Source organism: Danio aesculapii, chromosome 23 (assembly GCF_903798145.1).
Source record: "Danio aesculapii chromosome 23, fDanAes4.1, whole genome shotgun sequence".
NCBI lineage: Eukaryota > Metazoa > Chordata > Actinopteri > Cypriniformes > Danionidae > Danio > Danio aesculapii.
Window position 1 is genome coordinate 45,382,371 of NC_079457.1, and position 270,000 is coordinate 45,652,370.

At 38.1% G+C, this 270,000-nt stretch overlaps 5 protein-coding genes across 7 annotated transcripts in view; 4 read left to right on the forward strand and 1 right to left on the reverse strand.

Moving 5' to 3' along the window:
• Positions 1 to 8,782: 8,782 nt before the first annotated feature.
• opn7b (opsin 7, group member b) lies at positions 8,783 to 139,577 on the forward strand. Its single transcript, XM_056450073.1, has 6 exons — positions 8,783 to 8,983; positions 76,659 to 76,746; positions 79,090 to 79,252; positions 92,299 to 92,426; positions 134,942 to 135,276; positions 138,662 to 139,577. The coding sequence occupies exons 2-6, from the start codon at positions 76,659 to 76,661 to the stop codon at positions 139,142 to 139,144; spliced, it is 1,197 nt and encodes a 398-aa protein (XP_056306048.1). The 5' UTR covers positions 8,783 to 8,983; the 3' UTR covers positions 139,145 to 139,577.
• A 29,634-nt stretch (positions 139,578 to 169,211) lies between these two features.
• On the forward strand, positions 169,212 to 177,016 carry hmga1a (high mobility group AT-hook 1a). Of its 3 annotated transcripts, none has more exons than XM_056450078.1 (5): positions 169,212 to 169,341; positions 170,233 to 170,339; positions 171,490 to 171,579; positions 172,360 to 172,419; positions 174,988 to 177,016. In XM_056450078.1, the coding sequence occupies exons 2-5, from the start codon at positions 170,250 to 170,252 to the stop codon at positions 175,048 to 175,050; spliced, it is 303 nt and encodes a 100-aa protein (XP_056306053.1). In that variant the 5' UTR covers positions 169,212 to 169,341; positions 170,233 to 170,249; the 3' UTR covers positions 175,051 to 177,016. The 3 variants fall into 3 exon arrangements, with proteins under 3 accessions (XP_056306053.1, XP_056306051.1, XP_056306052.1); XM_056450076.1 differs by having other exon boundaries at positions 169,216 to 169,341; positions 171,487 to 171,579; XM_056450077.1 differs by lacking the exon at positions 169,212 to 169,341 and adding an exon at positions 169,832 to 169,946 and having other exon boundaries at positions 171,487 to 171,579.
• Positions 177,017 to 186,878: 9,862 nt separating this feature from the next.
• Positions 186,879 to 201,137, reverse strand: smim29 (small integral membrane protein 29). Its single transcript, XM_056450075.1, has 6 exons — positions 200,867 to 201,137; positions 196,774 to 196,955; positions 193,846 to 193,871; positions 191,140 to 191,245; positions 187,183 to 187,256; positions 186,879 to 187,102 (listed from the first exon to the last, which is right to left on the reverse strand). Exons 2-5 carry the CDS (start codon positions 196,879 to 196,881, stop codon positions 187,188 to 187,190), a joined length of 309 nt encoding a protein of 102 aa, XP_056306050.1. The 5' UTR covers positions 196,882 to 196,955; positions 200,867 to 201,137; the 3' UTR covers positions 186,879 to 187,102; positions 187,183 to 187,187.
• Positions 201,138 to 204,437: 3,300 nt separating this feature from the next.
• nudt3a (nudix (nucleoside diphosphate linked moiety X)-type motif 3a) lies at positions 204,438 to 223,810 on the forward strand. Its single transcript, XM_056450074.1, has 5 exons — positions 204,438 to 204,691; positions 206,355 to 206,465; positions 217,673 to 217,717; positions 219,986 to 220,070; positions 220,407 to 223,810. The coding sequence occupies exons 1-5, from the start codon at positions 204,593 to 204,595 to the stop codon at positions 220,577 to 220,579; spliced, it is 513 nt and encodes a 170-aa protein (XP_056306049.1). The 5' UTR covers positions 204,438 to 204,592; the 3' UTR covers positions 220,580 to 223,810.
• A 6,830-nt stretch (positions 223,811 to 230,640) lies between these two features.
• pacsin1a (protein kinase C and casein kinase substrate in neurons 1a) overlaps positions 230,641 to 270,000 on the forward strand; it is an 81,663-nt gene continuing 42,303 nt past the window's right edge. The window contains exon 1 of the mRNA XM_056450070.1: positions 230,641 to 230,786. The gene's annotated coding sequence lies outside the window, so the exon portion shown is untranslated. The remainder of the gene's footprint in view (positions 230,787 to 270,000) is intronic.

A 270,000-nucleotide genomic window follows, 5' to 3' on the forward strand; every position in this document is an offset into this window, starting at 1 on the left:
TGTGAGGACGTCTTTCCTGCTGTTACCAGTTTGTCCAGTGGCTGGCTGCGTACATCAGCAGACCAAAGATGCAGAGAGGAGTTCGATTCTAGCGAAAAACGGTTCCAGTGAGCAGGTATGACAAAAACAAAAGCCAAGAACAGAAAAGCAAGTAAATAACAGGGTGAGAATGTGGTAAAATCTAAAAACGTGGTAAAAATCAGCCTGCCGCCAGGGTTTTTCTCTTGCTTTTTAAACTGTTGATTGGGTTTAGGGAAGTGGGTGGGTGGGTCGATCAGTGAAAATACTATTGGTTGAAAATACTATTGGTTGGGTTTAGGGAAGAAGGATGGTACTGGAAACCTTGTCAGAGTTAAACGTTGCATGGGTTCCACCCAGTATCAGCAGATTCTGAAGAGCAATGTACCAGTCAAGAGGCTGAAATTAAGGCAGGGTTGGATGTTTCAGCAGGACACTGACCAAAAGCACAGTTCCAGATCTACCAAGCAATTCATGCTCAGACATGATACAGTTCTAGAATGGTCATCCCAGTCCCTAGACTTGAACATGATAAAAATCTATGGATTGGTTTGAAAAAGCCTGTTCACACTCGGCACCCATCAAACCTGACTGAACGGGAGAAATTTTGCAAGGAAGAATGGCCAAAAATGCCTTCAGCAAGAATTCAGGGACTTATCCTTGGCTATAAGAAGCGTCTACAGGCTGCTATTTCAGCAAAAGGTAGCTGTACAAAAGATGGATGTCATTATTCTGTAGGAGTGCCCAAATCTTTGCACCTGTCTGTTTTTGTTAAGACTTAAATTGCATTGCATCTGTTGATTAACTACATTTTAAGTCATAACTGAAATGTAGCTTTTTTTTCAAGGGTATGAAAAATATCCAAATTAAGTTGCTGATTTGAAAGTCCAGTAGGCTATGGCTTGCAATTCTAAAAAATTAACAGGTGAGGCCAAACTTTTGCATAAAACTGTATATAGTATGTACTGTTCTAACAGTTGTAGTAAATTCAAATTCAAATGTAGTACCTACTGAGTAGTAGGCAATTTCGGTCCTGTAGAGTTTAGCTCCAACTCCAATCAGAGACACCTTGTAGCTTTCTTGTGATCTTGAAGACACTGGTTCCCATGTTCAGGTGTGCTTAGCGCTGAAGCAAAACTCTGCAGGGTATCGGCACTCCAGGACAGAGTTTGCCTATCCCTGCTATTTGTCAATGTCACTCATGTGACAGAACTAGCCTGATCTCACGGGAAAACGTAAGTATTTTACGTTTTGTCAGTTTAGTAGCTAATTCATACGAATTCAGACATACGAAATTATACGATTTTAAAAAGGAGGCATGGCACCTAACCCCACCCCTAAACCCAACCGTCATTGGGGGATGAGCAAATCGTACGAAAATGTACGAATTAGATCGTACGAATTAGTCACTAAATCAAAAAGTTACGAATTGCTGTGAGATTGTGTTGGACAGAACCCTTCATGAACAACAGTAAGAAAAATAAATATACTACACTTTCTGCCAGAGTGTCCCAACTGAAAAAAAACTGCTTAAACCAACCTAGGCTGGTTGGCTGGTTTTAGCTGGTCAACCAGCCTGGTTTTAGAGGGGTTTTGGCCATTTCCAGGCTGGTTTCCAGCTAAAACCAGCTTGACCAGCCTAGCCAGGCTGGGAGCCCAGCCAAAACCAGCTATGTCCAGCTTAAACCAGGCTGGTCAAGCTGGTTTTAGCTTGTCATTTTCTAGCCTGACCAGCTAAGACCAGGCTGTAAATGGCTAGAAACCAGCCTGGAAATGGCCAACACCCCTCTAAAACCAGGCTGGTCAACCAGCTAAAACCAGCCAACCAGCCTAGGCTGGTTTAAGCTGGATTTTTCAGCAGGGGTTGCTGACATGAAATCAGTTGTGGTGCCCTTGTAAGCTGAGAAAATATTATATACTATTTCTTCTATGCTAATGAGGGACTACTGAGACATTCCGAGCATGGGCTGGGTCCTCCTGGCGTGGCAGAGTTCATCACAGCTCCAATGCACATCTCTGCCAATTGCTTACAGTAGCCATGTGCTTTTCACCATACACAATTTGTCTACTTGTGATCGTCCCTTATATACCTTTGTCATGTTTGGTGTCATTTGACAGTTTATAACCTATTAGCGTTGTAGTGATGAAATCAACAGAGACATTGATTGATTGTATATCAATATACAATATATGTACTATTGTTGAGTCAGGGCCTAAGAACAGTATGTTAATGTTCTTCTCCCCAACTTTATCTCCTCAACTTTGTCCTTACGTTCAGTGGGTTTTGGGGATTGGTTTTCAATCATGTTTGACAATGCTTTGCTCAGGGTATAACAAAGAAGGGTAACTGTTGATCTGGGAGAAAGGCTTTTACTGTGCATCTCCCGCACACCGGTGCGTAGCCTCAAATGATAACAAAGGCAGTTTCACTGTCTTTGTTGCTCAGCAGTGCATATGTTACAGCTAATTTCTTTATACAGTATGTTAGTTTGTTGAGATTCTTTCTCTTTATCAATGATGATAACAACTTTAATGGAGTCAGATTAATCACAATGGAGTCAGATAAATAATTGATCAAATAATTGATACACGCCATCCATCAACTGCTTTCTGTTTCCGACTATTGGTTCAGAATAGCAGCGTAAGCTTCAAGCCTTACACCCTCGTGTAGACGCACTACATCAGAAGAAATGATTGAATCGTATGTCCTGATGCCTATTTGTCATTTATGAATCGAAGAAAACCCTACATTAAGCAAATTGTTGCCAAAATAAGGAAAAAATGATGTAATCTGAATGGGGCTTTAGTTGGCAGATGAAGAGCGAAATGTTTTAATAGTCGCTCGCTATAAGCTTCAATAGATTTTATCTGTCCATTTAAACCATATGATAGGCTAACAATGCACATTCAACAAAATGCTCTACTAAATGTGTTGTGACAGGTTACTCAAACACACCTTAACTGTATGCCAGGTTGGAGCACTCAAGTTCCAAACCATATTCTTGCACTGGTTTCATGAACTTTGAAAGCCTGCTCCTGTCTGTCAGAGGCACTAGCCCAAAGAAGATTATACCTGTATGTGTGGGTCAGCACAGACCAAAAAATGTTGCTTTGTTGGAGTACTTGATGCTGGACTCAGACTTGGATAAAAAGGGGATCTGGGGTCCTCACCATGTCTGGAATTCAGATTCAGTGCAGGTCATAGGTGTTGTCTGACCATCTCCAGAGGAAATGACAGTGTGAAAAAGTGTGCTTCCCTGTCAATATTAGTACAGGATTCCCTCTTAATTTGACCTACGTTAACACCAGCATGTTTTACCAAAGATGGGTTGTGCGGCTGGAAGGGCATACGCTGCGTAAAAACGTGCTGGATAAGTTGGCGGTTCATTCCGCTGTGGGGACCCCAGATTAATAAAGGGACTAAGCCGAAAAGAGAATGAATGAATGAATGAATGAACACCAGCATGTATACATGAAGGAAAGAGACCAGTGATCTGTAATGAACAGTGAAGGTTGGCTGGAAACATTTCAAGTTCCTCAATTTTACAAAATTTTAGTTCCATCTGCTTGCATTCTCCACAACTCCACTGAGACTAGAAAAAATGGCATAGGCCTATATTGATGCATGGTCTAAAATGAAGAGCACAGGTGCACTTAAGGCATGTCTAAATTCACTTTTGCTAATTTAACAATGGGAACAACAGTTTTTAAAAGGGTTGTCCTTATTCTATAAATGCGTCATTACTTTGTTTTGGGCATACCATGCAAGAAACCAATCAGAGTGTTATCTCCCTTTGAGTGGCAGTTGTCTTCACACCATAGCAGATTTGCTATATGCACTTAACAAAATATCCAAGAACAAACACAAAACACTTTTCCAAGTGGAAAACTCATTTTAACCTTGTGCACAAGCAGAGTATCTACAGGAACATGTACAGTGCAACATTTTAATTCCATTAATTCCAACATAACAAGTCCAAACATTTTTTAAATCTGGCATGTTTACAATTGAAGTCAGAATTATTAGCCCCTCTTTGATTTTTTTCTTCTTTTTTAAATATTTCCCAAATGATGTTTAACAGAGCAAGGAAATTTTCATAGTATGCTTGATAATATTTTTTCTTCTAGAGAAAGTCTTATTTGTTTTATTTGGGCTAGAATAAAAGCAGTTAAAAAAATTTTAACACCCTTTTAAGGTCAAAATTATTAGCCCCTTTAAGCTATATAGTCTACAGAACAAACCATCATTATACAATAACTTGCCTATTTACCCTAACCTGCCTAGTTAACCTAATTAACCTAGTTAAGCCTTTAAATGTCACTTTAAGCAGTATAGAAGTGTCTTGATGAATATCTAGTCTAATATTATTTACTGTCATCATGGCAAAGATAAAATAAATCAGTTATCAGAAATGAGTTATTAAAACTATTATGTTTAGAAATGTGTTGAAAAAAAATCTCACTGTTAAACAGAAATTGGGGAAAAATAAACAGGGGGGCAAATAATTCAGGGGGGCTCATAATTCTGACTTCACCTATATGTGCTGCTGTGCATCCATGTGTGTGTAATAAGCAAACTCTATGCACATTGCAGATCCATTTATAGGCACATATCACTGCATGATGCATATATGACTAAATGCATCACGAACTTCGACTTTAGACCATGTTTCAGTTGGTCAGTGGTGGAATACATGTGTTTTGACTGGAAATATAATGAGTCACATGTGTGATAGGTAGGGTTGGGTATAAAAAAAAAACTGGTTCCATTTTAGAACTGGTTGCAAATGGAGATTCAATGTGATGCTCACATTTTGATTCCATCAAGCATGTCTGGCTTTTTCAGTCATTCTCACATGCCAAACCTGACTATTATGCACATGCTCAGTTAATTACAATCAGCATTAGGACTGACAGCAGGAAATGTACACGCCAGCCTCTAGTGGATTTGTGAAAACAAAAACTGAACAAGATGTAGCCCCTGCTGCAAATTTTTTATCACTGGGCACATAATTCCAAAAATGAATGACTGAATGATTATAGCTCCCAGATCATATGGAATTTGCAGAATATATATATATATATATATATATATATATATATTCATTTCCCTTTGGCTTAGTCCCTTTTTTCATCAGGGGTCGCCACAGCGGAATGAACTGCCAACTTATCCAGCAAATGTTTTACACAGCGGATGCCCTTCCAGCTTTCCAGCTGCCACCTAGCACTAGGAAACATCCATCCACACTCAGTCATACTCATATACTATGGCCAATTTAGTATATTCAATTCACCTATAGTGCATGTGTTTGGACTGTGGGGTAAACCGGAGCACCCAGAGTAAACCCACGTGAACATGGGGAAAACATGCAAAGTCCACACAGAAATGGCAGTTGACTGGGACTCGAACCAGCGACCTTTTTGCTGTGAGGTGACAGTGCTAACCACTGAGCTACTGTATCGCCCTATATATGAGACGTCAGACCTTGGAGAAGCATTGATTTAATGTAAAACTATCCCCTCCTGTCCTGAATGAGGACACCAGTGTACACGCACAAATGAAAGAGACAGGTTTGCTGAGAAATGGGGCACTTGGCCATTAACAGCCAATAGGACAATGCTTTAATCAAGGTGTTTCTCATCACATTCTGCCACTCCTGTTTAGTACATTGCACCTCCTCTCTCACACCCACTCCAGCTGGGATCCAGATGAAAGGCGGTGATTCAGAAGTAGAGTGGTGCTAAAACTAGGTGGATGCAGTTTTGGAGGTGAAGCTTTCAGAGAGGCTCATTATAAAAGGACTAATCAGCTACTGTATAAGACTGAGGGGCTTTCGCTCTGCAAAACCAACCAAGTTAACCAAACACAGGCTAATTAGGAAAATGTGCCCAAGAATACAATTTTAGATTTGAGAAGTATGTGCTTTTTCTCTACTAGTTTGCTTTTAAAACACTATCGATTGGGTTTAGGGAAGGGGGTTGGTGTGTCAGTCAAGCCAACTGGCTTCTCTCAAGGACGAGAAGGACGTTAAGATACTTGTAGCCGAAACGGTGGATTTACAAGAAATGGCACGTATAAGAAAACGTGCTCCAGTAAAATATTTGCAATTGTCAAAAATGTACACGTCAGGCTTTGGTGGAAATAAAAACTGCAACAAGATGTTGCCCAAGGGCACATAATTCTAAAGAGCCTGGATTGAGCCCACAAAATTAAACATTGATACACATATTATTGATCTGGAATAATTCACTCTCTATAATTAAATGTAAAATTTGCTAATCTAATTATTATTATTATTCTAATAGCAAGATGGTGCCAAATAGTCAAGTACAGGAGAGTAACAGATAACCACAATTATATGTATGTATATTTACTAAAGTTCAAGACGATTTGTAGTACCCGGATGAGCCTTAGTTGTTAGTTTAATCATTGATTTCTGGCAATAACATGCCCTGGAATGTCACGATTGACCAATCAGAAGCAAGTATTCCAGAAACCCATGTAATAACCTTTAAAAAACAAAACACCAGTGCAATACCATTGATAACGCTTGTTATTTCAAATACATTTTGTGTTGACACACTCTCATAATACATATCTGAAATGTCAGTAATGACACAAGCATAGAAAAACATTTATGGATATAAGTCTATAGCAATTTAAAATAGACTGTAAATTGGGAATTATCAACAATGTACCAATATAAATACACTGTAGATACTTTGATGTTGTAAGTCTTAACTTAAAATATACAGATGAAGTCAGAATTATTGGCCCCTCTAAATTATTAGCCCCCCTGTTTATTTTTTGCCCCGTTTTCTGTTTAACAGAGCAGATTTTATTCAACACAGTTCTTAACATAATAGTTTTAATAACTCCTAATAACTGATTTATTTTATCTTTGCCATGATGACAGTAAATAATATTTGACTAGATATTTTTCAATACAGCTTAAAGTGACATTTAAAGGCTGAACTAGGTTAATTAGGTTAACTAGGCAGGTTAGGGTAATTAGGCAAGTTATTGTATAACGATGGTTTGTTCTGTAGACGCGGAAAAAAAAATTAATTAGCCTAAAGGGGCTAATAATTGTGTCCTTAAAAGGGTGTTGAAAAATTAAAAGCTGCTTTTATTCTATAAAATATTCTAAAATATTTTATTCTAAATAAAACAAATAAGACTTTCTCCAGAGGAAAAAATATTATCAGACACACTGTGAAAATTTCTTTGCTCTGTTAAACATCATTTGGCAAATATTTAAAAAAGAGAAAAAAATTAAAAGAGGGGCTAATAATTCTGACTTCAACTGTACTCAGACTCTATTTTCTAAAGACGTCTCTACCACAAATATTAAAGAAACTACCAACAAACTGCATTTTGCACCTACAAGAACCTTCAGTGCAATAGACAGAAAAATGTCTAAAATGTAAAATTTTCATGCAACCATACACATCAAAGCAGATCTATCCCCTTTTCATATAATTTACCTGCAGTTAAATGATCTGAGGCGATGCGGTGGCGCAGTAGGTAGTGCTGTCGCCTCACAGCAAGAAGGTCGCTGGTTCGAGCCTCAGTTGGCATTTCTGTGCATGTTTCCACAACCCATCTCTGGGAAACATCCATTCACACTCACTCACACACTACGGACAAATTAGCTTACTCAATTCACCTGTATCGCATGTCTTTGGACTGTGAGAAGAAGCGGAGCTCCCGGAGGAAACCCACACAGGGAGAACATGCAAACTCCACACAGAAACACCAACTGACCCAGCCGAGGCTCGAACCAGCGACTTTCTTGCTGTGAGGCGACAGAATTTCCTACTGCGCCACTGTGTCGCCCTTACGGTCATCATAGGAAAGATAAAATAAATCAGTTATTAGAAATAAGTTATTAAAACTATTATGTTTAGAAATGTGTTGAAGAAATCTTCTCTCCATAAACAGAAATTGGGGAAAAAGAATAAACAGGGGGGCTAATAATTCAGGGGGCTAATAATTCTGACTTTAACTGTACATCTAGACGTAAATAAAAACCCTGCTGGTTGATTGCAAGAAACCCATTTGGTGATTTTAGTGTTGATTGATTCTGGATCACATATTGGTTTTCCTCAAGAGGCAAGTTCATCTATCCACAAACCGCTGCCAGTGGTTGAAGCTGACAGCCTCGAGGGAAGAGATCAGACATTCAGCGCAGTTGTGCTGCGGTCAACCAGAGACTGAAAGCTTGCTTTTATTCCAGTGTTCCTATTGGCAATGCCCTTTATACTGTGTGTCTATGTAAAGACAAAAATGTTAAAAACGTAACTTAGTAGAAATGAAATGAACCCTCAAACAGTTCAATTAGAGATTTAAGACAAAGGACACACTTTGGATGATGGAAGCTATAAGAGCGTAGATAATGGAAAGATGTGCACTTCCGTTGTTCTCTTTGATGTCCTCTCTGCCGACTTGAAAGAGACTTCTGAAGCCGCCTGGCGTATTCGGACTCATTTACAAACCAGCAGCACCACCAGCTAATCGAGGACTTTTCTCTCAGACTGATCAAGAACAGAAATGAATAGCTAGCTTTTGTAGGAAGACAGAGAGTATCTGAGTGAGGGATGTGAGATGACAGTCGATGCAAAAAGCAGGATTAGTTACAAGTGGAGGAGGAGAGAAAAGAAGGACAGGAACAGAAAGAGGGTGGGGGTGAGCTGGGGAAAGTGAGGGAGAGAGTGAATCTTTCATAGCAGGCGTCTCGAAGCGCCACCGCTGTGATTTGTGTCTCTCAGTATGTTTCCCCGCTGCTGCAGCAGGCAGAGTAAATGTTCACTCGCGCACCATGACTTCTCGACCTCCTCTTTTCTTTTCATACTCTACTGGTTGCTTTCCCTCCAAAACCAAGCCGTTCACTCAAGGCTGATGGCTCACAGACTTCAGATTTTTCTGTGAACTGACATCGGACATAAGGACCGCCTCTAGAAGGTAAGAACAGCAGTTAACAATTTTATAACTAGACTGTTTGGTGTGCTGCCATGCTTGTGTACAATACAGCCCTATTTTTACGATTTATTTTGAACAACTGTATTTTGTTGTAGTTATTTTGTGAGATATGATGTGATTTATATGTATTTATGTCAAGGAATGACATTATTATTAATGCAGGAAAGCGGGAAAAGTTTTTCTTACAGTATTTATTCAATTAATTTATTTAAATGACAAAATTAATTATTATATATATATATATATATATATATATATATATATATATATATATATATATAAATTAATTTTGTCATATATAAATATATATATATATATATATATATATATATATATATATATATATGATTCAAATGTATGTATATATATATATATATATATATATATATATATATATATATATATATAAATTATTTTTCTGATCTCAGAAACTAGTGTAATGATATTTTATTCAACACAATCTGTGTGCTGCCATGCTTGTGTACAATACAGCACTATGTTTACGATTTATTTTGGACAACTGTATTTTATTGTAGTTATTTCGTAAGATATGATGTGATTTATATGTATTTTTGTCAAGGAATTATTAATTATTATTATTAATGTAGGAAAGCGGGAAAATTTTTTCTTACAGTATTTATTCAATTAATTTATTTAAATGACAAAAATAATTATATATATATATATATATATATATATATATATATATATATATATATATATATATATATATATATATATATATATATATATATTTATATATGATTCATTAATTTGTATGTATGTATGTATATATATGTGTGTGTATATATATATATATATATATATATATATATATATATATATATATATATATATATATATATATATATATATATATATATATATAATAAAAAATATATTTTTCTGATCTCAGAAACTAGTGTAATCATATTTTATTCAACACAATCTCGCAGGAATTCATAACTTTTTGATTTTGTGGCAAATCTGTATGTACGTTTTAGTATGAATTGCTCTTCCCCCATTGACGATGGGTTTTAGGGATGGGGTTTGGAGACTCCTTTGAATGTTTACGTTTTTGCATAAATTAAATGAATTCATTCCAATTAGCCACTTTTTCAGCAATATGTAAAATGGTTATGTTTCTCCAATGATCAGGCTAATTCTGATGTTTATTTGATATTATATATTGTGTTCTTTGTTTGTTCAAGTGCAAATATCATTAGTTAAGAAACAGATCAGCTGATTTGTGTAATGAACATGTGGCTGTCAGTTACTGTGTCCCAAGCCTCACTAACAGAGCCTACACATTGTGGATGTCGCCCTCATTTGACCAGCACATTTAATCTCTGTTAATGAGCCGATCTGGTGTGTTTGATTAGGAAAAGTTTAAACAGGGTTGTTTTGATTGTCCATCATTTCTAGTTACTATGTAAAGTCTGGCTATAAATAACCTCACTGAGCCATTCTATATATCCCATCGCATACACAGTACTCTATCTACACATGGCTCTGAGTGATAAAGCAAAGAGTGAGCATTTTAAGTGGTCTGGAGGAATAAACATAATGGTAAGAGACAACGTGGAAACTGAGATGAAAGAGTTCTCATATTCACGTGTATAGACACAAGAACCCTTTTATTCAAGCTTTCAGACGTCCTTTTTTTGTCTTAATTACATTCAACTCAGATTTGCGTCATCCTCGGTTCATTTAATTGTAGTCTGTCTAAGGTAAGTCTCATAAAAGTGACTCTTAAGTGAATTGAATTTAGCCATTTAACCAAACTCTCAACCTTAAATGGATCTACACCAGATCTGTTTGACTTCCTTCATGCATCGCCCAACCTCCATAAAACATCCACAATGTACTCCTTCTGAAATCATTTATAAGCTTTGTATGAGAAATAAACACATGGAAATGAATATGCAAATAGCTTTTCATTGACCCTTTGCTTCGGAGTTAAAATCGAAGTTATACCAGATCACGTAGATATTAAAATGCTCAGTGGCAACTTGCAAACAAACTTATGAAGTGATTTGGGATTGAGCCTTAACCATTTGCAAGAGGGCTGCACAATATATCGTTTTAACATCGATATCCTACATAGGCTCGTTCTGAAAATGTAGCCCTATTTACATTTTTAGAGACCGCAAATTATGTAGCCAGAGGTACGTATGGCTGCATTTCATTTTTAAATCGGACGCTGCGTATGACGCCATTCCTTATCGCGCTTAACAGCTGACCGCATATCTCCGGATGGACAGCTTTCCCGCTGTAACCAGCTTGTCCCGTTAGCTCGCCATGTACGTCGGCAGACTTGAGACACAGAGAGGAGTTGACCATGACGACGGGGTTCGAGTCTGGTGAAGAATGGTTCCACAATGCAGGTGAGACAAAAACAGAATCCAAAAAATAAAATAAGTAAATAAAAGGGTGAGAATGTGGTAAATTCTGAAAATGTGGTAAAAATCAAACTAGGGCTTTTCTTTTTCTGGATTGCTTTTGAAAATTGTTGGTCGGGTTTAGGGAAGTGGATGGGCCGGCCAATCAGAACAATTGGTTGAGTTTAGGGGTTACCTCCTGGGACATATTTCGCGGTGTCTAGAAATGTATCTAGAGGTTTGTTTTCAGAATGAAATCAAATCACTTTTATTGTCACATCATCGGCAGCACGTGTGCTGTGATGAGTGAAAAGCTTAGGTGCTGGCTCCAGACAGTGCAAAATACAGATATGCACATACAGATGCAGAGGCAGTGCAAATACAACGACAGTGCGAAATACAGACAGTGCAAATACAACGACAGTGCGAAATACAACGACAGTGCAAAATACAGACAGTGCAAATACAACGACAGTGCAAAATACAGACAGTGCAAATACAACAACATACAACAGCATACTCCTAAAAAAACAGGACAATGTGAAATTGGCAGTGTTGACAGTGATATGTACAATCAGCCTGATCTCATGAGAAAACGTAAGTATTTTACGTTTTGTCTGTTTAAAGGCTAAATCGTACGAGTTCAGTCGTACGAAATTCTACGATTTTAAAAAGGAGGCGTGGCACCTAACCCCACCCCTAAACCCAACCGTCATTGGGGGATGAGCAAATCGTACGAAAATGTACGAATTAGATCGTATGAATTCATACGAATTAGTCACTAAATCAAAAAGTTACGAATTGCCGTGAGATTGTGTTGGTACAATGAATAGGTGTACACATAAATGCAGGCAGTATTGTTTTAAGTGCAGTGCATGCTACATATTGATGAGCCTGGGTTGTCGATATCACAATGTGATCATTCGAAAGAGTCACATCGTGAGAATACGCAATGTTGAGTCTGGATTATAATTTATCTTTTCACACGTGTTTTTGAGGCCTGTGACTGTGTGAGGATTTTAAAAGCATTCAGGCATAAGAAAATGTATCGTTTGTAAATTTGAAAAATTAATAGCTATTTATTTTATTGAATTGTTTATAAAACGAAGACTATGCGGTATTATTTTACATTTGATTATTCAAATACTGTATACCTGAATACATTTCACCTCTTTGGAAAAAAAGCTGTTTATTTCATTTGTATCTTTTTCTTTATTGAATTTATCTATGCTCATAGATTGTTTGTTATATGTTACGCACCCTCTATGAATCACCCCAATCAATTTTTTAACTCATCTAGAGAAACTGTATTCATATCGCAATATATTGTATATCACAATGGGTAACTTTTCCAATATCGTGCAGTCCTTATTTGCAGTGTACTAAAACACAGTTTTCAAGCTCCATTCATTCTTGAAGTCATCTTTCCATACTAACATGTATTGTTTACATGTTTACACTCTGTTTACTTTCGGGAGTTGTGTAGGAAAATTCAAGCACATTCATTTCTGACCAATCGAAATGCAGTTTAGGAAATACTTTTAATGACAATATCTGGCCAGTGAATGATGTGGGTGTTGTCACATGACTGCATTTAAGTTGGTTTCACCTGGTTTTGACCAGAGTACTCAGTTTTGTGTGAAAAGAAACCAGAACTGCAGAAAAATGCTTCAATGTATCATGCGTTGTCTTTGGTCTGGACCAAATGAACTGAACCACAGGTGTGAAAACACCCTGAAAATGAAGAGAAACGCTGTCTAGCTGACTTTTCTGATTTACTGACTGGACACAAGCAGACAATGAGTGCTGTGAGAGAGGTGTGATAATATTATAATCTAGTTTACCTCCTTTTTATAAAAGCCTTATTTTGAAAAGGTCTGAACAAATTAGCAATACATACAATACCTGACTAATGTCTTGTCGTTAATTGAAGTTTTAGGAACAACAAATAATAATAACTTGACTTCAAGTTAATCATTTGCTATCAGAAGTGGCTTATATGAAAGGAAAGGGCCTCTAGATTACCCTTATTTAACCAAAATAATATATGATCATGCCTTGATTTTTAATGATTTAATTTGGATAGTAAGGTCTGACTTTGCTGAGACAAAAGTCTTGTCACTTAACAGAAGTTATAGTCATGGTGCAGTGGGAAAAAATGAATATTATGTCTGACTCCCATGAGCTTGGAGGACTGCATCCATACATCTCTGCAATGACTCAAATCACTTAATAATAAAGTCATCTGGAATGACAAAGAAAGCGTTCTTGCAGGACTCCCAGAGTTAATCAAGATTCTTTGGATTTATCTTCAATGCCTCCTCCTTCATCTTTCCCCAGACATGCTCAATGATGTTCATGTCTGGTGACTGGGCTGGCCAATCCTGGAGCAGCTTGACCTCCTTTGCTTTCAGGAACTTTGATGTGGAGGCTAAAGTATGAGAAGGAGCGCTATCCTGCTGAAGAATTTGCCCTCTCCTGTGGTTTGTAATGTAATGGGCAGCACTAATGTCTCGATACCTCAGGCTGTTGATGTTGCCATCCACTCTGCAGATCTCTCGCACAACCCATACTGAATGTAACCCCAAACCATGATTTTTCCTTCACCAAACTTGACTGATTTCTATGAGACTCTTGGGTCCATGCAGGTTCCAATAGGTCTTCTTCTATTTGTGATGATTGGGATGCGGTTCAACAGATGATTCATCAGAAAACTGCCACTTTTCCAAATGATCAACTAAAAGTTTATTATTAAGGTTATTATTATTTGTTGCTCTTACAATTGGGATCGATGACAAGACTTTTGTCAGGTAGTGTATATGTTAAAGTCTGCATGAAATCAAAATGTATAATGTTTATTTTGCTAGCTCGCATTGTTATTCTTAAAGTGAATTACTAATCCATACAACTTAATCCAATAAAATAAAATATGCTTCGGTAATCTTCGATCAAGGCTACATCTACACTAATCCGGATACATTTGAAAACGTATTGTTGTTGAAAACGTATTTCACACTATTGTTTTCAATTTTTTTCCATCATCCACACTTAAATGCATAGATGTAAGACGCTTTTACCTGTCTCATATCCACCTGCCATTATTTACTTTCCATCTCTTTGAAACGTCATGGCAAAATGTCATAACTGTGGTTTGCCTCTACCACTGAACAACATCTCTCAGTATACATTCTGTGTCCTTTGAAGAGAGGCAATACATGTACAAATTGACATTACTATTTAATAACGCTGTCAAAACGGACAGCATCCAAAACATCTGCTTTACAATGTCGTGCGCAATGTTAGCTTAATTGGTAACATGACTGCGCCACATGACTAAAATACGTCATCGGTTTTCGAAAGCCTGTGTTTTTACAGTCCACACTGCAGCACTTTCTAAAAGATATGTTTTTGTTTCCTAAAAATGGCATCTAATTGTGGACAGAAGGCCAAAACGGAGAGAAAAATATATGTTTTAAACAGAAATGTATTAGTGTGGCCAAAGTCTGACCTGTTCTGAATTTGTTTCCTCCATTGGAGTGTCTGTCCTTTTGTTGACGTCAATCTGAGGGCTTCCATTGGAACTGCATATTAAAATGCTTAACCACACCTCTCACACAATTAATTTGCTTTATGATCCCATTTAATGTATTACACAGTTGAAGTCAAAATAATTACCCCACCCCTGTTTACTTTTCTCCCAATTTCTGTTTAACGGAGAGATTTTTCAACACATTTCTAAACATAATAGTTTTCATAACTCATTTCTAATAACTGATTTATTTTATCTTTGCCATGATGACAGTAAATTATATTTGACTAGATATTTTTCAAGACATTTCTATACAACTTAAAGTGACATTTAAAGGCTTAACTAGGTTAATTAGGTTAACTAGGCAGGTTAGGGTAATTAGGCAAGTTATTGTATAATGATGGTTTGTTCTGTAGACAGTCCAAAAAAAATTAGCTTAAAGGGGCTAATAATTTTGTCCTTAAAATGGTTCATAAAAAATAAAAAACTGCTTTTATTCTAGCCGAAATAAATCAAATAAGACTTTCTCCAGAAGAAAAAATATTATCAGACATACTATGAAAATTTCTTTGCTCTGTTAAATATAATTTGTGAAATATTTTAAAAGGAAAAGAAATTCAAAGGAGGGCTAATAATTCTGACTTCAACTGTATTGTTAATTTCTATAGCTTCTGAGAATCCAAAAAGAGCCACATATCGATAAATAATGTTATGATAGCTGATTTAACATTAAGTTATGATTGAATTACCTCTTGTTACAATTATGAAATAGTTTGATAACAAGTAGGAAATCTTCATGGGTCAATTACAACATTGAAATGGTCTTTAAGAGAATGATGCACAAAAGAAAGCTCGCCCCCTACTCAATATTTTGTTTCACTTGAAAGTACATCAACATACTGAAATAAGTCTCACCAACTTCCTGTTCACATGGACTTTAATCCAATCTAAAGTTAGAGTAAACAACATCGTGCATTATACATGGGCTTAACTCAGTATGCTTGTGCTTCAATCTAATTAAATGATGTGGTTACATTAGCATCTGCAGGGCAGTTCACGGTGGGATTATTGTGCCATCTCATTTAAATAAACAATTGCTCAATTTATCTAATATATTTGCCTCTTTGTGTGGATCAAGATTACTATGCAGCGGTTGACTAGTTTTATTGGCAATAAATGTACTACAACCTGTGATAAAACAAATAAACAGCTGGTTCATGTGGTCCTTTTTATTGTAGCTTAATAAAAAAAGCCCTATCAAAGTAATGACACAGTGACATCTAAAACTCACAATAAATTAATTGTAGAAAATCCGGTCAGGGTACACATTTTCTTAATAAATTTAAAAAGTATATTGACATAAACTGAGGTGGCACAGTGGGTGGCGCTGTCACCTCACAGCAAGAAGGTTGCTGGTTCGAGCCTCAGCTGGGTCAGTTGCCGTTTCTGTGTGGAGTTTGCATGTTCTTTCCGTGTTGGTGTGGGTTTCCTCTGGGTTCCCCCACAAGTCCAAAGACATGTGCTATACCCAACCCAGGCTCATTCTGAAAACGTACCTCCACGGACGTTTCTGGAAACCGCGGAATGCAGCACGTTTTTCTGCAGTTTTTGTTTTCGCGAATCCGCCAGAGGTCGCCGTGTACGCTTTTTTAAGATCTCAAATTTCCCTCGCGAGTGCCATTCACGCCTGCTGTTCTCACTTAAACCCACCAGAGGCCGCTGTCGACTCACTTTTAGACAGACTTTCTGACTGACTGAGCGAATGATCGGCTGACCCACTCACCCACTTCCCTAAACCCAACCAACACGTTTCAAAAGCAATCCAAAAAAATAAAAGCCCTCGTCTGACTTTTTTTTTTTTACCACATCCTCACCCTGCTATTCACTTGTTTGTTTTATATTTTGGATTCTGTTTTTGTCTCATGTGCTTTCTGGAACCACTCTTCACCGGAATCGAACCCCCGTCTTCGTGGTCAACTCCTCTCTGCATCTCAAATCCCCTAACATACATGGCGCGCTAACGGGACAAACTGGTTGCATTCGGAATGCCGTCCATACGGAGGTAAGCGGTCAACTGGTAAGCGCGAAAAGGAACAGCGTCACATCGCCCCGTAGCGTTCATCTAAAGAAATTAAATGCAGCCATACGTACCTCTGCCTACATAATTCGCGGTCTCCAGAAACGTCCGCAGGGCTACGTTTTCACAATGAGCCTGTGCTGGCTATACCGTAGGTGAATTGGGTAAGCTAAATTGTCTGTAGTGTATGTGTGGGAATGAGAGTGTGGCTTTCACAGTGATGGGTTGCAGCTGGAAGGCATCCGCTGTGTTAAACATATGTTAATAATTAATAAAGGGACTAAACCGAAGGAAAATGAATAAATGAATAAATGAAAAACACCTTTCAATTTATATATTTTTTTGTTTTCAGGAAAAGGTCCAAAATTTTGAATAAAATCACTTGTAAAATATTTTCTTCATTTTGAAAACAACTGATTAGCCAACCCAGGCTCATTCTGAGAACGTAGTCCCGTGGACGTTTCTGGAGACTGCGAAATACGTAGCCGGGGGTACGTACGGCTGCATTTCATTTTTTTAAGCGAACGCTGCGGGGCGGTGTGACGGCGTTCCCTTCGGCGCTTGCCGGCTGGCCAGCCAGCCGCTCGCCTCCGTGTGGAGGGCTTTCTCGCTGCAACGAGTTTGTCCGGTTAGCTCTTTGTGTACTCTGGCGGACTCGAGGTGCAGAGAGGGGCTGACAATGATGACGACGACCGGGTTCAAGTCCGGGGAAGAGCGGTTCCAGAAATCAGGTTACAAAACAAAAACAAAATCCAAAAAATGAAGCGAACAAGTTCATCACAGGGTGAGAATGTGGTCAAAATCCGAAAACGTGGTAAAAATCAGACGAGGGCTTTTCTTTTTCTGGACAGCTTTTGTGAATCGTCGTTGGTTGGGTTTAGGGACGGAGGAGGGTGGGTCAGCCGATTGGCCGGTCGCACGGTCAAACATTCTGTCATCCAGGCAGACAGGGACTACGTTCTCAGAATGAGCCTGGGTTGTGATTAGCTGAAGTCACACTGAAGCGACAGCCAAAAGAGGATTCACTTAAAGCTTTTTTCGATAGATTGTTTTCACTATTTATGACGGCATAGCAGTCAAAATAGGACAAGTGAGCTCATGTATGGGACAAATTCTAGTCGTTTGTCAGTAAGGCATGGGTATTTTGAACCACCTGAACCCCTTTGGCCACGAGCCTGAAAGTTCAAACCAAAACTACACTTCTGTTCGACAGTAATATGTTATGATAGAGGGGAACATTTTCAATTAATAACTTCAATTTGACCCGATCCTCACAGAGAGCGATTACAGTCTTGAATGTGATATATTGACACACTTTCAAAACACCGCATGAAGTAAAGGTTTTTCAATTTATTTATGAGCTTGACAGTATAAATTATCATCCAGTTTCTTGCAAAATCAGCAGGGAACAGTTTGGACAGTGTTCATCAATAACTGAGATCTGAACCAGATAGGGAAATGACCTGAAGCAGATTCAAAACTCTGCCTCCTACGTGAACACCATGAATAAAATGATACATATTCACTTTATTTTTTTGCATGTTTTTGTTTATTCAGTCAGAGGAGAACAGATTGATTTATGTTAAACCGGCATGTTGAGCAGGCGGTTCCCTACAGAGCTCTCTTCAAACCATTACAGAGAGTCCTTGAATCATGTCAAACTTCACCTTATCGATTCCCTTCTGACTGTGAAGTGTGGCGTACACAGAAAACACTGTCAACTTTTTTATTTACTTCCTGTGCTGTTCGCTTGACCAATGTTAACTGTATATCATTCAGATATATATTAGGGTGTGGTTACACATTACTTTATCATCTAATTATCTGTTTCAATGTAATACTGATTATTAATAATGATCCATATTTACTTAAAGGGGACCTATTATGCAAAAATCACTTTTTAAACACAGTTCTGTAGCAACAGTCTGTGAATATATTAATAATAATTTATTCATTTTTATTTTTTATAATTATATATTTTTATAATTTTATATTATCTTTTTATATTTTATTTTTTTATAATCACACTTGATAAAAACAGTCTGCAGAAACACTTTGATTGACATTCTCCCTTTTTGTGATGTCACCAGCGGGGTAAAGCCCCACCCACTAGTGATGATCTCAAAATCATGAGCATTAGGAGTCATAGGAGTCCACTTTGTTGACACATAGGCATTTAAAGCTCCACCCTCTTTTGAAAAGAGCACAATCTCATTTGAATTTAAAGTGACAGTCACCAAAACGGCACAATTAGGATCAAAGCCTAAAAGGGTTAGTTTCAAAGATTTATAAACATTATTTGTGCGGTATATTGAGCTGAAACTTCACACACACACACTCTAGGGACATCAAAGACTTATTCTACATCTTGTAAAACAGGGGTGCTCAACCCTGTTCCTGGAGATCTACCTTCCTACAGAGTTCAGCTCCAACCCTGATCAAACACACATGAACCAATTAAAGCTACGGTCACACTGGGCTTTGTGTGTGCGAAATTCTGTGATGCGGCACTGCGAAAAGGGGCGGGATTAAACAAGATGATTAGACATTAAAAAAAGCCAGTGATTGCTCCATGTTTTAAATTTCTGCCCAGAGAGGTCATGTTTTGATCCTCGATTGGTCTCACGCAGTCAATTGATGCGATTTCGCAGGTCAGAGTTCACCAAGCTTGAACTTTGCACCGCAGCAACATGCGAAACTTGACGCATGACATTGCGTTTCCGGTCTGACGCATTCACGTGCGTATGAATGGAAGTCTATGGGAAGAAAAGTCAAGTGTGACCGCAGCTTAATTTGGAGCTGAACAGCACTTGATAATTACAGGCAGGTGTGTTTGATTTGGGTTGCAAGTGAAATCTGCAGAAAGGTAGATCTTCAGGAACAGGGTTCAGCACCCATGTTGTAAAAGGAGGCATAATAATCCTTTAAGGATTAGGACTAGCTTATATTCTTCATAATTTATTTCCAGTTTGGTCCCATTTTATATAAAGTGGTATAATTTTGGTACATGGCACTTGTGTACATACATGTTTTTAAATTTTATTGATATTTTTTTTATTATCCGCATGTGATTACATATTGTAATGACGTGGCCCACGGGTTTTTTATGTGTTATATTACTTAAATACTCAAGTTGTTTTGTTATAAACTTTATGTGTGTTTATGTTTAAGTTGGCCTCTGTGTTTTAAGCCCAATATTTCCTTGATTTATAAAATATTAGTCATTACCATAAACAAGGGTGGTGTGTATTGGAAGCACCCCAGCGGTATGGTCTTGTTAAGGGCTGTTGATGTTTGAAGCTCAGAATAAAAGGTGAACTGACAGTGTTGCCTCCTACCTGCTTATGCTGTCAGATTGCTGCTAACAGAAACACTCAATGTCGTGTGGTGTATGGGACATGATTGTTCTTCTCACTAACACGCTAGGAAACAAAGTTATGCATCATAAATGCTAGCACCCTGCTAGCTGTTTTAGATCAATTAAACGAATTAGCTAGGTTATCTTAGCTCCAGTTGCCCACGCACAGCAATTACTTCAATATATACTTTATTTCTGTTATTACAGTCATAAGTACACTGTAAATCATACCTTACACACTAACTAACCCTTAAACCTACCCATACCACCAAACCTTTTATTAACCTGAACTGTATCCCAGCTTAATCGGACCATGTGCACTACGATATGAACACAAAAAGTGTATTGTGTACACTGTATTTATTAAGTAGCTGGTAAAGGCCACTTAATATAAAGTGGGACCTATAAATTACGTTGTTGTTATTATTATAACAGTAAGTTCATGTAATAAGGACAGTGTAAAATAATGTTACTGTGCTGTGCACATAAACTGAACAATTTCTAAATTCATATGGTTTGCTGTGCTTTTACTTTTCTAAACGCACTGAAATAGTTGCATGATTGCCTAAATTGGCACCTGAAGTAAGGACCTCATCTGAGAAATTCTGCGGTTGCTCTTTACACAGCATTTATTATGTATACTGCACACATTATGCAAAGCATTTCCCAGACGCAGAAAACCTACTACAGACCTACTACATTTTTCAAACTGTGATACTGCATGCCTCAAAGTAACATGCGTGATTTAGACTTCTAGCTCAAGCATGAAAAACAAAAAGTAAGCTGTGGTCAAAAAGTGTTCATTTTATCATCTATATTCAGATTTTTCTTTCCAAAACAGTGAAATTATAAGTAATACAATTACTACAACTACCACTACTACTACCACTATAGTAATCATGTGTTTTATAAAATGATAAAGTGATGTTATATCACAACAAATTCATATGACATATATTATACCTTATATATACATATATATCATATAAATTTGTTGTGATATAACACCACTTTATCATCTTGAAAAACACACCAACCCTGTCCCTAACCGTGCTCGTTTCCAGTATTTTGAAATACATATATATATATATATATATATACACACATAGAATTAAAATGCTAAAGATAATATTTTTGATTTTTTATTTATGCTGAAAGCTGTATGCATGGTTTTCCATAGTTGTAAAAACAAATACTGTGCAAGTCAATGGTGACAGGTTTCCAGCTTTCTTCAAAATATATTTTTGTGTTCAACAGTAGAATGAAAGAAGGTTTGGAATAAGGAAAGGGTGGAATAAGGAGTTAAATAAAAAACTTTGGGGCGGTAAACTATCCCTTTAATGGTACAATATCATTTATTTTTCAGGAAAAACAACTACTAGAACAGTGTTATATATTTTGATGATTTATGTACTTACATTATCCCAAATGTTTGGAAGAATGTTCAAATTCAGAGATATAATTAACTAGTGAGATGGAGCGTTTATCATAGAAAACAAGGAACAGCAACAAGGCTTTAATACATATGTTTTATTAGACTGCACAGATCACCAATAAAACAGAAGCCTAAAATGTATTTAGTCTAATAAAGCATTGCTGCTTCTCCACGTGATCATGAATGGAAGAACTGGAAGCGGTGAACTATGGCATAATAAAAGCGCTACTGTTTTTGTGCTACACCACGTTTGTCTCTTATCAGTATCGACTTTAAACCTTACTCTTCTTCATTCTACAATATTAATAAGTGTTAAACACTTTCAACATGATTTCTGCAGGATTTCCGTAAGGATGATGAAGACCACAACTACCTTGATTCCACACTTAGTAACACTGTCATCAAAATACGGTATTGTTAGTTGTGAATACAGGCCCTCTAGTGGCCAGATTACATACTGTGCTCTTAAAGACATTGAAAGTTTTAACCCCCACATAACCCCATATTTATCCGATTTTGTTTTTCAATTTTACCAGTTATTATAATTAACAGTGAAGTGTTCCCTGTAATTAACTACATTTTATTTGTGCTGTAAATAATAGCATTAAACTTAATATTCGCAGTTATGTGCGTTTGTATTTTCTGCTGTAGTTAGCAATTGATGGCGTAGATGTGAAGGAGAGGAGAATTTACACGTGCGTCACGTTTAGTCAATAAAACACTTTCACAAAGGATCCACCTATGTATCTTTGCTCATGACTTCTCAAGACTCCTCGATCCTAGCGTCCTCACGGTGCAGTTAGAGAACTGAGATTGTTATGACGGTGGTGGACAACAAGGGTCATATCCAAATGCAGCTTTTATTAAGGAGGGTCAGGTAGGCAAGGTTCAGTACAGGAGCACAAGGTAGCATAAAGATGCTTAATTGTGGGACCCCTTGTAAATGACATGGTACATCTCAAAGGGGTTTATCCTAATGAATAAATAAGGTCACACTTTATTTTGATGGTCCGTTTGTTGAATTTAAGTTTCATTGCAACTAATTCCCATTAGATTATAACTTGACTGTTAAGTTGGGGTTGGGGTTAGTGTAAGCTGACATGTACTTGCTAAGTTTCTTATAGTCAGTTAAATGTCTGTTTAGCAGCAGTTTCAACAGATAATAAGCAGACAGTCTACTAATACTCAAATGGACCATCAAAATAAAGTGTTACCATAACTAACAATAAAGATAACCCAAGAGGTAATCTGTAAAATAGGCGAAGTGGTCAAGGCAGGAGGCAAAACAAACATAAACTGTAAAAACAAACAAAGGTCAAAAACACAGCTAAACAATACTGGAAAACCGGTGTGTGACTGCAGGGCATGATGGGATTTTAAGTTCAGGTAAATGACAGGGAGTCTTCTCCAGTGATCTGCAAGGGCTGGTGATCACAACAGAGATGTCCTACAAGATGGTTGAGCTTGATCGGTTACTGGGTCGTAGAACGGAGTATAAAGGAAAGAAGAAAGGATATTAAGATAGTATATCTTCTATAAATTGGGACTCAATTTTGCATGTTTAATCAGATAAAATAATCCATTGAAGGTAAATGCTTGCAGGTTGCCACTTTTAGGATAAGCTAGTAAGCTAGTACCTGAATTCCAAACATCACTAATTGTGTTTAAACCAGTCTGTGGTTTGATCAGTCAAAGGAAAAGCTGCACAGGGAATGAGCTCTGGAAGTTTTGGCATTAAAGGAACAAAAAAAAAAAAAATTCACAGCTTCCCTAGAGTTAAACAGTTAAGTTTTGCCATTTTTGAATCCATTTAGCTGATCTAAAGCACTTTTACCTTAGCTTAGCATAAGTCACACTCATTCTGGTGTAATAATCAAGGCCATACCATAATAGTGATATTATGAATGCCTAAAAGTAATCCCTAGCTAGATAAAAACACTACACAATATAATTGTGCTGTTGCAGCTATGGTAGCAAAGTCCCTTGATTATTATTCCAGAATAAGAATATAGTCCCTCTAGCCCAGGGGTGTCCAAACTTGGTTCTGGAGGGCCGGTGTCCTGCAAAGATTAGTTCCAACCTCAATCAGACACACCTGGGCTGAAACATCCTTGCAGGTGTGTCGAGGCAAGTTGGAGCTAAAATCTGCAGGACACTGGCCCTCCAGGACCCAGTTTGAACACCCCTGCTCTAGCCATATTGGCCTATAAAATAGCAGTGTTTCATTTTTCATCAGTCTTAGTAAATGATGTAACTACAGAAGAATGTTTTATCTTCTTGGAATTTTTTGAGATGTTGGTAGTCTAATCTGATTCAGTGATCTATGCCAGTGTTTCTCAACCACGTTCTTGGAGGCCCACCAGCTCTGCATTTTTCATGTCTCCTTAACCAAACACACCTGATTCAGATCATCAGCTCATTAGCAGAGACTGAAAGACCTGTAATGGGTTTGACAGACAAAGGAGACATCCAAAACATGCAGTGTTGGTGGCCGTCCAGGAACGTGGTCGAGAAACACTGATCTGTGCTAAGCTATAAGTGCTCCCGATGGACCTGGAGATTTGCTGTATGGATTGAAATGGTGAAACTTATTTTTAGGTGTAGGTGACTTGTAAAAAGGGCCTGTTTGCAATAAAGTGGAGTGTTACAATAACAAGGAGATGCAATCTAATATTCAGCATGCTCTGAATGTGAGCTGCTGACTTGTGCGGATGAATCTGAGAGAGATGGACAGAGTGGGGCGCGAAATGAGATTTGTGTGTCAGATTTCACCCAGGGCGTTCGCTGCGCTCTGCAACCGTACCTGTCACTTTGCTTTGATGTCAGCTTTCCGCAGCAACAACACAAGACATTTCCAAACCCTCGTTCGCTTTCATGTCAACTGGATCTGTTTCTCTGCCTCTCTCCTCCCTCTGTTTCTCCTCCAGATGTAATGTAGGGTATAAAGTTTGACAATATATCCTGAGAAGAGTTCAGCTGCGAAACATTATGTCCACTCTCCTTTACACACACATGTTTGTATTGGTGGTTTATGAGGGCTCTTAATATTGGTGTAAATGTGTTTTATACTGTAAAACATGCTTAGTATGATCCTTACCCAAGCCCTACCCCAAAAACCCAACCCTCCCAGGAAACATGTGAACGTGAAAAGACCCTTAAGTATGACTTTAAGCATTTTCAACTATAGGGACACAAGCCATGTCCTCATAAACCAGCTTAATAGAGTACATGTAGGCCTTACTCATGTCACTATTCAACGTTCTGTCTTTGTAAGGGACAGGACAGATCCAATTGACAGACCCAAACCAACTGTGTTTGTATCTAATGCCATTTGGATGAAATAACTCTGTACCCACAGGGGGGTGGGGGTGGGGGGTGGTAGAGTGGCGTTATTTCACAAAGGATAATTTTTCTTCACATGCTCTGATTCGTTGCTGAATAACCAATCACAGTGCTCGCTTGAGCTGATGAACCATGTTGATTCTACATGCTGAATTGGGCCAACTTGCTCTGAGGTTAAGCCTCTTGGGTCTGAGGTGATATTGGGACCCCTAAGATGTTTTGACATGCTCTGACATTTGTGCTTATTTCAGCTACTTATTACATAGTATTGGCCAACGTGTATTTCTTTTGTATTACAAACAAACTGTGCTACGATAATATGTGAGAAATATTGATGTACATGCTTGCATTTTTAATTAAAATAAATTATGTGTGGTTAGTAGAGTTTCGAGAAAAAAATAGCTGAAATAAGGTCTAAAAACACACTAAATGGGCCTGAATAAGACTTTTTAGTAACCAGTCTTGTAGGCTAGAATATTAACTTCACAGTTATGTGAAAATTATTCTGTTCTCTCATTACAATGATTTACATTTTGTAATGGCTGTTTTGGGTCAGCATACTGTATGCAAGGGAGTCACAATAGTTATAAATAATTTACAACTGGATAGACAAAAGACACTCCCCCACTGGCTAATGTTCACCCATCAAGAGCATTGTAAAACAATGTCCAGCTACAAAAGCTAGCCCAAACTAAATGCTCGCTGTCTTACTTGCTGTATTATGACCATGTAAACACTATGGGTGACAAGAGGTGACATGTTGAGCACACCTAGCACACTAATAGGACCTACGCTAACTGACGGCCTGACAAAGCCCAATTGCCGACTGTCAGCTTGGTGTGTTCCAGGCCTAAACCACCAAAACCGGTACACACACACACACACATAGTTATTTGTATCTATGAATATCTACCAGACAGTAAATAAATCCAGGCGACGCATGAGATTGTTCGTGTGTAGGAATTTTAATGACCGCATGGACTCATGGGTTGTAAATATGTTGGTTAGTTCATCTGTAATCAGCATGGGGTGTGTATGGTTGACCGATGACACACAGACACACATGTGATGTCACTCTCAGCTGTCAGACAATGTCTTTGCCACTTTGGTATTTTGTCAGCACAAATGAACAAGGATGAATGACAGCGTGTCTGTGTGACCAACAAAAATAGTTTAAAAGCACTGTTCAAAAGAGCAGATAGGATACTAGTCATCTGATTAAACATAGTATGCAGAGTTCATTATATTATTTAGTGATGGATAATATTTACTATATATAAAAAGCTTGTTTCATTCATATTTCACATTTATTTCTGACTGAAAAACTATAATGGCACAGGAATAATTGTTGAAATCACTTTCAGAACAGTTCATTTTCAGGGTCTGTTCTTCATTCGTGCACTACTCAGTTAGCTGATTTTGATTATTGTTGATAAGACATGACCCAGGAGTTGTTGTCTAGGACTTGTTTGTCTTTTCAAGCATAGGTGATACTGAAAGACAGGAGTACTTTAGTAAATTGGGGGAAATAGCAATATTGTAAAATTATGTTGTTGTTTTTATCCGAATTTATTTTTAAATTAAAGTGCTAAGTAATCTACTCTCTGAAACAAAGATACAAAAACTTTTACGAGTTGTAACTTTTAAAGGGGTTCAAAACCTTCTGGTAACAAGTCATGAACTCCTATGTTTAAAGGTAACAATTTTGCACATCCGTCAAGTGTGTTCTTACATTGAAAAACAATAGAAAAATGTTCTGTCTGCAGTACAATGAACAGTTTAAACAGAGGCGTTAATGAAATGTTAAGAATGAGTTAATAATAATGACCCCCTCTAAGTAAAGTCATGACATAATGATACATTTAAAAGTCATGATGAGTTCCTGGCTGTCAAGTTTCACTTTAAATTAATAATCTTTTTCACATATTGAGTTACGTTTAGCTTAAAGTCTTAATCATTTAATTAACAAACATGAACTAACAAGTAAAGCCCCATAGACTTCCATTAATTTGCATGCGAACGCGTCAGACCTGAAACGTAAGCTCATGCGACAAGTTTCACAGTGTTGAAAAGGTCAAGCTTGTTGACCTGCGAAATTGCATCACATGATTGCATAAGACCAATGAAAGATCAAAACATGACCAATCTGAACAGAATTTTAAAATATGGACCAATCGCTCGCTTTTTTTAATGTCTAACCATCTTCTTTAATCCCGCCCCTTTTCGCAGCGCCGTACAACAGAATTTCGCACGCACAAACTCTACCGTGACCGCAGCTTAATTAAGGTCGCCATTATTGAATTCCTGTGACTAATGTGTGACTTATTTTACACATTAATACATCAATATTTATGTAGTTTTATTGTAAAGTGTTTCCCATTGTTTTAGGGACTTATTTTAGTACTGAAACTAACTAGTTGAAATCGTATTAAAATGTATGAATGAGATTGTACAAATTAATGCAAATTAGCCACTAAAAGTGACGAATTGCCTTGAGATCACTTTGGCTGCTCTCCGCTTTGACAGCCTTGTTAAAGATTAATGCGAGTTTGTACGTACTTTACATTTCCTCATAGGACATGAAATGTTTATTCAGTTGTTTGGCAGCAGAACCCAAACACAGTTGCATTTCAGAATTTAAAATTTCCTATTTTCACTCGCAGTTGCAACTTTTTTTTCTCTTGCGTCACCTCCAGGAATAACTCCAACTTATTGTCTGGTCATTAAAAAAAAAAAAATCCACTTTCCTCAATATTCTCTCAGTGTTTCAAAGCGGCAAAAAGTAAATAATACATCTGACAGAAGTGGCACAGGTCGAAGCATCCTACGATATACTCATGCTTACTCAGGGATGCAGACATTTGATAAACAGCTTTTGAAAACTGTTTGAAAAGTCTAGTGTTTTCAGATGGAAATGCCATTTTTAAATGCATTCGAGTAGATGCAGCCTTAAAGATCTTTAACCTTTAGAGTGGCAGTGGATTAAAATGCAGTGTGCTCATAATGAATGTGATTGTGTGTTGGTAAGGGCTGTAACCGTTTACAGAGGTCCTGATTTTGTATATACCTTGCTTTTGGGGTCATGGTTCGTTACAGGTACAGGCTTTTTCTGTTTATTTTATGTTTATAACAGGCTGAAGTGTGTTGTGACAATCAGCTGCAGCACTAAAGAGCTACTTGTGATGCAAAAGTACAAAATAAGCAGAATCATGAAAAATAAAACTTTATAATTAGACAGCATATTAAAATTTCAAAGGTTGAGCCCAACCCTCTCCTAACAACAGCAAACATTAATCGTGCATAGATTCAGTGATATTCAAAAACTGAAATCTCTTTTAATGAAAATGCAGCACTGACTGGAGGTCTATTTATGACAATGGGTGCAATGGAAAACAACTGTTTAATCTCGTGTGCGTGTGTATAAAGGACTCAGATTTGCGTATGTACAAGATGAGACCAAGCAGCAACCTCCCACTCTCTCTCGTGAAGCAAATACAGAAATAACTGAAACTGCAATTCATCAAAATTCAGCTAATCCTGGCTCCATAATAGAGCAAATTTCTATTAAGTCCACTGTTAAAATGGCCAACTTTACAGCAGAAAAAAAGGGTGTTTACAGCCTGGTACAAAGAACGATTTTGGTTCATATAGCTAACATTACCCATCATGACAACTGTGAGGGGGTTGATTTTTTTAATAACTCATCCATTTCATTTATATTAGGTTATATTAAGTCTGCATAATTAAGGGCGTGGCCACTTGAGTGACAGCTAGGTGGTCGCCGTCACTTCACCTCAGCTGATTCCGGCTGATTAGCTGCTGAACTGGGCATATTCATCGTATTTTTGGTTTGTTTTTTGTGGCTTTACACAGTCAATTGCCTTTTGGAATTATGTCTTACAATAATCAGATGTATAACTATATACCATCTCTATAAATGTATTTGTTTTATTTAAGATCATTTATATTTTTCTTTAGACCTGTAACGCACTCCAGAATCTGCCAGATTGATTATCTGTAGGCTCTAGAACAGTCATCTGAAACGTTGCCACACAGTGTTTTTCCTGGATTTCATTAATAGCCTTGCATTTACTAACAGACTACATTTAAAGTGCTTGGATGTAATTCGCGTTTTCCTCCTGTAGAAAAACGTCATAAGAACAATCTTTGGTGGCTCAGTGTATTACTGTTAAAGGAAAGAGTTTATATTTGGAGAAATGGTTGGAACATGGGTTGGTATGTGTAAGTGTTTTATTTAATTCATCTTTAAGGATCTATTCATATGAATCATTTTTATCTAAGTTCAATTTTCTTGTTGAATTCAAAGAATTTTCAACAGTGATCAAAGCTATCCCCTCTGGACTCGTTAATTTAATGTGCAGCCATTTGACCTATTATAAGATGGAAAATAAAGAATGTAATTTCCTGATAAATGGTAAAAATATATTTGACTAAAAATGTACTAACAAAGACATTAGGCAAGTATTTAATGATAAAAATAGAGTTATTCCAAGAGGGAAATTTTATCGGAATTCATAATTATGGGAGGTTAATTGGAGAAAAGCATGGCTGCTACCATACAAATTTTGCATTTCAAATAAAGTAAGGGAAATTCTTGTGTTACTTTCCAAATCTTCAGATAGTAAGACAGAATGTTCATTTGTAAAAACAGTGAGGAATCCTTATGTCACTTATTTGTTGATTGTCAGAGTGTGCAATTATTTTGGAAAGACTGTTTTTCTGATTATTCTGCTAAAAATAATATGTTGAGAACACTGAATGCAAAAGAAATTATTTGTTATTTTGAAAATGGTGCTAAATAAATTACCAATTTTGCTCAATTCATTATTTTAAATGGTAAACTCTTCATCCATAAATGTAGACTTCAAAATCTCCTGCTTTATACAAGGTATTTGTCAATGAACTCATTCTGGTAATGAAGTCTCTCAAAGCTGTAAATAATGCAAAGCTCTGTTTATTGTGAGCTATTATGAATCTGTTTTTGGCATCTTGTAATTGTCTTTGGGGCGGCACAGTGTTTTAAGGAAAAACTGGCATATTATTTATTAAAACAAGACAATATATTTTGCTTGCCTAGAAAATGCTTCTTGATTTAAGAATGTTTAGGTATTTGGACTAGAAACAAGACAAATAATCAAAGTAAGACAAGCATTATTTGCAATGTATTTCATGTGTAATACTGTAAAATGTATATTTTTCAATATATATATATATATATATATATATATATATATATATATATTTTTATGCAAAATGTTGTCGCCACTGGCTTGCATGGTTCAGGATCTGTAGAGCTGCGCATCGATGGATTACTCTTCAGTGTTTGGACTCTCAGTAGTGAATATTAAACCACACTGAACTGAGCTAAACTGTACTTAAACACTGAAAACTGAACTACACTGTTCCAATTTACTATGATCGTCTATGTGAAGCTGCTTTGACACAATCTACATTGTAAAAGCGCTATACAAATAAAGCTGAATTGAATTGAACTGAACTGAATTTAATTGAACTGTCCATAAAAATAAAGTAACAAAAACTGTGTACAGCCTTCATGAAAACAGAAAATTATTTATTTATTTATTTTTAATTTTGAGGTAGTTTTAGAAAAAGTCACCAAAATTCAAGATAAAAATAAGACCCAGAAGTCAACAGGAGGGTTGACGGGAGGTTTGCTGTGTGTGGATTTATTGGTACATATATGCAATAAATAATTTCGATCTACAACAAAAATATTAATACAAGTCACTTTAAACTGCAAAGTTAAATTTTAACATCAACACTGGCTAAAGCTAAAGCTGGCTAAAGCTCTCGTAATGAAATTCCAATGTAAATAAACAGAAAAATAAACTGTGAATCCTAGGTGTTAGTACAGTAGCTAATGGTACCGTCTAAAATTCCCTTTTTTCTTGATCTTTCCAGTCGTGCTTATAGTGTCATTACTTCAGTAAATTGTAAGAAGTTAGACTTTATGTATCGTCCATATAGACTCTATATATCAAGCTTTCCCTAGCACTGCTTTGCTATGAGGCACTGATGGGATTTGGTCGACCACCGACTGATAAACACCCAGTGGGATTTGGTTGATCGCTGAAGGCGTAGCTTAAAATAACAGCATGAGTTTTTCTCATGCCACGGGTACCAACAGCTGAAGTTAGTCCTGCAGTCAGGGTCCATCACAATCCCCCAGCTCTCACGTGTAGAAGAGGCCAACTTTCTGCATTGAGAGTTTGGCTTTGTTTAGACACGTGTCCTCTGAACGAGCGCGGCTGACACTCATCATCAGATAAACAGCTAAAGCCCGAATCTCTAGGCTTCCATTAAAGAGTACTAATTGCTTGTGCAGTTCAAAGTATGTGTACAACTGTAATAGCTTTCTTTGCCTGTGGTACATGGACAAAATATTAGACACATTGGAATTTCAGCTCTCTCTGAACCTAATTTTCTTTGAAATACCGTATATTGAGTATCTCTTTATTATCACTGTCCCTTTTTGTTGACCACAAATTGACCCTTTTCAAATTTCCGGGTTTCTCACTCAACCCAGGCTCATTCTGATTACGTCCCTGCTAAAAAAACAGCTTAAACCAGCCTAGGCTGGTTAACTGGTTTTAGCTAGGTTGACCAGCCTGGTTTTAGAGGGGTTTTGGCCATTTCCAGGCTGGTTTCCAGCTATTTTCAGCCTGGTCTTAGCTGGTAAGGCTGGAAGTTGACCAGCTTAACCAGGCTGGGAGCCCAGCCAAAACCAGCTAGGTCCAGTATAAACCAGGCTGGTCAAGGTGGTTTTAGCTGGTTTTAGCTAGTCATTTTCCAGCCTGACCAGCTAAAACCAGGCTGGAAATGGCCAAAACCCCTCTAAAACCAGGCTGGTCAACCAGCTAAAACCAGCCAGCCAGCTTAGGCTGGTTTAAGCTGGTTTTTTCAGCAGGGGTACCTCTATATCTATTTCTGGTGAGCGCCAAATACATCCTAGAAGCTGTTTTTTTGCAGTTTTTGTTGCGACTCCACAAAAGGCCGCTATGTATGCTTTTTGAGACCTCAAATTTCTCTAGCAAGTGCCATTCGCACTCTCACGTAAATCCACCACTGACTGACTGACTGACAGATTGGCCCACCCTCCTTCCCTAAAGCCAACCGATAGTGTTTTAAAAAGCGTAGATTGACCAGTGAAGATATACATTCATTTATTTTGCTTCTGCTTCGTCCATATTTATCAGGTGTCACCACAGCGGAATGAACTGTCAACTATTCCAGCATATGTTTTACACAGCGAATGCCCTTCCAGTCGCAACCCAGCACTGGGAAACACCCATACACTCTCGCTTTCACACCCGTACATTATGGCCAATTTAGTTTATTCAATTCACCTATTGCGCATGTGTTTGGGCTGTGGGGGAAACCGGAGCACCCAGAGGAAACCCATACGAACACTGGGAGAACATGCAAAGTCCACACAGAAAAGGCAACTGACCCAACCGGGACTCGAACCAGCGACCTTCTTGCTGTGAGGCAACAGTGCTAACCACTGAGCCACCATGTTGTTACTTACCCAATTGGGTAACACTTTATAATAACTACACACTATAAATCATTTATTAAGCATTAGCAAGTAGTGAATTCATTATCTGTTAAGCATTAACTCTACATTAATAGGCGTTAGTAAGCAGTTTATAACTGCAGCTACAAATGATCTATTCTTGACTTACAAACATATTTATAATGTGCTTAATACTTGTACTTTCATACTTTGCTAATGATTTATTTTTCATTACTAAATTAAGTATTGCATTATTTACAAACCATTTGTATTTAAGAGTAGTTGAGGGTTTTTAGCAACATTCAGAATGAGTTAGTAAATGATTAATAAACTATATGTCTTATTATTCAGGCATATGTTAAGGGTTACTATGTATGTTAATAAATGCTTTATTAACTCAACTTCATCCAGTTTTGTGACCAAATCTAAAGTGAGGACTATTTATGCTTTATAAATCCATTATAAATGACAAATAAAGGCTCAGTTATATTCCAAACAGGAAAAACAAACATAAACAACATTATTCATGCCTTTTCATTTAAAGATACACAAATAAAACTGTACTTCAAATGAAAAATAAATCTTTGCAACCTAAAATAAAATAACTGTAGAGTTTAAACATTGCATCTTATTATATTGTTAAATTATTATATTGTTGTTGTTGTTTTATCCAGTTTTAATGTCGTATTTTGACACTCCTGTTATTTGGCAATGTTTAAACTTTACAGTAATTTTATTTTTTAGAAAAGATTATTGTTCATTTGATTCTGAGCCTTTATTTGTCATTTATAAAGGATTTATAAAGCATAAATAGTCCTCACTTTAGATCAGGTCACAAAACTGGATGAAGTTGAGTTAATAAAGCATTTATTAAAATATTAGTTAACTATTAGTATATGCCTGAATAATAAGACATATAAACGTTGATTTCAATAGTTTATTCATTTACTAACTCATTCTGAATGTTCCTAAAAACCCTCAACTATTCTTAAATACAAATGGTTTGTAAATAATGCAATACTTAATTTAGTAATGAAAAATAAATCATTAACTAAGTATGAAAGTACAAGTATTAAGCACATTATATTGGTGCTTATAAGTCAAGAATACAGCATTTGTAGCTGCAGTTATAAACTGCTTACTAACGTTTATTAATGCAGAGTTAATGCTTAACAAATAATGAATTCACTAGATGCTAATGCTTAGTAAATGATTCATTGTGTGTAGTTATTATAAAGTGTTACCCACAATGGTTGTGATCTTCACTCAAGTGAGAACTAACCCTTCTAAATATCCAGTCAGTAACAATGCTAATATTATGTACTCTCTGCTACTATTTGCCATTTTGTCTGAACAGTTAGAAGAGTTGGGAGATCTGTGAACTTGAAGTCAACAAATATTGAAACTCTTCTTGAATGAGACAAAGTGTAAGTTCAAAAGAATATACAAGGTCAGGGAATATACAAGTGTATGCCTACTCTTGTCATAAAAATTAGTTTCAGAATCGAGGCGCATGGAGACAGAGAGGGCAGAAAGTGCACTAGTCTTTTTTCTACAAAGCTCTGTTTTGTTTACAGCTTTAGGGCTCTATCACTCGGTGCAATAAGGTGCAAGACTGGTTTGCCCGACGTGTTGCCATTTGCAGACCATCGCAACTGTAATTTTCCCGTTTTCCACCACGTTGTTTGAATAGCAAATCCATTTGCACCACTTTGTGGACTCGTAGGTGTTCTGGTCTAGAAAAGACGTGTGTTAAGGTGCGTTGTTGGTGCGTTGCTATTTCGAGGAACTACAATAGACTGCGCCATTGACCATCTGAAAGCAGGTCGAAAGGCCAGCGCAGAGCACGTTAGTTGTGTGCCTCTCTTACACATTGCTTAACACACTCAGGATGTACAGTAATACACGAATATCTTTACAAATGAAAAAGAATTAAAGGAATAAAATATAAATATATAAATACATAAATATAAAAACCGCCGCCTCCAAGCCTTCTTCATCTCGGGGGGCTTTTTTAGTTTATTTATGACAACTTGTTTTTGTATAATGTTATTATTAATGCAACTGACTCTTAAAGAGAATGTGAGACGAGACTCTGATTGGTTTATTCTCAAAACACACCCATAACTCATTAGGAGAAAAACCAAAGTTCACCCAAATTTGTAAATGGACTCACTAGTTTCTCATCCTCAAGTGTGTTTAAACATTACACATTAAACATTTAAACATTTGTTAAAGTTCTGCTAGAGACGAAATGTATTTTGAAGAAAGGCAAAACCCTGTAATTATTGACTTCCATAGGAAAAACAAACACTATGAAAGTCAGTGTTTACAGGTTTTCAACATTTTTCAAAACATCTGTTTTTGTTTAACAGGAAACTTTTGAAGCAAGTCGTAGTAAATGATGACAGAATTGTAGTTTTTAATCTATCCCTTTAAAGGTCCCGTGAAGCGCTTTAAAATAAGCATTTTTATTCAATGTTTGAAGCAATCTCAACCGAAACACGATGAAGGGGTGGGACATAGGGTAGCTCCACCCTTTTTACAAAAAACAGCCAATAGTGTTGTGTTTTATCACAGCTCTGCCAGTGAGAGTGGGTTAGCTTAAATAAAAAAGCAAATAAAAAAGCTGCATCCAAAATCGCATACTTCCATACTACATGGCAGTGTTTCCCAACCCTGTTCCTGAAGGCACACCAACGGTTCACATTTTCAACCTCTCCCTAATCAAACACACCTGAATCAACTCATCAGAAGATTAGAAGAGACTCCAAAACCTGAAGTTAATGGGTCAGATAAGGGAGACATTCAAAATATGTACTGTTGGTGTGCCTCCAGGAACAGGGTTGGGAAACATTGCTATACAGTATGCTAAAAAAATATGCTAGTCGAGTAGTATGTCTGAACTCACTGAATTCGAAAATCAGTATGCGAGAATTACCCGGATGACTTACTACTTCCACCGAGATTTTGAAGTGAGCATCGAATGGACGCTACACTATCCCATGATGCACCACAAGAGAATTCATGAATGAATGCAACTGATGCGGGTAGGTCACGTGATGATGACAAAATGGCGGATGAAGTACACCCAAGATCCATTCATACTACTGACATTCATACTGTTTAGAACAGGGGTGGGCAAACTGCACAGTTTAGCTCCAATTCTAATCAAGATCACTAGAATTCTATAAGCAGGTGTGTTTGAAGACACTGACTAGCATGTTCAGGTGTGTTTGATTAGTGTTGGAGCTAAACTGTGCAGGACACTGGCCCTCCAGGACCGAGTTTGCCCGTCCCTGGTTTAGAACATACTTATCTAATGGCTGAGTAGTACTTTTCAAATTCAGTACCTACTGAGTAGTAGACAATTTTGGAGGCAGCCAAAGTGTCTTGTAGGGGGCGGGGCATGTCAGATACTAGAAAGCATTTGATTGGTTATGATGTGATGAGAAAATGTAGTGTAAAGTGACAGATTCATTTGGGTTGAAGTGACAAACTACAAGCTTTACATGTTTAAATCAGTTTCATATCTTCTAAATGCGAATTTGGTCACTGTTTTGGGGCACATTCGCTTATAGATATTCTAAAAATGAATAACTCTGATACTAACATCTGAAAAAAAAAAAATTATTTCATGGGACCTTAAATCAATATAGCTTTAAAACATCACAGAGATGGAAACGCTTATAAAAAGGCATTGCTTCTGGACTTTTACTGCTCTCTCTGTAAGCAGACATCCAACAAAGTTCACTCTAACGGGGTGAGGAAGAATCCAAGGATAAAAAAACCCTTTACATGCTCAGAAGAAGAACACAGAATAGGATTGTTCATTAGAAATCCCCTGCTGACAAGCAAATCACTGCAGGAAAAAGGTCACAGCAGACCAACTCCAAAACCTCATCTTAGCGGTGAATCACGGTGGAGGAGCATCTCACTTTAACGCTGTTTCAGGCTCTAAACATTCTGCAATCTGAAAGAACAATGAATTATAAATGTTTCAAGAGACTTTACAGGGGAATGTCAGGACAGAAGTTCAGGACGTCGAGCTGTAAAATCTCTGGGAGATGAAACAAGACAAAAAAATCCCTTAAGAATGCCAAAAGGTGGAAAAGGGGCTGAAAAATAAAAGTTCTGACCTTTTCGGCTGACCTGACACCAATTCAGCTGATGTGGCACCATTTGTAAAGGCTGTGCTATTAACATAACCCAGATAAAGTCTATATACGCAGTTATAGAAATAGTTTGGAGGAGGTTTTACCACTAAAGGAGGATCTGCAAGTTACTAAAGCTTTCACTTTACGCACTGTGATTATTATTACTTACTATTACCATGACAGCTAGTTTAGCTTGCTTATATGGCAATCTAAATGTAGGCACTGGTGCATGAACTGTTAATGTATAATTATGTCATGACTTTACTTGGAGGGGTCCATCACTTTAACTCATCCTTAACTCCTTATGAACTCCAGTGTTTAAACTGTTCCTGTTGATGTTGCCAAAACACATTTCTATTGTTATTCAGTGTAAACGTGCTAAATAGATGTGCATTAGGAGTAGTTAGGAATGGGTAATGATGATGTGTCCCTCTAAGTAAATAATTATAAATTAACAACTGATGAGTTTTTGATGGTTAAATTAAGCATAAACTAATGTGTTAATTAATACATTGATTAAAAAAAATCATGTACAAACAAGTAATTAAGGTAGCCGTTATTCACACATGAACTCATGTGACTTATGTTGTAGTTAAAGTTAGTTAATTTTTGGTGCATGCATTAACTCATCATTCATAATGAAATAATGTTTAGTTTACATATTAATTCATCATTATTAATGCACTGTTATCATAAAGTGTTACCCTTGATGTCAATAAATCTGCTGTGATTTTTCTATCTATGATTTGATTGAATGGAAATCACAGGACTGGTTATTCTACTTGGCGAACAGCAAGTACTGTAAAATTCAGTAACGACTGCAAGTTCGAGTAAAATAGTGCAGTAAAATACTGATACAGCACTAAAAATGTACTAGTAAAGTAAAAGTAAACATACACATTTTTAAACTGCTTATGCCGAGATTAGACTGCATGATTTTAGCCCCAATTTTGATTCGTGGACTTGGTAAATCGGTGCTGGTTCACGTGAATAACAATCACACAGTGTAAAATATCAAGGACAAGCTGAGAGAATCGTCGATGAGTCGCAGACACCTGTGAGATTTAGGGCATTTTAAATATCTGGAGCTGTCTGCGATTCAAATCATGTCATGTGAAATGTGTTTTGATTGAAAATAACTTCAGCGATCACCTACAGCCAATGAGAGAGCAGCATTCACTGGTATGGGAAGGTTAAAAGTGCTTCTTCTGAGTCTATTTGGACCCAAGAAATGGAGAAAAAAGCAGTGGAAATTTTGCAGGAGCACCTTTGTCTGTTTGACGTATCATCTGAGCAACCTCTGCAGGCACAGGACGTCAACATGACGTCAGAGTGACTTTGTACCCCAACGTCGTCAGGATTTTGGTTGGAAATGAAAATCAGGTTGACGTCAGAACCCAACGTCAGACAGCCTTCAATGTCCAACGTCAGCCAGACGTTGGAATTTGGTTGGAAATGAAAACCAGGTTGACATCACAACCCAACGTTAGATGAACATCTTCTTTCTCATTATGTAGTTAATAAAAGATATATTATGTTACCATCAGTGTTGAGCAGTAGCATCGCTACAAGTAGTGATGCTACTAGCTTAACTACATTTCTCAGTAGCATGGCGGTAGCAACGCTACTTTCTAAATCAAATAGCTTTTCAGTAGCAAAGCTATTTTATTAGTCAAGTAGCGCAGTAGCGTCCACACATGCTACATTTACCAATCGTGGACCAATAAGTGACGGCACCGACATTAAGGAGCTGTGAGGCCGATGAAAGCAAATCTATATGATGGCGAGAAGGACGATTTCTTCTTCTTCCTGTTTTACGGTGTTCGACAACAAAGTTTTTGGTGCATTACTGCCACCTCTGGTTGGCGACGTCACCAACCGAAACTTGCTTGATGGAAAGATGACTGAGGGAGAGATATATTTCTGAAGCAGGACTCCTCGTGACCATACCTCGAGAAGTACATGTTAAGATGCAATAGCTTAATTTCTGATGCTGTGCTCAAAAAATACTTTAGTATATATATATATATATATATATATATATATATATATATATATATATATATATATATATATACCACACACACACACACAATATAATGCTTATTCCAAAATATTTCCCTTGTTATTATTAGCATATTATTTACAGTAAATAACTGAACTGAACTATTCTGCCTCATATGTTTCATTGACAGTTTTTGCCATGTAGCTTTTAGCTTAGCTTGCTACATTTCCCAGGGGGTAGCTTTTAGTGTAGTTAAACTACATTTTAAGTAGAGTAGCTAATAGCTTAGCTCACTACATTTTTCAAGTAGCTTGCCCAACACTGGTTACCATGTCACTTCTTGCGTGTGTTTGGTTGTGAGAAACGGATATATATATATATATATATATATATATATATATATATATATATATATATATATATATATATATATATATATATACAATAAAAAACAAAGTTAAGGCTCGTACGCACCACCATGCTTTTCGTTTGCGTTTATCATTAGCGTTTTGAGACGTTTTTTCCGAATTCAAACCCAATCGATTTTCACTGGCGTCGAGCAGAAGAGTATATAAAATCGTTCCTTGACGTTAGATGGCGCTACACAACTTTAAGCTACTGACACCCGCTTGTAGCAGAGAAGAAGACAGAAATTTGACATGCTTGTTAAAGTTACTGGCGATTCGAACAAGCAGCTCCAGCTCTAGCGATGAAGAAAGGATTATTGTTCACCAGTGCAATAAGCAGTTCCACGTTCATATCGCCTCTGGGCATCTTCTTCAATGTGCGCTCGCATTGACAGTTTTGCGTTTGAGCGCCTCAAGTGTTGTTTACTGTAACTTCAGCAACTCCGTGCACGTGACGAAAAGTGCCAATCTGATTGGTGGAGAAGGTTTTGACACGGCGCGTCAAAAAAACTAAAATGAGCATGAGGCGTTTCTTTAAAAATGACGCTTTTACGCCTGGAATTTTGCATGTTGGTGTGCACGATCAAATTGCCGCCTTTTATGTAGTCACGAGGCGTTAAACGTGGACGAGAAAATCGCGAGCAAAAAGCGTCCCGGTGTGAACGGGCCTTAAAGCTGTACTTTTAACTAAACTATAATAAATACATATAAAGTTATTGTAACCCAGGTTACTGCAGTCCTTAGTAAGTCCTTTAAACCAAATAAATAAATAAATATGACAATAACTGTAATACATATGTAGTACATAATTTTATTTGTGTTTTGTAATAGTCACAATATTATTAAAAAGAAAAAAGAACATTATATAACTGTAGAATACAAAAAGAAACCCTGTCTTGTGTGATCATTTCCCTTGTCTGGCTGCAAAGTTGGCCCCAGAGCGAAGGTGAACTTCTGATAACTTGGTCCAAGGTTGATAGTATATTGTAATCTCCTTGGTTTCTATATTGTTCGGGTTACATTATGGTATTGATATGATATATGAAGTAAACTATCTGCTGGTGTTTTCAGTATGGCTATAAATGTCATACAAGATGGTAATCAAAATCACATTGGAAATGCATAAAGACTGAATAGCAGTACATTATTTTCATGTAGTCACATGGCATGAAACTGAAACTTTGAGGAAAAACGAATACTTTAAATTTGTCCTAGGGGGTTGTTTTTTTCATATATGTAAATTAATTAAAACAGGTACAACCCTGATTTTTCAATTAATCTGATATAAAAATGTACTTTGAATAAAAGATGTAGTTTCACTGTGTTTCAGCGCATGTATCTGTACATTCGTGCATTGTACCAAATGATTTATTTAAAAGTATGTAAATAGTAGTTAATGTGACTTAAAGGGCACATAGTTTACCTCTTTTTTATGATTTAATATTAATATTATGGTTCTTCTGAGTGTGCCAGTTTAGGTTCAGTTCAAAACACAATTCAGATTTTTTTATTATAATGTGTTAAAAAGTGTCATGTTGGGGGCGTGTCCACAGTTCGCTGATTTAGGGGTGTGTTGCTTCACATGTAGACTAGATTCGGCTTCCCGCCCAACGTAACAAGGGGGCGGAGCCATGACCTGCTCTGTGTTTGCAACACAGACAGGCAGACTTGAGAGGAGCAGGAGAGGATCAGCATTCAGTCGTACATGTACGACTCTGACACAGACCAAGCAGAGAGTACAAAATAATTTGTGTCTTTGTACAGTTTTACAGCCAACTGTGTGCTAGTTTCAAGTGCCGAGCTTCTACACCGAGACTAATAACCACGCACACTGAAATAACTTTGACTGAGGCACCGGATGCGCCACTCGAAGCCGCGACACGGCACACCAGACACTCTCTGTGGCGCGGCAGAAACATGAAGTGTCCCGAATCGTCGCGCCACGCATTTTTGAATTCTAAACATAGGTTTCTGCAGAGGTCCGCTGCGCCCAGCCGTCGACTTGAGTGTACCCTGATAGAAACCGATGTTTAGAATTGTAAAACGCATGCTTGTTAAGATCACAGGGAGCTTCTGGGATCGCGAGAAATGCAAACGGCTGAAGTATAAGGTAGACTCAATGAGAAGTACACATGTTTGCAAACCTACCTAAAGATACAACCAATAATTCCGATTAGAGCGATAATGTGGAGAATATTGCTCTTGTGTTGAGCCCAATGAGCCTTGCATCTAAAAATAGAGCTAGGGTGTTCCTTTAATGATATCGCTTAGACTCTCGCTGAAAATGGCGGACGTGAATCAACAAACTGAGTATATGATGACACGCCTGTCAATCAATATTGGTGGGCGGGGAGACCGCACTACGTAAAGTTGCGGTTGGTTTGAAAACCGCTCCAATTGGTCCACCGTTTTTTATGTTGTTAAAATGAAAAAAAAAAGCACTGGGTGTGTTTATATCACCCCAATATGACAGTCTATACACCATACATGCACATATGTCCGTCCAAACAGCTTGAAAAGTAGATTTTTTACCATAGGTGCCCTTTAAAATAAATTGTAAGTAAACTTTGTGTTAGTCTCCAATAACTTTGATAAGATGAAAACTTGTTCAGCAGTCAATAAACCCAATTTAAAGGTCTCTTTAACAGCCATCTCTTTCTTCCGCTTTCGCTCAGCCGATAGCTTATCTATATTTTGGTGGATTCTGGCTGTTTTTTTTTTTTTTTTTTGATATTATGTATTTTTGAAACAGATGGGCTCATTATAAAGACAGCTCAGGTCTGGAGCCGAGCGGCTGTTTCCTGCTGAAGTTAATTAAGAGTAGATATCACACCACACTAATTAAACTTCACCGCGGCTTAGAGCTGGTAAGCCTTTCTGAACACTGAAAAAAATGTTGGGAACCCCTGATGCCAGGGAGGAATTATTTCCCTGATGTCCGGGTGACTTTTGAATATGAGTGATGGCTCGGGCTGAAAGATATGAAGCATGCTGTGTGTCTGTGGAACGATTATGGGAATGATCACAGCTGAGATTGTGAGAGGAATTAAGATGTGTGTTTTTTGTAGTGGTGTAGTTTGATCTCACTTCTAAAGCGAGAGAACGAGACAGAATGTTGCTGATGCATACTGAGAGGAGATGGAGTCAGGAGGAGGTTTGACAAAGAGATATTGTTTGCGGTCTAAGAAAAAAAAAGTAGAGAGAGAGTAAAATAGAGAGAGAAGAGACTTCTTATTTCCATTTACTGGAAAGCACATCCAGCTACAGTGTGAATGAGTAAATGACATTATACTAAGTAAGATAAACTTTTTATTTATTAAGATGTGTATAAACTATGATGGAAACACTTTTACCAAACAAATTCCAGGATGCGCATTAAAAAAGATCATGTGCTGATGAAAATGTGTGTCAATGGACAAACCAGCAGGGTGAACACACTGTTAAACATCTGAAATGGTGTTGTTTTGGTCATTCTAAAATGCCATTACCATTTCAGTATTATTCGTTAATTTTATTTTCGGCTTAGTCCCTTTATTAACCGCCAACTTATCCAGCACGTTTTACGTAGCGGATGCCCTTCCAGCCGCAACCCATCTCTGGGAAACATCCATACACACTCACTCACACTCATGCACTACGGACAATTTAGCCTGTCCAATTCACCTGTACCGCATGTCTTTGGACTGTGGGGGAAACCGGAGCACCCGGAGGAAACCCACATGTACGCAGAGAGAACATGCAAATTCCACACAAAAACGCCAACTGACCCAGCTGAGGCTTGAACCAGCGATCTTCTTGCTGTGAGGTGACAGCACTACCTACTGCGCCACCCCATTTCATTATTAGTGTTATTATATTATTAATGACCTCCAGAACTGTCAAGAGTGTCTGTGCTCCGTGTCTCACACCTTCAAACGTAACCACGCGTTCATTATGTGTCGGCATGATTTCTGAGGCGCAAGTCATTTATTAAATAAAGATTATCACAAACTGTAGCTTCTCCTACCACAGTAAATTCCATCTTTACTGTTGATATTTGGCGCCAGTTAATCAGGAAGTGACCATTTTATTCTCTTTGACTCGTTGGATGGTAACGCTGCTTTATTCGCACATCTTTTAAGCAACATTCCAGTTTCTGCGCATACATTTAATTCGCATCTTTGGATGGAAACATAGTGTAAAGATTAAATGATCTAGAAATCACGGAACTAGAGAGACCTTTTCCTCTGTTGCCTTGACTGAAGTTTCATCTTGTGGTCTTCATCTGCTCATGCTGCTGTTGGAAGCTTTCGGTCATTTTAGAGTGTTTATTCTCAGTTTATTCTTGGCAGTCTGCATTTGTATACTGTTATTATTATTATTATTAATTATTATACACATATTTATATTTGTTTAAATAAAAACAGGTTTAGATTTGTCCACCTGTCAGAAATATGCATCACCATATGGGGCATAAGAATAGGATGTGTGTTTGGATATAAGGGCGTACTCACAGTACTGTATGTACAGTTGCCTTGAACTGGGTTGAAGCACGCTTGTCCGCCCTCCCGTCTCCTCCGACGGCCCGCACTCACATTGCATTCGCGCCTGAGCATGCTTACGTCATCGATGATGCACTGTTCAGTAAGCTCTCTCACTCAGCACAGTGGAGATTTCTTTAGTTATCGTTTTAGTCGTTTGGGGTGCCATGACACGCAGTCGAACAGATCAGCCACTTTTTTCAATTCAATTCACCTTTATTTGTATAGCGCTTTTACAATGTAGATTGTGTCAAAGCAGCTTCACATAAAAGGTCATAGTAAATTGGAACAGTGTAGTTCAGTTTGTAGTGTTTAAGTTCAGTTTAGCTCAGTTCAGTGTGGTTTAATAATCACTACTGAGAGTCCAAACACTGAAGAGCAAATCCAACGATGCGCAGCTCTACAGATCCCGAACCATGCAAGCCAGTGGCGACAGCGGAGAGGGAAAAAAACTTCACTAATTGGCGGAAGTGAAGAAAAAAAACCTTGAGAGAAACCAGACTCAGTTGGGCACGATCATTTTAATTTCTCCGCTGGCCAAACGTCTTGTGCAGAGCTGCAGTCTCAGCGGCGGAGGCTGGAAGCTGGCCTCAGCGAAGACTCGTCTGTCTCTGGAGCGTCACAGGAATCAGTCTCATGTTCTCCACTCCTCCATGACCACCATAGTAGCTGCTCAGGATACGGCCTGGTCCAGGATATGGAAACCTTGGGATCATCTCGTCGTTGGTCTTAGATCGAATCATAAACAATCATAAAGTCCTTGTGCTGCAGGAACTAGGAGGTTTGCTGAAGGTGCAGCTGTCGTGCAGTGAGGGGGTTGCGTCTTTAATAATCTACGGCAGTTTGCGTTCATTGACCAGTAAGAATGTTTAATAAATCCATATAAAACAGTCCCTTGAAAGTCACGTTTCGTCTTCAGTTTTGGGCTCAGGCGCGCTTTACACTCACACTAAAAGCGCAGCGTGCCAAAGCCCAAGTGAACCGCACACCTCTTCCAACAGGGCCAGGGCAGGCCAATTGAACCGTGCCTGAGCCCTCATTATTATTGTTCATTTTTGAAATTAGAACTGAATTTAGAAATAGTTTTGAAACAAATATTTGTGCTTAACAAACAAAATTAAATATGTAGGCTATAGGATGTCTTTAGTGGGGTTAGTACAACACTGTTTCCTTGTCCTCGAAAGTAGAGTAAAGTAAAGAGTAAAAGTAAAGTAAAGAGAAGTGGAGAGGGGCTCAAAATCACATGACAAGGTAAACCAATGAAACACAAGAGACAAGAGAGAACAAACCAATGAGAGCATGACACATACACACACTAGGAAGCACTTAACTAGACACATGACAAGGTTGACCAATCGGAACATGACACACACACCAAATACAAAATAAAGGACAGGACAACAAACACCTTACACTCAATCTTCCTCACTGCAGATGGTCTGTTTTCTCGCTAGTGAAGCGGTCACTTTTTTCACTTACAAAGTCCACCATGTAAATCAACTGACTCTTAAAGGGAATGGGAGATGAGACTCTGATTGGTTTAATGCAGGTTATGCTCAAAATACACCCAAGAGAATAAGCACAACCCATGCGCCAGGCCACAAACTGTACTTTTCCATCCTTAAAATAGCAAAAGTGGATTCGGACATGCTCTTATTGCTTTTGCGCCTTGGGCTTTAGACTTTGTGCTTAGATCTTTAAAATAGAGCCCTTAGTTACTTTATCAGTAAGAGTCTCTTTATTTGAATTTGCCACAACATAAGTTACATATGCATGTCAACAGTTGGATAGATCAGCCTGTCTTCTACGTTTTGTCAGTTTAGTGGCTAATTCGTACGAATTCAGTCATATGAATAAGTTCAGTCGTACGAAATTGTACGATTTTAAAAAGGAGGCGTGGCACCTAACCCCACCCCTAAACCCAACCGTCATTGGGGGATGAGCAAATCTTACTAAATTGTACGAATAAGCCACTAAATCAAAAAGTTACGAATTGCCGTGAGATTCGTGTTGGATAGATAGATATTTAGAGAGCCATTATACAATAACATAGGTTTTAAAAACCTATGGTTGTAAACCCCCCCCCCCCCCCCCCCCCCCCACACACACACACACACACACACACACACACAAATATTCAAACAAATTCTATGTCCTTGCAATCAATCAATAAATAATAATAATAAATAATGCACTAATAATAATAAATAATGCACTGTGCATTTAACCCATTCACTGTGCCAAAAACATTCAACCAAAACATTCAACTGTGCATTTAATTCCATTGTTACAATGCTCAAACACGTTTGCTCAAACATGGAAATGTCCATTGCTTTCTTACACAAAGCTTTAGTGTTGTTTCTACTCCAAATATCTTAAAAAGTCTTAAATCAAGAAGCTTTTTGTAGACAAGCAACACATAGTCTTCTTTCATAAAGTATTAAGTCAAAATTAAGTGAATTTTTAAATAATGATCTGCAAATAGGATTAGCTAAATATTCTCATTTCGAAGCAAAAAAATGATTTTATGACTTACCATGTTGGCAGATTGTTTTGCTTGTTTTAAGGAAAATTTTGACATTTCTGAAAACAAGAGTAATTAATTCTAATTAATTTAAGAATTTTTCGATATTTGGACAAGAAACAAGATAAAAACTATAAGTAAGAATATAATTTTTGCAGGGCATGATTGTTGATTGGTTCATTGTTGGATTGATTGATTTATTGATTGATTTTGCAGTGTGAGAACTGCTAGCATTAAAAAAATCATATATAGTTATGTGAAACACAAGCTATAGGGAAGGATGATGAACATGGAAAAGTACTGTAAGTGTTGGAGATGTAGCTTGAGGTTATTTTCAATGCAGATTCGTCTGGCTCAAATTGTGAAAGCCGAATTTATTTTCACACATGAAGTGTCCAGCGACTGACCTGAGCCCCTCTGGATGTTTTGGGGACGTGCAGGAGCTGTCCTCAGAGTGCTTTTCCTCAAGGTCAGAGAAGGAGCGTCTTTTGTTTTGAATACCGTCTGCATTCATCATCCCATTGTTTTAATAACCGCATGTAGTGGTCACAAAAAGTTTATTTCCATCAAGAGCTCATTGTTGAGTGTAAGCTGTCTGACCACGAGGCATCTGCTGTTTGCTCGAGCACATTTCAAAGACTTTCAATTTGGTTCCAGTCAAAGGATGGCTTATTTTCCCGCAATCGCCAAACCGACCTTGTTATTAGCTATGTTTCCATCCAAAACTGCGAATGAACTTTATGCGCAAAACTGGATTATCGCATTGAAGACGTGCGAATAAAGCAGAGTTTCTATCCAACGAGTCAAAGCGAACAAAATCGTCACTTCCTGATTAACTGGCGCCAAATATCAACAGTAAAAACTGAATTTACTGCGGTAGGAGAAGCTGCATCAATCTTTTTTTCATCTAATAAATGACTTGCGCCTCAGAAGGCAATCCTGACACGCAGTGAACACGCGGTGCCGTTTGAAGGAGTCAGACGCGGAGCACAGACGCTCTTGATTCTGGAGGTCATTAATATAATAACACTAATACTTAAACAGTAAGGTGTTTTAGAATGACCAAAACAACAGTTCAGATGGTTTACAGTGTGCTCAGCCTGCTGGTTTGACCATTTATGCACATTTTCATCATCACATGATCTCTCATAACAAAATCACATGACCTTTTTTAATGCGCATACTGAAATATGTGCGGTAAAAGTGTTTCCATCGTAGTTTATGCGCATCTTTTCTTATCGAATAAAAAGTTTATCCTACTTAGTTATGCTATCTCATCATGGCGTTTCCATTAACTGCAAAATGCGCATAAAAATAGGTGGATGGAAACAAAGCTATTGTCATTTAAACAGCAAGATAATTAAAGCTAAATAATGACATAGCAGCCTATTTTAACTGTTTTGCATTGATGCGGTAGGGTTTCAGGTTGATTTGTTTAATCAAGTCGTTTGACCACAGTGAGCAGCCAAAACCAGCTATGTCCAGCTTAAACCAGGCTAGTCAAGCTGGTTTTAGCTGGACTTAGCTGGTCATTTTCCAGCCTAACCAGCTAACCGACTGGCCCAGCTAGGACTTGAACCAGTGACTTTCTTGCTGTGAGACAACAGTGCTAACCACTGAGCCACAAATGTCACCCGATCTTGGATTAATCTAGAAAAAGAGAGGTGGATGAGGAAGGTCTTCAAAAATGACGATGAGGGAGTAAAGTTAGGCAGGAAATTTATGAGTTTGGAATGATCCGTTTGGCTAGCTAATGCTAATTGGAGACCAGTCGCGATCAATCATATCACGTGCTCCTCTCGAAATTAATTTGTGAAACTTTACTTAGCTATCAGTCCTTTAGCATAGTGCTTTCATTCATTTAAGGTGGGGCTATCAGGCCGTGTCTTGTTTCTTCCCTGCATTTTGTCCATTCATCAGTCTTCCTCCATTTTGTTAGCAACACCCGTCTTCCCACGTTCCAGTTTGTTTCCAAAGGTCAAAATCATGTGGCACCCTACTTTTTTTCTCATTTTAGGACATTTCAATTGTGTGTCGGTCACAATATGAGGCTAGGATTAGAGTTAAATACAATAGGGTTAAAGTTAAATACAAAAGGTGTTAGTTGTTAGAGTTAGAGTTAGGGTTAGAGTTAAATACAATAGGGTTAGGCTTAAATAACCTCCGTTTAATGCTGACTTTAAGTTGTAGTGCATTAAACTCTCTCGGCCACAATAATTTTAACATGAGTAGGCTGTAAGACATGACACTCATCCACACTGTTTTGATTTGCAGTGAGGATCCCCACCTTCACTCTTGCAGAGGGGCTATGTTGGAAATCACCTGCCTTTGCCTAATGGTTAAATCCACCCTTGATGTGCCCCCATAGTGCCTCCAACCACAAATCAATCTTTCTTTATGTCACTGTTTTAATCACTTATATATTGGAAAGATTTGATTAACCATCGTGTGAAGGCAAGCAAAGGTTGATATATACCTCATCAGCTGTCTTAACTGAATTCATTAGGTGCTAAATGATTCAAACCAATCTAAAAAAAAAACTAATGAGTCTTCAACAGAATTCACCATTGCATTGTAGAGAAAGCCAGATCTGTGAAGACAGATCCGATTCTCAGAAATCCTCGTGTCCTAAGGAAAGCAGGCATTGTGACTGGAACAGAACATTCATAAGCAGTGGCAGTAAACAAGCAGTGTCGCAGCGCACTTCTTCAAGAGCTTTATCAAATCTACAATCGGCTGCATTCAGGCCAGTGCCAAGTGTGACCCCATTAAAGCAAATGTTTGCATGCAGCCCGACCCCAAAATACACTGTAAAAATCGATTTGTTACTTGTGAGTACACTCGAAATGTGAGTAACTTGACTTTAGAATAATTAAAATATATCATTTTATAATTGCAGATCTCTCTTTTAAATTAATACCTATACAATAAAATATTTGTGTATATACATTTGATTAATTTAGCAAAATAAGTTACCATATTAATTAGTGCATTGATATATATATATATATATATATAAGATAATGATAATAAATAAGTACACCTCTATTATTTATTTGAGGTAAATATTAAATACAATTTTAATAAAGAGGAAAAATTAAGAGAAACACACTTTTAGACATTTTATTGTATTTTTGCCGTAACTTACTGTCATTGATTTGAATTTGAATTGAATTTAATTTTATTTGACAGATTTTAGACAAGCTGTACAAGTATCCTATCCATTTTGATATAAAAACTGTTGAGGATAAAAACACAATAAAGCCCTGGGATTGTTTCCATTGTGGTCCTCGCTGTTAAATAAAACAAAGTATGGCTGCAAAATACCGATGATGCATAAAACAAACAGTACCTCATACATTTTAAAACGGGAACAAAATAATTCACAAATACATTCCTTCATTCATTCTGTTGCCAGCAAGTTACCGCAACTGCTCCTTAACTCACCTACAAATGTGTTTTACAGTAGCAAGGTCTTACCACAATTTCACTTTACAGTAAAATAGCCTTAGCACAGCACGTTTTTGCGATAAAATGGCCTTTACCATTTCTACAGTATGACAATTTTACAGTACTTTAACTGTAATTTATTTACACTAGCAGGACAAAACCTTTAGTTTTAGTTTTTACTATTGAAGTATACTATTGAACAACTATTGAAACTACAGTAGCAGTACAAGATTACTTTGATTACAGTAAAACACAGCAAATTCCTAATATGCAGTAAGTTACTGTAAAAGTTTTACAATGACCCACAATGCAGTGCATAATACAGTAGTGAACTGTAAAGAATGTGTGGTATTTTACTGGCCGTTTTTGCAGTAAATAACTGTAAAATTGCAGCAAAGTCTAACAGTGCGTTAAACAAAACTTAAATTTATTTGTAATTTTGCAGATCATATTTAAGTTTTTTTGACAACACCTCATTTGAATTTGACGGTGACTCTTATTTTAATTATTAAAAAAACAGTTTAATAAAACTGTTTTGTTTTATACACCAAAAACACACCTGAAACTTGTCTATAGCACTTGTTCACTGCTGCTCTTATAGTTGTGTAAATTGCTTCCTTGTCCTTATTTGTAAGTCTCTTTGGATAAAAGCGTCTCCTAAATGACTAAATGTAAATGTAAAAATGTATTGTCAAGTCAAGTCAAGTCAACTTTTTCAAAAGGGGCTGTACTCATTTATGCTGAGCACTGTAGCTCATTTGCTTATAATTTAAGGCAATGGATTTACTCATTTTTATGTAAAGTTAACTAATCCCTTCAAAATCAACAGGTTTACTCATTTTTTAATCAACTAAATCGCTTAATACACTGTAAAAATACACTGTTCCACACAACTCCTTCATGTTGTCCCAACACAAGTGCATTAAGTTACCAAATAGTTTTGTTTTTTTACATTGTTAAGTCGATTGAACATAAAACAATTAAGTTGTCCCAAATAACTGTGTTGTTTCAGCTCATGTTAAATAAGTAGTCTGAACAAGCAGACTACTGAAGTGTACAGTGTACCAACATCTGCAACCAAAGCTCAATGTGGACTCAACATTCCTCCAAACCCCTGAGCTATTCATAAACCGCAATAATAGTTCTTCTGTATACACTTGCTGGTTGACAACAATTGTGGGATTTCTGTTTAATTATTTAAAAAAATAACCTCAACTAAAGACTTCAAAAAGGGCTACGAATGTTTCTGTGAGCTGTCGTCAGAGGTCACACTGGTTCACTTGTGGGCCGGGACGTCATGTGACACAGCGTTTTCAATGCATTTCATTTATTCATTTTCTAAAAGGGTTTCGAGGCAAATGTGTTAAGCCACTTGACAAATGATCTATCAGCACAAATACAGGTCAGATAAAGGACCATAGAAAAGTCAACAATTTCAGAAACAGTACAGTCATTCACAGCTCATTTCATGATGAAACCGGCAGAGTGCTGTTTTAAAGGGGATCTATCATGCCACTTTTTACAAGATGTAAAATAAGTCTTGGATGTCCCCAGAGCATGTTTGTGTGTGAAGTTTCAGCTCAAAATACCCCACAGATAAAGTTATATAACTCTTTAAAACTGACCCTTTCAGGCTTTAATCCTAATTGAGCCATTTGGTGACTGTCGCTTTAAATTCAAATGAGATTGTGCTCTTTTCAGAAAAGGGCAGAGCTACAAATGCCGGTGTGTTAAGCTACGGTCACACTGGGCTTTGTGTGTGCGAAATTCTGTCGTGCGGTGCTGCAAAAAGGGGCGGGATTAAACAGGATGATTAGACATTAAAAAAAGTGAGCGATTGCTCCATGTTTTAAATTTCTGTCCAGAGAGGTCCTGTTTTGATCCTCGATTGGTCTCACGCAGTCAAGTGATGCGGTTTCGCTGGTCAGAATTCACCAAGCTTGAACTTTGCACCGCAGCAACCTGCGAAACTTGACGCATGACCTTGCGTTTACGGTCTTACGCATTCGCGTGCGTATGAATGGAAGTCTATGGGAAGAAAAGTCAAGTGTGACCGCATCTTCAAACTCTAATGACGGATGGCTGCTTCTCACTCAGGGCTGTTTATGCTAATTAGGGAGACATCATCACTAGTGGGCGGGGCTTTTCCACTCTGATGAAACATACGAAGGGAGAATGTCAATCAAAGTGTTTCTGCAGACTGTTTTAGTCAAGTGTGATTATAAAAAAATCAAATTAAAAGTATTTTACCATTATAGGCTGGCTATATTCACACACTCTTACTACATAACTGTGTTTAAACCCCTTATGAAAGTGATTTTTGCATAATAGGTCCCCTTTAATGCATACTTAAACAAGCCTCTATTTTCAGCTTGCTCATTTGGATTATAAGTCTGACGTTTGCCCTCCATTTTATTAAAACCATTATCACAGAGATTTATTCAGGGCGCTTAAGTCTTACCTTTGTCAAAAAGACTTTTCCCATCTTTAAGCAGCAGACAGTCTTTCAAGCCCAAAGCTAACAAGAGATCAGAGGTCTTTACTGGGTAATTCATCATGCTGCGCTCCTGAAGGCTGCGGAGGATTGATTCTCTGTCTGCTAAAGCCAGCCTCAAATGTCACTCCAGTGCTCTCTTCGAAGTTGGAAAAAGAAAAATCGTATCCATTTTCATTTTACAAAGTTTTTTTGTTTTTAAAGATGATGACATAACTTGTAATTAATATTTGTTAATGCTATTTTAAGTATACAGTGAAAAAAATTATAATTTGTTTAAAAAAATCACACACACATAAAAAGACAGTTATACCAATATTTTCTCATACAAGCCTGAAACCCTTACATACACAGCCACTTTATTAGGTACACCTGTCCAACTGCTTGTTAATGCAAATTGGCAGCATCACATGGAAGCAACTCTATGCATTTAGTCATATAGACATGGTCAAGACGATCTGCTGCAGTTCAAACTGAGCATCAGAATAGGGAAGAAAGGTGATTTAAGTGACTCTAAACGTGGCATGGTTGTTTGTGCCAGACGGGCTGGTCTGAGTATTTCAGAAACTGCTGATCTACTGGGAATTTTACGCACAACCATCTCTAGGATTTACAGAGAATGGTCTGAAAAAGAGAAAATATCCAGTGAGTGGCAGTTCTGTGGGCGCATCAGGTCTGCATCTCTGAGCATCTCTGAACGCACAACACATCTAATGCTGAGGTGGATGGGCTACAGCAGCAGAAGACCACAGCGGGTGCCACTCCTGTCAGCTAAGAACAGGCCACTGAGGCTACAATTCACAAGTTGGATAGAAGATTGGAAAAACATTGCCTGATTTGATGAGTCTCGATTTCTCGATTTCTGCTGCGACATTCGGATGGGTCAGAAGGTCAGAATCTGCCGTCAACAACGTGAAAGCATGAATTCATCCTACCCTGTATCAAAGGTTCAGGCTGGTAGTGATGGTGGTGTAATGGTGTGGGGGATATTTTCTTGGCACACTTTGGTCCCATTAGTACCAGTTGAGCATCGTGTCAACGCCATAGTCTACTTGAGTATTGTTGCTGACCATGTCCATCCCTTCATGACCACAGTGTACTTTCAGCAGGAACACGCACCATGTCATCTCAGATTGGTTTCTTGAACATGACAATGAGTTCACTGTACTCAAATGGGTTCCACAGTCACCAGAACTCAATCCAATAGAGCACCTTTGAGATGTGGTGGAACGGGAGAATCACATCATGGATGTGTATCCGACAAATCTGCAACAACTGTGTCATGCTATTACGTCAATATGGGCCAAAATCTCTGAGGAATTTTCCAGTACCTTGTTGAATCTATGCCACGAAGGGTTAAGGCAGTTCTGAAGGCAAAAGGGGTTCAACCTGGTAATTGTGGCCGGTGAGTGTATATCTATATAGTGCTCAGCCTAAATGAGTACCTCATTTGAAAAATAATCATTTTTATCCATTTCTCAGTAAATGTTGTCAATATGTTTTGGTACATATAAAAGCATTGTGCAGTATTAAACTGTTATATTCATTAAAAAAATTGTAACCTAATATCTTTAGGAATAGGTTTTACATTTTTAACCATTTAAATAAAAAATAAAATAAAATTATTATTTTATATATATATATATATATATATATATATATATATATATATATATATATATATATATATATATATATATATATATATATATATATATCTTCTCTTGATTTTCCCTGTTTATTAAAATTATTTTATTTAATAATTCCCTTGGCATATTATTTTTTTGACTTTGACCTTAAAGTTTCTTTGTTAGATTAGTTCCAGTTTTGGCTTTGGGACTGACAAATCTAATATGAATGCACAAAAATATCATTGTAAAGCATCCTACAAAAATATTCATTTAAAACAGATCTGTGAAGGGTCTATCATTTATGCTGAGCACTGCCTAAAAATTAAGAAATAAGCCTAGGATTTGACAGCACCATTTTAATAAAATTCTGTGCATCATGATTTCCAATTAAAGCTGGAAAACAATGGACTCCTGCTTTACAGAACTCATAATTTAACAAATGCAACCTTGTTGACTCTGCTTGTGTTGACTGTGAAGCTTATTTTGTGTTTTATAGATAAAAAATTGATGTTAACATGTTCTGGTGTCACTTAGTGTGGTAATGGCAGTACTGGTGGTCAGCGCTGTGTTTGAACATCCGAGCACTTGGTTTGCCTAACAGGAGTGTTTAACAGTATTGATTTGCTAATGATTTCCTCACATTCAGGAAGAGTTTCAGAGAAATCTCTGCTCCGTAGCTTTAGTCTTAGGCTCTGTCCACACGTACATGATTATTTTCAAAATCGTACTTTATTCTATGTGGCTTTGCTGTTTGTCCACATAAAAATGCAGCGTCAGGTGACCAAAACCGAAACCTTTTCCAAAACCCCAGGGACAGTGTGGTCATGTGCACGCCACAACCAGAGCTTTTGCCTTATGATGGCAGCGTGCTGTTGGTCATTTGGTTCCCACAACGTCTGGAATACAAGGTACACACACATATGATGAACATACAGCACATTCTGTGTTTGTATTCAGCCGAGTTGTAAAGATTTGCAGTGTGTTTCTTTATTTGGTTGTATTGTGTATTTTTTTTACATTGCATTTCTCTATTTAAATGGTTTGAGAACATTTACAGTGTGTTACTGTAGTTGGTGGCATTGTAAATATTTGCATTGTGTCTGTATTTACAGTAGAGGTTTGTGCATATGCAGAATCCGTCTGTGTTTTGTTGTGAATATTTGAAGCACAGTCTGCCAAGAGATCTCCAAATCCACGACACTTGTTAAAACATCACCACCACCAAAAAAAGGATAAACCATCTCCCGAGTTGATTAAAGGACAGCAGCTCTGAGAAAACAAAACAAACACTGACACACACATGCAGAGACAGGATAACACAATACAGATTTTACTTGGTGGAAACTGGGTAACAATTTACTTGAAGGTGCTGTCGATAAGACGCATATATTGTCATAAATCTGTAATAAACATGATTGTCATGAGGCCATTATACAGTAATTGTCATGAATTTTACAACAGCATCATTATTAATAGTGATCTTGAGCTCAACTACAGTTGTACAAATTTAATTTGTCATTAAAATGGCATTAAATATTATTGACATTATTATAAAAGTCTTTGACAGACTATTTTAAAAGTCTCATGAAATTAAAATAAAGGTTTTTAAATGTTAGGGTGCTTTCACACTAGCACTTTTGGTCCCCACCTGGGTTCGTTTGACATCAGAGTACAGAACGTTTAACTAGTGTGACCGCAAATTCTGAACTCGGGTGTGCACCCACGAATTGTACCCAAGTCCGCCTGAAAGAGGTGGTCTGGGGTACGTATCACGCAAACTCTGGTCTGATTCACTTCTGGTATGAATGCAATTGTACCAAATAACAGAAGTGAACTGCCAACTGTACAACAAACTATCATTTTTAAAACGTTCATTTGTGTGTGTGTGTGTCAGTACCACGTATTGTACCTTGGTGACAAGCGGAACTGAGCCAGGCCAAGCACAGTGATAATGTCTGCTTGCTTCCTCCAAAAACAGCTTCTGCAGACATCGCGTTATGTTCTGAACGTTTATAATATTTTTGCGGCAGATAAATAGCAGAACGTCCACGATGTGCGTACGTCTTTCCATTTGGGTGCTTGGCTTTCGTGACCTAGCAACAGCCATGCACACAACAGCAGCTTGATGACGCATGCACAGATATCCCAAGTCTCCCGGAAGAGGGATGCGGTGGAGAGGGGTGCGTGACGTATTTAAGGACTGGGTGGGAGATGCGCGATTTCCGGGAGATCATCATTCGCCTGCGGGCATCCGGGAGTCTCTATGCATTTGCGGGAGACACCCGGATGCCCGCAAACGAATGATAATCTCCCAGAAATCGCGCATCTCCCACCCGTTCCTTAAATACGTCACACACCCCTCTTCACCGCATCCCTCTCAGCTCTTCAGGTCCCTGGAAACCTCCCTAGGTAGGCATTTGAAAAAGATGCCCGAGCCACCTCAGCTGACTTCTCTCGATGTGGAGGAGCAGCGGCTCTACTATGAGCTCCTCCCGGGTGACAGAGCTCTTCATCTATAAGGGTGCGCCCTGCCACCCTGCTAAGGAAACTCATTTCGGCCGCTTGTATACTAGATCTTGTCCTTTTGGTCATGACTCAAAGCTCATGACCATAGGTGAGAGTAGGAACATAGATTGACCTGTAAATCGAGAGTTTTGCCTTTCGGCTCAGCTCCTTCTTCACCACAACGGACCAGTATATCAACCGCATTACTGCTGCCGCTGCACCAATACACCTGTTAATCTCTTCCATCCTTCCCTCACGCGTGAACAAAACCTCAAGATACTTGAAATCCTCCACCTGGGGTAAGGACTTTCCTCCAACCAGCACCATGGCCAGTACAAGAACAAGACCGCATCATGTTTTATTTTCAAAAATTATAAGAGAAAATTAAGTGAATTTACCCTTTAAAACAAGCAATGGGGTAAGCAAAATAATCTTGTTTTCGGTTTAAAGGGCACATAGTTGACCTCTTTTTTATGATTTAATATTAATATTATGGTTCTTCTGAGTGTGCCAGTTTAGGTTCAGTTTAAAACACAATTCAGATTTTTTTATTATAATGTGTTAAAAAGTGTCATGCTGGGGGCGTGTCCACAGTTCGCTGATTTATGGGTGTGTTGCTTCACATGTAAATTGGTTTCGGCTTCCCTCCCAACGTAACAAGAGGGCGGGGCCATGAGCTCACCTGCTCTGTGTTTGCAACACAGACAGGCAGCCTAAGAGAAGGAGCGAGATTGAGAGGATCAGCATTCACTCGTGCATATACGACTCGGACACAGACCAAGCAGAGAGTACAAAATCATATGTGTCTTTGTACAGTTTTACAACCAACTGTGTGCTAGTTTCAAGTGCCGAGCTTGTACACAGAAACTAATAACCACGCACACTGAATTAACTTTGACCTAGGCACCGGATGCACCGCTCGAAGCCGCGACACGGCACACCAGACACTCTCTGTGGCGCGGCAGAAACATGAAGTGTCCCGAATCGTCGCGCCACGCATTTTTTAATTCTAAACATAGGTTTCTGCAGCGGTCCGTGGCGCCCAGCCGTCGACTTGAGTGTACCCTGATAGAAACCTATGTTTAGAATTCTAAAACGCATGCTAGTTAAGATCACAGGGAGCTTCTGGGATCACGAGAAATGCAAACGGCTGAAGTATAAGGTAGACTCAATGAGAAGTACACATGTTTGCAAACCTACCTAAAGATACAATCAATAATTCTGATTAGAGCGATAATGTGGAGAATATTGATCTTGTGTTGAGCTCAATGAGCCTTGCATCTAAAAATAGAGCGAGGGTGTTCCTTTAGTGATATCGCTTCGACTCACGCTGAAAATGGCGGACGTGAATCAACAAACTGAGGATATGATGAGGCGCCTGTCAATCAATATTGGTGGGTGGGGGGACCGCTCTCCTACGTAAAGTTGCGGTCGGTTTGAAAACCGCTCCAATTGGTCCACTGTTTTTATGTTGTTAAATTGAAAAAAAAGCACTGGGTGTGTTTATATTACCCCAATATGACAGTCTATACACCATACATGCACATATGTCTTTCCAAACAGCTTGAAAAGTAGATTTTTTACCATAGGTGCCCTTTAAAGTAAGTTTATTTTGCTTACCCAGTTCACAGACCATTTCACTTGTTTTAAGGAATAGCCTTAAATTGGATTACACGTTTATCTCGATTTGGTTATTTGAGATGATCCAGAAAATTCATCTGAGACTTGTCACAGCAACAGGTCTGGTAGCTCAAATGTTGACGTATTGTTTCTAAAAATAATAATAATAATAATGACACAACATGATTTTTAGCTTGTCTAGAATTGTTGGGTATTTGGACTAGAAACAAGACAAAAATTCTATGTAAAAAAGCATTTTTTTTTCAAGTGTAACCCCACCTACTGCAGCGTGGGTGTGTTAGATGGTTCAAAAACAGTATACTATCACTCAGCCTTTTCTACAATACTTTAGCCCTCAAATAAAGAAAAGAACTTCATTTGAAGAACACCAGGGCCTTAATGCTCTTCAGTAGCTTGCAGATTTAAAACTCTTAAACACAGCAGACAAGGCATCATTGTTTGACAATATAAGCATATTTAGAGCAAGTATAATAGCCTGGAATACGATACTAGTGACAGGAGAATACATATTCATAACAGGGCTCTTTGGTTCTGTCAGACATCTGTTTAAATGGTGCTCTTTAGAGCTGCTTCATATGAATCTGATGGCTTTCTGAAGCTGGATAAATGGAAAAACTCACCCTATTAATGCTTCTGAGTGTCGTGTTGTCAGCGATTCTGTGTTGTTGCACTTGTCATAAAAGGATTCTGCTGTTTGTTATGACTGTTTTCATGATGTGTCGTTCCTGCTCTGTCATGAGCATGAGGGTTTGTTCCTCCAGCAAATGCCCCAATGCATTTTTGTGAGATGAGAATAGTTCAGCTACAAAATAAAGAGGAGACCGGGTATAGTTGAAACACAGGGAGAGTTGTAACACTACCGATTCCACAAATCAGGGATAAGATATGGGTCATGTAACATTTTCAGTTTCCTCAGGTTAACTTAACAATCACACATGGTGATTTTCCAGTCAGTCTTGCAATCTCTTCTGAAGCTACAACAGAAAATCGAAGAAGGTAGTTCGTAGGAAGGTAGCTAGTTCGAGGTAAGATAAAAATAACAAGATAATATTTTGTTTTGTACCTCTGCCGTTGTAGATGATGTTCTATGAGTTACATCGGGTCAAATTGTAGTTTCTCTAGTAAAGAATGGTGTATCAACCATTTTAATATTTGTGTGGCAGAACAGTATATAACCAAAATTAATCTAAAATATATATATATATATATATATATATATATATATATATATATATATATATATATATATATATATATATATATATATAATTTACATGTCATCAACGGGATTCAAACTTGTATAGTCAAAAGATTCAACCATGCTAATACAGCTAGCTAAACAATAGGTGACAGTGACGGGGTAGGTTGAAACATGTTTTGAATGTATACAAACACACACACACATACAGACATGCACAAACAAATGCACTTGTGCATGCACAAACACACATGATATGTACATACACTTGCAAAATTCACATATATTTTATTGTTGCAGTCATTCATTTACAATAAAAGTGTTGTTGTGGCATATCACTTGTAGTATGCTTATTTTTTGTGCATTTTGCCTACCTGTTACAACTTCCCTCCCCTATAGTGGGGTAGGATGTAACAAATGACCACTTTGTATTTGTCATCATCTCACAAAGTCTGTGATATAGTTTAAGAAATTTAAACTGTTCACGTTTTTAGTAGACAAATGTGGGTACTTTGCCTAAAAGTTTCAGTCTTGTAGCTAAAAAAAGGTAGTTTTAGGTGCTAAAGAAAAATTGTGTTACAATCATCCCTGGTCTCCCCATACACAAGATCTGATCTGTGATGTTTCTCTTCTGCTCCTCTTCCCCCCGCTGTTCCACCTCTGTTTCTTTCTCCAAAATTAGCCCGCATTGCTGTCTAAACCAAGAGAAAAGTTTTAAAGCTTATTAAACCAATAGTTCACCCAAAACTGAACAACTTGTCATCATTTACTCGCTCTTTACTTTTCCCAAACATATTTAACTTTCTTTTGTTGAACAGAAATCAGATATTTTGAAGAAAGCTGGAAACATGTAACCGTTGACTTCCATAGTGGCCTATTTGTTTTTCCTACTTTGGAAATCAATGGTTGAAAGGTTTTAGCTTTTTTCAGAATCCCTCCTTTAGTATTCAAAATGATAACGAACCACACAATCACACATGACACCTTTCCGGAAAATTCTCCAGAAAGGGATCATGTGTGAACAGGTCCTTTTTGGAAATATCAGTAAATTAATTCCGGCAATTTTCCGGAAAGAGAAGTTGAACATTACTGGTAATTTGCTGGAATGCTGCTCTGTATGAAAACAGTGGGAAAATTGCCAGTGTTACGGTTTAACTGGTCACTCTTCCCAGATGTAAACTATTCACGTTGGTAGATTTGTCACTTTTTCACAGCAACAAAGCATGCCCATGCCAATTAAATATTCTTATTATTTAGTGCCGGTGTCATTGTAAATACTATTGATTTTAATATTTGGGTGGCAGAACAGTATATAACCAAAATAAATCTAAAATATATATATGTATAATTTACATGTCATCAATGGGATTCAAACTTGTATAGTCAGACCATACCTGTCAACCCTCCCGTTTTTCCTGGAATTCTCCCGTATTTTACAGTTCTATCCCACTATCATCCCGTAAAGTTATTTTCCCTTATTTCTCCCATTTTTTATTTATGTTTTGGTCTTTCTGAAGGGTGGCAATAAACATTAAAGAGCCGATGCTCCCAATAGGCAACCTATACCGCCGAACCACCAGGGGCCGCCCTTTGCTCTTAAATGTGAGTTTGTTCTGTCAATTCAATTCAATTCACCTTTATTTGTATAGCGCTTATACAATGTAGATTGTGTCAAAGCAGCTTCACATAAAAGGTCACAGTAAATAACTGTGCTTTCGTTTCACAGACGAAACCTAAATTTGTTGTCACCTCGTGTTGGCTCACTTCTGATTCTGTCTGGACAAAAAAAGCTGCATGTGATCACACAAACAAATGAAAGCTATTTGTTGGGGTGGTAGGACCATGCCTTGCAGATTGGATTGCATTGGATGCAATGCATCGGAATGGATTTGAAATACATTGTAAAGTAGATGTAGCAGTAACTATATCAGTGACTTTTATAAGCATTTTTATCAATCTTTTTTGCACAGTTAGCACAGAGAAACAACATCGGAGAGTTTTCTGGATAACAAGCAGTAGATAAATGTGTCTGGACAAATGATTCAAACCTGTACGTAGCATAGTGTGAACTTATCATCGACCTTAATGACTACAGTGAATCTCCGAGTTTATTGCGCTAAAAGTCAGTTAATGGTGTGTTAATAATGAGGAATGTACCATTAAATAAAGTGTGACAATGTTCTGAATGACAGTAGAGATCTGACATCGCGTTCTGAACTTGTACATGTTCATATCAGCAATTTTCCTGCATTCACACACAGCAGATTTCCACACACAGCAGATTTCCAGCAGTAAACTGGTAATTAAACTTCTCAGTATTATTAAAAGGGCCTTTTCATACATGATCTCATTTGGCAATTTACCGGTAATTTTCTCCAGAAAAGTCTGCATGTGTGAAAGGGGCTACTGAAGGTGCTTCAGTACAGTTTACAAGTTTTTGTCATTTCATTTTGGCATTCACTTTGTTTTAGGTCTACATATGTTCCCCCAAGGCTAGTATACCATATAACCGAATCATTTAGATTACAAATAGCACTTCATATTGACTTCATTGTTTTCCAACAGTTTTTTTTTCTCTGGTGATCTGGTAATCTATTCATGTGCTCAGATGCCGACCCGTGGCAATACAGCAGCAGATTCACAGAATGAATAGCAAAACAAACAGTGGTCTGGCTGAACACCAACACATGGAGCAGAGAGCCCGTGTCTGTGTCCACTGTAAGACAGTCGTCTGCTGAGCTGCAGCTTGACAGGAATAGATATCCGACATTTGCCCGAGAGTGCAACAGTGCTCAGATCCTGCTTAGATGTCAAGTTTCATCTCACATCAAACGTCTGTCCTCCATTCATCTCTGACTGATCAATGAGAGTCAGTTTATTCTATTGTTACATACTTGACTTCGAGTTGATCATTTGGAAAAGTGGTAGAAGGTCAATTTTTCTGATGAACAGCATCCCAACCATCACAAATAAAAAAAGCAAAGAAGGTCAAGCTGATACAGGATTGGCCAGCCCAGTCACCAAACATGAACATTATTGAGCATGTCTGGGGTAAGATGAAGGAGGAGGCATTGAAGATGAATTCCAAAGAATCTTGAGGAACTCTGGGAGTCCTTTCTTTGCCATTCCAGATGACTTAATTAATAAGTGATTTGAGTCATTACAGAGATGTATGGATGCAGTCCTCCAAGCTCATGGGAGTCATACACTATTACACTAGATTCCTCTAACAGTGCAAACGCAAATGTGGTTGAATCCGTAGCTCATTCAAAAACCCAGTGGCTGGACAGGCTGATATAATAGTAACTGTATATTTGGGGAAGTAAACTGTGCAGTCTCTAGCTTCTTTATCAGTGGTGGTCTTGTTAATTGGTTTTAAACCTTGAAGAGTGGTCCAGGTTAATTACGCATGCCACACTTTTGATTTCTTCAACCTCTAGTCTCTACGTTGAGCAGCTAATGAGGGTAGTGGTTTATCAGATATGTTTTATTAGTATTTAATGAAGTCCTGTACTCATATTATTTATAATTGGGAGGTGGAGAGGGTAAACAGAGTTTGATTTGCTGTAAATGACTCATAAAGCTGTTATATAACAGTTCTGTCCTTCACTAAACTTTACAGGAAAATGAATTTAGATGAAAGGAGACTCAGAGACGTGGATAGATATTCAGTGTTTTAGAGCTGATGGGTGGGATGTATGCATCTTCAGGTAATCCATTCAGCAGACTGAGAAATAACGTTGTTTTAAGTGGTCTTAAACCTTAAAGACAGCATCTACTTCTAAAGAAACAGAGCACTCGGTATGACGCAAGAGAACTATTGAATGAGCAAACCCATGTTGTGCAGCTTACGAGTGGACGAGAAAATGAAAAGGATGTGGATGACAAGATTCTGTTTGTAGTAGTGTTTTCATAATGAAGTATGAACATATTTCCAACACAGGCTCATTGGAAATGCATGCTTTAACATGCATTTTGGCCCCGTTTAGACTGCCAGTTAAATATGACCCAATTCCGATTGTTTGCTCATATGTGACACAGATCGGATCTGTTCTATGACCATGTAAACACAAAAAAAGATCGGTTTCAGGCCTCCATATGTGGAAATAAATCAGATATAAATCGGATATGTGACAATGCGACTATCACGTAAACCGGCAGATTGGATTACGTTTTGTACGACATTAAACTTGCAAGAATGTGATGCTTCTCCGCGGTTTAATGACATAGAAGGAAGAGCGTGTGTGGAAACGCCAAAGCGGTAAACAACAACAACAACAGAGGAAACATGGAGGATGAAAGTGGTCAGTCGCCACAATTTGCTCCCACCAGACCTGAGATCTCTCTCGTACACACAAATTCCCCTGAATGGTGGAGGACACCATACATAAACCATAGGCGCAAGCTGCGACGACGGCCATTTCCCTCCTTCTCCACTCCAATGTTGGGCGAACTTTGCATATTTTGCAGCGCCTAAAGCAAGACTGTTTTTTCCATCGTGGCTAGTGTGGCACAGATGCTAGAACTCGCCTTTATGCATGCGCGACGTAAATTGTATAGAAAGTGTAAACACATTAATCGGATATGTCACAATTAAAGGACGTATAAACGGACAGGCAAAAAAATCAGACACAGGCAACAAATCAGAATTGGGCATCAAGACCAGACAGTGTAAACGGGGTCTTAGTGAATCTGCAAATATGTACTTAAAAATATGTTTGACGGCAGTTAATATGTTAAAATTAACACTAGGGGGCAGTATGAGGTCAACAACTTGTGCTCCTTTTCACACTGATGATATTTACAGGGACATTTCATCAACAAATAAAGAATTATTTTCATGTCCCCTTCTGCACAACGCCAAACAAGCACTACAAAACACCAACACTTTTTGGGAATGGAGCATTTCTGCCTTTACCTAATTTGCATAATCCTTAAAGTGAAAAGGAAGCCAAAAACAATGCAGACAACATGTGCAAATAAGCACTGCCATCAGTGGGTGTAAGTCATTCCTGCTGAATCCCCCTTGTGTTTTGAAGGCAGGCTGTGATCAGGTTTTTGGCCGTAAATAATCCGTCAGTATGAAGAGGGCTTCGGTGAGAGAAAGCTGTACAAATGGAGCGTTTATTAATATAAACAGAGCAGCTGCTAAGGATAGGGCTTCTTCGGATCTCTGTATGTTCTTGTGGAGGATGCACTGGAGCTATAGGACATGGCAGTCTCTCCATATGCTCCTTCGGGGATGGAAAATAATCGCCTATGTCCTGTTTCAAGTTTACATAATCAGGCTTATTGTTCTAACTTTAGTCCCTTGTTTCATTGGCTCTAATTAAAATCGTCTGAATTTCCTTTCTCTATTTATTATTCATGGCAGCTCGTATCGGTCTTCATCTAACCTCATCTAGCCTTACATATTTCCAATTAATTTTCTTCATTTTCTCTCGCTCTTTGAAAGAGACTCTTTTGACTTTGTAGCTCATGTAGATCACTCACGGACCAAATTCATGAAAGCTTCATAATGATTCTCATAAAACAGAAAGCAAGAAGGCAGAAATCTGATCTAATTAAATCTATTTAATGGTTCAAATGTTGCTCGAGTGAGATTCAATAGATGGTTTTTAAATGTATTCTCCAACACAGTGATACGTCCTAAACTTCACATTCTTGAAAAAGTCCCAAAAATTTACCCAAGATTCCCCCATTTATCCAAAGTTTTACACAAACTCTACAATAAAGACTCTGAGCCTGTACACTCTCAGAAATAAAGGTACACGAGCTGTCACTGAAGTGGTACCTTTTCAAAATGTACACATTTTTACTTAAAGGGTCCATATTGGTACCTCAAAAGCATATATGAGTACCTAAAGATTTTAAGAGGAAGACTTCTGGGCAAAAATACCAGTGGAGACATGCAAAAGCAGGTCAGTAATTATAGGAAGCATTTGATTGCTGTAATAGCCAATAAGGGCTTTTCTGTTTATTATTGAAGAAGGTATGAATAATTTGGGAAATGCCACTTTTTGTTCATAAAAAGGTAAATAAAAGCTGAGAAATATATATTTTCCCACAATGATGGCTCTTGTACATCATATTATTATCTTTTGAGTAAAGACAGTGTCTTTTCTGGACAAAACAAAATTGTTGGTTGAATAAAAGTAATTTTTGGTCAGAATTAAATTATGGCCTGACTGATTTGAAAATACATATACCCTGAGGTATGAAGAATTTCAGCTTGACTTTACAGTATATATATACAGTTGAAGTCAGATATATTAGCCCCCCTGAATTATTAGCCCCCCTGTTTATTTTTCCCCAATTTGTGTTTAACGGATAGCAGATTTCTTCAACACATTTCTAATCATAATAGTTTTAATAACTCATTTCTAATAACTGATTTATTTTATCTTTGCCATGATGACAGTAAATAATATTTGAATATTTTTCAAGACACTTCTATACAGCTTAAAGTGACATTTAAAGGCTTAACTAGGTTAATTAGGTTAAAGTTAAAGAAATTTAATGTATTACGATGGTTTGTTCTGTAAACAGTCGAAAAAAATGAGCTTAAAGGGGCTAATAATTTTTACCTTAAAATGGTTTTAAAAAAATTAAAAACTGCTTTTATTCTAGCTGAAATAAAACAAATAAGACTTTCTCCATTTGAAAAAATATTATCAGACATACTGTGAAAATTTCCTTCCTCTGTTAAACATCATTTGGGAAATATTTAACAAAGAATAAAAAAATCTCTGGCTGGTAGGAGTCCAGGTACCGTGTCCCAAGAGCCAGTTTTTGTACCTGACGATCGGGTTGTCGTGGTCCTAACCTTCGACCACCACCCGTTCCACAATGCACCGGCCCCTTACGGCTCCCCCTGCAGGTGGTGGGCCTGCAGAAGTATGGTCCCACGTCGCTTCTTCGGGGTCTAAGCCCGGCCGGGCTCTGTGGGAAAAAACCCGGCCACCAGGCGCTCGCATACGAGCTCCAACCCCAGGATTGCCTTCAGGATGGGGTCCCAGCTGCTCCATACCAGGCGACTTCACGGTCCTCGATGTTACTAAACTCATAAGGGGTTTTTGAACCGCACTTAGTCTGACCTGTCACCTAAGTCTGTTTTGCCTTGGAAGGCATTAGCCCCCGACAACATAGCTCTTAGGATCATTCAGGCACTCAAACCCCTCCACCACGATAAGGTGGCGGTTCAAGGAGGAGCCCACCGTTTTGTCATTTAATATTCAGTTTCTTTGGGAGCTGCGTCACAATACGGAAGAAAAAAACTGTTGCAGCTTCTGGTTCATGCGGACCTTAATACTTTTAATAACTCATTTCTAATAACTGATTTATTTTATCTTTGTCATGATGACAGTAAATAATACTTGAATATTTTTCAAGACACTTCTATACAGCTTAAAGTGACATTTAAAGGGTTAACTAGGTTAACTAGGCAGATTAGGGTAATTAGGCATGTTATTGTATAACGATGGTTTGTTCTGTAGACAGTCGAAAAAAATATATAGCTGAAAGAAGCTAATAATTTTTACCTTAAAATGGTTTTTAAAAATGTTTTAATAATTCTGACTACACACCCAGGGGAATTAATAAATTTGGAATAAGTATTTATACAGTCAGGCCCAAAATTATTTACACCCTATTGTATGATGTTTTTACAAATCAATGTTCAACAGTGTATCAGTTGATATTGATACAGTTAGACAAATGTACAAGAAAACAAACCCTAAGTAACGTAAATCAGATTTGGTAAATGTAGACAGCATCCTCTATCCTCTTTGTAATCTGAAACATGGAATGAAAGGCACCCAGAGTCATATATTTTATGTTTCGCAAAATAAAATATTGTCTGAGGCACGTATTTGCAATGAGCCTGGGCTGTTTATGTTGTTAGAAGTTAGTTCCTAATGTTTTTGAGCCGTCACTTGCTCCTATGCAAGAAGAAGAAGGAAAACTGGAGGAGAATTTAAAAGAGGAAACGTGAAAACAAACCCTTTGAAAGCTCTTTAACATAAACCGTGTGCCAGGCTGCAAGCTGGGGAAAAAATAGTGCTTACACTAATGTAATTTCATGTAATTCACAGAAAAACTAATCAGGGGGAAAATGTCAAAACACATGGGTGCGTTTACATTCACTCATTTAGCTGTTGCATTCATTCAAAGGCTTTTGCTACAAAGGCTGTTCATTCTAAGATATAACATAAGAAATGCAATTAGAAGTTCTGAAGCTTCACTTGGATATGACTGAACAACAGTAAAACAGTGCACTGAGAGAAATTATTCAAAGATGATTCCTTGGATTTACTCAATTTTTTTACGTTAAGTGGTTGTAAACAATTTATTTGGGCTGAATTTAAACAAACAAATTAAGTTGAACATTGCTCAATTTAATTTGTTTGTTTAAATTCAACACAAATAAATTGTTTGCAACAGTTTTGCATGCAACACTTTTTTCAGTGTGTCTTCTTGTATTAAACAATCAAAAACTTCTAGTTCTCTTCTCTTCAACAGGTTAAAAGATCATTCATAATATGAATGATCTGCTATCAGCAGTTAACATTTAATTAAAAATGACTCTGTATCATTATTCAAAGGAAAAATTATTGTCTTCATTATATATTATCTGGGCCTGCTTCTGATAACCCTTAGCATCATTCATTTGTGTCATGTTACATGAAAAAAGCCCATTAAAAATTAAGTAAGGCATCATCAAAAAAAAAAAAAGAAAGAAAGAAAAAGAAATTCAAGCTGCTTATGTTCTTTAATCTTTTTGTTATTGTCCTTGACAGACATTCAGCTGACAGGAAAGAGACTGTAAATAAATGGATGCTTTCACTGAGAAATATAATGCAATTCACCCCCCCCCCCCCACACACACACACACAGTAAATATCATAACCCTCATTATCATCATCATCTTCAAAGTAATATGTCAGCGTGCCAAACGTTTCTTATTGTGCCTGTTTCTTATTTTCATGCGAGATGCACGCTGTAAAAGTAAATGGCAATACATTCATTTCATGCTTTGAATCTATGATACATTCATTTCCATTTAATGGTTATGTAAACACCTTGGAGGCTTCTCACACATACTTAGCTCATTAATTTCAATGAGGAGTGTTGTTGGGGCTAAATAATAGCCACGAGACGCGATTATGCGTGCAGTGTATGCTTCTTTATGGTTAGACAAACATTCAGGGAATTAGTCTGACTAAGCTACAAAGAAACTGACACTTCAGAAGAACAACGTAGTGCTTCAAAAACATTGAGAAGGAGCAAGACTAATGGTCCTGCGATCAGATCTGCCAGGAAATAATAATAAAGCATTGATAGATCAACCTTGATCATGTTAAATCCTGATATATTAGAGATTACATTGACAGACTGCTGCAGGCGTACCACAGCTCTAATTGAAAGGATTCCAATTTTGGCCTTTTAACAAGATGTAAAGTAAGTCTTTTGTGTCTCCAGAATGAGTCTGTGAATTTTAGGGTCAAAATACCCATCAGATCGTTTATTAAACCCTATTGAAAAATGTAGTGGCGGCACGGTGGCTCAGTGGTTAGTACTGTCACCTTACAGCAAGAAGGTTGCTGGTTCGAGTCCCAGCTGGGCCAGTTGGCATTTCTGTGTGGAGTTTGTTTGTTCTCCTTGTGTTTGCGTGTGTTTCCTCAGGTTGCTCCGGTTTCCCCTACAGTATTGAATAAACTAAATTGGCCATAGTGTATGAGTGTGTGTATGTGAATGTGTATGGGTGTTTCCCAATACTGGGTTGCAGCTGGAAGGGCATCCGCTGTGTAAAACATATGCTGGAATAGTTGTCGGTTTATTCCGCTGTGGTGACTTCTGAAATAGAAACTAAGCCGAAAGAAAATTAATAAATGAAAAATATAAATGCATGGGTCAGAGGGAATTGGGGCTGTTTTTGTGCCTGTGCCTTTAAATGCAAATGAGCTGGTTCTCCTTGCCCACTCTCGGGACATTTCACTTGCATAACCAGGGTCAAATAAACACACCAACATAACAGACAGCAACTGAACCTACAGTTACAAATACCACAGGAAGATGAATAAGATGAATGAACCACACACACATGCTGTTATAACATCAGCACATTTAACACGTTGTGCTGTTTTTTCTCATCTACTTGTGACAGATGTGACAGGATGTCCACCAAACAGGAACAGTAAACATGCTACTGTATAGAGATCCATTATAGATCCAATATCCATTATAACAGCAGGGGAGTCCAAACTCGGTCCTGGAGGGCTGGTGTCCTGCAAAGTTTAGTTCCAACCCCAATCAGACACACCTGGGGGCTAGCTGTTTAGGCAAATTGGAGCTAAAATCAGCAGGACACAGGCCCTCCAGGACTGAGGTTGGACACCCCAGTGTTACAGACACCAGCGATCTAGCTACTGCCACCAAACAGACTACAAATCACAGCATGCACCGCTCACACACACCGGTTCCTGATCTCATCTGATAGCACACACTCACAGCTAAAGCTGCTCAAGGACTCATTACACAGCCTATTTATACACCACATTTGCTCACAAACATTGCTGAGTGTTGTTTGTTTGTTTTGGTAGTTAAAATGAACCTGTAACTTTACGTAGCATTTTTATTTTCTTTCTCTAGCCGTGTTATTTGATTCTTGTGTTTTATATTATCTACTCCTAGCCTTGTTCCTAGTTTATCTTACCTTTCTCCGGTTTTGACTTCTGGATTATCTGTACCCGATTGCTCCTGTTGTTGACCCTTGCCTAATTAACGATCATTGTAGATAAATCTGCATTCGCATCTCTGTGAAAGCTTCCTTCAGTTACATCATGTTACTGTACAAAATAAACCTGATTGAATATCCACAAACCAGAACTCTTGTTGTATGATTGAAGCCTCTTCGTTTATAGTTGTGTTATGAGTTAAATAGCTCAAAAAAATGGTTCAAAATGCTATAAAAGATATAAAGTGTTGCACTTACTGCTTCTTGAAGTGCAGTTTGGATCACAGAGAGATGGAACGGATCTTTTAATCCCAGTTTCTTTGCACATCCTGTGATGTATACATAATTATACACGTTAATACTGAGACATGGTAATATGTCAATCAATATCAGTGGGAGGAGAAAACCGCAATGGCATAAAAAATTATAGGATTTGGACACACATTTCTGTCCATTTTGCATGATAGGTGCCCTTTATAGAGAAAATAGATATCATATTTTAACAGAAACTAAAACATTAATGAGAGTTTTTCAGTTTTCACCTGAACAGAATGAGAAACAGTTCAGATTTAGTTTTTGTTCTTGAATAGATGGTTGAACATCTCAGCAGACAGTGTTTGAAACATTTTGATTATTCAGCAAAAAAAAGCTACATTCTGTCATCATTTACTATCATTGTATATGCAGGATGTGTGATGTAGCATTACAATTACAGCTTATTAGTTCACTAGATAACCTAATGCTAAAAAGAAGAAAAATGTATTTGTTAATTAATGTTTTTTAATATTTAGATTAATTAGATTAAAATCTAATTAATATTTGTTTAATATTAGCCTATATATTGGCATTTTAATAACTAACGCTATAAAGAAGAAAAATGTTCTAATATTTGTTTAATAGTAGCCTAGATATTGGCATATAAATAACTTTTATAATATAGGCTCGAGGCTTTTTATCCTTTACTTTCGCTAATTGATGAAGTATTTTCCTTGCCGCTGTGGCCACTCTCTTGCATGGTTCTAGACTTGTAGAGCTGCGCATCGATGGATTTGCTCTTCAGTGTTTGGACTCTCAGCAGTGAATATTAAACCACACTGAACTGAACTAAACTGGACTGACACTGTTTCAATTTACTATAATCTTATGCCAGCTGTGTGCTAGTTTAAAGTTCCAAGCTTATGCTGAGGCTAATGCGCACGCACACTGAGTTAACTATAGCAGCGGCCATTCATATATTGCATCTTTTCCACACGAAGTTCATTATTTCCAATGGAGACGTCCGCATATTGGGAGCGATGCGCGCACGGCTCTCAAGCGGACCGACACACCTTCAGCCGCACACAGTAGAAATTATCTCACGCTGTAGCGGTGAGAGTTGTGCGTGGCTTTCAGTGCAATGTAAACAAAAGATATGCTAGACAATGTATTAAAATGATTATGAATGTATAAACGCAGATAATAAAAACCAACACAATCTCACGGCAATTCGTAACTTTTTGATTTAGTGGCTAATTCGTACGAATTCGTACAATCTAATTCGTACAATTTAGTACGATTTGCTCATCCCCCAATGACGGTTGGGTTTAGGGGTGGGGTTAGGTGCCACGCCTCCTTTTTAAAATCGTACAATTTCGTACGCATGAACTCGAACGAGTTCGTACAAATTAGCCACTAAAATGACAAAACGTAAAATACGTTTTCTCGTGAGATCAGGCTGATAAAAACAGTTCATTTAAATCCCTAGCTAACATATAGCTTAAATTAACATTAGACAAATACTATTTTTTATTCATTCTTATTTTTATTTATTTATTTATTCATTTATTTTCATTGTAAAATTATCACTCATGTTTAAATATAAAAAAATTCATTTATTTTTAAGTCCAGAGAGAGAAATGACCAACACGTGTGTGTGTGTGACCAACTATTGTTTGTTTTTTTTATTAATATTTTGTGCTGTATTTGGTTTCTGAGCATTAATAAACAACACTTTAAATATAAATTCATATATATTATTTAAATTTAAATATAAATTCATGCGATTTTCTAAACTAGTCGTGTTTTGAATTTAAATAAATGCATAATAATCGTGATAACCGTGAAACCATGATTATTCTTCAGACTATAATCGTACAACCAAAAATCTATGATCGTTGCATCCCTAATAGAGTATATGCCGGTGTATGCTAATAGAACTTCCAATTTGCCAGTAACCTGGCTTAAGCGTTACCTGGGCTACATTTTTCCCCGCCATGTCTTTATAATATGAACATTTATTTTACCCCAGTATATTCAATAGAGCTTCTGTGCTAGCCTGCCGATTCTGACAGGCGCGTGCGAGTAAACGGCTTTTTGTCTCGTTTTACGCTTGAGCAACTAAATAATTGGCATTTAACTGATTGTATTGTAATTACATTACAACATCAATGCTGTGAAAGGCATCACAATAAACTCACAATAACATGTCATCGAAGTTTATGAGTATGAGAACAACACTAGCTCGGCATATACCCTAATGTTACGCAGTTTAAAACATAACATATGAATGTGTTTGAATGTAGAAGAAGCCTACTTAAGCAATGCACTGACTTTGTTGTGCTTCGAAATACAACATTTGAATATGTTTGCAAAAAAAGCCACATTGTACAATGCAGTGATGTTACGTAGTTTCAAAATACAATATATTAACATTTTAATGCAGAAAAAGCCAACGTGGGTGTCTTCCGGAGCAAAAATACAGCATATGGGCTCTAATTTTGCTGTTGTGTCATCACTTATATTGCAAGTCATTTCTCTCCGGCCCCTCATTTGGAATGCTTTTCATTAACTGGCCCCCATGACAAACTAATTGAATAGCCCTGCTGAAGAGTAATGATATCATGAGATGCTGGATAACAGGCAGATGTTCAGTCATCTCATTTGTACTGCTTGTGGATGTGGAAAGTGACTTGAATGGCAGGACGCACCGCTGTCCTTCAGTGTGAAAGTCTTCAAGTGCATCACTCTGACAGCGCACCCGCACATCCATTAATCAAAGCAGGAATTGTTGGCATTTCAGAACAGGCATTGCTGATTTGTTGGTTGTAGGATGCATACAAACGCTCCTGATATCAAAAGTGATATTTTGTATAATAAAAGATGTTGCCGTGGGCTGAGAGGGCGGATGTGCAGCGCTGGAAGATTTGTTGTGTGTGATTTATTCCTCTGGGTCAGCAGCCGCAGGCTAAAGATGAAAGAGGAGGAAGGCAAATGTGTTGGTAATGAGAGCGCAGTGGAAGTGCTGCTGCTGCTTCTGAATATTCTCTGTCGTCCACTTAAACCACAGCAGAGGTAAAGGATTCAGCATCTGTGTGTAATTCTAGATTAGCCAAACCAACACACGATCGTGCTTTAGCGCTGGACTGGAACAAAAAAAAAATCAGCCTTGACATCTTGGGCCAGAGCAACTCACTACATACAATTAAAATGCTCCCCGTCTGTGCACGCCCTTGAATATGTTTACCAAGCCAAATATAGGAAATAATGAGAGCTGACAAATTAAAAAAAATTTTAAAATGGCATTTATTATTATAATAAACTTATAATCCACACTGGAAGTCCATCTTGTGTGTGCCTGTGTGTTTTGAGGAAGCCTATATTAAATAATGAACATAAGAAGTACTGCTTGCTGACGCACACATTTAATGTTCGTTCATTCATTTTGTTTTCGGCTTAGTCCCTTTATTAATCTGGGGTCGCCACAGCGGAATGAACCACCAATTATCCAGCATATGTTTTACACAGCGGATGCCCTTCCAGCCGCAACCCATCACTCGGAAACACACACTCATTCACACACACTACGGTCAATTTTAGCATACCCAATTCACCTGTACTGCATGTCTTTGGACTTGGGGAAACCAGAGCACCTGGAGAAAACTCACGCGAACGCGGGGAGAACATGCAAACTCCACACAGAAATGCCAACTGACCCAGCTGAGGCTCGAGCCAGCGACCTTGCTGTGAGGCGAACGTGCTACCCACTGCGCCACAATGTTGCCACAGTCAATGTTGATTAACCATTATAAAGCAATGTGTCAGAGACCATTAACATATTAAAATGTTTAACTCGACAGTGAAACATCAAAGCAGCCTAAATATTTAATATATTCAATCAAATGAACTTAAACAATTAAAAAAATGCAACAAATATTTATTTATTTACTACAAAATCACAATTTCAGTATTAGTTTTGCTTAAGTTCCACACTAGTTTGAAGTAGAAATATCATAATAACTATATTGTATAAATATTATTATAACTATAAGTACATGATGACAATCAAAAACAAAATGACATGATATCACAGGCGATTGTCTTCTGACATGGTGCACCTGAAAAGACATGGACGACACTCCTTATAGAGCGTGAGAAGCAAACAGTTCTTTAGGATCTATATCATTTGTAAAATAAAGACTTGCAGGTTAAGGAAACAGCTTGGGAGGAAATTGCTGCAGGCATTGGTGTAGATGGAAAGTAAAAATAAAAAGTGTTTTTACAGTTGAAGTCATAATTATGAGCCCCCCTGAATTAGTAGCCCCCCTGTTTATTTTCCCCCAATTTCTGTTTAACGGAGAGATTTTTTCAGCACATTTCTAAACATAATAGTTTTAATAACTCATTTCTGATAACTGATTTATTTTATCTTTGCCATGATGACAGTAAATAATATTTGACTAGATATTTTTCAAGACACTTCTATACAGCTTAAAGTGACATTTAAAGGCTTAACTAGTGTCATGATTACCAGCGATCTCGAACCACCAGAGGTCGCTGGTAAGCACTCACTTTCACATGGACTACATCTTATGGACTACATATTCAGTCATGCCACACACACACACACCTGCTCCAAGTCTCCACTGATTAGACTCCCACAGCTGATGCTGCTTCTGGACTGATTACACACACTACTTTAGCAGCACACATACTCACTTCCTTGCCGAGTCTTGTTTACCTGTAAAGTGACAATTCAACTAAGGTTTCCTTAGTCTTGGTTCTCCGTGTTTTGATCCTTGCCAAGTTTGTCTGTTTCTCCATGTTCACTGCCTGCCTTCCAACCTCTCGCCTGTTATAGTGACTACGATTCTGGATTTTTTCGATTCTGGTCTTTGTTCATCTGTTTGCACCTGTGTTGACCCTTGCTTGCCTGACTACCGAATAAACCTGCACTTGGATCCTAACGTTGTTTCTGTTACTCCACGTGTTACAACTAGGTTAATTAGGTTAACTAGGCAGGTGAGGGTATTTAGGCAAGTTATTGTACACCGATAATTTGTTCTGTAGACAATGAAAAAAAAAAAAAAAACAATTAGCTTAAAGGAGCTAATAATTTTGACCTTAAAATGGTTCCTAAAAAATTTCAAACTGCTTTTATTCTAGCCGAAATAAAACAAATAAGACTTTCTCTAGAAGAAAAAATATTATCAGACATACTGTGAAAATTTCCTTGCTCTGTTAAACATCATTTGGGAAATATAAAAAAAAATTAAAGGGGGGCTAATAATTCTGACTTCAACTGTATATAGATAGGTAACTAGATAGAATAGACAGAGATAGATTGATGTGCAACAGCCGCCAATCCGCTGCGCGCTGCAGACGCAGCCCATGCGAAAGGTAAACATCTGCGTGCTGCTTCTGTTCTCCATACGCGCTGCGCAAAATAGGACTTTGTGAACGAGTCAGCCCATTGTCAATAAAGAAAAAACGAATAGGCTGCAGATTATGTCACATGGGGGGGTCTGTCCAAATAAAAAAAAATCTTACTTTTAGAGCATCACAGATTACAGCATCGTCAGCTAATTAGACAGAAAAAAGCGATAGACTGCTAAGCGTTTTATGGCCCGGTCCAAAAAGTACGTTGGCCCAGCAAGAAACTGCACGGTCAGCCAGATGGCCAGTCCACCCCTGTATATATACATATATAAAGTGGGTAGAAGCAAGAAGGTCACTGGTTCGAGCACTGGCTGGGCCAGTTGGCATTTCTTTGTGGAGTTTGCATGTTCTCTCCGTGTTGGCCTGGGTTTCCTCTGGGTTCTCCAGCTTCCTTCACAGTCCAAAGACATGCGCTATAGGGGAATTTGGTAAGCTAAATTGTGCGTAGACTATGTGTGTGAATGTGAGAGTGTTTGGGTGTTTCCCAGTGATGGGTTGCAGCTGGAAGGGCATCTGCTGTGTAAAACATATGCTGGATAAGTTGGTGGTTCATTCCACTGTGGCGACCCCCTCTGTGTATGTGTGTGTGGAGTCCATGCATTTGTGTTCACGTTGTGTACACTGAGAGTCTGGTTTCCGGAGAGCGCCTCGTCTTTAGTCTGGAGCAGGTGCTAAGAGAGGGGTCTGGGTGCAGACCTGGTGCAGTGCAATCTGTGCTGCATCCAATGCTTTTTAATAGGCTCACCTAACCCCACTCCTAACCCTACCCCTCACAGTGACGTCACTCGCTCCATTGAGTGCATTGTGTCTGACATTGACATCTCTGAGTGATGCAATCTCAGTTTGCCTCATAAAGGCTGCATCCAGATACTATTGGGTGCTAATGACAATGCATTGATCAATTCTGGTGAAGAGCAGAACGTGACACCTTTAACATTTAAAAGAGGAAGGAAGATAAAAGAAATGTCTGAATCTGTGCTGCTCGACTGCTCATGTGTTGGTCTTCTTCTGTGCAGATGGAAAACTCCTCTGAAACTGACCTGTTTAAGTCCAAAATATCCAAAGAGAATGATTTGCTCCTGGGAATCATCTACTCCATCTTTGGTAAGTTTAAAATGAGTGTGAAAAAAACAGCTGAACACTTTATTAAATTTAAGTGAGGTTCTTTATAACCAAGTAAAGGCTAGTGCTTAAAGGGGACCTACTATATGTCTCTGATGTCCCTAGAGTGTTTGTGTGAAATTTCAGCTCATGCCTGTCGCTTTAAATGAGATTCTGCTCTTTTTTTAAAGAGGGTGGAGCTAGAAATAGTGGAAGATTCAAAAATAACACAGGCTCATTGTGGATACGTACCCCTGTCTATATTTCTAGAGAGCTTGAATTATGTAGCCAGAGGTACGTCTGGTTGCATTTCATTTTGAAAACAAATGCTATGGGGTGGTATGATGTAAATGGCTCACCTGCTTATGTCGGTGGAGTTGGGATGCAGAACAGAGTTGACCGCAATGATTGGGTTCGAGTCTGGTGAAGTATGGTTCCAGAGACCAGGTAAAACAAAAGCAAAATAAATAAATAAATAAACAACAGTCTGAAAATGTGGTGAAAACAGGTGGACACACTGCATTTTCTTGATTGCTTTTGGAAACACAGTTTACGGTAAATTTCTATAATTTAACAGCCGTTATTTTACGATAAATTTCTATAATTTAACAGTTGTTATTTTACGGTAAATTTCTGTAATTTAACAGCTGTTATTTCACGGTAAATTTCTATAATTTAACGGTCGTTATTTTACGGTAAATTTCTATAATTTAACGGTCGTTAATTTACGGTAAATTTCTATAATTTAACAGTCGTTATTTTACGGTAAATTTCTATAATTTAACGGTCGTTATTTTACGGTAAATTTCTATAATTTAATGGTCGTTATTTTACGGTAAATTTCTGTAATTTCTGTGAATTATGTAGCAAGAGGTATGTCTGGCTGCATTTCATTTTTAAAACAAATGCTATGGGGTGGTATGATGTAAATGGCTCACCTGCTTATGTCGGTGGAGTTGGGATGCAGAACAGAGTTGACCGCAATGATTGGGTTCAAGTCTGGTGAAGTATGGTTCCAGAGACCAGGTAAAACAACAGCAAAAATAAATAAATAAATAAACAACAGGCTGAAAATGTGGTGAAATCAGATGGACGCGACTGCATTTTCTAGATTGCTTTTGGAAACACAGTTGAGTTTATGGACGGGAGTGGGTGAGTCCCTCAGTAGGTCATCAGTAAGGCCAGAGGGAATCTGCGGATGTTTTTTTGCTATTTCTGCGTTTCTTTTTAAAAATTTGCAGATTTCTGCGGAATTATTTTGTGATTATCATAATTAAAACCTTAATATGTTAAGGTTAAAACCTTAACATATTATCTTTTTAACTTTTGTTTAGTGTTTAAAATGCAAATCCATTTAGATTCCCTTTTTTTATAAATTATTTTTAGGGGTTTTTCACCTTTATTATGATAGGAAAGTAGAGATTTCAGACAGGAAAGCATTGGGAGCCAAGAGAGGGGAAGGATCGGCAAAGGACCTCGAGCCGGGAATTGAACTCGGGTCACCGTGAGCACGTTGGTGCTACAGTATATGTCGGCGCACAATACCACTAGGCTATTACCATTTAGATTCACTTTATTTGGTAAACAAAGCAAGACTCTTATATAATATCTCGACTAAAAGACAGAAAATATTACTGTACAAACTGTATTGTACATAAATCAGATGAACACATTAGTCAGATTTTCACATTAGTCAATAATATTACTGTAATTAATTTAAAAACTGAATAAATGTAGATTTACACACATTTACTCAAGTAAATAAACAGAATTAATGATGGGCTAAAAATCGCGCGCAGATTCCGTGTGGGCCTAGTCATCAGCAAGCTGCCCTGGCCGAGAGTAGTGTATATTTCCGCAAGAAGAGGATCAAAAAGAGTAAACAGCGGCCTCTGGTGGATATACAAAAACTGCAGGCAGACTTACCTAAGGTCATGTATTTCGCTGTCCCCAAAAATGTAGACCTGGGTACGTATCCGCAATGAGCCTGGGTGGTTCAGAAAGCAAGACTAAAGTCCTATGCTTATGAGGGAGAGATCTTCGCTTTCCCCATCTGATGATGTGTACAAAGCGATAATGTCAATCAAAGTGTTTCTGCAGACTGATTTTATCAAGTGTGATTATAGAAAATAAAAATAAATTCATTTTTATCATAAGAAGCTGCTTATATTCACAGACTTTTACAACACAACTGTTTTAACCCCCTATTTATTATTATTATTATTAATTCTTGTTAACTTTATCATTATTACTCTTTTTATTATTATTTATTATTTCTTTGTCATTTTATTTTTATATTTTTATCTGTCTTTCTCTGTATTATTTTGTCTTGTTTTGTTTTTTTAGGTGTGCTTTCTCTGATGGGAAACTCCACTCTGCTGTTTGTCGCTTATCGTAAGAAATCATCTCTAAAGCCGGCGGAGCTTTTCATCATCAATCTCTCCATCAGCGATTTGGGCATGACAGTCTTCCTCTTTCCCTTCGCCATTCCCTCTGCCTTCGCTCACAGGTAAGATCTTTCAATGCAGTGTCAATAGGTTAAGTTGCTTCATTTTTTTCACCTCAAATACATTGCTCATATCTCCTCTACGTTTTCTTTTACAGTGGCAGAAAATTTTGATTTTGTCCCACATTGACTACTACAATGCTTTGCTTGTAGGCATTTCAAAATCTAATAAACCTAAATAAACTGCAGCATGTCCAAAAATCAGCTGAGAACAGTTTTGGAAATTCTACATTTGCTCCCTATTAGCCTTTGTGTTGATTTTAACCGCTTAACTGTCACCCCCACTCTTTGAACATAGACACATGAAAATTGCATGTTCACCTTAAACGAAAGCCAATCAAACACCTTGGAGCGCAGATTTAAGCTTGGTGTCATTTTAAAGAACACATACAAGTGATTTAAGGGACAATTTCTTTCATATAGCATGCAGCCAACGAGTTTTCACTATAATTTCCCTCAAATCACTTGTTGAAGTCCTTGAAGTCAATACATTCATTGACGAGCACATGCAAACAATTCATGTTTGCCGATCGCTTGCTAACAGGAAGTGATAACCTCATGAGCAGTCAGCCATTTTATACAACCTCAGAGATTTCAAATTAAAAGTCCCAAACAAAATAAATTCACAAATAATACATGTAACATTCTCAATAACAAGAAATTATCTTAGAAACCAAACAACTTATATACATAATTTACAAAGTAACAACAAACAGTTACATTCAGATTGTAGCTGAAGTGAAAAAACTATTACACGTACCGGCTACTATATTAGGTACACCTTACTAGTACCCGGTTGGACCCCCTTTTGCCTTCAGAACTGCCTTAATCCTTCGTGGCATAGATTCAACAATGTACTGGAAATATTCCTCTGAGATTTACGCCTATATTGACATGATTTGTCGGCTGCACATCCATGATGTGAATCTCCCGTTCCACCACATCCCAAATGTGCTCTATAGGATTGAGATCTGGTGACTGTGGAGGCCATTTGAGTACAGTGAACTCATTGTCATGTTTAAGAAACCAGTCTGAGATGATTAACGGTTTATGACATGGTGCGTTATCCTGCTGGAAGTAGCCATCAGAAGATGGGTACACTGTGGTTATAAAGGGATGGACATGGCCTGTAACAATATTCGGGTAGGCTGTGGCATTGGTCAATTGGTACTAATAGGCCCAAAATGTGCCAAGAAAACATCCCCCACACCATTACACCACCACTTTCAGTCTGAATCATTGATACAGACGGGTGGATGCATGCTTTTATGTTGGTAATGCCAAATTCTGACCCGACCATTCAAATGTGGTCTTCTGCTGCTGTAGCTCATCAGCCTCAAGGTTTTTCGTGTTGTGCATTCAGAGATGCTCTTCTGCAGACCTCAGTTGTAACGAGTAGTTATTTGAGTCACTGTTGCCTTTCTATCAGCTGGAACCAGTCTGGCCATTCTCCTCTGACCTCTGGCATCAACAAGGCATTTGCACCCACAGAACTGCCCCTCATCGGATAGTTTCCACACATGACCACCAGATGACATCCAGTTTCCATTTGCGAACATGAAAGGGCGCCCCCTATGTTTTGAGGAATGTGAACCATATTTTTTCATACTTCGACAATATCTGTAATGTTGACATACAACGGGCCGTTTGGTGGTATTTGATTTAAATTTAGCCTCTAAAACAAAAAACATTGATTTATGATTTATAGCGTGCAAATAATCAAGAATTGACTATATATATATTTTTTTCATATTAATTGCACAGAGGAGCCCTAGATAAAATTCTGCTTAAGGCCCCCTAAATGTTTGGGACGGCCCTGCATTTGCATCACCTCTCCTTATGATCAACTCTTTTGGAGTAATCAGTTTGCATGTCACTTTGTAAGGTGGTGAACTTGTTCTGCAAAGTACTTGGGTTTGAGTCCCGCTTCCACAAAAAAAAAAAAAAAAACAATGTAAAATCAACGTAAGTATATGGGTTCGCAGTGCACTTTTCACCTACGTCTGCTTGTGAAAACACTATTGGTTGGGTTTAGCTCAGTGGTTCGCTAGCTGATCTGGATGACTAGCACCACCTCCTCCTGGTTGTGTACAAGAAGATGAGCAACTGGAACATTCAATATAACCAACCCAAGTTCACTGGAGATATGTTTCTGGTTCTATGTCTATGTTTGTTTGCAATTTTTGAATTTTACAAATCCACTAGAAAACTGTACATTTTTGACAATCTTAAATACATTACTGGGGCATGTTTTCTCATACATGCTTTTTATATGGCCTTCTCATAAATCCTCCAGAGGCTGCTATGTACATTTTTATGAATTTCAATATCCTTCTTGCACTCATCCATAAGAAGCCAGTTGGCTTGTTATGATGCATATATCAGCTTGATATTGACTGACCTACACTGCCCCCCTTCCCTAAACCCATTGCAGTATAACGAACATGCTTTTGCCATAATTTCACACTGCTTTTTTTTTTTTTTTTTTTTTTGGGGGGGGGGGGGGGGTTGCTTTATCTGGTTTTTGCTGGACTTCAGTATGCTCCGCATCACACAAGTCTTGGTTGGGGTGGAATTACAGGAGCTGTCCAGGAGAAATAACAAAACTGGAACTCTTGGGGAAAACAGGAGTGTTGGCTGGTGGTCAGTGCGAAAAGGAACAAAAGTCAGCAACATCATACAGCCCCATATTGTTTTACACTTAAAATGTAGCCAGATGTGGCCCAGGGCACATATTTTACAGTTCCCAAAAATGCAGCACATTTTTCCTACATTAATCTAAAAGTAATCACCTGAACCCCTGTGAGAAAAAAAAGTAGGTCCCCCTGCTTCTCTCCCCGACCTCGCCACATGAGAACCCAAAACATTAATAATTCTGAGTGTGCCTCACACGGGTGAGTGGGCTTGACAAACCACATTTAGAAAATATTTGTTCATCTTGCTGACACTTTATCCGACACTTGCACCAGTTTTGCACATTTGCACCAGACATGTTGTTATGATCACTCCCCCTCCTAACTCTAGCACTGAATTCTCTGAACACTTACAGTTCCTTTGTATAATCATTACTTTTTATGTGTATTGCCTCTTCTTGTTGGATCACTGAATGCCTTCTCAGTTGTAAGTCACTTTGGACAAAAGCCTCTGCTGAATGAATAAATGTAAATGTATTCTTAATAAACCTGTGTTGAATAAAATGCACCTTAAATGCCGTATTTGAAATTCACAAAAATGTGGACAGCGCCCTCTAGTGGAATTGTCATCTGAAACGTGCAATGAAATGCACACAGAGCAACGTATTTTAATAATTGTATTCCCAATGAACCAGTGTTGACAAAAATGCACCCTAATTCATTCATTCATTTTCCTTCGGCTTAGTCCCTTTATTCATCTGGGGTCACCACAGCGGAATGAACCAGCAAATATTCCAGCATATGTTTTACACAGCGGATGTCCTTCCAGCTGCAACCCAGTGCTGGGAAACACCCATACACTCTTACATTTACACACATACGCTACGGTCCATTTAGTTTATTCAATTCACCTATAGCGCATGTGTTTAGACTGTGGGGGAAACCGGAGCACCTGGAGGAAATCCACAGCAACATGGTGAGAACATGCAAACTCCATGCAAAAATGGCAACTGGCCCAGCTGGGACTCGAACCAGCGACCTTTTTGCTGTGAGGCGACAGTGCTAACCACTGAGTAACCGTGCAGCCCACACCCTAATTAACATACTATAAATTTTCAAAAATGTAAACAGTGTGTAAATTTGTCATCTGAATCATGCAGCAAAACACACCGGGAGCAACGTATTTTGTTTTGTCGAAAACACAGGCTGAAGCATGCATTTCAAATGAGCCTGAGCTAGAAGATTCAGCTTTAAAATCAGAAGAATCAATTAATTTTGTATCAAATAAATGCAGTCTTGGTGGACAGAATAGGCTGCTTGAAAGACGTTCAAAAATCTTACCTCAAACATTTGACTAGTAGTGTACACTGAATCGTTTCACTCCACAACAAACACATGATAGTGTTTATGCTCCTTTAGACTGTTAACATTTTCTTTCACCATATAGATATTTAGGAACTGTTCACTGCAAGTTTTTAAGCACAAACAGTTCTTCTGAGGCATTGCTGTGAACCTTTATCTTCAAGAGCCTCTTTATATATACGTATCTGTTTTCCCCTTAGATGTGGATGTGTGCTCTTGAGGCTCATTAAAGCAGGTCATCTCGTTCTCTCTATCATCAGCTTAAAGGCGTCCGAGTAATAAAAGCAAATGAAATTGCATTTAACAGCTGGAAACACAACACCGCAGCTCTGTGTCCTCAGAGCCAGGACTCTCTGAACGCTGGGCTTTTTTATGACACAGTTTTATATGCTGTACCTTTTTTTCATTCCTTCTTTTTTTGTGCAGGCTTAAAAACACTGATGTTGAAATACCTTTTTTTTATGTCTCAGGTTATGTAGTATAAAAATAATGTGTGAACCTTTTCAGAAAAATCAGCAGTAACACTTTAAAATAAGGCTCCATTAGTTAATGTTAGTTCATGTAACCTGTTGAAAAGCTGTGTTGCAGCTGGGGTGCCAGAAAAAAATCGTTAAAGAATGGGCAGTAAAATACAGAAATTTACCATAAAATAGCGACCGTTAAATTACAGAAATTTACCATAAAATAACAGCCGTTAAATTAAAGAAATTTACCGTAAAATAACAAACGTTAAATTACAGAAATTTACAGTAAAATCAAAATCACAAATTTCCTTAAATTTTAATTTACAGTAAATTTCTGCAATTTAACAACCGTTATTTTTCGGTAAATTTCTGTAATTTAACGGCTGTTATTTTTGGTAAATTTCTGTAATTTAACGGCCATTATTTTACGGTAAATTTCTGTAATTTAATGGCTGTTATTTTTGGTAAATTTCTGTAATTTAAAAGTCGTTATTTTATGGTAAATTTCTGTAATTTAACGGGCGTTATTTTACGGTAAATTTCTGTAATTTAACGGCTGTTATTTTTTGGTCAATTTCTGTAATTTAATGGCCGTTATTTTACTGTAAATTTCTGTAATTTAACGGCCGTTATTTTATGGTACATTTCTATAATTTAACAGCTGTTATTTTACGGTAAATTTCTATAATTTAATGGTCGTTATCTTACGGTAAATTTCTGTATTTCAACGGCCGCTGTTTTACCGTAAATTTCTGTAATTTAACGGGCGCTATTTTACTGTAAATTTCTGTAATTAAACGGGCACTATTTTACGGTAAATTTCTGTAATTTAACGGGCGCTGTTTTACTGTAAATTTCTGTAATTGAACGGGCGCTATTTTACGGTAAATTTCTGTAATTTAACGGGCGCTATTTTACTGTAAATTTCTGTAATTTAACGGGCGCTATTTTACGGTAAATTTCTGTAATTTAACGGGCGCTATTTTACTGTAAATTTCTGTAATTGAACGAGCACTATTTTACTGTAAATTTCTGTAATTTAACGGGCGCTATTTTACGGTAAATTTCTGTAATTTAACGGGCGCTATTTTACGGTAAATTTCTGTAATTTAACGGGCGCTATTTTACGGTAAATTTCTGTAATTTAACGGGCGCTATTTTACTGTAAATTTCTGTAATTGAACGGGCGCTATTTTACGGTAAATTTCTGTAATTTAACGGGCGCTATTTTACTGTAAATTTCTGTAATTGAACGGGCGCTATTTTACGGTAAATTTCTGTAATATAACGGGCGCTATTTTACTGTAAATTTCTGTAATTTAACGGGCGCTATTTTACTGTAAATTTCTGTAATTTAACGGGCGCTATTTTATGGTAAATTTCTGTAATTTAACGGGCGCTATTTTACTGTAAATTTCTGTAATTTAACGGGCGCTATTTTACTGTAAATTTCTGTAATTTAACGGGCGCTATTTTACTGTAAATTTCTGTAATTTAACAGGCGCTATTTTATGGTAAATTTCTGTAATTTAACAGGCGCTATTTTATGGTAAATTTCTGTAATTTAACAGGCGCTATTTTATGGTAAATTTCTGTAATTTAACAGCCGTTATTGTTTATGTTAATGGGTTTTTTTTTTTTTTGTCACCCCAGTTGCTGTAAAAAAAACATAAAATAACATATTTTTTACAGTGTATTTACTGTAGTGCAACAAAATGGTTTTCTTTCTTAGATTTTTTTGTCTTGTTTCAAGTCCACATATCTAAACATCCTTCAATCAATAAGCTTTTTCTAGACCAGCAAAAGATATTGCATTAAAAAAAAAAAAAAAAAAGTCAAAATAAAGTGAGTTTTTCCTTAAAACAAGCCAAATAATCTGCCAATGGGGTAAGCAAATATTTGTGAACAAAACCAAGATTTTTTTGTTTACTCCATTATTATAAAGAATTTGAAAATGCCATATGGGATCATAGTTAGATGAAACGTTGGCACAGGACGTCAACATGTGGTCATTTTGTTTGGAAATGAAAATCAGGTTGACGTAACAACACGTCAGGCTGACATCAATGTCCAACATCAGACAGACATTATATTTTGGTTACTCTCCAACCTAAAAACAACAAAATATTAATGTCTAATGGTGTTACAGCTTGACGTTGTGTGGACATTACCAATATGACATCTATCAGATGTTGGATATGGTTACCATACCTGACAAATAAATTTCAGAATTTGACGTCAATATGATGTTGGTTTAAGATATTGGTTCAACACTGGATTTTCCAGCACAACCTAAAATCAATAAAATATCAATGTCATTTCATGTCATTATTGGACGTCAAAATAACATTTTGCTTAGATGCTGGCGACCTAAATCTAACCATTAACGTCTTATGACGTTGTGTGTCTGCTGGGTTCTAACTTAATGGTTACACTTCATTTTAAGGTATCCTTGTTACTTTAAATCAACTGAAATCTCTCAGATTTGATATTTTAAAAAATATCTTTGTTTTTGTTTTGAAGATTATTGGTTTTGGGAATTACAAGAATTTATGACAGAATATTCATACTGGGGACAATTAAACCTTATTTAATTTGTATTTGATATTAACCAACATATTCATGAAAGATAAAAAAAAATTCTGAAAGATAAAAAAACGAAATATAGTTAAGTATTTAATGATTATACTATTTTCATAACCCAAATATAACCCAATATAGGACAAAAGAATTTATGAACCTGGACACACAGATAAAAAAAATAATAGTTAAATTAGTTTGAAGAAAACATCAATAGGTGTCCATTTTTGGAAATTAATATTTATGCAGCATCTGAAAACTGAATAATTAAGCTTGAATACTGATCTGATAGTATTTGCAAGTTTTTGAAAATCTGGAATCTGATGTGCAAAAAAAAACGACATATTTAGAAATTCATCTTAATGTACTAAAGGATATTCTTCGAAAAAAGAGTTAGGGGTGCATCCCCAGCATCCTAGCCAAATTTGCCTCAATGAACTCCTAATTTGCTGCTTATTAATAGTCGGTCACACTTTATTTTGATGGTTCATTTGTTGAATTTAAGTTACATTGCATCTAAATGCCAACTAATTCTCATTAGATTAAGTGTAGACTGTTAGGCTGAGGTTATGGTTAGTGTAAGCTGACATGTACTTGCTAAGTTTCTTATAGTCAGTTAAATGTCTGTTTAGCAGCAGTATCAACAGATATTAAGCAGACAGTCTACTAATACTCAAATGGACCATCAAAATAAAGTGTTAGGGATTAAAGATTAGGGATGTAGAATAAAATCATGCAGAATATGTGCTTTAAAAACACTAATAAAGAGCCAATATCAAAATAACAGGATGGTAATAAGCGACTAGTTAATAGTGAGAAATGATGCTTAAACTAAAGGGTTTCATACAAATTATGCTTGCATTACTGCCAGTGCTTCATATATTATATAGTACAATTCTTTTATTTAAATGCTTGTTTTTACTCTGCTCCGCATGATTCCCAGCTCGATACATGAGAATTAATTTTCACGGTTCTTTTCTTGTGATCTCTGATCCACGAGGGGAAATGTAGCACTTCGACAGTGCACACAGCAGCCCAAAGCTTTCTTTTACTTTATTGTTAGTTATTGCTAACTCTCCCTGCTGTGCAGATTCATACAGTCATAAATGATGCTGCTATATACATTAGGCTCTACTTCAATTGTAATGTTACATCCATTATTACATTGCAAAAGCCAGAGGAGCGTAATGCGATGTTAGTATTGGTGTTCCTAGTCCACAAAACCAGTCAAGTTGTAAAGATTAGGACTTATACATCACATGAAGGCTGAATAAATTATGTCTCCACTGATCTATGTATAGCATTAGACGATCTATAAATCTAGTAATCTCAGAATCTCAGCAGAGTTCATTTATGACTCATAAAAAAGCTATACATTAATTATTACCAGGCCTATCATCTGGGGAATAAATTAAACAATATATGAATTGCTATTGATTAAATGTCTCGTCATGCATTATTCCTTTAATAGCAGAGTTTAATAGATATAGAGCATGTTAATGCTTTATTTGCTGAGGCACATTGTTATTAACTACATCCACACTACACCAGTTTTCAGATGACCAATCAGAGACTTGTACACTGTAAAACAGTCAACATTATCAAATGAAATGAGTGTAGGTAACTCAAAATTGACTGAAAGTTAATACTACTAATTTGAAAAGAGTTGTGAACTCAGTGTTGAAGGTAATGAGTTGATTAAAAACCTCATTACTTCAACTTAAATGGAGTAAGTTCACAGCACTCGTCTAGATTCGTTTTTGAACTCAAATGGTTTGTAGCAATCGGTTTCCTCAAACGGTTTGAGTTGCCTTCACTTATTGGGTTTTACAGTACTCGGTTGATTTGAGTTCTCTTCATTTATTAGGTTTACTGGGCTCAAACTGCTTCTTTTACTCAAATGGATTAAGTTCACAGTACTCATTAAGATTAGTTTTTTAACTTAAATGGTTTGTTGCAATCGGTTTCCTCAAATGGTTTGAGTTACCTTAACTTATTGGGTTTTACAGTGTAGTTTATGTGACATTGTCATTTTGAAATCATATTGTTCTGTCCATTCTGAGCAGATTTGAGATGCTGAGTAAAGGTACAGTTTCAAAATCCTCTCAAATTTATAAATGTGGATTTTTGGAACAGGTCAAATCCTGATTGCTTTTTAAGCATAAAAGCAGTCTTAAATCTTCTGTCCAGTGCAGATGTTAGTTTAGGGTTGGAATATTTTATGTAATAAATATTATTGCATAACCGTTTTTGTTAAATGTTTATAAATAAATGTGTTCATGGTGTAACGTAAGTAAAAGAGTTTAGGATGTTTTCCTGAGAAAAAAACTTACATCCCAATTACAGCAAAAATATTACCAAATATCATTTAATGATAATGATAAAAGTGCAGATGTCTTTTCGATGTAGGCTTATTGATCCTAAAAAAAATCTCACTTGAAGGGTCATGAAACCCCCCTCTTTCAATTCAAGTCTTCCTTAGAAGTTTTTCAAAAAATGCTCTATGATGGGCGTGGAGCGCTGAGAGCAGAGGTAGGAGTGGGTGTCGCCGGCAGAGCAGGGGAAAAAGGGGGAGGGGGCGAACTACTATCAGTTGGTTCACCAACTTAAGACAAAAAAAAAACAAAAAACAAAATGTGAGATGCATGATTTTATAGTTTTGCCATTAGTCATACAATTTTATACAAAAGTTTGTCCACCCCTGATGATTTTCATAATTGCAAGCCATAGCCTGATCAAAATCAACAATTTCATTTGGATATATTTTATACCCTAGGAAAAAAGCAACATTTCAGTTCTGAAATAAAATGTATTTAATCAACAGATGCAATGCAATATAAGTCTTAACAAAATCAGACATGTGCAAAAATTTTGGCACCCCAACAGAATAATTACATCAATTTTTTTAATGAACTTTTGCAGAAATAGCCGCCTGTAGACGCTTCTTAAAGCCAAGGATATCTCCCTGAAGTGCATGCTGGAGGCAATTTGGGCCATTCTTCCCTGCAAAACTTCTTCAGTTCAGTCAGGTTTGATGGGCGCTGTGCATGAATGGCCATTTTCAAATTAATAAATACATTTTCGATGATGTTCAAGATCTGGAACAGTGCTTTTGGTCATTGTCCTGCTGAAACATCTAAACATAACTTTAGCCTCTTGACTGATTCCTGAACATTGTTCTTCAGAATCTGCTGATACTTTACCTTACCTGGCTGAGGTTTGATCTCTTTCAGAACTTGCAGGTGTTTTTTCACCTTTTTTATAGAGAGGCTCTGCATTTAACTACCACCTATATAACCTAGACCTTCACTTTCCTTTAAAAAATGTAGGATAAAATTATATTTTGAGAACTTTCTGAGCCCAGAGCTTTACATGCTGTATACACAGATTAATGCAAGCATGTAACGTAATGTGTTTATTAAAAAAAGAGTAAGGAGCTACTCGATGTCCCTACCTGTCATCATGTTTCAGTTGATATTACATCAGACAGTCAGAATCTGCTGATACTGGCTGAAACCCATGCAACCTTTACCTCTGACAAGGTTTTTTGTACCTGTGCTTGCCACATATCCCAACAGCATGATGGACCCTCCACCATATTTAACAGTAGGAAGCATGTTCTTCTCCTGGAATGCTGTGTTCTTGTTCCGCCATGCAAAGCGCCTGTTGTTTTGGCATTTGTCCACAGTATATTTTTCCAAAATGATTCAGGCTTGTCCAGATAAGCCTTTGCATACCTCGAACGACTCTTCTACTTTCTGCAAGACTCTCACCCTTCCATTGAGCTGTTCTTTGTGAAGAGTCCGCTGAACTGTGGAACAATGTACAATGACATTATCAGCAGCAAGATGTTCTTGGAGCTCTTTGGAGGTGGTCTGTTCTTTGTCTGTGACCATTCTAACCATTCTTCACCTTTGCCTTTCAGATATTTTTCTGGGTCTAGCACATCTTTCCTTCACAAGAACGTTTCCTGTGGCCTTCCATTTTCTTACTATATTTCTGACTGTGGATATGGAGACTATAAACCTTTGTGATAGCTTTTAGCATCCTTATCCTAATTCATATTGGTGAATTATCCTAGGAGAAGCACAACTAGCAATCATCTATCTTAAATATCCTTTTTCAGGATTGGTTGCACCAGTGTTGGGATTGTTAAGGCCCACTGGGTCACTCAAATTAATTTTGCGTTGAAATCAATCAGCATTGTGACTACAGATTTTGAAATCCACACAATTAAAAGGGTGCCCAAACTTTTGCACAGACTATTTTTCACTTTCAATTTAACTTCATACATCTCAATACTGCTACACTACGTATTTCTGTCTGAAAAACATGACATTGTCTAGCTTTCTCTAGAAACCGAATGGCATTTCACTGTAAACTTCTCTTTTAAAGAAAGATCCCATTATTATCCAGCCACAGAGGGGAGCCCAAATTTTTGCATAAGACTGTATATAATAGGCTATTCATAATTTTGTATAATAAATAACCACAATTTCTTATATCATTATAAAGATAATCATGTTTATATAAATTCTATAAATGAGGAAGACTTCTCTCCTCCTAAATCCTGGGGTCTGAATGCTGACAACGTTGATAGCAGTACAGCAGGTCTCTATCTCTATCTATTCCAACCATTAGCCCTGCCGGTAATCTGGAAGATATTAATGGGTGGACACAGCATCATGACAATGTGTCTGAATGGTAACAAATTCAACTGATAAAACACAAAGTCTGCCATTCTACAAATCTCATCCAGCTCTCCCGACAAAAATTCTTGCTACACACAAACAGGTTGGCTGTATTGGTAGTCCTGGTGGCATCGCGTAAACAAACCCTGTGGATCGTGGAAACAACCTAAATAACTAAATATACTCCATTCACAACCACCTAAATGCGCTGTCTCACAGCTTGACAGGTCTGTCCATATGGGTCTGTGAAAAAGCACATGCTGGCATGAATAGTTAAGAAGCAGGCTCTTCTCATAGGATAAGAAGACTCTATGAATAATAATGAGGAAACCGACGTGTCATCTCTGGACAGGCACATAGATGGCTACACCATCGATTTTGATCCGCCCCAATAAATATTTTAAACCTGGAAGCTATAAATTAGCTGAAAAAAGCTCAGAAATATCCATTTTTTTCCCAAAATGAAAGCGGACAGGTGCTAATGTTACATTAATTGATGCTCAACTCTGTTAAAATCTCTAAAAAAAAGTACTCAAGGGTTTCTTGAACTATTAAAGCAATGGACTTTTGTAAAATGACATCAGAAGGGTAGCCTGAGCATCAAAGACTGACAACTTGTGAGTGAAAGTTGGTAACACCAGTTATATTTCCCTTTAAAAGTGCTGCGTGTATGTTTTTTGACTATTCTAAAACATTGCCTACTATGTTTGCAGATACACGTTAAGTGAGCATACTTCTTTATCTGTAAAACAATGCTAAAGTCATTTATTCTCCTTTGAGAATCTGCGTTCCCTAACAGAATGTCTGTCTTTATTTTAGTCTCTATAACCAGCCCACTGCCAGTTTACCCAATTGTATTTTACCAGCCTGGGTTGCCTTGGTAGAAAACACAGAGTATTACATTTTAGTCATGAAGGCTGTCTCAATATATGCATGCGCTGGCAAAAATGTGACCTCCAGAGGACACTAGCAGCCTCCGAAATGAGACGCAGATTCAGTTATAAAAATTAACACATTAATTATAAATGATATAAATATTACAAACATAACCGTTAACTGAGCAGCTTACAGTGTAAGGTCAATTGTTCGGCACACTCGTTCTGCTTTTGTTGTAAATCTGGCAACCTGCACGTGCGTGGAGACATCGGAGGAGGGGCCGCGTAAAAAAACACTAATATTTAGATTTTGGCCTGCAATACTTAGTTCTACCACTAGCTGTCAAATCAACATAATGCATCTGTAGTGAGGACGTAACAGGATATTCTCATTACGTTTGCTCAGCTAGAGGGTTAACAGACTCATGTTATATCTCTTTTCAGGTGGCTGTTCACGGAGGTGATGTGCATGTGTTATGCCTTCTGTGGAGTTTTGTTCGGCCTCTGCAGCCTCAGCAATCTGACCGTACTGTCCTGCGTGTGCTGGCTTAAAGTCTGCTGCCCAAACTACGGTAAGAACACAGAACAAGCGAAACAAATCAGGCTCAAATGTATTCGCCATGATCGGCTGTTTCTGGAGGATTTTTTCATTTTTTAATTCAGATGGCTGTGTACTATGTGTGGGCATCACAGCGGCGCAGTGGGTAGCATCATCGCCTCACAGCAAAAAGGTCACTGGTTTGAGCTTGGGCTGAGTCGGTTGGCATTTCTGTGTGGAGTTTGCATGTTCTCCCCGTGTTCATGTGGCTATCCTTCGGGTGCTCTGGTTTCCCCCACAGTCCAAACACATGCAGTATAGGTAAATCGGATAAACTAAATTGTCCATAGTGTATGAGTGTGTGTGAATTTTAGTGTATAGGTTTTTTAACCATGCTATAAGAAAGTACTTTAAATAATTTGTTGTGGTAATTCTATAGTTGCTAGCACACCAACTATAGCAATATAAACTAATTAGATAAGGCAAGGCACGTTTATTTATATAGCACATTTCATACACAATGGTAATTCAAAGTGCTTTACATAAACAAGAAAAAAAGAGAAAAGAAAATTAAAAATGATTAAAAGAAGAGAAAAACATAATAGTGCGATCTGTCGGACGTAGCACAGTGCTCATTCAGTAAAGGCACAGCTAAACAGATGTGTTTTCAGTCTTGATGTGAATGTGCCTAATGTTGGAGCACATCTGATCATTTCTGGAAGCTGATTCCAGCAGCGAGGGGGCGCTGTTAGTAGCTGAAGGCAGATTCACCCTGCTTTGACTGAACTCTTGGAATTTCTAGTTTATATGATCCTAAAGATCTGAGTAATCTGTTAGGTTTGTATTCAGTCAGCATATCTGTAATGTATTGAGGTCCTAGGCCATTTACTGACTTATAGACAAGTAGTAATACTTTAAAATCTATTCTGAATGTAACTGGGAGCCAGTGTAAAGACCTGAGGACTGGTGTGATGTGCTCTGATTTCCTGGTTCTGGTCAAAATTCAGGCCGCAGCGTTCTGGATGAGCTGTAACTGTCTGACTGCCTTTTTGGGAAGGCCAGTGAGGAGGCCGTTACAGTAATCCACCCTGCTGCTGATAAAAGCATGAACAAGTTCTGAGAAAAGCTCTGATTCTTGCAATGTTTTTGAGATGATAGTATGCTGATTTACTAACTGCTTTGATATGACTATTAAAACTCAGATCTGACTCCAGAGTCACACCAAGATTCTTGACCTTATTTTTTGTTGTTTGACCCATAGTGCCAAGGCACGCGTTCACCTTAAGAACCTCATCTCTTTTCCCAAATGCAATCACTTCAGTTTTCTCTTTGTTTAACTGAAGAAAGTTTTGGCACATCCAATTGTTAATTTCATCAATACATTGGCAGAGGGTGTCAATGGGGCTGTAGTCATTAGGCAGTAAGGCTAGGTAGATCTGAGTGTCTTCAGCATAGCTGTGGTAGGAGATTTGGTTCTTTCTCATTATTCGGCTCAGAAGGAGCATGTAAAGGTTAAACAGGAGAGGTGCCAGAATTGAACCTTGTGGGACTCCACATGTCATGGCTGTCCACCTCGACCTATGGTCACCTTTACTGATATAGTAACCTCTCCCTTCAAGACAAGATCTGAACCATTTGAGGACGGTCCCAGACAGCCCAACCCAGTTTTCCAGCCTATCCAGTTTAATTACCCTAATTTCTGAAGTTTTCTACAACTATAGGGTATATTATACTACAATGCATGCAAGTACACTAAAGGCTGATTTATACTTCTGCATCAAGCGCAATTTCATGGTGCGGGAGCCTTTGCGCAGTCACATAGCCCTCACTGTGGCTGACGCGCACGTCTGAAAACTTGAATTACATATCGAACGCATATCGCACGCTCTGTGATTGGTTGCCTTGATAGAGTGTGGGTGGGACTGAGAGCCGCAAGCTCAATGTTTATAAGTGTTGAGTCCTGTGAAAGATCTCTAGATGGAATCTGTTGTTTTGTGTTTACCTTATGATTAAAGTTGCTGCATGCCCGCTGGTTCCCGCCTCTGAATGAGTGAGTTTTTACTACTTGTACATTAAGGTAGCGTTTAAAAAAAACAAAACACCAGCGAAGAAACTCGACACAGGAACATAAAACACTACTGCCAGCTAGCGTTTCAGAAGTGTTATTGCAGAGCAGCACTGTGCACTGCAATCACTCGACGCAAAAGTATAAATCAGCCTTAAGACATGTTATCATATAGTTTTTAAATGGGGGAAATAATGCAAGGAAGCCCTGCCTTTTAGTAAAGAATCCAACAATTGACCACTAGATTGACTGACGATTTTCTGGGGAGAAGCTCAGTTCAGACGTATGTTTTTATAAGACGGTTTCTGCAGCTTCATTGTTATGAGCTCTCAGGGGTCAACAAACTTAATGAAATCTCAGCGAATAGTTGGCTCACTGATATGGAATACAGATCAAAACAAAGCTTAAAACATCTACTTGAACCAGCTACACAATTTCTCTGGTTTTTTAATCTGAATGAAATGAACGCAAGGTGTAGTAATTCCCATCTTAACTCATTGTTTTAAATGATTTCTCGCCTTTGCCTTTCAAACGCAAATCATATGATGGAGACCACTTGACAATGTACAATCTTGTAAACAAAGAGGTTGCTGTAATTTTGGGAGATTTGGTGTCGGGAGTAAGTTGGAAATTACTTCTGAAGACGAGGAAGATCAGAGGCTGCTTTGAGAATGTGTGACATCTTATTTGCATAAGCTTGGGCGATCTGAAAAAATGAAGTTCTTTTCAGCCTGATCTCATAAAGAAAAGTAACTAGTTTACGTAGTGTCAGAAAAGTGGTTAATTCACACGGATTCACACATTTTTACTGTAATGAAACTGTATTATTTTTAATAGGTGTGCCGCTAGACCCCCAACACTACCACGCATTGGTGGATAAGCAAATCCTACTAAAATGTATTAATGACAGAGTACAAATTATTACAAATAAGCCACTAAATGGAAAAAGTTACAAGTTGTGTTTAGTTTTTTTGCTTGATTTGTACATTTAGAAATCAATTTTAGAGTTGTTGTTAAGTTTTATGGTGATTCTAAAATATAAAAAAAAATGTAAGATTGATAAAGTTTTGGAGAATTTGACATTTCCCCATTTAAAGAGAAAAGAGCTTCATTAACATGACTGAAATGCATTTTAAAATGCCCGCAGAGTGAAATGACTTTAACCAAGGGGCCTCAAACAGCCATTGACTTTCATAGTGTTTATTGAATGTACAATGCATGTAAATGGATTATTTCTTCCCAACATTCTTCAGAATATCTTGTTTTGTGTTCAACAGATCAATTAAATTCATAGCTTAAAAACTGAGTAAATGATGAGTAAATTTACATTTTGGGGGTGTCTCTTTAATGCCATAGTGTGTTAAAACCTTAGGAGTACCTTCATACTTTCTTAATATTAAAGGTTGTGTATATTAAGCAATGTTGCTGATGAAAGGAAGGTTTTATTCTTCTTATGAGACTCTTTGATAGTTTCATGATTTTATCTGTTATGCCAAACTAATGAGCCCTTTCTCCATCTTTTGGATGTAAATCTGCCTGGAATGAGTATTTTAAAGACGTGTTTTAAGACGGTTATTTATGAAGTGTGTGATCGCTTCATCCACGGCTGTCTTATCTTGTATCTTAACCCCAGGCTTCTCTTATGCTTTCTTAGATATACAAACAATAATAGTAGTCATGTTTGGCGCATTTGCTTTATCTTGTGACTGGATGAAAAGCACAGTTTTAAAAATATGTCTTTATTATTGGAAGATCATATTTTGAAAGCGAGCTAATTTTGACTTCTCGTGTGGCACTTAAAAAAACACCCAATGCCTTATTTAACATTCTCAGAAAGAAAAAAGAAACACCTTGTATTTAGCGCCTAACATCTAATGGAATTATTTGATACAGTTATATTGCATTTTTTTGTCAAATTTTGCTACTTATATGTAAATAAATGTGTGTAATTAATTCCTTAAATGTATTTGCTGTATTTACATTTGTAATTATACTGTTAACCTACACCAAACACTATGATTATACAAAGATGGTTCACTCACATTACAATGAATGCTGAAAAGTGCAATGCTCAGTATGGCTGCCACATCAAAACAAGTCCCGCATTCTTGTTGAAATAGCCAATGATAAATCTTTATAGTCACACATTTCTGTTGGGGAGGGGTCTGTACAGATATGTTTGCTTGTTACAGCTCTGTGTGCCTGCATCGATTTTGACAGGGGAAAATCAACATGCCGCTTTCCCTTGTGAAGCGAATACAGAAGTAACTGAAACTGCAATTCATTGAAATAGTCTTGGCTCCAAAATAGTCGTCGCTCCACTAGTCCTGGCTCCAAAATAGAGCACATTTCTGTTGACCCCAATGTTAAAATGGACACATTTACAGCAGGAAAAAAAGGTGTTTGCAGCCTGGTACAAAAAACAATTGTGGAGTATATAGCTAATATAACTGTGAGGGAGAGGAGGGGGGTTGTTAATATATATTAGGTTATATTAACTGTCCATAATAAAGGGCGGGGCCACTTGAGTAACAACTAGGTCTTGCTGGTCACAATCACGTCACCTCAGCTGATTCCGGCTGATTAGCTGCTGAACACGGCATATATATTGTAATTTTGGTTGGCTTTATGTGACTTTATAGAGTCAGCTGCCTTTAGAAATTATTTCTTACAATTATCAGATGATATGGCATGCTGTGTGCTCTTAATTGTGCTCACAAACCATTCACGTGGCCTCCATATCCCAGGTGAATGAAGTTATATACTTATATACCATCTCTATAAATGTATTTGTTTTGATTTTTACACTTACTCCTTAACGAACTCTTAATCCTGTCCATACCCCTAAACCTGCAACTATGCAAGGTGGTTTTATAAATGGCACAACAAGAATATTGATTCCCTCCATTTGATTAAAAACTTGTATTTATTAATTAAACACTGCTGTGTGTTCACCAGAGATGCAACTCCTAAGGCTGTATTATTATTGAAAATTTTGAGGGTACATTTTATTACTTCACAAATGAATCTGCACATTTTATTTGCTCTTGCGTCTTGTGTCTTTAAATGAGCGCTGTAGATATTCTTCAACCACTTGGGTAATGAAAATACATTTCAAGGGCTGGCAAGATTAAGAGTTAAAATAGAAATGCAAAAGTAAATCTCCAAACTATGTTTAGGTTACTTTCTAACCTACGGTACCAACAAATTTGGACATCTGTTAAGATAATCAAGCTTACTTTAGGGGATCAGGCCCCAAAAAAACTTGAAATATGTACCCTGTTTTTTAGGGCAAGATTTGCCAAACAGTAAATCTTTGTGTGAGCACAATTCCAAAACACTGCAGATTAATTTTCATTTTCCTTCGGCTTAGTCCCTTTACTCATCAGGGGTCGCCATAGAGAAATGAACTGCCTACTTATCTGGCATATGATTTACACTGTTATGAAGCGGACAGGAGACAGAGGTAAGGAAACGTTAGGGTGTTTATTAAATGACAACAAGGAGCACATGAAGGATAGCCAGGAGGATCAGGAATGATGTTGGGGTCTTTTCCTCCGTGGCTGGGTAACAGGAATACACGAGGATGGACAGCACACACCAGATACAGCTGACAGAGGATGACACAGACTTGGAAGGACTGGAAGACAGGACGATTCGGGAGGACCAGGAAGACTAGGAGGAATACAAAGAGAACAGGTAAGTAAATCGTTTGTTTTAGCTGAGGATGACTACGCTGAGTGGTCGCTCAGTTGTCCGCTTTCGTCGAGACGAGCCCGGACAATGAGCGACTGGAGTGCTGTGCTTTTATCTGGTGCTCGTGAATGTGATGCAGCTGTGTGCTCATTAGAAGTCAGGTGATGGTGATCTTCGTGAGTGGGGATCGTGAGAGCCTGACCAATCCGTGACAGTACCCCCCTCCCCAGGGCCCGCTCCTGAGGGCCGACACCTCCGACGCCGTGGTGGTCTCCCTCTGCCTCTAGGCGCTGGGAACTCAGGGTGGCTCTCATGAAACTCCACCATGAGACTAGGATCGAGAATATCAGCTCTGGGAACCCATGTCCTTTCTTCGGGGCCGTACCCTTCCCAGTCCACCAGGTACTCCAACTGGCCACCACGACGTCGGGAACGCAAGATCTCCTTCACTGCGTAGACGGCTCCTTCTTCTAGGAGCAGTGGAGGAGGGGGTTCCTCTTCGTGGTCAGGCTCTGTGGAGGGAAGAACAGGATCGTGATAGGGTTTCAGGAGTGATACGTGGAATGTAGGGTGAATACGGTAGTGAGAGGGTAATTGTAGTTTGTAGGTGACGGGGTTAACCTGTTCCACGATGGTGAAGGGACCAACAAATCGGGGACTTAACTTGCGAGAGGGCAGTCGCATGCGTATGTCCCGGGTGGATAGCCACACCTTTTGTCCGGGTGTGTATCTGGGTTCTTCAGACCTTCTTCTATCGGCGGTTACCTTGCTTCGACGGACTGCCCTCTGCAGATGTTGATGAGCCTCGTCCCAGACTCTCTCGCTCTCCCGGAACCAGTGATCCACTGCGGGGACATCAGATGGTTCGCCATCCCAGGGAAAGAGCGGTGGTTGGAAGCCCAGGACGCACTGGAATGGCGTGAGTCCGGTGGAGGGTTGCCGCAGTGAATTTTGGGCATATTCTGCCCAGCCCAAATACTGGCTCCAGGAGCTCTGGTGACCACTGCAGAAGGTCCTCAGGAACCGTCCCACCTCCTGAATCTTCCTCTCTGTCTGCCCGTTGGTTTGGGGATGATATCCAGAAGAGAGGCTGACGGCCACACCTAGGAGCTTGAAGAAGGCTTTCCATAGACGTGAGATGAACTGTGGACCTCTGTCCGACACAATATCTTCTGGAATACCAAATGACCTGAAGACTTGATTAAAGATATTGTCGGCTGTTTCAAAGGCTGTGGGAAGACCTTTCAGAGGGATTAGTTTGACAAACTTTGAGAATCTATCTACGATGACTAGAATACAGGTATTACCTTCTGACGAAGGGAGGTCAGTGATAAAGTCCACTCCTAGGTGTGACCAGGGACGGTTCGGAATCGGCAAGGGATGGAGCTTTCCAGCGGGTAGATGACGTGGGCTCTTGGATTGGGCACAGTCCTTACAGCCCTGAACATATTGCCTCACATCCCTTGCCATGTTTGGCCACCAGAATCGTTGGGATACTAGCGAGAGAGTATTGTTGATCCCTGGATGTCCAGTGCCTAGCGAGGTATGTAAGGAGTGGATCAGATCTACCCGGTGTTCAGGTGGTATGAACTGCCGATGAGGAGGGCATCCCGGCGGAGCAGGGGCTTCCGGAGTGGCAACGACTGGAGGAGCGTTCCAGGTGATCGGACAAATGGAGATGTGTTCGGGAAGAATCTTCGTTGGGAGTTCTTCATGATCGTGATGCTCGTGTAAACGAGAGAGAGCGTCTGCTCTTAGATTCTTGGGTCCTGGACGATAGGAAATGGAGAAATCAAAACGTGAGAAGAAAAGTGACCATCTGGCTTGACGTGGACATAGTCTCTTGGCCTCTTTGATATATTGGAGGTTTTTGTGATCTGTGATCACCTGGAACGGATGTTTGGCTCCCTCCAACCAGTGACGCCACTTGATTGCTTGATTGCTAGAAGCTCCCTGTCTCCTATGCTGTAATTCTGCTCCGCCGGGCTCAACTTCCGAGAGAAATAGGCACAGGGATGCAGTCGGGGCGGTGTATCATGATGTTGGGATAATACTGCCCCGACGCCGGTGGTGGATGCGTCCACTTCCACCACGAAAGGAAGATTTGGGTCAGGATGAGTCAGGAGTGGGGCCCTTGTGAACTCCTTCTTAAGAAGGCGGAAGGCTGCGGCTGCTTCTTTGGTCCACTCCAGTCCTTTGGGTTTACCCTTGAGGAGATTAGTGAGAGGTGATGTAATCCTGCTGTAGGCCTTGATAAACCGTCTATAAAAGTTAGCAAACCCAAGAAACCTCTGGAGCTCCTTAATGGAAGTGGGTTCTGACCAGGATAGAACAGCCTCAATTTTCTTCCCATCCATACGTATACCGGTTTGGTCAATGATGTATCCCAAGAAATGAATCGACTTCTGGTGGAATGAGCATTTCTCCGCTTTGAGGTAGAGGTGATGTTCTCTCAATGTGTGTAGGACCTCCGCAACGTGTTGGCGATGTTCGGCCTCACTCCGGGAGTAAATGAGGATGTCATCTATGTACACTATTACAAAGTGGTGAAGAAACTCCCGGAGGACTTCATGAATGAAGTTTTGGAATACGGAGGGGGCGTTGACCAGACCGTAAGGCATGACCTCATATTCATAGTGGCCAGTAGGGGTCACGAATGCTGTCTTCCATTGGTCCCCCTCACGTATTCTTATCAGATTATACGCGCTGCGGAGGTCCAATTTAGTGAAGACTTTAGCTTCTCGGAGCTGTTCCAAAGCGGCTGGTACCAGAGGAAGGGGATATCGGTATTTTACTGTACCGTTATTTAGGACCCTGTAGTCGATGCATGGACGCAGCCCTCCGTCCTTCTTGGCCACAAAGAAGAAGCTTGAGGCGGCTGGTGATTTTGAGTGACGTATGTACCCCTGACTCAGAGCCTCCCTTATGTAATCTTCCATTGCCTGATTCTCTGGAAGCGAGAGCGGGTAGATCCTACCTCTTGGCAACTGGGCATCTGGAACTAGGTCGATCGCGCAGTCCCATGGCCGATGCGGCGGTAGCTGGGAAGCTCTCTTGGGGCAGAAGACATCATGAAAGGAGCTGTACTCCTTAGGAATGTGGATAGACTGCTTCTCAGGAGGACTCTCGACCGATGTTGTAAACAAAGAAATGGGGTTCCGACCTTGAAGAGGGAGATTTGGAAAACAGGTAGGTGTACATCCAGATCCCCATTTCTTTATCTCTCCTGTGCCCCAAGAGATGATGGGATCGTGCTTCACCAGCCACGGGCGCCCTAGAATGATGTCCATATTTGCACCCTCCAGAACCAGAAATTGAATCCTCTCTTGATGTAACAACCCCACTTGAAGAAGGATGTCTTCGCATTGTCGATGGATACGGGTCGAAGATCGAGTGCACTGGGTTATCGGTTGTATCTGGTATATATGCGAGGACGCCTCAGTACGTAGGTGGAGTTGACGACAGAGGGATTGGGAGATGAAGTTCCCTGCTGACCCGGAGTCGATGAGGGCTGTGACAAGGAGAGAAATAGAGGCAGTAGTTATTTGTACGGTGGTAGTAAGTGGTTTACATTGTTCAATATTCGTACTGAATACACTCACTGAAGTCCGAATGGGACGAAGGGGACACTCCATACGGGTGTGTCCACTGACACCGCAGTATAGACACAGACCCCGGGTCAGCCTCCTCTGTCGTTCCGCTGATGTCAGTCTTCCAGACTCTATTATCATGGGTTCTGGTTCTGGAGAGGCTGTTGACTCAGGCGATTGGAGGAGTGCAGACGAGGGGGTGATGGTGTCCTGTTGATAGGAACGGAGACGATCGGAACATCGGAGAGAATGTTGGATGAATCTCTCCAGACCCATAGTATCATCTAATGTGGCCAGCTGGATTCGGAGAGTGGGTTCCAAGCCGAGCCGGTACGTGGTCAACAACGATCTCTCATTCCATCCACTTGCAGCTGCTAGAGTGCGAAACCGGAGAGCATATTCCTGTGTAGATAGAGTACCTTGCTTTAGATGATACAGCTGCTCTCCAGCGGCTACTTCCCCATCAGAACGTCCAAACACCTCTTTGAAATACTCCGTGAAGGTAGTGATGGAATTCATGACCGGCCCGGCTTGGTTCCAGATCGTCTCAGCCCATTTAAGTGCAGGTCCAGAGAGTAGTGATACGATGTAGGCGATCTTTGACTTATCTGTGGGATATAGAGAAGGTTGCATTTCGAATATGAGGGAACATTGTAACAGAAAACCATTGCACTCCCCCGCTCCGCCTGAGTAGGGCGCTGGTCGGGCCATGGGACTGGAAGGAAGGGCCGAAGAAGAAACTGTGGAGGCGGAAGTGCTCGGTGCTGGTGGTGCGTTGGAAAGTGGAGCTGGTGGCTGTAGAATCCGCTTCAACTGGTCCACCAGCTCTTGAAAGTGATCGGGGGTGCTCATGTTGTCGTCGTTATAGGTCCGGGCTTCTGTTATGAAGCGGACAGGAGACAGAGGTAAGGAAACGTTAGGGTGTTTATTAAATGACAACAAGGAGCACATGAAGGATAGCCAGGAGGATCAGGAATGATGTTGGGGTCTTTTCCTCCGTGGCTGGGTAACAGGAATACACGAGGATGGACAGCACACACCAGATACAGCTGACAGAGGATGACACAGACTTGGAAGGACTGGAAGACAGGACGATTCGGGAGGACCAGGAAGACTAGGAGGAATACAAAGAGAACAGGTAAGTAAATCGTTTGTTTTAGCTGAGGATGACTACGCTGAGTGGTCGCTCAGTTGTCCGCTTTCGTCGAGACGAGCCCGGACAATGAGCGACTGGAGTGCTGTGCTTTTATCTGGTGCTCGTGAATGTGATGCAGCTGTGTGCTCATTAGAAGTCAGGTGATGGTGATCTTCGTGAGTGGGGATCGTGAGAGCCTGACCAATCCGTGACATACACAGGAGATGCCCTTCTAGCTGCAACCCAGTACTGGGAAACACCCAGACACACTCACATTTACACACATACACTACGGCCAATTTAGTTCATTCAATTCACCATGTCTTTGGACTTGTGAGGGAAATCGGAGCACCCGGGGGAAAGCCACGCCAACATAGGGATAACATGCAGACTCCACACAGAAATGCTAACTGGCCTTGCCGAGACTCGAACCAGCAACCTTTTTGCTGTAAGGTGACAGTGCTAACCACTGAGCCATCGTGACGCCCAAAACACTGCAGATGGATGTGAAAATTTCTGTGAATGATTTACAGACAATGCAAAAACTTAAGAACAATGATGTAACGTCTCATTTACATATTGACCGACACAATAAGCACAGCACATATTAGCGTAGTGGCACAGAGCCAGTGCTCATAAAATATGGGTGTTCTACTATGAGCAGGCACAGACAAACTCAAGGAGGTGAAGAAAAGAATCAATATTCGATTTCACAAAATTTGGTTATTTAATAAAAGCAGTTGGTACACATATTGAATAAGCTTATAGTTTAATTTAGGCCCTTTTATTTATTTATTGACCAATGAATAGGCATATTCACAAAATAGACCAGCTTAATTGGCTATAAATTAGCAGTTTATGAGGCAAAAGCCAAAGTTCTTTTATTTTTTTTTTTGCATGAACTGAACCTTAAAAGGAAGTGTGACTTGATGTCCATAATTCAGTCTGAAGCAAAGTCGCATTCAAACCTTTAAGAAGATTTTATGATGAACATCAACTAAATTATTTTCATAATTAAACAAAGATAATAGTCTGCCCTCCTCTTTGGATAGTCATTTTAAATAAGCAACTACGGCTAGCATATAATGTTGCTAGCATGCAATTAGCACAGGGTATGTGCTTGCAATTCCAAGACCACAGGTTTGATTAGCAGGGGATTCACGTCTGCCCAATCCGCTCATGCACCAAATGATATTTCAGGATTAATTAAATCTGAACAGTTCAGCCCTTGAGGTTCTCCATTGCAGTTAACAAGTATTTTTATTGATTTATTTTTTTATTAATTGCTATATGACTGTGACAGTTCTGTGGTGTGCAGATCAATCATTACAGTTTAAACATCTTTCTATCTAGTTTTTCAATTTCATGATCTTTTATTAATGTAGACATCAGTATTTTGGCCAAATATAGCTACTAACCTGGTGCATGAACCATGGATATTTTTGAGTTATATAGAAGTAGCGGTAACACTAATCAATGTAGGGATGGATTTTACTTCAATGGAATTACTTGAATGTGCCATAAAACAACAAAAACTGAAGAAAATCTGAAGAAAAAGGCCCAAGATAGACACATTCTTGCCCTCTTTCCTGAACTTTCCTTCCCCTCTGGTATTAATAAATACTCAGGAGTGACTGGTAACAAGGTTTTGTTCAATATCTTTGATAAATTTTGATTAAACAGGTTTGAGTCTTGAAATGGCCAGTTTACAGATATGTGCTGTGATTCACACATAAATATTTTAAATATAGATAGACAGATAGATAGATAGATAGATAGATAGATAGATAGATAGATAGATAGATAGATAGATAGATAGATAGATAGATAGATAGATAGATAGATTAAAACAGTTTTGAAAACAGATAGATAGATAGATAGATAGATAGATAGATAGATAGATAGATAGATAGATAGATAGATAGATAGATAGATAGATAGATAGATAGATAGATAGATAGATTAAAACAGTTTTGAAAACAGATAGATAGATAGATAGATAGATAGATAGATAGATAGATAGATAGATAGATAGATAGATAGATAGATAGATAGATAGATTAAAACAGTTTTGAAAACAGATAGATAGATAGATAGATAGATAGATAGATAGATAGATAGATAGATAGATAGATAGATAGATAGATAGATAGATAGATAGATAGATAGATAGATAGATAGATAGATAGATAGATAGATTAAAACAGTTTTGAAAACAGATAGATAGATAGATAGATAGATAGATAGATAGATAGATAGATAGATAGATAGATAGATAGATAGATAGATAGATAGATAGATAGATAGATAGATTAAAAACAGTTTTGAAAATGGATAGATAGATAGATAGATAGATAGATAGATAGATAGATAGATAGATAGATAGATAGATAGATAGATAGATTAAAAACAGTTTTGAAAATAGATAGATAGATAGATAGATAGATAGATAGATAGATAGATAGATAGATAGATAGATAGATAGATAGATAGATAGATAGATAGATAGATAGATAGATAGATAGATAGATTAAAAACAGTTTTGAAAATGGATAGATAGATAGATAGATAGATCAATTTTAGCGCGGTGCAGTGCACAACAAACCACACCGGACAATTAACTGCGCGAACTCAGTGGGACATGGTTATTTTTCATTAGTATTCTTTCTTTTTTTGTTCCTTCGTCACAGAAGCAGTTTTATTGATAATAGTGGACAGGAGACAGTAGGCTGTCGGTAGGACACAGCTGGGCTATAAAAGACCTTCAGGATTGTGAGTCAAGTAATTGTGTTGAAAATGTCAAAGCCAGTCTAGATCCTTACAAGGATGAAAACAACATTTCCAGTGCTTCCGAGAAAGAAACTAGAGGAGGACAGCAATAAAAGCTGAAAAAGGGTGAGGAAGACTTTATAACTAGACCACAGAACCTTTAGACCTATACAACAATGAAAGACTGTTACACAACATAGCATGACTATATGGCTAAAACGAGAGCTCACCGTCACACTTCGTAATTTAGTGAATATGTTTTCCACGTTACTTTGTTTTTTTTGAATGTCCATTTCCTAGAATATAAAAGCCTTAAAGTTTACTTTGCAGTAGGCCCTGATTCTTAGTAGACCGGCTCAGAATCTCTGTGTATAAACAAGACAGAGACAACTTTCTGGAGCCTGTTCATTAGATAGTCTTATGTTACTATAGTGCTTACTGTAAGCACCACACAGAGGAAATCTCTAGCAGTCTGAATACACAACAATGAGGTACCAGAACAAATTTTCTGTGAATTTTTCGTAATCTTATTGTCCATTTATTATTAGAGAAAACATTATTATAACATTTACAGTTGTTACAGCAGGGCATGGATGAGGAGATGAGGGTATGTTGCTGCCATTTACTATTATAATCAAATTAAAGTAAATAACAATCCAATAAAAAATAAATTGGCAGCACGGTGGCTCAGTGGTTAGCACTGTCGTCTAACAGCAAGAAGGTTCTAGTCCTGGCTGAGCCTGTTGGCATTTCTGTGTGGAGTTTGCATGTTCTCCCCGTGTTGGTGTGGGTTTCCTCCAGGTGCTCCAGTTTCCGCCACAGTCCAAACACATGCGCTACAGGTGAATTAAATAAACTAAATTGGCCTTGGTGTATGAGAGTGTATAGGTGTTTCCCAGTAATGGGTTGCAGCTGGAGAGGCATCCGCTGCGTAAAACACATGCCGGAATAGTTGGTGGTTCAATCCGCTGTGGCGACCCCTGATAAATAATTGACTAAGCCAAAGGAAAATGAATGAAAAAAAATAAATAAACTTAAAGGCATGAGAGAATGTAACCGCAAAAATTCTACACATTCACAATAGCAGATAATAATCTGAGGGAACATATAAATACAAAATGATGAGTAACTAAACAAGACACAGGTGAACATAATCAATGAACCATCAGTAACCGTAGAAACAAACTGCAAAAGAAAATGGAGGAAAACAATGTGGAAATTGTGAACAGTTAGTCACAATAACAGTAACCAAATGTGGTAAGAGCCAGAGGTATATACTTTTACCAACATAGGCTCATTCTGAAAACGTAGCCTTGTATACAGTACGTTTCTGGAGATCGCGAATTATGTAGCCAGATGGTACGTATTACATATGGCTGCATATCATTTTTTTAATGAATGCTATGTGGGGGTATGACGCCACAGCTTTTCGCCCTTAGCAGCTGACCGCTTACCTCCGTATGGACGGTTTTACCGCTGTAACCAGTTTTTCCCGTTAGCTCGTTATGTATGTCAGCGGACTTGAGACACAGAGAGGAGTTGACCACGACGACAGGGTTCAAGTCCATTGAAGAGCTGTTCCAGAAAGCAGGTAAGACAAAAACAGAATCCAGAAAATAAAGTAAACAAGTAAATGATAGGGTGAGAATGTGGTAAAATCTGAAAACGTGGTAAAAAATCAGACGAGGGCTTTTCTTTTTCTGGATTGCTTTCGAAAATTGTTGGTTGGGTTTAGGGAAGTGGGTGGGAGGGCGGATAAATCAATAAAATTGGTTGGGTTTAGGGAAAGAGAAGGTTGGGTCAGTTGATCGGTCAGTCATTCAGTCAGTCAATAGCGGCCTCTGGTGGGTTTACGTGAGAACAGAAGGTGCGAATGGCACTCTCGAGAGAAATTTGAGATCTCAAAAAGCATATAAAGCAGCCTCTGGTGGATTCGGGAAAACAAAAACTGCACAAAAGCGTAGCTCCTGGGACATGTTTGGGGCCCTCCAGAAATGTATATAGAGGTACATTTTCAGAATGAGTCTGGGTTGGCTTTTACAGCATGCTCAATCTATCAGAATTTCAAATCAATTATCTAATGATTTATCAGCAGTGATTTTACTGCAAACAAACACACATTGGGATATGGAACTGTATACTAGAAACACAAAATAAGCATTGTTTTGTGTTTTTAAAGTTTTTTAATGGTTTTAGTCAAGCATCAGAAGAAATACACTCTCAGTAATAAATGTGCAAAAGCTGTCACTGGGTGCTACCTTTTTACCCTTAAAGCAGTCCCGGCCTGTTGGATTGAGGGGCCCTAGGCAAGATTAAAAAAAATCAATTGGGCCCACTGGTGTAAAAACAGTAAGAAAGCACAAAAAAAAATACTAATTTTAATATTTAAATGCATACATTTTTATCAACTGTAATATATTTAACCTATAATACATATGTAAAAATATTCACTCATATTTAAACAAATAAGTATTGCAAAGTACTACTAAATAGCGTATTATGCATAGCAGAACATTACTTTGGGCTTGCTTTTTTTCCTCTGCTTTTCTTGAAACATATTAAAACATATTACTGACCATTTAACTCATTAATAAGTATTTTTACAATGAAACATCTCCAAATAAACATATTTAGTAATTTGGGGACTTTAAAAAAAAAAAAAAGGGGGGGGGGGGGTGTCCAGGTCGGCGGAATTCCTTATTATAGTGGGCATATCCCTTATTTTCACATCCCAGTGTTGACAGGTATGGTAAATGCTGATATGATTATTTAATAATAAATGAAAATGCTGACTGAAATACAGATTAAGGCAAAAGATAATTGAATGAATGTATGCTGTGCAAGTATTGTTCATTTTTTAATTTATATAATAATACATAACAATAATATTTCATTAGGTAATGTTGATTAAAGTGTGACTGTACATATTTATACCAAAACAAAGGTACAAACATTTGTTTATGAGACGATATTTATGAGAGTGTATTTTGGGTGAGAAGAAGCTCAAGCAGTTCAGAAGCTCACAGACAGCCACGATTCTTGTCATTCAGTGTAACCCAATTCAACAAATAATAGATGGAGCGCTGCCGATTTCAAACAGGGAAAGAGAGAGGAGAGGGTAGGGGACTGCTGTGATAAAGAACTGTCTTACATTTTTTAACTAGCACGCATCATAACAACATGTAGTAACGTTATTGATGAATTTTTTAATTTCCTTTTATATTCTCTCTTTCTATGTGTGTCTGTGAATACCTTGTATTCCTTACATTGCACAAGTATACACATATACACAAGTATAGCAATACAAGTGAATTTTGACACTGTGGGGTCATTTTGAGGAAAACGACTCAGAAATCACACAGAATGAAGTATTTTGAAATTGTAAAAATGCAGATTGTTTCCTGTGAGGGTTGGGTTTAGGGGTAGGGGATACATTATGCAGTATGCAGTGGTGGAAAGAGTACTGAAAATCATACTCAAGTAAAAGTACGATTACTTGCCTAAAATGTAGTGTAAGTAGTGTCACGGGTAATAAGATACTGAGAAGGATCCAAAATGCAAGTAAAAGTTTATTTGACACAGTCAGAATAAACTAGACAGGACAGGGAAAATGAGTGAGTGTATGAGGGATAAAGAGCGGTAGCAACCGGGAAACAGACAGACGAAATCAGGTCCAGCAGCCACTCCTCACAGTCCTGAGCACAGACAGACATACATGAGTAAACACAACGAACTGACAAGGAAACATAGAAACGTTGCCCAGATATAGACACGATAATGAACCTCAGCTGTCGAGCTAATCAAAACAGCTGAGTACCGGCATGACACGTGACCATAACAAATACACGTGGACAACCAAAACAAAACAAACCCACGTGACAAAACAGACACTCCGGAAAGCGCACAAACCTGCAACCGTGACAGTACCCCTCCTCTTAAGAGCACCTCCTGGTGCTCCCAGAAGAGCTTACCTGGTGATTGTAATCATCGATAAGAGAGTGATCCAATATGTCCCTAGCAGGAACCCAACTTCTCTCCTCTGGACCGTAACCTTCCCAGTCCACCAAGTACTGAAATCCTCGCCCCCTCCGTCTCGAATCCAGAATGCGCTTAACCAAATAAACGGTCTCCCCATCTACGAGATGCGGCGGGGGAGGGCGGGCGTGGGCGGATTAATGGCCACATGAAAAACGGGCTTTAATTTAGAAACATGAAACACGGGATGTATTCTCCTGTACGCTGGAGGAAGTTTGATACGGACTGCCACCGGACTAATGATCTTAATGACAGTGAATGGGCCAATAAATTTAGGTGCAAGTTTATTACATACGGAACGTTGCCCAGATATAGACACGATAATGAACCTCAGCTGTCGAGCTAATCAAAACAGCTGAGTACCGGCATGACACGTGACCGTAACAAATACACGTGGACAACCAAAACAAAACAAACCCATGTGACAAAACAGACACTCCGGAAAGCGCACAAACCTGCAACCGTGACAAGTAGAGTAAAAAGCATCAGTTGTAAAATTACTCAGAGTAGGAGTAAATAGTAGCCCTTTCATAAGTACTCAAGAGTAGTGAGTATTCCGCTGTTAAAAGCTGATGCGTTTACATGTAATTTGTGGATGTGTGTGTAAACGTAACATTCTGTAGTGCATCTAGTAATTGCCCAGAAAGCACAAAACATCATAAGACGTTATTATTAGGTTAGATTTAGGTTGTGATGTCAGGTGACTAAAATTCAACGTCTAGCCAGCATCTAAGGACAATGTTATTTTGATGTCCAATAATGACGTCAAATGACAATGATATTTGGTCGATTTTAGGTTGTTAGAAAGCAATATCAACCCAACCTCTTAAACCAACATCATATCGACGTCAAATACTGACATTTATTCATCAGGTATGGCAACCAAAATCCAACGTCTGATAAATGTCAAGAGGTAATGTAGTTTATGTGGCCATATTCATCTACGTAAACACAACAAAGCAGGATTCACATTATAGCAGACACTGTAAAAAGCTCATTCCCAGCCACTAAACTTTTCTGACAGTGTATTCCAGTGTCGTCGAGTGTCAGAATGTTGTGGGATTACTATACAGGGGTTATTATTAGGGATTATAGATAGCGAATTTTTTTTTTTTTTAATCATGATGGTAAAACGCGAATCATGATTATGACGTGATTATGATTGTATTAAAACATATGCTTGTTTGTGGTAAAAATTCATAATAATGACAAAAAATACTAATTTGTGCATCTCCTTACTTGTCAAAAATGATGGGTTCCACACAATTCATGTTGTCCAGACACAATCAATTAATTTAACTTAACAAATTTAAGTGGGTTGAACATAAAACAATTAAGTTGTTCCAAAAAATCTCAAGAATTGTGTTGTTTTGGCTCATTTTAAATAAGTAGTTTGAACAAGCAGCAAAAAAAATTTTTTGAATGAGAATTATTTTGGAACAAGACCGCATTAAGGCATTAAAACATTAAGATCTACACAGTATCTCGAAAATAGTTGTCTTTGTAAAAGACTCAACATGGGTGTTATAAAAGGCCAAAACGATGATAAACTGTCCTAGTGTTACAAAAGCAGTCTTTATTGGTTGTTTGTGTGATCATTCGTGTAGTGAAATCAAGCGGATGAAGGGAGAAACAGGCCAGGAGTGTGTATTAAAGTGAGCAGCGGCAGCCTTGAAATTGCCACCCACCAATGACTCTTGCTATTAAATGTAAGTCAACCCAACAAATGATTGATGAAGGGCATTTTTTATTCTGATTTCATTCAGCAAGATGTCATGGAGAAGCAGGCTGCTGTGATAAGAGACCTGTCTTACACCATTTACCTAAAAGGCATCAGGGTCGCCCATCCAACAGAAGCAGCGTTGCAGTGTGCAATTTGCCAGCAAGTCTATTTTTGCACCATGAACTGAGTTAGCTCTCCTGTTGTCTTAGAATTCTGTATACATCGTTCGTTCTTTGGGTCAAAAATGACCCGCCTTCACTAAACCTCTAAAATAAAGCAGCTACATTTCATTTCAATCTTCAAATCTATTTTGCGTGAAGAAACATCTTCATCACAAACTCTGTGAATGTAAAGGTTTTCCAGCCTGATCTCACGAGAAAACGTAAATATTTTACGTTTTGTCAGTTTAGTGGCTAATTCGTACGAATTCGTATGAATTCATTCGTACGAAATTGTACGATTTTAAAAGGAGGCGTGGCACCTAACCCCACCCTTAAACACAACTGTCATTGGGGGATGAGCAAATCGTACTAAATCGTACGAATTAGATCGTACAAATACATACGAATTAGCCACTAAATCAAAAAGTTACGAATTGCCGTGAGATTGTGTTGGGTTTTCCTCTATCACTGTGGATTATTGCATCCATGTTTAATCAGAGGACAACACTCGTTTTTGAGTAAAGTAAAGGGTAAATTTGAGGTATTTTAATGCTAAAAATACCTGCATAAGTGTAAAATGTTTTTAAAAAGACTATTCATAGACATTAAAGCAGCTGATTCTTATTTTGAATGTGTGTGTTTGAAGTGTGTGTGTGTGCCACACAGTTTTTGTGGTGTAAAAATTGCTTAATAGGTCAATATTGGCCTGAAGGGCAACTGTTGTACCCTAAATCTGTACAGCCTTCATGAAATAACAACAATAATATATATTTTGTTGTCAGACTTATTAGCCCTCCTGAATTATTAGCCCCATTATATATAATTTTTCCCCAATTTCTGTTTTTCAACACATTTCTAATCATAATAGTTTTAATAACTCATTTCTAATAACTAATTTATTTTATCTTTGCCATGATGACAGTAAATAATATTTGATTAAGACACTTCTATACAGCTTAAAGTGACATTTAAAGGCTGAACTAGGTAAACTAGGCAAGTTAGGGTAATTAGGCAAGTCCGTGATTTGTTGTGTAGACTATTGAAAAAAAATTAAATACATATATATATAGTAACAGTGAAAGTGATGCTGACAACAGAGACGAGGATCCAAATGCAGGGCTTTATTAACAGGATGGTCAGGCAAGCAATGATCAACACAGGAACAAACAGATGCATAAGGGCAATTCAGTGTCGTAATCAAAATAACAGGCAGAGGGTCACAAGGCAGGCAGCAGACAACTTAAAACAATCAAACAAGGCGAGGGTCAAAAACAAGGCAAAGCAAAACAAAGGTAACGCACTGTAATGTCACTAAACTGATAACAAGACTCAGCAATGAGTGTCTCAAAGTACGTCGAATATATGTGTGTGTAATCAGTCATTGAGCAGCATCAGCTGTAAGAGTGTAATCAGGAACCAGTTGTGTGTGTATGGTGCATGACTGGGTTTTGTAGTCCATTATGAGGTAGGATTGTAGTTCGTGTGAGTGTGAATGTTTTCCAGCGATCTCTGGTGGTTAGATCGCTGGTGATCATGATATATATATATATATATATATATATATATATATATATATATATATATATATATATATATATATATATATATATATATATATATATATATATATATATACAGAGAGAGAGTTGAAGTCAGAATTATGAGCCCCCCTGAATTGTTAGCATCCCTGTTTGAATTTTTCCCCATTTTCTGTTTAACAGAGCAGATTTCCTCAACACATTTCTGCACATAATAGTTTTAATAACTCATCTCTAATAACTGATTTATTTTATCTTTATCATGATGACAGTAAATAATATTTGACTAGATATTTTTCCAGACACTTCTATACAGCTTAAAGTGACATTTAAAGACTGAACTAGGTTAATTAGGTTAACTAGGCAGGTTAGGGTAATTAGGCAAGTTATTCTGTAGACTATCGAAAAAAAAATTAGCTTAAAGGGGCTAATAATATTGACCTTAAAATGGTTTAAAAAAATAAAAAACTGGTTTTATTCTAGCCGAAATAAAACAAATAAGATTTTCTCCAGAAGAAAAAATATTATAGGAAATACTGTGAAACATTTCTTGCTCTGTTAAACATCATATTTGGGAAATATTTGAAGAAGAAAAATCACAAGAGGGCGAATAATTGTGACTTCAACTGTATATAATTCAACAGGAGGGTTAAACTGAAAATCCTGGTGGGTTGATGAGAGAAGGCAGATTTTGTTGTTTGTTGTTTTTATACCATAAAAACATGCATGTGATATGAACTGTTTCATTGTCACCATGTGACTTTCAGGACAAAAACAAAGAAAACAAAAACACACCATTGCCAAGAGCTGCGTTGATGCATTTTTGTCCACCGTCCATGAGGCCAAATGAGTACATCAAAGCAAGATGTAAGAAGGTTTAGTGTATCCTGGAGCATGCAGTAGGAAATGTCTCCATCAGGCGCCATTCAGAAGATCCTCTGTGGAATCTGTTTCTTCCAAATGCAAAGAACCTATATAAATATTTATGTTTTAATACAGGTTTTAATATTATAGGTTTTTAATATATGTGACATATATAAAATTGGCCCTATTCCTATATTATATATACATATATATATGTGTACATATATGCACATGTATATGTGAACACATATATGAACCTATATAGGTACATATATGCATGTACATACAGTTGAAGTCAGAATTATTTGCCCCCCCTTAGAATTTTTTTTCTTTTTTTAATATTTCCCAAATTATGTTTAACAGAGCAAGGAAATTTTCACAGTATGTCTGATAATATTTTTTCTTCTGGAGAAAGTCTTATTTGTTTTATTTCGGCTAGAATAAAAGCAGTTATTAATTGTCTTAAAACCATTTTAAGGTCAAAATTATTAGCCCCTTTTAGCCTAATTACCCTAACCTGCCTAGTTAACCTAATTAACCTAGTTAAGCCTTAAAATATCACTTTAAGCTGTATAGAAGTGTCTTGATAAATATCTAGTCAAATATTATTTACTGTCATCATGACAAAGATAAAATAAATCAGTTATTAGAAATGAGTTATTAAAACTATTATGTTTACAAATGTGTTGAAAGATCTTCTCACTGTTAAACAGAAATTGGGGGGGAAATATACCGGGGGAATAATATATCAGGGGGGTTAATAATTCTGACTTCAACTGAATATATAATATACAGTAATAACTGTGTATTTAATGCAATTAAAGCATTAAACCAACAGCTCTGGCTTTTATTTTTAGAATGGTGTTGTGTAAACAGCCTCTGAATGTATTTTTGTTCTGTGGTGTTGTGTTTAGCACTCTGTTTTCTGTATTTCCTACGGTAGATTGTTTTCTTTCATCTTGTTTATTAACGAATCGTGCCGAAAATAGATATGATTCACCCCTCCTTCTCTTCCGTGCATTTGTGTGAGGATGACAATAAGAAAAGTTTACTCTGAAAAGACAACTCTCTGTATTTCTTCATCCTCACGTTATACCCCAAACCAAATGTCTCTTTCATGTTGATGTTTATTCAGGCGTGCAGTATGAAGATGTTACCCCAGGTCTGAAATCTGCTTCATTCTCCTTTTATGTTCCTCCAGGTTTGAAATAGCTGGTCGGTGTGTAAATCATGACTGAATTTCCATTGCCATTGGCTTCTGTGCAAGTTTTCGAAAGTAGCACCACTGTTGTCTTTGTGTAAATTATAGATGTGTTATTCAGTGAAAACAGTGTCAATGTGTGTTCAGTTTTTAGGCTGGGAATGAAATTTGAACGTCCGCACCAAGACACACAAAATTTCGGGTTTCCAAACTACTGAAAGCAACAGCAGTTTGTTTACCTCAGATCTTGAAAACAAAATAACCAGTAAACAGTTTAAAAATGAAAGTCAGTGACTCAGAAAAAGACCGCTTTAATAGCATGTCCTCGCACTACGTTGCATGTAGTTAAATGTACACGGTGTAAGGCCAGGCATACACTGTGTGACTTCTTTGTGTTTTCCATGTGATTTCAGCATGGTACCAACTCACACAAAAATATAAATATATATGTTCGCTGTTTGTTCAATCTACTTGTTTATAATGAGCTGGATCAACACAATTCTTGAGATGTTTGGGGGGACAACTTGATTGTTTTATGCTCAATCAACTTAAATGTGTACAAACAATTAAGTCAACTTAATCAATTTGTGTTGGTATAACATGAAGGAATTGTGTGGAACCCAGCATGTTTTAAGATCGCATGGGATGTAAAGCCTAAGCTATTGATTGATGAGCTCACATTGTATGCACCGATTGTTCAGCAGTGACTGGACTGCTCACATTGGCTGTTTCTCAATATGCGTTTTTAAGTGATCTTGCATCCACATATTTTCGAGTAACATCATCACAAAGTCAACCCAGGCTCATTCTGAAAACGTACCTCCACGGACGTTTCTGGAGACCGCGGAATACGTCCCGGCGGCACGTTTTTCTGCAGTTTTTGTTTTCGCAAATCCGCCAGAGGTCGCTGTGTAGGCTTTTTGAGATCTCAAATTTACCTCGCGAGTGCCATTCGCGCCTGCTGTTCTCGCGTAAACCCACCAGAGGCCGCTGTTGACTCACTTTTTGACAGACTTTCTGACTGACTGAGTGAAGGATCGGCTGACCCACCCTCCCCCTTCCCTAAACCCAACCAGTTTTAGCTATTGACCCACCCAGGCTTGGGGTAGGTGAAGGCCCAGCCACTTGGAGCTAAAGTCCCACCTACTTGGAGCTGGCTCCGACCTCCTTTTGTACCCTTCTCAATGAATCCGCCAAAAGTGCAACCAAAAGAGTCTTATGTCAAAACGAAAAACAAGATTATTCTGAAAATTATTTCTGAAGACCGTATTTTTTGCTTGAAAATGCAATTTTTCTAGAAAATGCTTCTTGATATAAAATATTTGGATTAGAAACCAGACTAAAAGGCAGTGAAGCCTTTAAAATTTAGTCCGTTTGATGTTTACTAAAATAATCAAAAATCATCAACTTCATATTCCACAATATCATTAAGCTCATCAATCATTTGTCAATTTATTAAAAAGTAATACATTTCTGAGCATTTGACACACCAGCTCAGTTTGGAGTCATTAGAGAAGCCAAGAGCCATTCAGAGATAATACTTCTGTTTTTCACAGAGATTACCTCTTTTACTCTTCTCCCAACCATCTGCCTATGCTGTCACATCACTTTTTGTGATCTTTCTCCTTAAAATGCAGATCCTTCCTGAAGGGGTTCATCTCACACAGGTGAAGCATTCAACTGTAAAGCACTTGTTTCCCTAAAGAACAGACTCCTGCCCTGCTTTTCTTTTCTTGTGCTTTTTTTCCTTTAAACAGTTTGTGGAGTCAAACAGATGACATGATGTCCACAGCAAGACTTCTTAGCTGCTTTTTGTTATTTTTTTGCACATATCATATACAGTGGGGGGAATCAGTTTTGAACATGTCATGTTTATAATAATATAATCTTTCTAAAGGAGCTGTTGACATGGAACTGAACCATATTTTGGTAAAAACCCAAACATAAATAAATCTGTACAATGAGTTACATGTAATAACAATGGAACGACACAAGGAGAAAGCACTGAACAACTGAAATGTGTTTAATACTTTATATAAAAGGCTTTTTTGGTGATGGCAGCTTAAAGACGCCTCTCATATGGAGAATGAAGTCACATACACTGCTCAGGGGTGATTTTCTCACAGAATTCAACAGAGTGTCAATTTCTTGATGGTTCTGTGGCTCTCGTCTATCAAATCTGAGCTTTATTTTGTATTCTCTATTGGATTCAAGTCAGGTGATTGGCTGGGCCATTCTATAGCTTGATTTTCTTTCTCTGGAAGCATTTGAGAGATTCCTTGGCTGTGTTTTGGGTCATAGTCTTGCTGAACTGTCCACCCGGGTTTCATCTTCATCCTCCTGCTAGTGTAGATGTTGGACTGAAGCAGCTGATGTTCATTTATATTAAGGAAGGGCAGAGGGTTGCTAAAAAACTACTGAGAGATTTCAGCTGCTGTCTGAGCTTTCACTGCCTTTCTACACCTCTCTTTCTTCATGTGTTCAATACTTTTTCCCTGTGTCATTTCATTTTATTACACATAACTTCATTCGTAAACTAATTAGATTTGTTTTCTTTGCATATAAGTAGTTCTTTAGTTGTTGCCAACAACTGAAAAAAAATCGGTGAAAAGTCTGCAGCCTTTAGACATATGTTTTCTGAGAAAAATGCTGAGGTGTTATTTTCCCCATTGTAAATGAACACAAAAAGTAAGTTATTCATTCTAAAACCTTAACAATTGAAAACACCTTTTTATTATCAACCTCATTCGTTTTTATGTCTGTCATATTTGATCATCCAATTTTTTATATTTAATGATTGCATATGATTTGATCCAAAAAAAGAGTTTTATTAAATATAGAGTGTAGGTTAAAATAAGAGGACACGCCACAATTTCCTAAAATCAGAAGTCACACCCTTTTTTCTATTTTAAGTTATCTATCAGAAGTATAAGATCTGTTATAATCACCAGCAATCAAGCAGTTGCAGATTACTGGAGAACTACGATTCGGCCACTGAACTGAACTACAACCCCAATCACGCATCTAACACACACACGTTCCTGATTCCACCTGATGACACTCACATACAGACACACATTGAATTATTACCTGGACTATAAAGACTCCTCTCATTACCACACACATTGCTGAGTCTTGTTGTTTACCTCTAAACAAATCGTTCTCCTTGTTTGACAATTGCCTTGTTTCCTTACGTTGTTTGCTGCCTGTATTGACCTCTTTACCTGTGACCTCGACTATGCTTCTGGATTACCTTAATGCTCCTGACGAGTTTTAATAAAACTGCACATGGATCGTCATCTCCGTTGTCTAGCATCCAACTGTTATGAAGCGGACAGGAGACAGAGGTAAGGAAACGTTAGGGTGTTTATTGAATGACAACAAGGAGCACATGAAGGATAGCCAGGAGGATCAGGAATGATGTTGGGGTCTTTTCCTCCGTGGCTGGGTAACAGGAATACACGAGGATGGACAGCACACACCAGATACAGCTGACAGAGGATGACACAGACTTGGAAGGACTGGAAGACAGGACGATTCGGGAGGACCAGGAAGACTAGGAGGAATACAAAGAGAACAGGTAAGTAAATCGTTTGTTTAGCTGAGGATGACTACGCTGAGTGGTCGCTCAGTTGTCCGCTTTCGTCGAGACGAGCCCGGACAATGAGCGACTGGAGTGCTGTGCTTTTATCTGGTGCTCGTGAATGTGATGCAGCTGTGTGCTCATTAGAAGTCAGGTGATGGTGATCTTCGTGAGTGGGGGTCGTGAGAGCCTGACCAATCCATGACAGTACCCCCCTCCCCAGGGCCCGCTCCTGAGGGCCGACACCTCCGACGCCGTGGTGGTCTCCCTCTGCCTCTAGGCGCTGGGAACTCAGGGTGGCTCTCATGAAACTCCACCATGAGACTAGGATCGAGAATATCAGCTCTGGGAACCCATGTCCTTTCTTCGGGGCCGTACCCTTCCCAGTCCACCAGGTACTCCAACTGGCCACCACGACGTCGGGAACGCAAGATCTCCTTCACTGCGTAGACGGCTCCTTCTTCTAGGAGCAGTGGAGGAGGGGGTTCCTCTTCGTGGTCAGGCTCTGTGGAGGGAAGAACAGGATCGTGATAGGGTTTCAGGAGTGATACGTGGAATGTAGGGTGAATACGGTAGTGAGAGGGTAATTGTAGTTTGTAGGTGACGGGGTTAACCTGTTCCACGATGGTGAAGGGACCAACAAATCGGGGACTTAACTTGCGAGAGGGCAGTCGCATGCGTATGTCCCGGGTGGATAGCCACACCTTTTGTCCGGGTGTGTATCTGGGTTCTTCAGACCTTCTTCTATCGGCGGTTACCTTGCTTCGACGGACTGCCCTCTGCAGATGTTGATGAGCCTCGTCCCAGACTCTCTCGCTCTCCCGGAACCAGTGATCCACTGCGGGGACATCAGATGGTTCGCCATCCCAGGGAAAGAGCGGTGGTTGGAAGCCCAGGACGCACTGGAATGGCGTGAGTCCGGTGGAGGGTTGCCGCAGTGAATTTTGGGCATATTCTGCCCAGCCCAAATACTGGCTCCAGGAGCTCTGGTGACCACTGCAGAAGGTCCTCAGGAACCGTCCCACCTCCTGAATCTTCCTCTCTGTCTGCCCGTTGGTTTGGGGATGATATCCAGAAGAGAGGCTGACGGCCACACCTAGGAGCTTGAAGAAGGCTTTCCATAGACGTGAGATGAACTGTGGACCTCTGTCCGACACAATATCTTCTGGAATACCAAATGACCTGAAGACTTGATTAAAGATATTGTCGGCTGTTTCAAAGGCTGTGGGAAGACCTTTCAGAGGGATTAGTTTGACAAACTTTGAGAATCTATCTACTATGACTAGAATACAGGTATTACCTTCTGACGAAGGGAGATCAGTGATAAAGTCCACTCCTAGGTGTGACCAGGGACGGTTCGGAATCGGCAAGGGATGGAGCTTTCCAGCGGGTAGATGACGTGGGCTCTTGGATTGGGCACAGTCCTTACAGCCCTGAACATATTGCCTCACATCCCTTGCCATGTTTGGCCACCAGAATCGTTGGGATACTAGCGAGAGAGTATTGTTGATCCCTGGATGTCCAGTGCCTAGCGAGGTATGTAAGGAGTGGATCAGATCTACCCGGTGTTCAGGTGGTATGAACTGCCGATGAGGAGGGCATCCCGGCGGAGCAGGGGCTTCCGGAGTGGCAACGACTGGAGGAGCGTTCCAGGTGATCGGACAAATGGAGATGTGTTCGGGAAGAATCTTCGTTGGGAGTTCTTCATGATCGTGATGCTCGTGTAAACGAGAGAGAGCGTCTGCTCTTAGATTCTTGGGTCCTGGACGATAGGAAATGGAGAAATCAAAACGTGAGAAGAAAAGTGACCATCTGGCTTGACGTGGACATAGTCTCTTGGCCTCTTTGATATATTGGAGGTTTTTGTGATCTGTGATCACCTGGAACGGATGTTTGGCTCCCTCCAACCAGTGACGCCACTCCTCCAAGGCTAGCTTGATTGCTAGCAGCTCCCTGTCTCCTATGCTGTAATTCTGCTCCGCCGGGCTCAACTTCCGAGAGAAATAGGCACAGGGATGCAGTCGGGGCGGTGTATCATGATGTTGAGATAATACTGCCCCGACGCCGGTGGTGGATGCGTCCACTTCCACCACGAAAGGAAGATTTGGGTCAGGATGAGTCAGGAGTGGGGCCCTTGTGAACTCCTTCTTAAGAAGGCGGAAGGCTGCGGCTGCTTCTTTGGTCCACTCCAGTCCTTTGGGTTTACCCTTGAGGAGATTAGTGAGAGGTGATGTAATCCTGCTGTAGTCCTTGATAAACCGTCTATAAAAGTTAGCAAACCCAAGAAACCTCTGGAGCTCCTTAATGGAAGTGGGTTCTGACCAGGATAGAACAGCCTCAATTTTCTTCCCATCCATACGTATACCGGTTTGATCAATGATGTATCCCAAGAAATGAATCGACTTCTGGTGGAATGAGCATTTCTCCGCTTTGAGGTAGAGGTGATGTTCTCTCAATGTGTGTAGGACCTCCGCAACGTGTTGGCGATGTTCGGCCTCACTCCGGGAGTAAATGAGGATGTCATCTATGTACACTATTACAAAGTGGTGAAGAAACTCCCGGAGGACTTCATGAATGAAGTTTTGGAATACGGAGGGGGCGTTGACCAGACCGTAAGGCATGACCTCATATTCATAGTGGCCAGTAGGGGTCACGAATGCTGTCTTCCATTGGTCCCCCTCACGTATTCTTATCAGATTATACGCGCTGCGGAGGTCCAATTTAGTGAAGACTTTAGCTTCTCGGAGCTGTTCCAAAGCGGCTGGTACCAGAGGAAGGGGATATCGGTATTTTACTGTACCGTTATTTAGGACCCTGTAGTCGATGCATGGACGCAGCCCTCCGTCCTTCTTGGCCACAAAGAAGAAGCTTGAGGCGGCTGGTGATTTTGAGTGACGTATGTACCCCTGACTCAGAGCCTCCCTTATGTAATCTTCCATTGCCTGATTCTCTGGAAGCGAGAGCGGGTAGATCCTACCTCTTGGCAACTGGGCATCTGGAACTAGGTCGATCGCGCAGTCCCATGGCCGATGCGGCGGTAGCTGGGAAGCTCTCTTGGGGCAGAAGACATCATGAAAGGAGCTGTACTCCTTAGGAATGTGGATAGACTGCTTCTCAGGAGGGCTCTCGACCGATGTTGCAAACAAAGAAATGGGGGTTCCGACCTTGAAGAGGGAGATTTGGAAAACAGGTAGGTGTACATCCAGATCCCCATTTCTTTATCTCTCCTGTGCCCCAAGAGATGATGGGATCGTGCTTCACCAGCCACGGGCGCCCTAGAATGATGTCCATATTTGCACCCTCCAGAACCAGAAATTGAATCCTCTCTTGATGTAACAGCCCCACTTGAAGAAGGATGTCTTCGCATTGTCGATGGATACGGGTCGAAGATCGAGTGCACTGGGTTATCGGTTGTATCTGGTATATATGCGAGGACGCCTCAGTACGGAGGTGGAGTTGACGACAGAGGGATTGGGAGATGAAGTTCCCTGCTGACCCGGAGTCGATGAGGGCTGTGACAAGGAGAGAAATAGAGGCAGTAGTTATTTGTACGGTGGTAGTAAGTGGTTTACATTGTTCAATATTCGTACTGAATACACTCACTGAAGTCCGAATGGGACGAAGGGGACACTCCATACGGGTGTGTCCACTGACACCGCAGTATAGACACAGACCCCGGGTCAGCCTCCTCTGTCGTTCCGCTGATGTCAGTCTTCCAGACTCTATTATCATGGGTTCTGGTTCTGGAGAGGCTGTTGACTCAGGCGATTGGAGGAGTGCAGACGAGGGGGTGATGGTGTCCTGTTGATAGGAACGGAGACGATCGGAACATCGGAGAGAATGTTGGATGAATCTCTCCAGACCCATTGTATCATCTAATGTGGCCAGCTGGATTCGGAGAGTGGGTTCCAAGCCGAGCCGGTACGTGGTCAACAACGATCTCTCATTCCATCCACTTGCAGCTGCTAGAGTGCGAAACCGGAGAGCATATTCCTGTGTAGATAGAGTACCTTGCTTTAGATGATACAGCTGCTCTCCAGCGGCTACTTCCCCATCAGAACGTCCAAACACCTCTTTGAAATACTCCGTGAAGGTAGTGATGGAATTCATGACCGGCCCGGCTTGGTTCCAGATCGTCTCAGCCCATTTAAGTGCAGGTCCAGAGAGTAGTGATACGATGTAGGCGATCTTTGACTTATCTGTGGGATATAGAGAAGGTTGCATTTCGAATATGAGGGAACATTGTAACAGAAAACCATTGCACTCCCCCGCTCCGCCTGAGTAGGGCGCTGGTCGGGCCATGGGACTGGAAGGAAGGGCCGAAGAAGAAACTGTGGAGGCGGAAGTGCTCGGTGCTGGTGGTGCGTTGGAAAGTGGAGCTGGTGGCTGTAGAATCCGCTTCAACTGGTCCACCAGCTCTTGAAAGTGATCGAGGGTGCTCATGTTGTCGTCGTTATAGGTCCGGGCTTCTGTTATGAAGCGGACAGGAGACAGAGGTAAGGAAACGTTAGGGTGTTTATTGAATGACAACAAGGAGCACATGAAGGATAGCCAGGAGGATCAGGAATGATGTTGGGGTCTTTTCCTCCGTGGCTGGGTAACAGGAATACACGAGGATGGACAGCACACACCAGATACAGCTGACAGAGGATGACACAGACTTGGAAGGACTGGAAGACAGGACGATTCGGGAGGACCAGGAAGACTAGGAGGAATACAAAGAGAACAGGTAAGTAAATCGTTTGTTTAGCTGAGGATGACTACGCTGAGTGGTCGCTCAGTTGTCCGCTTTCGTCGAGACGAGCCCGGACAATGAGCGACTGGAGTGCTGTGCTTTTATCTGGTGCTCGTGAATGTGATGCAGCTGTGTGCTCATTAGAAGTCAGGTGATGGTGATCTTCGTGAGTGGGGGTCGTGAGAGCCTGACCAATCCATGACACCAACCATTACAAGAGCAGGTTTAAAGCATATTTCCAGTTAGAGACTTATGTTGTGTGATATATATTTTCAACACAAATGTCTTCAACAGATAACACTCTGTAAAAAAAATCCCTAAATTAGCAGTTTTTGCTATTTTGTAAATTCATGTTTTTATTTTTCCTCATTTATTGATGCTTTTGAATTGCATTATGGGACCTTGATCTCTCTTCCAACAATTTCTAACCTTGAAAAGTGTGAAAAAGAGACTTTTATGAACATTTTTAATATATTAAAATGATATATTGTCTAGGTTGAAGTTGTATATTACACTACAAAAATTTAGTAATAAACTGCCAGTACATTTTTTGTTATTTTACAAACTTATTTCTCTATTCAATTCAATTCCCCTTTATTTGTATAGCGCTTTTCCAATGTAGATTGTGTCAAAGCAGCTTCACATAAAAGGTCATAGTAAATTGGAACAGTGTAGTTCAGTTTTAATGTTTAAGTTCAGTTCAGTTCAGTTTAGCTCAGTTCAGTGTGGTTTAATAATCACTACTGAGAGTCCAAACACTGAAGAGCAAATCCAACGATGTGCAGCTCTTCAGATCCCGAACCATGCAAGCTAGTGGCGACAGCGGAGAGGGAAAAAAACTTCACTAAGTGGCGAAAGTGAAGAAAAAAACCTTGAGAGAAACCAGGCTCAGTTGGGCACGACCATTTTAATTTCTCCGCTGGCTAAACGTCTTGTGCAGAGCTGCAGTCTCAGCGGTGGAGGCTGGAAGCTGGCCTCAGCGAAGACTCGTCTGTCTCTGGAGCGTCACAGGAATCAGTCTCATGTACTCCACTCCTCCATGACCACCACAGTAGCTGCTCAGGATACGGCCTGGTCCAGGATATGGAAACCTTTGGATAATCTCGTCGTTGGTCTTGGATCGAATCAGTGACTGAGGGCCTCGGGAAGAGTATGCCCAGGTGGAAATGGAGAATAAAGAGAATTATTAGCGTAGCTGCTGTTCATAGTGTATATACAGTAAACAAGATGCATAAACATGTGTGGAAACCCGCTCTATATATTATTTCTTTTACATTATATTATTGCAAACTACTAAAATGTCAATAAAAGTCACTTTGTTAAACTGTAGAGTTGAATTATCAACATCAAAAGTTGACCAAGCAGAGATCAACATCCCATAATGCAATTCACAACTGTAAATAAATGGAAAACACAAAATACGGACACTGTTCAATGACAGATATTTTTTACAGTGCGGTATTTTCACATCTTGCGAATGTTTAATGTCATTCTCATTAGTCTTATTGAGTCATTTCTCAAAAAAAACCTACTTTCATCAAATTAATTTAAAATAAAAACTACATCTGATTGATTAAAAGACAGAACCGTGCTTAGATGAACTAAATGTTGCTTTTATTCGTCCATTGTAAAATACCTCTTCTCTTTTTTTACATGTTCTTGTAATTTTATGGTGGCTCTTTAAAGCCAAAGGCTAAAGTGATTAAATCCTGACTCACACACTCATTGCTGCATGTGAGTTTATCTGTGTACTTAAACCCTTTCCTTTACTGGAGCGATAACACTTTCCTACAGGCAAACTCTGAAGCTCGCTTGAGCTGCTCTCTTTACGGTAGTTACTGAAGCTCTGACTCATTCTAGCACATATTGTGATTCTGTTGTGCCATACTGAGCATTTGAATGAGTCCTGCTTTTCACTTCCAGTACTACAAAAGCAAAACTGCATAGGGAAGTTTCAACCTTTACGAAGGAATTGCTGAATTTCACAGTCTGCTATATTTCTTTGCAGGAGCAGGGAATAGAGTATATGCAGAATGACTTTTCATCTTCGGTAACCCAGTTCAAATCAATGCTGTTACAAAATCGTCACATTTAAGGTCTGTTTTCTTTAAAAATCACTGATTTATATTTGATATAAAGTGGGTCTCAGAACATATAAGAAGCACTGCACTAAATTCCATCGTTCCACACCATGTCTTTAACAAATGGAAATTTATTTGACCCCAGTATTTTTAATGGAGATGTTACCGCCTGATGTTACTGACAGCGCTTGCATTTAAATGGCTTTTCTTCTCATCTTACTCTCAAACAACTAAATGAATGTATAAGTTTATATAAAGGTGCTGTATTTAAGTTTTTGACTCTTCTAAAGCTTAAAAATACCCTAATATGTTTGCAGATGTTTAAGAAACATGCTAAGTGAGCATTCTTGTTTATCTGAAAAACAATGCTGAAGTCAGATATTCTGTTTTCTGTGTCGGAACGCTGTCATTGTTTTGGCTATTTAACCCGCCCAATGCCAGTTCAGCCACTTATATTTCATCACCCCGGGTTGCCTTAGTGTGATTCATTCAGTCAGTAAGGGTCTCAAAGCATGTCTGTGGCCAAATGTGACCTCCGGTGGACAGTAGCAGACTCCAAAACGAGATGCAGATTTAGAGTTCCACATGAGGTGGTTATTAATTAGGTAAATAACTAAAATATTACGATTGTAAACCTTAGCTGAGCATGTTACATGACAGCATGTGCGTTTAAATGGCTTTTCATCTCATTTTACGCTCAAACAATAAGTTCAGCCACTTATATTTCAGCATCCCGGGTTGCCTTAGTGTGATTCATTCAGTCAGTAAGGCTCTCAAAGCATGTCTGTGGCCAAATGCGACCTCCGGTGGACAGTAGCAGACTCCAACACGAGACGCAGATTTAGAGTTCCACATGAGGTGGTTATTAATTAGGTAAACAACTAAAACATTACAATTGTAAACATTAGCTGAGCATGATGAGATTTGCAGTGATCTGCAATTACGCTGTTTGCACCAGACAAAACACGACAGAAAGGTAAAAATGCAGCCATTGAGAAGCACAGAATAGTGCACTCACTGCACTCCAACAAAATGGTTTATACTCTAATTAAAACATATTAAACCTCTTTAACATTAGTAAATGTAGATGCTGAATCACTCATATGTGTTGGCTTGACTTTAGAGTCAGATTTCTGATGTTCAATTTAATTCACCTTTATTTGTATAGCGCTTTTACAATGTAGATTGTGTCAAAGCAGCTTCACATAGAAGATCATAGTAAATTGAAACAGTATCAGTTTCAGTGTTTAAGTTCAGTTCAGTTTAGTTCAGCTCAGTTTGGTTTAATAATCACTACTGAGAGTCCAAACACTGTAGAGCAAATCCATTGATGCGCAGCTCTACAGATCAAGAACCATGCAAGCCAGTGGCGACAGCGGCGAGGTAAAAACTTCACCAATTGGCGAAAATGAAGAATTAAAATACCTCGAGAGAAACAAGGCTCAGTTGTGCACGAACAATTCTCCTATGGCAAAACGTTTTGTGCAGAGCTGCAGTCTAAGAGCTGGAGAAGCTGGACGTCAGCGAGACTCGTCTGTCCCCGGAGCGTCACAGGAATCAGTCTCATGCTCTCCACTCCTCCATAAGCCACAGCAGCTGCTCAGGATACGGCCTGGTCCAGGATTATGGATACCTTGGGATCATCTTGTCGCATCAATGGAGCTGCATAGTCTCTGAGGGCCTCGGTATGATTATCCCAAGGTGGAAATAGAGAATAAAGAGAATAATTAGCGTAGCTTATGAAAGTTCAGTTTCAAACTGTTTATTTTATTTTGAAGATCTGAGGTGAACTATCTGCTGCTGCTTTCAGTAGCATGGCAATAAATGTCATGTAAAATGGCATTCAAACTCACATTATTAGCATTTAACACTGAATAAAGCACATGAACTTTACTTGAGGAGAAATAGAGAAATAGAAACTGTTTCTGAAATATAAATTTCAGGTGTTGGTTAGGATAAAAACTCTTTAATATGAAAATATTCTATCGCGTCGTTGCTTTTAGTTAGAACATGATATAAATCAGCCTTTGTTGGTGTCGTCAATCTGGCAACCTGCTCTTGTGTGTGTTTTGAATCAGGGGTGCGATACCTTGTTTAACTACTGGGTGTCAAACTTACGTACTGCACCTTTAACTGATTATATTTTAATTACATTACAACCTCGATGCTGTAAAAGAAACCGTATGAAATTAATCACATTTCAATAGACAAACCTTTCACCAGAAGTTTATCGGTAGGGGAAAAACACTAGCTGAGCATATAACCCATTGGTTAATGGAGTAAAATGCCTTTTTGTTGATGTACTATGAAACATGTCGTGTGAATTCCATTTACATTTATGACTTATACCTACTCAGCTCCACAGTGGATGAACTGATGAGTGTCTTCAGTGGAACAGTAATAAATTGGGAGACATTCACCCCGCATGAACAGTGCCTGCTGTTGAATTACTTTGCACATACTGTCTGCATTGTTCAAGCAAACTAATTCCACCCAAGAAATTATGCAAATTACAATCATGAGGAAGGTAAACCTCATTGGTGTAGTTTTCTTCTGAGAGCTCAGTGGGTGGATGCAGCAACATCTGTCTTATGTAACTGGGCCTGCAGCTTCAGATCACCAGCATGATCCAGAGATATGTGGCCAATTAAAATGCTGCCGTGACCTCAAAAAGACTCATTGGAAATATGACGACAAATTGAAATGTGTTGCTCTGGGTACTTTTTCTCCATACGTTAAATTATTTTTTACAAAAGCCTTTAAAAGACAGACCTGTAGTGAATGCTAATGCTGTTCTAACTGGTTGTGTTTATTATTGAGGAGCCTATATTTGATCCCCACGTGCTGTCCACTGTAAAGACTTCACTTTTTCATCTCAAAAACATTTCACGAATCCTCTCCATGCTGGCGTTTCCAAAAGTAACATCAATACACTACAACATGTCCAAAACTCAGCAGCCAGAATTCTGACAGGGACTAAAATCAGAGAACACATTATTCCTGTTTTGAAATCTCTCCATTGGCTACCAGTCAGATTTCAAACTGATTTTAAAATCCTCATGCGCACATACAAGGCCCTGCATGGTTTGGCTCCACACTATCTGTCTGAACTCTTAACTTGGTCCTCCCTTTCACGTGACCTCCATTCCTCTGACTCTTTTAACAGACATTTCCACTTGTCTGCGTTCTATTGGTGACCGGGCTTTTGCATCTCTGGCTCCGAGGCTCTAAAACTCTCTCCCCCATGACATTAGACATGCTGAATCTTCTAAATAGTTTAAAGCATCGTTGAAAACTCACTACTTTACACTCGTCTATTCATGAGGTGTGCATTTTTGGTTTATGCTTTTAGATATTTGAATGTTTTAGCCATTGTAAGTATTTTAGCCTGAATGATTCATTTTTACTGTTATTCCAAACTGTTTGATATCTGTGTCTGTTTTGTGCACAGCGCTTTGAGAATTAAGTTTTAAAGGCTCTATATAAGAATAAATTATTATTATTGTTATTATTATATTTGTGACTCTTGCCACCAAACTAGTCTTGTGTTGCACAAGTACATTTGGTAATACTTTAACTTTATTTTGATGGTCCATTTGAGTATTAATAGACTGTCTGCTTAATATCTGTTGATACTGCTGCTTCAGCAGACATTTAATAAGAAACTTTGCAAGTACATGTCAGCTTACATTAACCCCAACCCCAACCTAACAGTCTACTTATTGTAACGTGGAGACTAACACGGAGGGATCCATTATGCAGTATTTATTAGTCACAGTCAAACATCCAATACGCACTAAAGTGCAAACACACATCACCAGTAATCAATAATGATCTTGGGGCTGGCGGCTGACAGACACAGAGTGATTTACCAGGCATGGATCAGTGGCAGGCGGTGTAGTTCAGAATCCGTTAGGCAGGCTTGGGTCGAGGGCAGGCAGCGTGGTTCAGAGTCCGTGTATAAAGCAAGGGTCGTGGGCAGGCAGAAGGCAACTCAGAGTCAGAAACAGTCCGGGGTTATTCTCAGAAGATCAGACAGGAAAGACCGCTCAGTAATGCTGGCCGGGGCTAAACAAGACTTCGCAATGAACTGGTGTTTGAGTGTGGCTTATATAGGAAGTGTGGGTCGTAACTAGATTCAGTTCAGGTGTGTGCACAATCAGTTTAGATGGATGTTGTAATGCTTAAAAGTCCGGGGATGGTAACCTTTGCTGGCCAGTGAGGGGAATGACTGGGACCGAGTCGGTAACACTTATAATCTAATGAGAATTAGTTGGCATGTAGATGCAATATAACTTAAATTCAACAAACGGACCATCAAAATACTATGTGTAAGTGTGTACTACTATGTGTAAGTGTGACTGAATATTTGTGTGAAAATACACTGTTTGACAAAAATAACAAGGAAAGATCATGTCATATTAAGATATTTTGCAAACTCCCTACAGCAAATATCAAATATCAACGCTTCATTTTTGATTGGTAATATGCAATGCTAACTTTGAACATGATTTTCTAAGTATTTAGAATTTAATTATTCAGATTTCAGATTCGCAAGACAAGTCAAATTGAGCTTTATTGTCATTTCACTACATGTGTGGACATACAGTTGAGCAGAATATGAAGAGTTCAGATGCAAACCCCTCTAAATCCTCTCTTTTCTTGTAGATGAGCATTTTCTATCAGGCTCCTATATAATTAGGCTCAGAAGTTTCATTTTATATGTAATGAAAAGGTTATTATCTAGTAAATAAAATAACTTTTTTTTTAAATATCACCTTAGACAATTCTTTGTTTTTTTTATCAAATTAGATTTTCTTTTGCGTCAAAACAAGCTAAATCCACCACTGCCTTTTTTGCAAACACCACTAAATCCACCTATCAGGACAAGACAGGGTAATTAGTTGAAAAATTACTAAAGATGCATATAGAAATTATTTTTCCAAACATAAAATACATTACACAAACTAGCTAAAATTAAAAATGCATAAATCTGTCAAGTAAGTGGCGGTTCATTCCGCTGTGGTTAACCAGAGAAAAAGCTGAAGAAAAATGAATGAATGAAATCTGTCAAGTTAATGCATTAATCAGTAACATTAAAATTGAACTAAATTGAATTAAATCTTAACAATCAGTTGTCATTTCTGATATTCGGGATTTAGATTTAATGCAAGTAGAGCAATGTAAAAACATTGTAAACTAAGCTTGGTAGATTTAAATATAGTAGTTTAAAACATTGTGAAACATCAATAATAATATTTATTTAATAATAATAAAAATTTAATATAAAAAGCTTATCAGACGTATAGGTAAAATGAAGTAGGCTAATATAAATGTATAGTTTTATGCATGATATTTATCTTTAAAAATATATTAAATTAGCAGATAAATCACAAGGTGGGCCTACTGGGCAAAAAGGGGATGTCTCTCTGACAATTTGAGAAGCTGTCATTCATTCATTCATTCATTCTCATCATACTCAAGGTCTTGGTCGCTTTTTCATCTCCTGTTTATCCTCATAGCATCCATGTGGGATAAAAGAAAGGCATCTTAACTCTGTCTTTTGTGAAACGGTGTTGCCGTTTAATGTATAGTAAATTGGACGCAAAAAAACATTATGAATGCATGTTACACTTCCGACTACATTGTGTTTTCTTTTTCTTATAATGCACAGAGTTTTGAGGCACATTTTCATTTTCCAATCACTGACAGTCAGACAGGCTCATCCAGTTCCAGCCTGATCTCACGAGAAAACGTAAGTATTTTACGTTTTGTCAGTTTAGTGGCTAATTCGTACGAATTCATACGAGTTCATTCGTACGAAATTGTACGATTTTAAAAAGGAGGCGTGGCACCTAACCCCACCCCTAAACCCAACCGTCATTGGGGGATGAGCAAATCGCACTAAATCGTACGAATTAGATCATACGAATTCATACGAATTAGCCACTAAATCAAAAAGTTACGAATTGCCGTGAGATTGTGTTGTCCAGTTCATCAAACTCTGTCTTTTAAAATTGAAATCGAAAGCATAATAAAAGCTCTCCTTATAAAAGCTGGTGTATCAGCGAGCTGCTACATTGAAAACATATGATTCAATTCGCGTCTTCTGATTGGTTCTCGGGATATAGCGGCTTTTGTTGTCAAAGGCGAAGTGGCGTTTAGCGGCTTTTGTCAACAAACTGTTATTTCTGAATGCACTGATGCTGCGATTTGGATGATTTGAAGCAAATCTATTTGTTGATGGTGTACTATATTGTGTAAAATAATATGTAATATTGTGCAATATTTTATGTATTATGAGTATTTAGAGTTGAAACAGTAAGTAGAGCAACAAGAATGTGTGGTAAATTCCCAAGTAAACATCGTTTAACCTATTGAGTTCTTGTAAGATGGAGTTTAAGAAAAGTGTCCAGTGCATACGGAGAGAAGAGTGTTTCTACAGGTGGTTTGTCAAGCCCACTCACCTGTGTGAGGCACACTCAGAATTACATGTTTTGAGGTTTTCATGTGGTGTGGTGGGGAGGAGAGGAGGGTTTTTGGGAGATTTTTAGAGGTGGTATTGGTGATAATATTTCAGAGTAGGGTAAGTTGATTGGAATTTCAATAGTTCTCGCTATTGATTATTGGTTTATTACCTGCCAAAACTAAGATATTAGTACTTAAATAGCACATGTTCTGCATAATTATATTCTACATTTATGATTTTGTCCAATAACTAAACCCAACTACTACCTTTAAACTTTCACTAACCAGCAAATTAGGATTTTATTGAGCCAAAAGTCATAGTTAATGGATTATTTTTAGTGTGAGTTGTACCTTTAAATAAAGTGACTTCTGTATTCTTTTAAATAAATAACAATAACAGAATTTGTGCAGTGAATCAATCAGAGATGCAGCCAGCAAAGTGTGCCAGAAGAGATATTTAGCTCCACCCACTTCCACAAGATAAAGTAACAGAGTCTCCATGTATGCTCTCGAAATGCCTTAGTGTTTGTATGTTAATATCATGCAATAGATGTGAAAATATATAAATTATATGGATACAGCAACTTTAAATGAAGCATCATTTTTTATTTGACTGACATTGTTTAATTTGGCTGTACTTCTCTCTCTTGTACCTTTGCTTTCGTCTGACTTTCACGTGCTTTGCTTCAAATCAGAGTTTGTTATCATAAAAATGTAGTTCATGGTTTTTATAATACTTTATCAACAACATTTTCAAAACCCTATGGGGAACATATATGTGAAAAAACAAGCCAAAGTGCTAAAAGCGTGTGTGTGTCAGACACTAATACATATTTATACAACATATATCATTAAAACTACCCTAAAGACATTTGTTAAAGCAACCGGGCTCTTTTACATTTCTAGATGTTTCTTCAGCTGTTTTATTGAGATGTGCTTCACAGGACTCAAAGGTGAGGCATATTTTTGCCACAGGATATAAATAAAAAAAAATGTATTGTTATCTTTATCTAACAAATCTGAATTTATCAATCCTTTATTCTTTTATTTCATCCTTTTAAAACCTTACATCAGATCAACCAATTTTGGGATATTTTAACTATAATAGGCAAGAAGAAATGGAGCATTTTGAAAGAAAACTTTGTTACACAGGGTTGCAGACCTCTGACTTACAGTTTTCATCTCTAACTTGAACATGCAGCCTTTGCTGCCTAAACTGAATGAATGTATTACATAACATATGTAATACATATATTATATTATATTATATATTATAAACAAAATAGGTGAAAACATTGGGAACAGTTCTTATAGCTTAGTTTATGTAATATATTATGTAATATATATATATATATATATATATATATATATATATATATATATATTACATAAACTAAGCTATAAGAACTGTTCCCAGTGTTTTCACCTATTTTGTTTGTTCACACAAATAATACACAGCTTTCTATTACTAACATCTGGAGTTGCAAACCGTCAAAGTCAACATTTGATGATTGACAGATAATTAACAATGAACAGACTTTGGTACAGCGTGGTACAGTTTTGAAGCGGAGTGAATGTCTGGGTTTTGGGTGCGTGTTTGAAGACATATACACACAATTAATAATAATAAGATCTAAAGATGTCGATCTTGGTAGGTTTTTTCCAAACACAACTAATTTCGTCCAAAATGAGCATAAAAAGATAGGAAAGCAATCGAAAGCTTTCATTATAACGTTAGATCTGTGCATTTTTAAAGTGACACCTGTTATTTAATGGAATAAAAGAAAAAAATCTAAATAAATAAGAGATTCATTCGTTGCTCTTTAATCAGAATGTGTAAGTTGTACAGTGACAGGCTAATGAGATTTGATAGCTTGAGTCTATTTCATTATAATAGCTTTTAATTTTAATAAGCTGAACTGTTTGCTAATGTATTTGCTGCTAATGTATACTGTTTAATTTTTATTTTGTAAATAATAATAATAAAACATATTACTGACCATATAACTGTTTATTTACAATGAAACCTCTCAAAATGAACATATTTAGTAATTTGGCGATTTTTTTAAGGGGGGGGGGGGGGGTTGTCAAGGGAATCTCTTATTATGGTGGGCATATCCCTTATTTTGGCATCCCAATGTTGACAGGTACGCATTGGCTGCCGAGGTGACAGCAGCCAATCTCCTGTGCCATGTAGTTAATTATGCAGGAGCAGATTGGGTGACCCTACGGCCTGCACGTGCGTAGAGTTTCATGGAAGAAATTTCAGTAGTGTGGTATTTTGAGTTGAAACTTCACATACACACTCTGGAGACATCAGAGACTTGAAAAATGGGGCATAATAGGTCTCCTTTAAACAAGCAGCATTTTCCCGCCTTTCTTGCATATAAAGCCCCCTCTATTAAATGAAAGTGTGTGAGTAAGTGAGTTCGTGCGTTTCCCTCGAGGGTTGAGTTTACAGATAGGGGTGTTCGTGTTATCCCAACACAATTCAATGAAGTTATCTAGGTTTTAAGTTAGGTTGTTTCGGCTCATTTTAAGTAAGTGGTTTGAACAAGCAAGGTTTCTTTTTCTATTTTTGAGTATATGGAAATTCCCTTCAGTTAAATGAAAACTACTGTGTGTGTATATGTGTGTGTGACATATCAGGACTCAGCTTGTATATCATAGGTATGACATCGGACTTACAAGAAAAAGGTGACTTATTAAGAGTGATGTCCCCATTTTTCACAAAGCTAAGTTATACAGACTGAGTTATTGTTCAAATTGTTTCCGGTGAGGGTTGGTTTAAGGATAGGGTTGGGGTAGGGTTTAGGGCACAGAATATACAGTTTGTACAAGATAAAAACAATGGAGACCTATGGAATGTCCCCACAAAAACAAATGTGTGTGTGTCTCTCCTCAGGTAATAAATTCTCGTCGTGCCACGCTCGTCTGCTGGTGGTGGGTGTGTGGTGTTATGCTGCAGTGTTTGCAGTGGGTCCTCTATCAGGATGGGGTCAGTACGGCTCTGAGCCCTACGGCACCGCCTGCTGCATCGACTGGCACGCACCGAGCTCCAGCAGACCGGCCATGATCTACATCGTCTGCCTCTTCTTCTTCTGCTATATCGTGCCCTGCTGCGTCATCATCCTCTCCTATTCGCTCATCCTGGTGACGGTACGAGGCGCTCAGCACGCGGTGCAGCAGCACATCTCTCCTCAAAACAAGATCTCCAATGTGCAGACGCTTCTGGTCAAGGTGAGCAGAGCTGTGTCTAGATCAGTGTTTCCCAACCCTGTTCCTGAAGGCACACTAACAGTACACATTTTTAAGCTCTCCCTAATCCAACACACCTGAATTAACTCACCAGAAGATTAGAAGAGACTCCAAAACCTGAAGTGAATGGGTCAGATAAGGGAGACATCCAAAACATGTTCTGTTGGTGTGCCTCCAGGAACAGGGTTGGAAAACACTGGTCTAGATCATAAAAAATGTTATCTCTGCTATTGTAGTGATTCAGACACTTGTGGATCCATTTGCAAGCTCTTTAATTCAATAGTAATGAAATACAAGGAGAAACTTACACTCAGTGAAATAAACGGGGATTTTCCCATGTAGTAGTCGAAGAGCAGGCGTTAGTCGGGGCTGGCAGAAAACAATCTTAAACGAGAGGCAGGCAGAGATCAGAGCTGGCGGCAGACAGTCAGAAATGATATAACTAGGGATGGCTGACGTGAAACTGACGTTTCAACACAGTATCGAGATCCCGAAGCGCAAGTGTTTCGAAACACTGTACCGAAGCATGATCCGAAACACCCAGGTCACGTGACTAAAGTGTTCCGAAACACCTGGTCACGTGACTAAAGCAATTCAAAGCATCGATCAGTTCAGAAGCGCTTCGAGACCTGGCGAATCTGCATTTGACTGACAGGGTCAGAAAAAGTTCTGTATATAGCCTAGTGCAGTGTTTCCCAACCCTGTTCCTGAAGGCACACCAACAGTTCACATTTTCAACCTCTCCCTAATCAAACACACCTGAATCAACTCATCAGAACATTAGAAGAGACTCCAAAACCTGAAGTTAATGGGTCAGAAAAGGGAGACATCTAAAATATGTACTGTTGGTGTGCCTCCAGGAACAGAGTTGGGAAACAATGGCCTAGTGGACCATGCGTGTGCATGATGTTACTGAGCTTCAAATGACTTTTAGGATCGAATACCAACTTGTACAAATACTTCGAATTCATGATTTGAGTATTTTAATAATGTTACTGGTTTATAGTGTAGTCTAGATAGGATACAGCTGCAGATACACCATCAATTTAGCATCATTTTTGTAACGCTGTAAAACAATAATCAATATTTTACAGTGCTGTGATGGTTGGGTTTAGATTTTGGGTAGACGTTAATAAAATACAATGGGAAATTTAATAAATAATAAAAATAATTCTTGTTAACTTCTGGCCACAATCATGTCTGATCTAGCAACAACCCTGATTTAAGACCAAAACAAGACATATTTATTCACAAAGTGTTTATTCGGATGTCAGACCAATGTTGAAACAAAACGATACAAGAACAGAGCAATTCAAACTGCTATTAAAGCATTTCAAAATAGCTTTGTCAGTCTGGATTCGAACCCAGTATCCCCACATGGTACTCAGGAATCCTAATCGCTCCACTAAATCGCTTGCAGATTCAATCTTACAAAGTGAGGTTTAATACCTTAATTTGCTCAACTGTTCTATGCTGAAGCTATTTCAGTGCAATACATAAAATGACCACTAGGTGTTGCTGTAGAGTAGGGTTTCGAAACATTTTGAAGCTTCGACACATTTGCTCCGACTGTTTCGGTGTTTTATGAAGCCTCGCTTTGCCCACCACTAGATATAACAAGCAGTGGTCAGGGCAGGCAGAAAACTTCAGAAATGATAACTCAGTCCAGGTCAATACGCAGGCAGGCAGGCAGGCAGGCAGGCAACAACAACAACAACAACAACAACAACAACAACAACAACAACAACAACAACAACAACAGAAAAACTGCTCAGAGATGACGGCCAGGGCTAATCAAAACTTTGCAGAGAGTGAGAGAAAGAGCGTGTTTATATAGGGAGTCTGAATGAGTTTCAGCTGTGCTTAATCAGTCCCAGTTGAGCAGCGGGAGAGCTAGTATTCTGGTGATGGCTCCCTCTGGTGGTCAAAAGGGGAAAGTTCATGAGCAGAATTCACAACAGCTAGATTGTCATTTCATTATTGTCATATTGATTTTTGATGTTGAAAATTCAATACAAGTACCTTTTATTGGCATTTTAGTAGTTGAGACAAGATATTGCTTAAGAAATAATACAGAGAGAATTAAGTCTGAGAAAAGTACTGGCTGTTTGTTACCAGGTTTTTATACTGTAATTTACAACACAAATCCAGACAATATATCACTTCAGACTATTAAAAATGTCAGTAAGAGTCACTTTTCAAACTATACAACATCAAAAGCTTTTGGAGAAAAGATCAGGATCCCATAATGCAATTCAAAAGCATAAATAAGAAGTAAAAACATGAAATCACCACTGCTTATTTACAGTTGAAGTCAGAATTATTAGCCCCCCTGAATTATTAACCCCCCTGTTTATTTTTCCCCAATTTCTGTTTAACAGAGAGCAGATTTCTTCAACACATTTCTAAACATAATAGTTTTAATAACTCATCTCTAATAACTGATTTATTTTATCTTTGCCATGATGACAGTAAATAATATTTGACTAGATATTCTTCAAGACACTTCTATACAGCTTAAAGTGACATTTAAATGCTTAACTAGGTTAATTAGATTAACTAGGCAGGTTAGGGTAATTAGGCAAGTTATTGTATAACAATGGTTAAAAATATATAGCTTAAAGGGGCTCGAAATTAATTTATAAATAAACTTCACTTAGTGTATGTGTGTGAATGAGTGTGTATGGATGTTTCCCAGTGATGGGTTGCGGCTGGAAGGGCATCCGCTGCGTAAAACATGTGCTGGATGAGTGGGCGGTTCATTCTGCTGTGGTGACCCCAGATTAATAAAGGGACTAAGCTAAAAAGAAAATGAATGAATAATATTAATAAACAGACCTATAAATAAATTTTAGTTGCATCTTGACGATGAGCTGTGGTAAAGATGTGATACTGTATGGATGGATTACCCGAGAGCTCTATAATACCAGATTTATTTTTAACAATAAATAAATGTTCCACGTACATAGTGTTTAAAACTACCTTAGATAGAAGGGAAAAATAATCATTGTTGTAATCTCATTAGAAAACATTGTGGCCCAATCAAATGCATTCTTGGCCATATGTATTAATGTACTGTACTGGCCAGACCTGATGAACTGATTGACCAAAATTTTACACTTACAGGATTTACATGAGAGTGAAGAAGCAATGGTATTTCCTATTTCCTTCTCTTATTGTGCAAATATGGTATATCCAAATTTAACTATGGCATCTTTAATTCATAAATGATGTTCATGTGGATTAGACTATGTGTATTTTATTGTTAGCGTTCCCCTGAATACTTTTTTCATCATATTAGCATGTTTTGCTATGTTTTATTTATATTAAAGTACGTTTTTCTGTCTGTGTGTGTGTGTGTTTCTAGCTTTCAGTGGCTGTATGTTTTGGTTTTCTGATGGCTTGGAGCCCGTACGCTGTAGTCTCCATGTGGGCAGCCTTCACCGAACCAGACCTGGTCCCTCCGATAGCATTTGCCCTGGCGGCAATGTTTGCCAAATCCTCCACCCTCTACAACCCGATGGTCTACCTCGTCTTCAAGCCCAGCTTCCGGAAATCCCTGTGTCGTGATGCCACAAAGTGCAAGAGGAAGCTCTGCCCCTGCATGTGCCAAACAGACACACAACACCAAGGCACACCGAGCCTGAACACCAAGGACAAGTGCAAGCTCACATGGGTCTCTAATGGACTAAACGAGAGCCACCAGTCCTGCAGACACTGTCCAGAAAGACAGACAGGGAATTACCTGGATATCACGCCTCAGAGGACAGCACGAGTCCTGACAGGATCCACACACAACGAGGTGGCGCTCAGTCAACTGTCCAACGAGATAAACAGCGACTTTCTGTAGACACTCACCATGACAAACTGATGGAGGAACGCCTCCAGTACACCAACAGGGGAAATAGAGATGCCTTAAAGTCCCATACAAACAGCAAGAGGATATTGCGTCGTTTAACTCGCCAACTGAGCAAAAAATAATTTTAGGCTCTCTTGTAACAAGAAAAGGTTGATTTGGTAGCAAAACTGAATGACCATTTATACAACAATGTTTTCATGTCAAAACAGGAAACTTTTTATACAGTTTTGCCTGTTTGTTTACACAACAACATAATTTTAGCAACAGAAAATGCATACATTTTGAAAAGGCTGACATTGCAGACACAGTCAGAGGTAGGAATTTCAGCAGTCAGATGTCCCACTTCCGACCTCAATGTGTTCCATTCAACTGTGCATCACAGTTACATTTTCACCATGTAAGATGTGAATATTCCATGACATTAACAAAAACATGAATAGAAAATGCTGGCTGTCCTTTGAATGAAGCTGAATGAACATTGCATAATGCACTACAGAGCTAATGTCATCTCAGAAATAGCCTTTAATTGTAGAGTTCCCACTTATTTTTTTGCTGTAAACGTACTTGAACATTATTTCACATCTAAAGCTCTGCGCTAATTGTGCTCTAGCAGAACTAGCCGTCACCTGTAAAGGAATGTCAAATGTTGTGTCATAGGTTGGATGTCTAAATTATTTCAGCATTCTAGACTTTATTTCTAAGTAGGAGCATGAAAACTCCCAATTCTGAGTGGTCTGTAATGGAAAAACAAACACAACAATGACCAATGTATGTGGAAGTGTGTTCGCATTATAACCAAAAGGAAAGACACATCATGTACACACAAAAAATTATACATAAATACATATTGCCACTTCCCTACAGGTACTTTTTAGTAACAAGTAGGGATGGCTGACGTGAAACTGGCGTTTCGACACAGTGTCGAGATCCCGAAGCGCAAGTGTTTTGAAACCGAAGCAATATCCAAAACACCCAGGTCACGTGACTTAGGTGATTCAAAAAACCCAAGCCAGCGCAAGTGTTTCAAAACCAAAGTAAGATCCGAAACACCCAGGTCACGTGACTTAGGTGATTCGAAAAACCCAGGCCAGCGCAGGTGTTTCAAAACCGAAGCAAGATCCGAAACACCCAGGTCCCGTGACTAAGGTGATTCGAAAAACCCAGGCCAGCGGAAGTGTTTCAAAACCGAAGCAAGATCCAAAACACCCAGGTCACGTGACTTAGGTGATTCGAAAAACCCAGGCCAGCGCAGGTGTTTCAAAACCGAAGCAAGATCCAAAACACCCAGGTCACGTGACTTAGATGATTCGAAAAACCCAGGCCAGCGCAGGTGTTTCAAAACCGAAGCAAGATCCAAAACACCCAGGTCACGTGACTTAGGGGATTCGAAAAACCCAGACCAGCGGAAGTTTTTCAAAACCGAAGCAAGATCCGAAACACCCAGGTTACGTGACTAAGGTCATTCGAAAAACCCAGGCCAGCGCAAGTGTTTCAAAACCTAAGCAAGATCCAAAACACCCAGGTCACGTGACTTAGGTGATTCGAAAAACCCAGGCCAGCGCAAGTGTTTCAAAACCGAAGCAAGATCCAAAACACCCAGGTCACGTGACTAAGGTAATTCGAAAATCCCAGATTATGTGACTAAGGTGATTCTAAACACCCAGGTCACATGATTTAAGTGTTTCGAAACACTAGATCACGTAACTAAAGCTATTCAATACATTGGTCATTTCAGAAGCGTTTCAGGGTTGACTGGCAGGGTTGGAAAAAATCTCATGTAGAGATGTGTCTCATGTAGCCTAGCGGACCGTGCATGTGCATCAATTCCAACTAGTACAAAAATTATGAAATCATAACTTGATGTATTTTAAAAATGGTATTATTTATGACCAAAATAAGGCACATTTATTCAGGAAGTGTTCATTCGGATGTCAGACCAATGTTAAAACCAACATAGACTCATTCTGAAAACGTAGTCCTATACACGTTTCTGGAGACCGCAAATTTAGGTAGCCAGAGGTACGTTTGACTGCATTTAATTTTTTTAACGAACGCTACGGGGCAGTATGACGTCATTCTTTTTCGTGCTAACTAGCTGACAGCTTACCTCCGTGCGGACGGCTTTCCAGCTGTAACTAGTTTGTCCTGTTAGCTCATCATGTATGTTGGTGGACTTGAGAAGCAGAGAGGAATTGACCACGACAACAGGTTTCAAGTCCGTTGAAGAACGGTTCCATAAAGCAGGTAAGACAAAAACAGAATCCAAAAAATAAAATTAACAAGTAAATAACAGGGTGAGAATGTGGTAAAATCTGAAAACGTGGTAAAAATCAGACAAGGGCTTTTCTTTTTCTGGATTGCTTTTAAAACTTGTTAGTTGGATTTAGGGAAGTGGGTGGGCGGGTCAATCGATAAAATTGGTTGGGTTTAGGGAAGGAGGAGAGTGTGTCAGTCGATCAGTCATTCAGTCATACAGTCAGTCAACAGCGGGCTCTGGTGGATTTATGCAAGAACAGCAGGAGCTAATGGCACTCGCGAGAGAAATTTGAGATATGAAAACTCATACACAGCAGCCTCTCGTGGATTCACGAAAACAAAAACTGCAAAATACGTACCTCCTTGGCCGTATGTCGGGGTCTCCAGAAATGTAAATAGATGTACGTTTTCAGAATAAGTCTATGTTGGATAAAACAAAATACGTTACAACAACAGAGCATTTAAAAACTTAAGATCACCCTGGATTCTAACTCATTATCTCAACATGCTAGTCTGGAACTCTCACCGCTTCACTAAATCACTTGAAATCTCAACTCTACAACATGTGGTTTAATACCTCTTTGATGTAGCTGTTCCAGAGCGATACATAAAAATGACTACTAGGTGTCACTGTAGAGACGGGTTTGGAAACACTTCCAAGCTTCAACACATTTGCTTCAACTGTTTCAGTCTTTTATGAAGCCTCGCTTTACACACCATTACTAACAAGGTGACAGCACCAAATACTGGTTTGTCATACATAATACAGTATTTTTGACATAAATATGTAAATGCAGATTGTTTTGAAAACATTGTTGTGTAAACGTCAAACTTTTAAAATGCAAGGGAAAACGTTTCCTTTTTTGACTATCATTATCATGTAAAGGTAGAATGACACATTTGGATCTAGCATACTTGCCATCTCCAAAGCTTCCCAGAATTGAAACTCCAGTTGTTATGCACATCATATTTCTTCCGAACCTGTATGCACAAACATAAAGGACGCACAGGGATGTTTCATGATGTTATTGCAATTCAACATGTCAAAATTGACTCAAGCTTCAGAGTGTTGGTGAATAAGTCATGGTTCAATTCTCACTATTAACAAACCATTGACTAATACTTTTGCCCTGATAAATTACAAATTTGCTGCTTATTGGTATTCATTAAGATAATAATTGGGTTTAGGTATTGGATAGGATAAGAGATCATGCAGAGCATGTGCTTTATAAGTACTAATAAACAGCCAATATCTTAGTAATAAGCAGGTAATAAGCAACTAGTTAGTAGTGAGAATTGGTACTTAAAGTTTTACCATGTTTTGAATGTAGGTGTGATGGTTGCATAAGTCTATGATGTGGCTGTGGTATACTGGAGTACAAAAGACATGTTGTTCTATGTGAATAGAGTTTTTTGGTATTTTTGATGATTGTATTGTTGCCATGATTTATGAATAAGTACAGCATGAAGGTTTTTATGATTGCCCTATATATGATATATATACTACACACCGGTTTGGAAGGTAACATAAAGATTTCACTTAGATTATGGCTGTGTCCGAAAGCTTTAAAAGGCTATCTTTGGAGGCTGCGTTCTATTACAGAATGGTATCAAGGCAGGTCCAAATACATATTCTGCTTCACTTTCTGTCTCGGGAGGTGCTTTCATGTTATTGAATTAAATTTGAAGAAAGCATAGATGTGTCCTTCACTTCCCTCCATATCCCACAATCCTGTGTGTTCAATTTCTGACAGCTAAAAATAAAGAGATGACATCTTAAACCACCATTTGGGTGTCAATTTGGCATTTTGACCAATGTTTTCCACATTTGATGGCATCTCTAGTTAAAGGTTTGTATTGTAGTAAGAAAATATTCCCTTAGTTATCATCAAAGCTCTCACTATTTAGTTGTACATGATTAAATCCTTATGAAATCTGAAATCAGTTTTACCAGATGCCTTCATGAACAACGTGAGTCTCAAACTTTATTCCTGGGGGCTGAACCTCTGCACAGTTTGGCTCCTACCCTAATCAAAGACAAATGAACTAACTAATCAAGGTGTTCTTGGGTGAATTCCATTCTCGATGGGCTCATCCCTATGTCCTGATCACTTTGGAGGGTCCCTGTGAAGGGATTAGTGCAGGGGTGTCCAAACTTGGTCCTGAAGGGCCGGTGTCCTTAGCTCCAACTTGCCTCAACATACCTGCCAAGAAGTTTCTAATATATCTAGTAAGATCTTGATTAGATGGTTCAGGTGTGTTTGGTTAGGGTTGAAGCTAAACTCACCAGGATACTAGTGGGACCAAATGGTCCCTCCAGGACCGAGTTTGGACACCCCTGGATTAAAGCATCTGGATGAGCCTATTTCGAATTGAGTGTAGTGTGTGACACCAAACAGATTTCCTGTTCAAAAGGAAATTTCCCGATGTGTCTCAGTTGTATTTTTCAAAAACTTTTATTCCAAGGGCCCTTCGAAGTGGCCTGTTTTGATCACTTCGGTTTGGAATGACACTTCAATTTGCCACCAATTATTCTTTAATTTTGAAGTGCCCTTTGTAGGGCCATATATCCCATTTGAAATCCACTGAAAGACTACTAGAGACTTTTTAAGCAGGTTTGAGTTGGATGTGGTTGAAGTTAAACCCTGCAGAGCTGTGACCCCCCCCAGGAAATGTGTTTGAGACCATGGATGTACAAACTCTGCCTCCAGAGTCAGCTGCCTAAGCTTTCGGACAGCCTATGAAATGCAGATTTTTCTTAGTTTTTCTCTAGAAAGGTACAGTTTTTGTTACAATGATCATTTCCCATCCTCATTTTTACTCTCTCTGAAAAACAATGTATCGCAGGGGTGCCCAACCCGGATCCTGGAGATCTAACTTCCTGCAGAGTTCATGCCATGTCCACAGTACACAGGTATTTTTATAAACGGGGTTTTCCCCTATTTCGTTTAAAAAAATTCTCCATCCACACAAAAATGCACTGTGATGCATGTTCATGGCATGACCAACCAATAGAGGGCGATAATGGCACTTTTAAGTTTACACCAAATGGGGAATTAAATATTTGCCCAAGTGAGTTGCATACAACTCAATGTAAACATGAAAACAGAGGCGAATCATCATCCCATGGATGAACGACACAAAATATACGATGCATTCACTACAAATTTGTGTAATTTTGACTCATTTTGTTTGTTTGTTTGTTTGTTTGTCAACCCAGCCATGTTGTCCAATTGGAAAGGAGAGAACATCACGCACCCTGACAACATGAGGCGAATTCTCTGGTTGTAGTGTCCACACAACCACGCTCTACCCAGAGTTTCAGAAAATCTTAACCTGGCCGGAGTTTTCAGAAAGTTGAGGTTTTTTAGTTACTTGACATTGCATTTTTCTGTGGAGAAACAGCAAAATTGCGTAGAGAATAAGTGCAGTTTTGAAAATCCCAGTGTTCGTGTGGACAGGACCTTAGTTGCAACCTTGATCAAGCACACCTGTCTTAAATTACCAAGTGCTCTATATGGTCCTACTTATGCCGAGTTCAGACTGCACGATTTTCAAAGTAGTCGTATCACAGATGTTTTTATACTGCATGACTATCTGGGGTAGCGTTCAGTCACTGCTGTATTCGCACTGCAAGATGGATCAGCAACAGGGGCTTTTACACTGCATGACTTTACAATAGGAAGAATCTTTGTGTCAGTCCACAAATTACATCTCACAGCCAAACACACACGAGAAGTGACATGAAAACAATGCGAGGTCCCAAAGTATATCTTTTGTTATTAACTACATAATGAGAAAGAATCCTTTAGTGTGGTAGAAAATGTACTTATTTTGCTCAACTGGGTTTTGATAGAAATTGCCAATTTCTCAAACATTTTTATTTGTACGACCCAGTTGCTCAGATGACACATCAAACTGACACAGGTGCTGCTGCCAAATTTTCACTAGCTTTTCCTTCATTTCTAGGGTCCAAATTGTCTGAAAATAAGCTAAATTAACTTGCCTTCCAACCTCCAACATCAATCTGATGTCATGTTGACATCCTGTGCCTGCTGGGTTGGTTTAGTTGTGTTTGATCAGGGTTGGACTCTACATGAGGGTAGATCTCTAGAATCAGGGTTGAGCACCCCTGGTGTAACATCTTGCAGAAAATAATGCTGTGATATTTCTGATCAGGTTATGTACTGAATTTATTAGCAACACTCAATGTAACAAAGACAGGCTGAGCGTAATTCACAAAAATGTCTGTTGTGAAATATCAGGAACAACACTCTGACACATTATTACAAGTACACTATGCATTTCTAATGTAGGGGTCTTTAGGAAGGCTGTGCAGAGTTTTAGAGGCTGGCGTTACTTGACATCCACTGACAAGACAACATCTGTGTTTAATAGTTTACTCTTGGTTTACTCACATTTTTTGTCTTTTGACAGGTGCACAGACACATGTTGTTCACATCAGTCCAGCTTGATGACATTGCAGGATTGCAACTCTTTTTACTTCAGAAGGGCAAAAACAGAATTCATTTTAAAATTAGGTTATTTTTTAGCTCAGTAACCTGCCGTACAAAAGTCAAAATTATTTTGTTAATTACTTACCCTCATGTTGTTTCAATCCCCAGAGTACTTTGTTCTGAACACAAATGAAGATATTTTAGATCAAATGTGAGAGTTCCCTCATCCTCCATAGAGAGCAACAGTCCCGAGATATTCAAAGTCCCAAAAAAGAACCAAAAACATTCTCAAAACAGTCCATGTGACTTCAGTAGTTTAACTGTATAAATGACTCTGTTGTTCTGCGTACCACAATTACTACAGACAATACAACGCTTGGGCCCAGGTACACTTCTAACAAAGTTGTTTTTCATTCGAGGGCAAAAAGATATTTTGAAGTGCTATTATAATGTTTCTAAACACTCCAACAGCTCTATGAGGTAGGAAGGTCGGGTTGTAAATGTAAAACGCTGGTTGACACAACAATGGTGCCTGAGAGAGAAATAGAGTTTCTTCATTGCGGCGTGCAGTATCTTTACATTGTTTTCTATTTGCCACAGACAGACACTAAATGGTGCCAACTAAACTTACTTAATTTCTAACAAAATCCGGCCAAAGTTAAGTTCTTTTTCAGTTTGTTTCAGCAGCTCAAAGGTGTCTATGAGCCAAAATATATATATAAAGTTTGATTTGGTGAGATGATTCGAACTGTAAAACAAACTAAAAAAGAACTTGATTTTGGCTGGATTTTGTTCAAAATTAAGTAAGTTCAGTTCATGCTTCAATTACATTTAAAGTATACCTGGACCTTAATGAGAACAGGTCATAATGCCCTTAGTAAGCGAACACCCTGACCTGATGCAGGAGAGAATACATTGGTGGATGAAGTCATTTTTACAGTTTTTTGGCACAAAAGTTTCCATTCGCCTTGTATGATTACAGCTAAATCAATGAAGAGGTACTGCTTCCATTTCAGGACTTTTTGGAACCGCTGGTCAATATGGAGGACGAGGGACCCTGCTGAAAAAACAGCTTTAACCAGTCTAGGCTGGTTGGCTGGTTTTAGCTGGTAGACCAGCCTGCTTTTAGAGGGGTTTTGGCCATTTCCAGGCTGGTTTCCAGGTATTTCCAGCCTGGTCTTAGCTGGTCAGGCTGGAAGATGACCAGCTAAAACCAGCTTGAGCAGCCTAGCCAGGCTAGGAGCCCAGCGAAAACCAGCTATGTCTTAAACCAGGCTGGTCAAGGTGGTTTTAGCTGGTTTTAGTTGGTAATTTTCCAGCCTGACCAGCTAAGACCAGGCTGGAAATGGCTGGAAACCAGCCTGGAAATGGCCAAAACCCCTCTAAAACAACCCCGGTCAACCAGCTAAAACCAGCTAACCAGCTTAGGCTGGTATAAGCAGTTTTTTCAGCAGGGGAGCTCTCAGATTTTTCTAAAATATCTTCATTTGAGGTATGAAGATGAACGAAGGTCTCAGAAGATTGAAACAACATGAGGATTAGTAATTTTTCATTTCATGACCATTTTAGACAGTAACGTTTCATTCAGGTATTTCTGAAACCATTTTTATTTTTTGTTCAGGGAGAGGTTTATCTTTTCTGAATTCTGGTGTTCTGATGAATACAACAAATATGCCCTGTGATTTCTCTTCCAGTTGGACACTGGCTATCTGTACTCAACCACTGCCTATGCATTTATTTATCTATCTATTTATTTATTTATTTATTTAATAAAATCAAGCCTCAAATGCAAGTGATCACATGGTCATGTTTATTGATTAAATCTGTTGTTTCTTCTGTGAATGGAGCCGAACTTAACCCAGATATCAATGAGAGGAAAATGTTTTTGATGACTTTCCTGCTTAAATTTGAACATTATAAGAATGTCAGGTAACATTTTCAATATGTTGAAATATCTATATATTAAATATCTATTTGCTGCTTCAAGGCAACATCGTAACACTTCAAAAATAATAGTCTATTAGTTAATGTATTTACTAAAATAAATAAATAATGAACAATAAAATTTATTACAGTATATGTTCATCTTTGTTAATGTTAGTTGAAAATAAAAATTATGTTGTTCATTGTTAGTCATGTTAACTCTGTAGGGATTATATACAGTTTTAACCCAAAGAATGACCATTCTGTCAGATGAAGAAGAGCCGGAGTCAGAGATTCAAATAAATAAATCAGGTTTACTGAAGATAGTTTGCAGTTTCATCAGCAGAAGCCAGCTTCAACACTCACAATGAGTTCCTAGGCCGCACTGCTTACAATCACAAATCAATAACAATTATACTCTCACATAACGTTATTAACTACGTCATACATAAAGGTGTTCTAACCTGATTGGTTAAACCACAGATAGACTAGGAAAATTTCAACGTGGGTGCGTGTGTACAATTCTGAACAATATCTTGAGCATAAACATCAGACATCCACTAGACTGTTTAGAGCTGACTCCAGACCTGTGAAACGGATCCACAATCAAATAGAACACACACACTTAAAGTACAATCTGTTTCTTATCCAAGGCTGAGTGTACTCCCAGCCGTTTTTATCAAAACTGGTTAAAAACCCGTATAATCTACATTCAGGCAGTTATAATATCCTTACTAGACAAAGGGCTCTATTTTGACGATCCATGTGCAGTCCAAAGTGCAGGGCGCAAACGCATTAAGGGCGTGTCAGAATCCACTTTTGCTATTTTAAGGATGGAAAAATGCACTTTGCGCCGTGGCGCATGGTCTAACAGGGTTGAGCTTATTCTCTTAATGACTTAAACTTTTAAAATGTCCACTACGCCCCTGCCATACTGCAACCCTAAACTCAACCTTTACAGTTATTGATGTCTACATCTACCCCAACCCTAAACCCAAGCACCATAGTAGCATGGGCATTACAATGTCCACTATACATTTGACCCGATCCCGTACCTCATTGTCCTAGATTGCAGTGAGGACACCTTGTTGATTTTTGCCACCTGTTTTAGTTTAATTATAGTTGTCTGTGTGTTTAAAGTTGGCTTAAAACAGAGTTTTTTTCCCCATATCATGACATACAGCCAATTAAAATGATCCTGACATTAAAATAAACAAAATGTAGGGTAGTTTAAAAATTATAATAATATAATAACCCTTTATATTTAGGATATATTTATCATTATAGTTCTAAGTTTTGCTGTAGTTTTACATTCAGAATGATTTGCAATTCATCTGTCTTTATCTTTATAGGTCTAATTCTAGTTCTAGGTGTGAACAGGTCTTTACACTATGCCTTTCTGGAGTTTTGGAATCAGTCTTTTCAATAAGCATCCACACATTTACAAATCTTTATATGCACAGCTGTACAAATATATATGAAACAACAAACTCAATAGACATTGATCGAAATATCATCAGGATTTAGTGTTTCTTTCTGTTGCCACAGAGGGATTCCTGCTCTGTGTAATCAGATTTGGGGGAAATAGAAGCAGAAAAAGATGTTAGAAATATGATTCATGTCTCTTCTATGCGTTTAACTGCATTTCTGTGACCTTTACGAGCTCTTTGAAGTGTAAATGCTTGAGGTGTTCATGCTTCACTTCACTGAGAAAATCACTTAGTCCATGCTATCACTTCAATTCAAGAATGACCCGCATGGTTTCAGCAATTATACAAATGCTTTTAATTAATTTACTACAGCAATAACAGCATTTTCAGCTATTTTTTATTTTTGTTCACGAAGCCAAGCGCGGTACATTCTGGGATTGTCAATTGCCAATAATTATTAATGCTGAATGCTATTATAAATTATAAATGCTAATAAATAATACATTTTGTAATGATAAATGTAATTGACACATGTTCAGTAGACTTGCAGTGTGGTCTTATAATGAAAATATCATCTCAGGACAGTTAATTTCTTCCACATACAGTCAGAATTATATAATCCTGTATATTTTTCTATATTATAGAGAACGTAACGTGCTACAATTTAAGAAAACACATATGCTGCGTCCCAATTCGCATACTTATACTACACCCTAAAACTATGTACTTTTTTGTGAAGGAAAAGTACACTCTTTTGAGTGTGTAACAGAAGAGTATGCAAGCTTTTGGGACATCCTACTTCCTCATTAACAGATCGTTGTGTTGCTTAGTAACGAGCCCTGTCAATCATCCACACATCATCCACATTTCTTTCATATTTAATTTCCTATCTTATTGGAGAAGCAGCAGCAGCAGGTTAATCTCCCATTCACGAGTCTTTCATGCAGAGAAATCTCCTCAGGTGTTTGGATAATTCTGCATTCAGACGTTAATGTCCAAACACATCTTTATATAAGTTCAGTATTGTTGTTGCAGATGAAATACAACACAGAAAACACGATTAAAACATGTTCCAGTGGGCTAGATATGAATTAACAGTCAAACAAACTTCTTTACTGAAGCCTCTCTACTTGACGGTTGGTCTCACGCATCCATCATGTTTGTAGTTTGATTACACTTTTCACCCGCGTTTGTAGTTCTAAATCGAATTCACCTCCTACGCGCAATGTATTGTGGGAAATATCAGCGGTTAGAGTATGGCCGCTTCTAGACTTTTTACCGGAAATAGTAAACCATACGGGACCCTTTGGCACACTCTTTTCAACATACTACGATTTGGGACATACTAATTCTACTTTCAAATACTACCCTGCTAAAAAAAATCCAGCTTAAAGCAGCTTAGGCTGGTTGGCTGGTCTTAGCTGGTTGACCAGCCTGCTTTTAGAGGGGTTTTGGCCATTTCCAGCCTGGTCTTAGCTGGTCAGGCAGGAAAATGACCAGCTAAATCCAGCTAAAACCAGCTTGACCAGCCTGGTTTAAGCTGTACATAGCTGGTTTTGGCTGGGCTCACAGCCTGTCTAGGCTGGTCAAGCTGGTTTTAGCTGGTCATTTTCCAGCCTGACCAGCAAATACCAGGCTGGAAATGGCTGGAAATGGCTGGAAATGGCCAAAACCCCTCTAAAACCAGGCTGGTCAACCAGCTAAAACCAGCCAACCAGCCTAGGCTGGTTTAAGCAGGTTTTTTCAGAAGGGGGATGGATAGTATGCGGATTGGGACGCAGCAATAGAATTACAAAAAAACACCCGCAAACTGAGAAAAGATGTTCATCTGTTTGACAGCACAAATCCTGTCAAATATTCCCACAACACTTTCAGATAGCACGGAACACAATAGAAATGTTTCAAGGAGACCCAAACGTTACGGACTTGGCTATTTATGTAGTGGTTAATTAGGCTAATATTACAGAAAAGAGGAGAGAATCAGGATGTTAAAATAAACAACCAAATAAACTCACCTTTCAGAGATCACCTACAACTTAACCGAGCAACAGTCACGGCACAGCGGCGTCTGTCACGTTTTAGGGTCCCCTTGACACATTTTCATTGTGTTCCGATGTTTTTGAAAGTGTTGTGAGAAAATGCAGCGCTTTTTATTTATGCGTTTGCGTTGTGAGAAAATGTGCTGACAAACAGATGAAGATCTTTTCTTAATTTGCTGGTGTTTTTTGTAATTGCACATGTTTTCTTAAATTGCAGCACGTTAAGCTCTCTCGGACACTGTACAAGTCATTGTATAACTGTGGTTCGTTCTGTAAACAATCAAAAAATATTGCTTAAGCGTGCTAATGATATTGACCTTAAAATGGTTTTAAAAAATTAAAAATTCCTATTTTCTGGCTGAAATAAAACAAATAAGACTTTCTCCAGAAGAAAAAATATTACAGGAAATACTGTGGAAAAACCCTTGTTCTGTTAAACATCATATGGGAAATATTTAAAAAAGAAAAAACATTCACAGCAGATTAAATATTAATAATAATTTTGACTTCAGCTGTAGATGGCGATTTATAAAATATTAAAATCTACATTTTCCATGATTATTGCAACTTACGAAATAAAATATTGAGGATCATCCTGATAACAACATGATTTTAAGAAATCAAGCATACATGCCATTTCGAGCGGAGTCAGTTTTATAACCTTTTTTGTCTTGCGTATTACAAAACATTTCAATTAAATGAATTAAATGAAAACTTTCTGAAAACTCTGGCCAGATGAAGATTCTCTGAAACTGAATTTCTGTCATGAGCATGGAGATTTTAAAAGAAAAAAGCGAAAATGGGGAAAACTCATTCATTCATTTTCCTTTGGCTTAGTACCTTTATTTATCAGGGGTCACCACAGCTGAATGAACCGCCAACTATTCCAGCATATGCACTTCCAGCCGCAACCCAGCACTGGGAAACACCCTTACACTCTTTCATTCACACACACTCACACACACTACGGCCAATTTTTGTTGTACCCAATTCACTTATAGCACATGTGTTTGGACTGTGGGGGAAACCAGAGCACCCAGAGGAAACCCACACGAACACGGGGAGAACATGCAAACTCCACACAGAAATGCCAGCTGACCCAGCTGGGACTCAAACCAGCAACCTTCTTGCTGTGAAGTGACAGTGCTACCCACTGCATCACTGTGACGTCCCATAGGGTGAAAAATCCCTTTTGAAAATCAATATTTGTATCCATTTCTTAGTGAATATCCACTTTAGTAAATAGATTTTAACAGTCATATTCATTAAAATAAGATTTTGGTCATCTAACATTGTTAGGAATAGAAAAATAACACATTCAATTACATTTTTCTTGTCTATTAAACTCATTCATTCTTTTTCCTATGACTTAGTTCCTTTATTAATCAGAGGTTGCCACAGTGGAATGAACCGCCAACTTATCCAGCACATGTTTTACACAGCGGATGCCCTTCCAGCTGCAACCCACTACTAGGAAACATCCATACACACTCTCATACACTACGGACAATTTAGTTCACCCAATTCACCTAGCGCATGTCTTTGGACTGTGGGGGAAACCGGAGCACCCAGAGGAACCCAGCCGAGGCTCGAATCAGCGACCTTCTTACTGTGAGGTGACAGCGCTTCCCACTACGCAACTGCGCCGCCTGTGTGCCATCATTCCATGCGGTATGTGGGCCGGATGTAAGTGTCTGGTGTGGGCCGGATTTGAGCCACATGAATTTTGCTAGCTGGGACACACACACCTGTATGTGTGTGTTACACTGAATGTTATTTCAATGGGTGTCTCCTGTAAATCATGGTAAAAGGTATCATTTTTACCTTTTTTTTTTTCATTTTAAATAATATTAATAGTAATTTAGGGCTGCGCGGTGGGGCAGTGGGTAGCACGTTCACCTCACACCAAGAAGGTCGCTGGTTCAAGCCTAAGCTGGGTCAGTTGGGATTCTGTGTGGAGTTTGCATGTTCTCTCCGTGTTCGTGTGGGTTTCCTCCGGGTGCACCTGTTTCCCCTACAGTCCAAAGACATGCGGTATAGGTGAATTTGGTAAGCTAAATAGTGTGAATGAGTGTGTATGGATGTTTCCCAGGGATGGGTTGCAGCTGGAAGGGCATCCGCTGCGTAAAGCGTGTGCTGGATAAGTTGGCGATTCATTCCGCTGTGGTGACCCCAGATTAATAAAGGGACTAAGCCGAAAATGAATGAATGAATAATAGTAATTTATTTGTTTGAAACTGCACCCAAATACACAATGTGCACTGTTAAGAACCATAATCAATGCAAGAGAAGTAAATCTGTTTTCTATTTCATGTGCCAATGAATGGGTTCACAGCACTGTTTATGATTTTAAGATGAACAAACTCACACTTTTTTGTGTGCATCTGCACAAACAGCCGAACACCGAAATGCCCAGATCCACATATTGTCTCTCTGTCTTCAAAACGGCTCGTTTCAAACAGTTCTCAATTACTGGAAACAGAAATAAATTGTATTAAATAAATAAAAAGTATTTGTGCAGGCGAAGAGTGCCCTCTTGTGGTCACGGTGTGTCTAAGTATTTGTGCAGGTGAAGAGTGCCCTCTTGTGGTCACAGCGTGTTTGTTTGATTTCTAACAGAGAGAGTAAAGACCGTTTTACTAGAATCTATTAATCTACAGAATTAGAAGTCAGAATTAATAAACCCCCTGAATTATTCGCCCACCTGTTTTTTCCCCCCCAATTTATGTTTAATGGAGAGAAGTGTTGTTTTTTCAACACATTTCTAAACATAATAGTTTTAATAACTAATTTCTAATAACTGATTTATTTTATCTTTGCCATGATGACAGTAAATAATATTTGACTAGATATTTTTCAAGACACTTCTATACAGCTTAAAGTGACATTTAAAGTTTAATAAGGTTAACTAGGGGGTTAGGGTAATTAGGCAAGTTATTGTATAACGATGGTTTGTTCTGTAGACTATCGAAAACAAATACAGCTTAAAGGGGCTAATCATTTTGACCTTAAAATGGTTCATAAAAATATTAAAACTGCTTTTATTTCAGCTGAAATAAAACAAATAAGACTTTCTCCAGAAGAAAAAATATTATCAGACATACTGTGAAAATTTCCTTCCTCTGTTAAACATCATTTAGGAAATATTTAAAAAATAAATAAAATTCAAAGGAAGTTTAATGATTCTGATTTCAACTGTATAATATCAGTATCAGACTGTATTCTATTGCTTACAGGCCAGTGTTACAATAGTACAAACAATCGGATTGGATATTGGAAAAATAGCTAAAAAAACAACAATCTCCTTATCTATCAAATTAAATTCTGAGCTAAACTTATTTGCATTGCATCTGATTGCAGAGCTGGGTGATTTGACAAAAATCTGAGATCAAAATATAAATAATCTCATATCCTGATAACGATATATATCACGATTTAGGGTCTGTTCTGTAAATTCAATCACTTAATAATTCATTTACATTAACACTGGAAACGACTCAATTTTTTCCCTCTCTTCGTGTGTGATCATATTACTCACTTTTTAATAAAACTTCATGGCAAATGTCTCATTAAGAATGTAGAACTATAAAATTAATATCATTGAAACATGAAACACTCTTGGAAAACTAATGATGGCATGTCAGGTATAAATAACTGAAATGCAAAATGCAAACACTGGGTACTTTCAACTTTGCAACTTTCTCACCATGCTGTTTTTCAAGTTTGTTTCTGCGTAATGGCATGTAATATTGCTCACATATGAAATATGGAAAAGTATTACCGTAAACAATGTGTTATGTGACGCAACGAAAAGAGCATGATATGAAACGATAGACTTTTTATTGTGTCCTTACAATATACACTCACCGGCCACTTTATTAGGTACACCTGTCCAACTGCTTGCTAACGCAGATTTCTAATCAGCCAATGACATGGCAGCAATGCATTTAGGCATGTAGACATGGTCAAGACGATCTGCTGCAGTTCAAACCGAGCATCAGAATGGGGAAGACAGGGGATTTAAGTGACTTTGAACATGGCATGGTTGTTGGTGCAAGACGGGCTGGTCTGAGTATTTCAGAAACTGCTGATCCACTGGGATTTTCACACACAACCATCTCTAGGGTTTACAGAGAATGGTCTGAAAAAGAGAAACTATCCGGTGAGCGGCAGTTCTGTGGGCGCAAATGCCTTGTTGATGCCAGAGGTCAAAGGAGAATGGCCAGACTGGTTCCAGCTGATAGAAAGGCAGCAGTAACTCAAATAACCACTCGTTACAACCGAGGTCTGCAGAAGAGCATCTCTGAACACACAACACGAAAAACCTTGAGGCAGATGGGCTACAGCAGCAGAAGACCACACCAGGTGCCGCTCCTGTCAGCTAAGAACAGGAAACAATTCACACAGGCTCACCACAATCAGACAATAGAAGATTGGAGAAATGTTGCCTGGTCTGATGAGGCTTGATTTCTGCTGCGACATTCAGATGGTAGAGTAAGAATTTGGCATCAACAACATGAAAGCATGTATGGTGGTGTAATGGTGTGGGGGATATTTCCTTGGCATACTTTGGGCCCAGTAATGCCAAATGAGAGTCATGTCAAAGCCTACAGTATTGTTGCTGACCATGTCCATCCCTTTATGACCACAGTCATCTTCTGATGGCTACTTCCAGCAGGATAACGCACCATGTCATAAAGCATGAATCATCTCAGACTGGTTTCTTGAACATGACAATGGGTTCACTGTACTCAAATGGCCTCCACAATCACCAGATCTCAATCCAATAGAGCACCTTTAGGATGTGGTGGAATGGGAGATTCGCATCATGGATTTGCAGCTGACAAATCCGCAGCAACTGCGTGATGCTATCATGTCAATATTGAGCAATCTCTGAGAAATATTTCCAGTACCTTGTTGATGCCACTGAGGATCCAGAGGAATCTATGCCACTGAGGATTCGGAAAGCAGTTCTGAAGGAAAAAACGATACCAAACCGGTACTAGTAAGGTGTACCTAATAAAGTGACTGGTGAGTGTGTATTGCACAGCCCTAAATCAGTGTATTTTGTTGAATATATAGATAGATAGATAGATAGATAGATAGATAGATAGATAGATAGATAGATAGATAGATAGATAGATAGATAGATAGATAGATAGATAGATAGATAGATAGATAGATAGATAGACAGTCAACAATATATATATATATATATATATATATATATATATATATATATATATATATATATATATATATATATATATATATATATATATATATATATATATATATATATATATATATATATAAAGGGCTGTCTGTTGCTTGAAACTCATTTTGGCCACTTGTATCTGAGATATTGTCCTTTCAGTCATGACCCAAAGCTCATGACCATAGGTGAGAGTAGGAACATAAATTTACATGTAACTCACTACCCAGCTCTGTAAACCACTTGGTCATAAATTAGACCAATATCAAACACTAATTTGTCATTACTAAAATATCATTAAAAAATATGTATGTATGTGTGTGTTTGTGTGTATGTACAAACTTGACCAGTGTGTCATGTGTCATTCATTGGTTGTTACTGTCTCACAATTGATACGTGACCTGCTCATCCACGAGATGGCAGCATAAACAGATCACAGAGATGCAGAAATCTGGATGTTTTGCTTTTTCTCCTTGTTTACGCAGTAGATTCAGAACACTTGCAGCTCTGAGATAATGAACTGAACTGAGTCAGAGAAGAGACTTACTACACTTTTACCAGAAATAAAACCATGATTAATGTAAGAGTGTAGCTGTTTATTTTCACAAGTGTTCACAGCTCACTCTGAATTTCATGTAACTAGCAAATGTGTGTGTTTGGGTCATGTTTTATGAAAAGAAAAATACTATAGTGATTTATTTTATACTATATTTTGAACCATAGTAAATACTACATATGTTTTAGTATTTACCATACTCTTTTAATGAATTTACAACATACAATAGTAATACATTAAAGTGCTAAAATGTAATAGCTATAGGCCTAGATTAGTTTTTAATATACTGTAAACTGTGTATTGTACATACAGTATTTGTATTAACATAGCAATTAATCAACAGATTTATTAAGTTGTACTTCATACCAGGGTTCATACACATTTTTACTACTAAAATTCCTTTTCCAGGACTTTTCCAGAACTTTCAAGTACATTTTCATGACGTAACGTTTCATGTAATGTCTACATACACTGTAAAAAATGCAGGGTTCCACACAATTCATTCATGTTGTCCCAACACAAATTAATTAAGTTAACTTAACACTTTTAACAAATTTATGTGGATTGAACATAAAAAAATTAAGTTGTCTCAATGAAATCTCAAGAATTGTGTTGTTTCAGCTCATTTTAATTGAGTAGTTTAAACAAGTAAAATATATTTTTTTGAGTAAACACATGATAAATATTAAGAAAAACAACGACGTTCAAATTTATTACAGCATATCATACAACACGCAACAATCTATTCTCTTTAAATGTGTTTATATATCTATGTAAAATTGATTTTGATAATGCTTACACATCACTAACAATGTAAGAGCAAGTTTTTGGCCAAGGACAGAAAAGAACATCGATATCGCATGTGTGCATCCGCAATAGTCACATCACAGGGTATGCAATGTTGGGATTATAGTTTAATATAGAGTTTAATCCTAATGGAGTAAAAGTTTATCATCTGCATGCATTTTTAAAGAAATAGTTCAGCCAAAACTGACTTATATTTTAATAACTCCTATAGTATTGAAACATGTGGAGTGTGGTTAAATAGTGAGTACATTTTTAACCTTTGAGTGAACTGTCCCTTTAAGGCCTGTGACTGTGTGAACATTTTAATATCTCAGAGAGAACATCTGGCCACAGGTAATTTATTACAACTTTAATAAAGATTAAATAATATACAATGAAGACTATGCATTGTTGATTATTCATTATTTGTACCTGAATAGTGGATACCTGAAAACTATATTCTTTTATCTTTACTATATAATATTTATCCATGCTTGTAATTTATTTTGTTATATATTATTCGAGATTCACTCCCCAACCCCTACAAAATCCCCCCAAACAATCCAAATAAACCTGTTAAATCATCTGGTGAAATTGTTTTGACATCGCAATATACATCACAGAAATATAAAATACCGTAATGTCAGATTTTTCCAATATCTGTCATCCCTAATTCAAGTATACAGATATTTGTTAAACTAATTTCCATGACTTTTCCAAAACTTTGTGGGTTTTTCTGTTTTTCCAAAACTTTTCCAGGCCTGGAAAATGGCATGTCAAGATTACATGACTTTTCCAGGTTTTCCATATGAACCCTGTTATACATCATTCAAAAACACTAGTCTATTTAAAGTTGCTATAGGCCTGGTATTTTTTAGGAGTCATCAACACACTGCAAAAACTTATTAGCCTATTAATATAAGACTATTCAATGTCGTTTAAAGTAATACAACTGTTAAAAATGGACTAATAAATAAATAAATAAATAAATAAATAAATAAATAAATAAAAAAATAGCTACTTATGTCACTGGCTTGGTAAAGTTGAAAAATGACTGGACATTCGAGCCTCTATGAACCTCTGATACTATTTAATACACACTCACACACGCTGAATATTCAACAGTTCTTGGACAGACAGACACTCTTCGGATATAGAATCAATTGTCCACATAGCGAGATGACGAATCGCTGAACAACGAGGAGGCTGGCGTTTATTTACATCTTTGCCCTGTGGTTTACATCTGTTTACTATGAATTTGGCGAAAACGTGCGCTCGCCAGTCCTGCCAAAATGAGCAGGTTTCCTGTGTTTGCCTGACTCACAGTTGACTCACAGATAGTGAATCAGGTTTAAAAAATGGCGGGGCTTTGTTTCTGCGCTCCAAGTTCCTCCTCCTGCCTTCATTCAGAAAATAAACGCGGCTGTTCCTCCTTCAGCGTGTCCAGCCCACCGTCCGTGTGTGTGCGCGCGCGTGTGTGTGTGGTCGAGTGTTAATGCATATACTCTGACAGAGGACGGGAGATCCTGACCCCCTGCTTCGCGGCCCCTCCAGACAGGACAGCGGGAGGACTAAGAAAATGGCTTTTATTAACGATACAATTAGCCTGTGTATGGGCAAACCAGACCACCTTCTCAAAGGTGCAGTTCGTCTCATCAAATGGCGTTTCTTAAAGGGATAGTTCACACGAAAACGAACAATTGCTTACATTTTCACCTTTGATGAAATGTCTTGATCCACTTCGACTGTTAGATACTGTGTAGGGCACAAAGTAACTCGTTTTGGCTTATGGGTAAAGTAATGGGGTTAGACAAACCATATTTTTTACCAACACACAAGCCTCTCATACAAATGAGCACTGAAGTTATGATCGCTGGACCTATGGTTTCTGTGCAGTATTGCCAAAAGTGCCAGGAGTAAAAATGTTACTATTTACCCCACCTGCGGGGCAAGTTGTAACTTTCAGAGGTTTAGATGTAACATGCTTATAAAGGCAGATTTCATTTATTCATTCATTTTCTTTTCGGCTTAGTCCCTTTATTAATCCGGGGTCGCCACAGCGGAATGAACCGCCTAAAAGCAGATTTCACACAATTAATTTAAATTGAGTTTACTTTAAATAGTAGCTTTATTTCCTCAGTATTCTACTAGCACATTATTTATTTATTTATTGGATGAACACATTTTAATTTAGCTGCATTATTATCCATTTATTCGTTATTATACAATTCATTTATTTGCATTATTAGCAATTTAAAAAATTACATTAAAAAACATTTTACTATAAAAAAATTCTCAACATTACACACAAAATTCAAACAAATATTTTGTTCGTTTAATTGGTGTCCAACAGTGTGTGGCTTATTTGTAACACCCTGTTACAACTAACCCTGCTGTGACGTGTTTTCCCCAAAACTGGCTAGCAGTCACTGTGTGTTTTTTACACCTTTCAAAATGATTTCATTGATTAGCCTATAAGACCGTGATCACAACAATATGAGATTTTACGTACATACTTTCACAGATTTTTTTAAAAATAAAAATATAGAGTATAAAAAAAAATACTTTAAAGGGCACCTATGGTAACAAATCTACTTTTCAAGCTGTTTGGACTGGCACATGTGCATGTATGGTGTATAGACCGTCATATTGGGGTGATATAAGCACACCCAGTGCTTTTTTTTCAATTTAACAACATAAAAAACAGTGGACCAATTGGAGCTGTTTTCAAACCGACCGCAACTTTACGTAGGAGAGCGGTCCCCCCGCCCACCAATATTGATTGACAGGCGCGTCATCATATCCTCAGTTTGTTGATTCACGTCCGCCATTTTCAGCGTGAGTCGAAGCGATATCACTAAAGGAACACGCTAGCTCTATTTTTAGATGCAAGGCTCATTGGGCTCAACATAAGAGCAATATTCTCCACATTATCGCTCTAATTGGAATTATTGGTTGTATCTTTAGGTAGGTTTGCAAACATGTGTACTTCTCATTGAGTCTACCTTATACTTCAGCCGTTTGCATTTCTCGCGATCCCAGAAGCTCCCTGTGATCTTAACTAGCATGCGTTTTAGAATTCTAAACATCGGTTTCTATCAGGGTACACTCAAGTCGACGGCTGGGCGCCGGGGACCGCTGCAGAAACCTATGTTTAGAATTCAAAAATGGCGCAACGATTCGGGACACTTCATGCTTCTGCCGCGCCACAGAGAGTGTCTAGTGTGCCATGTCGCGGCATCGAGCGGCTCATCCGGTGCTTCAGTCAAAGTTAATTCAGTGTGCGTGGTTATTAGTCTTGTTGTACAAGCTCGGCACTTGAAACTAGCACACAGTTGGCTGTAAAACTGTACAAAGACACAAATGATTTTGTACTCTCTGCTTGGTCTGTGTCCGAGTCGTACATGTACGACTGAATGATGATCCTCTCTCTCCTTCTCCGTCTGCCTGCCAGACTCTGTTGCAAACGCAGAGCGGGTGAGCTCACGGCCCCGCCCCCTTGTTACATTGGCGGGAAGCCGAAACTAATTTACATGTGAAGCAACACACCCATAAATCAGCGAACTGTGGACACGCCCCCAACATGACACTTTTTAACACATTATAATAAACAAATCTGAATTGTGTTTTAAACTGAACCTAAACTGGCACACTCAGAAGAACCATAATATTAATATTAAATCATAAAAAAGAGGTAAACTATGCGCCCTTTAATTCTGCAAAAATGGTTTCTCGGGTGTTTCTCGTCCAAATTTCGAAGAACTTTTTAAATAATTGGCAGGAAGATGTCTGCCGACACTGTGGTGAAAACCTTTAGAGCATGCCATGGTTACCCCTGAAAAATACCTTAAAACTCTGTGTTACATTTAACCCCACGTTACTTTGTGCCCCGCGCTCCCCTAGCCTTTTAACTGGTAGCGTATTTCACAATTTGGGTTGTCAGAGGGATTTTAAAAGTCAAAAAAATAAGTAAAAATGACTTTAAATTAGGTAACTTTAGCATGGCAGAGTCAAAATCATTCATTCATTTTCTTTTCGGCTTAGTCTCTTTATTAATCTGGGGTCGTCACAGCAGAATGAACCGCCAACTTTTCCAGCATATGTTTTACGCAGCGAATACCCTTCCAGCTGCAACTCAGTAGTGGGAAACATCCATACACACTCATTCACACTATTTAGCTTACCAAATTCACCTATACCGCATGTCTTTGGACTGTGGGGGGAAACTGGAGCATCCAGAACCCACAAACCCACAACCAACACGGGGAGAACATGCAAACTCTACACAAAAACGCCAAATGACCCAGCCGAGGCTCGAACTAGCGACTTTCTTGCTATGAGGTGATTGTGCTACCCACTGCACCATCCTGCTGCCCTGATTATTCTGTACACTGTAAAAAAAAAAAAAAAAAAGAAAGTCATGGGCGGCACTGTGGCTTAGTGGTTAGTACTGTCGCTTCACAGCAAGAAGGTTGCTAGTTCAAGCCTCGGCTGGGTCAGTTGCCGTTTCTTTGTGGAGTTTGCAGGTCCAGGCATAACACTGTATGACAGCATTTCAGATGACTGTTCTAGAGTCTACAGCTAATCAATCTGGCAGATTCTGGAGTGCTTTACAGGTCTAAAGAAAAATATAAATGATAAATGATCTTAAATAAACAAATACATTTATAGAGATGGTGTATAAGTATATAACTTTACTCACATGGGAAACTGAGGCTACATGAATGGTTTGTGAGCACAATTAAGTGCACACAGCATCTCATATCATCTGATAATTGTAAGAAATAAGTCCAAAAGGCAGCTGACTGTGTAAAGCCACATAAAACAGAACAAAAATACGACGAATATGCCGAGATCAGTGGCTAATCTGCCGGATTCAGCTGAGGTGAAGTGACGGCGACCAGCGAGACCTAGCTGTCACTCAAGTGGCCACGCCCTTAATTATGCAAACTTAATATAACCTAATATAAAGGAAATGGATGAGTTATAAAAAATTCACCCCCCTCACAGTTGTCATGGAGAGTAAAATCGTTTTTTTGCACCAGGATGTAAACATCTTTTTTTTCTGCTGTAAAGTCGGCCATTTTAACATTGGGCTCAATAGAAATCTGCTCTATTATGGAGCCAGGACTAGCGGAATTTCGATCAATCGCAGTTTCACTTACTTCCGTATTTGCTTCACGAGGGAGAGCGGGAGGTTGTTGCTTGCGTAAAACAGATGCTGGATAAGTTGGCGGTTCATCTTGACCCCTGATGAATAAAGGGACTAAGCCAAAGGACAATGAATGTATGAATAATAAAGTTGAGTTAAGTTGATGTTCTACATCAGCCTAATTGATTTAAGTTAAAATGACAAAATTAAAGTGAGCAACATATATTTTACAGCGTACTTTGCATTACAAGAAGCGCCTCACATGTCCATAGCCAGTCTGGTGAAAGAGGTGGTTCTTTTTTTCTCAGAAAGTGGACATTTTTGCAGTGATACACCTCATTTTCGATTTAATTATGAGATTTAAATACTACATTTTAGTGACATTTTAATTTTCATTCATACTTCTCACATTCATACTGTATAGAACATACTTTTCTAACAGCCGAGTAGTACGTTTAAATTCAAATGCAGTACCTAGTAAGTAGTAGGCGATTTCGGACGCAGCCTAGCGTCATGCATATACCCTATAAGTTGGATAACAATCATGTAGAAGTGCATAAAGCTAACTGATAGCCTAAACTTAACATAACATAACATTTAACGTAAACGTGTCTCTTAATTCTGATTGGCTGATTGGAATGATGTTCCAGGATCAACATAGATGTTAATCCTGGAACATGTCCTACTGGGTGGAGGTGGCACGCAGAGGTGCTTACCCTAATAAATACAGAAATATAATGAGAGTGGATCATTGGACACTGAAGACACAGCAAAGACGGGAGTGCATGGAGAAAATAAGCGTGTAGTCAAGATTAGAAGAGCACATGCTGAGCAGAAAAAAACTTTACAGCTGTTCATTCATACTTCTGGCTATTGCCTGCAGTATATAAGAGTACATGACAAATGTCTCAGAGAGAGAGCCTTGTGGCCAGTGAAAACCAGCCCTTAAACAACAAGAGATTTAGAAAAGGAATCTGATGGTAGATGGCATGAATGTTTTGTGAGTTTTTTATTTTTTGTGTTCAGAAGAAAGAAACTCATAGGGTTTAAACTAAGGAAAGTACACTGTAAAATCCAAAAAGTGAAGGTAACTCAAACCATTTAAGGAAACTGATTGAAACTAACCATTTAAGTTCAAAAATGAATCTATATGAGTAAAATAAGTTAAAGTAATATGGTATTTAATTACCACATTATCTTTAACACTGACTTCAAAACTCTTTACAAATAAGTAGAATTAACTTTCAGTCAATTTTGATTTAACTACACTCATTTCATTTGATAAAGTTGACTATTGAGTTTTACCGTGTGTAAACATTGACATCCATAGTAGGAAAAACAAATGGAGTGGATTCAGATTTCTTCAAAATATCTAATTTTTATGTGTTCAGAAGAAAGAAATTTATAGGTTTTGAATAAGGGAAAGTACACTGTAATACCCAAAAAAGTTAAGGTAACTCAAACCATTTAAAAGAAAACCAATTGAAACAAACCATTTAAGTTAAAAAAACTGATCCTAATGAGTACTGTGAACTTAACCCATTTGAGTAAAAGAAGCAATTTGAGCACACAAAACCAAATAAATGAAAAGAACTCAAACCAACTGAGTACACGCTCAGAATAAAGGTACAGGTGCTGTCACTGGGGCAGTACCTTTTCAAAAGGTACATATTTGTACCCAAAGAGTCCACAGTGGTACCTCAAAGGTACTTTTTAGGTACATTTGGGCACTAATATGCACCTTTGAGGTACCACTGTGGACTCTTTGGGTACAAATATGTACCTTTTGAAAAGGTACTGCCCCAGTGACAGCTCCTGTACCTTTATTTCTGAGAGTATACTCAGTTGGTTTGAGTTCTTTTCATTGATTTGTTTTTATGTTAAGGCAGCTCAAACCATTTGAGAAAACCAATTGAAACAAACCATTTAAGTTCAAAAACTAATCTATATGAGTACTGTGAACTTACTCCATTTAAGTTAAAGTAATGAGGTATTTAATAAACTCATTACCTTCAACACTGAGTTCAAAACTCGTTTTAAATGAGTAGAATTAACTTTCAGTCAATTTTGAGTTAACTACACTCATTTCATTTGATAAAGTTGACTGTTGGGTTTTACAGTGTGTAAACATTGACATCCACACACTCAGATATAAAGGTACGCGAGCTGTCACTGGGGTGGTACCTTTTCAAAAGGTACAAATTTGTACCTAAAAGGTCCATATTAATATCCCAAGGGTACATATTAGTACCTAAAAAGTACAAAAGTGTTCCCCTTAAGATTTTTAAGTTCTAATATATACTTTTGAGGTACCAATATGGACCCTTTAAGTACAAATGTGTACCTTTTAAAAGGTACCACCCCAGAGACAGCTCGCGTACCTTTTTTTTGAGAGTGCATAGTAGGAAAAACAAATGGAATGGTTACAGGTGTCATCAAAATATCTAATTTTTACATGTTCAGAAGTATGAAACTCATCAGTTTTAAACAAGGGAAAGTAAATAATTATAGAATTTACATCAATACACTGTTAAAAATGCTGGGTTCAACACAATTCTTTCATGTTGTCCCAACACAAATCAATTAAGTTAACATAAAACAATTCTCTTGTCCCAAAAACATAAGAACTGTGTTGTTTCAGCTCATTTTAAATACAATTTAACAAGCAGCAATTTTTTTTTTTGAGTGTACTGACATGTTTAATTTAATTAGTGGATACACAATGACTCACAATGACTCGTCTGTAAACGGCAAGGATGGGGGATTAGTCGTGTTTTCTGCAGGGTATAAGTGGCAGAATTTTGCATTTAAAAGATGTCTCAGTTGACCAAATGGCCCATTGTGAAAATACGGGTAGGTAAAATGCAAAATGGTGCTGCTTTTACTTGTATTTGCAACACAATATGCATATTGACCAAAGCAGGGGTCCTGATAGCTCCAGCATCACACCTTGCCTTGTCTTGTAAATGTAAATAAATTAACCTACAGCCTTCAACAGGAAAAGACCAGCCTTTCACAAGTCACAGTTCACCCAAAAATGAAAATTCGGCCATCAGTAAAGCTATTTTGAGTTTCTTTGTGTTGAACACAAAATAAGATCATTTGAAGAATGTTGGTTGCTGACACCCGTTGACTTCTATCGTGTTTTTTTTTCTACTATGCACTGAAAAACCTGATAAGTTAACTGTTTGAGGAAACCAATTGCAGCAAACCATTTAAGTTTTGAAACAAAATGGTTTGAGTACTGTACACTATATATATATATATGTGTGTGTATAACTATATATATATTGAGTCATATAAACATATATCATTTGTGTTGCTATCTTCAAATTTTTAGAGTGTTAGTAGCCTAAACATTTTAGTTTCAGTTATCAAATTACTATTAGTTCAAATAACTTAAATGAAATAACTCCAAACAACTATATAGCTCAAATGCACTGTAAAAAAATTCTGGGTTCCACAAAATTCCTTTATGTTGTCTCGAGACAAATCAATTAAGTTACCTCAATTGTTTTTACAAATTTAAGTTGATTGAATTAAAACAATTACGCTATCCCACAAAAACCCTCAAGAATTGTGTTGATGCAGCTCATTATAAATAAGTAGTTTGAACAAGCAGCAAACATATTTTGTGAGTGTGGTTTGGTATTTTTTCTTGCATTAGAGTTAACACAACTCATGTTCACATTCATAACTCATTCGATTAGAGCTCTGCTTAATCTAATCAGTTTATGAGTGACCATAACTCTTTTTCATCGAGTCAAAGTTCATTCTTCAAAACATCATATTTTACGTTCAGCTGAAGAAAGAAAAATAAATGGGGTTAAAATGACATGAAGGAGGGATGGGGACATTTTAATTTTGGATGAACTATCCCTTTGAGCTTGTCTCTTAGTGCATGCAGTGATTTTGCTCTATCAGTCCAGTTTTATTCATGATGATGTTTTAGAATGACGTTTCTGTGTTGGTCAGTAATTAATAAAACCAAATCTGTGGCATTAAAAGAGCACTGATTTTGTCACCCTTTCAGACTGAATATGAAACTCAGCACCAGCATTCAACAAACTGGACCAGGCAAATACAACACAGTACTAAACGTATTCTATATTAACAACAAAAAATTATGTTGTTCTTTATTCATTCATTTATTCAGTTATTTATGTATTTGTGTGTATATATTATTTAGGTAGGCTATATCAGGCCACAAAACCAAGTGTCTTTTTTTCATTTAGATTTATAATGCACTGTAAAACCCAACAGTCAACTTTTTCAAATGAAATGAGTGTGGTTAACTCAAAATTGACTGAAAGTTAATTCTACTCATTTGAAAAGAATTTTGGGGGTGACGCAGCGGCGCAATGGGTAGTGCTGTCGCCTCACAGCAAGAAGGCCGCTGGTTCAAGCCTTGGCTGGGTCAGTTGGCGTTTCTGTGTGGAGTTTGCATGATCTCCCTGCGTTCGGGTGGGTTACCTCCGGGTGCTCCGGTATCCCCCACAAGTCCAAAGACATGCCGTACAGGTGAATTGGGAAGGCTTAATTGTCCGTAGTGTATGAGTGTGAGTGAGTGTGTATGAATGTTTCACAGAGATGGGTTGCAGCTGGAAGGGCATCCGCTGCGTGAAACGTGCTGGAAAAGTTGGCGGTTCATTCCGCTGTGGCGACCCCAGATTAATAAAGGGACTAAGCCGAAAATAAATGAATGAATGAAAAGAGTTTTGAAATCAGAGTTGAAGGTAATGAGTTAATTAAATACCTCATAACTTCAACTTAAATGGAGTAAGTTCACAGTACTCATATAGATTAGTTTTTTACAAGTGATAGATGAAGTCAAATGGTTTGCAGCAATCGGTTTTCCTCAAACAGTTTGAGTTGCCTTAACTTATTGGGTTTTACAGTACTCAGTTGGTTTGAGTTCTCTACATTTATTGGGTTTACTGTGCTCAAATTGCTTCTTTTACTCAAATTACGTTCACAGTACTCATAGGATTAGTTTTTGAACTTGGTTTGTTGCAATCGGTTTCCTTAAACAGTTTGAGTTACTTTAACTTTTTGGGTTTTACAGTGTAAGTAAATGAAATGAATGAATAGGCTTTATGAACTTTGAATGGACAATATTTGCCTGAGATACAACTATTTAAAAATCTGAAATCAGAGGGTTCAGAAAGATTAAACTATTGAGAAAACCACCTTTAAAGTTGTCTAAATGAAGTGCAGATGCATATTATAATCTAAAATTGAGCTTTTTTATGGTATAGAAATGTACAAAATATATTATCAAATCTTCATGATCTTTACTTAATTTAAAGAAAAATACATAAGCTTGACTCCATTTGACGCTATTGACTATATATATATATATATATATATATATATATATATATATATATATATATATATATATATATATATATATATATATATATATATATATATGCAACACAACAAATTCTAAGGTCACTTTTGTGAACAATGTTAGGCTTTAAGAGTTCCTTCTCACATATTTTGATTCAATTAATTGCATTTGAAGTCTTTAAATAATAAATCAATTTAAAAAATAAACGCAAATTAGCCCTGGATCACCTATTTCTGTGTAATGAAAGTTATTTAGTGTTTTTTTTGTCAGATATTTGGTGAGATGTTGTTTTGTAGAAGAAGTTCAGTTTGAATGGAGGAACATGATAACATGTCATTTTAAAATCATTTTATGGATTCATATGAGGCATTTTCTGGCTGATTTAATAATGCAGGGAAACTAAAGAGGATTCATAATTGCCTCTTGTAAGACGTGAGACTTTTACACTGGAATTTCATTGATTTAGTTCCGTTTTAAATGTCTTTGTTCAGCTCTGGTGGTGATCTTTGGTCTTCAGATGACTATATCTGTTGAAAACATGAATACTGCATGGCTGTAAATACAACATGAAGACTGAAACGTCCTAGTATATTTTTAATACTCTTCTTATTATTTCAATGTCATGAAAAACGGAATGTATGGACGTGGTGTGTACTATTTTGAAAATACAGTCTAAACTTGCGCTTAAACAACTAAAAAAGGAAACAAACAATGCATTTAATAGTCTACTCTTTCAAAAGAGAAGTGGGGGGAGGGCCGTTAACGACATTGCATACAAAAGCACCCCTGGTTGATTGGCAGAACACACGCAACAGTGCTGCTGATTGGCTGCTGATATTTCAAACGCACGTCCTCCGCCTAGGCTCCGCCCATTTTTCAGTCTATTTCCCGAGTGGAAGACCCCATGAAATGCCCCTGAAACTCCCGACGGCGATTGTTGTCTTTCATTCATTCGCAGCTCGCGGATCGCGCTGGTGTGCACATTTTGGACTTTGTCCCGACCGCTCCTTTTAAAACGGTATGTATTACTTGTGCTCTTTTTAAAGCTAAATATAGCTAATTTAATTCTACACGAAGGCTTGAACGAGAAAACGGAAACCGCTGTAAGAAATTAGCTTTAAAGCAGCCTTCGAGCAGGATTAGCAAACACTGCACAGATTGGCGGGCTCGTGTGGCGCGGTTTTCCAGTCTGATTTATTACTTGCATGAAGCATCAGCGAATTTACGCTTTCGGTTAAAAATACTCACTTTTAGTGTAATTAACTTTTAATATGGGGAGTTTTAAATTGATTTCAGCCGGTTTTGAAACGAATATCTAACGTGGTTTGTTTTACATGGTTAAATATTGATATTTTTAAAAGAAAAACTGATGTTTAGATGAGTCTTTGTTTATTCTTTGTGATATTTCAGCCAATTTAAAGCTCCTCGCGGTGTAAACAACCGAATTGGGCTTTACGCGCTCGGGGATTTAAAAGGGCGCGAATCTCGCGCTGTGTTCGTGTTCCGGTTCGAACTGGAACTGCGGGGTATCCGTAGAAACCGTCGTTCGCCTTTAGCTTTCTGTTTTAAAGATCTGTCGCAGCACAGCGAACTTCCGACGAAATTCACCGCTGCAGTTTTAAGGTAATATCCGGTGGTTTAACCAAGTATGTCGTGACTTGAAATATTTTTGCTAGCGACCGACATTGTGTTCGGCTCGAGTTCGCGCCTGAATCCAGGCCTAGCGCGTGTTGTAAACAAACGGGAAGCCGGTGGTTCCGCGCTCCCCTCCATTACGCTCACTGTAAAGTTCGGTTTTTGCTAAATTTTCTAGTTTAGTATCTGATCTTGCGTTTTATTTACACTTTCTTTATTAGCATCAGCTAACGTGTTTGTTGGTCGGTTGTGCTAACTGACTCTTTCCATGCAGTGTTCCAGTAAGGCACAATGAGTGACTCTGGCAAGGACACAGTGGCTACTAAAGAGAAGGATGGAGCAGAGAAGAGAGGACGTGGAAGACCCCGAAAACACCCACAGGTGCTGTTCTGCTCTCCAGCGCGGGCTGCTGGTGTTCTTGTATAGCTGAGGCGGTAACCCAACCCTTGTTTTAGCATTTAAAAAACATGCCTGTTGATTTTTACATATGTTTTGCAGTCTCGCACCCAAGTCTATCCCCGTTTTATATACGATAACCTGATAAGGCGCTTAACACTAGCAGTATACATCGTGGTCTTTGTTTAGTTGCGTCTAGCGCTCGTCCGCACACGCTTCACATGTGCAGTGGTCATCTGTAGTGGCAGGATGACCAAGGCCTGTAACATGATCTCTTTAAACCAGCAGTAACCCACTTAATGTTTCAGCTGCGCGCTGATTGGCTGCAGGAGAGTGCCAGCGTCTGATTGGTTCGTCCCACTGTCAATCACAGGGCCTCGCGAGTGCATTGGGTTTAAAGTTTCTATTACTCACCCGTGTAATCAGAGCCTTTGAGTAGTACTCCATGGCCACCATCATACAACAAGATGGAGCTCATCCTGTAACAGTCGTTTATTATTATTAATTTTATTTTAAGGAAAGAGAAGTTAGTTTAAACTATATAAAGTAAACAGTGGCTTATTTGTGAAGTAGTTTAAACAAATTTTTAGACTATATTTACTATATTTGGATAATTGCTAAACGTTAGCCTGCACGAAAATCTACATTTTGTAAACTATGTATGCTAAATGCTGCAGTTTTGAAGGCTCTATGCTGTTTTCATTTACATAATGTGCCAACTTGGCGTTGTAGAAGTAAAATTGGCTAATGGCTAAATGCACCTGCTAGAAAATGTGCGGTTTTCTAACACGTTCTTATGTAAATACAAGTTCTCATTGATGTAAACTTAGTTTATTGTCCTACGGTAGTAGATTGTATGCATGCCTCACACAAATCAAGTAGCATACTTGTGACAGGAAATTAACTTTACACACGTCCTGAATGTCTTGTATTCCTGGTACTGCATTGGTAGTTGGGCTGTGGTGATCTACACTGTATTTGATTCTCTTCTGACAATCGATGGCCGCATGCCACCTGTTGGTCTTAAAGTAGCAACCAGTTGCATTGACTTAAGTTATGCACCAGTGTGTGGTTGAGCCACAGTTTTGGTTTCACGCATTTTGAGGTGTATTTGTTTTTGAACTACTTTCAGCAGGAGGCCAGTGGATCTCCTACACCGAAGAGACCCAGAGGAAGACCAAAGGGCAGCAAAAACAAGCCGAGCTCCACCGTGTCTCGGGGCAAAGTGAGTAGAAGTGTAATGTTGCAGAGGTGCACAAAACCACAGAGACTATTGCGTGCCAAGCTTGCATCTGTCTTCCGGCCCTTTAAGTTAACCGATATAGTTGCTGTTCATAAATAATGGTTCCTTATTGGCGTCGATGCTTTAACGAATCATTTTATTGCACAATATTTTTTATAGTGGGACAAAGATCATGATGAAACTATGAAAAAAGATTAACCCTTTAGATCTTTAGGGAACCTAGCATATTCATCTTTTAGTAGCTTCAACTTATTTTCTGTAAACATTCAAATGTAGTATTTTATTAAAGAAAAACAAAAAAAGTAAAACATTCTTTGGGGTGATCCTGATCAGAGCAGTCTTGTTTTGGCTTGAGCCTGCAGATGAAGCAGTTGCTCAGTTCCGGTTGTTCTCCGACTTCCTGTGGCGTCTGAACGCTATGCATTGCAGGTGCAGAGCAGCGTCTCCGCAGATAAACCCCACCCCCACTTCCACTCTTCCTTCCCCTCCATCTATTGTCATGACGACAGCTGACCCACCGCCCCTCCCCCATTCCCTTTGTGTGTGTGTGTGTGTTCTCGCGTGTTGCCGCTTGTACCAGCTGTCTCTCCGCTCTGGACCAGGTGGTCGGCGAGTTGAAGTGTTGTTCATGTCCGTTTCCAATATAATAGCCAATGAACTCCATGCCCCTGGGCCTCCTGCCAGCTCCAACCTTGCAGCGCCCTCTGCTGGCCGTCTGCATCTGTAGCACCATGTTTATTCTGTCCTTCTCTCGTCTTTCAGAAAGCAGCAGCGGCTTCGGCACCTGCAGGGACTAAACGCAGAGGACGACCCAAGAAAGCAGTGAGTATTTGTGTGTGTGTGTTGTGCATCTTAAAGGGGCAGTTCATTAAAAAATGCAATTTTACTCAGACTTGAACCTGTTAGCTTCTTCTGTTGAACAGATTTGTTATGTCTTACTAAAATAATTGTTCAATAGAAGTAACTTAAATCTTTGGAACTATTAAAGTATTAATGGTGAGTAAATGTTAGTGTTTTTATTATTATTTTTTGGTGAACTGTCCCTTTAAGACTCGTTGAGTGTGGCTTTAGTGAAAACCACATGGCTTAATGAGTGTTTGTGTGGTGAGAAGTTGCCATGGGCGACCACAAAAATATTTGGCTGCTCCTCGCGAGGGATTTCTTGCCGTTCTCTCTCTCCGCCTCCGTTTCCCCTGCAGCTCGTGTTTATAAGAGCAGATCAAATCTCTCCAAACCCTTTTATTTTGCTGCTAAGTCAGTTTGGCATGTAATGTGGCAGAAGCCGCTACCGCCCCGGTTTCCTCGACAGCTCACGGTGTAGTCATCAGGCTGTGTGTGTGCTGCATTCCTCAGACATGAGCTGCTGCTGGCTCTGGATTCCGCTCTTCTCATTCAGACATGTCTGCAGGAATCCAGCAGGTCTAGTCACACAGACCCCTGGCTGTGACTCACACTACTCGTGCTTTTAATCATTAGACACAGAAAATTGAAAGTTGTGTGTTTGGTTTAGTGTAGAATCATCAGCCTTTTAGGGTTTTTCCAGTGTTTTATTTACAAATATTTTAATGTTTTCTTTTTTAACAGAACACACTGCCGGAATTTTACAAAATTGATCTATTGATCAAATTGGAGACTGATTATATTAAATAAATGACATGTTTAAAATGGTTATGATTATAAACTGGTTAATTTTAAGCCAAATATTTTACCAATGTTGGTGTGTGTATAGCCAATGCTTATGATATGGCATAATAAAATGGTAATTTGTATTTTCCTAGTTTTGATATCACCAATAATTAACCAAAATGACTTTTTACAATGTTTTCTGAACACAAACCATATGTTGAACCATTACCTTCCATCGCAAGAAGAAAAACACTGTCAGGCAGTGCTTACTAGTTTACCATATTTACCCAATATGTTTATAGTATAATGTATATTGAATTAAGTGTTAAAGAATTCAGTTTTGAATGAACTTTTTTTCGTAGTGAATCTTGCAGAGAAAGTCTAATAGCTTTATAATTTCTTTTTAATTAATGTTTTACCACATTTGAATCGGTTTTATTCTTTGTCATTTCTTCTACTTGTTTGCAGGGTCTTAAATCTCAATCCAAATTCAGTGTATTTTAGTGTTAAATATACTGAAATATCATGTTGTAGGTCTTTAATCTTTTTTAAACAGGTCTTTTTCTTTGTTCATGTTTTGCTACCCAATCTGGCCAAAACCCGTTCAATCACCAGCAATCCATCTCCATAAAGCTTTAAACTTTTATTAAGAAATGTAGTTTTTAACTATTATAATGGTTTAAATGTTTTCCTCATAACTTTTTGTACTTTCTGCTGAGGAAGCTGACCTAGACAGGTCGTTGTGCATTTAGTTTATTATAGTTTTTAAAACTTTTTTTTTTTTTTTTAATAAAGTTTGTTAAAGTGTATGGATGTAAGTAGAGCTTGCTTTTTGTTTTTACACTATTTAAACTATTTTGCTAAGAAATATCTAAAATTTAAATTAATAATTGTTTTGTTATTGTATTATTAAATGTATTATTATTATTTTGATAGGGCAAATCTTTTCCATCTTGGCCATTTAAAAAAATTCCTTAGCATTTAGTCCTTTATTAGTCGAATTTAATTCATAATCATCTTAAATGTCTTAAAGTCTTAAATTTAACATTGAGTTTAACTTGGGCCAGAGTTTCAGTGGGATCCTAAATGTTTTCTCAAATCAACCTCAATCAGTTTTACGCCTTAAAGTCTTAAATTTTCTGAAATATTGTGTTGTAGGTCTTAAATCTTTTTAATCGGGTCTTAATTTTCCTTTGTTCAGGTTTAGCTGCTCAATCTGGCCATTAACACTCACCAATAACAGACAATCCATCTCAACTTTTAACCTTTTATTTCATGTTGTTTCTAAATGTTTATAATAATTTTAAGTTATTCTCCTCATAATATTGGTTTAAAAGTGTTTCATGCACTTACTGCTGAAGCTGATCTGAACAGGTTGTTGTGCATAGATGATTGTTGTTGTTTTGGAAAGTGTATGGATGCAAATAGAGCTTGCTTTTTTTACACTTTTAAAATATTTCACTAAGGAATCAATTTATTTGATTGGGCAAATAAATCCTTTCCATCAGGGCCATTTGAAAAATTCTGTATTTAGCCTTTTTAAGTCTTAATTTCATTAATGAAATTCAATGGTTTTAAATGTAACTTGGTGAAACCTGCAGAAACCCTGTGTGTCTTCTATGCTGTTTTAAGCATTTTGAGTGATCAGTAAGAAATGTTCTCTAGAAATAAACTTTGCCTAATGGGGGATTATTGCATTCTGGGTTATGATTTCTGACTCTTGTACTGGAAAAAATTAATCTTAATCCTGTTTTGTTTTTTCAGGAGAAGGAGGAGCAGCCATCCAAGTCCTCTGAGGAGGAAGAAGAGGAGGAAGAGGAACAGTAACTAGCGACTCGTGCTACCTCACAATCCAACGTTATTTCTTCCTGTTGACCAGAGCTGGACTGACCCTTTCCCCCCCACCCCGATTTCTCCCCTCTACCCTCTCTCTCTCTCTCTCTCTGTTCCCTTACACTAGTGCCACCCTCACCCTCCAATTCACCTTTACGCTCTAGTGCCCCCTCGTGTCAGGGAGGCTCGCACATTCATGCGGCTTCTCTGTGTAACACCACTGGAAACAAAAACAACAAAAAAAGGACTCAAATATACTGTATGTCCATTCATGGATGCATGCACACGTGTATGCGTGTATGTAAATGTCTCGCACTCAAAGGGTAATTGGGCTATCATTATACTGGACAAAGATATGCTCTGACGGCGGCTTGACACAAAGCAATTTGCAAAATACTGAAGTTTCGTTTTTTTTTTTTTTTCTCGTCTCGCAAACAGTTTCAGGCCTTGAGGATTCACGTTTATTTTTGCAAGTCTAAATCTGAAAATACGGTAGGTTGTGTGACATTCATGTCGTTGTGTACTGGACAAAGGTGAATTGACCTACTTGTTTGTTTTTACTTGGGTTGTGTGTGCGTGTGTGTGTGGTAACTCGATGTCTCTCCAGTTATACCTTATTTCATTTTTTATTTTTAGCTTCTCTGTGAATTATTTCCAAGCTAGAACTAAACCTTGAGCTTATTTTGAGTGAGCATAATCTAGAGGACTTTTAACTTGTAATCAACATATCATCGAATGCTTTTTGTCGTGAATATTTTTCTCTTTCACAACAGCCGATTCTCCACCATCATGATTTATATACGCGTTAAAATGAGTCCCCGTTAAATTCGATAGCACGCCTCTTTCAGCGCAGTGCTAATGCAGACGAACGCTTTGCTAGTCTGACTACGATTCATGTTTTATTTGGTTGTGGAGGACAATGATTGCTTTTAATCGTGACCCCGATTTCACCGCCATCCTATATGGCATCGTCCTTGAAATGAAAGCTGCAGATTTGGGCGGCAGCAGTGCTTTACATTTTTATCGGCCCCAAACCCGTTCTTCTCGCATGTGACTGTAAATGTGTTATATTTTAATAGTAGTGCAAATCGATAGAGCATTCCATTTAGCTGACGAAACGTCCCGGCCGCGTCACCACTTCAGTCCACTCGGACATCTTTGGCTTAATTTCGCTTTTGTTGTTTTTGACGTGTTAAATTCCATGTCAGGGAACGCTGATCGGTCCAGTGACTGGGTCTCCTCTCAGAACTTTAATGCTGCTACAAACATGGTTAACTAAAAACCCGGAATACTGCAACCCGGTCAGTTCTACTCTGGACTTGACCGTCACTTTCATACCTCACTTTACAACAGCTTATGACGGATTTCTCCTCTGTTAACTTTCCTGACGATGTTCAACTGGTCTCAGCGCAGCGTTTGCCGAGATCCTCCTCTAGCGTGGGGTTATTGTTGCTCCGTTTTCGTTTTAACTGGTTTTGCTTTACATCGGCGTGTATCATCATCTGGAGACGCCAACAGCGGGATGCATTGAGTCAGAGAGATGCAAAACATGTTCACAGACTGTGGTAGAGATCTAGGTTTTATTTTCTTCTGTACGTATTTGTTTGGTGCACTGAATTGACTTATTTTTGCTTTATCTTATCCTGAATAAAATGACTTTAGTGTGGCACCTGAAGCCGAGGGTTTGTTTATTTCTCCCGTCTCCGTATGAAACTTCTTCATCCTGCTAGCTGCTTTAGCTCCGAGCCCTTGTTTTGGTAGATCATGATGGTACTATATACGGCTGTTCGACGCAGTGGTTTTTAACGTGCCCTTCAATACCGATGTCTTGTTTTTATGTGCCCGTGCACACAACTGGTTTGGGATCAGTCTTTTCAATGTATACACTCTCTGCATTTTCTATTGTGGACTGCAGGAATTTATATTCAAAAATGGTAATAAAGTTAAGAATTCGTACATATGTGTTGGTGTGGCTGCGTTTCTTCAATCGGAAATTGGATGTCTTTTGACTCTTATTTGCCCAAATATTTTTGTGTGTGTAATTTTAATAGTTCTCTTTGCCGTGATGATAGTACACCAAAAATAAAAGGTTTGCTTGATTTAAAATCTTCGTTATTTGCACAAAGTAAATTTGACTACCCAGCTCGGTTAACTTGTCCATACGCAGGGTGTTCGCAGGGGCTTAAGTATTAAAAATTGATAAATCACTTTAAAGAAACTTTAAAGGCCCTTAAAAAGTATTAAAAACTCTCAAATGCTACTTTTACAAGGTATTAAATTTGGTATCAGAATGCTGAAGTTTATTTGAAAGAAATCTTTGAATAGTTGAGTCGTATCGGCGCTCGTATTCTGAATGGAGAAGGGTGTAACGGTCAATATGGCTGATAAATCCCGCCTTCTAGTACAAGAGCCAATCATCGATCGGTATAGACTGACAGTACACCAGAGGAGGGGCTTGCACCAGATGTCAGTTTCTGCAGATTTTGAGTGATTCGAACATTTAGAAAGCAAACTTGAGACAATTGTTTAGTTTTATTAGATTCCTAAAATGAAATTCAATCATAAGATAGGCAAGAAGTTTTTAATTTGATGTTTCCTCATTCAGACAGAATGCCTGAGAGGCGTTGCATTCATTGTGAAATGACTTGCCTTAAAGGGATTTAAGTCACTTCAAGGCAAGCAAAGAGCATAGAATCACCAAGAGGCGACACTCTAGTGCGATTTGGAAAACAGCCACTAGATTGTGCGGCGGCCATTTTGGAATGAAAATTCCAATAGAACAACAGCTTATTATAAGCGTACAATAAACTATTAAAAGTGCGGATGATTGTGATCGTAAGTCTATTGTCATCTTACAGGTTGTATCTCAGCTTTAATGTGCTTTTTAAATAAATAAATAAAAAACAAAGCATCTGCTTCCCATCGCGACAGCAATAAGATCCAATGGACAGCCGACCGCTTTAACTACAAAATGGCGGAATCCAGGGCTGTTGCTGGGCACTGCGTTACATTCAGTGTCGCCTCTTAGTCATTCTGAGCTCTTTGAGGCAAGTCATTTCACTCGGCGGCCATCTTTGAAACACCTCTCGGGCAATATGCTCGGGCATTCTGTCTGAATGGGGAAACATCAGTTCTCAAAATCTGCTTGCCAAGCTTACCATTGAATTTCATATTAGGAGTCACCAATAAAATTAAACAATATCTGACTCTTTAGTTCCATTTCTACACATCCAGACCTCACAAAATCTGCAGAAACTCATGTCTGGTCTGAGCCCCTCCCCCAGAGTTTCGTCAGTCTACATTGATCCATGATTGGCTCCTGTACTAGTAGGCGGGGCTTCATTCGCCATATTGACTGTCACACTTTTCGCCATTCAAAACATACGAGTGACATGTCTTGTGTATTCTATAGTCTTTGGGTACAGTCTGTTATAAAATTTAAATCCAAGACAAAGAGCTTAGAATCACCAAGAGGCGATACTCTAGTGCGATTTGGGAAACAGCCACTAGATGGTGCGGTGGCCATTTTGGAATGAAAATTCCAATAGAACAACAGCAAATTATAAGTCTGTAAAATAATCTGTTAAAAGTATTGTCAGGGTTGTATCTCAGCTTTGATGTGCTTTTTAAATGAATAAATAAAAAATAAAGCAGCTGCTTGCCATCGCGACAGCAATAAGATCAAATGGACAGCCGACCGCTTTCACGCCAAAATGGCGGAATTGCAAGGCTGTTGCTGTGCGCTGCTGTTGCAATGGAACGTTCTATTGAGTGTCGCCTCTTGGTCGTTCTAAGCTATTTGCTTTGGCTACAGTCTGTTATAAAATTTCAGTCCTAGATTTGACATCGCGCTGCTTTTGTTTACTGCAGTAACCAGGGAAACACTGTTATTCCTGCAGCTGTAAAGGCGCCACCTGCTGGCTAAGCATTTTTATTCAGTATACGAACAATAGTTTAGGATTCGTTTCTTGCAATCTGAATTTAGTAAATATACTGCAAGTTAAAATGTCCGCAATGTTACTGGTTGAAATCTAAATTGGTAATGAGGTCTTAAAAACTATGCAAAAAGGGATTCAAAAGGTGTTACATTTCAATCTCTGATATACCCTGATATGTGGAAGTAACATGACACCTAAATTAAGCGAAGTTAATTAATACTTTAATTTGGAGTCTATATTTTAATCAAGTAATGTCACGTTTGATAATGCTTATCAATTTAACAATCTTATTAGTTACAAATTAGTACTCTTGGCCTTATATGTGTTATTTCACATTATTTATAACTGAACCCAGGAGCAAATTTAGTGTTAAAACAGCTTACTGACCTCAGAGTTAGGCCCAATCCCAATTCTATTTTTGTACCCGTACCGCTTTACCTTGAAACCGAGTGACGGGGAAGGGCTTCAAAATTTACCCCTAAAGTAATGGGACAGCACTACAGCACCTGCACACGTCATCATATGTCATCGTGATCTCTTGCTTCATATGAGATCAGACGATGGCGACTGCTGTAGTTATTCCAGTTGCGTTATTTTTTGGTTATTATCTTCAGGAAATCGCTATAGGCAACAATATGTTATCATAATGATACATAATGATGGCAATAAGCTTGTAACTGTACTGTGCATTTACACTGGTGCCATATTAATCAATGTAAACATGAAAACAGCATTAACATTATAGCAGACATTGTAAAAAGCTCAGCCACAAGACTTTTCTGACAGGGGATTCGAGTGTCAGAATGTTGTGGGACTACTATACAGGAGTTATTAATTCATTTTCTTTTCGGCTTAGTCTCTTTATTAATAAAGGGTCGCCACAGTGGAATGAACCGCCAACTTATCTAGTTTTACACAGCAGATGCACTTCCAGCCTCAACCCAACACTGAGGAAACATCCATACACTCTTGCATTCATACTCATACACTACAGCCAATTTAGGTTACCCAATTCACCTGTACCGCATGTGTTTGGAGTTGTAGGGGAAACCGGAAGACCTGGAGGAAACCCACATGAACATGGGGAGAACATGCAAGCTCCATACAGAAACTCATCCAGGGCTCGAACCATCGACCTTCTTGCTGTGAGGCGATTGTGCTACCCACTGCGCCACCGTGACGCCCTCCATTTGTAAATTTGAATGCAGATAATCTTCATAGAACTACAGAGAACGAGTTTATGCTTTTACATTATTTTCCATGGGACTTGCTTACATTAAAATGACGATTAAATAAACATATACAGTTACTAACGTGATATAGCCAAGAGTATAACCAACCATCACAAGCTTGAAAAAATCTCACATCAGTAGAAAGAACAGTATACTTTGATTATAATCCTTAAAAATGTAAAAAGGAAAACAATATATATATCAGCCTGATCTCACGAGAAAACGTAAGTGTTTTATGTTTTATCAGTTTAGTGGCTAATTCGTACGAATTTGTACGAGTTCAGTCCTACGAAATTGTATGATTTTAAAAAGGAGGTGTGGCACCTAACCCCACCCCTAAACCCAACCGTCATTGGGGGATGAGCAAATCTTACTAAATTGTACGAATTAGATCGTACAGATTCTTATGAATTAACCACTAAATCAAAAAGTTACGAATTGCCGTGAGATTGTGTTGATATATATATATATATATATATATATATATATATATATATATATATATATATATATATATATATATGTTACAGCTTTATTCCAAAATGGACCCAATTAATTTATTTCCTCAACATTCTACACACAATACCCCATAATGACAATATGAACAAAGATTTCTTGAAATTGTTGCAAATTTATTAAAATTAAAAAACCTGAAAAATCACATGTACATCAGTATGCACAGCCTTTGCGCAATACTTTGTCGATGCAGCTTTGGCAGCAATTACAGCCTCAAGTCTTTCTGAATATGATGCCACAAGCTTGGCACACCTGTCTTTGGGAATTTTTGCCCGTTCCTCTTTGCAGCACCTTTCAAGCTCTATCAGGTTGAATGGGAAGCGACGATGTACAGCCATTTTCAGATTTCTTCAGAGATGTTCAATAGGATTTAGGTCTGTGCTCAGGCTGGACCACACAAGGACATTCACTGAGTTGTTGTGAAGCCACTGCATTGATTTTTTGGCGGTGTACTTTGGGTGATTGTCCTGCTGGAAGATGAACCATTGCCCCTGTCTGAGGTCAAAAGCACTCTGAAGCAGGTTTTCATTCAGGATGTCTCTGTACATTGCTGCATTCATCTTTCCCTCTATCCTGTCTTCCAGTTCCTGCTGCTGAAAAACCTCCACACAGCATGATGCTGCCACCACCATGCTTCACTGTAGGGATGGTGTTAGCCTGGTGATGAGCAGTGAGTTCAAAGAGTTTAATTTTAGTCTCCTCAGACCAGAGAATTTAGTTTCTTATGGTCTGAGAGTCCTTCAGATGCCTTTCGGCTAATTCCCGGCGGGGACTGGCTTCCGTCTAACCACTCTACCATACAGGCCTGATTGGTGGATTTCTGCACAGATGGTTGTCCTTCTGTAAGGTTCTCCTCTCTCCACTGGAGAACGCTGGAGCTCAGACAGAGTGACCATCGGGTTATAGATCACCTCCCTGACTAAGGCCCTTCCCGATCACTAAGCTTAGATGGCCGGCCAGCTCTAGGAAGAGTTCTTGTGGTTCCAAACATCTTCCACTTACGGATGATGGAGGCCGCTGTGCTTATTGGAACTTTCAGAGCAGCAGAAATGTTTCTGTAACCTTCCCCAGCCTTGTGCCACAAGACAATCCTGTCTCGGAGGTCTACAGACAATTCGTTTGTCGTCATGCTTGGTTTGTGCTTTGACATGCACTGTCAACCCTGGGACCTTATATAGACAGGTGTATGCCTTTTCAAATCATGTCCAATCAACTGAATTCACCACAGGTGAAGTCCGATTAAGCTGCTGAAACATCTCAAGAATGATCAGTGGAAACAGAATGTACCTGAGCTCAATTTAGAGCTTCACGCCAAAGGCTGTGCATACTGATGTACATGTGATTTTTCAGCTTTTTTATTTTTAATAAATTTGCAACAATTTCAAAACTCTTTTTTTCACATTGTCATTATGGGGTATTGTGTGTAGAATGTTGAGGAAATAAATAAATTGAATGCATTTTTGAATAAAGCTGTAATATAAAATAATATACTTTTCGGATGGACTGTACATTGGAACGCCAGTAAAAAGTACATCTTTACTAACATGATATAGCCAAGACTACAACCTACCAACCCAAGCTTGAAAAAATCTCACAACAGTGTATAAAAATACTGGTAATATATATATATTCATTCATTCATTCATTTCCTTTTCAGCTTAATCCCTTTATTAATCTGGGGTCGCCACAGCGGAATGAACCGCCAACTTATCCAGCATTTGTTTTATGCAGCGGATGCCCTTCCAGCTACAACCCATCACTGGGAAACACATACACACTTATTCACACACACATACAATTTAGCCTACCCAATTCACCTGAACCACATGTCTTTGGACTGTGGAGGAAACCAGAGCATGCGGGGGAAACCCACGCGAACGCAGGGAGAACATGCAAACTCCACACAGAAACACCAACTGACCCAGCCATACATATATACTGTTTTATATGTTTTATCATACAAAGAACTGTATTCTTTGATTATATTCCTTAAAATGTAAAAGGAAACAATATATACATATATAATCTTGATTTTATTATATATATATATATATATATATATATATATATATATATATATATATATATATATATATATATATATATATATATAATAAAATCAAGATTTAGTGAGTAGCTGGCATATGAATAAAGTTTGAAGACCCTGTCCTATTCAAGCCTCCATGTCCTTCCTTATGTGGAACCCAAATGAATATATTTAGGAAAATATCTCTTTTTTTTCTTCTTGTTCATACAATGAACTTTGGTGACTCTAAGGGTACTTAAAATACCTTCAGTAGTAAGAAAGGCATTTATGTTTGGAACATCATGAAGGAGGATCAATGCTGGGCTCTTCATCTCTTCAATTGCTTGGTTTATGCATCATCCCATTCAGGGGAATCCCAAATCAAATGCACGTGTGCTCAGGACGTTCCCAGTGCATGTGTCAGACCGAATGCTGGCAGCGCCCTCTCAACAAGCTGAGTCACTTACAGATTATTATTTTAAATTGGCTTGGAGCAATTTTCATAAGCAATTGGTACATTTTCAAAACCTTTAGTACTTATATCACTTATCATCACATAGCCACATAGCCAGGGGCGTAGCAACCGGGGGGGGGGGGGGGGGGGGGACACATCCCTTCCCCCTCACTTTTTGGAAACAGGTTATTCTGTCCCCCGACTGGCCCACACGTTTTATTTGACCTAGCGGCCGCAAGTTTTCTCTGATTTGTTACTTTATTTGAGTGAACGATCACTCAGCCAATCACAGCGCGAATCTGTTGAGCGTCTGCCACGAGCTTCATTCATTCACTTTGCAGTCAAAGACAGGGATGATGCGGAAGGGAGCATCAGCTACAGCTGGGTAAATCACGGTAAATCACTAACGTTACAGAATCCTACTTTTGTTCCGTTTCGAGGTGAGAACCGTAAAGTCCCTGGTGCTGGTGTCTTGTCTGGTGCTGAGCCAGAGAAAGACAGCGGGGTTAAGTTGGTTTTGTTTTCGGTATTCCTGACACATTCAGTGACAGACGGCATTAACTAAAAAACCTCGCACCCAAAAAACGTCTAAACTGTATTCCCTACAAAAAGACAAAGCTGGTTATGTTTCACAGCTGTCTTTCTTTTTTCGCTAGATATTACGAGCACTGCTTGAGCAGTCGCAATATGCGTTCAGCCAGAGAGAGCTCGCGCTGACCTAAACTCTCAGTAAGGGGCCGTCGTAAAAGTGCTTCTTTTTTTCGTTTTTTTTTTCTTCCCGAAAACAAGACCAACTTAATTCTGCTGAGAAAGACGTGTTATATTATCACAATTATGCAGCCTTTTTACGGCCTATTGCTTAATTTATGATTTAGACATGTAAATACACACAAGTACTAGTAAAACAAGAACTTTAGAGTTTGTAAAACACACAAGGAAGTCTAACAATCCATTAAAATATAATTTGCCGATGTGTTTTAATCATATCAGATACACATACTGAAAGTAACTATAAAATTGAATCTACTCCTCTCTAAGTTCACCAACCACTTACTTGCATGTATTTGGGGAGTAATTGGTGAATTTACGTGTTGAATCCTGCGTGTTTTGCTTTTATGAATGACGCATCGGCCGCAAGTACACATGGCGATGTCCATCTCACGTTATATGTGTAGTATCAACTTGCAATTTTGCAATTGCATTGTAGTATTTAAAAATATTTTCACACAGAGTAATGCTTAATTTAAAAGTGTGTTGTTCTGTTTATTTATTGTTATTATTAATATTTTGTAATTATTTTAGAATTTTGGTTAAAAGATTATTAAATAAACTTTATTGCTAATAAATCATTAATCACTTTTGGGTGACCATACAGCTGTCCCCCCCACTTTTAAAATAGCTGTTACGCCCCTGCACATAGCACATAGATCTGTCAGTAATCATTTATTACTGACAGATCATCAAAGCACAACACACTTTTTTCCAAATATTTCAGCATGTTTTCAATTGCCTTAGTACAATACACAATCACAAATGCCCTTTTATACTACACAAAATAAGTCTTTCACCTATATGTTTCATTAAAAGTGACCAACTTTCATAAAATAAACTCTCACTTTTGCATTTCCATTTCTTATCCATCAGTTTAATACACGTGTCTGTCATTTCATTCAACTGATCTCAATGGCTAATTAATGAATCATTCATTATGGCCATTTATTTCCAGCTTCTCTGATTCTTCGCCTATAATTTGTAAGTTACACATTGCTGCAGGAGCTTTCAGTCAAGAGATACAAATTACTACAGTAAATACTTTATTTTGCTGCATATATTCCTGGAGAGCACTAAATACGTCCCAGGAGCTACGCTTTTTTTGCAGTTTTTGGTATCGTGACTCTGCCAGAGGCTGATGTGTATGCTTTTTAGGATCTGAAATTTCTCTCGCAAGTACCATTTGCGCCTGCTCTTTTTGCGTAAATCCACTAGAGGCCGCTGTGTACGCTTTTTGAGATCCCTCCCCCACCCCACTGCCTTCCCTAAACCCAATCGATAGTGTTTTCAAAAGCAATCCAGAAAAAGAAAAGCCCTCGTCAGGATTTTACCACATTTTCAGATTTTACCACATTCTCACCCTGTTATTTACTTCAACTAAAGGGGGTCACATCTGAATAGCTGCATGTTAAATAACATGTAAATGTGTGCGTCCGGTGTGATACTTTCAACTGTTATATGCATGTGTCAGTGTCGTGGTGCTGTGCGGCGCATCTGGTGTGCAACCTCTTTAGGAGAGGGTGGGGCATAGAGTAGCCCTCCCTTAAACAAAAAAAAAAAACTGCCAATAGGGTTTTGCTTTATCACAGCACTGCCAGTTAAGAGTGGTTGAGTTCAAGCGCATCAAATTAAAAGAAAATGAGAAGCATCTTGAAGGGGGCACAGGGAAATCAGATACTTGGAAAATTGTTGATCTATTTAGGCGGAAGTGACAAACTACAAGCTTTTAAATAAAAAAACTAAAATTATTTCCACTTTATTAGGCACACCTGTCTAACTGCTCATTAATGCAAATTTCTAATCAGCCAATCACATGGCAGCAACTCAGTGAGCGGCAGTTCTGCGGGTGCAAATGCCTTGTTGATGCCAGAGGTCAGAGGAGAATGGCCAAACTGGTTCCAGCTGATAGAAAGGCGGCAGTAACTCAAATAACCACTCGCTACAACCGAGGTCTCCAGAAGAGCATCTCTGAACATACAACACGAAAAACCTTGAGGCAGATGGGCTACAGCAGCAGAAGACCACACCGGGTGCCACTCCTGTCAGCTAAAACAGGAAACTGAGGCTACAATTCACACAGGCTCACCAAAACTGGACAATAGAAGATTGGAGAAACGTTGCCTGGTCTGATGAGTCTCCATTTCTGCTGCCACATTCAGATGGTAGGGTCAGAATTTAACATCAACAACATGAAAGTAGGATCCATCCTACCTTGCATCTACAATTCAGGCTGGTGGTGGTGGTGTAATGGTGTGGGGGATATTTTCTTTGCACACTTTGGGCCCATTAGTACCAATTGAGCATTGTGTGAACGCCACAGCCTACCTGAGTATTGTTGCTGACCATGTTCATCCCTTTATGAGCACAGTGTCTCCATCTTCTGATGGCTACTTCCAGCAGGATAACGCACCATGTCATAAAGTGCGAATCATCTCAGACTGGTTTCTTGAACATGACATTGAGTTCACTGAACTCAAATGGCCTCCACAGTCACCATATCTCAACCCAATAGAGCACCTTTAGGATGTGGTGGAATGGGAGATTGGCATCATGGATGTGCAGCCGACAAATCTGCAGCAACTGTGTGATGCTATCATGTCAATATGGAGCAAAATCTCCGAGAAACATTTACAGTACCTTTTTGAATCTATGCCACGAAGGGTTAAGGCAGTTCTGAAGGCAAAAGGGGGTCCAACCCGGTACTAGTAAGGTGTACCTAATAAAGTGGCCAATGAGTGTAGATTTGTCCTCAAAACTAACATACTGAAATAAAAAAAAATCAAGCATGGTTTCTTGAGTGCCGTGTTGGTTTAGCACAATAACCCATCCTTGGTTTACTCACCCATCCAGCCCTTGGTTTACTCACACCGAGCAGATCACAGTCATGAAGATCATCTTTCATGAGGATTTAATAGCACAGAACATCAGCAGAATACATAAAACCAAAATAAATATAATCGCCACAGCGGCAAATCAGCAAAGCTGCACTTCATGTTGAGCGAGCGGAGACCTGAGGTTCCAGATCTGCCACATCACTAAAGCTCTTCTCGACCCATCTTCAGTGGGCAAACGCAGTAGTTTATTGCTCAGAAACGTCCATCCTGTGAATCTGCAATACAGCACGACGTGACAATAAACAGAGTGATGCGATATTAATCTGACAAGAGTGCAGAAGACTTTCCAGCAAACCTTTTTCATGCGTCAGGATCCTTCGGCAGCAAAGGTCTGCGCTGTTGGTAGGTCCTCATCCAACCCTGGACAACCTGCAAACACAGTCATAGCACAGACACACATCACACCGTGTCCTAACAACACACAACAAGATTAGCAGACTTGTACAAATTGTACAAGCAATCTGTCTGCACCAAACACAGCGCAACAGAAACATTTAAATACCAGCCACTGCACTCCCAAAGAAATAGTAAAGACTTTTAATCTGTTTAATACATATTAAACCTCTTTTACATTATTAATAGGCTACTGAGTGACACGTTGTTGGTTTGCACAATTCTGACTTTAATTTTCAACATCTGAGGTGAACTTCTGCTTCTGCTTTCAGTAGTTTGACAACAAATGTCATGGAAAATGGTATTTAATCTCACATTGGCAGCATTTAACTCTGAATAAAGCACATAATCAGTACCTGAGGTGATCATTGTCGTAGAGCTATATGCTGTTGTTCTGCTATGACGTTGCAGAAATAGAAAGAATTTCTAAAATAGAAACTGCGCATTGCCATTGCTGATTGTTCGGACAAAAAATCCTTTTAACATGGAAAAGAAGCCTTTTATTGTGTGTTGAAGCATGGTGTGTTGTTAGGACAGTGTTACAATCACAGAGCTAAAAGGTATGGTAAAAAGTAAGCTTTCCACACACTTTACATGCCAATTTGTACATAACAGCTGCACATATAACGTTGTATATAGTAATACCCTACTGAAAAATCCATCTTAAACCAGCCTAGGCTGGTTGGCTGGTTTTAGCTGGTCGACCAGCCTGGTTTTAGAGGGGTTTTGGCCATTTCCAGGCTGGTTTCCAGTCATTTCCAGCCTGGTCTTAGCTGGTCAGGTTGGAAAATGACCAGCTAAAACCAGCTTGACCAGCCTGGTTTAAGCTGGACATAGCTGGTTTTGGCTGGTCAAGCTGGTTTTAGCTGGATTTAGCTGGTCATTTTCCAGCCTGACCAGCTAAGACCAGGCTGGAAATGACTGGAAACCAGCCTGGAAATGGCCAAAACCCCTCTAAAACCAGGCTGGTCGACCAGCTAAAACCAGCCAACCAGCCTAGGCTGGTTTAAGCTGGATTTTTCAGCAGGGTAAACATGTACATACACTTGTTAATCTGTATATTTGCACTCACTACTTCTATTTTTAAAAAAATTATTTATTATCTGTTTTTTGTCCTGTCTCTGTAATCCTGTTGCACTGTAGAAGCTCTGTCACCAAAACAAATTCCTCGTATGTGTGAACATACCTGGCAATAAAGCTCTTTCTGATTCTGATTCTGATTCAAAGCTTTAAAACTGATCAAACTGCTTTGCAAAATGATTCACTGTTCTGAAGTGTTCAAAACACTGCATTCTAGCGACACCTAGTGGTCAAAACTGTGTAAATGCAACGAGACATCCATAAAAACTGACTTTTTCTAAAAACTTGATACACATTATTGGAATATTTTCATCTTTATTAGGACATGACAGCAAAGATTTGAGAAATCAAAGCAGAGAGAGAGAAGAAAGATTTAGAAAACCCCCAGAATCGAACAAATCAGAAAACAGACTCTCTGACGAAGCACTAACCACTGCGAACTTTAAACTGAAAGTATAACCTACAGTCTAAATGCACTTACGATCTAATATCATTAAATATGAAGCGTTTGCATAATGTTTTCAATAAGTTTTTAAGGTGTACATATTGATTGTTCCATGAGGGACTCTAAACAAGCCAACAAGAGATTAGTATTACTTTTAATTCGACAAATGTCTTAATAGAACATCTACAACCTCGTAAAACGTCTCTGAGATCAGGTAGAAACTAAGAAACCTGCTGGAGTTCTCCACTGCTGGGGTTGAACTGAATAAACATGTGTGATTCATGTGGATTTTATGGTCTTGCACAGATCGCCCCTGTGGATATTCAGTGAATATTCGGAAAGATTTGAAACAGTAATGACGTAGAAGCCTCATTTACTGAAATCATGTGACTGTGCCAATTTGATATGCACTCCAAACCACTGATTCAAAACACAGGATTTGTAAAGGATTCAATGCTTCATGAAGCCGTGCTTCCAAATCAGCTATCACTACTAAAGGCTTTACAGCGGGACTTCTCAAAGTTCTCCCAGCACTCCCATTAAATTATATTCATCTTTATTTCTGTAGCATTTACACTGACAAAGCGTGCATTTTTAATTTTTTAATCAAAGTTTGACTTACAATTTTGGGTAGAAGAATAAATAAAAGTCTTTACTGTTATCTCCAAATAATCTAATGCAAGTAGAAATGAATTGAAATTAGCATCTTTCACTGTTAGCAGTTTGCTACTTTGTTATAAATATACAGTATATCTCACACAAAATGGTCATATTTACAGCTACATTCTGTATTAGCCCAAATATGTCACATGGTTTATGTTTTTTTTTTTTTGTTTTGCATGAGTGGTTGACACCACAAATGTTTCCTTTCTAACTGGGTCACTCTTCTGACATGTCATTTATAAAATACCCTTCAACGGCTTTGATGAGTTTTGCACATTCATATTAATAAAGACCAATCCTGCTCCTAAAATAACATATTGAGGATATAACGGACCACGTGTTGATAGCTAACTACTATTTTTTCGAGAAAGATGTTTTCTGTATATACGTTTGAAGTCAGAATTATTAGCCCCCTTTGAATTTTTTTTCTTTATTAAATATTTCCCAAATGATGTTTAACAGAGTAAGGAAATTTTCACAGTATGTCTGATAATATTTTTTTTTCTGGAGAAAGTCTTATGTGTTTTATTTCGGCTAGAATAAAAGCAGTTTTTAATTTTCCAAAAAACATTTTAGGGACAAAATTATTAGCCCTTTTAAGCTATCTTTGAGCTCTGATAACTATGTGAAGTGAAGTTTAATTTTAAACTAATTTCGAGAGGAGCATGTGCTCATGATTGACCCAGCTCATCCACATTAGCTAATCATGATCCTCCAATCAAAGGATCCCAAGTCAATATATATATATCCTCATTTCCTTCTCTACAACTATCTTCGTCTGGAAGAAACCCTCCTCCTCCCCTTCTTCCACCTTTATCTAGAATGGACGGCATGGTGGCCCAGTGACTAGCACTGTTGCCTCACAGCAACAATAACAATGGCGTTGGGACCTCGCTGGGCCATCTGGTATTTCTGTGCAGAGTTTGCACGTGTCAGCGTGGGTTTCCCCCGGGTTCCCCGGTTTCCTCCCACCATCCAAATGTGCTCTACATTATAGATAAAATAAGCCTAAATCTTTTTTCTAATGTTTCACTCTCAGGAAGTTCACCTTGGCCTCAGCAGCTTGGGAGTTTGAGATCGACCTGAGCTCAAACTCCTCTCGCCCTGCGAAAGAGGGGAGCCCTGGGCTCGAGGATCCCTTGAGCTCAAGGCTCTCTCCCGGAACAGCACGCCAAACAAGCTATGTATAAATCATGAGCTAAGTGTGAACTCATTAAACTAATTGTAATACTATGAAACCATGACCCATTTGCTCATGGTTATTAAGCAAGCTCACACACGACACACAAACAGTGAAATGGATGAGGAGGCATGTGGAGATAACGCAAAATCAAGTCATTTTAGCATGTCTAAGTCATATTTACGCGTATAAAATATATTTTCCCGACATTAAAATTGTGGCTAGTGAAAATGGCGAGTGGCTAGTAATGTTGGAAAACTACTAGCCACAGTGGCTGGTGATCAAAAACAGTTCATGTCAAGTCCTGGTTTTTATAAGAGATCCATGAAAGACAAAGAAATGTTTAACTGATTACTGCATCTTCAATGATGACGATACTGATTATATTTATTTTTGGCATGTGTGAGAGTGAACGTGCAATATGACATCGACAGCTCTTGTGTATCTGTGCCGTCTGTGTTTGTAACAGGACTGGCAGCAGGATGGTTTACCTTTGTGTCCTCCTCCTTCCACAGGATCTCCTGCTCGGCCTCATTCAGCTCTTCTGTCGGGTCATACGTGTAGACTGGAAGAAGCTGATGGCGGAGTCTGTCGATCCTGAGTGCACACATACAAATAGTAACACAAGAACAGAAAAACACACACGCACGCACACAAAAACAGAAAAACAAAAGAGAGAAAACACACACAAACACACACACATGCATGCACAAACCCACAAGCACACATTTAGAAACACACAAAACACACAAATGCACAAGCGCACACACCCATACACACAAGCACACACTCACATAAACACACAAAACCAGAAAAACACACACATACAAATACACACACCCATACACACAAGCACACACTCACATAACACACAAAACCAGAAAAACACACACATACAAATACACACACCCATACACACAAGCACACACTCACATAAACACACAAAACCAGAAAAACACACACATACAAATACACACACCCATACACACAAGCACACACTCACATAAACACACAAAACCAGAAAAACACACACATACAAATACACACACCCATACACACAAGCACACACTCACATAAACACACAAAACCAGAAAAACACACACATACAAATACACACACCCATACACACAAGCACACACTCACATAAACACACAAAACCAGAAAAACACACACATACAAATACACACACCCATACACACAAGCACACACTCACATAAACACACAAAACCAGAAAAACACACACATACAAATACACACACCCATACACACAAGCACACACTCACATAAACACACAAAACCAGAAAAACACACACATACAAATACACACACCCATACACACAAGCACACACTCACATAAACACACAAAACCAGAAAAACACACACATACAAATACACACACCCATACACACAAGCACACACTCACATAAACCCACATGCACACAAAACCAGAAAAACACACACATACAAATACACACACTCTCAAGCGCACACAAATACAGAAAAAAACACGCAAATACACACAAGCAATCACACACATATAATTTACACAAAAACACACACAAGCACATACATGAACAAGAACACACATGAACACAAACAGAACAACACAGAAGCACGCACACAAACATGCACAAAAACAAACACACGAACACATGCACGCTCACACGCAAACAAAAACAGAAAAACAAACACACATGCACACACACAAGATCACGCGCACACACAAACAAGCACACACACATATACACAAAAAACACACAAATACTCACACAAGCACATACACAAACCTACACACAAAGACAAGCACAAACACAGCACACAATACACAAGCACAAACAAACACACACACAAACAAGCACACACATAAACACACAAACACACACACCTAAAACACAGAAACATATACACAAAAACAAACACTCAAGCACATACAAAAACCGACACACAGACAAGCACAAATACAACAAACAAACAAAGAAATCACACACACACACACACACACACAAATAAACACAAACAGAAAGACACACAAACATATGCAAAAAAACAAATACACACATAAGCACAAACACACACAATACACACACAAATGCACAAGCACACACAAACGCAGACAAACAAACAAACACACACACACACACACACAAACAGAAAAACACACATGCACACAAATACACACAAAAACATACACACGCGCATGCACACAAATACACACACAAACAAAAGAAATCAAACACAAACAAATACACACAGACACACAAACATATACACAAAAAACAAACACACAAACACACACACAAGCACATCCACAAACCCACACACAGACAATTACAAACACAGAAGCACACAATACACACACAAATGCACAAGCACACACAAACACACACACAATAGCAAAAATACTGAAAAAGCAAACATACATGCATGCACACACACACACACACACACACACACAAAAAAAAATCACACACACAAACAAGCACACACATAAACACACAAACACACACACCCCCACACACACACCGAAAACACACACACAAGCACATACAAAAACCGACACACAGACAAGCACAAATACAGAAGCACACAAACACAGACACACACACACACACACACACACACACACACACACACACAAAAGCACAAAAACAACAAACAAACAAAATAAATCATATACACAGATACACAACCACACACAGATACACAAGCACACACATAAACACACACGCAAATAAACACAAACAGAAAGACACACAATCATTTGCTAAAAACAAATACACACACAAGCACAAACACGCACATTACACACACAAACGCAGACAAACACATACACACAAGAACAAAAACAGAAAACACATACACACAAACAGAAAAACACACATGCACACAAATACACACACAAAAACAGAAAAACAACACACATATATATATGTGTGTTGTTTTTCTGTTTTTGTGTGTGTATTTGTGTGCATGTGTGTTTTTCTGTTTGTGTGTATGTGTTTTCTGTTTTTGTTCTTGTATATATATATATATATATACACATACTGTATATTCCCTGACTTTCAATGTCTGTAATAGACTTTATTAAATTCCATGAGCAGTGGGAATCCTGCAAAAAGCTTCATTATCCACCCAAACAATTCTAGTATTGTATCTATTGCATTTCTTGCAAACTGTACTGGCTTGTGTTTATTTACCTGCGTTTCCTCCTTATGTACATCACCTACAAAACAGAAGAGATCCATTAACATTTTATTGCACAAAACATAGTAAAACACACATAATATTGCTACACCCTTTAAAGTGACAGTTTTTTCTCTCCGTTTCAGCCTCCTGTCCACACTGAGATGGCCTTTATAGGACATGAAAACATCTTTTTAAAAACACTCTGCAGAGGATAATTTGAAAATGCTGATTTCGTGTTGCAGTGAGGAGGCGGCTTTCAAATGCAATGATGCATTCTAGTCATGTGACACAGACTAATTCAGCTAACATGCTCTACGACATTGTACAGCAGATGTTTTATATGCTGTTCATTTCGACGGCTTTATTAAAGAATAATTTCAGTTTGTACAGGCTCCATATTGCCTCTCTCAAAGGACAGGGAATGTTTACTGGGAGCTATTGTTCAGCGGCGGAAGCAGACTATGGCAAAGACTATAGAATAAACAAGACATGTCACTCCTATAGTTTTGTATGGGGAAATGTGTAACGGTCAATATGGCGAATGAAGCCCCGCCTACTAGTGCAGTAGCCAACCAACGATCGCTATTGGCTGAGGATTCTCCAGGAGATAAGTTCAGACCAGCTTTTATGACAGTTTGGTGGTCAACAAACACACTGGAATCTCTGTGAATACTTGCTCCACGGACATAAGAAATATATCCTCATAAAGCTTGAAATCTCTAATTTTAAATGAACCCACTAGACTTAAAAACAAAAGTAGTTTTGGTTTTGTAATCCGTATGAAACGAACACAAGGTACAGTCTGTCCTGTCAAACGCACATCACATGACTCAACTACTCAAACGCCCACAGACTTGAAAACAAAGTGTCGCTGTCATTTCTGGAGGAGATGCGCCCGCCATCAGGACCAAGTTGTGAATTACTTCTGGATACCATCATTATACAGAAGACGATAATGTGTAGAACGACAATAAATGAGGTTGGTGCCGTGATCTCGTTCCATTCGAGTTTGCATGCGCATTAGCTCTGGCAACCCTGTAAATATGCCGATTTTGTTTGATTCAAATGTTTAGAAACGAAACTTATGAGACGGTTGTTGTTTAATTTTATTGGTTATTCCAAATATGTAATGTAAGCGTAAGCTTGGCTAACAGTTTTGGAGAATTTGATGTTTCCCCATTAAGACAGAATGCCCTAGAATACTGCCTGAAGCCTGGTTTATACTCGACGCGTCCGCAAGTTCGCTTGAGTGCGCGCAGCGAATTTGACGTCATCGCAGAGTTTGCGGATGTTCGTTTTGGGTGCGTGCGACATGATTTCGGCTTAAAAAAAAACTCGAGCTAACAGTTTGATTTGAGTTGAATATGAACCACTTTGAAGAGATTTTGTCTGAGACAGGTATGACTGTACACACATCTTTATGATCCATCTATCATAGGTATAATCAGATGACCAATAATTATTGTTAAAAAGTTTAGAAAAACTTAAAGGATAAGTTTGTTAAAATCAAAAAGAGAGGCCATGGCAAAAATGGAGACCCAAGGGGTATTAATACACATTTACAGAAAGTTTTTCCACCAGTCATAGCTTTTACACTGATGTATATATTACAATTTTGAATTTAAAACAATTTAATAGCTACAAAACTAAAATGAAGTAACAAATTATTTCTTTGATAACTGGAAAAGAATAATTGAACCTATCGGTTTACAATACTAATGCCCTGTTTTTCTAGGCTTTATTAATGATAATGGTCAGGAATGTTGGACCATTATTGCCTTTTTAGCCTAATAAGAGGACAGAAACTAGCCAGACAGTAATTGTGAATTGTGGAGCGGGCTAAGTCTAAAAAATGCATCTGTATTTTTCAGTAAGTGTACTTTTTTTTTGGTTTTATTCTTGCCATAATAAAAAACTGTTTGTAGAACTGTCTGTTTATAAACTTTAATAGGTAAAACTGTCTGAGATATGAACAAAAGCAAGTGATGCATCAACATTTGATAAAAAAAATCTAGAATGGTTATAAAAATCCTTATAATCATTCAAATAATTTATAAAAAATAATAAAAATAATTAGTTTAAAAATATTGAACGATATGAATGATATGACGTAGTTCCGGAAACGTTCTACTTCTCTGTTTGTCCCTCTGATTTTACGGTCAGTTTCTTTTGACCACACCCTGTCATTTTAAACAATATCACAACGGCGAACGCGGCAAGTATAAAAGCCTCATTCGTTTCGTGAGGTGCACGCGCAGTCAGTGGAGGCGCGATGCAGCACCAGGCGAAAGTATAAATCCAGCTTGAGAGGCGTTTCAAAGATGGCTGCCGAGTGAAATGACTTGCCTTAAAGTGACTTTGACTATAGTTACGATACTTTGCTGTGACATTTCAAGAGACAGAAAGTAAATAAACGCCAGGCGGATATGACGCAGGTAGAAGCGTTTTACGTCTGTGCTCATCTCAGTACTTGAACAAAAGTATTTTTTGTGTAGTTTTTATTGTGGATTATGGAAAAAATTGAAAAGGATTGTGTGGATATGGAGCGTTGTTTTTAGACGTTGCTTGCAAATTTATCCAGATTAGATGTAGATGTAGTCTTTCTCATCCTCCACTTGATCCAAATCTGAGTTTCTTTCTTGAAATGTGTTCAACAGAAGAAAGAAATCTCACAAAAGCTTAAACCCACTTGAAGCCGTGAGTAAATGTGAGGTGAAGTATCGCTTTAACACTGCCTATCCGTCTGCTCCGGCCATTAAAAACAGCAGAGACGCAGCTGACCAGCATTAGCGCACGCATTGAGACGCATTCATCACAAAAGAAAGGCCTTTTGTCTTTGTGGATGTTCGACTCAATCAAATTACTCCATCATGCGCCTTCACATTCCCGCCCTCCACACACACATACATACACCCTGAGGAGCCTGTAGAGTGCCCTACCGCTGCGGCCACCATCCCGATGGCGGTGATGAGGAAGAAGGGCACGAGAACGTAGCCCACGGCCACGTCTCCGCTGATGGAGTGAGGAGGCTGAGTTGTGCTGTTCATGCTGGGACGGCCTGTTTACTGCTCATCTCCCGCACTCATGTGACTCCCACATGCTCCCTCTGGCCCACCGAGGACTGTCAAATAAAACACAAGACACTTATTTACAGATCAAGAAGCAGCTGAGAAGCGATCATCACTTTATTTCAAACTTATTTGCGCTCTGTTAACTTTTTTTTAAGCATTAAATATTTAATATTAAACATTTAAGCTTTGTTAACTTAGCTTTGTTAGCAAACTGGCTGATTTGATACAGATTTCAGATATATTTTATTAAAAGCTCTCTTTATTTTGTTCTACATGATTAAATCAATATGCGGTCTCAGAAATCTATCTGAAATTACGTTTGTGCCCAATCTTTCAGACATAATTGTATTTTATTATTATTATTAATTTTATTTACCACCATAGAGCTTACTGGGCAAAGGTTCGGCACTTAGGTGGTCAGTGGGCTTGACAAACCACCTGTCAAAGCATTCTTCTCTCTATACACTTTATTAAACTCCATCTTACAAATGTGAATTTGTTCACCACACTTTATGTTGCACTACTTTACATTCACTCTCAAGGTGAATGTGTACCTTGGCTCTAGGGGTCAACCAGCAAAAAATAAGATCAAGAATCTTGGGTGTTATACTGGAGTCAGATATGAGTTTCAGTATGTCAAAGCAGTAAGTAAATCAGCATACTATCATCTCAAAAGCATTGCAAGAATTAGATGCTTTGTCTCGAGTGAGGACTTAGAGAAACTTGTTCATGCTTTTATCAGCAGCAGGGTGGATTACTGTAATGGAATCTCATCAAACAGTACACTACCTAACAAAAGTGTTGTCGCCTATCCAAGTTTTAGGAACAACAAATAATAATTTGACTTCTAGTTGATCACTTGGTATCAGAAGTGGCTTATATGAAAGGCAAAAAAAGGCCTCTATATTAGGTTTATTTTACCAAAATAAAATATGAGCATGCCTTAATTTGTAATGATTTAATTAGGACAGTAAGGTCTGACTTTGCTGAGACAAAAGTCTTATTACTTAACAGAAATAATGTCCAGTATAGAATATGTCGTCATGCTGCAGTGGAAACAGAATGAATATTGTGTCTGACTCCATCATGAGCTTGGAGGACTGCATCCACACATCTCTGCAATGACTCAAATGACTGATTAATAAAGTCATCTGGAATGGCAAAGAAAGCGTTCTTGCAGGACTCCCAGAGTTCATCACGATCCTTTGGATTCATCTTCAATGCCTCCTCCTTCATCTTACCCCAGACATGCTCAATAATGTTCATATATGGTGACTGGGCTGGCCAATCCTGCAGCACCTTGACCTTCTTTGCTTTCAGGAACTTTGATGTGGAGTCTGAAGTATGAGAAGGAGCGCTATCCTGCTGAAGAATTTCCCCAGACATCTCTTCATCTTACCCCAGACATGCTCAATAATGTTCATGTCTGGTGACTGGGCTATTTATTTATTTCAATTTTATTTCAATATTTATTTATGGTGACTGGGCTATTTATTTATTAACAGTTAATTTGTTTGTATTACTATATTTGTTGCAACTATAATTACCACAAATTACCAGTACTTTATGGTTTAAAAACACCATATATAACGATATAAACACAATATATTACTTACAATAAATTACTATAGTATTTAATGTGGGAAATCACTAATAAAAAAGTTATTAGAAAATTAAGCAAATAAATACTATTCAGTCGCTGGAGTAAAATATTAATATAGTGTTAAACATTTATTAAATGTAAAAGGATTTGCATTACATATAAAGATGTATTATAGCCTATACATATTAGCTTGCTATCATTTCCTTTATTATAATAAATCCATTATATAAATTAAACCTGTCCAATTCAGATCGTTTATATATCTCTGAAAAATGTTTCAGCAAAGCCAGCAATCGAGTATCTGCTATATTGACTCTGTCAGATAAATAATGACTGATCATATATGACAGGGGTGTCCAAACTCGGCCCTGGAGGGCCGGTATCCTGCATAGTTTAGCTCCAACTTCCTTTAACACACCTTCCTGGATGTTTTAGTATACCTAGAAAGAGCTTGATTTGCTGGTTCAGGTGTGTTTAATTGGGGTTAGAAGTAAAATAAGCAGGACACTGGCCCTCCAGGACCGAGTTTGGACACCCCTGATCTATGATGACTGATAGAAAATTGTTCAGTCTATTATATTAAATGGTAATCGGAAACAATGTTCCCTATTCCCCCATCACGATCGCTGTATTTGTAAAATAGCATACACTATTGTTTATTGTGAACAATTTTTATTAACAATACATATAAAAATATATTGATGACGATGTCCGAGAAGACGCTAATAACGTTAACATCCATCATAACCATATATGGTTTGCCTAGATCGTGTGTGCTGGATTGTGTGTGCCTGAAATGTGTGTGGTTCTGGGGTCATCAGCTGGATATTATTGATCTTGACAGGGAAAAACAGTCATGTGATCAGCGTTAACTCTCCATTGATCACTAGAGGGCGCTCACTTAACACATTTTAATCTGTTTTTAATCATTTTTATTATTTTCTTATACTTGTCTTTTTTATTCTTGCTTATGTAAAGCACTTTGAATTGCCACTGGGTATAAAATGTGCTATATAAATAAACTTGCCTTGCCTTGAAACTCCAAACACCACAAAGAAGAAACCCAGGAAATCCACATAACATTAATTTATTTGTGAATAAACTGAAGATATATCAGTGTTCTTTGACTTGACATAATAAACACACAACTACAGAATCCTCTCACAGAAGGGCTTATTTCAAAGACTTACTATGAGGCGAGTTTGTAGTAAAAACATGTTATTATGTGTGATTAGCAGTATTTACTACACTGAGCATTAGTTCCCGGAGGAACAACACAAACAGGGGTCATTATCAGAGAACGAATATCTCGATTTTATTGTCATCCTATTAAATAAATTCAGGATTTGAATGTGTTTTATGTTGCTTGTCAATGAACTACGACATAAGTAATCCTGCTCCATCTGAAAGCACCTGCTGAACTGTCTTTACTGACAAAATGTGCATTAAAATCGCCATTGATTGAATCGCCCGGCCCCGTTTCTAGCAGATCATGATTAAAGGTTAAATGTACAGTTGAAGTCAGAATTATTAGACCCCCTGAATTATTCGCCCCCCTGTTTATTTTTTCCCCAATTTCTATTTAACAGAGCAGATTTTTTTCCAACACATTTCTTAACACAATAGTTTTAATAACTCATTTCTAATAGCTGATTTATTTTATCTTTGCCATGATGACAGTAAATAATAATTGACTAGATATTTTTCAAGACACTTCTATACAGCTTAAAGTGACATTTAAAGGCTGAACTAAGTTAATCAGGTTAGGGTAATTAGACAAGTTATTGTATAATGATGGTTTGTTCTGTGGACCATCGGAAAAAATTAATTCAATTAAGTAATACTACTGTATACTGCAGATTTATATAGCAAAGTGTTGACGTATGGTACAAAACACTACAGTAAAGTACTATTATGTTTTCAAGTGGGTAGTTTCAAAGCACGTTATGTAATATTCTTCAACGAACCATGTAAAAACCATGGTAAATGCTGGTCACAATCATAATACCGTGGTAAACATCAAACATGCTTGTGTAAACTGTTACATTTCTAAATAGAGCAAAAATGCAGAGGGATAGCCAACAGTCTTCAAATAGCGAACAAGCTGCGAAAGGCACAATTTAATTAATCTCTTTAACAGAATAATATAACACGACATTTGGTTATAACACAAACCGTCCAGCAGAGGAGTGCCTCAGTGACCATTTCATAACGCAGCATCTGACGCACTATTGGCTACCGTTTGTTTACATTGCGTTAATTGCTTTACTATGGTAATAATCCCTGATAGCGTGAATGTGCCTATATTTACGAGCCCTAATATAGGTGTAGTGTGTGGGTGTGTGTGTGCTGACTCACGTGAAAGCATCATGATGACCAGCCAAACTTGACCATCGAGGCGATGAAGTAAACGCAGCGGATTCACTCAGCGGATCAGTCTCTGATCTACAAGCCCACTCCAGATCCAGTTATTGTAACGCAAGTCATGAGTTCGCTTCACATGAAAGCTCTGCTGTCAGTGTTTACGGAAAGAAAGTCCTGCAATGAAAGGGAAACGATGAAGATGACGATGATAAAGGAGGAGTTACGCATCTCTGCATGACCGCCGCTGATCGCAAGATGGCGCTACTGCACGAACACATACTGATTAACCTATGAAAGGGATAGTTCACACAAAACTTAAATTTACTCACACTCAAGTGGTTCCAAACCATTATGGTCAGTAGTGGAAAGAGTAATATTTACTCTTTATTTACTCTCACTATGAGTAATATTTAACACTTTTAATATTCTTTGAAGTGGTCGTTTTAAAGCCAAAGCTCTTAGAATCGGCGGTGTAGTCCTAAAAAAATAGGTGGTGTACTATTATCCACCCAAATGTTCAAAGTAGGCAAAGAAACGACCAAAGTCAATTTATATATTTATTAATTTGATTTATATTTATATATAGGCAGACTAAGGCGGTCATTTAGTAGTGTACAGGTAATCGCAAAAGTGTTAGGGGGGCTGAATGGAAATATAGGCGGGCTAAAGCAACGCCCATGCTGTTTTATAATTTTACTTGAACGTTTCAGCGAGACTTCATTCAGCTGATTTATTGTGATCTTCGAAAAACTCAAATACTCAATGCACAAAAATTAGGGAAGTCTAATCACCAAAACAAGTGAGTATACCGAGAGTATGATCCTCAGAAGTCGTAATACCCAAACAGCTCGTAGAAAAAAGTAGGCATACTGAGTATGCGTGCGTATAGCAAGGACTACACCACTGCTTAGAATGTATATCATCCAGACATGTTTGGTTTAGTGAACAGATACAACCTGCATTTGACTTCAGTTCATGAGGAAAAAAGGAATGAAATAAAGAAAAAATAGACGTGAAACAACAAGAAAATGGCACATAACAAAAGAACAAAACAACAAAATTCTGTAATATTCCATGACTTAAACAAAAAATAAAAATAAAAATAATAATTCCCTGACTTTTAATGTCTGGAGCAGACATTTTAAAGTTTTATGATATTCCAGAAATCCCATGACCCATGGGAACTCATCCTGATCTCACAAGGAAGCATAACTATTTTACGTTTTGTCAGTTCAGTGACTAAGTTTTGTTCTGTCATACAAAAATGTTTGATTTTTAAAAGGAGTTGCGGCACCAAACCCCACCTCTAAAACCAACCATCATGGGGGATGAGCAAACAATACTTAATTGTATGAATGAGATCATACAAATTCACAAATTAGCCACTATAGCAAAATTGCAAAGAGATCTGAAAACAAAATCTATGGAAGTAAATAGTTACAGGTTTCCCTCATTCTTCGAAATATCATATTTTCTTATATATTCAAAATAAAGAAACAGGTTTGCAAAAAGTGAAGGCAGAAGGGAAGAGTACATGATGGCGGACTTTCATTTTTGGGTGAACTATCCATTAAATACAAGAAATATCCATCCAGAAATGAGTAATTTAATATAAAGTTCACATGTAGACATGTAATGCTGAAAGTTGTGTTGTGGCGTGTTATACTTTGGGATTTTTCTCTTACTTTTAAATGCCACAAACCCACAAAGCTGACAGTGGGATTACCCAGTTAAAACGCATAGGCCTGTTTTATAAAGACTAAAATTATAAATAATTATTTTATGCAAGGAGCATCACAGTGGCGCAGTGGGTAACACTATGGCCTCACAGCAAGAAGGTCGCTGGTTTGAGCCTCGGCTGGGTCAGTTGGTGTTTCTGTGTGAAGTTTGCATGTTCTCCCCGTGTTCGCGTGAGTTTCCTCCAGGTGCTCCGGTTTCCCCCACAGTCCAAAGACATGCGCTGTAGGTGAATTTAATAAGCTAAATAACCATAATGTATGTGTGTGAATGAGAGTGTATGGGTGTTTCCCAGTGATGGGTTACAGTTGGAAGGGCATCCGCTGCGTAAAACATATGCTGGATAAGATGGCGGTTCGTTCTGTTCGTCCTGATTAATAAATGGATTAAGCCGAAAATAAAATAAATGAATGAATAAAATATTGTATATAAAGTCAAAATATATTTTAATAATGTTAGTTTCTGTTACATTTAATCTACTATAATATTGTATATATTTTGTACTTTTTGCATTAAATTTACATGTCATTTATTCATTTTCCTTCAGCTTAGTCCCTATATTCATCAGGGGTCACCACAGCGGAATGAACCGGCAACGTATGCAAACTCCACACAAAAATGGCAACTGACCCAACTGGGACTCGAACCAGCAACCTTCTTGCTGTGAGGCGACAGTGCTAACCACTGAGCCACCGTGTCGCCCCATATAGTTGTACCAATTCCTTAAAAGTTGTAATTTAAAGTCATAATTTTGTGTAATAATTAATTTAGAATGTTATTTGCATTTTTATTTGTTTGTTTCTGTAAAACAGCCTGTGCTGATTTGTTTTATTTCTTTTATTCTATTTCCCAATTGATACTGTTTTAATTATTCATTGATTCATTCATTTTCTTTTCGGCTCAGTCCCTTTATTAATCTGGGCTCGCCACAGCGGATGTCCTTCCAGCTGCAACCCATCACTGGGAAACATCCATACACTCTCATTCACACACACACACACACACACACACACACACTACGGACAATTTAGCTTACTCAGTTCACCTATACCGCATGTCTTTGGACTTGTGGGGGAAACCGGAGCACCCGGAGGAAACCCACACGAACACGGGGAGAACATGCAAACTCCACACAGAAATGCCAATTGACCCAGCTGAGGCTCAAACCAGCGACCTTCTTGCTGTGAGGCGATTGTGCTACCCACTGCGCCACCGTATCGCTGTTTAAATTATTTATTCATATAATTTATTATTGTTATTATTATTATTAATAGATTTAAGGTCTGCGACAGTAAGCTCTATGACATTCTACAATTAATTGATTATTAAGCAATGAGCAAATTTCTTGAATAAAGACATAATACAGATGAACATTTGCAACCCTATTTAACATACTAAATAAATAAATAAATAAATAAATAAATAAATAAATAAGATGCAGACCTTTCATAACAAATATCTCATAAATAATTAACCACCACGCCTTCCAGTACCAGCCAATCTGATATCTTGAATTTCTGTACATGTAAAGTGGTTGACAGGAACCCTGCGTCCTCTGATTGGCTAAAAAGAGCGGACTGTCCCGCCCCTTATTAGTTTGTTATAGTGGTTTTGCGGGTTTTACAATAATAAAAGATTTTGGTGATGTCAAGTTATACATTATATTCAACGCACAAGTCTAGGGCCTGTATTATCCAATAATACTTCTTCAATGAACTATTATAACAAGAAGACAAATAACGTTACGTGACTTGCTTAGTTCCTCCTCTCTTCTACGTAACGTCCTATTCACAAAAAAGGAATCGCGCACGCCGCTACGCAATTTGCGCAGCGCTCAGAGTAATGGCGTCTGTGCGACACTAGCTTACAAAATGAAGCGACGGAGGGTTTATTTATGCTAGCGGAGGGCCTGTAGAAGGGTTTCTGGGTGCGGCGAGAGGTGAAGACTTGACCGGAGTTGAGGACTTTCATCTGTTGAGCGCGATGATCAAGCTGAAGTCCAACCAGACGCGCACGTATGACAGAGACGGTTATAAGAAGCGCGCGGCCTGTCTGTGCTTCAGGAGCGAGCGCGAGGAGGAGGTGACGCTATCAATCACTGCTGCCTTTATTTACCTCACCAACACACTCACGCTAAATATAGCCGCAAATACTTTTACTAATATGTAGAGTTGTGCGCGTGTGTGTAGGGGTTTGTGCTGTTGAAACGCCATAAATCGATATCTGCTTTATTTTCCATATAAGTTAGTAGGGTCAGTCTTTTATCCAAACTTCCCGTGTTAAAGTGTTAACTTCCGTCGGTATTAACGTTACAGCTCTGTTTATTTTGATATAATCGCTTTAAATAGTTAATAACAAAAGGGGGTCCTATAATGAATTTTTGGACAGTTCACATGTTGTAGTGCTGTAGGTTCTTTTTATTTTGGTACCATATCAAACTCCTTTAGTAACGTTACATGATGTGATACCGTCTGTAACGTAACATTACAGCACCAGTTTTATTTTGTAATACAAAATAATAATAATAATAACAGCTGCTTGTCATATTGATTACCCTTTTATAATGACCTTTTTTAGTCTTAAACCAGAATTGAGGTGAAGTTGGTTTTATATTCGCTAGTTCAGACTTTGGCGGTTAATAAAATTGTGAAGCAGAATTTAAAAAGATTAATACAGATTAATTATAATGTTATAATACTGATATAAGCAAAATGTGACACAGTCCCTATATTGTTTACCATGTAAGAATCGCATGTAAGATTCGTGTGTAAAAATGACTAAAGAACAACATTAGCACTATTTAATTAACTTTAAACAATGTTGTACTACGTCATTGGCTGCTAATATGATTTCCCTATTTGAGCAGTTCCATGCAAATGTCAACCATGCCATGAAAGAAATTAGGTTTTCACCAAAATATGGAAATACCAAAATAGTTTTTTTTTGTGTAAGCAAGTATTTTACAGTACTTTAGAAGTACTCAAAAATGTATCTGTCAATATTTTTAAACTATTATATTTGATTTACCAAAGTGGCAATTTCACATCCGTCACATCCATAACGAAGAGACGTCACATCTATAATGACACTTTTTTTTTCTCATAAATGCAAAAATATTAAATTAAAATAAAATCAATCATGTTTGTCTATAGAGAGCCAACTCTTATTCTGTTGATTAGCATAATTTCTTTTGGGTTGTGCAGGTTAATTCACAGAATTTCTTTTTGTTTTTGGTCACATCCATAACGCATGCTTATATTCCTCATTTAAAGTACAAAACATGTTTACAGATTGATATTTTTCTGATCCCTTAACTCTGTAGTTAGTTCTGGAAAATATAAAGAGTAAAGATATAAAAGGTATAAAAGACTAAAGTATATGTTTCAATATAATGTTAACATATACTTTATCTGAGAATTTATGTTTTGAGTTTTTACTGCAATTGTCACATCCGTAATGCTGGAATTGCTCATTTAAAATTAGCAAAGAATACTTTTCATATTAAAACTTTACCTCAGTTTTGTGTGTGTAGAGGATCGGGCTGTTGAAATGCCCTTAATCGATGTCTCAATGCCTCATATCAAATGTTAGGGTTTGTGTTTACCTATAATAGTGATTTAAATAAATGTGCTACATTATTTACAAGTCTCAATATTGGTGTCTTGTTGTGCAGTATACCTCAGAGCTCATGTGTATTGTGGATATAAGCAGCTCAGTGAAGTGTGTGTGTGTGTGTGTGTGTCAGGTGTTGTTGGTGAGCAGCAGCAGTCACCCTGACAGATGGATCGTTCCTGGTGGAGGGATGGAGCCTGAGGAGGAGCCCAGCGTCGCTGCGGTCAGGGAGGTGTGTGAGGAGGTATGCTGTCCTAAAAACACACACACACACATTATGTGCAGAAGTGAACATTTGACGATGCTCCTCTGTTTTCAGCTGGATTAACTAAAGTTTAATAATTCATTAATTCAAAAAGAGATGCATTTGGTAATTAAACAGCACATTAGTATGTCCCCGATCTTGATTCCTATTGGTGGATGCCAACTGCCAGTTTTTATTTACAAGCAAATTTTGCATTTTTAATACTGGTTGCCAATAATATATAGGAAGATTAAAAATATTAGTAAGTTGAAGGGATAGTTCCCCCCAAAAAAGAAAATATCTTTACAATTTACTCTCAAACCATTATGAGTTTCTTTATTCTCTTGAACACAAATGAAGATTGTTGGAAAAAGCTGGAAACCTGTAACATTTGACTTCCATAGTAGGAAATACAAATAAAATGGAAGTCATTGGTTCCAGCATTCTTCAAAATATCTTCTTTTGTGTTCAACAGAATAGTGAAACTCAAAACAGGTTTATGAAAATTGAAGGGTGAGTAAATGACCCTTTAAGACAGATAAAATATCATGGAGGTTTCTGACTGACAGTGACATGTAAAATTAATGTAGACAGTTATTAATAAGTGCTGTAAAAGTATTGTTTGCTGTTAGCACAAGATGTTCATGACTTATTAAAAGTGCCACATACAGCATTGATTCAATAAGTGAAATTGTCCTTTGGTGTTTACATTACCTGACAAAAGTGTTGATGTCTATCCAAGTTTTAGGGACAACAAATTTACTTCTAGTTGATCATTTGGTATCAGAAGTGGCTCCTATGAAAGGCAAAGGCCTCTAGATTACGCTTATTTTACCATAATAAAATATGATCATGCCTTGATTTTTAATGATTTAATTAGGACTGTAAGGTCTGACTTTGCTTAGACTAAAGTCTTGTCACTGAACAGAAATAATGTCCAGTATAGAATAGGCTTGTGCCGGTATTCGGTAATGCGATAAATCACGGTAATGAATATGCACGATATTGTTATCGCGGGCACTTCAAAATACAGTGAAAAATAATAGATCCGAATTTATATTCTTAGAACGCGCCTTAGCTTATTTTCCATCAACCGCTTGAAGAAACACTGCGTATATGCTGCGCAGAACTGATGCGCACTCTGATGTAAACAATCCCCACATGTAGAAGCACTGTGTGCACGCAGTGCGCGCCGCCGCTGCCACCGCACTATAATCCTCACACGAAGAAGAAGCATGGCGGAAAGAGGAACGCTGCCGACAATTTATCCCCCTTCAAAAAAAAGTCAGAGGTTTGGAAATATTTTGGGTTCCAAAAAAATGTACAGGGATTGCTGATCGAAGACGGTTTCTCTTTGCACATTCACTTTGATATAATTGCTCAAGTTTACTTTTATATTGTGTATTGTTTTATTTATATTTATTTGTATTTAAATGTTTGAAGTACTTTTAGTTAATTAAAAAGTTATTAAAGTTACTAAGTTGACGAAACTGAAGTTTTTTGTGTTTTTTTACCTGTTTCTCTAGTAAAATTACAATATCGTGATAATACCGTATACCGTGATAAAAGCTCAATCAATTAATCGCAGCATAAAAATGTGATACCGGCACATGCCTAGTATAGAATATGTGGTCATGCTGCAGTGGAAACAGAATGAATATTGTGTCTGACTCCATCATGAGCTTGGAGGACTGCATCCACACATCTCTGCAATGACTCAAATCACTGATTAATAAAGTCATCTGGAATGACAAAGAAAGCGTTCTTGCAGGACTCCCAGAGTTCATCAAGATTCTTTGGATTCATCTTCAATGCCTCCTCCTTCATCTTACCCTAGACATGCTCAATAATGTTCATGTCTGGTGACTGGGCTGGCCAATCCTGGAGCTCCTTGACCTTTCAGGAACTTTGATGTGGAGGCTGAAGTATGAGAAGGAGCGCTATCCTGCTGGAGAATTTGCCCTCTCCTGTGGTTTGTAATGTAATGGGCAGCACAAATGTCTTGATACCTCAGGCTGTCGATGTTGATCATCCACTCTGCAGATCTCTCGCACGCCCCACGATACTGAATGTAACTCCAAACCATGATTTTTCCTTCACCAAACTTGACTGTTTCTATGAGAATCTTGGGTCCATGCAGGTTCCAATAGGTCTTCTGCAGTATTTGTGATGATTCGATGCAGTTCAACAGATGATTCATCAGGAAAATCGACCTTCTTCTGACACTTTTCCAAATGATCAACTAGAGGTCAAGTTATTATGTCAGGATCCACGACAAGACGTTTGTCAGGTAGTGTACATAGTAGGTATGTGCATTATGCAAGTAAAAAAACTTACCAGAAATTATTATATAGGCTCGTTTATTACTCTATAAAACCCCCCTAAAATCAGAAGGTCCTCATTGACCATATTTGGATTGATAGTGAATATTAATGAGCTCTGCTCCGACACCGCTGTCAGTAGATCTGAGTGATAAGACACAATTCTTAAACTTACATTTTAAATTAAAAGTACACGTTCAAACTTACACAGCCTACAGATACATCTAAACAGACCATATGCTTCTTCAGGGTGGATCTGGGTTAATTTATAATCTATACATCCTGCATTTTGCATCCTCATGGCTCATGGCTTAGCAACGCATAGAAAACAAACTGGTGCAAACGTGGGAGCTCGTTATGTAGAATGTGAAATCCATCCAAACGATGAGGACGTGGTAATGAATAGCCTCATGAACAATCCAACAGTCTGTATTGTGTTCTGATTGGTCTGTTTTTTTACTGGTGTTTTACACTCGCAGAATTTACATGAGGAGGAGGAAACAGTGGTTTTTGAGGCTTACGGTCAGGCTGTTTCCATGTGCTGAACTCTTATTATTTGACTATGCCTAGGTATACCCAGATTTTCTTCATAGCTTGTCTGCTCATTTCAGTTTTCAAGTAATACAATGTTTCCATAGTCATATAAGGCCTGTTTACACCTGGTCACTGATTGTTATTTTTTCCTGATCTGATATCTATCTGAATTGTGTCAGCGTTTTCATAATTAAATGCGTCTCAGTTAAACGGATATGATTCCAATCTTCAAATCCCACACTATATGCAACTAGGTTAAGTCAATGACTTGCATCACATAATAGGATTTTTATTTTACAGAAACGTAACCTATATATTTTATTAACCATACAACTGGTTAAAAGTATGGCTACAGGAGGCTTTATGTAATGTGGTTCTGACTTTGTCAAGATTAGTCAAACAAATGTGAAGATTTCACTCACCAATTAAAGCCGCAGAGGCCAATAATCTTAGCTTGAACAGTGTTTTTTGTTTTGTGTTGCTGCAGCAATGCAGAGCCTACAGGACACATCTCATCAACTCGCAGCCTTTGGGCCAAATCTGTTGTGTTCGTTTTATATGGCCTTCCGTTTAGATGATTTAAGAGCGCTCGTTGCACCAAAGCCAGAGACATAGTCAGCATTCAGCCGCACAGAAAGTGAATAACACACACACACACACACACACACAGAGGAGAAAGATTTTCACTTTTTTACTCCGTTGGTGTGAAGATAAATTCTACAGAAAACTCTGCAATTGCTAGAAACATGCTAATAACATGCTAATTCATGCTAGAAATACGCTAATAACATGCTAATTCATGCTAGAATCATGCTAGTAACATGCTAATTCATGCTAGTAACATGCTAATTCTAATTCATGCTAGAATCATGCTAATTCATGCTAGTAACATGCTAATTCATGCTAGTAACATTCTAATTCATGCTAGAATCATGCTAATTCATGCTAGAAACATGCTAATTCATGCTAGAATCATGCTAATTCATGCTAATTCATGCTAGAATCATGCTAGTAACATGCTAATTCATGCTAGTAACATGCTAATTCATGCTAGAATCATGCTAATTCATGCTAGGATCATGCTAGTAACATGCTAATTCATGCTAGGATCATGCTAGTAACATGCTAATTCATGCTAGAATCATGCTAGTAACATGCTAATTCATGCTAGTAACATGCTAATTCATGCTAGAAACATGCAAGTAACATGCTAATTCATGCTAGGATCATGCTAGTAATATGCTAATTCATGCTAGAATCGTGCTAGTAACATGGTAATTCATGCTAGGATCATGCTAATAACATGCTAATTCATGCTGAAATCATGCTAATCCTTGCTATAATCATGCTAGTTACATGCTAATTCATGCTAGAATCATGCTAATTCATGCCAGAATCATGGTAGTTACATGCTAATTCATGCTAGAATCATGCTAATTCATGGTAGAATCATGCTAGTTACTCGCTAATTCATGCTAGAATCATGCTAGTAACATGCTAATTCATGCTAGAAATACGCTAATAACATACTAATTCATGCTAGAATCATGCTAACAACATGCTAATTCATGCTAGAATCATGCTAGTAACATGCTAATTCATGCTAGGATCATGCTAGAATCACGCTAATTCATGCTAGAAACATGCTAATTCATGCTAGGATCATGCTAGTAACATGCTAATTCATGCTAGAAACATGCTAATCTATGCTAGTTACATGCTAATTCATGGTAGAATCATGCTAATTCATGGTAGAATCATGCTAGTTACTTGCTAATTCATGCTAGAACCATGCTAGTAACATGCTAATTAATGCTAGCATCATGCTAATATATGTTTGCACTTGCCTAGCAACCACTCAGAATACTTTAGCAACCGCCTAGCAACAACCTAGAAACATGCTAACATATATGCTAACTAACTTCTCTATGCCGACTGTTTCAAACTTCATAAAAACTGCTTCAGTTATTTACACTTTAAAACGACTTCAAACTTTTAGACTCGGCTTTTCAAGCCCCCTTAAAGTTTGTCCTCAAACTTTAATATCTAGTTTTACAGTTAATCTCTCTGTCTCTCTTCTCTAGTCCACAGGTTTCTATGTCTATCATTAACCCATTCAATATTTTTCATGTTTCATTGAAAAGGACTAACATATGCTGAAATGAGACACTTCATGATGCTTTAAAATGCTGCAAGACTGTCCTGATTAGGCATGGGATGATAACCATTTTCAAGGTATACCGCGGTTTGGAAAAGTCAAGGTTTTAAACCTGGCAAAATTTTCAGTAATACCGTTCCTAAGTGTTACGAACCCTTTTTTTAATCAACACAAAAGAATTAATCCTTAAAGGGAACGCTACATAAAGAGTACACATGAACTAAGTGGTCTAAATTAATACATTTATTACAACCAAAACAATCAAACAAATCATGTGTCACAACTAAGAAAGAATGAATAAAGAATCAAAAACTCATGTTCTCCAACAAATATACAACACTAGCCAAAGACTAAACAACCCAACAATTAACAAAGCAGATCAAAGTAAGACTTAAGGAAAACAAAACAGTAGTGATGTGACGTTATGCGTCGAGGCTTCGAAGCATGTATCAAAAAAACGATACATCTCGCAGTGAAGCAGTGTACCGGAGCTTGATTCGTTTTGCCATCATCACTTGATCAGTGACGTCCGAAGCTTCATTTTCGCCTATACCCACGTGACTGCTTCGAATTTTGATTCAAAGGTTTAAACACCCTCATGGGTTAGTAAAGTGTATAGCGAGAGATTAGGCGTCGATTACATACATTTCTAATGTTTCAAAGCACTGCACCGGTCCCACACACCAGTAATTAAACTAAAATACAATAGTAATTCATAGTAAAAAGCTTTTGAAGCATACTAAAGTGTATTAGCGTATTTATTAGCGTATCTTTAAAGAAAACCACTGCATATCGTAGTATAGTGTTTAATGGGGGCCAGCTGGTGAGTGCAACCTGAAAGCATTACTCACATAGCCTCCTCCTTAGAGCATTCGCCTCCCATGCAGGAATTGCTGGTTCGATCCCCGTATGGAACGGGACTAGTTGTAATATGTTAAATGTAAACACTTTTGAAGACCTTGGATTTAACTAGTCATCGGTCGTGTAATGTAACAAACCTTATGTGTAAAAACTAGAGTAATTTGTTTATATTACTGTTGTTGTACTACATGACTGAGTTGGTCAGTTGTGAACATTTGACATTATTGCAACACAGTGCTTTCCCACATTCTAACCAGAAGAGGTCCTCATCGAGCAGGGATTTAGAAAGCTTCGAGTAACGAATCTTTTTCCGATACAATTGAGTCGAGCGCTAATAAGTGCTGTAAAAGTGTTGTTTGCTGTTAGCACAAGATGTTCATGACTTATTAAAAGTGCCACATACAGCATTGATTCAATAAGTGAAATTGTTCTTTGGTGTTTACATTACCTGACAAAAGTGTTGTTGTCTATCCAAGTTTTAGGAACAACAAATTTACTTCTAGTTGATCATTTGGTATCAGAAGTGGCTTATATGAAAGAAAAAGGCCTCTAGATTACGCTTATTTTACCATAATAAAATATGAGCATGCCTTGATTTTTAATGATTTAATTAGGACTGTAAGGTCTGACTTTGCTTAGACAAAAGTCTTGTCACTTAACAGAAATAATGTCCAGTATAGAATATGTGCTCATGCTGCAGTGGAAACAGAATGAATATTGTATGTGACTCCCATGAGCTTGGAGGACTGCATCCATACATCTCTGCAATGACTCAAATCACTGATTAATAAAGTCATCTGGAATGGCAAAGGAAGCGTTGTTGCAGGACTCCCAGAGTTCATCAAGATCCTTTGGATTCATCTTCAATGCCTCCTCCTTCATCTTACCCTAGACATGCTCAATAATGTTCATGTCTGGTGACTGGGCTGGCCAATCCTGGAGCTCCTTGACCTTTTAGGAGCTTTGATGTGGAGGCTGAAGTATGAGAAGGAGCGCTATCCTGCTGAAGAACTTGCCCTCTCCTGTGGTTTGTAATGTAATGGGCAGCACAAATGTCTTGATACCTCAGGCTGTTGATGTTGATCATCCACTCTGCAGATCTCTCACACGCCCCCATACTGAATGTAACCCCAAACCATGATATTTCCTTCACCAAACTTGACTGTTTCTATGAGAATATTAGGTCCATGCAGGTTCCAATAGGTCTTCTGCAGTATTTGTGATGATTCGATGCAGTTCACCAGATGATCCATCAGGAAAATCAACCTTCTTCTGACACTTTTCCAAATGATCAACTAGAAGTCAAGTTATTATTTGTTGCTCTTACAACCGGGATCCACGACAAAACGTTTGTCAGGTAGTGTACATAGTAGGTATGTGCATTATGCAAGTAAAAAAACTTACCAGAAATTATTATATAGGCTCGTTTATTACTCTATAAAACCCCCCTAAAATCAGAAGGTCCTCATTGACCATATTTGGATTGATTGTGAATATTAATGAGCTCTGCTCTGACATAGCTGTCAGTAGGTCTGAGTGATAAGACACAATTCTTAAACTTACATTTTAAATTAAAAGTACACGTTCAAACTTACACAGCCTACAGATACATCTAAACAGACCATATGCTTCTTCAGGGTGGATCTGGGTTAATTTATAATCTATACATCCTGCATTTTGCATCCTCATGGCTCATGGCTTAGCAACGCATAGAAAACAAACTGGTGCAAACGTGGGAGCTCGTTGTGTAGAATGTGAAATCCATCCAAACGATGAGGACGTGGTGATGAATAGCCTCATGAACAATCCAACAGTCTGTATTGTGTTCTGATTGGTCTGTTTTTTTTACTGGTGTTTTACACTCGCAGAATTTACATGAGGAGGAGGAAACAGTGGTTTTTGAGGCTTACGGCCAGGCTGTTTCCATGTGCTAAACTCTTATTATTTGACTATGCCTAGGTATACCCAGATTTTCTTCATAGCTTGTCTGCTCATTTCAGTTTTATTAAGTAATACAATGTTTCCATAGTCATATAGGGCCTGTTTACACCTGGTCACTGATTGTTTTTTTTTCTGATCTGATATCTATCTGAATTGTGTCAGCGTTTTCATAATTAAATGCGTCTCAGTTAAACGGATATGATTCCAATCTTCAAATCTCACACTATATGCAACTAGGTTAAGTCAATGACATACATCGCATAATAGGATTTTTATTTTACAGAAACATAACCTATATATTTTATTCGCCATACAACTGGTTAAAAGTATGGCTACAGGAGGCTTTATGTAATGTGGTTCTGACTTTGTCAAGATTAGTCAAACAAATGTGAAGATTTCACTCACCAATTAAAGCCGCAGAGGCCAATAATCTTAGCTTGAACAGTGTTTTTTGTTTTGTGTTGCTGCAGCAATGCAGAGCCTACAGGACACATCTCATCAACTCGCAGCCTTTGGGCCAAATCTGTTGTGTTCGTTTTATATGGCCTTCCGTTTAGATGATTTAAGAGCGCTCGTTGCACCAAAGCCAGAGACATAGTCAGCATTCAGCCGCACAGAAAGTGAATAACACACACACACACACACACACACACACACACACACACAGAGGAGAAAGATTTTCACTTTTTTACTCCGTTGGTGTGAAGATAAATTCTACAGAAAACTCTGCAATTGCTAGAAACATGCTAATAACATGCTAATTCATGCTAGAAATACGCTAATAACATGCTAATTCATGCTAGAATCATGCTAGTAACATGCTAATTCATGCTAGTAACATGCTAATTCTAATTCATGCTAGAATCATGCTAATTCATGCTAGTAACATGCTAATTCATGCTAGTAACATTCTAATTCATGCTAGAATCATGCTAATTCATGCTAGAAACATGCTAATTCATGCTAGAATCATGCTAATTCATGCTAATTCATGCTAGAATCATGCTAGTAACATGCTAATTCATGCTAGTAACATGCTAATTCATGCTAGAATCATGCTAATTCATGCTAGAATCATGCTAGTAACATGCTAATTCATGCTAGGATCATGCTAGTAACATGCTAATTCATGCTAGAATCATGCTAGTAACATGCTAATTCATGCTAGTAACATGCTAATTCATGCTAGAAACATGCAAGTAACATGCTAATTCATGCTAGGATCATGCTAGTAATATGCTAATTCATGCTAGAATCGTGCTAGTAACATGGTAATTCATGCTAGGATCATGCTAATAACATGCTAATTCATGCTGAAATCATGCTAATCCTTGCTATAATCATGCTAGTTACATGCTAATTCATGCTAGAATCATGCTAATTCATGCCAGAATCATGGTAGTTACATGCTAATTCATGCTAGAATCATGCTAATTCATGGTAGAATCATGCTAGTTACTCGCTAATTCATGCTAGAATCATGCTAGTAACATGCTAATTCATGCTAGAAATACGCTAATAACATACTAATTCATGCTAGAATCATGCTAACAACATGCTAATTCATGCTAGAATCATGCTAGTAACATGCTAATTCATGCTAGGATCATGCTAGAATCACGCTAATTCATGCTAGAAACATGCTAATTCATGCTAGGATCATGCTAGTAACATGCTAATTCATGCTAGAAACATGCTAATCTATGCTAGTTACATGCTAATTCATGGTAGAATCATGCTAATTCATGGTAGAATCATGCTAGTTACTTGCTAATTCATGCTAGAACCATGCTAGTAACATGCTAATTAATGCTAGCATCATGCTAATATATGTTTGCACTTGCCTAGCAACCACTCAGAATACTTTAGCAACCGCCTAGCAACAACCTAGAAACATGCTAACATATATGCTAACTAACTTCTCTATGCCGACTGTTTCAAACTTCATAAAAACTGCTTCAGTTATTTACACTTTAAAACGACTTCAAACTTTTAGACTCGGCTTTTCAAGCCCCCTTAAAGTTTGTCCTCAAACTTTAATATCTAGTTTTACAGTTAATCTCTCTGTCTCTCTTCTCTAGTCCACAGGTTTCTATGTCTATCATTAACCCATTCAATATTTTTCATGTTTCATTGAAAAGGACTAACATATGCTGAAATGAGACACTTCATGATGCTTTAAAATGCTGCAAGACTGTCCTGATTAGGCATGGGATGATAACCATTTTCAAGGTATACCGCGGTTTGGAAAAGTCAAGGTTTTAAACCTGGCAAAATTTTCAGTAATACCGTTCCTAAGTGTTACGAACCCTTTTTTTAATCAACACAAAAGAATTAATCCTTAAAGGGAACGCTACATAAAGAGTACACATGAACTAAGTGGTCTAAATTAATACATTTATTACAACCAAAACAATCAAACAAATCATGTGTCACAACTAAGAAAGAATGAATAAAGAATCAAAAACTCATGTTCTCCAACAAATATACAACACTAGCCAAAGACTAAACAACCCAACAATTAACAAAGCAGATCAAAGTAAGACTTAAGCTGTGGTCACACTGGGGTTTGTGTGTGCGAAATTCTGTGTAGCGGCGCTGCGAAAAGGGGGATTAAACAAGATGATTAGACATTAAAAAAAGCCAGTGATTGCTCAATATTTTTAATTTCTGTCTAGAGTGTTTTGATCCTCGATTAGTCTCACGCAGTCAAGTGATGCGATTTCGCTGGTCAGAGTTCATCGAGCTTGAACTTTGCACCGCAGCGACATGCAAAACTTGATGCATGACCTTGCGTTTCCGGTCTGACACATTCGCGTGCGTATGAATGGAAGTCTATGGGAGGAAAAGCCCAGTGTGACCGTAGCTTTAAGGAAAACAAAACAGTAAATTAAAGGAAATAAAAGCTTGGACTCTAGGACTCTAGGAAACAAACAGTGAGTCACATGACACACACGCAAGCACAAACACAGACAGGCAACAGCCGTAACACTAAGGTATCTAAGATCTTTTATCTACAATTTTTTTTTGTTTTGTTTTTTAGGACAACAGTATCTCCAGCAGAAAAACTATCCAAAGATACTGTTTAAAATTGTCAAGAAATCTGTGTTTTTGAAACTAATGAAGACAGCAGAAGGCAATGATTCATTTGAATGATTTAGCCTGACATGTTTACTGCTCCAAAATATTATAAATCTTTCAAAAAATAGAATTTATTGTGTTCAAAGTTTTAGTTTTTTACCCAGACATTTAAAAATACCTTATTTTAGAGCAGTAATCACAATACTGTGATACTGTGAAATCGTGATATTTTTATCCAAGGTTATCATACCGTCAGAATCTTATACCGGCCATGCCTAGTCTTGATATGAATGTTTTTTTTGTTCCCACAGGCAGGAGTCAAAGGTACATTAGGAAGATTGGTAGGTGTTTTTGAGGTGAGTGTTTTCTGAAAAGCAAACAAACTAAAATATTACAACATTACAACAGTGTCTAGTTCAAGAAACTATCTGGGTTCTCATGGGTCATGAATCTTCTGGAATGTCATGGAATTTTAAAGGTGCTGCAGTGTTTCCTCTAGGATTTTTTCCAACTGTGGCGGCAGGCCTTTTTACACAGATCTACCAACTACCTGTGGCGTTATTTCAATGACAAATGTCGTGAGCGCAGTATTACGAGTCAAAATCGCATTTATGTAATAGCCTACAGCATGCGAATCTCTTGGCTTGCGCTCGTGCACAAAGCTTCTTGCGCGCCCTCAAATACGTGCTGCTCAAGCCCACTGCGTTGCCAGATTGAGCAGTTTTGAATTTATTTTTGCGGGTAAAAAGTGATATAGGTGGGCAGTGAAAATTTGAGCGGTTTTGCAACAGCGTGCCTGCCAGCCCTCATAAACCTGTTTTGATCTCCCAAAGAGATGCCATAGCCCCCATTCTTCACATACATATGCTTAGAACAGTGTATAAACTCTTGTGATCTCGACAGCCTTTGGACTGAAAACAGTCTGCATTATCTGGCAACACTGAGCGCAGATCTTATTGTGCGCTCTCAAATAAACCCTGCTGAAGTGTGATTTACTGCGTTTATGTAACGAGTATGTCTCCAGCATTTATTAGATTTGCTAGGAATATTAATGAATGTCTCCAATAGACCTACAGAGCGGTATTAATGCGTCCTGAAGTAAAGTGAAACAGCTATACGTCGTGTTTGCTGGCCTCTTGACCCTACCTGTCAGTCCAGCCTGATCTCACGAGAAAACGTAAGCATTTTACGTTTTGTCAGTTTTGTGGCTAATTCATACGAGTTCAGTCGTACGAAATTGTACGATTTTAAAAAGGAGGCGTGGCACCTAACCCCACCCCTAAACCCAACTGTCATTGGGGGATGAGCAAATCGTACGAAAATGTACGAATTAGATCGTACGAATTAATACGAATTAGCCACTAAATTATTTTTTTTGTTTTTTCCTTATTTATAAATGCATATTGTTTTTTTTGTTTTGTTTTTTTTAACAAAAGTTTTTTTTCATTTATTTGGTGTAAATCTAATTACACACTACTCAGTCCAGACTCCAGAAACTGAAAGTCAGAGAAATTCTTAAAATATTTTTATCCAATTCATGGAATATCAGGGATTTTTGTTTGTTGCTTTATAGTTTATTTTCCATTTCTGGATAAATATATTTTTTTACTTTTTTATTTTTATTTTACAGTTTCTAAACTGTTGTTAATGGTTAGGCTATTTTTTAAGCTCCATTTTATTCCTTTCTCGCTCATAAACTTGACAGACAGCTTCATAAACAGACAGCTGCGGTTTTTATTCAGTGAAAGTCAGGGAATTTGATTTTTGGTTTAACGTCAAAGTAGGGCATAAAGTCTATAAATAAGGTCAACGTTTACAAAAAATTTTGCAATTTTGCGAGCAAAAGCAACAAAAGTAAAATTGCAGCAAACTAGTTTTTTTATTTATTAGGGTACAAAAAACTGTGAAAATGTTTATATGAAACGACAAACAATGTAATCAAGTCTCAGGGTTCAGTAACATCATTTACAGTAGTCAAAATCATGTGTATCTAAAGTTAAACAGAGGATCTGGGCATGTTTTAACGCCCAATCCTTTTTACCTGAACCCCTAGAGGTAAAATAGAATTATTGTGAGACAACATTATCCCTTGAATAGGTTTTTTATGTATTTTATATATGTTGTTTGAGTATTGTTTTCATAGCTTTCAAAACTGCACATAGTGAAGTTTTTTTAGTGAAGTTTTTTTCCCTCTCCGCTGTCGCCACTGGCTTGCATGGTTCGGGATCTGTAGAGCTGCGCATCGTTGGATTTGCTCTTCAGTATTTGGACTCTCAGTAGTGATTATTAAACCACACTGAACTGAGCTAAACTGAACTGAACTTAAACACTGAAAACTGAACTACACTGTTCCTATTTACTGTTACCTTTTATGTGGAGCTGCTTTGACACAATCTACATTGTATAAGCGCTATACAAATAAAGGTGAATTGAATTGAATTGAATAAAGTGGACATATTTGAGAAGTTTGTGGAATATTGGTTAAAAAGGAATTTTGCAGATAATTATTATTATTATTTTATTTTTTACTTGAGAAAATTAATGGAGACAAAACACTGTTGCAGTTATATCTTGTGATTTACTGTTTTCCACAAAGCTGAAATGTGCTGGTTTTTTCATCACAGAACAGAGACAGAAAGCACAGGACGTACGTTTATGTTCTCATCGTGACTGAGGTTCTGGAGGACTGGGAGGACTCAGTAAATATTGGTAAGGAGATGATTAAAAGCTAGAGTTGCACTGCATTTTCTAAATCAGCATAAGTATGAGGGAGATTTTTTGCACATTTTTGAGTCTCTAAGATTAATCTTCTATCATCTTTTCAAAAACAAACACTTTAATGAAATGGTTTTGAATAAAAACCCACATTACATCAAGTAACATCTAAAAGTAATGTTTGCATGTGTGTTTAGGGATTTTTTAATTAAAAAAAAATACTTTAAGACTCTCACTATAACTATTGAATCACACATTGAGCTTCGGTTATCATGAAAATGAGATGATATATTGTGCCGCAGTCATGCCTCTGTATTCTTGTGTCCACAGGTAGGAAGAGGGAGTGGTTTAAGACCCAAGACGCTCGGAGTGTGCTGCAGTGTCACAAACCTGTGCAGGCATCGTACTTCGAAGCCCTTCAACAGGCCTGCATGACCAGCAACGGCACATCACTGGTGGCCACATATAACAATAACCAAAACTCTCTGTCCAGCATCAGATAACTGAAGCCGAGCCTCGCTTTTTCTACCGTTTACCACCCACATCAACTCTACAGCAACTACTGTCTCCGTTTGTTTTTTAAAATCACATCAATCGGTTAATCTTGGATCGCCTTACCTGCCTTTTGTTGTTCAGATAGAGCATTTTGCGAACAATTGTTTGTCTGTTTCTTCTTGTTTTAATGAATCCTTGCATGAAATTCTCTTCTTCAATGACAGAATGCAAACACGTTGAAATAAGTAGCGTTTCAGGAGAATTGTTTGTTATGCTGTGCTAACGTTTGGCCTTTTCTCTCTGCAGTGTTTGCATTTATGATTGTGCCGTTTTCTAGAGGTGGAGTTTTTGCATGAGCACGTCGTGTATCAATGAGCTTACAAATACAGGAGTCTTTGGTTTATGTGATCTAAACTAAATCGAGGGTAGATGTTTTTTCGATGGATGGGGCCATTTGACTGTTTTTGCCTTGGTTTAGTGTATTTTGTACATGCTGGTGTGGCATAATAATAGTCTTAGTTGTCTAAACGGATGCACAGAACAGAGATGGTGTCTTAAAGGGTTGACATTGCAGTCTTATTGCCAATTTTACATTCACTTCTGTTGGAAACTCCCAAATGCAGCTGCTCTCTGATTAGGCACATTTGCAGGATGGGGTGATGTTGACAGGGTTCAGTGCACTGTAAAAAGCCATTAGTTGACTACTTGAAAATATTGAGTAAACTTGTTGCTTTTAAACTGATTGGTTGACTTTTCTTAAAGTGAGTAATCCTGTTGGCGATTACTTGACTTTAAAATTGAGTAAACTCATTGCTTCTAAAGCGATTAGATGACTTAACTTTAAAAAGGGGGTAAACTCGTTGCTTCAATGCGATTAGTTGAGTTTCAAAGACGTTAAACTTGTTGCTTTTAAAGCGATTAGTTGACTTTACTTAAAAAGAGTGAGTACACCTGTTACTTTTAAAGCGATTAGTTGACTTTACTTGAAAAGAGTGAGTACACCTGTTACTTTTAAAGCGATTAGTTGACTTTTCTTTAAAAAATCTCGTTGGTGATTGCTTGACTTTAAAAATAAGTAAACTCATTGCTTTTAACGCGATTGGTTGACTTTAGAAAGTTAGTAAATTCATTGCTTTTAAAGTGATCTGTTGCTTTGGCTTTAAAAAGCAAGTAAACCTGTTGCTTTTAAAGTGATTAATTGACTTTAAAGGTGAGTAAACTCTTTCCTTTTGGAACGATTAGTTGACATTGCATTAAAAAGTGATTTAAACTCACTGCGTTTGAAGTGATTAGTTGACTTAGTGAGTAAGCCTGTTGCACTGAAAGCAATTAGTTGACTTAACTTAAAAAGTGAGTAAGCGCTTTCCTTTTAAAGTGATTAGTTGACTTAACTTAAAGTGAGTAATCCCACTGGCAATTATTTGACTATAAAAAGTTAGTAAGCCTGTTGCTTTTAAAGTGATTATTTAACTTTATCTAAAGTGATTAGTTGACTTCAAAGGTGAGTAAATACTTTCCCTTTGAAACGATTAGTTAACGTTACTTAAAATGTGAATAAGTTCGCTGCGTTTGAAGCGATTAGTTGACTTTTACAAAAAAATTGAATGAACATTTGCTTTTAAAGCGATTAGTTGACTTTGCTTAAAAATGTGAGTAAACTTGTTGCTTTAGAAGTGATTTAGTTGATCTTAACTTTTTTAAGTGAGTTAACCCGTTGCTTTTTAACCACTTAGTTGACTTTTCTTAAAGTGAGTACTCCCGTTTGCAATTACTTGGCTTCAAAAAATGAGTAAACTCATTGCTTCTAAAGTAATTGGTTGACTTTAAAAGTCAGTAAACTTTTTCCTTATTAGGATTAATTGAAATAAATTGGTAAATTTGATTAGAACTCTTTCCTTTTAAAGTGATTAGTTGACTTACCTTAAAGAGAGTAATCCCATTGGCAATTACTTGACTTGAATTTAGTAAGCCTGTTGCCTTTAAATGGATTAGTTGACTTCAAAGGTGAGTAAACTCCATCTGGAACGATTAGTTGACATTACCCAAAGTCAAACTTACTGCATTTGAAGCGATTAGTTGACATTACCTAAAGTCAAACTCACTGCATTTGAAGCGATTAGTTGACATTACCTAAAGTCAAACTCACTGCATTTGAAGCGATTAGTTGACATTACCTAAAGTCAAACTCGCTGCATTTGAAGCGATTAGTTGACATAACCTAAAGTCAAACTCACTGCATTTAAAGCGATTAGTTGACATAACCTAAAGTCAAACTCACTGCATTTAAAGCGATTAGTTGACATTACCTAAAGTCAAACTCACTGCATTTGACGCGATTAGTTGACATTACCTAAAGTCAAACTCACTGCATTTGAAGCGATTAGTTGACATTACCTAAAGTCAAACTCACTGCATTTGAAGCAATTAGTTGACATTACCTAAAGTCAAACTCACTGCATTTGAAGCGATTAGTTGACTTTGTTTGAAAAATTGAATAAACCTGTTGATTTTAAAGCAATAAGTTGACTTTAAAATTGAGTAATTGATTTCCTTTTGAAATGATTTGTTAAGTAAAGTCAACTTGTTGCTTTTTTAAAAGTGACTAATTGCTTTCTACAGTGTGTTGGTTTTTAGTAGTTCTCCACTTCACCATTTCAGGTGATTTTGAGTTAAGTGAACATCTTCATGGTCTATATTGTGATGGTTTTTATGGGCTCTAAATGTCCTTTTCATATCAATCTAAAGTGGTTTAACACGATGTGGGGCAGGCCAGTCTGCTGATTGCACTTGTTTTGTTGTGAAATGAGCCTGTTTTGGACATGAGTGTGATGACTTTTGTGATGACTCTTGCGTTTAGTGGTCATCCAGAAGCAGTTCATGCCTCACTCCAGCATTTCGGAGGGTTTTCACCAGTATTCACAGCACTACATCAGCTACTTACAAAATGTCTTCACTGATTCAAATTTAGTTGTGGTAGTTTCAGTTTATTGTCTGTCAATCATAAATTATAACCTTAGATTGTGTGTGTGTGTGTGTGTGTGTGTGTGTGTGTGTGTGTGTGTGTGTGTGTGTGTGTGTGTGTGTGTGTGTGTGTGTGTGTGTGCGTGCGTGTATGTGTGCGTGTGTGTATGTGGGTTTGTATGTTTTAGGTAATGTGGATAGTCAAAAGACTCGATGCCAAGGTTTGCTGTTTACCTAATAAATTGTCTCTCATGTAAGGGGACTGATTTCGATTGAAATGTTTACAACCTGATTGTAGTTTCTTTTCAGACGCTGAATACTCAGTGACCTCTTACAGACGACTGTTAACTAGTGACGCACCAAAATGAAAAGTTCCCGAAACCTAAAATTCTGCATGCACTTGATCAAACCAAAACTGAAAATGCTTTATTATAGTTACTTAGTATTTAATTCAATGGAAGACTTTTTAAATGTAACAATTGCCTAAATTATACTGATTTAAAAACAAACAAACAATAAAATAATCACATTTTATATTGACAGTGAATGAGTGGAGAGGCGTCAGTTAGCCAGCGTTGCCGTGACAGCACAGTAACGATATCCGCTTGTTAAGTGTGATGTCACACGAAGCGGCTTCCAGGTCCAAGCGCTTCACCAAACTGTATGGCGAGACTCAACAAATGGTAATAATAAATGTTATGGTAATATGTTAATAATGGTAATACAAAGCAATGTAATACTTTCAAAAATCACGATCGCACTGTATATATATCCATGTCTAATACCCGATGGCAAAAAAGTGATTTATTTTTTATTAATTGTTAAAATTTTGGTGTCTGTGATGCAGCAAGTGCAGAGACTGATGTGTTCACCGTAATTTTATATAAAATTTACTTTAATGTGTCATATGACTAAAAAGTGTCCATAAACTAATATTTTCTCAATTCAAATTAGGTGTATGGGCGAAATATGGGCGCAAAATCCTATCACGGTATTTTTAGGAGGAATGACAGTATGCGATATATATCCCTTATGATATATTAAAACTTTATAACAACTTTTTTTTTCAAGCAAAATATAATTCAAACACAGGGGTTTCCCTTCCTGTTTACAAATAAACCGCTCCCTACTGAAAAAAACAGCTTAAACCAGCCTAGGCTGGTTTTAGCTGGTCGACCAGCCTGGTTTTAGAGGGGTTTTGGCCATTTCCAGGCTGGTTTCCAACCATTTCCAGCCTGGTCTTAGCTGGTCAGGCTGGAAAATGACCAGCTAAAACCAGCTTGACCAGCCTAGCCAGGCTGGGAGCCCAGCCAAAACCAGCTATGTCCAGCTTAAACCAGGTTGGTCAAGCTGGTTTTAGCTGGTCATTTTCCAGCCTGACCAGCTAAGACCAGGCTGGAAATGGCTTAGACAAAAAAGGGATAGTTCACTCAAAATTGTAAATTTGGTCATAATTACTCTCCCTCATGTCGTTTCAACCACCTGTAATCTTTGTTTATCTTCTGAACACAAATTAAGATATTTTAGATGAAATCAGAGAGCTCTCTTATCCTCCATACAAAGACTTTGAGTAGATTGAGCATCCTATCCAAGTTTTAGGAACATAAAAATAATAACTTCACTTAGTTGATCATTTGATATAAGAAGTGGCTTATATGAAAGGCAAAGGCCTCTAGATTACACTTATTTTACCATAATAAAATATGATCATGCCTTGATTTTTAATGATTTAATTAGGACAGTAAGGTCTGACTTTGCTGAGACAAAAGTCTTGTCACTGAACAGAAATAATGTCCAGTATAGACTATAAAGTCATGCTGCAGTGGAAACAGAATGAATATTGTGTCTGACTCCATCATGAGCTTGGAGGACTGCATCCATACATCTCTGCAATGACTCACTGATTAATAAAGTCAATCTGGAATGGCAAAGAAAGTGTTCTTGCAGGACTCCCAGAGTTCATTAGGACTCTTTAGATTCATCTTCAACGCCTCCTCCTTCATCTTACCCCAGACATGCTCAATAATGTTCATGTCTGGTGACTGGGCTGGCCAATCCTGGAGCACCTTGACCTTCTTTTCTTTCAGGAACTTTGATGTGGGGGCTGAAGTATGAGAAGGAGCGCTATCCTGCTGAAGAATTTGCCCTCTCCTGTGGTTTGTAATGTAATGGGCAGCACAATAGTCTTGATACCTCAGGCTGTTGATGTTGCCATCCACTCTGCAGATCTCTCGCACGCCCCCATACTGAATGTAACCCCAAACCATGATTTTTCCTTTACCAAACTTAACTGATTTCACTGAGAATCTTGGCTCCATGCAGGTTCCAATAGGTCTTCTGCAGTATTTGTGATGATTGGGATGCAGTTCAACAGATGATCCATCAAGAAAATCTACCTTCTGCAACTTTTCCAAATGATCAACTAGAAGTCGAGTTATTATTTTGTTGCTCTGACAACTGGGATCCACGACAAGACTTTTGTCAGGTAGTGTGTGGCGGATAAGAGAGCTCTCTGATTTCATCTGAAATACCTTCATTTGTGTTCAGAAGATGAAAGTAGGTCTCAAGCGGTTGAAACAACACAAAGGTGAGTTGACAATATCAATTTCTGGGTGAACTAACCCTTTAACCTGATCTAATATTGACAATCATTGGAAAGCGCTAAGTGTGTACGTTTTATATTTCACCACTGTTTTACAAGAAATAATGTTTAATGACAATAATTTAGTACATCATGATACAATAAAATACACCAGGAGTTGGAGCCTTGATGAACGCTTACAATTACTTAAACTTCAGTTTTTATGTTAACATTGTCCCTGCCAGATAAAATATGTTCAGTCAGCTGTTTGTGAAGAATAAAGTCCTTCAATTTTTTTTTCAGAACACATTTCTAAACATTTAATAACTCATTTCTAATAACCGATTTCTTTAATCTATGCTATGATGACAGTAAATAATATTTGACGATGCTTAGATGTCAGCCTAAAGTTACATTTAAATGTTTAACTAGGCAAATTAGGGTAATTAGGCAATTCTGTAGACAATCATAAAAAAATATTGCTTAAGGGGGCAAAAATATTGACCTTAAAATGGTGTTTCTTTTATTCTAGCCAAAATAAAGCAAATACAACTTTTTTCAGAAGAAAAAATATTATAGGAAATACTGTGAAAATTTCCTGAATCTGTGAAACATCATTTGGGAAATATCTGAAAAGGAAAACAAAAATTCACCTAAAGGCGCATCATTCTTCAACTGTACTTTATCCCTAACGTAAAGTACTTTGGGTGTACATCAGTATCAAAGGCTAAAAGTTTTGTCCATTCATTCATTCTTGGATTGAATGAAATATAACTGTTTGGCTAATATGCAGCTCAATATTACTTGTTAACCAAAGGCAAAGCGGAGCAATGAAAATTCACAACTGACACAAAAACACAGCCTTGAACTCCTGCTTAAACTGATATAATAATAATACAACGGCAGCTACCATATAGAGCACAATGAGGAAAGTTTTTCAGAGTGTGTCTTCATGAACTGCGCATTCTGAAAGCTGGCCGTCAGTACGATTATGAGCTCCTTCAAATATCTTTAAATATCCTCCGGTCAGTGTGTAGGCAACTGTGAACGCTGTAACGCAATGTTCAGTACTCCCACATTTGCAGTGTTATTAAGTAATAATCAGATTTATTCAATGCTTTATCATTTAGTGAGATGAGATTTAGCTGTGTTTACATAATATTCAAGATTATATAAATGGAAAAGGTTTGGCTGATATGAGAGGCAGGCATGTGTAACTATATAGCAGTGACACTTTAATATAAATTCACAATTGTTAATGTTAGCTAATGCTTTAACGTCTGAAGTATGTAAGTTTTTGACTCTTTTAAAGCATAAACTTACCATAATATGTTTGCAGATGTTTAAGAAACATGCTAAGTGAACATTCTTGTTTATCTGAAAAACAATGCTGAAGTCAGGTCTGTTTTGGTCTATTTAAAAATGCCAAATGCCAGTTCAGCCAATTATATTTCAGTACCCCAGGTTGCCTTGGTGGAAAAGAGCGTATTTCGTTCAATCATTGAGAAAGGCTCTCAGAGCATGCGTCCGTGACCGAAATTGTGACCTCCGGTGGACAGTAGCAGGCTCCGAAATGAGACGCAGATTCAGAGTTCCACATGAGGTTATTAACTAGCAAATAATATAAATATTAGGAACGTAGGTGGGCAGTTTACACTGTAACTCCGTGTAGATTTGCAGTGATATGGAATTTGGCTGTTTACACCAGACGAAACATGACAGAAATTTAAATACAGGCATTCACAAGCACAGAATAGTGCACTCACTGCACTCCAACGAAATATTAAACCATGACATTATTAAATGTAGATGCTGAATCACTGACTTGTGCTGGTTTGTCTCAGTTCTAAGGTTCAATTTTAATGGTTTATTTTATTTTCAAGATCTGAGTTGAAGTATCTGCTGCTGCTTTCAGTAGTATGGCAATAAATGTTATGTAAAATGCCATTCAAACTCACATTATTAGCATTTAACAGTGAATAAAGCTCATGAGGTGTGAAGTCCAGTTGTCAATTAATTTATTTGTTATAATATTTTTATTTCTTTCATTATTAGTTTATTGTATAATGGATGTTTTGCTTCTGAATTTATGTATTTATATTTAATTAAGAAGTTTTACCTGTTGTGCCCTAACGGAAGTGGTTGTAAGGTGACCGGAAATTAATATCCCGAAAGGTATGCGATGGGAACGGAAGAGCATTGTGGTGTAGACTTCGTTTTTATTTGCTCGGCTGGTTGTCGAATAGAGAACTGGAGAGAGCTTATAACATCTGTGATCCTGCGAGGACTATTTGTTGCACTGTGTTTACTAAGTATGGCGTTAGCCGGTAATGCTGAGATCCACGAGTTCGCGTCAGTGGATCACAATTGCATATCGCCAACGACCCTGGACATCCCAGACAGCACTGATCTCAGTGGCTCCTCTGGTGGCGCTGGATGCGACACCCCCTGCTGACTCTCTCCTATTTCTCCATGCACTATAGCTCCGGTTCTAGAGAATTCCCTGGCTCCAGTAAGAGCAAACTGTTGTTTATTTGCCCTTTGAGCGAAGGGGCAACTGTGTTTTATGCCACTATAAATGCAAGCACCATCACAGGCCTGCAACACAGTTTATTTATTTGCTGTTTATTTGAAATGAAAAGCTTTATTTTGAAACAAACCTTTATTTCTTTTGTTTGTTTGTACCAGATTGGTTGTAGTTTCATAGTTTATCCTGTTGTTCGCCTGTGAGATATAGAAGCCGTTTCTAATATATAAATCCTTCTATCGTGTGCCGTTGCTTTTATTTAGAACACGACCTAAATCAGCCTGAAGGCTCGATAGCAAGTCTCACTTCTGTTGGTGACGTCAATCTGGCAACCTGCTCTTGCATGTGTTTTGAACCAGGGGTGCAATACCTAGTTCAACCACTATGTCAAACTTACATACTGCACCTTTATTTCAAATTCATTCATTCATTCATTTTCTTTTCAGCTTAGTCCCTTTATTAATCTGGGGTCGCCACAGCGGAATGAACCGCCAACTTTCCAGCATGACCTTCCAGCTGCAATCCATCACTGGGAAACATCCATGCACACTCATTCATTCATTCATTCATTCATTTTCTTTTTAGCTTAGTCCCTTTATTAATCTGGGGTCGCCACAACGGAATGAACCGCCAACTTATCCAGCATATATTTTATGCAGCGAATGCCCTTCCAGCTGCAACCCATCACTGGGAAACATCCATACACACTCATTCACACACACACACACACACACACACACACACACACACACACACACACACTACGGACAATTTAGTTTACCCAATTCACCTGTACCACATGTCTTTGGACTTGTGGGGGAAACCGGATCACCGGGAGGAAACCCACACCAACACGAGGAGAACATGCAAACTCCACACAGAAATGCCAACTGACCCTGTCGGGACTCAAACCAGCAACCTTCTTGCTGTGAGGCAGAAAAAAAAAGAAATCTTACTGCTTTACATTTAGTTTTAGCTTTTACAATTTTCTAGTCAACTTTTATTAGTCAAATTAACAAAAAATATTAAGTTAAACATTGTATTACTAAACAATAAGTTGAAACCTGATTAACTTATTAAAATAAGTTAAAGTAACAAAAACATGTGCTGTCATGACTTTATCATATTTTTTAGTGTAAGGCCTCATGCATCTGAATTCTGTTTTTCTGTCAGTATTAATATTATTAGTGGACTGAAATCTGAATGACTCCAGAAGGATTTTGATGCAAAATAACACTCTTTTGGATTAATAATAATAATAATAATTATTATTAATATTATTGTATATATAGGTTATTTACAGCTGAAGTCAAAATTATTAGCCCCCCAGTTTATTTTTCCCCCAAATTCCATTTAACGGAGAGTTTTTTTTAGCACATTTCTAAACATAATAGTTTTAATAACTCATTTCTAATAACTAATAATTAATAAACAAATAATTTCTTATTTTATCTTTGCCATGATTACAGCAAATATTGTTTGACTAGATATTTTTCAGGATACTATTCAGCTTAAAGTGACATTTAAAGGCTTAACTAGGTTAATTAGGCAAGTTATGGTAATTGTATAATGGGTATCATTGTATACAATCGAAAAAAAATGCTTAAGCGGGCTTAATAATATTGACATTAAAATGGTTTTAAAAAAATTAAAAACTGCTTTTATTCTAGCCGAAATAAAACAAATAAGACTTTCTCCAGCAGAAAAAACATTACCAGACATACTGTGAAAATTTCCTTTCTCTGTTAAACATCCTTAAGGAAATATATGAAAAAGAATCACAGGAAGGGCTAATAATTTTGACTTTAACTGCATCAATTTAATATATATCATGACGGCGACATTATGAACAGATGTAACCCCCTGCATGCATGATGAGGACACAAACAATGATAAACAACACAGAAACGACAGATCCCTAATCCTCAAATCGGGCTGGGGCCGCAGAAAACACCGTGAGGCGGGTGTTTGCTCGCCGGTGGTTCCCTGTCGTGTGAATGACGGCTCCGGTTAACCCCTCCCCCACCGGCGGACACCGAGCACAGCGTTGCGCACATCGTGATCCGGTGGATGCGGAGGGACACGGCGCGGGGTCACCTTTATCACTGCGAACGGAGAACCGCACGGGCTCAGACGGCACTTTTCGGTAGGAAACCATCGTATTTCCAATGTACAGCTGATGCGCAATGGTGTGGTTTGGAGTATAGTCTATTTTACCAGGGTATTGGTCTTGTTAAAAGTGTGTGTGTGCGTGTGTTAAAGCGTCACTCTCCCTTTTTATAACCGAAATAATCGTTTTCTGAGGCTGTTTTCGGTGTATTTCGACAAACGAATACGATTAAATGAAATAAATAAATAAAGGCAGACATTCAGTCACGTCGCTATTGCTTTACTGACCTTAACTATTCGTTTGCTATGGTGATTAATTATTAAATCCAAGCTAGTAAACAAACGAACGACTGAAATGATACCGGCACTCATTAATGTCGGTGTACAAATTGTTATAACGAGTAGCTGAGCGCAAATGAGTTATTTTAGCCTCAAAAATATGAGCAAGGCCGTGTTGATAATCATCATCGCATTATATGGCATCAATATTGGTGTTTTTTCCTCAAGAGCACCGGAGGTTTGCTTTGCAGATATGGCTCGCTAAACAAAACAAGAAAATATCACCTGAGGTGTCATATATCGACAAATAGCACACATATATACAAGTATTTCGCCAAATATTCGACGAAAATGAACAGACATCGGCTCGTTTGTTTTAAAATCTGTCGGGAAATATAAGGAGTGCGCCTGAATGAAGGATCCCGGCGGCTGCTCGTTACATAACGGCGAGCAACAACAACACTTGACGGTCCTCGTTGATGATGATGATGATGAAGAAGAGCACCGACCATGACAGAACCACTGATATATTCACCACACACTAGCACAAATATAATCACTGGGCCTTTCATTTAGCTTCTATTCACAATATGTTATGTTTTAGATCGGATTCTTCTTGTTACATTACACGAAAAACCTTATTCGTACACTGTGCGCATATATTCCGTGGCAAATGCTCCTCAAGAGACTGAAAATCTACACAAGACTTTGATAGACTGAAGGACATGACGTGCCCCCTCGCGTCACCAGTGCATGTTTATACAGATCATCTTTTTGTAGCCAATCAGACGCAGTTCTGCATTCAGACGAGCACACTCAGGGTCTGTCAGCACAGCAGAGGCCTGTTACAGTCTAATAAATGCTGAGTTGTTTTAACCAAAGATTGGGTCAGATATTTACGAACCCAATGTTTGGGTTAAGTTTGTCACCTTTAATCTGTTTTTCCGTATATGACCCATTCATTAATTTTCCTTCGGCTTAGTCCCTTTATTCATCAGAGGTTGCCACAGCATAATGAACCGCCAACTTATCCAGCAAATGTTTTACACAGCCCTTCCAGCTGCAACCCAGTACTGGGAAACACCCATACACTCGCACATTCACACTACGGAAAATTGAGTTGATTCAGTTCACCTATAGCGCATGTCTTTGGACTGTGGGGGAAACTGGAGCACCCGGAAGAAACCAACGCCAACATGAGGAGAACATGCAAACTTCACACAGAAATGCCAACTGGCCCAGCTGGGACTTGAACCAGTGACCTTCTTGCTGTGAGGCAACAGTGCTAAACACCGCACCGAGCCACAGTGTCACCCCAGATATGACCCAAAGTTGGGTTAAAACAACTCAGCATTATTTTTAGAGTGTAATTTCAGATCAAATTATTCCGATTAAATTTGAATCTTTTTGAAAAATATTTAACAAGGATATTTTTCACAGTATTCCTTATTAATGGAGAAAGTCTTGTTTATTTTAGTTTGGTTTGGAATTAAGCTTATTTTTAAAACTGCTAAGGTACACTGAACAAAATGACGCCTGCAAAACAATTTATATGGGTTGAATTTACATAAACAAATTTAAATGTATTAATGTTCAGCTTAATTTGTTTGTTTAAATTCAACCCAAATTAAGTGTTTACAGCCACAAAAAAATTAAGTAATTTTAGGTATTAGCCACCATTTAAAAAGATGCTACAGAACAAACTATAGTGTCAATCTAGGGCCATATATACTTGCAAAATAAAAGAGTTTTGCAAACAAAAAATAAAGTATTGAGCAAAAAAAATAAATAAATAAACAAATGCAAATCTCCAAAAATCGCAAAGCGAAAATTTATTTTTGAGAAATAAAAATGAAATTTGCAAACAAAAAAAAAAAGAACTGAAAATAAAATCAGGCAGTGCAAAAAAAACAAAAATATTTGCTATAAAAACGATATATATTTGCTATATATATTTTACTAAAACTATATATTTATAGCATTGCATTTACAAAACAAATTGTTACAAGGGAACCTGCTGGGCTGTAAAACCACCTCGGTGAGACAGTGTCTCCAAGGTAATGACCTCACTTAATTAGAGGCAGGTCTGGGCCTGCCGTAAGTGCCCAAGTTCCCTTGACTCCGCCTCCTTGTTAAATCAGTGCCATAAAGTGAAACGTGTAGAAACGTGCAAAGTGAAAACAGCATCGCAAACTCACGGTTGACAAAAAAAGCAAATCAAAATGAGCATTGCAATTGACTGGACGAGTTTTGGAAAGCCAATGCTATACAAAATGTTTTCCAAATATATATAGGTTTTTTCATTGCAAATATTTCAGTTTTAAATATTTAACTTGTTATATAAGTTTTAATATTTGTTTTTTGCACTGCTTGATTTTTATTTTCTATTCTTTTTTGTTTGCAAATTTCTTTTTCATTTCTCAAAACTTAATTTTCCTTTTGCAGTTCTTTATTTTTGTTAGCAAAATTAATTTTTATTTCTCAAAAATACATTTCCGCTTTGCGATTTTTGAAGAATTGCATTCAATTATTTATTTTTGCTCAATACTTCATTTTTTGTTTGCAAAACTTTCTTTTATTTTGCATGTATATATCAATAATATCCAGCCAATAATATCCAGCTGCAGGCCCGTCGAACCACACACGTTTTAGGCACACACAATCTGGGACACACAATCTAGGCAAGCCATATATGGTTACGACGGATGTTAATGTTATTAACGTCTTCTTGGACATCGTCATCGATATATTTTGATATATGTGGTTAATAAATATTGTACACAATAAACAATAGTGTTTACTTTATTTCACAAATATTGCGATCGAGACGGGCAAATGGGAAGCGTTGTTTCCGATCGCCATTCAATATAATAGACTGAACAATTTCCTATCAGTCATCACGGATGATCAGTCGTTATTATCTGACAGAGTCAATATCGCAGATACTCGTTTGCTGGCCTTGCTGAAAGATCTAAATTGGACATTTTTATTTTATATAATTTTTATTTTTTATAATTTTATATAACTATATTATATATTGTTTGAATGATTAACTATAGTAATTCATTTTAATGTGACACATTATTGTTTGCTTTTTATATTTTACAACAAAGTGATTTTAACCAAGCATGATAATATTAAGATCCAGAATTAGTTTATTACACTTAATCCTACAAATAGACGGTCCATTATGTTTTCTTTGTGTATGTGGACACGTGAATAAAGTAATAAGTGTCTTTAACCAATTATTTTTATTTACATAATTTGGGTTCAGAAACTGCAGAGATGTTCAAATGATCGTTACGATATAATAATAATAATGACTGAAATGGGAAACCATATTTGTGAAATTCAATAGGTGGCGATAATGCTAAGGAGTTAAGTTACCATATATGGTTTGCCTAAATTGTGTGTGCTAGACTGTGTGTGCCTGAAATGTTTGTGGTTCTGCGGTTCTGCAGCTGGATATATCTCGTATATATGGCCCTAGATTGATCAATAACAAACCACTGTTGTCCAGTGACTTGTTTAATTAACCTAACTAAGTTAACATGATTGCTTGCTCGGATCGGGACTGCGCATTTAGGGATTTTCTCTTCAGTGTTTGGACTTTCAGCAGTGAAATTTAAACCACACTGAACTTAACTAAAACTCTGAAATCTAGACTTTACTAGAACTTCTATGCTAAGCTGCTTTGACACAATCTACATTGTAAAAGCGCTATAGAAATAAACATGAATTGAATAATTAACCTAGTTGCATTTAAATCACGCTTTAAACTTAAACTAGTATCTTGCAAAATAACTAGCAACATAATAGGGCTTTCCCCATGGAAAAGACAACAGAAATGTTAATAGAAAATATTTAACATTGAAACTGTTATTTAAAAATCTGTGGAATTAAAATCTCTGATAAACAGCACATGGGAAATATTTGAAATAGTATTTTAACGTCTAATTTTGACTTCAAATGCGCACATATCATAGTGAGTGGGATGATGAGTTGTTTGTTCGCTGGCTGTTTTTTTAAGCAAAAAATAATATACATCCATATTCATTTCCATTGAATTGAATCGATTGAAGCTGACTGTCGGTTCAACCAGAATAATCAGCTACTCAGTATTTGGTATTTTTGTCTGATAGATGGAGCTCGGTCTAAATTAGTTCATTGTTAATTAATTGATTCAATTTTTTATTCATTTGTAGTCATATTCAATATACATACTGAAGGTTATGTTGCAGTGTGGTGGCTTTAATTCTGTAAATGTGCATTTTGTTTGCTGTATGTACAGTCAAGTCTAATAATATGCATAATATGCAAAAAAAAACAAGCTGAGAATAATTTTTTTCCACAATAATGCCTCTTGTACATTGTCTTATTATCTTTTTGGACAAACTTATGTCATATCCGGTCAAAAACAAAAAAAAAGCAACTTGAAGTCAGAATTTGCGAGGGGTATGAATAATTTCTGCCTATAGTGATGTGAGCTGTTGTGTTGATCGCTGTCCATGGTGCTGAAATCAGATGCGCACCGTTTAACATGTGACATCATAAGCTTCTTTTAGCTTTACATTCCCTATTATATTTTCTTGAACACCTTTAAGTAGTATTTTCCTCTTTATTTATGTAACTCAGAAAATTTCAGAGGAATGAAGCATCTTAAATGTCCTCCTCACGCACTATGAGAAATGTCAAGTTATTTCATTGTGTTTTTATCAAACGTTTAGTTTTCCATTGGGTTTGAGTTGTCCGTTCATCATGTGAAAGACAGAAGCCAATCATATGCAGCCAGAGCCAGAATAAAAGGGTAACAGGGTATGAACTTAAGATCCAGGATTTAGGTTTTTAGTTATTTAAATATGCAGATGATTTGGCAATTGCTGGCCAGCTGACTAAAACAGGTTAGAAGGAGATACCTTGTACTAAACTTATATAAATTTGCTTCAAAATTGGTGTAAAAGGCGTTCACTGGAGATCTGTTTTAATAAAACCAAGGAGATGATAACTAGCAGAAATAAACTAGTTCTTAGTCAAGGATTGAAACCTCTGGTCCTTGAGGGACATGAAATAATCCCTCAGTTGGATGTTTTAAATACTTAGCAACATTTATTGATAGTGGATTGAAATTTGCTGCAATTTTTAAAAAAGCAATGCAGAGATTACATCTCATTAGGAGGTCACAACAATTTGGAGTGAGTCAAGATGTTCTGGAGATGGTATACAGGAACGTGGTTGAAAGTGTTGTGAGTTTAACATGATTGCATGGTTTGGACTGTTGCCAATTAAGGAAAAGCAAAAACTGTCGAGTAGTAAAAATCACCAGTGCAATTGTAAAGCACAAAGACAACCAAATGAGAGAGAATTAAACTCATTCAGTTCTACACCTCCATCATTGAATCAGTCATCTGCACATCAATAACTGTCTGGTTTAGCTCAGCTACTAAATACGACCTCCAAAGACTACGTCGAATAGTTCGGACTGCTGAGCGAATCACTGGTACAACCCTTCCTACTCCCCAAGAACTGTACTTATCCAGAGCGAGCAGAAGGGCTGCCAAAATCACTCTGGACCCCTCACACCCAGCACACTGCCTCTTTGAACGTTTACCTTCTGGTCGACGCTACAGAGCACTGCGCACCAGAACAGCCCGACACAGAAACAGTTTCTTCCCTCAGGCAATCCATCTCATGAACACTTGATGATAATAATTGTGGAACCAACATCACTACTTGCTATACACTTTTATACACGTATACACTTATTTAACAACACACTTTACATGCCAATATGCACATAACAGCTGCACATATAACGTTGTATATAGTAATAAACATGTACATACATTTGTCAATCTGTATATTTGCACTCACTACTTACTTCTATTTTTATTTATTTATTTTTTGTCCTGTCTCTGTAATCCTATTGCACTGTAGAAGCTCTGTCACCAAAGCAAATTCCTCATATGTGTGAACATACCTGGCAATAAAGCTCTTTCTGATTCTGAATAAACAGAAAGCACACGTCATTATAGAAGATTGTCCCCATCCCTTAAATATAAAATTTCAGCTCTTGCCATCAAAAAGACGTTTTAGGCAACCTCAAGTAAAGAAAAATGTGGATCAAATGTATTTTGTGCCGACTGCCATTAGTATTTTTAACACTGGGTTCTAAGTATGTATACACTGTTAAAAATGGCTGTGATTTCAACAGTAAAAACTGTAAAAATACTACAGTAAAAAATCCATAACCTGGTTAACAGTATGTTTCCTTAATATATACAGTGAATAACCGTAAATTGACTTACCCAGAATTCCCTACATGGCTTTTTATGCTTTCTGTTGACATTACTCTGGATCTTTTAGTTGTTTCCCCATCAGTTATATACATTAGAGATTTATGTTACATCTAACGTTGATAAACAATGTTTATTTCATGACTTTAATGTTATGTGTGTTACTCGACTGGTGTTTAGTAGCTGACAGTGAACGACACTGAGCACCTTCTACACACTGATACACTTCTCTGCTTGTGGGGAAAGTTGTTTGAGATGAGTATTAGTTCATTATGTAACTTTCTCATCACCACCTGCATATGGCTGTGTTAACGTGTCTATCTGTGTAACAAATCATGTGTAGATGCTGGTAATTCACAATACAGACATATTACATCTATAAATTAATCAAATACGGTAGTTTACAGTAAAAATGAGGAATTATTTTACGGTCTGTACTGTATTTTAACGGTAAAATACTGGCAACCACAGCTGCCGTTTTTTTACCGTAAATTTGATGGATTTATTATTTACAGTGTAGGGTTTAAATAGGGTTTTTAATGTGATATATGATGACATTGAATGTATTTGTGAGGCCTGTTTTTTCTGTGATGTGTGTAATGTGAACGCTGATGTGGTTGTGTGGTGAAACCAAAGATAAATTTCCACTTGTGGACAATAAGAAATGTAAAGTAAAAAAATTACAAATCTGCGAGGTGTTAAAAAGTCTTAAAATGTCATAAATTTAAAAAACCCCAAAGTTTTAGGCCTTTAAAAGTCTTAAATTTACTGAAACATTGGGTTGTAGGTCTGAAATCATTTTAATTTGAAATCTTAAATCATCTTAATTTTCTTATGTCCAGGTAAAGCTTCCCTATCAAGACAACACTCAATCGCCAATAATCCATCTCAAATCTTTTTTATGTATTAAAGTTTTTTATTGCAAAGAGAGACACTTCACAACAGCTGTTAGCCATTTTTACTGAATATTGTGCGAGTTAAATTCCCTAATCAGGAAAAACTAAAGCAACACATCCCTTTACAAGATCTTCCATTAATACAAAAACTATGGCCTATTAGAAAAAAATCCTTAATGTTTAATGTATAAGTCTAAAATTCATTCATAATGGTCTTAAAAGAGTCTCAAAAAGTCTTAAATTTGACTTGAAGAAACCTGCAGAAACTAGATTTGATCCGTTTATCTCTCGAGTCCTCGGTTTGGTGGAATATTTTGTCTCTTTACATGCTGGCAACATGCATTAACATGGCATTAAAAGGTGAACCAATCATAGGTCACCCGGCTGAGTCTGTTGGCATTGGTTAAGCTTAGATGAGACTGTCAATGTCACATGAACGAACCACTCATAGTTAAACATTTTAGAACAGATGAGGTGACCTAATCACAGATTAAACAGCAGGTAAACAATGAATCATTTTCTTTTCCTTATAGCATTATGACTTGTTTGTGGCGTGATCAACGTTTGGGCTCGTTGTAGATGTGTTTGGAAGCAACTTGTAACATTTGAATGATATTTCGACTTATTGAACAAAATGACTTGAAAAAAGATTCATTTATATCGATGAACGAGACTTAAATGTTTGAGTCAGTAAAACGATCCACATTTCCCGTTACTATTCCACGTATGCAGTGGCTGTCCGTCTTATGATGTCAATGTGATCATAGCAACTGTATATTTAGCACTCCCTTTTTCCATTAGTTTGCTATGAGGGAATGAAAAGAAAGCTCCGCCCCCTACTCAATATTCAGTTTGAAGCACATCAGCATCCTGAACTAAAAGTCTCAGTGTGCGCTTGGACAGGAAGTCAGGTGTTTGTTAATAGGTATTGATGATTGCATCACCGGATCTTTCGCTTATATCATCAAAAGTGACCGAACTCCAATCAGACTCCAGTCCCACATGATCAAGAACTGTTTGACCAGGCTGTGGATGGAAGCTAACATTATTGGCTCACCATTCACTGCCATTAAATGACTTATCAAGAACCAGATTCAGCTCAAAATCTGCTTTCATGTTCTACTAAAGAAAAACATCAGCCACATGACCTGTGGGTGAGTCATTTAACAGGAAATGTTCATTTTTGTGTGAACGATCCCTTTAAATCTGTATGTATCGCTCCTCCGTTAGGGCGTAGGTGGAGTTTTTCCATGACTTTCATGAACGTTCAGTCCCTGAGGAGTAACCCGGGGTTGAGTGTCTCGCTCAAGGGCGAAACCTCTCGTCTCTCACAGGATCTTATGTTTACAAGCTTTAACCATTACAGACTCTGAGACTCCTGTCTGCTACTGTAGACAATTATTGTAGCCGATGAACAAACATCTTCTTTTTGCTTGATCACTTTTCTTTTGACCCACTGTAGCCTTCTCTGGGACTCAAAACATACTGTCTTCAGTTTTTTTAGTTCAATTAAATGAGTCTTTTTAGTCATCTCAACTTACATCAATCAAACTCACTTTGAATATTAAGCTGAACTTTGGAGACACTTTGTAAAAAGGAGATTCACTTACTAAAATAAGTAAAATATTGTCATGATTTTTGTCTGAATTTTGTTTATAATGAACTTTAGTTCTCTGGATAACATTTTACTCGACGGGCTGTTCATAAGACTGTCATGACACCTTTATACACTACCTGACAAAAGTCTTGTTGCCTATCCAAGTTTTAGGAACAACAAATAATAACTTGACTTGATCATTTGGTATCAGAAGTGGCTTACATGAAAGGCAAAGGCCTCAAGATTACGCTTATTTGACCAAAATAAAATATGATCATGTCTTGATTTTTAATGATTTAATTAGGACAGTAAGGTCCTAAAAAAAATGGAGACTCATCAAACCAGGCAACGTTTCTCCAATCTTCTATTGTCCAGTTTTGGTGAGCCTGTGTGAATTGTAGCCTCAGTTTCCTGTTCTTAGCTGACAGGAGTGGTACCCGGTGTGGTCTTCTGCTGTTGTAGTCCATCTGCCTCAAGGTTGGACGTGTTGTGCATTCAGAGATGCTCTTCCTCAGTTGTAACAAGTAGTTATTTGAGTTACTGTTTTGCCTTTCTATCAGCTGGAACCAGTCTGGCCATTCTCCTCTGACCTCTGACATCAACAAGGGATTTGTGCCCCACAGAACTGCTGCTCACTGGATATTTCCTCTTTTTCAGACCATTCTCTGTAAACCCTAGAGATGGCTGTTCGTGAAAATCCCAGTAGATCAGCAGTTTCTGAAATACTCAGACCAGCCCGTCTGGCACCAACAAACATACCACGGTCAAAGTCACTTAAATCCCCTTTCTTCCCCATTCTGATGCTCGCTTTGAACAGCAGATCATCTCGACCATGTCTACATGCCTAAATGCATTTAGTTGCTGCCATGTGATTGGCTGATTAGAAATTTGTGTTAACGAGCAATTGGACAGGTGTACTTAGTGAGGTGGGCCGGTGAGTGTATATTATTATAATTCCTCATAACCTTTAACTAAAATAACTCCCCCTCCCTCTTTAATGATATCTCTTTAATGATATCGATTGTTGACTTAAACAGGAGGGCGGAGTTAACCTGTCACTCACGATAGATCCACCAATAGAAAAACCACAAACATCAGTTATCTATAGACAACCTCAAGTCCTGGACACAGTCTCGTCCAAAAAGCCATTTCACTTTGCTGGGCATCACAGAAGGGAAGAAGATACTGCCCCAGCTTTCTGTTTGTACTGTAACCCTCAGTGTTTCCTCCAGGGAATATCAGAAGTTAGATTAACAGCCCAATCGTGTGGCTTTTGTGCTGAGGTTGTACTGTAAAACTCTTTGTGGCTTCACTTAGTCAGTAGCATCATTCAGTTTTTATGATAGATTTGGCTTTTTGATGTAAAGTAAAGGGTATTTGTAAATGGTGAGTAAATGATGACAGAATTCTCATTTTTGGGTGAAATATCTTTCTAAGACAGTGTGTGAAATCTGAATGTTCATCCTTTTGCCAGCAGCTAGCTCTCTGCAACTCTCTCATGGTTGCCCACTGAAGCTAATGCCGAGTTCAGACTGCGTGATTTTCAAAGTAGTTGCGTCACGGATGTTTTCGCACTGCATGACTATCTGGGTTAGCGTTCTGTCGGTGCTGTGTTTACACTGTAGGATGGGTCGGCGACAGGAAAGTTCACACTGCATGACTTTAAAATAGGAAGAATCACAGACAACTTTGTCCAAACTACGTCTCACAAACAAACAAACACGAGAAGTGACATGAAAACAATGCGAGGTCACGTAATATATCTTTCGTTATTAACTACATAATGGAAAAAGAAGGCTTTAGCTTTAGAAACGCGTGACGCTCACCTGGCTTTTGAAGAGAATTAACGATCTCTCCTCAACTTTCTTTTACTTTTCAACCTGATTGTGATATTGCTCAGATGACACGTCAAACAGACACAGTGCTCCTGCCAAATTTACACTAGTTTTTCCTCCATTTTTTGGGTCCAAATAAACTGAAAATGAGCGCTTTTAACTTCTCCCCTAGCCTCCCGCTGGTCCGCAGGTAGCTGTACTAGTGAATGCTGCTTTCTCATTGGCTGTAGGTGATCGCGGATGTTGTTTTCAATCAGAACTCATTTCACATGGCATGATTTGAATTGCAGACAGCTCCAGATATTTAGCATGCCAAATATCTCACGGGCATCGGCAATTCGCTCATATCGCGTTCTTGATAGTTCCTACTGTTTGACTGTCACTCACGTGAACGAGCACCCATTTGCCTATGATTTCAGGCATTTGTCTGCGATTTCACAAAACCTGTCGGCGAGCCAAAATCAGGGCTGAAATCATGCAGTCTGAACTCGGCATAAGCAGAGCTGAGCCTGGTCAGTACCTGGATGGGAGACCACATGGGAAAGCTAGGTTGCTGCTGGAAGTGGTGTTAGTGAGACCAGCGGGGGGCGCTTAATAGCGATGAATTGAAATGGAATTGCAATCATGATTTGAAACATTGCGATTAGCTAATCGCAAGAGGCTGTGATATGGAATATATATTATTCAACCCAGGCTCATTCTGAAAACGTAGTCCTGACGACATTTCTGGAGACCGTGAATTATGTAGCCGGAGGTACGTATGGCTGCATTTCGTTTTTTAAGCGAACGCTGCTGGGCAGTATGACCCCGTTCCTTTTAGCGCTCGCCGGCTGACCGCTTACCTTCGTGCGGAGGGCTTTCCCGCCGCAACCAGTTTGTCCAGTTAGCTTGTCCTGTGCGTTGGCGGACTCGAGACGCAGAGAGGAGCTGACCACGATGACCGGGTTCGAGTCTGGGGAAGAGCGGTTCCAGAAATCAGGTAAGACTAAAACAGAATCCAAGAAATAAAGCGAAGAAGTTCATAACAGGGTGAGAATGTGGTAAAATCCGAAAAGGTGGTAAAAAAAAAATAATCGGACGAGGGCTTTTCTTTCTCCGGACGGCTTTTGTAAATTGTTGGGCGGGTCAATCGGTAAAATTGGTTGGGTTCGGGGAAGGAGTAGGGTGGGTCGGCCAGCCGATTGGCCGGTCGGCCAGTCAATCATTTAACCAGTCGGACAGACAGACGTTCGTTCGACAGCGGCCTCTGGTGGGTTCACGCGAGAACAGCGCGGACGCGAACGGCACTCGCGGGAGACGTCCGAGAAGCCAAAAAGGTGCACACAGCAGCCTCTCGCAGATTCGCGAATTCCATAAACTGCAAAAATACGTACCTCCCGGGATGTATTTCGCGGTCACCAGAAACGTCCTCGGGACTACGTTTTCGGAATGAGCCTGGGTTGATATTATTTAACGTCCCCCACCAAGGGCAAATGCGTGACTGCCATCTGTGTGTGACAGTCTTACTAGCCAATTGAGTGAGCACAATTTCGTTCTGCCCAATCAGACTTATGCGGAACGCACACAATAAAAACAAACAAACAAACAAACAGACGATGATGACATTTGCTGCTTCAGAAGCATTAATAGGCGATTTAATATCAATACAAATATCAAAAATAGAAAAATATAAAAAAAAAGAAAAACAGGACATCGGTAATATGGGAATATTTTGCTTTCAAAGTCACAGACACCAAACAAAAGCAGGTTATTTTTTAGAATTGCTGCCACAGCATGAGGAAATACAACAACCAGCACCCATAAAAGCACCACAGGTGGCTATATGAGGAGCGTCTTGCAAAAACGTCAACTAAAAGCATTGCCAGTAACACTCAATCTAGTAGCAAGCAACAGCAAAGTACAATTTGTGTTGTTTCAGCCATGTTAGTTTTCTGTATTTTTTTTTGTTTGTATAATAAGCTAGACTATCTCCCTGATTTGAACTTGTTTAAAGAAAGGTAAGGTCATTTTATTTGTGTTTACTGTTTGCTCTCGAGAAAAAAAATTGTGTTTCATTTCTGAACGTTTAAAAACTCATTTGAATGAATGTTTAAGTAAGTTGATATCTTTTCAGTTCCTTTTTTAGCTAACTCACTGCATTTCGGCAGTAAGAAGCTACAGATTATACAGAATATTGAGCTGAAGCTTTACTACATAATTAAATCGCAAATCAAATCGTAATCGCAAAATCTGTCAAAAAAATACAAATAAATCGCAATTAGGAACTTTCCCCAAATCGCACAGCCCTAATTCAAACTCAATTATTATTATTGTATTATTTAAATGTATTTCAATTTTAATCTTTTTTGATAGGGCAAATCTTTTCTAAATGGGATATTTGAAAATAATCCTTAGTATTTAGCCCTGTACACGTCTAAAATGTCATTCATAATGGTCTTCAAAATGTCTTAAAAAGTCTTAAATGTAACTTTAACCTGCAGACGCCCTGTGTAAAATAAATCTCTGCTGCCCCTAGAGTGTGGGTTTCAGCTCAAAATACCACACGAATGTTTACCTCTTGTGCTGTTTTGGTGGCTGTGGCTTTAAATTCAAATGAGATGATGCCACAGATGCCTGTGTGTCAGCATAGTGGCAGATTTTAAATCAAGACTAGTGTCCTATGCCAATGAGGGAGAGATTATCACTAGTGGGCGGGGCCTTTTCTCTCTGATGACACGTACAAAGGGAGAATGTCAATCAAAGTGTTTCTGCAAGCTGTTTTTATCAAGTGTGATTATAAACAATACAATTAATACATTTTTATCATTAGAAGCTGCTTATATTCACTGACTGCTGCCACACAACTGTGTTTAAACCCCTTATGAAAGTGATTTTTGCATAATAGGTCCCCTTTATTATTAGGGTATAATTTATAATTTTGGTGCCTAATTTCGGTGCCGCTGTTGCTGCGACAAGGACCTAAGAAGTATCAAGGGGTGCATCAAAGGCACACATAGGTATGCGTTGTCAAACCATCTCAAAACATTTAATCCTGAACAACTTTGAGGAATACGGACAGGCGATGTCAGGCGTTTGTTATTGTTGCTTATAGGGAACGGACACACGCAGTACAGCGCATTCGGTGAGCGAGAGCGACTCTCTTCAGATCAACACGTATGATCGCGTGTTCATCAAATTTGCTTAAACTAAGCATCCTAAATCGTATTTTACAAGCAATGAGTCTGACACTGCAACGTGAATCAGCCTAGTTCCCCGCATTCGTCAGAGGTTGACGCCCAAATTGACACAGGTTATAGCGATTTTAACACTTTTAATATAGGAAGTCCTCGGCTATGCAGAGAGCATAATTAATCAGAAATCCAGTGTACATAGTTTTACGTTAGGAAATGCAGTATTGAATTTACTGACAGTCGGCAAGTACCAAAGAACAGATGTAACACAATCAAATGTAGTTATCAGTCACGCTCATGTAAGTAATATTCAAGTCATTTAGTTTTGCCTTCATTTGACCTTCATTTGGTCTAGAACCACCACTGACTATAACATGTAAGACCGGATCATAAAAGGAACATTCAAAAAGCAACTCATGTAAACACCTTGATCATATTATTGTCTTATTCAGATTAAGGCAAATCATTAGATTACTGATAACCATGTAAACGGTCACAAGCCCCAGCCCTAGAAAAAAGGAGTTCAGTATTTTGCTGACAGCCTTTTCACAGGTTAGTAGTAAGCTAGTGTATTTTCATAATGCAAATCTTAAATTCATGCTAACCAACAAATGATCAAAGGAAATATATTAATGTAACTCAAATATATAAAATATGAATTGATGTTTACTTTAAACTTTAAAGAGCCCATATTATGGGTTTTTGAAAATGCCCTTCCATGTAGTGTGTAACACAGCTCTAAGTGAAGTGAAATATCCAGCTAAGGCTTAAATCTGTAAGTGTACAGTGTTTAAAATTATTGATTCATCTATAAAAGAGTCGACTCATAGTGCTTCAAACGAGTCGTCTTGATAACGAGTCATTAGGTGTTTTGCGATGACGCAGCTACGAAACACAAGCCTCGCCAGTAGTTACGCGCGCAAACCAGGCCCACTAACACAGAAAAAACACTAGACACACACACACAGACGCCGCCGGTCGAATGAAGTCACGCTGTGCTCAGATGGATAATATTGACAGTCTCTACCCAAAGATGAAACTGTGAAGAGTCAGTGGTTGAGGTTTATTTACTAGTGTAAGTACGTGTGATTAAAATTGTTGCCTCGTTTACTCTAGCTTGCAAATTATGTATTTATTGTGTTTTGTTACTTGTTAACCTGGTACAGTACACGCGGTTACCCTTTATATTCTCTTATCGCATGTAAGCCACGTTAAAAACGCGACGCGTGCCGCTTTGTTTACGGATTTAACGTTAAATGCTTTTGTGAGCTCGCGTTCGAGAGAGAGAGAGAGAGAGAGAGAGAGAGAGAGAGAGAGAGAGAGAGAGAGAGAGAGAGAGAGAAAGAGCAGGTAAAGTGGCTAGGAGACTCGCGTCGATCTCCCCAGTTCTTCTGAGGAGGGTTGTGTGTGTGTGTGTGTGTGTGTGTGTGTGTGTGTGTGTGTGTGTGTGTGTGTGTGTGTGTGTGTGTGTGTGTGTGTGTGAAAAAAGCCTTACACTATGAAGCGCGTGTGCACTGTGACTACTTTTATATAGTTGATTAGCAGCTGGGCATTTCACTCTGTCTCGCGCTGAAGCCTGTCACTGTCGACCAATCGCAGCAGGCTGTCATCGGTCCAATCAGCGCAGATTAGCTTCGCGCTGAGGAGGGGGTTGGGAACAAATGAATCGCTGAACGATTCATATGGGAGTCGCTCGGATAATTAGGTAAAAATAAATGCAGATTATAAGACCATCAAAGTGTTTTTTGACCTTGCATGCATATTAGACTGTTGTTGGAGACCCTTACAACCTACATATGACCCTATTTCATGTATAATATGGACTCTTTAATTATTTTCTTCTATTAAAATGACTTTTTAAAAGATTTTGTCAAATAAAAGATTTTTCTAAAGTCATCCACCATAATTTTGTGGCTCAAAAGTATCGGTTCAGGTACCGTTTTGGCACCGGTACCGTTTTAAAAGTATCGATTTAGCACCGGTATCGAAATAACCCCAAACAATACCCAACCCTATATATTATGTGCTCTTATTATATTGTCCACATGGCTGATTGAGATGAGAATATGCCACAGACGGAGAGGATGAGAATCAGATGAAGGCAGGACTGCTTGAGTTTTTTTACATCCCCCATGTCGATGTCTCTTGCATGTGGAGCGAGCGTCCCTCAGGCAGCTGTCAGTTCCTTCTCTTCAGACTCCAGTGTTCCCAGCATGCACTGCAGCAGGAGTGACTCATGCAGACCGCTGTTTACTGTGCTCAGCTGAGCCGCACATCGGTATCGAGCTTCACTTTAATCGATTTATCTCTGAAACAACCATTCGAATACAACAGATTGGGCTTTATATATATTCCACACACTCAAATATTCATTCATTTATTCGTTTTTTTTTTTTTGGCTTAGTCCCTTTATTAATCAGGGGCACCACAGCGGAATGAACCACCAACTTACCCAGCATATGTTTTTACTAAGCGGATGCCCTTCCAGCCGCAACCCAACACTGGGAAACACCCACACACTTTTGCATCCACACACATACACTACAGCCAACTTATTCAATTCCCCTATAGCACATGTGTTTGGACTGTGGGGGAAACCAGAGCAACCGGAGAAAACCCACACCAACTTAAGCAGAACATGCAAACTCCACACAGAAATGCCACCTGACCCAGTCGGTGCTCGAACCAGCGACCTTCCTGCTGTGAGGCGATTGTGCTACCCACTGCACCAACGTGACACCCCCTCCCCAAATATAAATGATGTAATTAATAACTCCTGTTGTTTTAATCCCAGGAATCTTTCGTTCATCTTCAGACAGGCATGGTTCACCCCCAAAAATTTAATTGACTGGCTCTTTACTCTCCCTCAAGTGGTTCTAAAACTTTAAGTGTTTCTATCTTCTGTTGAACACAAAATAAGATATTTTGAAGAATGTTCGAAACCTGTAACCATTGAGTTGCTTAGTATTTGTTTTTCCTACTATGTAAGTCAATGGTTACAGGTTTCCGGCTTTCTTCAAAATATCATAAAGGTTTGGAACAATTGAAAGGAGAGTCAATAGTGAGAAAAAAATTTCATTATTGTGTGAACTATCCTTTTAACCTTTTATATATTATTTCATCCCATACAGTTAAAGTCAGAATTACTAGCCCTCCTGAATTATTAACACCCCTATACATATGTATATCTGAAAATATATATATCAGCATCCAGAAAGTATTGCTAGCGCTTCACTTTTTTTCCACATTTTTTTATGTTACAGCTTTATTCCAAAATGGACTCGATTCATTTATTTCCTCAACATTCTACACACAATCCCCCATAATGACAATGCAAATTGTTGCAAATTTATTAAAAATAAAAAACCTGTAAAATCACTTGTACATCAGTATTCACAGCCTTCGCTCAATACTTTGTTGATGCACCTTTGGCAGCAATTACAGCCTCAAGTCTTCTTGAATGTGATGCCACAAGTTTGGCACTCCTGTCTTTGGGAATTTTGGCCCATTCCTCTTTGCAGTACCTCTCAAGCTCTATCAGGTTGGATGGGAAGCGACAGTGTACAGCCATTTTTAGATCTCTCCAGAGATGTTCAATAGGATTTAGGTCTGGGCTCTGGCTTGGCCACCTAAGGACATTCACAGAGTTGTTGTAAAGCCACTCCATTGATACTAAAAGGGTCAGTTTCAGAGTTATAAACCATTACTTGTGTGGTATTTTGAGCTGAAACTTGACGTACAGTTGAAGTCAGAATTATTAGCCCCCCTGAATTATTAACCCCCTGTTTAATTTCTAATTTCTGTTTAACGGAGGGAAGAATTTTTTCAGCACATTTCTAAACATAATAGTTTTAATAACTCATTTCTAATAACTGATTTATTTTATCTTTGCCATGATGACAGTAAATAATATTTGACTAGACATTTTTCAAGACACTTCTATACAGCTTAAAGTGACATTTAAAGGCTTAACTAAGTTAATAAGGTTAACTAGGCAGGTTAGGGTAATTAGGCAAGTTATTGTATAATGATGGTTTGTTTTGTAGATTATCGAAAAAATATATAGCTTTAAGGGGCTAATAATTTTGACCTTAAAATGTATTTTAAAAAATTAAAAACTGCTTTTATTCTAGCTGAAATAAAACAAATCAGACTTTCTCCAGAAGAAAAAATATTATCAGACATACTGTGAAAATTTCCTTCCTCTGTTAAACATAATTTGGGAAATATTTTAAAAAGAATAAAAAATTCAAAGGGGGGCTAATAATTCTGACTTCAACTGTATATAACCAAACCAGTCTTATGTTGCAGAGGTATATTAGAGGTAACACTTGGTATGGGTCAAAATGAATTTTTTCCTTAATCTCGAAAATCATTTGAATATTAAGTAAAGATCATGTTTCATGAAGATATTTTGTAAATCTCCTACTGTAAACATATCAAAACTCAATTTTTGATTAATAATATGCTCAAGCAAGTACTTCATTTGGACAACTTTAAAGGTGATTTTTTTTCTCAATAAAAATTGAAGCCCCAGATTTTAGATTCTTAAATAATTGTATCTCAACCAAATATTGTCTCATCAAAGCCAACCAAACATCAATTGAAAACTTATTTATCCAGCTTATTTATCCAGATTATGTATAAATCTTAGTTATGAAAAAGACACTTATGACACTTAATTTGTAGTCCAGAGTCTCGTTTTGTTTTTTATTTTGTAATAGTTTTAGTGTGAAGTGTGAAAATGCCTTTAGCCTGAAAAAAAACCCCATCAGAAAGGGCATTTAGTTTTAAAATTATTCCAAGATTTCCTATCCTATTTATCTAATTATTCTGGGCATAAATGTGTCATTTAGCAAAAAATAAAAGCAAGATGTGGATCACTGGTGGACTTATGCTACTTCATTTATCAAACTTTTAAATGTGCAAAAGAGTTACTCCAACAAGCCTACACCAAAAAACTGGTCAATTGTCTAACACAGTTCACTTAGCACTGTAATGATTTTTATTTACTACTAGAGAAAATAAGATCAATGTGAATAGCTTTAACTGGAGCAGCGCATTAATGAGTGCTAAAAGTCTGTTTAACGGCTAAATTAACTGCTTCCTCACCTCACTATAGTCCGCTAGTCAGAGTAATCATTAAAGCCCTAATCCTGGGTTTTCTTTTGTTCTTAATTGGAAAGGTATTTTCAGGCGCTGCTGTGTTTGGAAGGCAGGGGGCGCCAGCAGATCCACAAGCTGAAATCAACAGCTTGACCTAAAGGCTGATTTATGATCGTTTAAGCTGTCTTTTTATTATAATTGTCATTCTTATATAGCATCATATTGTTTAGATGTATTAACCCTTGTGTTGGGGATATTTTCATTCACTCTAAGGTGATTTTGAGACTTTTTTTGGCCACAACTTTCTCTGTGTTTCAGCAAATGGAATGCTTTTTGGTGACAAATCTTATTTTGATACATATATTTTGAGAAAATCCTTGTGGAAAAAACAACAATACACTCCGGGCAAATTGACTACGCTTTCATTATGTTGGGGGCTGTTTTTACCCCATTGGCTTCCATTATAATCACATTTTTTGATCGCAAAGCCATGACACCATATAATCATGCATTGCATATAATCATGCATATAATCAGAGACTGAAAGACCTGTAATGGGTGTGGCAGACAAACCGTGTTGGTGGTCCTCCAGGAACGTGGTTGAGAAACACTACCCTAGTGGAAATAAATAAAACCTCTTAAATAAATCTTCTGAATCATCATCATCTCTATCATCCGTTCTTCATGTATGCAACAGTCTCTGCTAAACAGTTTGCATTTCTGAGTCAAATCACAAAATCCAGATAAGCTATGAATACCCTTTTAAGATTGCTGCTCCTCCCGAATGCTTCATGCACATTTGCTGACTGCGCAAAACTGCATATAATCAACAAAACACATGCTCTGCTCATTTCAGCCTTTTTTCTTCATAAATAATCTAATAATAAATAGAAAATCTCTTAACCCTTGTTTATTGTTCAAATTGACTACCCTTTCATTAGGTTTGTGACTGTTTTTGCCCCGTTGACTTCCATTATAATCACATTTTTTGATTGAAAAGACAGCATATAATCATGCATTCTTGATTGTTGGTGGTTTTCCCTATTGGGAAGAGGTTAAATTTGTCATTTTTACTGTTGATCATCAGTTACATTACAAAAAAGGTTCGTTTCTACCTTTTATATAGAGTTATATGGAGTATAATGTGTGTGAGTGACCTTTGCGCACTTACCTTAGTATGTCTGAGAAAATCAAAATAAGCAGCTCAGCTCTCAGAACATAGTAAACAAAGTAAGTGTACTTATGCAAGCATTATCTAATATGCTGTGTTACTCTATAGAACTCCATATAAAAGCCAGAAACTATTTTGCATAGGCCTATCTAAAGGGTTAATGCTGCCAACTGATGATCAACAGTAAAAATGACAAATTTAACCTCTTCCCAATAGGGAAAACCAGCAACAATCAAGAATGCATGATTATATGCTGTCTTTTCATTAAAAATGTGATCATAATGGAAGTCAATGGGGCAAAAACAGTCACAAACCTAATGAAAGGGTAGTCAATTTGAACAATAAACAAGGGTTAAGAGATTTTCTATTTATTATTAGATTCACTATGAAGACTGAAAGGCTGAAATGAGCAGAGCATGTGTTTTGTTGATTATATGCAGTTTTGCGCAGTCAGCAAATGTGCATGAAGCATTCGGGAGGAGCAGCAATCTTAAAAGGGTATTCATAGCTTATCTGGATTTTGTGATTTGACTCAGAAATGCAAACTGTTTAGCAGAGACTGTTGCATACATGAAGAACGGATTATAGAGATGATGATGATTCAGAAGATTTATTTAAGAGGTTTTATTTATATCCACTAGGGTAGTGTTTCTCAGCCATGTTCCTGGAGGACCACCAACAATGTTTGTCTGTCACACCCATTACAGGTCTTTCAGTCTCTGCTAATGGGCTAATGATCTGAATCAGGCAACATAGGCTCATTCTGAAAACGTAGCCCTATTTACATGTTTGGAGATAATGAATTTCGTAGCCAGAAGTACGTATGGCTGCATTTTGTTTTTAAAACGAACGAAATGGGGTGGTATGATATCGTTCCTTTTCGTGCTTACCAGCTGACCGCTTACCTCTGTATGGATGGCTTTCCCACTGTGACCAGTTTGTCCAGGTAGCCCGCCATGTAAGTCAGCGGATTTGAGTTAGAGAGAGGAGTTGACCATCATAGGGTTTGAGTCCGGCGAAGAACAGGGCTCCCTCCTGTTTGCAAGGCGAGAGGGGAGTTTGAGCTCAGGTAGATCTCGAGAACTCCCCTGCTGTAGTAGCTAATGAACAGATATTAATAACTTTTAAGAGATAACTACTTACTAGGAACATGTCTATGGTGCCTATTTGGATTAGTCCATTAACTCAAGCTGCATGTTTTTTGGGTAAACCCACATGAGAACGGGGAGAACATGTAAACTCCGAACAGAAACCTCGGCTGGCTTGGTAAAGACCAGAACCAGTGATGTTCTTGCTGTGAGGCAACAGTGCTAACCACTGGGCTACCGTGTCACCCTTCTAGTAAAGAAGCAGAGGTGGTAGTTGGGATTCTTCAAAACAAAGATGGCTGTGATATGGAACTTAGGGTATTTATAGTGGCTTAGGAATCATCTGATTGGTGAATCGTGAATTGGCTAATGCATGATCAGCTGTGTTCCATCATAAGCACGTGCTCCTCTCGAAATTAGTTTCGACGCAAATGATGACAGGATTTTCATTTTTTGGTGAACTGTCCCTTTAAGATTACTATTGAAACCAAGCGGCAACCTCCTGCTCTCCCTCGGAAAGCCAATACGGAAGTAACTGAAACTGCAATTCATCAAAATTCCGCTAGTCCTGGCTCCATAATAGAGCAAATTTTAATTGAGCCCACTGTTAGAATGGCCAACTTTACAGCAGAAAAAAAGGTGTTTACAGCCTGGTACAAAGAACGATTTTGGTTCATATAGCTATTATTACTCTCCATGACAACTGTGAGGGGGGTGAATTTTTTTATAACTCATCCATTTCCTTTATATTAGGTTATATTAAGTTTGCATAATTAAGGGCGTGGCCACTTGAGTGACAGCTAGGTCTCGCTGGTCGCCGTCACTTCACCTCAGCTGAATCCGGCAGATTAGCCACTGATCTCGGCATATTCGTCGTATTTTTGTGTTGTTTTATGTGGCTTTACACAGTCAGTTGCCTTTTGGACTTATTTCTTACAATTATCAGATGATATGGGATGCTGTGTGCATTTAATTGTGCTCACAAACCATTCACGTGGCCTCCGTTTCCCATGTGAGTAAAGTTATATACTTGTATACCATCTCTATAAATGTATTTGTTTTATTTAAGATCATTTATCATTAATATTTTTCTTTAGACCCGTAAAGCACTCCAGAATGTGACAGATTGATTAGCTGTAGGCTCTAGAACAGTCATCTGAAGCGTTATCATACAGTGTTATGCTGGAGTTCATTAATAGTTTTGCATTTACTAGCCGAATATCTGAAGTGTTTGGAAGTATTTCGCGTTTTCCTCCTGTTGAAAAACGTCATAAGAGCAATGTTTAGTGGCTCAATGTATTACTACAGTGTTTTTAAAAGTCTAAACACTTTATTGATATAGTGTACAGACAAGCACATGTGGTCAGAACACAAACGAGTCGCAGGTAATAGACTATTAAGTGTTTCTCCCAAAGTAAAGTCTGTCTGCCAGGTCTAAGCAAAGTGCCAGCAGGTGTCTGTAGCTCCGCTCACTCTCCGCCTCTTTGCCCTTGTTTGGTATCCCGCCGTGGGTGCGATGACGCGCAAACAAAATGGCGACGGTTGGCTGCACCTACTTGTAGCTTCTTTTGTAGTGTTCAGAAACCTATGGGTGACGTCACGGATACCACGTCCATATATTTTACAGTCTATGATTGAAACATATATCTTCTCAGGTAAATAAGGATGAATAACTCCACATACCTTTTCTTTGTACCTGTTTACATCTGCTGCTATGGTTTGTTGTGAGCAATATGAAGGACATGAAAAGGCTCGGATTTGCAGTCAAGTGTAGGTCTGCAGAGATGCAGTTGAGTAATTCTTGAAAGATGTTGAGTCATTTCATGCAAAATGCAACACATATAAAAGGCAGGAAATGTGAAATGTTTGTCAAATATAAAGAAGTGCTCTAACAGCAAGCGTAAACGCCAGAGAGGCCGCGTCTCATCCTCCTTCAAATGTATAACGAACACTTGAAGAAGCTGTTCGAATTGTTCCATTACAAAGCTTTAAATGGAAACTGCTGCTTCACTTACAGATGCTGTGAGTACTCGATAGCGAGCCGATGAAAAACACTGACATACAAACCAACTCAGGCTAATTAGGGCTGCACGATATACAGTATCGTTCAGCATTGATATTGAAATGTGATCATAGTCACAGTAGTCACATCGGAGAATATGCAATGTGAGTCTGGATTAGGGTGCCATAGTGGCTCAGTGGTTAGCCTAACAGCAAGAAATTTGCTGGTTCAAGTCCCAACTTGGCCATTTGGCATTTCTGTGTGGAGTTAGCATGTTCACCCCGTGTCCATGTCCAAAGACATGCGTTATAGGTGAATTGCGTAAGCTAAATTGGCCGTAGTGTTTGTATGTGAATGTGAGAGTGTATGGGTGTTTCCCAGTACTGGGTTGCTGCTGGAGGAGCATCCGCTGTGTAAAAAATATGCTGGATAAGTTGGAGGTTATTCCACTGTGGTGACCCCTGATAAATAAGGGATGAAGCTGAAGGAAAATGAATGAATGAGTCTGGATTATAATTGATCAATTAATAATTGTTTTTGGAGTCCTGCGACTGTATGAAGGATTTAAAAGCATTCAGGTTTGAGAAATTGTACTGTTTGTAACTTTGAAAAGTTTAAAACATTTGCAGATTAAAGTCAAAGTCAGCTTTATTGTCAATTCAACCACATGTGCAGGACATACAGAGAATCGAAACTGCATTACTCTCAGAGCCTAGGCGCCTAATGTAATATTATTACAAATACAAGTAGATTAAATACAATTACACATATAATATAATCTAAAAATATAAGTAAAAACTAAACATTTGTAAACAACACAAATACACTTAAGGGCAAAGAGTTGTGCAGATGCAAAACAGTATATAGTGCAAAAAGCTTGTAAATATGATAAAGTGACAGTGTCTTAATTATCAGGGAGATATACTCCCATACAGAAACATCCCAGTCATAATCTAATGGCCCGTTTCCACTGAGTGGTACGGTACGGTTCGGTTTGGGATGCTTTTATGGCCGTTTCCACTGTCAAAAAGCGTACCGAACCGAACCATACTGTACCACTTTTCGGCACCCTTTCGAAAGGGTACCAAACACGAGAAAGGGTACCAAAAGGCGAAGTCACACGCGCAGCTGAACGCTATTGGTTTACATAGATACGTCATTTGCTTACACAACAAGCCAGAATGAAAACAAAAAACCCGCCATGTTTAAAATACACAGAATCACATATACATATAATAACGGGCCACGGTCGATCTGGGCTCAAACAAACCTTGTCGTCGTCTTGATAAACAGCCACAAAGCCAAGAAGAAGAGCAGATTTACCCTGTGCCCCGTAGTTTTTTACGAGCCAGTCTGAGGCGCGAGCGGTTTCGCTTTCTTGCTAGCGCTCGCGCGCGTCTAACATTATATCTGAAATAACAAACTTGTTGAGCTGATGATAATAACCTGCGCTTGATTATTGACGTGCTTTTGAAACCCGATCCTGTCAGACACTGACCAACGCGAGAGTGAAGCGTGAAAAATAAAGGAGAAGCCGGAAAAAAAGGAGCACATTATTTCTCAGCAAACATGAACAAAATGCCATGTATAACTAACTTATTATCTTCACTTTTGGACTAATATGAACTCAGAATGACGGAATTACTCTCTAACAGAGGCTACATGTGCTGCTGAAGATTACAGACACAGATGAGAGGTTTACACTGACTGTAGGCTATATTTTGTGTTGTTTTGAACCTAAATACTGACAAAATGTCTGCTACATGTAGTTCTTCTGTAGTTGGTAACATATCGGAGACTGTAAGGGGCAGTATGTGTTTATATATGTTCATTTATTTAGTTATTTAATATAATTACAGACGTCACAGTAGGCTGGTCTTTGATCAGCAGTTAAAATCAACTCATGTTCATTGAAAAGTTAGTAATAAACATTTCTACACAAGTATTTATGTGTGTAAAGTATCTGTGTTGTGAGAAGTGCTTTTCATATGATATGTAAGTGACCCGTACAGCTTTATTGTAGACATTTCCTCCAGCGAGAATGACGTCGACTGAAACTTTCTGTTATACACCACGCCCATACCCTTGTTAGTGGAAACACAAGCCTGATAAAGGTGACCCGTACCAAACCGAACCGTACCGTACCAGTCAGTGGAAACGAGCCATAACATTAGAAATTCTTTTCAAATAGTTATTCAAGTCATCTAGTGAAACTGTCTTCATATCACAATATATATTAGTATATAGCAAAAAAAATATATAGCAAATAAAAAAATATTGCAATGTTAGATTTTTCTAATATGATGCAAGCCTAGAGTGTCTACTTGACACGGTAGATAAACGGTAGCATTTTACAGTTTATTGACCCTAATGGTGGGTTTGTGTGTTAAACGAGAGTTCAAACACTGTAAACACATATATATGTTAAATAACAGTTCCAGTATTTTGTGATTCACGAGTGGTTTTTGTTTATTTACGGTTGTGATTTGTATTGCATTGCCTCTGAAAAAGCTCAGATGATGGTGTCAAGGTTTTGGAAGATTCTGATTGGCTAATTGACAACATTTGAGTTAATTGGAGGCACAACTGTAGAATAGTATTTAAGGAAAACCTCAAACACACACCTTCCTTGTGCGACAACATGGGAAAATCAACAAAACAAGCCAGATTATAATTAGCTAAATTACACTGGGAAAAAGACTAATTTTTGGAGACTCATCCTGTGGTCTGATGGAACTAAGATTGAGCTGTTTGGCCATAATGACCAGTGTTACATTTGGAGGACAGAGGGGAAAGCTTACAAGCCTAGGAACACCATCCCAACTGTGAAGTATGGGGGCGGCAGCATCATGTTGTGGGGCTGTTTTGCTGCAGGAGGGACTGGTCCACTTCACAGCATAGATGGCATCATGAAGAAAGAACATTATGTAGAAATACTGAAGCAACATCTCAAGACATCAGCCAGGAAATTAAAACAAATAGACCATGACCCTTAGCACACTGCCAAATTAGTTAAATTGTGCTTTAAGGACAACAGAGTGAATGTTTTGGAGTGGCCATCACAAAGCCCTGATCTCAATCCTATAGAAAATTTGTGGGCAGAGTTGAAAAAGCTTGTGCGAGCAAGATGAAAATTAAACTTACTACACCTAATAAATTAACAGAAATAAAAATACAAAATCTACACTTATCTCCCTGACTAACAAAAACACAGGTGAAAATATTTACAAAAAAGAAAAGTGGCGTCCAACCCCTACTCAGAGGCGCAAAAATGGGGTATGCAGTATATGCAGTGCATAGGGGCGCCGCACATGGGGGGGCGCCATTGTGCCAAAACTATTTTTGAAATGAGCCTTTTTAAAAGTTTCAAATAATATTGAATAAATAAATATATTTGGTAAAAAAAAAGTTTATTTGGCATTTTATACGAGTTTAATATTGTATTTTATTAAATAAAAATAATATAATACCACCCCTCCCCCTCCGTAGACCAGTTGATTAATCCGTTATTCAGTTACAGTCACTTGTTTAAAATGGAGAGAAGAATGAAGAGGAGTAGTGCCCAAAATAGAAAACGAAAAAAAGAACATGTAAAACAATGCCTTAAAATGAAATCTGCTATGTCAAATTGGATAATCAGAGATTGGTAAGCTTATACTATTATTAACATACTATTATTCACCTTCTGTTTTTGGGAAATAGTTCATAAATCATAACCGCCACCTAGCCTGGGCTTTACCCAGGGCCGGAGCGAGCTGAACTGGCGCTTTAGGCGAACGGCGATCACGCCGCCCTCAACCCGTAATGTTAAGTGAAAAAGAAAGTTACCGGTTCGCGAGGACCGGGGTGTTCGCTGACGCCGCCTATTCACCTTATTCTCCGGGTACGAGCGGGCGCAGCCATTTGAATCATTTTGGCTCGAAACTTCCGCTCTCATTCACTTCCATTCATTTTTAAACGTTAAAAACAGCTCGTTTTGCTGCTTGATGCTGCAAACTGATGTTTTCTTATTATATTATTCTCAGTGGCGGCTGGTGCTAAAAAATGTGGGGGGGCGCAAACATAAGGAAAAAAAATCTAACTGTTGGTAACGCAAGTGTAAAAGCCATTTCAGGTGTTGTATCAAAAAACAAAAATATGACTAAAGCATACAATAAATGCATCACAAATCAGGAAATTTTGGTTCAATTTGGGTTTATTATCAGTAATGAACTAATCAAGATAATCAATAAACACACACACGTTGCCTAATCACTGGCCAGTAGCACTACTTGAAAATAAATTTTGCTGTCATTTCTTTCTGGCTTGCAAATTTCTCAATGACCTTTTGGTTAAAGTCAGTCATCTCAGTCACCAGTCTCTTCTCTATTGACAGCATGGCCAATGCATTCAGTCTCTCTTGGGTCATGCTGTTTCTCAGAAAAGTTTTATTCTTTTTGAGGTTGAGAAGCACCTCTCAGCTTCTGCTGTGGTCATAGGCATAGTTACTAGAATCTTCAGGAGAGTTACAGTCTCTGAAAAGACTTCCTCAAGATTGTTCTCCATAAACAGCTGGAGTAGGTCCAAAGCACCACAACAGGCTCTGAACTTATCCTTGGAGTAGATGAGACTAAGCTCTGTCTTCAGCTTACTTCCATCGAGCACTGGATAGGCCTGTTATGTGCATCTTCTGGAAATGCTACTGTATACTGCTCAAACCTGTCTGCCTGCAGAAATGTAGCACTACCAAGGTGGTCTGTAATGGAGAACCTCTCCAGTGTGTGTGTGTCAGTGGTATCACAGACCTAAAGGATAAAGACAAAAATGATGTAATTATGACAGTGTCTATTTCAATTGCTACATTTAAAATAACCAGGTTGAGTTATAAAGGCAGGCCAGTTGTAGTGTTTAAATTTATACTCAAAACTTCATAAACACGTTAATTCTTAGTAAACATGTCAAGCCCCACAAGAGGGAACAGAAGAATAATAAATCCTTTAAGATAATAGTTTAAAGACTGTATATGTTTAAGATCACCTAGTCATAAAAATGCATTTACATTTATCATAGTTTTATACAGCCCAATAATCCCAGCTTATAAATCAACAACACTTAGCTTCAAAATTCCTATCAACTATTTTTATATAATGCTTCTAAAATGACACACGTAAAGACTTCTATTTGAAAAGAGATCTGGTCATTGTATCATCTAAACAAGCCAGTGGGCTTGCAACAAATTAAACTGTATTGTTTCATTTATCATCTCTGGGTAAACGTTTATTACTCCTCAAATTATTGAGCAGTTCCAGCGATATGGATGTGACATTTGCAGTAAAAACTCAAAACATAAATTCACATAAAGTTTATATTAACATTATATTTAAACATCTGTTTATATTTTCTAAAACTACTGACCACATAGTTATAAGTTCAGAAAAATATCAATCTGTAAAGATGTTTTGAACTTTAAATGAGGAAAATAAACATGTGTCCACAACGTTTCGGTACCAGGACTTTGAAACAGAAAACAGTAAAAGGCATGACTTACATTACAACCTGCCAGCCATCTCCGTTTGTCATAACAAGTGCTGGAAAAGCCCAGAGTGTACGAGCGCCCGCGATCACTTGACTGCTGGTGAATTTGCAAGGTCGATGTGGTCCAAGCTCCTTGATTCTTTTTTTTCATCCAAACGACTTGTAAACGGATATCTTTGCAAAGGTTCAACGGAATTTTCCTTTATCTCGAGAAATTGTCGTCAGTTAACTGAGGCTGCTGCTAAGTGAAAGGTCTAAGTGAGAATGGTCCAATCACATAAGGCCAATCATATAAAAACAAATATGATTCGTTCTAACAACAAAAATGGGTGGGTTCGGGGCGCAGAGTGCTGCGCCCCAAGGACAATTTAAAACAGGCCAATTAGAGCTCATTGTCATATCACATGCATTGCAAAAGTTCGTGTACCTACATAGACACTCATTAGTCCGGCGCCCCGCACTCATATGAAAAAATATTATTCATACATTTTTTTTATTTTCAATAAATGTTAATATGACTAACTCTAGAATGTTATCATTAAATCAATTTATTTTGTTAATATTTGTGATAATAAATATTAACATATTAAAGGGGGCTAACTTGAAGGGGGGCGGCGCCCCAGCGCCCTCTATTGACCAGCCGCCACTGATTATTCTACTTTGTATGTATTGTCATGCAAACACTTGTTTGTGGAGTAAGTAGTTTGACCGTTTTCTGCCGTTTATTATTCCTAGTCATTTCTCCCATAGGCGGCTGAATCGGAAGTTCTAAAACAATCGCAAAAACGCGCGCAATGCAGAAGGCATTGTAGAATAAGGTCAATACTGTAGGTCGCCTCTATAGACGCGCCGTTCCTGCTTTTACCAAACGTAAGAGCAGAGGAGGTGGTTTTGTCCAGGCAGGGGGACAATGATGCACGATCACACCGTGGCTGCGTCCGAAATCGCATACTTCCATCCACTAAAGTATGTAAAAACAGTATAATTCGATGGGCTAAATACATATACCTGGCGTAAGTCCATGTGACTTTACGGTAGACGTTTGATAGTCGCAAATAACTTTTTTTTGTGAAGCATATAACTGACAAGCATACTGGGTTATATGTAAAAGTCATAAAAATCAATCAATAAAAAATACATTACATATGGGGAGATCCATCATATTTAAATAATTAGATTGTACAGATTATTTTATTATTATTATTAGAAAGGTTTTATGGCCTTCTTGTATCTTGTAATTGAGGTCAAATAATTATAAAATATTTTAAAATCTTTACAGAAAAAAATAAAGGAGGAAGTTATAGACATTACTTTAACCTGTATGTGAAATTTCCCAAGAACAATTATCAACTTCAGAGCAATATTGAGTGTATTATAGCCAGTTTTACAGTTAAAAAAAGAAACATGCATTCGTTATTTTGTAAAATGAATTAAAAAGCAACCCTGAAACCTGTTTACAAAAATCATCAGAAAATGTACAAGTACAAAATAGATGTAAAAGACTTTCAGGCTCAGTGTTACAAAAAGAACATTTGTCTTTAAAATTTTAATACATATATTGCAGGGGTAGAACCTGTGTAAAAAATTACACAGCCAGAACACTTATCTATGGACTTCTTTTATTTTTGTTTGTATTGTGTGTGTTTAGATGTGTGGTCTTGGTTAGCCCTGCATCCTCACAAATTTTGTAATACGTAAACTCTTAGGGGGTGGGGGCGCAAAACTTGATCCCGCATACCCCTCAGTAAATGTGCAGTTGCGCCCCTGCCCCTACTGCCTCTGACCGTGTATATATTTACAATATTAACAATCAACAAACACACAAACCAAAACAAAAATATTAGGAAGGGGAAACACGGATGGGTATACAACACAAAGTCAACACTAGCACAACAGCACGAGAAACACAATCAACGAAAACAACTCAACAACAGGAATAACTTTTTCACAATTTCAACAACACGCCAACAAAACTCGCTCTCTCGCCCTACACCCGTTGTTCTCTTTTTAAAGGACGCCCTGGGTAACCTCCTCCAATCCCAGGGCACGTCGCCTGCGTAGTTAGGGCGGGGCCTGCAGGTGGAAAGAGAGAAAGAGAGAGAGACAAACACACACAAACAAACACACCTGCCAACGCAACACAGCCTACAAATCTGACTCAGTTACACCAATTCTGTCAGGAGGAATAGGCCAAAATTCCTGCAAACTATTGTGAGAAGCTTGTGGAAGGATACCCAAAACATTTGACCAAAGTTATACAGGTTAAAAGCAGAGCTAAAAAAACACCAAGGAAAGGTATGTAAACTTTTGACTGTCAAGAAATTAATAAGAAATTTGGCATTTGGCTTATTGCCATTTAGCAAATGTAAATTACTTAAATTACTTACCTAAATATTAAACGTTTAGTATGATTTACCCTCAGACATAAAAAAAATGGTTATGATCCTTTTTTTAGAGTGTATGTAAACTTCTGGTTTCAACTGTGTATATATATATATATATAGCCTAAAAAAATAATCGTGCACAAGTGAAACTCTGTAAACGGGGTGCCTTTGGGTTAAGGTTTGACCACAGGGATTAGCAATATGGCCACTTCACCATCTAACAGCAGTTTAAAACGCTTTGATGAGCAATCCAGTAATTACAGAGATCAGTGAGCGAGGACTGAACCTTTGAGCCAAACATTTAACCAGTTAAACTCTGCGACGTCTTCGACTTTCGCTTTAAGATTTAAAGGGCTAGCATTGCACCAGACCCCCTTAAGTGGTTTCGTTTGAAAGTGTAGAAGCTATATTTTATGCACATGTGCATCACTTTGGTTTTTATTCTACTGTACAAAAGTTATTTTCACTTAAAAACACAGTATTTTGGACTCCCGAGCTGTGTATTGAACATTGGTTCATTTTCATATTTTTCATATGGTTCATATATGACACATGTACAAGTTATAGCTCAAATGAAAGCTCTTGCCGGTGCTCATACGGTTCTAGCATCCTTTTTACTGAATTATATTCACATATCAAACAGTTGTCGAATGAATCGCCGTGTTTCCATGCCGCAGAAGTGAAAACAATACATTTATGATCAATAAGCAGCCCCAGATAGCACAGACAGCTGTCATCTCTTACCTTATGCGGTGCACTTCAGGGCCATTTCTCCTGTTTTTGAGGTGATGTGCATAAGTAATCCTTTTATATGTCTGACGTGGTCCAAACACAGTGAATTATGTTTGATCAAACAAAAGAATAGTGAAATGTAAAAACAATAATCGGTCCCTGTGGCTTGTATAGCACCTCTCATCAGTTGGAATACAATAACTTTTGCATAGATTATGGTAGAGACATTTTTCTTTTTTCCAATGATTACAGACACGTGCAGGAACCACCGAAATAAATTACAGCAAGCTAGACCACACAGAACCTAAAAGGTACACTTTCAAATTTGAGTTTATAACAATAAAATACAAAAGCGCCTCTTTTTTAGGTGTTTATTATAACACAGACAACATATACAGCTATTTTAAACACTTTCAATAGTGTTTTATGAAAATCCAAAGGGTTTTCTTTAAAATGATACCAAATTTTTGCATTTACACCTCTGCATGTGGATTTGGGAAGCTTTTAGATTTGGGTAGGCAAAATCCAGGCGGAAATCCAAAAAATAGCACTGGAGTTTAACTGGTTAACCTCCAGGAGCTTTTTCAGGGTGACCGTCTCTGCGCTGTAAATCTCACTGGAGAAAAAGCTCTGTTTAGTGACAGGTAAGAGATAACATTCATTTCAAACCCTCGCTAGTGAACACGAAGCCTGTTTTGTGTCCTAAAACACAATCTCCTCCGTTGCTGCCACAAAATCAATGCCATTTGAGCTGAGGTTTCCAACAACTCTCCATCACAGGATTTAGACATTCCCTATTAGTTTCAAGTACTGTAAGAACATCTGTTGATTGAAAAACAATTTGGCTTCACATTGGCTTGAGGTCTCAAATTCTACCTCAGATCTGGAAACCTTTTCTGCTCAGCAATAATTTAATTCATTGAAATGTTTCATCCACAATGGCAGAGGAGATAAATATATTCTTTAGTAATTATATACAGTTGAAATTAAATGATGTATTTTTCAAATATACTCAAGTGATGCTTAAAGGCCAGCCCAGCTCGAAGGGAACGTTCTCTCAGCATGATATATCAGAGGACAAAAGAGGATAAGCTGTTGGTGCACATCTCACTGGTGCACTTGTGACCGAGACAGGTTTTGTGATGTATCAAGAGCCAGGGTATCCAGGGTAATGTCAGCCAGTGGCATGCACAGACCTTTTGAGGAGCAGGGGCATGAAGCATGTGACGAAAACCAGCGAGGGGAGGGAGGGAGACGGTTAATGGGTGGGCGTGGGATTGCCAAGAAGAACAAAATTTAGCCATGAAACCTCCAACAACATATTGAGCTGTGTTTCAGTTTTATTGTCCAACCACTGTATATTAAATCTGCTATCGGTGTATCATAAATATTGTGCACAAATTAATAAGAATAATGACAAGCCTCAGTGCCTTCCAGAGTTTCCCAGCGGAGGAAGTCACATCACTTGGAGCAAGTCACATGCTTTTTCTCTCAGTGCTTTATAGATTGTTTTTCCTTTTTATAACTGATGTAACAGAGCTGACCAGAATGTAGAGAAAGAGAAAGAAATATATATATATTTAATAATAAAAAATTAAATACAATACTAAAAATTGATGTTTCCTAGATGTTTCATGCAGTTGATATATAGCTTAGTAAAATAAACACGCGCAAAAGATGAAAATTAGACTTTATCTCATGATAATTTAAGCTGAATGTATGATTTAGGACAGTGGTTCTCAAACTTTTAAACCAGCGACCCCCAATGTAAGATCGTCAATAACTCGCGACCCCCCACTACCAAAGCATATACAAACAAAAAAATAGCTTTTTTTAAGCTGTTCACAATATTTTAACTATATTTACTATACATTACAGGGCTCGAAATTAACATTTTTGCTTGGTAGTATGGTGCTCCTAACTTAGGCGCACCAGACAAAATTTAGTGGCTCCCATCAATTATCGCACTGTTACTACAAGTTTTATAAACAGATTGATTGCATTTGAAATCAACACTAATCAAAACTAACAAGCAAAAAATATATATATGCATGCGTGAGGAAAATATGTCTCAATGAAATCCCGTTATCACAAGAAAACACATTTTATAACAATTGAGTGACCAAAAGATATCACGGACGGACCGCTCACCGGCCCTGCACGCACTGCTTGACATGAATTCATTAATGAATCTGTTAACGATAACTGTGCTGTGTTCTCAGGCCTGGTGTCTGATATTGCACAGATGCTTTTGACATAGACCTTATTATTTGCATACGTCATTTTAATAGCAATACCCGTCTTTTCATGAGCTGCAATATTAGTTTATTCTTAGTCAAGTGCAAGCCCTTTTGCGATGGTGTATGTGGTGTTAAATTTTACATATAACTTTAACATTATCTGGCGATTAAATAAAGGATTAAACAGAAACTCTCGTGCTTAAAATGTGTAGATGTGGTAAACAGTTCCCTGAAAATTCCATCCCACAGACTTTACAGTGAACGCTTCAGTTATTTTCATAGCGGACTTGAAGCCAATGAAAGACTTTTATCCACTCTTCGAAAAGTGTAGATGGTGGATTAACATTCAGCACATGATCAGTAATCAGATGTGCCATTATTTGTAGCTTTAGGTGTTTCTAAAACTAAATCTGTCAGTGTTGTTTTCATTCTCATCTGCAGCGCTTTACATTTTCGCGGTTGTAGTTCCGGTCATCTGAAGACAGGAGGCGTTGACTGAGTGATTGACAGCTGATTTTAACCAATCATTCGTGTTCAGTTCTTAAAGCAGTGGGCCAATAATAAGAGCGCGAAGGTGGGGCAAGCGTTGAAGGCTTTGTTTACTGCGGCAAGTTGTCATGACAAGTTTTAAACAAGCAGCAACCTCCCGCTCTCCCTCGGGAAGCCAATACGGAAGTAACTGAAACTGCAATTCATCAAAATTCCGCTAGTCCTGGCTCCATAATAGAGCAAGTTGCAATTGAGCCCACTGTTAGAATGGCCAACTTTACAGCAGAAAAAAAGGTGTTTACAGCCTGGTACAAAGAACGATTTTGGTTCATATAGCTAATATTACCCTCCATGACAACTGTGAGGGGGGTGAATTTTTTTATAACTCATCCATTTCCTTTATATTAGGTTATATTAAGTTTGTATAATTAAGGGCGTGGCCACTTGAGTGACAGCTAGGTCTTGCTGGTCGCCGTCACTTCACCTCAGCTGAATCCGGCAGATTAGCCACTGATCTCGACATATTCATCGTATTTTTGTGTTGTTTTATGTGGCTTTACACAGTCAGCTGCCTTTTGGACTTATTTCTTACAATTATCAGATGATATGGGATGCTGTGTGCATTTAATTGTGCTCACAAACCATTCACGTGGCCTCGTTTCCCATGTGAGTAAAGTTATATACTTGTATACCATCTCTATAAATGTATTTGTTTTATTTAAGATCATTTATCATTAATATTTTTCTTTAGACCCGTAAAGCACTCCAGAATCTGACAGATTGATTAGCTGTAGGCTCTAGAACAGTCATCTGAAGCGTTATCATACAGTGTTATGCTGGATTTCATCAATAGTCTTGCATTTACTAACAAACACAGACTATATCTGAAGTGTTTGGAAGTATTTCGTGTTTTCCTCCTGTAGAAAAACGTCATAAGAACAATGTTTAGTGGCTCAATGTGTTACTACACTGTTTTTAAAAGTCTAATCACTTTATTGATATAGTGTACAGCCAAGCACATGTGGTCAGAACACAAACGAGTAGCAGGTAATAGAGAATTAAGCGTTTCTCCCAAAGTAAAGTCTGTCTGCCAGGTCTAAGCAAAGTGCCAGCAGGTGTCTGTAGCTCCGCTCACTCTCCACCTCTTTGCCCTTGTTTGGTATCCCGTCGTGGGTGCGATGACGCGCGAACAAAATGGCAACGGTTGGCCGCGCCTACTTGTAGCTTCTTTTGCAGTGTTCAGAAACCTATGGGTGACGTCACGGATGCTCCGTCCATATATTTTACAGTCTATGATTTTAAACTGCTCCTAAAGGCTGCGTTTCAAGTACAAAGATGCATTCTGCTTGAATGTGTCCTAAATACTTTATGAATCAGTAATATCTTTTTTAAAAATCTGAAAATATTAGCTTTCACTTGTAATACTGAAAAATATATATTATAATCACTGAAAATTACACAATTTTTAAATCACTCTCGCGACCCCTTGAAATTATTCTGCGACCCCCGCAGGGGTCGCGACCCCCAGTTTGAGAACCACTGATTTAGGAGACCAGTGTTAGGGAGTAACTAGTTACATGTAACGGCGATACGTAATTTAATTACGAAATAAAAGTAATAGTAATTCGTTACTGAGAAAAAAATGTGTAATTAAATTACAGTTACTTATGAAAATGTTAAAGATTATATATATATTTAAATTTCACTGGAAAGCGAATCATTTTGAGTGTTTATAATAACATATATACAAAAACCTTAACTTTACTTAATGTTCTTTTAAATGACCTAATGTTGTGGTGATGTTCACAGTGCATCAGAAAATGCTCCCTCTCTCTCTGATTAATCTCTTAATGGCCGTTCTTCCACATTACATCAGAGCCCTGAACCCCCAGCGGTCATGTGACCCGCTTACTCACAGCTCGGCGAATCAGACGGAGCTCTATCTGAGGCAGCGCTGTCTCCTGGCAACTCCCGGCATGCTTTTCTTACATGCTGTAAGCTGCTGGTTATTAGCTGTGATCTGCTTAGAGAGGAACCTGGAGTATCCACCGCTCTCACACACTTGCTCAAACCCAACATGTAGACAATTTCAATATTCAATATTCGATATTATTGGCCCATAAACAGTTCCTGATTGTTGTCAAACTATTTCAGAATTGTAACAATATTTGAATTCAGTCATAACTAATGTTAACACAGCGGCCATAAACATCTTTATCCTCAGTATCCTCGGTGCCTCAGTGGTCAAACATCAGACCTTATTAAATTTACAAACCCTGGCTACGGCCATTTAAGTGGATATTTTATGTGTAGTAACGATATTCAACATAATTAACCAGTTTATGAAACAGCCGAAGTGTTTGAAGAAACTTTTGACATACAAAACCAGTCTAGTTTAGTCATGTTTATGCATGTATTTCAATTATGGGGTGGAACGGTGGCTCAGTGGTTAGCATTGTCACCTCAGAGCAAGGAGGTCACTGGTTCGAGTCCCAGCTGGGTCAGTTGGCATTTCTGTGTGGAGTTTTCATGTTCTCCCCATGTTGACGTGCATTTCTTCTGGGTTTCTTCTGGTTTCCCATGAGTCCCAAGAGTGATAGGTGAATTGGATGAAGTAAATAGGGTGTAATATATGAGTGTGTGTGTGAATCTGAGTGTGTATGGGTGTTAACTAGTACTGGGTTGCAGCTGGAAGGGCATCCGCTGTGTAAAACGTATGCTGGAATAGTTGGCAGTTCATTCCACTGTGGCGACCCCTGATGAATTATGGGAATAAGTCAAAGGAAAAAGAATGAATGAATGAACACGAGGAGAACAGGCAAACTCCACATAGAAACACCAACTGGCCCACCCGGGGCTTAAACCAGCGACCTTCTTGCTGTGAGGCGACCGCTCAGCCGCCTGCTATGGAAATGAAAAATCGAAATACATTAGAAACGCTATTATTGTTTACATTCCTCAAAATGGTCGATATTCTTTGACAAAGAGACATTGAAGTACACCACTAGTCACTCATGTTTGTGGAAGATTTGGGTTAAAAATCTAATGGTTATCATATAGCAGTGCATTAAAGCTGCTATATACTGCTATATTCAACAGGTTAAATTGTTCTCTGATATCTACACGGTATTTATTTTCAGTTAGTGTCACTAATAACAAGCTTTTGTGGATTGTTTTAGTGTATGTAAAACATTGTCAATGTTTTCAGCACAAACCTTCCTGTGTAAACTTAGCTTATTGTAGGTTTTGCCTCATTTATCTGCCCCAATTAACATGTCACTATTACCGTCTGTGAAAAGCAAACGGATTTATATTTAAAGGAGTCTTTTTGAAGAGTTCATTTCAGCAGTAAGTCATTAAATGATGAGAGCAGCGTAAAATTGGCTTTCCATACAAAAAAACAAGCAGACTATGCGATCAAGCATGCGTTTATATTTTTAAATGAACTTTACTTATACTTATTACCTTTTCAGCTAGCTGAAATCCTCTGTGAAATCACTGAAATGACTGTCCGGATGCAGCGAGTGAGCATATAGGCAGAGCAAATCTTTACATAGTCGTTTAACAATTTTAGTGCATATCTACTAAAACTTTTTACATGCGTTGTGGAGTTCCTTAGCCATTTTTTAAACACTATAAAACCTTTCAAAGGAATTATAAATTAAATCAAAAGTCTCTTTTTGAATCACAGATTTCAGTGCATTCACAAGTCTCGTCTACCGACCTCCAAACGCATGCATGCATAGGATATTTTTAGCAGCAGTCTCTAAAATCTGCTTACTATAATAGGTTTACATATATGTGCTGTAGTTTCATTCACCACCAGGCACTGGTTAACACTTTACAGAGAAAACTATCCTTATAGCCTTTCAAGAGCAATTCACATTGCGTACTAGTACTTCAGTGCTTCAGAAATGAACTATTTTGTCTCTCACATGTGTAGTGCAGTCTCAATTATGATCTGTCCTGATCCCATTTGCCCTCAGCTCTCCCTAAAGACCTTCATTTAGTGTTTGACAGTAGTTTCTGAGGCGTTCATGAAGGTCAACTGAATCTAAACTAAACCAGATCACAAGCAGCAGGTCTGGGTTTTAAGGTTGTCACATGCTTTAAAATTGCTTGAATACATGACAGACTGCTGTATATAAATGTAAGTGTCAGAGCTGTTCATTTAGCATGCTTATTTAGTATATTGTTATAGTTAACATTCATTCATTCGTTTTCTTTTCAGCTTAGTTCCTTTAATAATCTGAGGTCGCCACAGTAGAATGAACCGCCAACTTATCCAGCATATGTTTTACGCAGCAGATGAGCTTCCAGCTGCAAATCATCACTGGGAAACATCCATACACACTCATTCACACAAATACACTACAAACAATTTTAGCTTACCCAATTCACCTGTACCGCATGTCTTTGGACTTATGGGGTAAACCGTAGCACCCGGAGGAAACA

What these genes read in the sequence shown, in the direction of transcription:
- smim29 (XM_056450075.1), bottom strand. Translation starts at nt 196,881, where the DNA reads ATGAACAGCACAACTCAGCCTCCTCACTCCATCAGCGGAGACGTGGCC. An exon ending in TCGGGATGGTGGCCGCAGCG is followed by an intron (nt 193,872 to 196,773) that starts GTAGGGCACTCT and finishes TCTGTTTTGTAG; the next exon opens with GTGATGTACATAAGGAGGAA. An exon ending in TACATAAGGAGGAAACGCAG is followed by an intron (nt 191,246 to 193,845) that starts GTAAATAAACAC and finishes GTGTGCACTCAG; the next exon opens with GATCGACAGACTCCGCCATC.
- opn7b (XM_056450073.1), top strand. Translation starts at nt 76,659, where the DNA reads ATGGAAAACTCCTCTGAAACTGACCTGTTTAAGTCCAAAATATCCAAA. An exon ending in AATCATCTACTCCATCTTTG is followed by an intron (nt 76,747 to 79,089) that starts GTAAGTTTAAAA and finishes TTGTTTTTTTAG; the next exon opens with GTGTGCTTTCTCTGATGGGA. An exon ending in AGTCTGCTGCCCAAACTACG is followed by an intron (nt 92,427 to 134,941) that starts GTAAGAACACAG and finishes GTCTCTCCTCAG; the next exon opens with GTAATAAATTCTCGTCGTGC.
- nudt3a (XM_056450074.1), top strand. Translation starts at nt 204,593, where the DNA reads ATGATCAAGCTGAAGTCCAACCAGACGCGCACGTATGACAGAGACGGT. An exon ending in TCAGGGAGGTGTGTGAGGAG is followed by an intron (nt 206,466 to 217,672) that starts GTATGCTGTCCT and finishes TTGTTCCCACAG; the next exon opens with GCAGGAGTCAAAGGTACATT. An exon ending in GATTGGTAGGTGTTTTTGAG is followed by an intron (nt 217,718 to 219,985) that starts GTGAGTGTTTTC and finishes TTTTCATCACAG; the next exon opens with AACAGAGACAGAAAGCACAG.
- hmga1a (XM_056450076.1), top strand. Translation starts at nt 170,250, where the DNA reads ATGAGTGACTCTGGCAAGGACACAGTGGCTACTAAAGAGAAGGATGGA. An exon ending in CCACCGTGTCTCGGGGCAAA is followed by an intron (nt 171,580 to 172,359) that starts GTGAGTAGAAGT and finishes CTCGTCTTTCAG; the next exon opens with AAAGCAGCAGCGGCTTCGGC. An exon ending in GAGGACGACCCAAGAAAGCA is followed by an intron (nt 172,420 to 174,987) that starts GTGAGTATTTGT and finishes TTGTTTTTTCAG; the next exon opens with GAGAAGGAGGAGCAGCCATC.